Genomic DNA, 287,681 nt, shown 5'->3' with positions numbered 1-287,681 from the left:
TCCAGGTTAAGAATCCAAAAGGGGCCCAACATGGCGCCCCTGTAGGTGGGGCGGCGCCCACGTAGGTCGCAGCTTGCTGCTCTCCTCAGGTGTGTGTCGCCAAAGTGAGGTTGAGCACTGTGCGTATTAGAGCAGCTTACTGTTTTCACAGTAGCTCCAGAGCGTTTTCTCCTGACCCCTGCCAACCCTCTCGTAAGATCGGTAGCACCACTCAATGTAGGGCGACAGCCACTGAGGGAAATATGGGTACAATGCAGATAGATTATCATAGTCAAATCTTTATAAAATATTTGCCCCTCTTCTCCTTACCCACGAAGCTATTTGCTCGTGGCCACAGTGAAGGGACACAAGGGAGGGGATTGTCTTATAATGCCACGGGAAGGCGACATCCATGGAGGCTGTGCTCATTCAGTGGAGGAGCTGAGCTACACTTACCCAGGCATTTGTGGGGAACCCTAAGAGGCTGGCAACTGAACACCAGGCGTGTCACTAAGCCAATGGCGGCATTTTCAGCTGGTGGGATATCCACCCTACCAAAAGTGCCATCTTCCCCTCCACCTCGAAGGACGCCCAAGTCAACTCCAGGGTGGCCGGGACTGCCCTGGTGCTGTCCTGCAATGATCAGCTATGAATCTTCATCTCTCACTGATCTCACATAATAAGTTCAAACTCAACTCAGGAACCATCACCTTCTGTGTTGGTCTAGGTCCTCCAAGAAGCAGATGCCAAAATGGGATTAAACGTGAAAGGATTTTAACAGGGGAAGTGCCTGTGTGAGGAAAAAATCGGGAGTTGGACAAGGCTGTAGGACGTGATACAAATCTAAGACGAGTGAAGAAGAACAGGAGAGAAGGTTGGGTGGAAAGTTCTTGGATCGTCATGCCATCTAAGGAAGGTTCATCAAAGCTGAGGTGGGGAGATCCTCTAGCTGAAGTCAGCCTTCTAAGGAGTGTGTGCCCCCTGAATGGTCCAGCCTTAGTATCCTTGCCACACTCATCTGGTGGTGAGAACATCCCATGGTAAGTGTGGTCTGGGGGCAAACACAAGGCCATTGGTCACTTACACTCCCTGTAGTTGAAGGTCTATGAGTATGGTCTCATGGCCACCACACCTTCTATCCCACCAGCTCATTTCAATTCTCCAGCCTCCTTGGCTCTTAAGTTTGCTAACTTCACTTTCCCACTATCCATCATTCCTCTGTGTCCTCATTTCCCTTCTCAAGCAATTTAGATTTCAGGGCCCATCCTTGGAATCACTCTCTTATAAATACTCCTAAGCCTCCTAACCTGGTCTCACTCTGAGAAGCTCGTCTGGTCCAGTAGACACTAGTAGATGTCTATTCCCCACAGCCTTCTTCCTAGCAGAACCCCCATCTTATTCATGGAGTTCACCACACTATCCTAAGCCAGTGGTTCTCAAACTTTGCTGTGCCTCAGAGTCACCTGAAAGGCTTGTTAAAGCACAGATTGCTGGGGTGCCTGGATGGCTCAGCTGGTTAGGCATCCGACTCTTGATTTTGGCTCAGGTCCCGATCTCAGGGTCACGGGATCAAGCCCTGGATAGGGCCCTGCACTCAGCGCAGAGCCTGCTTGGGATTCCCTCTCTCCCTCTGTCTCTTTCCCCTACTCGTGTGCTCTAATAAAAAATAATTTTTTTAAAAAGGGAAGATTGCTGGGCTTCCATACCTATTCTGCTTTAACAGGCCTTCAAAGAGGCTCAAGAATTTACTTTATAAATAAGTTCTCAGGAGATGCTAATGCTGCTGGTCCAAAAATCCCACTTTGAGAACCACAGATTTAAATCCGTCCTAGTAATCCCATGGCCCCCCTCTCACTGTAATTGTCAGAATTTGAAGAAAACGCCCTGTGCTCTTTGGCTGGTGAAAGCTATTCCTTCTCTCCTGCTCTACATGAACAAGGAAGCAAGTGGACCCTAACTGCCAGCAGCTGTCATGTCACAACTGCAAGGCACGAGCCATAAGAAGGGACCGATATGTGAACAGCAGAGAAGAGAAAAAAGAACCTGGATCCCTGAAGAAATCAATGGGGCACGGAATCAACTATCCCTGGAGCTTGACCTACCTTTGAACCTTCCTTTTAGTTAAATAATTCATTTTCTTATTGTTTAAGCTGGCTTGAGAAAGGTTTTCTGTTACTGGCAAACAAAAACATCCTAGCTGGTACACCCAGGAAAAACCAAACCCTGAGCTCACCCAACTGAGTTTTGAGTGTATACCCACACCTACACAGCTGAATACTTAAAAATTTTTTTTGTCTCAAACCAAGTTGAATTGATTTATTTGAAAACAACTGTCGTGTGGCACCTAGGAACGCCCACCAATCTCCCTGGAACATTCCCTTCTTTACTTTCTGTAGCGGTTGTTTCATACTTTCTTCTGTCTTTTCAAATCACCCTCCCTCGCCCAACTCCTCAGTCAACGGTGTTTGCCCAGTAAGGGTGGAGGCAGTTAGAAAAGAGCTACTCTGTCTCTACCACCCAGTCTATCAACGGACCTGCGTTTGTTCCTGCATATTCCACCTGCCCTCCTGTTAGAGATGAGGAAGGTCCCTGCTTTCACCGGAGGCCAACCGCTCCACTCGTGCTTTGGATTTCAATGCCTTCCTGTTTCCAAGGACTCTGGTCCTGCAGTCATCCCCTTCTCTCCTACCGTGTTGATTTGTCCCTCAACCCGATCATTCCCACTGGCAAACAAACATGGTGGGATCACACGTCTTCCAAAAAATGTTCTTTCCTGACTACTCTGAGTCCCACTCCAGCTACTCCCTCTCTTGCCTGCTCCCTTTCCCACCTCTCATTAGGTCTCAAACCTGCTCCATTTGGGCTTTTTCAATGTCTGCCACTCTAATAAAATGGCACTCCCCAAGATCATTCTCCTGTCTCGCGGTGACCTGTATCAAAGGCAATAGTCTGTTCTCAATCTTCACCTACCTAGATCTTTTAGCAACGATTGACACAAGTAACTTCTCCTTCATTTTCAAACATGCCATGACTCTCCTCCACTGCACTGGCCTTTCGTCCTTAACTGGTGTCTCCTCAGCTGCCCAACTTCTAAGTATTGATGATCTTAAGAACATCTGTCTTCATCTCCCTTTCTCTATACCTACAATCCCTAAGGGTTCTCTTCTGGTCCCAGGGCTGTATATATAAATAAATTAATTTGATTTCTGTCAACCTCATAGCCCCCTGTCCCACAAGCACCAGACTCACACCCAACTGTCTACCTGATATCACCACTTGGATGTCTCCCGGACTCCTCAAACCTGGAGGTATACACATGAAGGAATTAAAAGACCCAAACAAGCCAACAATCATTGCAAATAATATGTAATAGTGACTCACATTGCCTGTAAAAATATATGGTTATCATGCTATTAGGCCAGCTCTACATACTGTGTGGTTGTTGAGCAGAACTTTACTTACCTTAGTGTGTTTTCTTATGTACGTACACGTTAGGCATAATGCTTACATATTTGCAGGAAGCAAAAGGTCCTCCTTTGGCTTTGGTCTGATGATACTCTGTATATCTCACTTCTCACTGGCAGCAGGGGCACCTGCTTTTCACACTGTTGAGTGAGTGTCGAGTGTCGAGCTGTTGAGTGTCGAGCTCAGCCCTGTGGCCTAACTGGCCGCCATTACCACATTGATAAAATATACACAACATGAAATTCACCATTGTAACCATTTTTAAGTGGACAGTTCAGCGGCATCAAGTTCATTCACAGCTTGTATTAGTCTGCTCAAGGAGCCATGACAAAATACCACAGACTGAGCGGCTTCAACAGCAGACATTGATTTCTCAGTTCTGGAAGCTGGAAGTCCAAGATCAAGATCTGGCAGGGATCCATTTCTGATGAGGGCCCTCTTCCTGGCTTACAGATGGCTGCTTTCTCCCTGTGTCCTCACATGGCCTTTTGTCCTACGTCTGCCCAGAGGGTGGGGGTGGGGGGGGTTGATGAGGGAGTTGGGGAGAGAGAGAGACGTTGAATGATACAGCATAGGATTTGGACCCAGGGCTCTTTTCTCGTCCTCCCCCAGGGGTAGATTTCTTCTTCTTCTTCCCTTTCCCCAGAAGCCATAGGCCCTTATCTAGGTCTTGGAGGTAGAGGTTTGTTGCCCTTTCCCCAGCAGCTTAAAACTTTTGCTCAGTACACAAAGAGTCCAGGCAGGGAAGTTTCATGCCGTAGGATCGTAGTGGCCAAACCCCTCCCACAGGCCCACACCAGTGAGGTTACCTCTCTCTAGTCTCCCACCCTGCCTCCAAAGTTCTTGTGAGCACCCAGTGGAAACCTCTGGAAAAGAGCTGCAAACGAGTGCCTACTTCCCTCGTGTTTGGGTTTCTCAGAGGTCCTATACTGTCATGCTAGGACACCCTCTACCCTTAGCGATCTGCTACAATTTTAGCTGATTTCTTCTTTTTTTTTTCAAAGATTTTAAGCAACCTCTATGTCCAGTGCAGAGCTCAAAGTCACAGCCCTGAGATCAAGAGTGGCCCGTTCCACCGACTGAGCCAGCCGGGTGCCCCCTTAGCGATTTCTTCCGACCTGCTTCTAGGGTGACTAGTGCCCCTTCCTCCCGTGCTCTGCCACGCGTGGGACAGCCCATGCATCCATCCTTCCTCGGGGGTCCTTTCCCTCCTTGGGGTTCCCGCGACTTAGTTGCCTTGCAACATTTGCTGTGTGAAGCACTCAAAGAACGTTCTCGTGTCGATTACTCGGCTTTCTCCTAGCATCAGGGCGAGAACGACGTCCTTACCAGCGCTCAGCATCCTCAGTGAGAGAAGAGCCGTCACACAGAGGTGTGTTGAGGTCCAAACGAAGGCATGTAAGTGTGGCCACTTGATAGCGTCTGTCATCTTCATAAAAATTACAGTTATTAGACTTACACGAGGGCAGCAGGCAAGATCTATAGGCATGCACCACGATCCGTAATAGCAAACAAGCAAGCAATGGGAACGATCCTCGTTTCTGTTGTCGGTAGAGTCGATGGACAGAGAGATACCCATAACGGAATGCTACGTGGCGATCAACACACTACTGTGTTCGACCACGCTAAAATAATCGAAGCAACACGTCGAGCTAGGGAAGCCAGACGCAAAAGAGCACGTACGCTGTGATTCCACTTGTAGAAAGTTCAAAAACATGCAAAAAACTAAAACGTATATGCTCAGGTATATCATCGAAGATAAAGCTACGAGGAAAAGCAAAAGAATGATTAGCATAAGCTTCAGAATAGCGGCTACCATTTTTTGAAGTAATGAGTTGGTAAAAGGCCAGTACAATTTAGGATTTCCATTTCCCCACGACAATTGTTCTCATTGCCTTAAAGGACTTTCAGGAAGGTCAGATGTAATAACCGCTGACGTATCGGTCTGATTAAACATTAATTTTCTAGTTCCAGAGGTGGAGCCCGAATTAGGTTCTTTTCCCCGTGGATGTGAGGACTTTACTCAGCAACACTGACTCGCAGAATATGTGAGCTTCATTGCCGCATATTCTTGTCATGTTGGCACCCGGGGCGTTAGATATGGAGCCTCTCCAGTAAAGGAGGGCATTAAGGACTCAAATTTCTCCTGAATTGAGCACCAGTTAGTACGAGCTGAATGCAGAAAAGGGTGTGTGTGATCTCATATAACAGCTTAAGTGTCCTCCAAGAAAGCTGGATCCCATCCTGTCTCATGAGAAGAAGACCAGCCCCTGGGTCAGGAGGTCTTAATGGGTAGAAAAGCAGTGGACCGTCCAGGGACCCAATAAAGAAAGTCATGTTTCAAAACAGCGTGTGTTTTGACAGGGTCTAATCCACCATTCCTCTAAGAGATACCAGGAACCCCTTATCAAGACAGGTGGAAAGTACTTTGAAAAGAATCTAGTAAATCACTTACCCAGCATCTACTGAGTACTTACTAAATGTCAGTCACTCACTGCTCTAGGCTCTTTATAAATATTAGCCCATTTAATCCTCCTAATAATGGTAGGAGGTGGGTAATGTTATTACCCCGTTTTACAGAGAAGAAAACTTGCCCAAGGGAGTACTGAGTAAACAGGGGCTGGAATATGGGCTCCGGGGTCCAGTTCCAAAGCCCAGGCTCTTAACCACCACCCGGGGCTGCCTCAGGGTCTCCAGCAGCCCTCACAGTGCCTTCTGACTGTTCTATGGCTCAGGAGTTCTAAGGTCACCTGTTTCACTGGGCAGAGGAAGGGTCTTGCTCAACTTTCTCAGACAGTAGATGTTGGCTTGTTTTCATAGAATTTAACTACTGGCCTGGAGTCAGCAGCTGAATTTGCATAGTCCAGTGACCAGCCACAAGCAAATGCCACTTGTGGCCCTCAGAGCTAGGAGGATTGTCCCTCCACCCTGGTACAGACTTTCTTACAACAGCCCCAGGGACAGAATCACAAGAAAGTACCAGAGACGGGATTAAAATCTGCATTAAAACGATCAGTCGAATCCAGCAGAGGACCAAAGGTCAGCAAGAAACGGTTCTCAGCCTTGAGTATTTGTGGACAACTCCTTCCAGGCCCCCACCTGTGAAATGAAAAGTGATGCCTCCATATCCCTTAGAGAGCTTTGGAAACAATAGAGTCTTCTCCTCCCAACCCCCCCAAATTCCGATTCAGTACAGAAAGCTAGGGACAAATCGGTCTTGAATGATTCAAGATTATCGGGTTTTAGCATATACCAGCCTCAGAGGAAAGACAGAGTTCCGCACTACTGTGAGATTTGCATTAATGACACAGTTAAAAAAAAAATCCTACCAAATGTCCACATTTTTATAGAAGTTGTTGTGACCGTTGGTTAGGGGCAAACAGAAGGTTAGATCCCCTTCTCTTATAAAAAGATATGGTTTTAAGTTGTGGATGGCCAGGAAAAGGAGTTCTTTTTTCTCTCGCGCGTCATGGCTCACGTGTCAGATAAACGCCAGGCCCCTGGTCCTAGGGAACTCCGCCGATGACGGATGTTCTGTCATCCCCACTTTACAGGTGAAAAGTGAGATTAGGGGGAATAAATGAATATTTTGCCAATGATCACAAAGCTCTGAAGGTCTGTCAGACACTAGATAAATACATTTCCAAAGACGCTTCCCATATTTTTCCACTTATTCATTCACGTGTCTTCAGGAGCAGACTACGTACATCCATCCACTCATTCAACAAATATTGACTGAACCATTTGTTTTTCCGACTACTGAGAACATAAATAAGTGTCAAGTATCCTCACGCACAAGGTTTCTTCCTGCTTGATTCGAAGCCCATTTTAAAATATCCCCCGTTTTTTCTTTTTAAAAATTTTTTACTTATTTTTGAAAGAGACACAGAGCATGAGTGGGGGAGGGGCAGAGGGAGAGAGAGAGAGGGAGACACAGAATCCGAAGCAGGCTCCAGGCTCTGAGCTGTCAGCGCAGAGCCCGAGATGGGGCTCGAACCCACGAACTGTGAGATCATGACGTGAGTCAAAGTCGGACACTTAACTGACTGAGCCACCCAGTTTTTTCAAAATTAGGGACCTTGGGGAGAATGGAAGGATGCAAACTCTTTGCAAATGAACTTGGGCAAATCCTGACTCGTAACTAATAAAAAAATAATTCTGCGCTTCTGAGCATCTGTCTTCATTCTACAATCAATACAATTTTTCCTTGACAATTTTTAAAGAATATTAATAGGAATATTAATATTAAAAGAAATCTTGAGAAAGGAACATTGTTACAAGCAAAATTCAGCTTTAAAGAAAGACAGAGAGGGGTGCCTGGGTGGCTCAGTCGGTTAAGCGTCTGACTTTGGCTCTGGTCATGATGTGGCAGTCTGTGAGTTCAAGCCCCGTGTCAGGCTCTGCACTGACAGCTCAGAGCCTGGAGCCTGCTTCGGGTTCTGTGTCTCCCCCTCTCTCTACCCCTCCCCTGCTCTCTCTCTCTCTCTCTCTAAGAAATAAACATTAAATTTTTTTTTCTTTTAAAAACAGAGAGGGATGCCTGGGTGGCTCAGTCAGTGAAGTGTCTAACTCTTGATCTCGACTCAGGTCATGATTGCGGGGTCGTGGGATTGGGCGTCGAGTGAGGCTCTGCACTGAGTGTAGAGCCTGCTTGGTATTCTCTCTCTATCTCATTCTGACCCTCCCTGCCCCATCCCACGCTTGCGCGCACATGCGCGCACCCTCTCTCAGATTTAAAAAAAAAACAAGATTGAAAAAGAAAAGAATTAGAATAGATATCCATGTTTCAAAACCCCTTTTCTCAAACAGTATTGATGAGAGTGGGCTCCAGTCGTAGTTAATGAGTCACAGAAATGTACATCACTCAGTCCCTCCCCTCCCCTTACATATCCAGAAAAAACTGGTGTAGCGTTGTCCATCTAAACCGCTATCATTTTAATTGGTTTAAACATTTATTATTAAAACAACTTTCAGAACAAGTTACATAATTCAAATTGTCTTCACCCGCCCTTTATTGCCCGATGCAAAAACTTTCCATAGCTGCGTGTACCTTTAGCATTTCGAATGGGAATGCGTAAGTTTCTATGACTGTCCTCAGTCTATGTACAGTTCGGTGATACTTCAAATTTCACGTATTTTTTCCAAGTCCCTTTCAAAGGTGTGGCTGAATATACAAGGGCTTTGTTTTGGATAGCTGCACAATATTACCAGACGCCATCATTTAAAAACAAAAATGAAAACAAAAAAACACTGACCCGTGGAGTTTAGCTCTCGAAGTTTCCTTGGAAGGCATTTGGGCCAAACGTCCTATTGTACACCTGGTAAAGCTTAAGTCCAGAACCGGCTCACTCCTTTGCCCATGGCTCCCTCCTTGCATGCTGCTTTCAGAGCTCTCCATGAGAACCTTGTCCCTCTGGCTTCCCCGGCCAGGAACTGAAGCCAGGAGAGGGAGGAGGGGAGCGGTAATGAGCAAGCCATCTGAGATCATCCATGCTGGGCCTCTGCAGCATGGTGGTATAGATTGGGGTAGGAGTTGGGGAAAAGAGGCCACACACACACACACACACGAACGCATGCCTGTATGCACCCACTCTTGCCACAGGATCCCAGTTTACTTAGACAAGAAAACAAGGGGTTAGACAAAGTGAGGCACGTATATACACAGGGGCAGGCTCTATGCAGAGGCAGCATACCCCTGGGCAGCTTTTTCTGAGTTCCCTTCAGGGCATGTAGCCATTGTTAGCTGAAAAGAAAAGTCGAGAACTTCATTCTCTCAGACTCTCAGATATATGTGACAGACCCATGACGTCATGGAATTATAGTTGGGAGCATGCTGGAATCATGGCTGGAGGGGCATAGAGCTGCATGGCTGCCAAGAAACAGTGTGCAGAATAAGAAGGCAGGTCATGGGTAGAGTCCCAGAATCTGGAGTCTAACTTTGAAAAGCCCTTTAAATGGTTCTGACGGGCATGCTGATTTGGGAAACACCGATGTGGCTCGCCTCCTTCCCGGGGTGGGACTCACTTCTTATGCACCCGGGAGCTTGACTTGAATGGCAGGGAGGTAGGGAATTAATTCTTATCTTCAGTTTTGTTCAAGTTTATGTAATAAACATGGCTGGGGTAACAGGAATTATATAATAAACGGTTTGTTAAACTTTCCATTGGCTCAGTGTGGCCTTCTAGACATACCTTGTTGGGAAGGACCCAAGCTCTGTCAACAACTAGCTTCCTCCTGAAACTCACATCTTACTCTTCAAACTAGCTGACACACTACCTTTCCTGCTTTCCTCTGGGTTTCTGAGGGGAGTGCCCTCAACCACCCCCATTTCCTTTCTGTATTTCCCGCTATTCTTTCAAGACTAAGTTCTGGTGCCATTGTTTCCGGAAAACCTCCCCTTACCCCTGTGGCCTGGGTTAGGGGCCACTCCGTGGCTCCACAACAGCCTATGCTCACCTCTAATGCTGGAGGAGGAATAGATTTGGGGAAGTAGAATCAAGACCTCAGTTTTGTACACGTTACATTGGAGCCTTGGAGCACTCCAGCATTTGGAGGTCTAGAAGAAGGGAAAGACCAGTAAAGGATGTTGGGGAAGAATGACCCAACGCTGTCCATAACTGTTTCCGTCTCAAGCTTGTACATCTCATTCACGCCACGTCCACAGCAGTCTTCCTGACTGGCATCAGAGGGACCCCGCTGCACACAGTGATTCAGGAACCCAGCTGACAGAGGCTTTGTCACCTGCCACGGTGACTTTCAAAGTCCCCCTGGGCATCCATCCATCCAGAGCCAGATGGAGAATGGCAAGGTGAAGAAGGACCTCCGTAACACTCTTAGCCTGGGACAGACACTTGTCACTTCTGTTCATATTCAATTGCAGGAACTAGTTTGTGCCCTGACCTCGGTGACAAAAGGGTCTGGAAAATGTAGTGCCTCGCTGAGCAACTGCCTCCCAGAAACATGCTTCTTTATGGGAAAGGAAGCATGAGTCATGGGTGGACATCCATCCGACTGTGAAACGGGCATCACAAGAGCTAACAGAAGCCAGCAGCTCAGGAAGCAGACAGTGAATACTCCTGTCACTTAGATGAGGGCTGAAGGCTTCCTGATGGTTGATGGAGCGCTCTGGGGGGAGTGATGGAGTCAGGCATGGGAAGGGAGTAAATGTGTATACCCCCTCACAAATCAAAGGGCAAAAAGCATGATTTTTATGTATTTCCCCCCTGGAAGATTGGTGGATTTTGTTAAATTTATCCAGGATTTTGGGTTGCAGTGATGTATCTGATTCTGGTCTCTCTATACCATTAAAACGAGCAACAAGCAATCAGAGCCTTCCCAAGCTAATGCCGAGAGGGCCAGACAATTTTCTGATCTCAACTATTTCCACAGTTCGGATCTTGCCACAGACCCAAGGATTTAATTCTCCTAGCTCCCAGCTCCCTCTTCATGAAAGCCATTATCTTCAGTCGCCTTCTCTGATCCCTTTGTAGGAAAATCCCCACTTGTCCGGTATGGTGGCCATTAGCAATTTGAAAATTTACCCCTGAGAGTGTTGCTTCTACAACAGAGAGGAGCCATTCGCAGCCCGTTTATGTACCCTTTGTTATTAAAAAAAAAAAAAAAATAGGTCATTGGCCCCTGTCTTTACTGCTGAAAGTGGATTGACCATTAGCAGGAAAATATTAGGGGCTAAGTGGAATCAGTTGTAGACCATTCTCAAAGACCATTAGCTTTGTATTGGGTGGGGGAGGGGCAGTTGGTGTTGACTATTTATTGTGCAGTTCAATTGCCTGCATCTTTCCCCTAGAGGTTGTAAAACCTTTGAAAGCAATGAGGGTAAGTTTTAGAAGACGCATGAAAATATACAAGCAAGATGGAGATAGGGTTAGCTAATAGGAGGAAGAGTTGATAGCAAGGGCTTTATTTTACTCCTGATCAGGCTGATTTAACTGCCTTCTGACTCCGTATGTTATTTCCCTTCCTGTGAGCTTTAGAGTTAATCATAAATAATGTGCATCCATTCATTTTGCCCTAAACGCAAATATCAGTCCTGGAACAAATATTTAAATAGCACCAATCAGAACCTTTTATGTTCTTTTATCAAACCCCAAAGTAAACACAGCTTCAGAAAATACTTTCTTTTCTGCAAATGTCATTCTGAAATCTAGCTCACAGGCTATACGGGGTTTTAACTTAGCCTCTGGCTTTCCCATGGAGGAAACAGAGGCTAGGGCAGTTGGGATGGGTTCAGTTGGGATGGAGGTACCATTGGAAATAAAACCCAGGTCCCTCAACTGCTGGCCTTGTGCTCCGCTCCCCTCCCTCCCTAAGTGCACCCATTCATTTCTTGGGGGGGGGGGGGGGTGGAAGTTTACAGTAAAAGCCGAATCCACAAGACTGGCTCCTGTCCCTCTCCTGGTTTGACAGGGAGAGGGGACATTAAAGGAAAACAGCCATCTCCTCTCATTGCCACAGAGGGGAAGATAGCAACCTGTCCATTCCTGGCTTGGAAGGAAGGGACAAAATCCATTGCTTCCTAAGAATTGGGCAGAGTGGGAGTCCCTTTTCGCTTGAATGCTATGAGGAAGGATGGAGTGGGGAAGAAGAGGGAGAGGAGGAAAAGGAAGAATCCCTTCTTACAGGAGAATGGATAGGGGCACTCATTCTCTACTAGAACCTGAATTTATCTGTCCCCCAAACCCCGATCTGTCCCCTTCTCTGCAGCACCGCTAGCCCTAGTCCAGACCACCATCACTTGGCATCTGGCCTGGGGCAACAGACTTTCAAATTGACTTCCCTCTTGGCTTGCCTCCCCCAATCCAGCAACCACACCGCAGCCCCGCTGAACTTTGCAAAATGGGGGTCTGATGACTCCCTGTGGGAAATCTCCACCGGAGCAGGAAGAAGCCCACACTTTACCACATGACTCCCGAGGTGGTTGGTGATCTTACTTGGGCGCTCCTTCAGCCTTATCTCTTGTCACCCCTCAATGGAACTTCCCAACAGGCACTCTCTGGCCCCTAGACCTCGGCCTTGGCTGGTCCTGCAGACTGGAGCATTCTCTCTCCCACCTACTCTCGGCATACTTGTTTCACGTTTGTCTCCCCCGATACCTCGTAAGCACACGGGGGCAAAGTCACATCTTTCTCTGCCATTGTTGTACTCCTAGGTTTAGCATAATGCCTTGGACTTCGAAGGTCCTCTGTAAACATACAAAAATTAAATGAGCAAGCAAGTGACGCTCTACCTGTCTTGCAAAGCTCACAACGGAAGTTTCTTCCACCAGGGAGCTTTCTCGTGATTCCCAAAGTATAGAAGGTGCCAACCCATGTGCCCCCACATACCTTATGCCACCATGGCACCTCTCACACTAAGGTGTCATTGCCCAGCTTCTCTGTCTCCCCCTCCCGCCCCCCACCGGGCCAGGTGCTAAGCTCTGGGGGCACAGAGAACATGTCAGTCTCGCCCACTGGGCTATGGCACCACCTACCTGAGGGCCTGGCAACGCATTCATACCCAACGTTTGTCAAATGGGTGGTTATACGCCTAACTCTTCTGATTCCCAAGTTGGAGCCAATGTGTCTGCTTTCAAGAAGAGTGGGAAACATAGTGTCCCCATCACTGTCCTCCCCTTACTGTTCATTTCAGGTTGGGCTCTGTGAGAAGCACTCCACACACGTCATCAGGTAGGTCCAGGTCCCGCCAGCTTGTGAACACAGCTGAGGATGCTTGTCTCCTTATTTCCCAAATCATCGTAATTTTTTTCTTAACGTTTATTCATTTTTGAGACAGAGAGACAGAGCATGAACGGGGGAGGGGCAGAGAGAGAGGGAGACACAGAATCGGAAGCAGGCTTCAGGCTCCGAGCCATCAGCCCAGAGCCCGACGCGGGGCTCGAACTCACGGACCACGAGATCGTGACCTGAGTCGAAGTCGGACGCTTAACCGACTGAGCCACCCAGGCACCCCCAAAGTATCGTGATTTTGATAATCACTTCCTCCAAGTACCAATGTCTGTCCAACTGTCTTCTTCTGTTTGCAGGAGCTCTTGCCCTTTCTGGTGTGTGAATCTTTACCTCTCTCTCTCTCTCATATGTTCTCTGCTTCTTTATGTAAAGCTAACATAAATTATTATTTGGCTTTGGGTAAATTATTCAACTCTCTTTTCCTTCCGTCACTATACATTGGAGGGAATACTACTACCTCAGAGGATTATTGTGAGAATTAAAGAACCTCATCCATATACAACACAGAGAACCACGTATTAAGTTCTGATGCTGGTGCTGCTGGTGCTGTTGCTGTGTGGACCAGCCTTCCTTGCCCCAGCTCAGTCTCACGGGAAGCTTCCTCCCCCGGAAGCAGTCAGCAAAGAGAGCCAGCATCTCTGCCTGCGTCCAAACTCCCAGGAGATCCAGCGCAGGGCAGGCGTTCAATTGGCTATGGTAGGGGTCTGGGGCAGGGGGTAGAGATAAAGTGCAGGACTATATTACCTGTTATGAGCTAAATTGTGTCCTCACTTACCCCCAATTCACAGGTTCAAGCCCCAGCCCCCAAGGTGATTGAATTTGGAGATAGGGCCTTTGCGGAGGTAACTAAGGTTAAATGAGGTTGTCTGGGTGGGGCTCTCACCCAACAGGACTGGGGTCCTCACACGAAGAGGAAAAGACACCATGGTCGAGCACCCATAAGAAAGACCGTGTGAGGACACGGGCAGAAGGAGGCCCTCTGAGAGCCGAAGAGAGGTGTCAGGAGAAAACAAACCTGAAGACACCTCGATAGCAGACTTCCGGCCTCAAACGGGGAGAAATCAACTTCTGGTATGTAAGCCCCCCCTGCGGGCAGTATTCCGACGGGCGGTTCTAGCAAAGTCCTACACGACCCCAGGACAGTTGTTGGCTCTCATCTGTTTTGTGGGTTTCGGAGTGTGATTCTCACGATCTTAGACCGACAGAAAGAAGTTTCCTTCTAAAAATAGCGCCTGGGAGGAGGTAAGTGAACTGCAAATGACAGCCGTCATTTTGCCGCTGCTGTTGTTTCTGTTGCTGGCGGTGGTCACGTCGTCACAGTTAGGCTCCTCGCGGAGATGAAGGGGTTGCTCAGACCGCTCTATAGCCTAGAAGGTCAGACACCCTCAAAAGAAAGCCAGAACTATGTGTCCTCCACACACAAGATTTGTGTTTGAGGTATAATTGGTATATGACATTGTATTAGTTTCAGATGCGCAACCTAATGATTTGATATTTGTGGCTACTGCAAAATGGTCACCATAATAAGTCTTGTAACACCCGTCATTATGCACGGTTGCAGAAATTTTCTTTTGTTTTGAGAACTTTTAAGATCTACTCTCTTTGCAACTTCAAATATATAATATTGTTAACTATACTCGCCATGCTATATGCTACACCCCCAGGATTTCTTTTATAACTGGAAGTTTATACCTTTGACCCTCTCCACCCATTCTCCTGCCCCCCACCACCTCTGGCAACCATCAATCTATTCTCTGTTTCTATGGGCTCTTTTTTTGTTATTGTTTTTCTCTCCATTTTTATATTCTATTTTTGAGAGATAGAGAACGGGCAGGGGAGGGGCAGAGAGAGAGGGAGACACAGAATCCGAAGCAGGCTCCAGGCTCCGAGCTGTCAGCACAGAGCCCAACTCAGGGCTCAAACTCACGAACTGCGAGATCATGACCTGAGCCAAAGTCGGGCGCTCAACCGACTGAGCCACCCAGGCACCCCCTCATTTTTATATTCTACACAGGGGTGAAATCATATGGTATTTGTCTTTCTCCGGCTTATTTCTGTATAATGCCCTCAAGGTTCATCCATGTTGTTACAAGTTGCAGGATTTCCATATTTTTTATGGCTAAATAATATTCTATTCTGTATCTGTATCTATATCTATATCTATATAATAGATATATCTGGATATATATCTCAGTGGACTCTTTGATTGTCTCCATCTTTTGGCTCTTACAAACAATGCTTCCATGGACATGGAGGTGCATGTGTTTTTTTGAATTAGCGTTTAATTTTATTCAGATAAATACCAGCAGTGGAATTGCTAAATCACATGGTAGTTCTTTTCAATTTCTGGAGGCGCCTCCATGCGGCTTTCCATAATTGCACCAATTTACATTCCCACCCACAGTGTCAAAGCTTCTCTTTTTCTTCGTATCCCCGTCAACACTTATTTTTCGTCTTTTGGAGAAGAGCCATTCATTCTAACAGGTGTGAGGAGTTATCTCCTTGTGGGTTTTTTTTAATTGAAGTGTAATTCACATAAAATGTTATGTTAGTTTCAGGTGTGCAACATGGCGATTCAACAACTGTATACATTACTTAGTGCTTGCCACAGTAAGTGTTCTCACCGTCTGTCACTATATAGCAATAGCACAATATTATTGACTGTATTCCCTATGCTGTACTTGTCATCTCCGTGACCTATTTATTTTATAACTGGAAGTCTGTACTTAATCCCTCACCTGTTTCACCTTTCCCCATCACCTCCCTTCCTCCCTCCCCCACCCGCAACCATCAATTTGTTCTCCGTATCTAAAAGTCTGTTCGATGTGGTTTTGATCTGTATTTTCCGGGTGATCGGTGATATCGAGCACCTTTTCAGGTTCCTGTTGGCCATCTGGATGTCTTCTTTGGGAAAATGTCTATTCAGATCCTCTGCCCAGTTTTTAACCGATTGTTTGTTGTTTTGCTAATGAGTTGTCTGAATTCTTCATGTCTTTTGGATAATAGCCCCTTATCAGATGTAGGATTTGCAAATGGTTTCTCCCATGCAGTAGGTTCTCTTTGCATTTTGTCCGTGACTTCCTTTGCTGCGCAGAGCTTCTCAGTTTGATGTGGTCCCACACAAGAATTTTTCGATCTTGAAATTCCATGGGAAATTGAAAATGATTTGTTTGAATTCAAAGTTAGGGCTGATGAGAATGAAGATAGTAAAAATGGGGAAAGCGTTTAGAAATGAAAGCCCGGTGGTAATGGTGAGCAAGGGTGAGAGGAAAAGACTTAAAGGTGAAAGTTTTGGAGCAAATAAGAAGGAATAAAATCACCTTAGGTAAATAATTGATAGAAGTTTATTCACTGATAGAAACATCCTGTATATTTCTCATATCAGTGTAACAAAATACTTTCTGTATAAATTTTTTTTTTTTTTTTAGGCAAACGAAAGGTCTACTCTCTTCCCTTTTTCATTGTAACAAAGCACTGCTGGCCTTGTGAGTCACTGAATTATGTGGACCTTCTGTTTGCCTCAGAATCTTGCCATCATTTCTATGTTGTTCTATGAGAAAAGTATGCTTGCATTCCAAATGCGTTTGGGATCATAGCATGTCTATAAATTGGGACAGCTGATTTCCAGTTTTAATAAGAGGCCGTGGTTCCTGCCAACACTCAGAGGCTGGTGTATCATGTCCCGTAATTAGGAAAAAATAAACTATCCGGTCACAGCTGAGTTGAAATTCATTCTCTGCCTCGTAAATGTGTTCTACATGCGGAAGGCTAACTTCACCCCTGTTAAACTCTGTTAAACTCTGATTAGTGAGCTTTCCTCTTTAGTTTTTGTGTATTCCAAAGTTCCTACAACAATCTCTATCTCATTCTTGCGATCAGAAAAGCAATATAACAAATACTTTTTAAAAAGAGGGACTCTGGAGTTTTCTTTCATGTGATTGAAACGTAAATAAATCCATCTGGCACTGAGAAGATTTCATTTATTCCTACCTCTCTGGAGCAATGCCACAAACTTCATTTGTAATGTACCAAGTTTATCTTTGGATGGAGAATTGCGGAACAATGGGGAGGGCAGGTGTCCTTTATTTGCGCATAATCTCATAAACTTCAACTTATTCTGTGCCCTGTTATCACCAACACCTGCATGACGGGCTGGGGCAAACAAAAGAGGCTTTCAGGGGCAGAAAACTATCCTTATAAAACTCCAAAGTCAAAGTTGCGTCTTTGTTGAGTGCACTCAGCTAGCTGTGGATTTCTTTTCTCAATCATAAATAATTCACACAGTTCATGAACTTAAAAATGTGAAACACTTTGCAGTGAAAACTTTTTGGGTCCTTCATCTGTACGCTTTTCATCTCGGAGCCCTCACAGGTCGCTAACTGCTTTTTTCAGTTTCAGGGACATTCTTCCAGAATTTCTTTAGGCATGTATGAGCATATAAGATCTCGTGTATATTTTAAGCTGTGGATAATCTAAGGAACACTAGTAGAAATGATCTTCTTCCAGGAGTTTTTCCTTTTGCGTGTAGGAAAAGTTATTATAGTGAACCTTATATGGTTTTAATTTTCTAGCAATAGTAGAGACAGCCGTGCCTACTAATTAGTGCTTAGCTAGGCATCAATAGATCTGCCTTTAGTTTAAAATATGACTCTGGGGCACCTGGGTGGCTCAGTCGGTTAAGCGTCTGACTCTTGGTTTCAGCTGAGGTTATGATCGCGTGGTTCACGAGACCAGGCTCCACATTGACTCTGAATCAGGCTCCACTCGACCCCTTCCCTTCTCTCTTTCTTTCTCTCTCTCTCAAAAATAAATAAACTTAAAGGGGCGCCTGGGTGACTCAGTTAGTTAAGCATCCGACTTCAGCTCAGGTCGTGATCTCAATGGTTCGTGAGTTCGAGCCCCGCTTCGGGCTCTGTGCTAACAGCTCAGAGCCTGGAGCCTGCTTCAGATTCTGTGTCTCCCACTCTCTCTGCCCCTCCATGCTCGTGCTCTGTCTTAAAACTAAATAAAACATTAAAAAGGGGGGGGTGCCTTGGTGGCTCAGTCGGTTAAGCGTCCGACTTTAGCTCAGGTCATGATCTCGTGGTTTGTGAGGTAAAGCCCTGAGTTGGGCTCTGGGCTGACAGCTCAGAGCCTGGAGCCTGTTTCGGATTCTGTGTCTCCCTCTCTCTGTCTCTCCCCTGCTTGCACTCTGTCTCCTTCTCTCTCAAAAATAAATAAACATTTCAAAAAGTTTTTAATAAATAAACTTAAAAAAGTAAAAAACAAATAAAATATGACTCTGAACTATAGTTCTTTGGGCTTCAGCTGAGAAAAAGAATGTGCATCTATTACTATGAAATGGGGGTAGATGTGCCCGTGCCCTGAGAAGTACAAGCTCCCAGACAAAGAGAAGGAATCGGTGATTACCTTTGCGTGGACTATGGTGTCTTCTAATCTTCTTTAATAATAAATGAACAGCCTTAAATTGTGGCTCAAGACTATTAAACTAAGTTTGCAAAGCAGGACACAGCTATCAGGTATAATCTGTATAATGAACTCATTAACCAACCTTCTTTTATTGCTTGCAAATGTCACTACCATTAGCCAAAGTTTATTGAACCTCCGTAATGTGCTTTCTACCATCCAAGTGAGATGACTGACTTGGGAGAGATCTCTGGACATCTAGGATGTCTGAAAAGGCCATTGGTAACCAGCCATAGAAGAGATAAATGGGAATTTGCTACAGAGGCAATGGTGGCGTGCCTTCTTTCTCTCAATATATCTGAGGATGCTCATTTAATTCAATAGAATTTCACAGCCTTGTTTTGCATAAATCAATATTAATTTATAGGTTATATTTTAAAAGCCTTGTCCAGTATCTTTGATCAATGTAGTCTATCGAAAGCATTTGCCTCATTTGCTTTATTATGTATTTGTCTAACTTTATCATATATAATATACATTCCATGATATATAAATATTATAAATGTATTTACATTTATAAATGTATAAGCATATGATAACTTTATAGATACATATTTCTAAACATTTAAAACTAAGTTGCAGAATCAGGCTCTAATCCTTAAAGATTAAGTATGATTATTTCCTAAGAACAAGGACATTCATTTAAGTAATCATAATATAATTACTAAAATCAAAACTATAATCTTGAAATAATTCCATTATCTTGTTTGTGGATCTTATTCAGATTTCACCAATGGTCTCAAAAATGTCCTCCTGTAGAGTAATTTTTATTTTTCTAGGATGGAATCTAATCCAGGGTCACTCAATGCGTGTGGCTTTCATGTCCCCTTAGTTTTCTTTTCTTTTGTTTTTTAACTAATTTTATTTTATTTTAAGTAATTTCTTTACCCAACATGGGGCTCAAACTTACAACCCTGAGATCAAGAGTTGCTCTCTCTACCCGCTGACCCAGTGAGGCCCCCCTCCCCTTTCTTTTCGTTAAAATGGAACCATTCCTCAGCTATTGTCTTTCATGATATTGTCATTGTTGAAAAATATACTTATTCTGTAGAACGTCCCCCAGTTGGTGTTTGTCTAGTGTTTCTTTACGATTAGGTTCAGGTTATAAAAACCGAGAAGAATATGATACAACTGATGCTATTATCCTCTTAGTCCTTTTAATTTCAGTCTTTCTGGTGCGTGTAGTGTCATTTTACATCGCAGTTGTTGTTGTTGTTGTTGTTTTCCTTGGAGACTCTATTTTCAAATAATCTCTACACCCGACATGTGGCTCGACCCCACAACCCTGAGATCAAAAGTCTTATGCTCTTCCAACTGAGACAGCCAGGCACCTCTACGTTGTAGTTTTATTTTATTTTATTTCATTTTATTTTATTTTATTTTATTTTATTTTATTTTATTTTATTTTATTTTATTTTATTTTATTTTATTTTATTATGTTTATTTATTTGTTTTGAGAGAGACAGACAGAGGCACGTGAACAAGTAGGGCAGGGGTAGAGGGAGAGAGACAGAATCCCAGCAGGCTTTGTACTGTCAGCACAGAGCCCGATGTGTGGCTCGATCCTACAAACTGTGAAATCATGACCCGAGACGAAATCAAGAGTCAGATGCTTAACCAACTGAGCCACCCAGGTGCCCCTACATTGTGGTTTTAGTTGGCATGTCCCTCATGACTAGTGAGGTTGTACATATTTTCATGCTTCTTAGCTATTTGGATATCCCTTCCTTTGCCCAATTCCCCCCTTATTGTCTCTTTCTTATTGAATTGTATGGGTGTTCGGCATATATTCCCAATATACGTTCTTCTTGGTCTGTGTGTCACAAATATTTTCTCCCACTTTGTGGCTTGCTTTTCACGCTCAAGGAAATTTATTAAACCTTTTATGTTTAAAACATTGTGTTCTGCTGTAAAAATCCTTCCCTATTGTTTATATTATCTTCTACAAACACTGTTGTTTAGCCTTGCACGATCTATGATCAACCTGTTATTAACTTTTGCATATGGTGTAAGGTAAGGTCAAGTTTCATTTTCTTTATATGAAGGTCCAATTGCCCAGCACTGTTTATTGAAAAGGCCATCCTCTATTGCTCTGAAGTGCTGTCCTTGGCCTAAATCCATTGTCCATGTTGCATGGTCTTTCCTGGAGTCTCGGTCTCTTCCATTAGTCTCTATCCATTGTTACCCCAACGCCATCCTACCTCATTGCTATAGTTTCGTAAGTCTTGATATTTAGTGAAGTATGGCCTCCATCTAATTTTTCAATAATACCTTGTCTATTCTTAGTCCTTTGCATTTTGATAAAATATTTAGAATTGGTTTGTTAAATTCTGTGATGAAAGAAAGAAAAACACTGGGAGTTTTGATCAGAATTGCATCACTGGAGAGAATTGACATTTTTACGATATTGATTTACCAATATATGAGTATGGTTTATCTCTCCGTATACTTAGTGGGGTGTGTGTGTGTGTTTCTCTCAATAATGTATTACAGTTCACTGTGTAAAAACATCATTTGTTCATTTGCACATCTTTTGTAATTGTATTCCTACATATTTGATTCTTAGGTTATTAGGATGTGGGAATGCAATTAACTTTTCTTTTTTTTAATTTTTTTAAAGTTTCTTTATTTATTTTGAGAGAGAGAGAGCGCGCACGCACACAGGAAGGGCAGAGAGAGACAGAGAGAGAGAAACCCAAGCAGGCTCTGCACTGTCAGCATGGAGCCCAGTACAGGGCTCAAACCCACAAACTGTGAGATTATGACCCTAACTGATGCCAAGAGTCAGATGCTCAACTGACTGAGCCACCCAGGTGCCCCTGCAGTTCAGTTTTAAAATAGACATTGTACATGGGGCACCTGTACAGTTGGTTAAATGTCTGGCTCTTGATTTCAGCTCAAGTCGTGATCTCACAGTTCCTGGGATCAAGCCCTGCATCGGGCTCAGGGCTCACAGCATGGAGCCTGCTTGGGATTCTCTGTCTCCTTTTCTCTCTGCCCCTCCCCTGCTTGCATTCTGTCTCTCCCTCAAAATAAATAAATAAGCATTGAAAAATAAAATAAAATAGACATTGTATGTAGCACACTTGCTGAACTCAATTAGTCTAAATATTTACTTGTATATTCCTTTGGCATTTGCAATTGATAGAATCTTCGAATAATGTCAGTGTTATTTCTTCTTTCCTAAAGTTTTTTTCCTATTTCCCTATTCTTTATGGCCTGCCTGGGGCCTCTAGCACAGTGTTGAACAGACTTGGTCACACTGGAAATGCTTGTGGCACCATGGAGCTATGCCTCTGAGATCCCCCTCCAGAAATGAGCCTGATGTTGGGAGTGTGGTTAGCTCACAGCCTCCGACTGCAGGCGGCTTCAGGATCTCCTCCAGCTTCTGAGCTGGGGCCAAGCAGTTCCAGAGTGGCTTCCAGCCAACAAGTGAGCATGGCAGTGGTGGAAGGGGTCACTTATTTGGGCAGCCCGGGGTTCCCCTATGGGAAATCTTTGAGACACAGCTCCCCATTGGGTTGGTGAAGATATCCCCAGAGCTGCACTGCGATCGATCGGAGGCTGCTCCCGTCTCTTGTTCGTCCCTCCCCTCTCCTACCACATGCGTCAGAGCCACACTGAAGCCTGCGGCTTTCTCTGCCCAATCCTGCTCCCTCTCGATCTTTCACACGCATCACCTCCAACAAGTACTTTGCACTTCGAGATCCATCTTGGCGTCTGCTTCTCAGAGATTAGTCAACACACTTTGCCTTATTCTCAAAACCAAAAGAAAAAAAGTTTTAACATTTAATGATTAATTATGGTGTTTAGTATAAGCTTTTTGTGAATGCTTATGATCAGATTAAGGAAGTTCACTTCCTGGATTGCTAGAAGCTTTCTTTTTAACCATAAATGGGTGAACTTAAGCAAAACCCTCTCTACGCCTGTTGAGGTGATTACGCAAATAGTTTTTCTCCTCTGTTCAGTGAATATAGAGAATTACAGTGGTTGATTTTTGACTGTGAAGCACATCTTGCTTTCCTGGGGGGAAAAGTAAGTTGATCATTATGTATATTGGCCTTTTGCGTATGGCTGCAATCTGTAAATATTTTGTATAGGATTTTTACATCTAATGTTCCTGAGTGAAATTAGCCTGGAATTATCCTTTCTCATAATGTCTTGTCCAATGTTAATATCAAATTTATACCAGGCTCATAAAATGAGGTGGGGAGTGTCCTCTCCCCCAGCATAAATAGTTTATTGTGAACATTCTAATGTCGCACTAGGGGACTCGAGCGTTCACTCAGGAGTACTCTGCATGGGGGGGCCAGGAGTGTACTGAAAATATAGCGTGTGAAAATATGGGTTGCTGAGGAGCAGACTTCATGCCATAGCCTTGGTCAGCTAAGCTACGTTGGGCAGGAACAAACTAGGCCAGGCCAAGAACGCTTAGTTCTCCTTTGGCCGGCCCACACCTGGTTTCTTGTCCTTCCTCATGCTTCCTCATTCATGATCTTGTTGGGGAGAGGGAGGTACGAGGAGGCAAGAAGCTCTTTAGCTGCCAGCCAGATGCTACCAGCTGAACATTGGGTTCCCAGTCTGGTCTTTGGCTGGGAAGGCGTCCAAGGACTTGGACCTTCATTGTAGTATCTTCAGACTGGTTGGCAAGACAGACATGGCCCTGCCCTGGGGCTGCCCTCCCTCTGCGGCGTCCAAGAGTTGCTGCGTGTAGCAGAAGGTGCAAGCAGCATGTGGCCTATGGCCTGCATGCCACAGAGGGGCCAGTAAAGAGCTTCCTTCATGATGCACTTGACCCCGTAGAAGTGCATATCATAGGAAATGGAGTACGTCCCATCATGAGTTGCCTTCACTCTCAAACAACCAACGAAGTCCTGTGGGTTAATTTTGTACCGGTCAAAGGTTTTGCAGGCCACTTTGATCTTCTTGGCAGTCTTATGGGAGGGGGAAATTAGTACCCAGTCCCTTGCATCAAGACAAGCATGGGGTTGGCACCTCTCAAGGGTTTCTCCCAGGCTTTCAGTGTTCTCCCCCCTGCACGTGGGACCTCAGCTGCTCTGATGGGGACTGCTATTTCTGTCCCTTCTGGAGGACCACGGACGCTGTCTTGTCTGTCAGGGTTTGGAACTACTCTTCTGTCTTTACTCTGCCGTCTTCCTCCAGCACCAAGAAGAGGGTTTGTCTGCCAGCATCAGGGTGTCCCTGACCTGGAAGGAGATCTTCAAGGTGTCACAAAGCCCTTCTGCCTGCTCTGGTTGGCACTGCCGACTCTGCAGGGCCCCAGACTGGGCTCCAGCAGCAGCTACAGGGTCACCACCCATGTGTCACTGCCACACATCTGCTGAGGGACTCGAAGTAGAAAAAGTTGAGGAACTTTGTGGCATATTCCAACCTCATCAGCCAGACTGGGTTGGGCCACCCCCACAGCCTCGTCACCTCCCCACCATAATGCCTTTGGGAAGTGTTTCCTCTTATTAAAGTCTGGAAGAGATTGTGTAAGCCCGGAGGAGGAGGAAAAGGAGAAAAAGAAGAACATATGAAGTAGGGTTCCATTTATTAGCATTTTTAAAACAGGCAAAAGTAACCTATCCTGCCCAGTAATGCATACGTTGCTGAGAAAGCTGTAAAGAGAAGCAAGATGTCCATCGCAAGTGTCAGAACGGTGGTCGTGTCTTTAAGGAAGTGAGGAATTATTATCTAGGATGGGCAGACAGAAACTTCTCCAGTGTTAGCTGTATTATTGACCTGGGTGGTGGTTATGCAGAACTTTGCTTTAAAATTCTTTGGACCAGGGATAATAAGTCTTCTTTAAGCCATAGTCTTTCAACGATGACCTACAGGCCAAATGCAGCCTGCTGCCTGTTTTTATAATAAAATTTACTGGAACACGACCACATTCATTATGTGCTTTAGTGCTGCAAACAGACCAGAGAAGTTCTGGCAAAGACTGTATGCCCTGCAAAGTGAAAAATATTTACTACCTGGCCCAGAGGAATTCATAAAACACGAGCATAGTTTCAACCAGAGGTGGTTTTAACCTTATATAGAAATTGTATGCACTCTTCTGTACAGATGGCCTATTTCACAGTTTTTTAAAGGAGCAGAAAAAGAGAAGAAAAGAAAGAATGGGATTGGTGCCTAATATGGTTAATATTTATTCATTAGTTTATATAATCTTTATTTTGAAGACCCCCTCGGAGAATATGACTCAAGGATTATTTAGTGTCATTAACTAAAACCCATTTATGCTAGTTCACGTAAAGGGAGATTTATTATATAGAAACAGGACCCCCAGGAACCCAACTGAGCTTCGAGATTGAGAATAGCAACTCCAGGCAGTTTCTCTCCCTCTCTCTCTCTCTCTCTCTCTCCTGGTCACCACCACCTCCCTGGCCTCTCATCTTTGCTACTGTCCCCAGGTGGTGATTTCACCCCACGATTTGTTGGCATTCTAGTTGGTCCTTTGCAGACCATTCTCTCAATCCCTATATCCAAATTCAGAAGAGACAAGCTTCCTGCCCAACTCCAAATTCTTGGAGCAAGTGGAATGTCTTCCAATTTAGCAAGTGGAATGTGAACTGGACCCTGGTCACATGGGTCCAGTTCACAGTGATGGGCAGGTAGGGGTAGCTTGTCTGGCCTGTGGAAACAGAAGCATTTCTAAGAAGGGATGGGTGGGGAGCAATCATTCACACATGTAACAAAATAAGACAGGAACAAGGATGGGCATTGCATGGCGGGGGGGGGGGGGGGGGGGCAATAAACAGTAGGGGGTGAGTGATAGATGCTGAAAGGTATTGCAGGATCCTTTTAAAGTGTGTACAAGGATTCGTTTGCACTTGGTATTGAGAGTCTTTATAAATACTTTTAAGCCCTTGAAATAGAAGGCCAAATTTGGGGGCAGGGTGGAAGAGAATAGTGGATTTGTTAGCAAAAAAAAACAAAAACAAAAAACAGTTGAAAAGGAAAGGCAAAAGCTAACCCTGGAAGAAAAGCCTTTGAATAAGACTGATTTGCAAAGGAGCACAGGGGAGTATACGCACTTAAATGGTTCTTACTTCAAAATAGTAGTCCTAGGAGCTGTGCGTTTGCGATCAACATAGTGGAAATCAGAACTGTGGAACTCTTAACTGCAGTACTCATGCTGGGCTCTTTACACATGCAAAGGAGAAGTCGGCTAACCCACCTTGTACTTAGAGATGCAAATGAAACTAACTGGAACCCTAGCCCTTCACAGTGGGGTGGCTGTGGTGCCAGTTTCCCAACCTCCTCTAGCCCACGATCTGCAGCAGGGTTTAATGGTTTCCTCGGATGGCTCTGCCACGACTCCCCAGGTGAGAACAGAAGTCACCTGATAGTCAATTGGAGGGTGGAATATATTTCATAGGCAATGGACTAGGTATCCATTAGATATCTATGGCATCGGACCTCACTTTGAGTAAACTTTAAAATATAAGATTGTGAGAAGTGAGGAAGAAGATTCATCTTCAGAAATACCAGAATGAAAGTTGTAGTGTCTCTAGTTAACAAGAGGTTTATAACCTATCGGAAATATATACGACCGCCCCCCACCTTCTCCCCACCCACCAACAATGGAGTCACAAACCCTTAGACACTTCACTACCTGGTTCTTCTTCCCTTTTGTCTTGCAGGCTTATTTTCACCAGCTTTGCGATGAGCATGTGCCAAAGAACAAAGGGAGGAGGGACTGAAAGTCTGCATCACCTCAGGGAATGTACATTTGTTCTAATCAGATTACTTAATGCTTTACGTGGGTACAAATGATGTCTGGTAAGGCTGTACCCTCTGTGGCACTCAGCCAATGGGGAACCAGGGGAGGGGCTTGCACGCTAGGAAATAAATTGTCAGCTGTAACTGCCCCGAGTATGCCTGTCAGACCCGTGCTCTTGCAAGAACATTGATTCAAGCCTCGCTTCACTGTGGCTCCGCATGCTTCCTTCCTTTGACTGGGTCAGTGGGCTTATTTCTTACAGGATACATGCCCAGGAAAGGAACGCCTCCTTAAAATGTTTGAACATTTCTAAATGGCTTGGACACGTATATTGCCGAATTGCTTTCCAAAGGTTTGTAGTGAGTCATACTGTCCCTGGCAGTGCAGAGGGTTGCTGTTCCTCAGTATTCTTGCTGGTACTGGGATTGAATGTCTATAAGCCGGCAAGTAAAAATAACGACCTTGTTTTAATTTGTGCTGAATTCCTTTTGATGAGAGATCTAGGTAGGTAGGTAGATAAATAAGGTTCTAAACTTTAGAAGGTGAAAATTTTCCACAACTGAGTGCAGTCAAAAGAATAGGCTGCAAAGTGTCCCCACCCGCCCCCCCCCCCAAAAAAAAAAAACCCAGAGGAGAGTTTCAACAGTGCTGTGAGCAAGAATAGTATTGCTGGAATAACAATGTTCATGGACTATTTATTCAGGCAAGTAACTTCTCATGTTTCTGTTTTAAGAAAGGAAGAAAGCGTATTTTTAATTGCATTAATAGGAGTCCTAAATGAGATAATATATGCAAAAAAGTGGCACCTAATAGATCAGAATGGTATTGTGTGCTTTTATTTTTTTTTTTTTTTAATTTTTTTTTTCAACGTTTTTTATTTATTTTTGGGACAGAGAGAGACAGAGCATGAACGGGGGAGGGTCAGAGAGAGAGGGAGACACAGAATCAGAAACAGGCTCCAGGCTCTGAGCCATCAGCCCAGAGCCTGACGCGGGGCTCGAACTCACTGACCGCGAGATCGTGACCTGGCTGAAGTCGGACGCTTAACCGACTGCGCCACCCAGGCGCCCCGTATTGTGTGCTTTTAAAAAGTCAGGTAATTTTGGGGCGCCTGGGTGGCTCAGTCAGTTAAGCGTCTGACTTCAGCTCAGGTCATGATCTCGCAGTTTGAGTTGGAGCCCCCTGTCGGGCTCTGTGCTGACAGCTCGGAGCCTGGAGCCTGCTTCAGGTTCTGTGTCACCGCCTCTCTCTGCCCCTCCCATGCGCATGCTCTGTCTCTCTCCGTCTCTCAATAATAAATAAACGTTAAAAAAAATGTTTTAAAAAGTCAGGTGATTTTTGGGGTGCCTGAGTGGCTCAGTCGGTTAAGCATCCGAATTTGATTCAGGTCATGATCTCATGGTTTGTGGGTTTGAGCCCTGCATCGGGCTCTGTGCTGATGGCTCAGAGCCTAGAGCCTGCTTTGGATTCTGTGTCTTCCTCTCTCTCTGCCCCTCCCCCACTGGCTCATGTGCGCGTGCGCACGATGTGCTCTCTCTCGCTCTCTCTCTCTTAAAAATAAGCATTAAAAAAATAAATTAAATAAAAAGTCAGGTAATATTAAAGACATACTTCAAGTATATCGCGTAGTAGCAAATATGGAAAGTGTAATAAAGGTCAAGTTCAGGAAGTGATAGTTATGAAAAATACCCATAACCCTCCAACCCCCCAAGACTGAGCAGGTTTACTGCCATCGTGGGGAAACACAGAATCTGTATGTGCTCTAACAGGATCTGCCATGAGATGTTTACAAAAGTAACCACGTTCATTCAAACAGGTTGATCCACTTACTGCCCACATATCATTTCTAGATACCGCTCGCAAAAATCTAGAAAGTCCTAGAACAGTCCATACTGTCCTACCAAAAATGCTCTTTAACACTATGTTTAGCAGAACAGAACAGGGTGCCGAATAGCAGGACAGATTTACAAGTAGATGCACTTACCAAAGCAAATTAGCATTAGGTGCAAAATAAGAGTTCTTAAAACGTATATATCCAGAGGTAATTCCAAACTAAAAAATTGTTTTATGCCCAAGGGTAGTTTTTTAAGAAATATTTTTTTTTTTTATTTTGAAATAGTGATAGATTCACAAGAGGTTGCAGAAAAAAAAAAAAAAAACCAACCCACAACACTGGAAAGTCCAGTGAACTTTGTCCAGCCTCTTCCAGTTGGTAACATCTAAAGTACCATATCAAAACCAGGAAACGGACACTGATACAATCCACTGGATCCACAGCACTTATTCAGATGTTACCAGTTTTATAAGGGCTCCTGTGTGTGTGTCTGTCGATGCAATTTTATCACAAGTCTAGCTCCATGTACAATTAAGATACAGACCTGTTCCACCACCACATGGCTGCCTCATGTTTCCCTTTTATATCCTCCCAACTCCCATCCCTGAACCCCTGGCAATCACTAGTATGTTCTTATCTATAATTTTGTTCTTTCAAGAATGCCCTATACATGAAATCATACAGTACATAACCTTTGAGATTGGCTTTTATCGTTCGGACTAATTCCCATGCTCTGAGTTGCAGGGTGTTATCAACAGTTCATTCCTCGTTATTGCTGGGTAGTGTTCCATGATATGGATGCCCCACAGTTTGTGCAAGCCACTGAAGGGCATCTGGGCTATTTCCAGTTTGGGGTTCTCATGAATAAAGCCGCTACACGCCCTCGGGTACTGGTTTTGCATGAACTTAAGTTTTTATCTCTTGGGATGAATGTCAAAGAGTGCAATTGCTGGCCCATGCAGCAAGTGCATGTTTCGTTGTTTTTTTTTTTTTTCAGAAACTGACCAAGTATTTTCCAGCATGGCTGATCCATTTTACATTCCTATTCGATGATTCTATATCCTTGCCAGCATTTCGTGTTATCACTATTTTTTATTTTAGCGATTCTGAGAAGTTTGACATGGTCTCTCATTGTGGTTTTAACTTGCATTTCCATCACAGCTAATAATGTCGAACAGCTTTGTCATGTGTGTATGCTTTCCAGCGAAATGCCTGCTCATTTTCTAATCGGATTGTTTGGATGTTTAAACAATTTGTCATTTTGTATATGCTTTCCAGCGAAATCTCTGTTTATTTTCTAACTGGGTTATTTGGGCTTTTAAACAATTTGTCGTTTGTATAAGCTTTCCAGTGAAACATCTGTTTATTTTTTAACTGGATTGTTTGGATTTTTTTTTTTGAGAACTTCTTAGATATCCTGGATACAAGTCCTTTGTCAGAGACATATGTGGTTTGCAAACATTTTCTCCCAATCCATACTTTGCTTTCTTACCTCTTTCACAAAGCAAAAATTCTTAATTTGGTAAGGTCCAAGTCATCCGTATTTCCTTTTATGGATTGGCTCTCAATGTCAACTCTGAAAACTCTTCACCTAGTCTTAGATTCAACAGACCTCCTATGGGTTTTTTCCCTAATACTTTTTAGATTCACACTGTACATTTAAGCTCAGACTCCTTAGCACCATATATATATATATATACATATACAAAGCCCACCACTGTCCAGCCGGCCACCTCTCCAGCCACACACCCCTCATCCCTGGTATTGAAACGCTGCCATTTGTGAAACAGAGGAAGAGGCAGATGTGCTGAGGGCTGCTGGCTCCTGGGGTGGATAACTGACTATGTGCTTAAGGCTCCAAAAGTAGCTTGAAATAAATAGTCACTGTTTCAAAGTTCTAAACATGAGGGTCTGCCCAGGGTTCACTGGTAGAATTTTTGCTTTGGAACTTGCTCCTCTTGCAATAGGAAGCAAGAACATCTTGCAGTTGGAGATCTTGCAAAACAAGAGAATGTTAGAGGATGGGGTATATACACCTCCTCCCTAATCAACCAAAATAAACCAAATTTCAACTCCGAAAGGAAAGTATGAGTGCCCTTGCCAGTGTGACTCAGGAACCCATCTATTTTTATTGCCATTTTTTTTAAGTTTATTTATTTATTTTGAGAGAGAGAGGGTGCATGTGTGCATGCACGTGAGGGGAAGAAGCAGAGGGGGAGAGAAAGAGAGAGAGCGAGAGAGAGAGAGCGAGAGAGAGAGCATCCCAAGCAGGCTCTGTGCTGCCAGTGCAGATTCCCACACGGAGCTTGATCCCATGAACCACGAGATCATGACCTGAGCCGAAATCAAGAGTCAGTCGCTTAACCAACTGAGCCATCAAGGTTCCCCAGGAACCCCATCTATTTTGAAAACACTGGAATTCTGAGAGAGCAGCAGAATTGATATTCTTGCCAACAGTTGCATCAAAAACTAGCATAAAAATTTAGTATGACTGGAGGACAGGCAAAGGGAAAATTGTTATTATTATTTTATTTGAGAGAGAGAAAGGGAGAGAGTGAGAGAGAGAGGAGGGGCAGAGAGAGAGGAGAGAAAGAGAGAACTCCCAAGCAGGATCCACACTCTTGAGGAGCCCGATGTGGGGTTCAATCCCAAACCCCAGGATCATGACCTGAGCTGAAATCAAGAGTCGGACACTCAACTGACTGAGCTACCCAGGTGCCCTGAAAATTATTATTTTTGACTGAAATATTCTTTTTTTTAAATTATTTTTTATTTTTTATTTATTTTTATGTTTTTAATATGAAATTTATTGTCAGATTGGTTTCCATACAACACCCAGTGCTCATCCCAACAGGTGCCCTCCTCGATACCCATCACCCACTTTTCCCTCCCTCCCACCCCCCCCCATCAACCCTCAGTTTATTCTCCATTTTTAAGAGTCTCTTATGGTTTGCCTCCTTCCCTTTTTCAACTGAAATACTCTTTTTTTTTTTTTTAACGTTTATTTATTTATTTATTTTGAGACAGAGACAGAGCATGAACGGGGGAGGGTCAGAGAGAGGCAGACACAGGATCTGAAGCAGGTCCCAGGCTCCCAGCCGTCAGCACAGAGCCCGACGCGGGGCTCGAACCCACAGACCGTGAGATAATGACCTGAGCCGAAGTTGGACGCCCAACCGACTGAGCCACCCAGGCGCCCCTCGACCGAAATATTCTTGAGAACAAACGTGATGCCAGGCTCCAGCAGATGGTCCTCTGACACGTTAGTGGCTGGAAGAAGAGCTCACCGGTTCCTCATCTACCTCAGCACACACCTCAGTGTCACCACAGGGCAACAGGCCGGAGCACAAGCACAAACATGGCTGCACCCGGCCTCTGTGGCGGGGGACCTTGCCCAGAGCAAGGGCCAACCTCCACCCACCCGGGTAGGGGGAGGGTCTTGTGGTCCCTGGTCCGCCTAGGAGTCAGCTGACGAAAACACACACGTGGAGGTTTCTAAAAGAATTTCATTGGGACAACTTGTGTAGCCTTTGTGAGAGTGAAGGGTTAAACAGGCCGAATTATAAAAGCGCTCGTTCATTCATGTGGTCACTCGCGGGTTCATTCATTTATTCAGCAGGTGCACCCCCTGTGCACCTCCTGGTACCTTTGCCGTTCTAGACATTGGGTTTCCGGTGATGAATAAGGCAGACGAGGCCCCAGTCCGCAAAAAGCTTTGTCTAGAGGAGGGCTGACCAGGAGAAACATAATGTGAGCCAGAAATGTGACACACGTGTTTTTATTTTATTTTATTTTATTTTATTTTATTTTATTTTATTTTTATGGTTAGTTTTACTTTTTTTAGAGAGAGAGAGAGTGCGTGCGCGTGTGGGGGGGAGCAGAGGGAGAGAAAGAACCTTCAGCAGCCTGGGTGCTCAGTGCAGAGCCCGACGCAGGGCTCAGTCCCACGACCCTGGGATCATAACCTGAGCTGAAATCAAGAGTCGGGCCCTCAACCAACTGAGCCACCCAGGTGCCCCTGTAATTTGAAATTTTCTAGTAGCCACATTAAAAATATTTATTTATTTACTTTTGAAAGAGAGAGAGCACACAGGCAGGGGAGGGGCAGAGAGAGGGGAACAGAGGATCTGAAGCGGGCTCCGTGCTGACAGCGGTAAGCCCAATGTGGGGCTCGAATTCATGAATGGCAAGATCGTGACCTGAGCCCGAGCTGGACGCTCAACCGACCGAGCCACGCAGGTGCCCCTCTAGGAGCCACATTTTAAAGTAAAAAGAGGGGCGCCTGAATGGCTCAGTCGCTTAAGTGTCCAAACTCTGGATTTTGGCTCAGGTCATGATCTCACAGTTTGTGGCTTCAAGGCCTGCATCAGGCTCTACGCTGACCGCGTGGATTCTCTCTTTCCCTCTCTCTGCCCCTCCCCCACTTGTTCTCTCTCTCTCTCTCAAAATAAATAAACTTAACAAAATAAAAATAGGAGAAATTGATTATAATATTATATTTTATTTGGTCCACTATATCCAAGAGTTTATCAATATAAAAACTATTGATAAGATATTTTACTTGCCTTTTCGTATATATCTTTTCTTCACTGTCTGGTGTCTATTTCACAGCCACATCCTATCTCGGTTTAGACTCGGTAGATTTCAAGTGCTCAGTAACTACATGTGGCTTGTGTGGCTGCTACTGTCTACAACAGTGCAGCTCGAGAAGAAACAGTTCCAGTTCCACAACTTACACTGTGTACGAAGAAGCTTACTTTTATTTTATTTACTTATCTATTTATTTAAAGTTGATTTATTTATTTTGGGAGAGACGGAGACAGCGCGAGTGGGGCAGGGGCAGAGCGAGAGGGAGGCACAGAATCCCAAGCAGGCTCTGCACTCTCAGCATGGAGCCCGATGTGGGGCTCAAACTCACAAAACCGTGAGATCATCATGCCCTGAGCCGGAACCAAGAGTCAGACACTTGACTGACTGAGCCACCGAGGCGCCCCCAGAAACTTATTTTTAAAAGACATGTTTATATGCATACCCACAGGAGAATGGGTATACATTTTTTTAAGTGTTTTTTTTTTTAATTTTTTTAACGTTTATTTATTTTTGAGACAGAGAGAGACAGAGCATGAATGGGGGAGGGTCAGAGAGAGAGGGAGACACAGAATCTGAAACAGGCTCCAGGCTCTGAGCCATCAGCACAGAGCCTGACGCGGGGCTCGAACTCATAGACCGCGAGATCATGACCTGAGCCGGAGTCGGACGCTTAACCGACTGAGCCACCCAGGCGCCCCTGGGTATACATTTTTAAATAGCAGTGAAACTTAATGAACTAGAGGTACATGTATCAATTGATAGACCTCTCCATGTTGAACAGACAGAGCAGTTGCAGTAGAATATATATTCTATTCTATTTATATTCAAAAAATACAAAATTAAATAACATATTGTTTAGAAATATATACAGATCTATTAAAAACATAATATAAAGAAGTGCCTGGGCATGATACATTCCAAATTAAGAGTAAACTAAAGAAATAGAAATGGCAACAATATTTTATTATGTCAGCTGAGTGGAGGCAGCGTGCTTATTTGCTATAGCTCCCTTCACGTCTTTACCAATGTCTTAAATGTTCCACAGCAAATTTCTTAGGAATGTGAAAAAACACCCTATGTTGATGCTACTGTTACGATTGTTATTTTGACAATTGCTTATAAAGCCAATTGAGCTAAGGACTATAGGAGGAAAGCTGCAAGAAATAAAAGAAGGGTGGAGATAGGAGGCTTATACATAAAAAAAAAGTCAAAGTGTGTGTCCTCAAAGTGTTTAAGATCCAGACTTGAACCTACAGCTCCTTCTACCCACCCGTTAAGAAAGGACTGACACTTTGTAGAATCCTTCCCTTCTGAGAGCTTAGAATAGAGCGGGGAGGAAGGCAGTAGCTGCCATTTCCCTACTTCCGGACAGCAGACCAAGGGGAGATGGGAGGATACAGGCTGTGCTCTAAGATGAAAGGCGGGTCTTTAAACCACCTTGTCAAAAATCACGTCTGATTACTCAACCTGCACTGTGGCCTGTCGTGCCACGTGGAATGCAACCTGCAATCAGATAAGGTCTTGGTCCTTCGCCTTCAACTCAGCCACAACGTGAAACTGAAGGGTCACGGGTGGAAAAGCTTGCTCTACCCACAAGGCTTACCTGCTTCGTAAGATGGTCAGACTGCAGACTTAGGGAATTCATTCGGAGATGAGAATTCGGTAACTGTAGCCGTTGAGCCTGTGAAACCAGTGGCCATGCGTCTACCCTTCGGTAGAGACCACGGGACAAGATGGCCGAAGGTTAACCCGAGAGCTGAGGTCACCGACTTGAGTTGGATATCAGTATGTGGATCTGAATCTTTACCGATCCGCAAGGGAAGAAATGAAAGCAAAGGTATTTGCCACTTGAGGAATTTTATTTCTCTGTATGAATTATAGTTAGCTATTACGTTCTCCCATATATTCAAAATTATTTTTGAGCCAACCTGTGAAGTGAGTAAACTGACTTTGGTTCCTCCGTCCTTCATTCCCTCCCACTCCTCATCCTATTATTTTCTTCTGATGGTGAAATTAGTTAGGAGACCAGGTCCACTGCTATAATAGAAAGGGCCCCCGTAATACTGGCTTCAGTAAGAAAGAGGCTTATTTCTCTGACGCATAAAAGTCCAAGCTAGTAAGGCAACCCCCGCCATACGAGCGATCACTTTCTTGCCTAGATTACTCTGGAATCTTTGACATGTGGTGGTTAATCTTCTCATGATCCAACCTCGCTGCTCCTGACCCTGCTGACTCATCTGTATTCGGTTCTGGAGAAAGAATCAAGGAGCAAGGTGTATTCCCTGAACGTCGTGTCTATCTGTGGTGGGTGGAATACTGGCCCTCAAGGATATTCATGGTCCGATCCCCACAACTGTGAAATAGCAGAAGGGACTCTGCAGACGTGATTAAGTTAAGGATCTTGGTGTGGGAGAACGATTCCTTAACTCGAATTTATCGATGGTAAGATAAGCTCACTGGACTATTTTTGTCAAAAGGAAGGACACGCTTTTCCCCATAGTGGCAGTGGTAAGAAACCAAATGATGAAAACAAGTTATTTCAAAGAAAGGAAGCCTGAAATAATAATACTAATTTTGCTCAGATACGTTGGTATATTGATTTTGATTTTGTAGGCATCATTGGTGACAAAATGCTGAAATTATAGGCCATGATCTCACGGTTCGTAAGTTCATGCTCTGAGTCGGGCTCTGTGCCTAGAGTACAGTGCCTGCTTGGGATTCTCTTCGTCCCTCTCTCTCTGCCCCTCCCCCACTTGCGTGCACGCACACACCCGTGTGCTCTCTCTCTGTCTCCCTTAAAAGAAATAAATAAACTTAAAAAAAAAAAAGATTCTCTACATTCTCCAAGTGTGCCTATTCACACCCTTTCAAGGAGCAATTGTAATTCTTTTCCTTATGCTACATTCTGATTTTATTTATGAAAATATTTTCTGTTTGACCCTAATAAGATATTTCAGCTTGTGCTTTAAATGTCTTTGGTTTTCCCACTTTTAATTTTTCTAGGAATTGATCTTTATTGCACTTTTTATTTTATTAAAAAATTTTTTCGATGTTTTTATTTATTTTTGAGACAGAAAGAAGGCACAACAATTTTCTATTAATCAGTATCGTTTACACAGCTCTGTGTTAGCATTTGCCCTGATTTTCAGAGCCTTAGGAATGCTAATAGTGAAAAACCACAACCCGGAAATGTTGAAAGAGACCTGCACAGAGCCACAAATAAGTAAATAAGCGAAAATAATTGAATCAGGGAAACATGCGTTCATTTAGAAATACTTACATACAAAGATTTAAACTCTTTAAAAAAAAAAATTGTCACAAAGGGGTAAGTTTCAGTTGTCCAGAGCACCGAACAATATAAAATCTGTCCTGCCCTACTGGTAAGTCCAATGAGACGAGAGGTCACAAGGTGTCTCTGCCATATGAATTTAGATCGTGAAAAAACCCAGATGCTGAGACTCTTCAAACAGAACTTCACAGTCTTCTGATCAGAAATGATGTCCCAGAGCTGAGGTGAGAAAATCACCACCATGCTGACCTGCCAAGTCTTGGCAGATAGCCTGGATGCAAAATAGAATTCCCAGGCGAGCAGTGGCAAATCCTGATATCTGGCCACAGTCCACAATGAAATCAGGAGTTTTACGCTCCCCAGGTGACTCCAGCGTGCCGTCTAGCCTGAGTGTTACAACAGCACTTCTCAAAAACCCACAGATCTCGTGAAATGCAAATTCCAGTGCAGTAGGTCTGGGGGGGAGCCTAGCTCCCAGCAAAGGTGATGGGGCTGGTCCCAGGACTGCACTTCGAGAGACAAGGCTCAAGGCGGTGGGTGGCATGCAATTAATGAACAATGAAGGACAGCAGGCAAGACTTTAAAGAATTTTTTTCAGCCACCTTGTTTTTGCAGTAAAATATACAGAACATGAAATTTATCATTTTTAAGAGTTTATTTATTTTGAGAGAAAGAGAGCACGCACATGTGTGCACATAAGGCAGGGGAGGGGCAGAGAAAGAGAGGGGGGGAGAGAGAGAGAGAGAGAGAGAGAGAGAGACAGGAGAGAGAATCCCAAGCAGGCTTTGCGCTGTCAGCGTAGAGCCCAACGTGGGGCTCAAACTCATGAACCGAGAGATCATGAGTTGAGCCGAAATCAAGAATCAGATGCTCAACCAACTGAGCCACCCAGATGCCCCTCATTTTTATCATTTTTAAGTGCACAGTTGAATGACATTAAGTACATTCACATTGTTGTGCAACCATCACACCATCCATCACTAGAACTTCATCTTCCTAAACTGAAAATCTGTACCCGTTAAACACCGACTTCCCATTTCCCCTCCTCCCCTTAGTCTCAGGCAACTACCATTCTATTTTCTGTTTCTGTGAATTGGACAACTCTGGGAACCTCTATAAGTGGAACTATAGAATATTTGCTCCTTTTTTTTTTATTTGGAGTAAACTCTACCCCCAACCTGGGGCTCGAACTCACAACCCTGAGGTCAAGAGTCTCACACTGCACTGAACCGGCCAGGCGCCCCCAGTAGTTGTACTTGTGTGACCAGTGTATTTCACTGATCATGTCCTCGAGGTACACCCATGTTGTAGCATGCGTCAGAATTTCCTTCCTTTTTAAGGCTGAATGATATTTTTTAGTAAATTTGTCTCTGTTGGAAACAGACAGCAGTTTCGATTGCAGAAGAACATACCCAGAGCATGCCTCAGAGCAAAAGGAATCTATTACACCGGGCAAAAGTCACTCCCTTAATCGGGCTGTCCCTTGTAATCTGAAGATGGCCCACTGCCAGGGGCCCTGACTTACCATCCTCTTCCCGTTTAACATTAATTGGGAAATTCCTGGCCTGAAAGAATTATTAAGGACATAACTATGTTAGCAAGAAGTCAGCCACTCGCCTTGTGATGACATAGTTTGTAGCTGCTGGGCCAGGTCCAGAGGGGTGAGGTCACTGATGAGCCTTGGCTCACGTGCTCTGAAGCACCCTCAAAATGACAGAGAACCTTTACCCGGTGATGCCTCCCTGACGGCCGTGCAAAGGCAGCCGACCTCCTCCGGGGCTGGCTGCGGTAACCAGTTCTTCTGGTGAAGGTAATACGCTTCCCTAGAAAAAGAAAGAAAGAAAAAAATCCCCCGAAGGAAATGAACAGTTCAGTTCTTTGCAGGACTAAAATGAGAACGGTTGACACCCAAAAATAAAACAATGTAAGAAAATTCCAAAGGAAATACTCTGTCTCCATTTAGAAATGTGAGAACAGACTTCCAGCAAGCCAGTGAGAACAAAACTGGCAGCGGTAGGGAGGTTCTTTTTACGAGTCTCAAGAATCAGGAAGCTTTCCCCCTGAAGGCCCGGAGATAATCTCGGCTGTGATCTCAGCAGCCTTTGGTTGATGCTTTCCTTGCAGGATACATTTTGCCCTGTTGCTCTCATTTGGTGTTTCACTGGCATTTGTGAACTGGGGCTTATCTAATGATTCTTGAACTGAAGGGATTTGTAGTCTTGATTCCAGAAACAGCCTGGTATTAGTGCAAAGATCTTAGAACTGAAAATTCCTCAGGCCCAGGAGAGGATCGTCCCTGCCACTTATCAGCTTTTAGAGGAGCCGTTGGATACAGGTTATTTATTTATACTGTCTTAGCTTCACTGATCTCATTGGTAAAACAAAGCTAACGATACCTTCCACATAATCCTAATCCTAATCCTAATCCTTAGGATTAGTGTAAGGATACATAACATGGAGTTGGTAAAAGTGTCTGTTTATAGGGGGCGCTCTGTAAATATTGGTACCTACATCCTTTCCTGTTGATAATCCAGCCACTGTTAGGTAACAGGGATTCAGGGTGAGCAAAACGAGACAATGACCCACCCTCAAAGAACTTAAAGGCGAGAGGGGAGGCAGGTCATAACCAATCGCAAATGTCCAGTTGAACAATGGGTTAAGCTCTGTGACAAAGGAAAGATACAGAACGCTAGCAGAATGAATTATGAGGGTGTGCATGTGACTTCTCTTGGAAGGGATGAGTGGCCTGGGAACTGAAGAATGAGCAGGCATTGGGCAGGAGAAGCCTGTTCCAGGGAGAGGCCTCCAGATGGAGGGTCCCTGGCAAATAAGAGGGTTTGAGGGAAGATAGGACAGCTGGAACCCACAGGAAGAAGCTGAAATAGCAGTGGGGGAGCCCGGGGCGGGGGGGAGGTGGTTCTGGGTCACACACAGGAGACTGGCCTGTATTCTGAGACCAGGGGAAGTCATTGAGGGCGAAGAGGCCACTGTTGAAGGCTAACCTTTCACTCTGGGGAAGTCCCCTGGTCCAGGAGGCACATGGTGGTAGACTGGGACGGTGGTGATGAAGATGGCAACAAGGAGAGGGATTGGAAACCTTCTGGGGACATAAAAGCCTAGGCGTCACATGGCATTTTCTCTGTGTGTGTCTGTAGAACAAACCGATGAGTCAGTGGCATTTTTTGCATACGACTGATGACTGGCCCCGATGCCGGTCTGAAGCACCTGAAACCCGATGCGTGTGTATGATTTGGCTGTAAAAGGAGTGAGGTGCCACAGCACAGGTGAACCTTGAAAAGTCTGCTGAGGGCAAAGTGCACAAGCCGGTCACAAGAGACCACATACTGCGTGTTTCCATTGACATGGAACGTTTCAGACATCAAGCACGGCAAAAGCTGGGGCACTTGGCCGGCTCAGCCACAGACCTTGCGACTCCTGACCCAAGGGTCATGAGTTTGAGCCCCACGTTGGGTGTAGAGATTACTTAAGTGAATACATAAGTAGAAACCTTAAAAAAATGAAAAGGCTTTGGGGACCCACCTGGCTGGAGCTCTTTGTCTTTATCGCCAGCCACAACAGCTCCTCTAAAAAAAAAAAAAAGAAAAAGAAAGAAAAAGAAAAGAAAAAGACAGGATAGCAAAAACTATAGAGACGAAGTTGTCAGTGGCTGCCCGGGGCTGAGAGAGATGGGGGGTGGGGGGGGACCGAGGGGTTACAGCTAAAGGTTCAGGGTTTCTTGCTGAGGTGTTGAAATGTTCTACAATTACGGAGGTGGTTGAACACTCTGAGTGCACCAGAACCCATGAAACCATACGCTTTTAAGTGGTTTGTAAATTATATCTCAATAAAGCTGTTACATATACATACACAGACACATATATATGTGAATATATATTATATTACGTTTTATATTTATTTTATTTATATCATATTTATATATGAATATATATGTTACATACACACACATATATTTATGTGGATATTTATACATGTGAATATATATTCACACAAATATATTTATATTTACATATAATCTATATTCATGTAAATATACATTTATATATTCACACATATGTAAACTATATACACACACACATATATATAGTTATACACACACACACACACACACACACACACACACATACGTGGGAGTGAGAGGGGGCAGAAGAAGGTCCAAGTCATAAACACTGCTGCCCATTGCCAGAATAGTCCAATGGGCATGATCTCCAAGGTGCTAAGGGTGGTGCTTCCTGACCCAGTGTTCTCAGGGGAGGAAAGCATCCCTGGTCCTTAGCTCCACTCTTGCCCTGGCTTCTGGCTCCTTCCAGAGCAAATGAAACGGTATTGTTTGCAGACCTCAAGGAAAGAAAGAGAGAGGGCATTTTATTTTTCTAGCCACCTCCCTGCTACCTACTCTGCTCTATAGATCTGGAGTGAAGGACTGTCACATGACAGCAGGTGTCACTGAACAGTGATTAAGGGGAGGACAGAAACTCCTACTCATCCTCTACGTCTCTATTTAGGTGTCACCTTCTCCAAGAAGCCTTCTGCGACTTCCAAGAATGAATCAGGGCCACTCCTGCCTCCCTCCCACCCTTCCCTTGAGGGCATTTACCTTCAGGCTCATGAGTGCTTGCTTCTTTACCTATGTTCCCATTGAGCAGTCACCTGACGGCTTATCCGCTAGATAAGCAGGCAAGGGGCTTATCCGCTAGATGTACCCCCAGCTCGGCTATAGGGGCTTGTGCGTAGGATGTGCTCAGTGAGTCCTCAGGGCATAAATGCAACAGACGCAGCCCTGAGCCCATTGACAAACAAGATGAAAACCCAGCTTTCTAAGATGGTTCAACGAAGTCTTAGTGCAGGAAGATTTTGCAGCCACGGCAGCTGAAACAGATTTGTCTGCGGGAAGGTGCTGGGGAGCCAGAATCCTCGGGAGCAAGAGAATACGAATCAGAGAGAATATGAATCAGCGCGTGCAGATGATCTCATGCTTCCCCAGGGCAGCGATCCCTTTCGCATTGCTCAAGCTTTGGGAATCTCTCTTCCTTCCCAAACAATCCCAGGTTGTACGTAACACAGGTGACACTTGACTGGACCGACCAACTTCTCATCTTCCACCCTGGGGGGGAGGACCAATAACCCACTGGTACTGATACAAAGGTGTTTCCACTTTTTTTTTTCTTTTACTTTCAATACATAGTCTGCAGTTCTGGGATTCAAGGTTTAAATTCATGTCTCCTTGAGTGAGTCCCCATGAGACATTACCCAGGAAAATGGATATATACTAACCTATTTTTGTTTCTTTAAAGCTACAAATGTTCAAGATGCCCACCATCTTTTTTTTTTTAATTTTTTTAAGTTTATTTATTTATTTTGAGAGAGTGCAAGCGGGGGAGGGACAGAGAGAAAGGGAGAGAGAGAGAGAATACTGTATCAGCACAGAGCCCGATGCAGGGCTTGAACCCATGAACCCTGAGATCATGACCTGAGCTGAAATCAAGAGTCAGCAGCTTAACCGACTGAGCCACCATGTCGCCCCAAAATGCCCACCATCTTCAACAAAGTATCAGTTGGCTTTAGAGTAGCTAAAAAGCAGTTACATTTAATTGGAACGAGTTGCACCTACCTCTGCTTTAAAAGGTCAGTCAAGCTGTGCTGGGGCCATTGAAAGTTAATTTGGCTTGGCTCTGCCCTGCCCTCTCCTTGGGGCCTCAGTTTCCCACTGCATAAAATGGCTGGTTGGTTGAAAGTTTTAAGGTTGTTTCTATTTCCCATAGAACACGTTCTATCTTAGCTTTTGCTGACTTCTTTCTTAAACACTTGGAAATTTTTGACTTCCCATTTAGTCTTGCCTCACCACAGAGAGGAATTGTATTCAGCTATGAGTGACAGAGAACTGAAAAACAATGGCTTAAACACACAAAGTTTTGTTTTCTCGCATAAAAAATACTCCAGAGGAAGGCAGTTTGGGCTGGTGGAGTGGTACCGAGATGTCATCAGAGACCCAGGCTCCTTGTATCTTTCTGGACCACTCTCCTCAGCAAATGGCTTTCACCTTCAAATTCCTCTTGGATACAAGACGGCAACTGGCTCAGTGATGATCATGATCATGACCAGCCTGCAGATAAGAAAACTAAGAAAAATGAAGGGTTTACTTTTAGAGCCTTCCCGGAAATCCCATCCAACATCCTGCCTGCCCCTCATTGGCAGGAGCTTAGTCGCACGGCCACATCTAGCTGGAAGGAGCCTGGGATATGTGGTCCTTTTGCCAAACACATTGCTGCACCAAATAATGTCAGGGTTTGTGACTAAGGAGAAGGTGGAGAGTGGATGCTGGGCTCAGCAAGTGAAGTCTCTCCCACATTACCATTCAACCCAACAATTCTGTTAGCGTGAATGACATTCTAAGAGAGAGAAATCGATCCTTGTATTCATGTCGACAGGACTCTTGTGTCTTCAACCTGGGTTGGTCTCTTGCTTCCAGAACAATGGGCAGTGGCCCCTGTGACTTGACAGGTTCTGAAGGAATGCCTGCTCCAAGAGCTCACGAAGAATCACGAAGAATCCAAGGCTCAGACTTGGATGTGGCTGCACCTAAAATTTCACCACTAAAGAGTTATGTCATTGAGACAAAACATTAATTTCTATTTAAAATGAAGAAACCCTTGCAAGAGTTAGTACACATGGCTATAAGCTGTCCTTTATCTCTTTCAACTGACATCTAGCAGGAGAAGCTATAGTGAATCGTAGGGAGAAGAGCCGTCCCATCAGGATTACTGACGACCTTGCTTGCAGAAAGTGGGCCTGGGCAGGGCCTGGGCAGGGCCTGGGCAGAGCCTGGGCAGAGTCCAGGATGTTAGAGGCTTGGGATGAGGTTTCCCAGCTCCTCAAGGAAGGACAAGCCTGGAAATGAAAGCCCGTGGGAGACAATATATGGGGATTTGGGATCAAAAAACTTTTAGTTTGGGGGCGCCTGGGTGGCCCAGTCAGTTGAGTGGCCAACTCTTGATTTCGGCTCAGGTCATGATCTCACACTGCGTGGGTTCAAGCCCCAGGTTGGGCTCTGTGCTGCTGACAAAGCAGAGCCTGCTTGGGATAGTCTCTCTCCTTCTATCTGTCCCTCCCCTGCTTGTGTGCACACTCTTTCTGTCAAAATAAATAAATAAACTTTAAAAAGGTATGAAAAAAACCCTTAGTTTTGAAAGGGACCTTGATGATCATCTGGTCACACATACCCATTTAACCTTTTCTCACACCAGTCTGAGAAAGGTCAGGTGACCTGAATGAGGCATACAAACGGCCTGTGGCAGGCACAGACCCCTGACCCTCTCTCCTGATGTGTAGTCCAGAATTGTACCACCTTACAAGTTTTTTTTATTTTATTTTTTAAAAATATTTTTATGTTTATTTCAATTTTGAGAGAAAGAGAGACAGAGCGCGAGTGGGGGAGAGGCAGAGAGTGAGGGAGACACGGAATCCGAAGCAGGCTCCAGGCTCTGAGCTGTCAGTGCAGAGCCCGACATGGGGCTCGAACCCACGAACCATGAGATCATAACCTGAGCCAAAGTTAGTGCTCAACTGACTGAGCCACCCAGGCACCCCCAAGTTGTTTTTTATTTTGTTCTCCAGAGGTTTGGGGTTCCATGGGAGGGGGGTGCTAAAGAGGAGAGGGAAAGGGACGAGGCTCTAGGGCTTGCCCAAGAGTGGGATCAGGTTTTTGTGGGGCTGAAGTTTACACAGTGGGCGGAGGGGTGGGCTCTATTAAAAATAAAAACATAGGGGCGCCTGGGTGGCTCAGTCGGCTAAGCATCCGGCTTCGGCTCAGGTCACGATCTCACGGTCTGTGAGTTCGAGCCCCGTGTCGGCTCTGGGCTGATGGCTCAGAGCCTGGAGCCTGCTTTGGATTCTGTGTCTCCCTCTCTCTGACCCTCCCCCGTTCATGCTCTGTCTCTCTCTGTCTCAAAAATAAATAAATGTTAAAAAAAAAAATTAAAATAAAATAAAATAAAACAATAAAAACATAAACTACAAAATTAGGCACAAGGCCTTTGAGGGTCCCTGAAGTGTAAGTGCCCTTGGCTTCATGGTAGATCTGCCACATTGATTCCAAAGGGTCAGCTCCTCCCACGGCATTCCTGCTTTAAGCTATTACGGTTTAAGAAAAAGAAAACTTTGCAAAGACAAGTTTGAAAATCACTGCTCTGTACTTGCTGTCACTGGGCATTGCTTAAGACCAGCCGGCGTCGCAGGCCTAATCACCTGCCAACATTTAATTTTTGAGAAATTCAGTGATTTTAAGTGAGTCATAAGACACACACTTACATAGGACTTAAGTGCTGCGACGCAAAGGAGCACTGTAACGTTTGACTCACGAGATGGAATCTGAGTAATGTTTTTACCACGTGCCCTACCACTCAAATGTCATAGATTATTTCGATTTTAATACACAGAGGTTGAAAAATTACTTTGAAGTGAAGCATCCCTTAAAAAGCCGTATATACGTATCGTAGCGTGTGTTCTAAATACTGGCATTGATTTTCATTAGTGCCTGGGGGAAGGGAAGTCAGCCAGAGTTCTCAGAACATGAGAATGCGAGGAGCATCTTGGGAAGGTCGTCATCCCAAGGAAAGAGGTTGGAACAGGCTTCGTGTACTACCAAGTCCCTAATGTTGTAGAGGATGAAGTTGTCCTGAGGGCAGTAAGGGTTTTATTATTTAACTCTATCCCTTGTCCTAATGGATTGTTCTGGGGTTCTAAAAACGCTGTTAGCGGGGCGCCCGGGTGGCTCGGTCAGTTAAGTGCCCGACTTCGGCCCAGGTCATGATCTCAGGGCTCATGGGTTCAAGCCCGGCGTCAGGCTCTGTGCTGACGGCTCAGAGCCTGGAGCCCACTTTAGATTCTATGTCTCTGTCTCTCTCTGCCCCTCCCCCACTCTCATTCTCAAAAACAAACATTAAAAACAATTCAAAATGCTATTAGAAAATAATAATAATTTGGGGCGCCTGGGTGGCGCAGTCGGTTAAGCGTCCGACTTCAGCCAGGTCACGATCTCGCGGTCCGTGAGTTTGAGCCCCGTGTCGGGCTCTGGGCTGATGGCTCGGAGCCTGGAGCCTGTTTCCGATTCTGTGTCTCCCTCTCTCTCTGCCCCTCCCCCGTTCATGCTCTGTCTCTCTCTGTCCCAAAAATAAATAAATAAATAAATAAATAAATAAATAAATAAAAAAGAAAATAATAATAATTTAAAAATAATAAAAATGCCGTTAGATATCAGAGTCCACAAGTCAGTGCTCCAACAGGGATGACGTTTCTCCTTCGCTTTCTAGAGACGCAGGGACAGGTTTCTTTGCTGTGAAACTCCAGGGTGTTGGGGGTGACAGTGTCTCTGACAGAAGACCATGGTTCTTGGCAGATACCGTATTATTTCCAGCCAGTGGTGACAGCAAGAAAGAAACGGGGTGGGGGGGGGGGCGTGTTCTTGGTACTTTGCTTGATCTATGAGGTCTCATGAGCTGACCTCTGGTTCTAGGAGGAATCTGTGGAATTCTGCACTCGCAGGTGAGGGTCACACTGGGGAAACACAGGCTTGATGATTTTTCTGTCACCTCAGGTGCCATTTCCACAGCACTAGTCAAATCCTGTTCCGCCAGGAAACATGAAATGCCACCACAAAACCAAAGCTCTAGTCCTGTGCTAATCAGGAGACAGAGCTCTGCGGAGTGATTTCGGTGAGCAGTTCCTGGTACCCCCAGTAAGTTTGGGTGTTAAAGCTGCAGGGTGTATTGGGGGCATCAGAGTATAAGTAAATGTGAAGAGTACGACAAACTCTGGCCGCTGTTGGTACAGTGAGAAAAAGAATGTGTTTTGTGTCACCCCCGTGTGTAGTGTCTTTGAATAAAGGTGTGTAACGTATTTCAACCCAATCTTGGTACCCAACTTAAAAAATAAAAATAAAAAAGAGGGGAAATATGTGTTAGTTGACCTCACGGTGGTAAACAATTCCAACACGTATGTGTATCGAATCATCACGTTGTACACCTGAAATTTATGCAATGTTATATGTCAATTGTATCTTCAAAAGGCTTGGGTGGGGGGGAAGTAAAGCAGAGCTCTGAGACAGGACAGGCTCCAACAGATATGAGATAACACTAGAAAGGCTTTCTAATTCCCACAGTGTGGTGCTGGTACACGGAGGCCAACAGGGCAACAGAAGAGAGACAGATGCAACTGTCTGATTAGTATTTGCTAAAAGTGTCATTTCAAATCATTGAGGCAAATGTTGGCTTTTAAATTTTTTTTTTTAACGTTTTATTTATTTTTGAGACAGAGAGAGACAGAGCATGAACGGGGGAGGGGCAGAGAGAGAGGGAGACACAGAATCGGAAGCAGGCTCCAGGCTCTGAGCCGTCAGCCCAGAGCCCGACGCGGGGCTCGAACTCACGGACCGCGAGATCGTGACCTGAGCTGAAGTCGGACGTTTAACCAACTGAGCCACCCAGGCGCCCCAAATGTTGGCTTTTAAATAAATGATGCTGGGCTGTCTGGTTAGCCATTTGAAAAAATAAGATTGGAGTAATACTTTATGTCATACACGAGACATAAATTCCAAATGCATCAGGGATCTAAATGTGAAAGAAAGAAAGAAAGAAAGAAAGAAAGAAAGAAAGAAAGAAAGAGGAAAGAAGGAAGGAAGAAAGAAAAAGAAAGGAAGAAAAGAAAAGAAAAAGAAAGAAAGGAAGGAAGGAAGGAAGGAAGAAGTTGATTAGGAAATATGATTTGATGAATAAAAAAATGAACTCTTTTTAAAGTTTATTTATCTTGAGAGAGAGAGTACAAACACACAAGCATGCATGTGAGTGGGGGAGGGGCAGAGAGAATCCCAAGCAGGCTATGAACTGTCAGCACAGAGCCCAACGATGTGCTTTACCTCATGAACTATGAAGTCATGACCCAGATCAAGAGTCAGATGCTTAACTGGCTGAGCCACCCAGACACCCCCCAAAATATGAACATCATAATCATCGATTATTATTCTGAAATGCCCACCTTTTACCCATTCGTTTGGGATAAAAATACTGAAAACCATGAAGGCCTACATGTTTGGTATAAGGAAAGCTCATTACAGTGTTTCAAGTTCCTGACACCTCTCTGTGAATTCATTTATAACGTTACCCACTCTGGTTGTAAAAGGTGAGCATTGGTTCTAGGTCAGTTTTGCATATGAATAACAGGCAATGGGGACAGGCTGGGGTGAGGTACTGGAGGCTGAGAGACTGAGTTTGGGGTTCCATACTAACACACCTTCCAGTGAAAGTTTGGAACCACAGAAAAAACTTTCCCAAATGTAGAAAGCTGATCACCTGCAAAGAAGTGGGACTCGGAATAACATCAAACATCCAAAGTGCAACCGTGGAATCTATACTCTAATGAAACCTCATCTTCAACATCCTAAGAAAAAATGCTTTCCAACCTCGAATTCTATACCCAGTTAAACTATGAAAGTAGAATAAAGACATTTCCAGCTGTGGAAATGTATGGTCCCTGTGGGTTGCCTGTGCATCAGCTACCCCCGCAAGCCTCCATCCCTACTGACAGGGACCAGTTCCCACAACAGGTGCTGAGAATGCCATATATTCATTCTCCCAGCCTTCAGCAGAGTTAGGATCGGCCATGTGACCACTTGCGGGCAAATGAAGAGAGCCAGCTGCTGTAGACACCACTACGATGAAAGCAGAACAGAAGAGGGGCACCTGAGTGGCTCAGTCGGTTAAGCATCTGACTTCGGCTCAGGTCATGATCTCGTGGTTTGTGAGTTCCAGCCCGCATTGGGGTCTGTGCTGATGGCTCAGAGCCTGGAGCCTGATTCGGATTCTGTGTCCCCCTCTCTCTCCGCCCCTCCCCAGCTCATGTTCTGTCTCTCTTAAAAATAAATAAACTTTAAAAAAAAAAAAAAAAGAAGAAAGCAGAGCAGAAGAATGAGAAGTACCTGGGCTCTGATGGAATCACTGAGCCACTAATCAAACCTCTACTTCCAGAGACTTAGAGGTTTGACGATGCTGATAATGATAAAACAACGCATTTGTATTCCAGAACATTGAGGCCATCCTGACATGGTAAGCCTCAAAACATTCCTCTCTCGTGTTTCCTTTTTTCAGATACGTTCCAGCAGAAATGGCGAGTTCAACAAAGAAGAAAATGTGAAGGAGCAGGAAGTGTCTGGAGGACAATCTATTCACACTGGAACAGGGGACAGAAGGCTCCAGCAGGGGGTGTCCCAAGGAGGAAGAATGTAAACTGGTAAGTCATGTGTTGGTCTATTCTGAGAGGAGCTTTGTGGTTATGTGAGCAATTTGGGGACTGTATTAATGGTAGGAAAAAGGTGCAGGGTAGAAAAGCGGGGTGGGGGGGGGAAGGGAGGCAATAATTAACCCAGGTCAAAACCAAAAACGTTATGAGAAAGGAAATGAAATCATAGAATTGGATCTAACCATGTGGCTTAGCTGCAAACAATTTTTCCATAGTCAATAATGTATCCACTGAATGTGATTCAATTATAAATGGCGATCTAATTATTTATGGTGGGAGAGAGGGTGAGCGGATGTGTGGACGTGTAGTTGTGCTGAGAATAGGGTGCATGACAGTTAATTCTTCCTCCCCTATAGCAGGAAGTCCGTAGATGATGTCTAAGACAGAAATGGCAGTATAAGCATGTTATTGGTATGATGAAAGTAAATGCAAGAACCAACAAAAAGTTTACAATGATTATCTTTGGAGAACAGCATTTGAGCATTAGAAATGGTGGGATAGGGGCATTATTGCCTTTCATTTGTAGTACTGCTTCTGTTTTTAAACTATAGATATTTATTGGGCGCCTGGGTGGCTCAGTCCGTTAGGCATCCGACTTTGGCTCAGGTCATGATCTCACAGTTTGTGGGATCGAGCCCCACGTCGGACTCTGTGCTGACAGCTCAGAGCCTGGAGACTGCTTTGGATTCTGTCTCCCTCTCTCTCTGCCCCTCCTCCACTTGCACTCTGTCTCTCTCTCAGGAATGAATAAACATTAAAAAAAAAATTTTAAACTGTAGGTATTTATTATTATACAGGACCATAGTAAAAAAAAATCAACTGTACAAAGACATTTGTGAAAACTTAGTCTCCTCCATTGAGATGAGCACTGTTAACCATTTCTTATGCATCCTTCAAGGTTACCTCTCTATGTCCATGTATCTATCACACATATATAGAATACACATGAGTACTTTTACTCTGTTGCACAAATGGAGACAACCTATAAACCTCACACTATATATTTTATTTATACACACATACTCTTCTGTACCTTGCGTCTTCCTGTAACAATATATTTTGGAGATGTTCCAAACAGCAACACCAGTAGTTCTCCCTAATTAAAAAAAAATTTTTTTAAATGTTTATTTATTTTTGAGAGAGGGAGAGAGAGAGAGAGAGAGAGAGAGAGAGAGAGAGAGAGAAAGCACGCATGAGCACACACGGGGAAGGGGCAGAGAGAGAGAGGCAGACAGAGGATCTGAAGCAGGCTCTGCACTGACAGCAGAGAGTCTGATGCAGGGCTCAGACTCACAAACTGAGATCATGACCTGAGCTGAAGTCAAATGCTTAGCCGACGGAGCCACCCAGGTGCCCCTAGATCTCCCTGATTTGTTAAAAAGAAGTCTGATTACTATCCCGTTGTATGGATATAATCTCTCTTAACGGACATTGAGGCCACCTCTGGTCTTCTGCAGTGAAAAACATGCTGCAATGAATATTTATGTATGCTTACCTTTGTGTAAATGCTCAACTATATCTCTGGGATAAACTCCTAGACGTGAGTTCTTAGGGCGCAAGGCACGTATGTTTTGTTATGTGTTTCTGAATTTCCTCCCAAACAAGTTGCACCTTGTGCACAACCACCGACAGCTTTCGAATGCCTGTTTCCCCATAAACACTGTCAGCGCAGTGCAATTCCAGACTTTTTTTTTTTTTGTCTTTGCCAGTGTGATCAGTGAAAAATTGTTCCTTACCGTTTTCTTTTTGCATTTAATTAACTTTTCTTTCATTGGAAGGGGCAATCATTCATGCTGGCTGGAAATTTAGGGTAGTGCAAAACGCAGTACTGATACACAGCATAGGCTGCTATAACTTTATGGAAGAATTGGAACACCCTTCTTTTTATTGCTCCAGTGGTGGCCACAAAGGCTTAATCATGTCCTAGTTCTAGTAAAAGACAAACTTTTCTTGTACTGGAGGCACACCATTTCTGGATGTAAGTAAAGGAGAGCAAATCACAACCCGCTAAGTAGTAAGAACCAGAGAGAAGTAAGTTGTTTAGAAGACTTTAAAATAGTGGTGGGTTGTAGTTGGTCAGATTTTTCTGGAAGCCAATCTCCAGATAATAAATATCCAACAGGAGCAATGATTAAATAAATCAGCAGCAGAAGAAAATACAACTATTGGGAATGATGACTATGCAGACCATCCCACAAGAACTAATAGGCACATAGGGTGCCAGGGCAATGTTCTATGCCAAGGGAGACCACAAAGAGTAGGGCCCATTCTTGGGTATCAAAGGGCTCACAGTGCTGCTGGGAATGATTACAGGTAAATGGTTAACATACAAGGGCTAAAGGCTTCCTTATGCTATGGAAACTATTGTCTGGGGATGTGTGGGGCAAGGTTTACTCAGAGGAAGTTACTCTGGGGATGGAGACAAGATAGATGAATGAGGAAGACTTTTTTTTTTTTTTTTTTTTAAGGTAGTCTCCATACCCAGCGCAGGGCTTGAACTCACAACCCTGAGATCAAGACCTGAGTTGAGATCAAGAGTTGGACGCTCAACCAACGGAGTCAACCAGGCTCCCTGAGGAGGACATTTCAAGCAGAGGCAACATGAAGTGCTAACTAGAATTCAGTGAACTGTAAGCAACTCGCAGTAGAGGGAGTTTAGGTCACAAGGGATGAGGGTTGAATTTGGGAATGTGAACTGCTTTCGCGATACCACGGTAAATGACGAACACAGCATAAGACAATACATACAAACTTCTTACGATCACATAAAACCATGGCTACCTATACTAACAATGGCCCCAAGGCAATTTGGGAAATGGTTGGTTCATCATATGAATTCAGTTTAACTGGTGTTATCAACTCAGTTCAATGGGATGTTCATTAATCCCATTTTCATATAGAGAGATCGTAGGTAATTGAACTCTTTGTAGAAAAAAATAACTGTGGACTAATGCTTTATATTTATATACTCATGAATATGAAAGAAAGAGAAATGAACTTTAATAACGTGCTGAGGAATAATACGTCCCCTAACACCTCTTGCACGCTGAGCATGGGTAGTAACAAAATAACTGAGAGACACTTAGTTACCTTGATGGTCAAGATTTCTTTTGCAATCATATTTTTTTATTTAAAGTGTTGGTCAGAAGAAAGAAGGCAATAAGTAGTAAAGGAGGTGGAAAGCCTATAAATCAGAAGGAATTTGGAAAATTATTTGTGCAGAGACTACAGATTATATCATCTCTATCTGTTGTTTTAAATACCCTTTAAAAGGAAGTGGGGCAGACTATTTGAAGCTTCTAATTTCGCGTGTTGCAAAGAGAGATTCACCTAATAGATACCTTCTTATCATGTTTAAAATTCTGGAGCTCATCTGGAAGATGGCTGGGAAGAATTTATCTTCCAAATGCCTTAAACTGGACTGTCCAGCATGGGTTACAATAGCATCTAGTGCAGCATGAATACCTTTCCACTGGCATTAAATGCTTTAGCTTAAATGACCACCGAGCTTAGTAAAGAACTGAATACAGGCAGCATCACCTCCCTTTAACATAGTTTTTATTCTTTAGCTCATATCTTGTAGAGCAAAAAATTCTAGGACATGAATTTTCAGTAAAATTGAGCTAGATCTTTTGGTAACCTCCCCAGCCTTCCTACCCACATCATGGAAATGCATAGGAGTGTTGCCAAGAAAGGAAAAAAGAAAAAAGAAAAAAAAAAAAAAAAGAAACAAAAAGAAATAAAGGAGGTTGCGAACTACAAAATCTGAAAAGCAACGTCATCTTTATTTAGAAATGACTGTTTCGGTTCATTACTTTCCCAAGTGTGGTATTATTTCCCCCTTGCAAGGTAAAGGCGTGGGTTGCTGAATGGGAGTGGCTTCTAAATAAAACCAGAATGCAGGGCGCCTTGGTGGCTCAGTCGGTCCAGCATCTGACTTCAACTCAGGTCATGATCCTGTGGTTTGTGGGTTTGAGCCCCACGTCAGGCTCTGTGCTGACAGCTCAGAGCCTGGAGCCTGCTTCAGATTCTGTGTCTCTCTCTCTCTGCCTGTCCCCTGCTCGCACTCTATCTCTCTCTTAAAAATAAATAAACATTAAAACAGTAAAAAATAAACCAGGATACTATTCAATCCCATTGGGGTTCACTAAGAAACAATCACAGAGGCTGGTGAAGTCAGGGCTGCCGCTAAGACAAAGAGGTGACTCATGTAAGACACATTTCAAAATCAATCCTTGTTGCATGCATGAAACACTTCCAGGGATTGACCTGACAAGGCACCCTGAAATTTGGCATGGATCTTTCAGAGAGGACAAAAGTCAGGACTTTGAGTTGAGCTACTTCCTTTATCAGCAACAGCAGCAGACATGCTCTGAGAGTCGCCTTTTCAATGACCCGGAAGGCATTATGGGAGGGAAACTCAGTAGGACGAGGTTTGAACATGCCTTTGTCTGGTGGGTTCCAGGTGAAATGAGTTTCCAAAGAATTTCTCTCACCTGGGATGAAACTCTTTCGCCTTCTTACAAGTCTTCTTCAAATCCAAATCTCTTCATGAAGCCTACCCTGGTCATTTGTTTAAATCTGCAATTTGTTTAAAATTGCAATTCATTCTCCCACTCCTAATCTCTTCGCCCTGCTCTATTTGTATTATTTTTTAAGGTACAAATCTTTTTTTTCCTATTTTTTTTTAAATCTTTATTTTTGAGAGAGAGAGAGAGACAGACAGAGTGTGGGGGGCGGGTACAGAAAGAGGGAGACACAGAATCAGAAGCAGGCTCCAGGCTCTGAGCTGTCAGCACAGAGCCCGACACGGGGCTTGAACTCACGAACCGTGAGATCATGAAGGTACAAATCTTAAGAATGAACGAATCTTTGAAACATTCCCCGTGATGTCCCTTTATCCACACCTCTCTCCACTCTCCACTCCACTGAGAAACAAACTAGCTTCAAATCTTCAGTGTCTACACAGGAATATTAAACGCAGCCATAGCAGTGTTATTTATCTGATCTGAGAGCAGGGGTGGATTGGATGTGTCTTAGGGTAGTCTCTCTTCTGCGCCATGTTTTCTTAGACTGAGCACCTTCTTGTAGACCTTCAAGAAGGAAAGGATCCTTCCTTTAACCTAGAGTCGTGTCCGGATTCTTGGGTTTATTGGCATTTCTCCCAGTAGGGCAGAGCCCTCCTCCTGACTCCGTTGCCCCTACTGATGCCAGCCGCTGGTCTGGAGAACTTGGCTCACCTTCGTGCCTCTGTCTGCCACTCAGTTGCAGATTCTGGCCACTCTGTGCCCTGTCACTTCTCCTGCTGCCGTCCCTGAGAGTTCCTCCTTCTTTCCTTCCACGGGCAACTCCTTCGGGCCCGCCTTTTGTTGCTTTACTAGCTTCCTAAGTGGTGCCCCCATTTGAGTCGTCTTCCAAGCTAGTCCCATTGCTTTCCCTAAGACACAACCTGGATGTCATAGCTGTGACCACCAACTTTCAATGCTTTGCAGGTGCTGGCAAAAGGAAGCCGAAACTCCTTAACCTGCCTTCAAAGGCTTCTAGGCCCTGATTCCGTCTCCTGCCTTATGTATTACCACCACACTGTCAGCCAACTGGTCTTCCCCATTGAAACTAACTGGGCCCTATGTTTTCTAGCATCTTCTTCTTTTTTTTATTTTTTATTTTTATTTATTTTTTAATTTTTTTTAAAATGTTTATTTACTTTTGAGAGACAGGGAAGAGCACGAGCAGGGGAGGGGCAGAGAGAGAGAGACACAGAATCCACAGCAGGCTCCAGGCTCTGAGCTGTCGGCACAGGGCCCTACGTGGGGCTCGAACTCACCAACCGTGAGATCATGACCTGAGCCGAAGCCGGACGCTCAACTGACTGAGCCACCCAGGCGCCCCTTCTTCTTTTTTTTTAATGTGTATTTATTTTTGCGAAAGAGAGAGAGAGGGAGACAGACGATCCAAAGCAGGCTCTGCACTGACAGCAGAGAGCTGGATGTGGGGCTCCAGTTCACAAACCGTGAGATCATGACCTGAGCTAAAGTCAGATGTTTAATTGAGCCATCCAGGCACGCCTGTGTTTCCTGGCTTCTGTACCTTTGCTCTGGTGTTGGGCTCAGAAACTGGAAGGAACCGTTTGAGATAATCTGGTCCGGTCTCACTTATAGATGAGAAAACTGAGGCCCAGAGAGAGAGTGAATGACTGGCCAGCCGACCCAGGCAAAAGTCAAGTGTGTAGGGGCACTGGGCTGGCTCACCTGGTAGAGGGAGAGACCCTTGGTCTGGGGGTTCTGAGTCGGAGCTTCACATTAGGTGTAGAGATTTTTTTTTTTTTTTTAAATCAAGTGTGACTAATGAAAAAGAAATACAGGGTAGTTTGTGGTTTAACAATATCAGTTGACTCATGCACCTGGAGATCAAATTGAGTGGACTACTCTTTGAATGTCTTCTCCGTGTAAGTCTGATCCCTAAAAGTGTGGACCTCCGAGGCCCATCTTAAGCATAGGCTCCTCAGAGAAGACACCCAACTGGGAGCCTCCTTAAGCCCCTAGTTGAGTGGCTGAACGCTCAGGCTCATGACCTGAACCTCTCTGATCTGCAGGTAACTAGATATTCACTTAGGAGTTCTATCTCCCCCACTACATGTTAAGCAAACCTTTTCATTCATCTTTGACTTTCCTCCATTCTCCTAGTGGGTGAGCAGTAAAATTCCGCGGAGTGGAGTTTCCGACGTGGAGTGTGATATATATACTGTCAAGGAGGCATGAATGCAAGCCCAGACCCCAGCTAGCAACCACGCACGCGAGCCAAATTTTCCAGCTACTCCGTGCCATTCACCTGCTGCACCTTGGCTGCTTTTGACCCCAAACCCCTAAAGGCAGAGGAGCTAGGTCTCCGCACAAAGCCTGCTTGCTGCGACTACAGGTAAGTTTCTCCAAGTCTTTTGGCGCCGGCCCCTTCCCCACCCTCTGCGCAGCGAACCGCGACGCGCGTTCGGTGACCAGTCCTGGAACGTGACTTGGCGGCGTCGAGAGGGTACAGCTGCCCTTACCGAGGGGGGGGGGGGGGCAGGTCCCAGGCGAGCCGCGGCCCGGCCAGCTTTCCGGGCTGGGGAGGTCACCGACCCCGGGCGGCGGCCAGGCCAGCCGAGGGCGGCGGGAAAGTGACGCGAAGCTGGTGGGGCGGGGTGGCGAGCGCGGCCCCCCGGGAGGCGGGAGCGCCAAAGGAGCCGACAGCGATCGCAGCTGCCAAGTGGCAGGTCGGGCGAGGCAGGGGACGAGCTCGGGGCACCGCCTGGGTGCCCACCTGCCGCCAGGGCGCACGGAGGGCGCGGGGCTGGACCTGGGCCGCGTGTGCCCGCCCTGGGGCTCGCCGTCCAGCCCCTCTCCGCCCCCGGGAGGGACAAAGGGAGGGCAGACGGCCGGGCCCGCCCCCAGCCCCAGCCGCGGCTGCCAGTGAGAGACTGGAGGCACCACCCCGGAGCGGAGAAACCAGTTTGGCCGGTCCCGGGGAGCGGAGGGAAAAGGGCGGCCGCCGAGGACTGGCGCTCGGACGCGGGGCGGGGGAAGGCGGGGAGCCATTGGCGAGAGGCGAGAGCCGGAGGAGCCGCCGCCAACTGGACACGCTTCCCGGGGCCCCGGGCCAGCCCCGTGCGCCATGAAGCGCTAGCGCGGCGGCCAGGGCTGGGGCCGGGCGGTGGCGGCGACTACGGCCAGGTGCGCAGCGAGCGCGCGGAGGGGCGCGCACCCGACGGATGTCCCAGCAGGGGCCAGCGAGCGCCAGGTAAGGAGGGGCGCGGCGCCGGGCCCCCAACTTTCCCCACCCAACCGGCCCCGCAGTGTCCCACAGGTCCCCTGGCCGCCCCGGAGCGGGCGGACTCCCAGGATCGGGGATGCGGTGGCAGCAGCTGTCCGCGCCCTCGGGCTCCGGAGCCCGCACCGGTGGGACTTAGGCGGGGGTCCCGGGAGCCTTCTCGGCCTCGGGGATGGGGAGGCAGCGCTGTGGAGACGTCCGTGCGGGTTTCACCTGCTGGGAGGCGAGGGAACTCGCAGGTGGCGTTTGGATCGTTTGGGTTTGCCACGCACATGTCCGGGGTTAAGCTTTGAGGGGCGAGCCTGGCAGGACTTGCGGGTCCTTGGGGAGTGCCGCTGGCTTCCCTGCGGTGTCTGCCGCCCCTCTGGAAGTCTCCCTGGCCGGGTTGTGCTGGGGCCCCCTTTGGGAGCCGATCCCAACGAGTCTGAAAAAGACCTTAGGACCTCGGGTACCCTGGCGCACCTGCGGGGAGGGATGGAGGGCGAGACCGCCTCCGCCGCGGCGCCTGCAGGACCAGGCGCCCTCCTGACATCTACCGCGAGCTTTAACTCAGGTTGGGAGGTGATGCGGAAGAGGGACGTTTTCCCCGGTGACCGTAGGGTCGTATCCGCCAGCTCCCGCGGCGCGGCCCCAGGCCATCTCCTTCCCTCCCCGGTGTGATACCCAGCGCTGCGGCTTCGCTGGTGTGCGTGCAGAGGGGCAACGTGTTGGGGCGGGGAGGGTGGCAGAGAGTGGCAAGTGTTGTAAACCACCCCCCCCCCCCCCACGTCCTCACACCTCCCCAAGCGAAAGAAAAGCCTTCCGTTGTCAGCCCGACTTCTCCGAGGGGGGTGTGCGCGCCTGGTCCTGGAACACGGCTCCGAACTCGCATTGGCGATGGCTGTGGGGGATGCGGAACGGGGGAGGGGAGTTGACACCAAAAGTAAGGGGCGGGTGGGCCCCATTTCCGCCCGGTGAGTCCCGCTCAACCCCACCTGACTCCTTCGGCCTGCCCGCGGCGCCCCCGGCGGGCTCCAAGTCCTTCTTGGGTAGCTCCGGACGCTGCCGAGTTCCCCTCCCGGAAACTGCCCGCCCTGTCGGCCTGAGAAAAGATTCTCTCCCATCTTCCTGGTTGCATTGTCTGCAGATTTCTGTCTCTGCTCCTTGAGAATTAAATGAGACAACACAGGCCGAGTGCTTGAAGATCACCGCGCGCACAGTAGGTTATGGAGGAAGGCTGACTGCTTTTAGGAACAAAAACTATAAAACATGTGTGATAAAATCTCCAGCGATAGTACATGCAAGCGCATATGAAAAAGAGGAAACACAGACTGTGCAGTAAAAGTTCTAATTCTCATTGTCTCACGGGTACTTTTGTGTTTGATCTAAAATGCCATTCATTAATCCTGGGCCTATCGGTGAAGGCCTCATCTGAGCCTATTATAAATGGTTATGCAAAAGATATTCAATGTTTGTTAGCCGATTACTTTCTTGGGGGTGGGGGAGTCTGCCTGCAATTACTCTCTGAATGAAAATTCAGACTTAATGACTTTCATTACGTCCTTGTGCTCATTTTAGGTAAGAACGCTTAACCATTTTCTTCATTCCTTATGTCCTGGTGGCTGCGCTTTGGTAATCCTTGGTGATTCTCTGTGTCTGTTACCCAGGGCCAAACGAGACTCGTGTGGCTTAATACTGGTGAACACAAACGCCATCTGAGCCAGGACAGCTCTGGCTACCTTCAAACTTCCCTTCTGGTTTTTATTTTAAGGAAAATGCATGCCGATCTGCACTTGATCTTGACCGTGACAGAGCTAGGAGATTTTTTTTTTTAATTTTGTTTTTATTTAGTTAAAACATTTTTTAATAGGTATTTATTTTTGAGAGAGAGAGAGAGAGACACACACACACAGAACCCGAAGCAGGCTTCAGGCTTTGAGCCGCCCAGGCATTCCCCCTATTTATTTAGTTTTTTAAAGTTTATTTATTTATTTTGAGAGATGGGGGGGGGGGGGGGGAGAGACAGAGACAATCCCAAGTAGGCCCCATGCTGTCAGCACAGAGCCTGATGCAGGGCTTAAACCCACAAACCATGAAATCGTGACCTGAGACGAAATCAAGAGTCAGTCACTTAACCAACTGGGCCACCCAGGAGCCCCTAATTTTCAGTTTTTAAATTGAGGCTTTAAAATAATAATTTGGTAAAGCAAATGGCTTAACAAAAAGAAGTCTGTGCGATAAGGCAGGCTTAGTACTGGTCCCATGTTTCATTTGGATTTCAGTCTCTGAGACGTTAGCATTCATGGCATTGACCAGATCTGGCTATTGGTTTCTTTCCCCCCTGTCTGCCTGCCTTCCTTTCTTCTTTCCTTTCTTTTTCTTCCTTCTAAAGCAAGGAGTAGTGGATTTAGATTCCCACAAGTTTCTGTTATTTTACTTATTTTAAATTGTATTTGATTTTTAGAATTTATTTTTGTTATATTTACTTTTTTTTTTTAAAATTTGTTTTGAGAGAGCAAATGCACATAGGAGCTGGAGGAGGGGCAGGGAGAGAGGGAGAGGGAGAGGGAGAGGGAGAGGGAGAGGGAGAGAGAGAGAGAGAGAGAGAGAGAGAGAGAATATCCCAAGTAGGTTCCTCACTATCACTGCAGAGCCCAGACCCGGACATAGGGCTCAAGAACCGTGAGATCGTGACCTGAGCTGAGATCTAGAGTTGGATGCTTAACTGACTGCACCACCCAGATACCCAATATGTACTTACTTTTTCAATTGTCTAACTTTAGATGAATTCCTGAATTTTCTGAACCTCAATTTATTTAAAAAAAAAAAAAAAAGATGTTATCAACTTCCTTTGGTTGTTGAGAGAATTAAATGGCAGAACAGGTGACTGTCCCTCATACACAGTAGGTGTTCTTATGTTGTTTTATTTTCTTCATTAAACTGATATTTTAAAAATAGTATAATGCCCAGATGTTTAGTGTGTTTTTAATATTGCCTTGCTAGTTTGAATTCCTTTTTAGTTTTTCATAAACGACATTCATGAAATCCAGGTGATCCTTATAACTCTAGAGAGATTTGAATCTCCTACTTACCTTTGCTCTTTAGTTTCATCATTGTAAAGGAAGTCTGTGCTCTTATGAATGCAGAGGAACTTGCTTTCTAGTTACCAGAACAAGTTTTGTGGGGTCCCTTCGTGTCACATATGTCTAAAGAAAACTGCTTTTAAAGTCTCTTAAGCACTGAATTTTAGATCTGTTTCTATATTTGCTCCTCGATTTGTCTCCTGGCAAGTTTCTTTGTGTGTGTGTGTGTGTGTGTGTGTGTGTGTGTGTGTGTGTGTGTGTGTGTGGTGGAGGGCGGGGGAGAGGAGACCCCCCCCCCCCCCCCCCGGGTTGTGAGTTTTCAGGTTTTTGTTAGCATCATCAATTAGATTAATTGTATTCATAACATCTGTAAGTGCTTTGTTACTTATTGAGATCAGTAAAAATTAATTTGCTGCCATAGAGTTTTAATAACACAAAAAGAAGGTGGTTTATCCTTTATTTTGTTAACCGAGTTACTCCTGAATCCCCATCCCTATGCCTGGTTAAAGAGAACTCCCAGTCTAAGATCTTTTAAGGTCCTGGGTTATTGAACACCTGGCAGGATGGAGGAAGAGTCTAGAAAGCATGGGTATATAAAACAGTCTTGTTTCTGGTACTTATTCATAGAAAACAGAGGAATTATCATCTGATCAGCTAGGAATACATTAGTACTTTTCCTAATACTTTGAAATGTATCGTACTTTTAAATAAATTGTTTCCAGGGACACCTGGGTGGTTCAGTCAGTTAAGTATCCAACTTCAGCTCAGGTCATGGTCTTGCGGTTCATGGTTTCAAGCCCCACGTCAGGCTCTGTGCTGACAGCCCAGAGCCTGGAGGCTGCTTTGGATTCTGTGTCTCCTTCTCTCTCTCTCTTTCTCTCTCCCCGTTCCTTGCTCACGCTCCATCTGTCTCTCTCTCTCTCTCTCTCTGAAAAATACACATTAAAAAAAATTTTTTTTTAAATAAATTGTTTCCAAAACATGCCCCATGGGAAGTATGTTTGATAACTGGTTCCTGGGGAGTACGGAGCCCAGAGGCAGCAGTAAAATAGAGGTTGGTGACACATGCTTTGGAGTCCTTTGACCTAGCTTGGAATCCAGGCCTTACTGCTTTCTTAGCTGTGTAACCTAGGGCAAGTTACTTAATCCTTTTAGCTTACAGGTTTTTTTTTATCTGGAATATGGAATAATAGTAACAGTACCTCACAGGGTTGTGTGATGAGTTCCAAATGAGAGAACTGAGCGAACTTTAGCTTGGCCCAGCCCTCCGTGAAAAGTAGTCGTTAATATTCCTGTTGTCATTGATACAGCTCAGTAAATATTTATTGTTCATCCAGCAATTGCCTTTCTGTTAGACGGTGTAGGGAGCAGGACTTACTCTGCGTGTTTGTATTTATTTAGCAAACATAGGTCCCCGTTTGCACTGGGCACTGGTGAGAAAGCGTTCGCTAAGATAGGGGAGAGATTCTAAACCTCCCCATGCAGGGCTTGAGTTCCGGACCACAGGTGTCCAGGGACAGACAGCGTGGTGTTTGAGGGTGCTCTGTGACCCAGGGACGTGCCTGCGCAGTCACAGCCACGAGTTGCTGGGTGTTCCTTCTGCACAGCGGAGGCCCTTGGGACGTCAGAGCACTTCTGTGTCGACTTTACCCCCCACTTCCTATCTCTTTCCTCTCCCTTAGCCTCTAGATTTCCCCTAATATAAATAAATAAAAAATCAATTACTTTTCCCTGTTCAGCACTCAACACTCACAAGCCGAAGCCTGAATCTTCCTTAAAGGATCGGTGCTCTCCACAAATGGTTCTCATTTGGGGTGTCTAGTAAGCGTCGCTAAGAACAGAGACCCTTGGGACAGTCCCGTGCATTCCTTCATGGTAAAAATGCCTATCTTCTCCCGGCGCTGTCCTGGGGATTACCTCCTGGCTTCACTGAAGCCCGTTAGGTTGCAGAGGGCCCGAGTTGGGGGTTTTAGTTTTTCTTTCCTTCCTTGGTAAGAAAGCAGACCCGGTGTTTTCTTTCTCTCTGCTCTGGACACTGCCCCTCCTTGCAAGGAGGGACGGTTGCCTAAGACCCTGGAGGATGGCCCGGCTCACTTCCTGCTTGAAAGCTCTGTGTCCATGATTGGTCTCCAAGCTAGTGAATTTGCAGAGTGGGGCCTGGAAGCTGGCTCTCCGTCTGGGAAAGGGCACTGACTCCTTGGGCGGCTGAGGTCACCCTTGTCCTGGGACAGCCTTTCAGTGTCAATGGCCACCTCCCCTTAGTGTGACTGAGAATCCTGTCGCTTCTGCATTGAGTACGTGTGTAGCCTGACCTTTGGCTAGTAGCTTTGGTCTTTATTTACAGGGCCTTCGTCGATGGCTTTGTCTCTTTGCTGAGTGGCTTTTGTTCCACCAGACTTGAGGTTTGTTTGATTTAGAACAGGCAGTGTTTGAAATCAGTTTGCTCACCTTTTCTCAAGTTGAGCCGGAATATCTTCCTTGGAGCTCCTCAGGCACCAAATATTGTTCCTACATAGCCTCCAACTGTCCGTTCTTGCTGTTAAGGAATCTCCCATGCATTGGATGCATTTTTTTATTTTATAAAGTGTGATGTGACTTGTACACAGGTTCTTACTCTGTCTTCTTGGGATGCAAGAGAGTATGGAGACTACTCTCTGAGATGTGCGTATATGATCTCTGGATCCAAAAGAAACATTGAATGTTCTCTATAAGAAAATAGATAACCGGGGTGCCTGGGTGGCTCAGTCGGTGTGTCTGATCTCGGCTCAGGTCATGATCTCACGGCTCGTGAGTTTGAGCCCCGCATCGGGCTCTCTGCTGACAGCTCAGAGCCTGGAGCCAGCTTCGGGTTCTGTGTCTCCCTCTCTCTCTGTGTCTCTCCTGCTCACGCTCTGTCTCTCTCCTTCAAAACTAAATAAACATTAAAAAAAAAAAGAGAGAAGAAAAGAAAATAGACAACCATTTGTCTTGGATGGTTTAAATATTCACGTTCGTGAGAAGATGGGTCGGATTTTGTACGTTTCATGCCGGAAAATATTGGCCTTACTGCCATATTGGGAATAAATTTGTGGGCTTCTAAGCCAAGCACTAGCAAATGCTATATCAGAAATTCTGGAGGCTTATGACACAAGCAAAGTGACTGTGTGGGGTTCATCAGACAGAAGAGATTGTAAGGATTATGTGAAAATCTGTATTCTGTTATGTGCACCAGAACTACACGATCTCACCTTCGTGCAGAAGTTTACTTCGTGGGCGTTTTGCTTTAACTGTGGCAAAATATTCATAAAATTTACCAGTTTTAAAAGTGAATTCAGTGGCATTAAGCACATTTGTGCTGTCAGGCTACTATCACCACTGTCCATCTCCAGAATTTTTCCATCATCCCATTTTGAAATATTATACCTGTTAAACAGTATATATCCCCATTTCTTCCTCCCCCCAGCCCCCAATAATCTCTCTACCTATTTGTCTCCGTGAATTTGGCCAAGTTCTTCATGTAAGTGCAATCATGCAATATTTGTCCTTTTGTTACTGGCTTATTTCACACAGCATAATATCCTCATGGTTCATCCGTGTGGTAGCAGATGTCAGAATTTCCTTCTACTTCCTTTTCATTACATCTTTTCATTGCATCTTATCCTATTGTGAATAATGTCACTGTGAATATGGGCAAGTGGCTGTCTGTTCATAGGAGTTTTTGAGATCTTGTTTGGTTTTGTGAGATTTATCTTTCATAGAAAGTGGCTTAAGGGGTGCCTGGGCGGCTCAGTCGGTTAAGTGTCTGACTTCCGCTCGGGTCACGATCTCATAGTTTCTAAGTTTGAGCCTCTCATCAGGCTCTGTTGTGATGGCTCAGAGCCTGGAGCCTGCTTTGGATTTTGTATCTCCCTCTGTCTTTGCCCCATCCCCACTCACCCTCTGTCTCTCTCAAAAAGAAATATACATTAAAAAAAGAAAAAAGAAAAAAAGAAAGTGGCTTAAGATGGGCAGGCATGATTTCTTCCAAATCACCTTTCTCTTCAACAGCCTGTCGATGAGAGCACGTGGGACTGCTGGAGGCTGGATGCGTGGAGGGCATGTGAAGGGCATGACACATTTCTACTTTTCACCTGCAGCTGCCCTTACCAAGCTGGTCCATGATGTGGCTGACACTCTGCCCTGTGCCCAGGAGACCCGGCTTCACAATCTGGAGACTTCTGCAGAGCACAGATGTCTTCCGGGGAGGACGTTGTGTAGTAGACAGGAAAAATCCTTAACTTTCCTTCAGAATTGACTTGGATTAAAATAAATGTATTTTTTGGTGGAAGGAGGGTTAGAATGTGATATTTACATGCTTGAAAAATTGAATACCTGAGAGATTGATTTCTACCTTGGGATAGAATCCATGGTTTTCAATAGAAGCTTCAAGGCCAAAGGTCAATTATAGACTGTAGAATGGAGGAATGATCTCATGTTGCTTATACATGTAGCGGGATAAAAACCAGAAGGCTTTCTCAAATGATTAGATGTCCGTCTATTAGGTTAAAGATATCTTTTTTTTTTTTAAGTTTATTTATTAGAGAGAGTGAGAGAGGGAGAGGCAGAAAGAGGGACAGAGAGAGAATCCCAAGCAAGGCTCCACACCGTCAGCGAGGAGCCCGATGCAGGACTCGAGTTCACGAGTCCTGAGATCATGACCTGCGCCAAAATCTAGAGTCCGATGTTCACCTGACTGAGCCACCCAGGTGCCCCTAGGTTAAAGATATCTTCATCTATATTTTCTAAAGAACAGCGGACTCTCATGAGTTTATGTTCATACTGGGCCCTAAAAATTAGCCAAAATAAGCATTTGCATATTTTATTTTATTTTTTATTATTTAAAAAAAAAATTTTTTTTAACGTTTATTTATTTTTGAGACAGAGAGAGACACAGTATGAACAGGGGAGGGGCAGAGAGAGGGAGACACAGAATCGGAAGCAAGCTCCAGGCTCTGAGCCATCAGCCCAGAGCCCGACGCGGGGCTCGAACTCACGGACCACAAGATCGTGACCTGAGCCGAAGTCGGACGCTTAACTGACTGAGCCACCCAGGCGCCCCGCATTTGCATATTTTAAAAACAGAGGTTTTTTTACAAGCAGAGTTAAAAAATCTTCAGACTAAGCCCAAATGCCACATCCTTGGGTGTATTCCATCTTCCTATCTTATCACAGCCACTAAAAGGAGATTGGGGCTGCCATGGCTCATCCCTAAGAGGTTTGAGACTTCGTCTAGTTCCACTTCATGGAAGATGGCTTAGAATTCTTTTTTATCAGTCTTTAGCGTGGAGAAACATGGCGACAGTTGTCAAAGGTCATTCAGAGAACCTCCGACTGTATGGGGGGTGAATAAATGGCATCCTGGCTCTTTGAGATCACTTGGACCGACACTCTTTTTAAAGCTGCACCTTGGTTAGCTCTTGGTCTCCCTTCCCGAGTTCCAGGGTCAAACAAATATGCTCTGGGTGTCTCCTAGGGAACTTCCTATCGCCCCAGTCATTCCACAGACTGGACCCTCCTCCTTAGCCCTACGGTCTGAAACAGAGGTCTCCTTTATCCATGCTGCCGGCCACCCAACGGGTGTTAAGCACATCCTGTGTGCTGGGCACTTGACATCTGTCAGTGAACCAAGTAGATGAAGAGCCCTGCTCTCACGGAGCTCACGTTCTAGAGGAGGGGGGAGACCGTAGATGATAAAGGTAGCAAAGGGGTAAATGATACGGTATGTCTGGAATAAGTAAAAGGGGGGATAAAAAGAGAAAGCCGAACAGGGGAGAGGGGGAGAGGGTCAAGGGAACAGGTTGTATTTGTAGCGTGGAGAAGGTGACATTTGAGAGAGGATGTCTCCCTCAATGTTCTCTCTCTCAGCAGAGAGAAGGGGAACCATGAAGACCTGGGAGCGGAGTGGCCTAGGCAGAGGGGACTGAAGGCTCGGTGCAGAGGCCCTCATGGGCAGGTGCTTGGCTCCCGATTCTTCTGATGAAGTCAATGAACAGGTGGTTGGCTCTTTCTCAACCCTGTGAGCATGGAGGGGGCTGGGAGAAGATGAGCGGGTAGGGGAGCCCCACCATGAAGGGCTTCCTAGGTGTATAAGGACCTTGGGTTTGACTTTGTGTGCAGGATGCGGGGGGCAGTCAGTGCAGGATGTTCCCCATTGGAGTAGCGTCATCTGTGGTCTGGTTGCATTTTAAAAGGGTCATTCTGGTCATGGTGGTCCTAGGCAGGAAGACCAGGTAGGAGGCTGACCCAGGTGAGCCATGATGGAGGCTTGGACCTGGGTGAGCTGAGAAAGTTGTGAAGAGCCTCTTCAGAAATGTGCATATTTGTGTCAAGTTTTGGTCCAGAGAACTTTACCTTTGTTTATCTTCAGGGCCTGTCTTCTTGCTTTTGGAACGGGGGTGGGGGAGAGGGCCGGTGTTAGAAAAAGAAAATGATTTGCATAAAGCGGAGGCCTTTACTGTACTGGAAGGAAGATGGTCTGTAATCCACAGGGTTTGTGGGGCAAGGAGGCCTTCGGTGCCGGAGAAAGCCGGCTGCCCCTCCAGGGCTGCTGCCCCGGATGCCGCCTCCTTGCCGGGCATTGCCTACTTGGGAAGGCAAGGTTTTCCCAGCCCTCAGGTGCAGGCAGGCCACCTACATCTCCATCCACATATGCTCTCTTTTTTGAAACTGCTTTATGGAGCTATAATTCACGTGCCATACCGTTTATCCTTTCAAAGTGTCCAATCCAGTGGTTGTTAGGAGTTTACAGAATTGTGCAACCATCACCCTACTCCATTTTAGAACCTTTTCATCGCCCAAGAAAAGAGACCCTGTACCTGTTAGCGGTCCCTCCTATTCTTTCCTCCCCTCAGCTCCTGCTGACCTCCAACCTGCTTCCCGGCTCTATGTATTTGCCTATCTGGACGTTTTGCATAAGTGGAATCATACAACATCTGTTCTTTTGTGACTGACTCCTTTTACTTAGCAGAATGTTTTACCTAGGATTCTCATCCCTGCGGTAGTGTTGATCAGTACTTAGTTCCTTTTCCTTGCTGAACACACAAGTTACTTTTGCACATGATGCATTCTTGAAAAAAAAAACAAAACACAGGAAATGTGCGTTAATCACAAACAACATTAACTTTCATGTTACAAAGGGAATTGTTTGTGCCCGGAGAGCCGTGTGTGTGTGTGTGTGTGTGTGTGTGTGTGTGTGTGTGTGTGTGTGTGCGCGCGCGCGTGCATATGCATGCTTGCATGAATTTGTTCCCTTTCACAGTTGAATACAAAGTGCATGAAATCTGTGAGCGCATCTGAAGACCAGTGGCTTTCTGGTGTCTTAATGATTTTCTTTCATTCAGTGATTCAACAATTACCTATCAAATCCCCACTACCCTCCAGGGCCTGAGCCAGGTAATGGTGGTTAATAGAAGGATGAACAAAACAATTTCCTCCTCTTCATGGAGCTTACAAGGGTCATTTGGGGTGGGGAGGCAGGAGTAGATAATTAAGATATTGAACAAAGGAGATATGAAACCAACTGATATTAGAATTACAATCTATGATAAACACTCGAAGATAAGACCCTATTAAGAGAGTAACGAGAATCTGCTTGAAAATGGCACTAAGGAACCCAGGCCGCTGTCGATGTAAACTGATCTGGTGTATCCATACATTGGAATGTGATTCAGTCTTAAAAAGTAAGGACATTCTAATACATGCTATAATGTGGGTGAAACTCGAAGACATTATGCTCGGTGAAATGAGCCAGACACAAAAGGGCAAAACAAATATTGTATGATCCCACTCTATGAGGTTCTTAGAATAGTTAAGTTCATAGAGACAGAAAGTGGAACAGTGCTTACCAGGGCCTGGGGGGAGAGGGAAAGGGAATTCTTGTTTAATGAGCATTTCAGTTTGGGATGATAAATCCTGGAGATGAGTGGTGGTGGTGATGGTGGGACAACCGTGTGAATTGCTGAACAGTGTGAATTGCTGAGCCATACTCTTAAAAATGGTTGAAAGAGTACATTTTTGTTTTTGTATATTTTACCACAATAAAAAAAGTTAGCCCAGGAGGGTCTTTTGGAAGAGATTATACTTGACAGCTGAAGGATGAGAAGGCACCAGTCAAGGCTTCCCCTGGTCCAGTCGATGGGAACGGCACGTGCAAAGACCATGTGGTGAGAACTTGGTCTGTGTTCTAGGAGCTGCGAGAAGGCCAGAATAGCTGGGGGAAGTCATGTAGGACCAGGAAGCATGGGACGAGGTAACTCAGACTATGATGCGCAGAATGGGTTTGGGGGGGCAGGAAACCAGTTAGGGGGCTCCTGCAGTGTTTGTGAGAGAGGTGATGGGGGCTCGGAGGGGGGGCCCGGATGATGGGAATGGAGACGAGGTGTGGAGAGTAACAGTTGTGTTTGAGAGGTGGAATCTTGGTCTTGGTGTGGATCAGATTTGCGGACCTCATAGAAGGGAAGTGTCAGGTGATTCTTGGATTTCAAACGTAAGCGACTAAAGACATTGGGGTCAGCGGCAGAGGGGCAGGTTGGAAGGGGAAACATTCAGCTTTGGCCCAGGTCCAGTTGCTGGGACACCCAGGAGTGGCTAGAGGTCAAGGTTCCAGAGGTTCAGAAGTCTCGGCGAGAGACACAGAATTTGGGAACTTGGCCGTGTGGAGGTGGGTTTCCAGAGATCCACAAGGACATGGGAAAACTCATGAAACCAGTTTCTATCCTTAGGGTCAGCCTTTTAATTTTGATAGATTTTTGTGAAATTATACATTCAACTTTTTTTTTTTTTTTGAGCAATAAACCATTTACATATGAGTGCAAAAAGCCCTTATGCAAATACGCAGGCTCTGCTTTATGGATGGCGAGGACAGGGAAGGTTGATGCAGTATTGTCTAACAGGCGGGACAGCCACACACATCGAAATGCTTATCAGACGCAGGAAGTGGCCAGTGTGTTTTGAACGGGAACTTGACAAAGTCCGGGGATTTCTCATGGACACCAGGGCATTGAAATTGTGTGGTATGTGTATTGACTGGCCCCTTTGTGTAAGGGAAAGAATTGTAACCTGCCTGAGATCTCAGAAACCAGAAATCGAACTCTGTTTTCTCAACTCCCAAGGTGAGAGTTCCTTCCAGAACCTCCTAGCTGAGAGTTGGAAAAGCAGTACAGACGACTCAGAAATTGGTTAGCAAATAAAAATACAGGGCACACAGTTAAATTTGAATCTCAGATAAAGAGTGGGACATGCCGTGTTTGGGACATACTTATACCAAAAAAATTACATTGTTTTATCTAAAATTTGAATGTAACTTCATGTCCTGTGTTTCATTTGGAAAAATTACCCAGAATTGAACTTTTGGAACATAAAGATATTTGCGATTTGAGGACTACTGGGATATTCCACTTGATGACTTCTGGATTTTTCTATACATGTTTTTAAAATTTGGGGAGCGAGTGGGAGGGGGATTGATTTTCCTAGTCAAAATGGCTGTGTTGTGTTATTTGCCTGGTGTTTGATGAATATTCATTACTTGTAATAAACAGCGGCCTGGTGTTGGGGAACAGGTCGTGGGCTCAGGAGATGTCAGGTCTGGCCAAGTCACCGACCAGTTCTTTGACCTTAACTAGCAATAACATACTTGATGTTTTTAGGCCACTTCATGGCTTTAAAGTCTTCTCATTTGGCAGTTATTAGGACAGATGGTATCCCCACGGGCCAGATGAGCAACACAAGAGAAGTCAAGGTCTAGGTGGGTGGCCCCTGGCTAGAGCCGGGCTCCAGCCTTCTTCCTAACTTTCAGTTCAGTGGCATCAGTTAATTTTCAAAGCTCCCATTTCTTTGTGCTCCTGCCACACCCCTATGTTTTATTGGATATCCTCCCCATGTATTTCCAGGACTCTTGCACAGTCTCCTACGCCCTAAGATTCCAGTTTTTAAAGTTGACATGGTGGAAATAACTTCAAGTTGTAGGTTAATGGGCAGACTCCCTGTATGTTGCTGTCTGATGTCGTCAGTAGTATTGGACAAGCATAAGGGGCAAGTCTGGTTTCTTATGTGAGGCATTGTCATAATAACAGTGACGCTTATGGGGATTTTTGAAATCCTGATGCTTAACATGTACGAGGTGGATAGTACATATTCTCTATTTTACGGAGTTCTTCCTGCGTTTCTCTCGGCATATACGTTTGCCGTGTGCAGCCAGTGCTAACCTCGGTTTTTGGCACACAGTAGGAACTCAACAAGTATGTGTTGAGTGAGTGATTATAACAGAACCTATCCTTGATGACAGCTTCGGAGGTCGTTGATTTCACTTTTAATTTTTTTAACTTTATTCATTTATTTTGAGAGAGCGAGCAGGGGAGGGGCAGAGAGAGAGGGAATGAGAGAGAACGCCAAGCAGGCTCTGTGCCGGCAACGTGGAGCCTGACGCGGGACTCGAACCCATGAACTGTGAGATCATGACCTGAGCCAAAACCAAGAGTTGATGCTTAACCGACTGAACCAGCCAGGCACCCCTAAAACATTTTTTCAAAAAGTTAAAAATCAGTAAAGCCATGCAATCAGGGAGGCACTAACCCAGTTTTGAGAAAGCAGCTCCCAACATGGACCAAGCCAGGGTAACTAACGGAAATCTGCGGGGTGTCCTGCCCTACCAAGCATCAGTTGTTCTGGTCTTTATGCTTATTTTTTGTCAGATGAAGTTGTGTCTTACATATAGGTTCCTTTGCACGTGTCATAAGGAAATCAGTAAGCATAGTATGACTTTAATTGCGCCTGGCAGAGGACTAATGGAGCATACGTTTTGGTGACCATTGCAAGAACTAAAGTGCATTTGATTAAAGTAAAATTTTGTTTGCTACATTGTCAGGAATGGTATAATGATTTTCTGTCCAGAGTACCCTTAGAATTTATTAATATCACACAGTTCATTGTCTTGAGATTTTATATTTGAATACTTCAAACCTTTTAAATCTTCTTATTCCAACATCCTGCTGGCCAGTCCTTGTAAACTTCAGAATTTGTCTAAGCTCGAAGTTGTTAGGAATCATTTTTCCGTCCCAAAGTGTTCAGAGTCAACGTTACCTCCCATACTTGGCTGTATTTTTACTCTCTGACTAGACAAAGATAATATTATCTCTCCTTTGTATTCAAGCAAATCTTGATTTTTTAAAAAAAAACTTCCTGTAACGTTTTTTGGGGTTCCCGGTTTTCATGAACCTTTAGATGACCACATTTATGATTGAAACGAAGACTCTTAGATTAGAAGACACCCAGCGAAACTCCCAGCTCTAGATCACCCTTTATGTTAAACTTACTGGATCTTTCCCTCCCCTACCTCTGCCCCCATTGGTCTCCACTTAATAGGTCATCCTGAGATTTTTATTTTATTTCTTTGCCTGTTTCCTGGACTGGCAGTTACCATCATTGCACCGACTCTGAGCATCCTATGTTTGCTCCTATCCTTGGTAGTGATATTCAAATGGCAGAGTTATTAGTATTTCATCATAAAGCACTGTGGTAGACTCTTTTTTTTTTAAAGACTTTTATTTTTAAGTAATCTCTACACCTAGTGTGGGGTTTGAACTCACAGCCCTGAGATCAAGAGTCGCAGGCTCCACTGACTGAGCCAGCCAGGCACCGCTGTGATAGACTCTGATAAAGCCCAGGCTATTGCTTAAGGAGGAAAGCATTTAATACAAAAAGAAAAAGAATGACAATGACATATTTGATCATTAAAATGCTTTTCACAGGAAAAAGGACAGGAAAAGAACTTTTCTTTTAGAGGCAGTTGCCTCCACTAACTTTACCTGATATGAAATGTCGTTGAATTCTAATGCAACAGAACACAGTGCTCTGTCTCGGGGTCTCTTCCTGCCCTGCGTTCTTTGCCTGTGACTCCCCTCTCCCCCACTACCTGCTGACCAGGTGCTATTTCCTCCTTGAAGACTTCCTGATTCTTCACCCTCCCAGGTCAAAGCGAGGGGCCCCTCCTCTGTTCTGGTCACTCTCTGTACATTCCTGACCCAGATCTCACCATCTCAGAGATGGTAACTAGCTTTTACCAACTCGGCTTGATTTAGCGGTAGTTACCTAGACACTGGTTTTCTTTTTTTTTTTTTTAACCTTTATTTATTTTTGAGACAGAGAGAGACAGAGCATGAACGGGGGAGGGTCAGAGAGAGGGAGACACAGAATCCGAAACAGGCTCCAGGCTCCGAGCCATCAGCCCAGAGCCTGACGCGGGGCTCGAACTCACAGACCGCGAGATCACGACCTGAGCTGAAGTCAGACGCTAACCGACTGAGCCACCCAGGAGCCCCTAGACACTGGTTTTCAAAGAACAGTCCCCAGACCCGCAGCAGCAGCAGACTTACTGAATCAGACACTTGGGAAGTAGGACCCAACTGGTTCTGAACGAAACTCTCAGATGATTCTGATGCCTGCTCCAGGTTGAGGTCCGCTGGCCTAGAAACTTTTGGTGAGTAGGATTCTGAGGTCACGTCCAGCCATGGCAGGGAAGGGTGTATCAGGATTCCTTGGTGATATCACCTTGCGCAGGCGAGAAGCAGGACAGATGTGGACCCGGGGCTGTGCCGCCTCTGAACTATATTGTAGTCGCTGGTCTACTTCTCTCTGCACTAGGCTGTCACCTCGGTGAGAAGAGGGCCTGTTTGGGGCTTACTGGGGCAGCCCAGCCCCCCCAGCACACTGCTTACATCATAGTAGCTGTTCTACAATGACGTGGTAAGCAGTGCAGTCAGATGCCTTTTTCCACACGTACAGTCACTGGAACTAGCTGCCATTATTAGAAAATGTCCTCTGAGAAAAGGGGTTCGAGGCTGGTTATTGTGTAGTGACCCCGGGATAAAAAGAACCAACCGTGGTCTGATCAAGTGAACTTTATGGTTTTCATTCCTTTGGTCAGATGCCAGAGGATAGTAACCGCGTTCTTGGACCTTATTGCTTCTTAAAATAGTCACACACGCAAATTGATATTTTAAGATTTTTTTTTTTTTTAGCATCAGCTTCTGGTCCATATGGCCATCCTTTGCAAATGCCACAAAACACCAGGGATTACTTTTAGTTAGCTCCTACTTGGGAAAAGCAGACTCTTGTGACATCTTGGTCTGGGTAAGAGGTCTTTTTCCTACTGATACTCAGAAACTTCTCGACCATTCGATAACTCTGAGCTATAAAATATTTGCGGGCAAGGGAAAAACAGCTAGCACCAATCTCCACTCACTGTTTCGGTTTGGGTCTATGTTTGTTATCAAAAGACTGAATAAAGACAAAGAGTCTTCAAGATCGTTAAGACTGTAGTGGGGTTAGTACCACTACACGTGTTTCTTGTTAGATAGAGCAAGGTCAAGTTTAACACGGGGCCTGGTTTTATTCAATCAATTCTAGTTAGTTGCTTGTCCACAAAGCCAGAACATGAGGAAGTTGAAGGGATTTGTGGGGCTCTTACCCTAGGCTGGTTGTGAACTTTCAGGACCGAAGTCAGCAGCTTTATTAAAGGCTTTGTAAAAGCATCCCTAACCTCATCAACCAGAGGCGATTTGGGGCCGTAGGGGACATTTTAGGGTGTCACAACTCAAGGGGTGCTGCTAGTGTTTACAACACCCCACGAATGCCTTCAGCACGCAGGGCCCCTCCCACAACGAAGTGTCCCCGCCCACAGTGTGCAGTGCGGGGGTTCAGAAGTCCTTCCTGACACCATGGACGGGAGTCTTCTTAAAATGCCAGTTCCCCAGGCGCGCTTCTCCTTCCGTTAGGTAATTTCCATTTCGGTACCCTTGACAGTCGGTTTCCTGGTGGGTTTCCGCAGCAGCCACCTTTTTCTCCTTGCCAGCCTGTAGTCTCCACTCGTGTATCTCCAGGGCAGTGCGGTCACAGTGCATCCAGTGCTGACCCCCCAATCGGAGACCCCTGGACTCGAACCACGACCCCTTTTCTCCCCCAGATTGCACCACCCGGACCTCCATTTCCAATCCGTCTCTCAGATCTGCTATATCTACCTCCACGAGATCTCGAGTTCACCTGGTCAGCTCCGTTGCCATCCCCTTATTCAAGCCGCCACCATCACCACCCTCCTGAATGCCCCTCCCCCCAGGACCCCCTCACTGATGTCTCCATTCCCAGCCCAGAGCAGCCACTCAGGTACTGGTGCACATCGGTGCCCAGCTGCAGACTTTTTTGTATCTCACCACTGCACCGATAACACTTCCCTCCTTCCCGTGGCTCCCCAGGCCCAGCCCGCTTCCCCCACCCTCCCCTCCCATTTCATTCTTGTCCTACTTCAGCCTCTGGAGCATGACGAGCCCCTTCCCTCTCCCGGGACCTGCTCATTTGTTGTTTTCTCACCTGAAACCCTCTTCCCCTCCTTATCTTTTTTGCTTTTGGGCTCATGTATCATTTCCTCAGAGCATTCTCTGACCACCCCCATTAAGGTAGGTCTCTCCCAGGGCATGCCCCTTGCCCTCTTTCTTGTTCCTTTATTTACTTGTGGGATTTTTGGTGTGCTGCCCCCGGAGTCTGGAAGCTTCCTGAGAAGGGACCACATGTGTCCCGCCCTCCACAGCTCAGTGGCTGACAGAATGGCTGAAGCTTGTTCTTGGATTACTATTTGTGGGACGTTAGTGGGAGTGGTTGCTGCCTGGGTGGCCTGGTGAGTGAAGGAAGGGAAATTAGCTTGCAGGGGTGAGGGAAGGAGGGAAGTAGGAAATGTCAGGCCGCGGGAGCACCGAGAAGGGAGTTATTAACTCAGGTCATGGGTATTCAGGAAGCTTCCCAAGAAGCCGGAGGACAACCTTGAAGAACGATTGGGGGTTCCCCAGGTTTAGGAAATGATAAAAAAAAATTCAGCTGGGGTGGGGGAAACCCTTGGAATTAAATGGAGCCTAAAGAAATTTTGGCCTCTGATATGCTCACACGTGGATGCGATGGACCATCCAGAAAGTGGCTTCTTCCACCTTGTAGACCATTGCCTTCTCAAGCATCAATGTGCATATGGATCTCCTGGGGAATCTTGTTAAAATGTAGACTCGGGATTTGGTGGAAGGTGAAGTCCTGCAATTCTCACGATCTCACCTAGATGATGCGCGAGCTGCGGGTCTGTAGGACCCGGAGGATGGGGCACACCGGCCCTATTGAAAGACCAACAGTTCTGTCATCATGTGCCCTTTGGTAAATGGTAGAACACATGGCTTCCATGTTTTCGCCAAGATTTAACTTTCTTCCCGACTTTCTCGTGAAACGCAGGAGGCATCTGATGGCTTCGTTTTAGGCAGCATCTCCCAGGTGTGTTTGATAACCTTAAAGTCCTTATTTTACACAGGCCTTTCTATGTTATCAAAGGAAATAGAACATAGAGTTGTTGGTGAGCCCCTTGCATCTACCGTCTTACATGTCTGTTGTCAAAGGACCACAGCAGGCATGTTAGGACTTCGTTAAATATAAACCCATTTACATATCCCTCCAGGTGCATCGTCCTGTAATCTGCACATTGTCTCTTTTATTGTTTCTCTGAAGCACGTTTGTAGCTCGGACAGTCTGTTCTGTGACACCTGTCATACTTCTGGCACCCCCCCCCCCCCCCCCCCGCCGCCTCCCCTATAAGCCAGCGTATCTTTAGAAAAGACAAACTAGTATTAATCCAGGCCAGTCATCATTCAGGGGGCAAAGCTGTTTTCCTAAAAGAACCGCATCACAGTCCAGACTCAAACAAATGATTTCACATTGTCTGGAGTCTTTCTTAAGATGTATAAACCAGAAATGACTGAGAATTGTCTGTGTGGGGGAGTGTTCACTCTTTTTGGCCTTGCAATAAATGAGGTTCTCAAACTTGGCTGCACGTTGGGGTCACCTGGGGAGCATCAACCGCACTGATGCCCGAGTCCCCTGTGGGGGGGAATGCTGGGGAGGGGGAGTCTCCCAAGCAGGGGAGTTCCGGGGTTTGGGGGGGGGTGGATTCTAATGCATTGTCGAGGCTGAGAATTGCCTGGAGCGTAGATGCCATAGGAGTCTATGGGATGTCTTTTAGTGTGTCAAAAATTCACCCAGGTTTATGGAAATGTCTGAGGATCAGCATAGGGGGGAAGTGATTGAAATAAAGGAGCAGCGTAACTCAGACACCAGACTGGGTTCTGTAACGCATTAGCGGTGGGTGGTCTTGATCGAGTCCGTGACCTCGTAGCTCACATCTGCGTAGTGATTTGCTGATGACAAAGCACCTTCACGTGCAATATCTTAGTTTCACCAGAATTCTAAAGCGAGGGCCGAGCACCCGTTTCCCCTCTGCCCTTTCTTCAAGGAGCACGATTCTTTATCGGTTAAGATTCAGCTTCAGTGTTCTTCTGGCCTGGAGCCCCTCCCAGGCACTTCCCAGGCTGTGTTAGGGACTAGTCTCCACGTGTGGTCCTCTCCTGGTACTTAGGGTATTGAACTGTCGTAATCTATTACGGTTTCTGTCCCCTTGAGGGCATATCCTATGCCTAGTAGACATTCAGCAACTGATGATTTAATTCATCCACCCATCATTACTTGCCAGGTGGGGGGGCCCTGGGCCCCGGGAGATGAATTACAGTTCAGTGCTCACCACCACCCCCCAACCTTTCTGAGACCCAGATTCCTCTTGTAAAAATGAAGAGTTTGGAAATTTTCTCTAATATCCCTTATAGCTCCAAAATGGGTGGTTCTATCTTACAATTTTACCTATTTGTTGCAAAACCTCAACAAAGCTCTCCGGTCTCAAGAATAACGAGGAAAGGTAAGATCAAGGCGACTCACCAGTTGGCAGGAATTGGAAATTCATGTTTCACTTCAACCTGGACCGGTGACCCGGTCCTGACTGTCGTGCACCCGAATCACCTCGGGAGGTTGAGAAAGTAGAAAGTCCTATGCTGCGCCCCTTTTGGTGACGTTCCCCAAGTGATTTTGAAGTAGACCAAGCAGTGTTTAAGGGCCACTGTTTGCTGTCCTGGAGATTGCTCCCATCTGAGCCGCGGTGGTTTTATGAATGAAATTTGAGCCCGTTTTTGTGAATTCTAAACCCAGAGTGGCCCCGTTGGTGCAGCCAGCGTCGGCCAGCTGCATTCACTGCACACGTATTGCCGAGACCAGGAAGGGGACTTCGGTCCAGAAGGGGATGGAGTCGGGGACGCGGCTTACTGAGACCCGGCTCTTGACCACTTAGGAATCACTTCCTAATCGGGGTGAGGAGGGGGCGGGCAAACAGAGAAGGAAATGTGGAACCATATCTTCCTCCTCGAGGGTAACACTCTTCGCGGAAAAAATAAGTTGTTCACATAGTGTGTGCCGTCTTATTTGCATCAGGCAACCCCTTTGGCTGAAGCCAATTAAGAGATTTTGAGGGTTGTAAAATGGAAGGGCCAGCCAAGGATATCTGAGCCCTTTTTCATTTAAAAGGCATGTGTGGCCTTTTGAGATCTAGTCTCATAAGATCTCATTCCACTGCATTCTTTTGGCCAAAGCAGGTCACAAGGCCAGTCCAACTTCAAGGGGCCAGGCGGCAGATTTTCATATAGGAATGAGTGAAGAAGGGGGCTATTATTTTAATCAGTTTACCACAGTGATTATTATCATCATGATTAGTAAGTGGTTATCAAACGAACTTAAAATTGTATTAATTGTATTCGTCTGTTTCCCAGTGAAGATTAAAATGAATAATTTTGTAACGTGAGCATAATAATGTTGGTATTTATTTAAATTTCTCAGTTTTTTTTGGAGTTATGGGCATATAATTCTGGCTTCCTTTTGCTTGGTTCATGCTGCTTTCTATTTCTGCATTTAACTCCACTCAAAAGTGTTAATAGAGTTTTCCTCTTTTATTTGAAACTACCCACAGAAAAATAATGGTTAAATATACAATCAAGAAAGCAATCATCAACCCCACTCTTGGTCGCCACCTCCAAAAATGCACCCATATAATAAAAAGACTTGACTAAATGAGTAAAAAAAAAAAAAAGAAAGAAAGAAAAGAAAATCCACATTGTCAATGTAATTGTACTTTCCCTGCCCTGACAAACACCTTCCGAGAAGTTTTCTTTTTCTAGGTCTTTCCCCCCACCCCCAACCCAGCTCTGATTGGAAGCCAGCCTACCGTCGCTCAGCAGTATGATAAGATCTGACTCCTAATTGTTAAATTCCCGAAGCTGTTAATGTATGTCAACATGCAACAGGATGTTCCTTACAGCTGCACATCTTGACTTGGGAGCCAGGCCAAAGGGAGCCATTTATGGAGTAAATTCTGTAAAACCTTCGGTTAGGTTTACAGTCATTGTGAACTCAGGCATTTTCATTGTAAAAGGTCTTTTTCAAGAAATTGACAACTTAAATATTTTTCAATCCTTTCAAGGGTTTACCGAAGTGAGTAAAAGATTAAAATGCCTTGTTTAAATTACAACTTCAGATTAAAAAAAAATTCTCTGTATTTATTGGCTTCTCCAAGATAGTTGCACATATACAGACAAACTTGTGAATATGAGATTCATGATATTCAAATAGGAGGATCTGCAACGTGGACTTAAAGGTCAGTTGATTTATCTGACTTTTGAACTCGGGTATTTATATCTGCAGCGATTTGCAGTGGGCTCAGCAAAAAGAGAATGTTTATATGATTACCTGGGTGTTTTGTTTCTCTTTTATCGCATAACACAGGTTAACAGGTGACCATCATTCCCCCCAAATAAGATATAAACACTACATTCAGTGTTGCTAAAATAAAAAAGCAAATGTATCAGACCAGGGCTGATACCACTTTGATTTTATTTACTTATTTTGTTTACATTTATTTATTTTTGAGAAACAGTGAGACAAAGTGTGAGCGGGGGGAGGGACAGAGAGCGAGGGAGACACAGAATCTGAAGCAGGCTCCAGGCTCTGAGCTGTCAGCACAGAGCCCGACGTGGGGCTCGAACCCATAAACTGTGAGATCATGACCTGAGCCGAAGTCGGACGCTCAACCGACTGAGCCACCCACGTGCCCCAATTTTTTTTTTTAACATTTATTTATTTTTGAGAGACGGAGACAGAGTGCGAGTGGGGGGAGGGGCAGAGAGAGAGGGAGACACAGAAGCAGAAGCATGATTTTTAAAGCTAATTTTGACTTTTGTTTTTGCCTCCTCTGGAGCCTTCCAGCCCTGTGAATGCTCATGGTGCTTCACATCTACCGCTGCTCTTTGGAGGGAAGTCGTGGCTCCTGGCTTTCATTTTACTGCTAGACCTCCTCTCATGCTTGCTCCATGCGAGCTGTCTCAAGGGACTTTTTTTTTTTTTTTTTTAAACCAAATTTGGGGCCCTGCTAAAATGCTTCAGGATTCTCCTCCGTGCGGTCTGTGGCTTCTGCTGTGGGTGGGTGGCCTCGCTCCTTGGGTGGGAGCTGGACCTGGTGATGCACTTGAAATGAACAGAATACGGGAAACGTCCTGGGAGGTCACTTCCAAAGCTAGCGTGCAAAGCAAGACCCTCCTCTGACCTGCTCTTAGAGAAGCCAGCCGCCCTGTGGAGACACGTGTGTGGCCCGGAACCAAGGGCAGCCTCCAGCCGGCAGCCCACGAGGAGCAGAATCCTGCCAGCAGGCAGAGCTGGGAAGCGGAGGTTAATCAGTGCTGAGCCCACTTGTCCCTCCAGGTGGCCAAAGCCCTGGCGGGCGCCGTGGTAGTTGCCTTAGGTCAGGCCCAAGATCCTGAGCTACTGAAGCTGAGATAATACTTGTGTTTTATTTATTTATTTATTTATTTATTTATTTATTTATTTATTCATTCATTCATTCATTCATTCATTCATTCTGTGTATTTGGTTTTGAGAGAGAGAGAGTGCGGGAAGGGCAGAGAGAGAGGGGGACAGAGGATCCAAAGCGGGCTCCGTGCCAACAGTAGAGAGCCCGATGTGGAGCTCGAACTCCCAAACCGTGAGATCATGATCTGAGCCGAAGTCAGACGCTCAACGGACTGAGTCACCCAGGCGCCCCAAAACTTGTGTTTTAAACTGTTAAATTTGGGAGCCGTTTGTTATGCAGCAATAAATAACAAACGCAAGGACAGAGGTTTAAGGTGCAATTAAAACGTGCCCTGCCTTTGGGGCGTTCACCATCTATGTAGTTAGTAAGCTCTGTATTCGCAAAGCATCATGGGTAAACCAAGATGTGACACCATCATTGTCATTTTCTGATGGAGGACTCCAACAAAAATAATTTCCAAGCTTCAGTTTTGTTGCACGTATTTTCCAGTTTAATGTCGTGAATAAGTAATACATGCGAATGATGCAATCTTCAAAAGGTACAAAAGGGTACAAAGTGTAAAGACAATCTTCCCCCTTTCGTGTCAGTGCCCATTTCCCTTCCCACGGTCAACAGCTATTACCAGCTTATCGGTTAACTTTCTAGAGATAGTCTTTGCATTTACAAATGTGTACATTACCAATGTGTACAGACCTATCCCGCCCCCACAAAAAAAACTCAGATGGCCGTGGAATTTGACTTTCAACTTGGACTTGAAATCAGGAGTACAGTTGATACACAACAGATTGAAGACTTAATGTAATTTCTGCCACTGGATTCTGCTCTGAACTTAACAGATAAGAAATTAACTTAAGGAAACCGTTGAAAACCTTTGCGAGAAAGAAAGATAACGAGTTGTGTAATGATTGGGCTGAGAGAAACCATCTGGTTTGCCCACTTGGCCTTGGGCAGGATAGTTTTTTTGTGTGTGTGTATTTAAAAAAATTTTTTTTTAATGTTTATTAATTTTTGAGAGAGAGAGAGCGTGAGTGGGGGAGGAGCAGAGAGAGAGGGAGACACAGAATCCGAAGCAGGCTCCAGGCTCTGAGCTGTCAGCACAGAGCCTGATGCAGGGCTCAAACCCACGAACCGTGAGATCGTGACCGGAGGCAAAGTCGGATGCTTAACTGACTGAGCCACCCAGGCGCCCCAGGCAGGATAGTATTTAAAACATCCAGATGAGCTTCTCTGGAGAGCCTTCCATAATGAAATATCTTCTTGATCCTCAGGGGAAAGGGGGAGATGAAAATAACTCTCCGTATCAGGAAATGTCCCCACAGTTGTTCCAGTCTTTTCTCCCTAAGAACCCTTCATACTGTGAAAAATTAGGGGTGTGTGTGTGTGTGTGTGTGTGTGTGTGAGGTGGGGGGTTGGTTTGCTTCTGGGACCAAATCACCTTTGGGGAAGTAAGATGCCTCCCGATTAGCTGTGGAGTGAGTCCCGAGAGCAGATGTGAAGAGAAGGGCTTGCTCTCTGTTCTTCTTTTTACTGCCTCAGTGGTAGAGACTCTGAGTAACTGTTGTTAATGGTGTGGGTGGTGTCCCGGGCTGTGGAACAAGTGAACTCCTTCCTCCACTGGCCTTGCGACCTTTGCAACACATCTTAACCTGTTCTTGTCTCCGTTTCCTTTCTGCAAGGTGAAGGTAACGAAGCCTCAGCTTTAAAGGACGGAAGCCTAATTAACATGGTCTGGGAAGACCAATAAATGCCTTGGAAGAAAGGTGCCTTATGAATTTGGGGTGGTTATTATCACTACAGGCATTACATTTAAAATTATAGGCGGCATGCCAAACGAGTCACGACAGAGGTGAAAGAATAACTGGACAGAATTCAGCTGAACACAGATGTTAGTTTTGTTTCCTTAGTGTATAGTATCGGGTTTGAATGGAATTGGATCATAAAGGACGCTCACCAGATAGGTCGATGCATTACATTTATTGTTCGGAGAATGGTCGGGGAGAGCACCTTACAAATAACAAGGATGGTGGTTATTCAGCAACTCACGGTTCCTTTGACTAGAGTCCAATGTATGGTCTGTTCCTTGTTCTGGCATCGTTAGTAGAAATTTCTTCTTCTTTTTTTTTTTTTTATATTTCCTTATTTATTTTTGAGAGAGAGCAAGAGAGAGAGAGAGTGGGACAGAAGCAGAGACAGAGACAAAGGATCCTAAGCAGTTTCTGCACTGAGAGTGAAGAGCCCGACACGCGGCTCGAACTCACAAACCGTGAGATCATGACCCTGAGCCGAAGTCAGACGCTCAACCAACGGAGCCACCCAGGCGCCCCAGTAGATCCTTCTTTTTTATTCTCAAGCAACACATGAATGGATAGATTTCAAGTGAACGCTTGCTTATTTCACTGCTCTCTGACAAGACCTCTTTCTATATGTAGAAGTCTGTGAACCAGTTAATATTCCTTTATTTTAGGCCACTCCTCTGTGACCCCGATGATATGGAGTGAGAATTCCTTCTTCCTTCCTGCCTCCTTTCTCCATCTCCTTCCTTCCTTCTTTCCTTCCTTCCTTCCTTCTTTCCTTCCTTCCTTCCTTCCTTCCTTCCTTCCTTCCTTCCTTCCACCAAACATTTGAGTACCTGCTATGTGCCAGGCACTGTTCTAGATGTTCTGAATTCATCAGACAAAAAGAGATCATGTCCCTGCCCTCAAGGAGCTTCCGTTCTCATGTGGAGAGACAGAGAATAAGCACGCTAACAGGTGTTTGCGGGCTGGTGATAAATACAACGGGGGGAAAAATAATTTGGGACAAGGGGGTAGAGAGTGACCATGAAGGTTTACTGTTCTGCATGGGTGACTAGGGAGGCCCCAAGGTGAGCGTTTGTCCACAAACATCTATGAGATATCTACTGTGCTCTCGGTGCCCAGTTACCACGGCATTTAAACTGTGCAGCCTCACCTGCCCGGTGCCCCTGGTTCTCCTTTACATCGCTTTCCATATCACTTCCCACGTTCTAACAGACTTGAACATGTACTTCTGTTCTGTCCGTCTCTCCCACCGGAACGTCCACTCCCTGAGGGAAGGGAGTTTTGTTTCTTTTGTTCAGATGTGTGCCCAGCATCTAGTGAAAGCAGCTGCCTCTCTGGCTGAAAGGTTTTCTGCGAGCCTTGTGCCTGCGCTGCCTTCGCTTTGCCTCTGTCTTGATCATCTGCAACCCAGGGGACCGTAGGAACTTCCTACAATCTTGTTCGGCCACAGATTGACATCATCTCTCCTAGGAGTCCCTGGTCAGGGTTATCATTTCTAAACTGCATATCTGATTAGGCCAGTTCCTGTAGAAGAGGCCCCAGGCTCTTTACACAGACAGTTTCCCTCCTTCCATGCTCTGCTCATGCTTTAAACCCCAGAGCCATCCTCACTCGTCCTGGGACGTCCCTGCCCCTTCCCACATCTCCATGTCCTCGCTGTCCCCGATACCTCTCTGTCACAGTGTAGCTCCTTCTGTGGACCCCTATTCCAGTCTGTCTCCCCCGAGACTGAACCTTCAGAAGGACGGGAGCCGTGACTTCCCCACCAGCAGCTGACTGAGTACGTGTTGGAAGGCTTGGAGACGTTTGTCCAAAGCACGAGAAGCTTCTCATGGCCTCTGCTTGCTTAGCCTACAAATTCCAAATGCCTGTCACCTGCAAGGCCTTCCCAGCCTTGCCTCAGTCTACCTCTCCAGCCTCCTCTTCCAACCATCTTTTTCCAACCCCCACCTACACTGTAGGTGTAATCCTGCCTCCCATGGTTTCATCTCCTGAAATGCCTCTCTTCTCTCACTTCCCTGATCACCACCCAACTTGACCTTCAGGGCCTGACTCAAATAACTTCCCTCCTCTCTCCATCCTTTCTTGGAGTCCCTGCTCTCTTCTGTGGCTTCTTCTTTTAGCACCTGTCACACCGAATTATGGTGAGATATGTATTTGTCTCTGTTGCTGCATAGACTGCAAGCATATGAAGATAAAGCTCCTATTTTACATGTCACTATATACTTTAGATACCTCTATATATTTCGTATTTATATATATATCTTTATGTGTCTGCAGATATCATTAAAAAATTTTTTAATGTTTATTTTTGAGAGAGAGAGCATAAGCAGGGGGAGACACACAAAGAGAGAGAGGGAGACACAGAATCCGAAGCAGGCTCCAGGCTCTGAGCCGTCAGCACAGAGCCTGACGTGGGGCTTGAACCCATGAACTGTGAGATCATGACCTGAGCTGAAGTCGGACGCTTAACCGACTGAGTCACTCAGGCGCCCCTGCAGGTATCTTTAATATACTTCGTATATATTTCTAATTTGTTGATCACATGATTTGGGGGTTAATAGAAGAAATGGTGGAATTTTACAATTTTGGAGGCCTGCTCCCTATGTCTGTAACTCACCGATGTTAACAGAATTACAGGTTTGACCGCCGTGCAGGAAGGTTTCCTGTGGTGGGAATTCGTGGCTTTACAGTGTGGCTTGTTTGTCTCAAAGCCAAAGGGAGAGCCTGCCTGTTTCTTCTCAGGGATTTTTCATGAGTTTCTGGGCCTCAGGCTGTGCTTCTTCCTGAATGTGGTTTTCCTGCTTCATTCAAGAAAAATGTGGAGGGCGCCCCTTGACGTTACTGAAAAACTAAATTCTCTTGTTTGACACTACTCGGATCTTTGGAAACTGGATGGGTCCTGATCAGATCATTGGTCTCCAGCATCGGGGACTGTAGGAAAATTTAGACCTGAGACAGCACCGCAGAGCTGCTGTGCGTGTGGCCTGAGTGACCGACTCCTGAGGCTGGTCACTTATCACAAAGGAAACACTGTGACAGACTTAAAGTGCAGGTGCCTAAAAATGTCTACTCAGCCTGATTTTTAGAAGCTTAGGGAAACCTGGTAACCTCAGATCACTTAGGAATTAGGAAGAAGGTGAATTGAAGGGTCAGAAGCAAAGCAGAAGAGGGAATTGTCTTGCAATATGAGACGCCCAAAGCCCACTCCTGGGAAGGGGGCTCTATGAGGCTCACTAAAGCCATCTGTATGTGCAAAGGACTACTAACCTATCCGCTAAAGTAGGGGGCTTGTCCCCAAGAGAAATGGCTCTTTTGTGAGTTTATGAAGTGGTTGTGGGGGAAAAAAATGACCAACTTAATTTTTCCATCAGCTGTACTGGAACTGAATCCAAATTTCCTCCTGATAAAAATTAAAGTCCATATCTCTACTAGAGAGGGGACATTAGATAACCCTTGTCTGACTGTCCCTTTTCTGTTCTTCCAGCTCTCTTTACCAGTAGGGCATGCTGAGGGGCACCTGGGTGGCTCAGTCGGTTGAGCGTCCGACTTCAGCTCAGGTCATGATCTCGGGGTTTGTGATTTCGAGCCCCATAGCGAGCTCTGTGCTGTTAGCTCAGAACCTGGAGCCTGCTTCGGATTCTGTATCTCCCTCTCTCCCTGACCCTCCCTTGCTTGTGATCTGTCTCTCAATTTCTCTCTCTCAAAAACAAACATTAACACACACACACACACACACACAGCAGGGCATGCTGAGATGTTTTCACTTTTAGGTGTATCTTCATGCACTTGAAATCTGCCTCAGTAGGCAGGCGCCAGTATACCTGACCTTGTTATGTGCTTTGCCCCACGGACAAGCCACTCTGCTGGCTGGCTCGAGGTTCCCGTCCCACCTGTCCTTCTCCTCCAGGCCTTTGCCCCCCGCCCCCTTGAAGCTTTTGTCTCACAGTGGGTTCCAGGGAGTTCCGCGGTGAGTCCCAGTGGGCCGGCACTAGTGGAAGGAGCTTTGTGTCTCATGCAGGCCACAGAGTGAGCCGGATGAAGAGTGGGGAGAGGGCTTCTGCCAGTCCACTCTGAACAGAAAGAAACATTATTGCAGTGGTGACTAAATCCCATGGTACCATTTTGTGTAGAACACCGGCCTCTCAAGGCAAAGGAGCATTTTGTGGACGACTCTGGAAAGAGATCCCTTCTGATCGTCACATAGCAAACTCAAATCTTTGAATCTCTGGGTGAGATTCAAGAAAAAGGAGTTCCGGGCATGACGGGTTGTGAGCAGGATGCTGGGACTAGAGTGATTAGATTTGAATCTGGGCTCTACAACATGCTGGTTGTGGGATCCCGGGAGAGTTTCTAGGCCTCAGTGTCTTCATCTGTAAAATGGGAACGACAGAATCTAATCTCACCGGGCCCTCGTGAGCGTCAGATGCATTTGCTTGTGTTAAGTGCTTGGGAGAGTCCCTGGCACACAGTATCAGCTCGAAAACTGCTGGCTAGTGTTATCAACACATTAAATCAGAATAACAAGTAAACAGTCCTTGGAGACTCTGTGTCATTTGCTGTGTGTCTGGAATGCTCCTGGCATGGCCCTTACGATGAACCAGCTCTCCAAGCCCCGTCTCCATTTTTCTGGGGTCCTCTTTGGTGTTTCCTGCCACTTGAGGTAATCCACAGGCTAACTACCTCCTGCTTTACTTTGGCACCCAGGGGGCCTAACGCAGAGTTTCTTGCCAGTCATTGCTGATTTTAACCAAACCAGGAACTGGTGAATAAATGGCCTTCCACTTGTGGTGGTTTGGAGTGGAAAGGCCATGGACGTCCCTGAAAGGGCTCTAGAGAAACTGGTTTTAACCTGAGGAAGGGTTCTAATCAGAGCATGGAGGAGGGAGCCAATTAGAGCTTCATTTCCAGCCCTGCAGGGCAGATCTGGGCAGAAAACAGGGCTGGGGCAGTGATGGCTGGACTCGCGTGGTTTTGAGCAGTGCAGACACTCGGCTCTTGTTTCTTTCTGAGATGCCTCTCCCCTTAACATGCCTGGGCGGGGCGAATGTTGAACAAAGAGGCGACATGTGGTCTGCCTCTGCACTCTTCCCAAAGCCCCCTGTCCCTTGGCATCAGGACCTTGCTCAGATAACCTGGGAGGACCTGTCTCCTCGCTGGGAGCTTGCCAACCAGATCCTTCCAGGGGGAGGCGGAGGGTGGGAACTTGGGTGTTGCCTCCCTATTCAGGCTCGTCAGTTACTTTCTGCACAGCTGGGAAAAGAAAAACATATCTGGATTTTTATTTGTAGCCATCCTCACCCACTTCTGGCTTCTTGGCTTTTTAATTAGCTAAATAACGATGGCTGGTATGGTCAGCACAAGGGTTAAGCTTCCCGCCTGGGCGTGTGTTTCATTTTACAGCATAACTCATTTCCTCCCTGCATCAGTTTCCAGTTGTCCTCGCTGGGCGTTTGTTACCAGCTTGGCATGAGATGTCTCTTGCCCTTTATTTTTAGAACTTAGAGTAAGGATTAGCAATGTAATATTATGAATCCTGTGTATTGAATTGGGTAGAATACACAATAGAGAAAAAGCCTTCAAAGCTTAGCTGTTTTTGGCAGGTAAGCAGTAAAATGGCCTTGTAGAATTTTAATCTAGGGTGTTTTATCCTCCCTCAGTTCCTCTGGCTGGTTACTTTGAGGATTTAGAAGTGGCTTTGGAGAGTGATTCTAGGATTCTTCTCAGTGGCTTGGAAAAAATATTCTTCCTCTGTCCTTATACAAGCATATGATGTCTGTCTAGGGTATTTATAGCGCGGACATACATTGTGAGAAACTGCCAATTGTCTAGGTTTTTACTCTGTAATTAAAAAAAAAAATCAATTTAGAGCTCCCTGTGTGTTTTGATTCACGAAGGCTCAGTTACATGCTGGTTTAATGCTATAAAACCGAGATGCCTGGCAAGTCTTTTTTTTTTTTTTTTTTTAATATTTATTTTGAGGGGAGGGAGAGACAGAGAGAGAGGGAGAGAGAGAGATGATTTAAAGCAGGCTCTGCACCAACAGCACAGAGCCCGATGCGGGGCTCAAACTCATGAACCATGAGATCATGACCTGAGCCGAAGTCGGACACTTAACCGACTGAGCCACCCAGGCGCCCCGCCTGGCGGGTCTTAAAGCCAGTCTTAGTTTCTGTCTCAGGATTTAGAGCTGGATCAGGTGGGATAAACCTAGAATCAGAGGGACATGTGCCACTGTCTTCTCCCTAACCCCCAGGCAATGTCTGTGCTGGACTTGAGGCCTCCCAGAGAGGTAATGATCTGCCCTTAGTTCTTGGAGTTAGAGCCTTTAATGCTGGAAGCCCTTCCTGAGGCTCAATGTTGCCTTGAGGAAAAACTCTAAGGTCCTTAATGCTGTTGATACTCTGCTTACCTCTCACACCCTCCCGTTCACTTTCCCTTTCACCCTCCCACTTCCCAGCCCAGGGAAAGTCTTGGGTTCCAAGAATAGGCTATATGCCTTCTTCCCTCTAGACCTTTGCAAATACTGTGCCTTCTGCCGAGAACGCCCTTTCCCTTCCAGTCACCTGCCTCTCTCCTGCGTGTCCCCTGGGTCAGTTTAGATGTTCATTCCTACAGCACCTCCTCTAGGAAAGGCTTTCTTGGTCCCTCCTAGGACCGATAGGTGCCCCTGCTGGTAGGCATCCTGGGTGGATCTCCATCATAGCCCCTACCACATGGGATTGAAATTGCTTATTTACCTATGGGTCTCTACCCTTATACTAGAGCTTCTCAATGTGTGGTCCCTGGACCGCAGTATTAGCATCACCGAGGAGCTTGCTAGAAGTGCAGATTCTCAGCCCTTGGCTCTGACCTCCTGCATCAGAAATTCTGAGAGTTGGGCCTACTAATTTGCAATTAACAAGCCCTCCGGGGAAGTCTGATGCCAGGCAGGACTTGAGAACCTGCTGAGCTGAACCGTAGGCCCTGTGAAGGTGGGGATCTATTACTTTCTATGTGCCACTGTGTCCCTAGCCTGTAGCACGCTGCCTGGCCCAGAGTAGTAGATCCTTAAGAAATACCTCCAGAAATAATCAGTTATTCTTTGGACAACTTGTCCGGTCCAGAAATTTTTAGCCAAAATCAATTTAAATCTCTTTGTTCTCCAGAGGAGGTAAAGAACAACTGAGTACTTTTTGTTGTTGTTGGGGTAAAATTGAAACAAAATACCAAAACTTACCATTTTAACCATTTTTAACTGTACATTTCAGTGGCATTAAGTAAATCTTTTTTTTTTAATGTTTATTTTTGAGAGAGAGAGATAGAGAGCGCAGAGTGGGGGAGGGGCAGAGAGAGAGGGAGGCACAGAATCCGAAGCAAGCTCCAGGCTCTGAGCTGTCAGCACAGAGCCCGACGCGGGGCTCGAACTCACAAGCTGTGAGATCATGACCTGAGCCGAAGTCGGACGCCTAACTGACCGAGCCACCCAGGCGCCCCGAAGTCAATCTTTATTGTCGTACAGCCATCACCACCGTCCATCTCAAGAACTTCATCTTCCCAAACTGAAACTCTTCCCGTTAAACAGGAGTCCCCATCTCCGTGTACACCCAGTCCCTGATAACACTGGTCTACTTCCTGTCTCTATGAATTTGACTGTCTCTAGATACCTCATATAAGTGGGATCATAGTGTGTTTGTCCTTTGGGGACTGGCTCATTTTACTCGGCATCATAGCTTCAAGGTTGTAGCATGCGTCAGAATTTCCTTTTTAAGGCAGAATTCTATTCCATTCTATGGCTATACCACACTTTGTTCACCCATTCATCAGTTGATGGCCATCTGAGTTGTTTCTACCTCTTGGCTATGATGACTAAGGTTGCTGTGAACACACGTGTACAAATACCTACTCAAGTTCCTGCTTCCATTCATCTGGGGATATACCCAGAGGTGGAATTGCTACAGGATATGGTAATTCCGTGTTTAATTTTTTTTATTATTTATTTTTATTTTTTATTATTTTTCTATGCTTGATTTTTTTTTTTATTTGAGAGAGAGACAATGCAAGTGGGGGAGAGGGACAGAGGGAGAAACAATCTCAAGGAGGCTCCACACTCAGTGCAGAACCCAATGTGGGGCTCGATCCCACGACCCTGGCATCGTGACCTGAGCTGAAATCAATAGTCGGACGCTCAACTGACTGAGCCACTCAGGCGCCCTGGTATGTTTGAGGTTTTAAAGGAAACACCAACCATAATATTTTCCAAGGTGGCATCACTTTATATCCCACCAGCAATGAACAAGGATTCCAACTTCTCCACATCTTTACCAACACTTGTTATTTTCTGGTTTTTGACAGCCAAGAACTTAAAAGAGAAAAGCTTACTTGAGGATAATGTCAGAGAAAGTGCTCTGAACTTCCTTAAATGTATTTCTTTGATCACTTAAAACCTATACGCTGAGGACTTATTGTATAATAAGTTGTTGAATTAAAAGAAAATCGTTAGAGGGGCACCTGAGTGGCTCAGTCAGTTAAGCGTCTGACTCTTGACTTCAGCTCAGGTCATGATCTTGTGGTTCAGGAGATCAAGCCCCATGGCGGGCTCTGTGCTGACAGCATGGAGCCTGCTTGGGATTCTCTCTCTCCCTCTCTCTCTGCCCATCCCCTGCTCATACTCGCTCTCAAAAATAAAAGAAACATTTAAAAAAATGTTAAAAAAAAAAAAAAACGAAAATTGAAAATTCCAGTTGACCCATGGAAAGGTGTGTTGGAATTTGAAAAACAAAAAAGCATATGAAACTTTACATAGTGAAATGTTACTGGTTCCTGATGCAGTCTGTGGAAACAACTCCAACTTTAGGGACTAGTTTTTTGACAGCCATTCTATACTTGGAATTTATCCTAAGGAAATCACTGAATAACTGCAAGAGTGTATGTTCAAGAAGTTTCATTTCCCCTAAGATTCTCATTTTAGCCCCCGAATTTCATAGAATTGCAGATGTCAGTTATCTTTGGATCAAGGGAAGTAATTTCTTTTTTTTTTTTTTTCCAAGGGAAGTAATTTCTATCAACATCTGGTTGTCATCTCTTAGAGTTCTTAAAAAAAAAAAAAGTTTAAGGCTCTAAAGTCATTGTGATGTATCATATCTGGGAAGCACACTACATATCCGGAAATACCTATGGGTTTGGTAGTTTAAGTGATAGAGATACATCTCATTGGCAAGACATCATAAGTGCTCAAAGGGAAAAGTGGAAGAGCAAGAAAGTAGACTTCTGTGTTTATGTTGTATGTATGGACCTTATACCAATGTTCCATGTACATATCTTTGATTTGCCCTAACTTCAGGATCAGCACTAAAGCTAGTCCTACTTGAGGAGGTATTTAAACTGGGAAACCTATATGTCATTGTACATTTGCCAAGCCCCATACAATGGACAACACAGAGACCGAACCCTAATGTAAACTGCGGACTTTAGTTAATAGTTAATTATAATGTGTCAATATTGGCTCCTCGCTTGGAACAAATGTATCATACTAATACAAAATATTCATCACAGCTTCAAGACCAAGGGCTAAGGGGCTGGATTGGGAATTTTCTGTACTTCTTGCTGAATTTTTCTGTAAACCTAAAACTATTTTTGAAAAAGTCTAATTGGAAAAAAACATTTTTTTTTAAGCTGATGAATTTAAGAAACTTCGTGCCAGAAGGGATCTCAGACATCTTCTAGAAAAGCCTTAGGACCTGTTCCCTGGTCTAGTTTCAGGTATGGATTAGCAGTCTATTGTTTTGAAAAGCATTCCGTGGGATTCTTGCGTGCGGTCAGGTTTTAGAACCAGTGATCTGGTCAGGAACCTTCGCTGACAGATGAGAATCTGAGTCCAGGTGGGGATGTGGCTTGCCTAAGGCCATACAGCGAATGCCTGCTGTGCTGGACCAAAGTGTAGGTCTCTCTCCACTACTCTGTGCTATCTCGAGGACCTCCAGAAAGGCCACTGCATTTTATCCTAACAGTTACTTGCAGCGTAGATGGCACAATTTCTCTGGTCTCTTTAAAAAGAAAAAAGGAGGGGGCGGGAAATGATTCCGCTGGCCCCTTGGCTGGACAAATCCAAGTTTCTCTTGTTCTAAGAAAATCTTTTTGGTGAAGATATTTTGGATGACTTCTTTCACTTTTAGTAATAAAAATTCTCAGTGATTACTGATTCTAGAACATGTTATTCCAGTTAGACATTCTGATCTTTTTAAATGCTTTTTTCTCTGGGCCAGAAGCCATTTCTTTTTTTTTTTAACTGTAGAGGTGCAATTTAATTAGAATCCATTAAATACAGATTTGAGGCGTGTGAATTATATCTATTTATGTTAGCCGTATTTCTCTGAAACAACTTTCGGGCTTTACGGTTTTGTTTCTGCAACGTCCTGGTGAACGTCCAGGGTGATCATATTTTCTTGTCAGAGTTTCACGAAGGGGAAAAGCTGTCACAGGAGGTCTGGGAATAAACTCCAGGCCGTGCATTACTCATGTGCTGTATCTTGTGGGAGCCACTGGCTTCTCTTTCCCTCAAGGGAGACCGGTTTTCAGTTTGGCAAAGGCGGGAGGGAAAAGCGAAGGTAGGGATGGGCTGGCTCTGGGAGGGGGTCCTCGGGCATTTCTGGAACTGGCTCTGCTCTGCACGCCCTGTTCCCAGCCTGTGGGGTCTTGGGGACAGGACTTTCCCCTTGGGTGGACCTAGGACAGAGGCTCGTGAGATGTTCCATCCACCCAGGCCTTCTCCCACAACGACTGTTTTTAAAATGTGAATCCCCTGAGACTATTAATTATGTTACTACACTGAATTCATCTGTGGCTTTCTGCCATTTATATTTCTGTGTGCTCATTAAAATCACTGATCACTTTTAGTCATTCTCTTTTCCCCCTTGTACCCGGGAGTGATGGGCAAACCTAGAGAAGTCCCGTACCATGGCACGACCCCCTTCCTGTTGGTGCGCGGAGAGCTTGGCGTGCTGGCTCTCTCCGGCGCCTTTGAGTTTGGGCGCTGGTGACAAAGTGGAGGGATCTCCTAGTGGCTCTCCTTCGTGGTGGGAAGGACGGGAGGGTGTCAGCAACACCAGTCGGAGAGAATTAGCGTTGAGGTGCAGTTGACTTGCCAAGGCTCGGGACTGGCGGTGGGTTTCCCAACAGTGGTAATGGATTTGTTTCGAGTCATCCTAACTTAAAAAAAAATTTTTTTCCCTGGTTCCTTTTGACATGAGGTGTCAGAGACCTGTCAGGGATGAAAGGTTCACAAAGCACCTTTCTTTTTTGTTCCCTTGCCATATTTAGCTTGCTACCATTGGGGCCGCCATTTTAGATGGAAATGTGGCCTGGGGAAAGTCCCTGGAAGTCGTAAGTATCTTGCCTGGATGTTAATAATAAAGTCACTGTGGTAATACAATAGCCCTGGTAAAGTTGATTTCCTGGAGGCGAGCTGGACCCTAGACCGACCACCCACTCTGGAGTGCTGGATGAGGAATTCTGTCTTCACAGAATGAGGAGAGGGAGCAAAGCATGGTGGGATCTGTGGAGTTTTCTAAAAAGTCTCCCAAGGAAATGATGTATACACACACATAAATGGCTTTCTACTTGTAAACAGGGCCTGAAGAGTGACTTCTAGTGATTTCCGGGAGATATTAAGTGAAAGAAGCAAATGCAAAGGGGCATATATGTTGCACTTCTGTATATGAAAGATAAAAAGTAGGCAATACATATATCTGCTTATCTTTTTGAAAAGAAACGCAGGGAGAAGAAGCAAAAATTAGTGAAGTTAATTACCAACAAGGAGTGGGTGGCAAAAAGAAGGGGACGTGTGAGAGAGAGCCACTTGGCTAAGTATACCTTTTTGCAATGTTTTTGTTTTGACTTTTGGGAGCACGTTCATGTTCTACATATTCAAAAACGAAATTTAAACCAATGAGGAAGGAAGGAAAAACCCTAAGGTGGAAAGCAAAATGAAATGAATGAACCCAGTTGCTTTTCAAGACTTTTTCTTAATGTTTATTTAGTTTTGTGAGAGAGAGAACAGACAGAACGTGAGCTGGGAGAGCCACAGAGAGAGGGAGACATAGTATCTGAATCAGGCTCCAGGCTCTGAGCTGTCAGCACAGAGCCCAACGCGGGGCTCAAACTCGTGAATCACAAGATCATGACCTGGGCCGACGTCAGATGCTCAACTGACGGAGCCACCCAGGTGGCCCCCAATTGCTTTTCAAATGAATACCACAACCACAAAGAAGAGGGGGGGGAGAAAGAGAATGAATCCAAGGAGCTATGAACACAGTATTTTACTGTCAATACTCAGTCTTCGACAATGTGTGGGACAAAGGCAAAAAACATCCTCAACTGGTTTTATCTAGTGATTTTGACAAAGCGATTCTGAGGCAGTTTTAGATGTATGTTAACATTGATCAAATGAATAAGTGTATGGTTTGGGGAGCCAAGCTTCTCACTGAGGAAGAAGGAACATAGAATAGTTGTAGTTGTGGGGATCAGTTAGAATTGGAGGTTTTGTCATGAGCTCAATTTCTGAAATGTGTATGCAGAAGCATTCCCGTATAACATGTATGTGTTTGTATGTGCGAGTGTATCTGTATGTACGTGCGTATATTCTGTCCACCAAAGGGCCAAAAAGCAAAGACACCCCAGCAGCAATGAGTGCATCTAGTGCCCAGACCTTGGTCTCTAATGCCCTTCCCCACCCAAAGGAGTGGGCTGCGGTAGGACAGGTGCAGTGAACCCGGAACATCTTGTTCCTTTCCAAAGTAGGGTTCCTTCCCAAACCCTACTCCAAAGTATGGAAATACTCAAAGAATGATGAGGGCCCACTACAGGACATATGTGCCAGCTTGATGGGACTCCCACCGGTCCCAGCTGGGGCAATTTGAACACTAAAGTAACTGTGGGCAGTAAGGAGTTATAAACCGTTAGGGAAAGTAGAATTTAGGCTTCCATATTGATAACTGGTTGGTAAATAGACAAATAACTGGGAAGAAGGGAGACCCTGCTTCCAGTGGAATGCTCAGGCCGGCTGATGCATACTGGAGCTGGGAGTCCTGTTCTGGGCGCCATGATAGCCAAGACTGGATGGGGCAAGATTCCCCAGGGGATGCCACAACCAGGAGGAAATTTTGATTAGGAGCAGGACATTGCCATTGTCTTCGAGTGTCTCTCCACAGATTACAAGTTAACAAAAATACAGTGGAGAAATCAGACAACACCTTGACCAAGTGGTGAGAGTTAAATCAGCAATGAGGGGCGGAGGACAGACACTATGTGCCTCTGGCTGTGGGGTCCCGAGGAGGACACAGCATCACCTATGGCATGTTGCAGCAAGGGTGCATAGCTTGGATTCAGTGGTGAGCAAACATCAAAGCCCAAATGAGGAATGCTCTGTTGAAAAGGAAAGGAGAGGAGAGGAGAGGAGAGGAGAGGAAAAGGTGGGGTGGAGACTGTATTCTTTAAAATCCTCAGTGTATCAATGACCAAAAAAAAAAAAAAAAAGAAAAGAAAAAAAACCATTCCAGATTAAAGGACTTGGCCATTTGAAGTAATCACTGATTCTAGTTTGGATCTCATCCTGGAGGAAAAACACTAAAGACATTATTGAGTCAATGATAAAATAAGAATATTAGATAATGTATTAATGTTGAATTGTGTAAAGGTGATAGCTACATTATGATTAAGGGGATGGAAGAGACTACCCTGGAAGTAGTTAGGGGTACAGGGATGTGGTGTCACTTACCCTCAAAAGGTTCTGGCGTGGGCGCGCGCACACACATACACACACACGCCACACACACGTGAAGAGTGAGCTAAGTGTAAAGCAATTGGTGTAAGATGTTAATGGATGAATGTGGGTCAGCAACAACAAAGATTGCTAATCTGGAAATGGTCTGTGGTTCGGCAGATGATTTTTCTTTTCTTTCGCTTTTCTAGGAAGTTTTTGGCAAATTTGTGGCTCTCTTATGGATCCTAATTCAGAGCGGCCTGGGTGGATTAACTTCAGAGAACGCTTTCTCCTTTGCAGACAGAGAATTTGAAAACTACCCAGACATGCCTTTGACGTGCTAATTCCTTTGCTAAAAGGGAAGGAGGGAGCAGCAGAGCCAGCATGGTCCTTAAAAACACGAGTTCTGGAGTGACATGGACCATGGTTGCAATTCCAGCTTGCCACTTAACTAATTGTATGACATTGAGGAAATCCCTAACCTCCAAACCTCAGTTTTCTTATCTGTAAAATGGGAATAGTAATGGTATGTGATTCTCACAAATCCAATTCCTGCAGGGGCAGGGGAGGGTCCGGCTGGGCTGGCCGGGTGGGGACAAGTGGGGCACAGGACACATCACTCAAAAGAAGAGCTGCTACCCCACCCCCACTGATGGTTGTCTTGTCCAAATGTTTTCAACCCAAGAAAATTGGGAAATCTGGATTTTATCCAAAATCAACAGATTTTTAAAAATGAGACTAATTAAAATGTAAATAAACCAGAAACCCTCACAGAGCCAGATAACACAGGCCGCAATTTACGTTCAACTGGCAGGGGGTAGTTTCTGCTCTAACTCCAGTGGGGTCGGGAGGCGGTCTGGGCGCTTGGGAATCTAATGTCTGTGCCCAGAAAGGCTGCCCCCATGTTCCGCTCTACAGGGTTCATAAGAGAATATGGGAGGATTTTCTGTAGTTAAGGCCTGGAAAGATTAGGATATTGACTACTTCTGTCTATTCTGGAAACAGTTAAAAGTTACAAACTCCCTCTGGGAGCTTGCCTGTGTCAACAGTTGAGGCTGAGCAGCTGACCAGGGAGGGAGCCCAGCCTGGGATCCACAGATAGTGAAGAAACCAATCACTAAACACGCAAATAATCAAGGATTAACTGGATTAAGCCGTCGATGTGAAATTGCCAAAACCGTAAGAAATTTCCTCGAGCATTTTTTTGTCTTGGTAGGCAAAAAAAAAAAAAAAAAATGAGAAGATTCGGTGTCTTATAATCTTTCCCTTTCCAAATGTTGACGTGGTTCTATGATCCGTGAGTTGTACTGCTCAACCGGGAGGCTATCCTAGGAGCAGTTTCATAAAGCAGTTCTGATGCGAGTGTAATATGTGAACGAAAGAATACGTTCGGCTCGGGGCTCTCCAATGTACAACTACACATTGTTGATAAACAACGAAGACTATTTTTGGCTGGCAGGTATCGCGTGTCTCTTGTTGGCAAGTTCTGCACCGTATATTGTGGCAAAGGTGTCAGATGGAAAGACGGCTCCTGTTTCTGAAAGCAACACTTTCTCTTTCTTAAAAGAAAAGAAATACCCACTTTTATCCATCAGGCAAAAATATGGACTGGAAGATGTTACGTTCATCTTCTACTTTCAATTGCAGAGTTTGAGTTTTGTGACCTGTTTCCTCCTGACTCAGGAGATCTGAAAAAGGAGTAATGGATACACCCCCAGGCTGCTTTGTTGTGGGGCAGCTGGGAAAGTAAAATATCTAGTGTCTCTCTCACCACTAGGGTGACACAGCAGGTTACGAGCTAGGTATTCCCCTGGCTATTAATGATTCACAGGAAGGTAAATTTGAGCCCAGGCATGGGCCGTAGTAGCTTCTCAGCTGTTCCCGAAGTGTCAGTTTGGTCCCACAATTCTTAGTGTTTCAACCTCTCACGTGGGATTCACAACGACTGGTGTTTATTGTGCCTTCCCTTTGAGCCTGGCTCTATTTGTCCCGGGAGCTTTCTATACATCAGCTCATTTCATGCTCAGGGCAACCCGAAGAGGCAGACACTATTATTTTACCCGTTTTGTAGACAAGCAGGCTGAGGAGCAGCAATGTTACTTAACGAACTTTCCGCACAGCTGGCAGGAAGCCGTGGCTCCAGAACCCATACTCATTTCCACTGTGCCGGAATGAACTGTAGGCAGACTGGGGATGCTGTAACCGGGCACAGTGAAATGACCTTGGCAACTGGACAATTCGGATCTGGCTGTAGTTTCATCCCTTATGGCACCGAGCTGTGTGACCTTGAGCACTCCATGTAAACTTTCTCGGCCTCAGTTTGCTCATCCATGAAATGGGGGTAATAATATTTTATCACATGCCGGAGGAGAAAATAATATGATGAAAGATGGGGACAGTGTTTGAGCTAAAAATTATTCTTTTTAAAAAAATTTTTTTAAAGTTTATTTTTTTTAACATTTATTTATTTTTGAGAGAGGCAGAGACAGAGTGTGAGCGGGGGAGGGGCAGAGAGAGAGGGAGACACTGAATCTGAAACAGGCTCCAGGCTCTGAGCTGTCAGCACAGAGCCCGATGCGGGGCTCGAACTCATGAACCGCGAGATCGTGACCTGAGCTGAAGTCGGATGTTCAACCAACAGGGCCATCCAGGTGCCCCAAAAGTTTATTTATTTTTGAGAGACAGAGTGTGAGTGAGGGAAGGGCAGAGAGAGAGAGAGGGAGACACAGAATTTGAAGCAGGCTCCAGGCTCCAAGCTAGCATCACAGAGTCCTGATGTGGGGCTCGAACCCACGAACTGTGAGATCATGACCTGAGCCGAAGTCTCACACTTAACTGACTGAACCACCCAGGAGCCCCCAGATTATTCCTCTTTTTAATGTTTATTTTTGAGACCGTGCACTTGTGCATGAGAGCGGAGGGGGCACACGACAGGGGGGAGGGGCAGAGAGAGAGGGGGACAGAGGATCCAAATCAGGCTCTGCGCTGACAGCAGACAGACCAGTGAGGGGCTCAAACTCACGAGCCGAACTGTGAGATCATGACCTGAGCTCAAGTCAGATGCTTCACCAACTGAGCCACCCGGGTGCCCCAAGCTAAAAATTGTTCTTAAAGGCAGTTATAACGCACAAAACGAGGTAAATGCTAAATGTGCACAGTGATCGAAAGAGCAAATATGCCTCCTCTGGTTCGGATGGCACAGCCCTAACTTACAAAGCATTTCTGTTTTCTATGCCCTTTCCATTTTAGGAACTATTCAGTGAAATTCACTCTTTACTTTGTGAAATAGTTCCATTTCGTTTAAAAATACTCTTTTTTTTACCCATGAAGAGACTTATTATTTAATATCTTGGTTATGTCATATCTGAGTTCTCAAGATGGGCCGGTGGTTGCTCAAAGCCTGTGGTGCCTCAGAGCCTGTGTTATGAATTAGGACGCATGTGCTTCAAATGATAGGGACCTAAGTAAAGACCTTAGTTTCTTCTAAATCTAGTTTATCGTTTCAATTTTTTTTAACTGGGGAAGATTTCAAACATATAAAATAGAAGCGATCGTATAAGGAAGACCCCCCCCCCCCACTTGTTCACGGCCATGGCCAGTGAATGGTCTTCCATTTATACTCTACTTCCTTCCCCATAGTATTTCAAGGCAAACTCAACCAGTGCATCTTTCCATTAACATTAAACCTGGCTTTGAAATTTAAGTTTGTCTTACTTGTTCATTCCACGATAAAGAGTGTTTGCTATGCAAACTTGGAGGAAAACAAAAATCTGCGTTTGAGTGGTTAGATTACCAACTCTCACTCTTCTCTAGATGATACCAGAATGATAGTTTTGCTTGTTTTCCTCGGGGTCCACTTTTTAAGGGGTCTTGGAGTTATTTATAATCTAGAAAATATATGATGCCTTACACAGTCCTAGTTCCCTGAAACCTTACCCCAGTGGCTAGAGAAAGGGTGATGGAAGGGAAAGGAGGTAGGATTTGGATTCAGATGATAACCCCTCGTTCTGGCCCTCTGGCCCTCTGAAGCCTAACTTCAGTTCTCAGGCTTTGTAGGCTTATTATAGTTTTTAATAAACTTTTATTGAGAAAAATATTATTCGTGCTATCCTGTTTATGCTGTCTTGTTGCATTTTCTGACGAATGGATCACTGAAATTGTTCACTCTGTAGATGCTTGAGTCCCAGGTACCATACGCCCTGCTGAGGGTTTTACATGAGGTTAAGGTTGAGGACTGTGTAAAGTAGGCCTTATCTTCATTTTGTAAATGGAGGAGGCTTATTGAGGATATTTTCCCCAAGGTCCCCCCGGGTCATAAGTGGTAAGGGATTCCGCCTCACTTGGGACACAAGAGACATAGGGTTTGGTCCTGAGCCTTTGGAATTTTCTATTAGAAACAAGACCAACCACGATACAAGGTAGAGTATAAAGAATGGGTTGGGCAGTCAGTAAGTTCACGTGCAGATGAAAAAGCCATTACATCAGGATATGAGGATGTGGGAACAAAGTGCCTGTTGGCCTTGGCGAGCAATATGTGAATGTGTCCCTGCGAGTGGGTGGGAGACAGAGCAGAGAGGTGCCTGCCATGGGGCGTGGGCAACAGGTAGACCAGGCTAATTTCTAAAGCTGTGTGACACTAATAACTTCCACAGAGGCACGTGACTCAGACGATCTGTCAATAGCTTGTGAAGACACCTGGAATAATCCCAGAGATTTCTCATCTGACCTACCACAGCCATTTCTTGAGAGCTGTTAACTCAGATTTCAGAATGCGTTGAACACTAACTGCGTTTTGTATTTGGTCTAGACAGCAAAATGTCAGTCTCATTCAAAGGAGTCCTCTCTTATAGATAGCCTAAGAGTTTAAACAGGGACCAGCCTCTGTAATATGTAAATCTCATGTGATACAGGCAAACATATACAAATTAGCTGCATCAGGGATGGGGCAGCATTCCTTTCTGGGCACGGGGTTTTCGACTTTGGAAAGCGAAGATGCAAATTGGTTACAGCCAGAGCTCCAAGGTGAAAAGGAGGAAAAGGGAGGGTGGAGCCTCTGAGTTTGGGTTGGGGTGGGACAGACCTGTTAGGCAGGTCTGGCTGAAGAGTGCTCAGAGGTGGCCTCTTTTGTGGCCAAGAAATTAACATTGGGCCTTGAGTGTAGTTTGGCTTTTCATTGACTATATGATGACAAAGCATGTGTCACAACTATGAAATACTGAGGGACGGCCTTAGGTAAACCCAGAGCACAACTGATTTCAGAGTGCTTTTAAAACATGCTTCGAAAAGATTTTTAACTAGTTCCAAATGCTCGAAGTTCAAATCTATGCGGTATTCAAAGGCTTTAAGTAGTTTTTTTTTTCCCCCTTGGGTTATGTATCTGACTTTGGCTCAGGTCATGATCTCGCGGTTTGTGAGTTCGAGCCCCGTGTCGCGCTCTGTGCTGACAGCTCAGAGCCTGGAGCCTGCTTCAGATTCTATGTCTCTCGATCTCTCGGCCCCTGCCCTGCTCATGCTCTGTGTCTCTCTGTCTCTCAATAATAAATAAACGTTAAAAAAAAAAAAAAAGCCCTTGGGAGAGATGGGGGTTGAACTCTGGATCTATGGAGAAGGGGGGGCTGTAAAAGAGCAAAAATATTCAAATGTATCTTGGTTGGCTGCTTTACATTTTGTTTCACTTAAGAGTTTAAATGAAAGCTCTTCCTGTATCACGTGGCATTGCAAGTGGAGGTTGGGAGTGGGGTAGGTGTTGCTAAGTCAAACCCAAGCCCTCACCACCGAGCTACTGTTCCCAAAAGGGAAGCAAATGTTGACAAAGGAGAGAAAATATCACCATAGAATGTTCTGGAATGAACTGGCATTTTTGGGGGGTCATGATTTTTTAAGAGATGGAGTAGGAAGCTTATTTAATTGGCATTCTGTAAAAACCTCAAAACATTTTGATGTTTTAATCAGTATTAGATACCTCTGTGGGTTTACGTTTTCTCTTAAAATGCAGATCAGAATAGATGTTTGTGCAAGGCCTGCATTAATCATACCTACCTGAGCGGGCTGTCCTTATTTGCATTAAATACCAGTTTCTTCTGGGTATTCCCTGCAAATAATTCTTAAAACCTAGTTAAGTGGTGAAACATAGCATGTTTATCTTTGGGTAATTGGAAGAGAGAAAAGAAAATATGGTCACTTATGTTTTAATTATACAAGTTGTTAACAAAAGCTACCCACAGTTTTCCCCTGTAGGTACACAGTCATGGTAGGGAGGTGAATTCTGAATTTATAGACAGAGTAAGCAATATCTGACTTTTAACATCCCTTGTAGGGGGGTGGGGGATGCTGTGTACCAGAAGTATTCAGAATTAGCTTCCATAGAATCCAGTGTTTATTATAGGATAAGTCTTTTTCTTTTTTTTTGGGGGGGGGGGAGGGATAAGTCCTTTTTTAAAGTGCTTATTTGGGGGGCATTTGTGTGGCCGAGTCAGTTAAATGTCCGACTCTTGATTTCAGTTCAGGTCACGATCTCATGGTTTGAGAGTTTGAGCCCCGCCTCAGGCTCTGAGCTGATGGTGCGGAGCCTGCTTGGGATTTTCTCTCCCCACTTTTTCTCTGCCCCTCCTGCAGCGTTCTCTCTCAAAAGAAACTTAAAAAAAAAAAAAAAAATTAAAGTGCTTATATGACACTTAACGTTACCAAAATGTTGCAGTAAAACAAAAACAAAAACAAAACTGAGCGGTAATGATAGCAAAAAAGATTTTTGAGAGGAGTATTTTATCACTGACCTTCTCCATTCATGGTGATAATAAAGTAATACAAATTATGACTTTTTAGTTGGTTTTGCCACCATTTTTTGAATCCTCTACAGGGGATGTGCTTTCTTAGTACCGGCAAGCTGGACCAATGAACTCCTCCTCCCCCTGGTCGGTCCCTGCAGGGACAGCCTGTCCCTGAGTGGCTGCGGGAATTGGGATCCATCACGTTAAGGATTCTGCACCCAATCCCCATTGTGTGTGGTTTTTCCACACCACTGAGCTATTCTCTGACACCAGCTGGGTGTCCTACAATTCTGCACAATTCTGACCCTGTCTACCTGGAGATAACATCAGGGCTCAGTTCCACAACACTGCCTTCTCCCTGACTTCGGACGCCCACTGCCAGTCTAGATTGTCACCTGCTGCTTATGACGGACAGGCTCTAGTTGGCCGGTTCCAACGACCCCCTTTTTGGGTAGACTTAATTCGCTAGAGCAGCTCGCAGAACTCAGAAGCATTTTACTTACTAGATCACTGGTTTGTTACAAAAGGAGATGACTCACAAACAGCCAGATGGCAGAGGAGCACAGGGCAACGCATGAGGAAAGGTGCAGAGCTTGTGTGTCTTCTCCAGGAGGATCATTCTCCCCGAATCTTCGCGTGTTCACCAACCCCGAAACCCCAAACCCCCTCCTTTGGGGTTTTTATGGAGACTTCATTACATGGGCATGACTGATGAAATCAGTGGCCATTGGTGACTGAATTCCTCTCCCGCCCCTGTCGGTCCCCTCTCTTTAGGTTACCTAGGTACTTTCCAAAAACCACCTCATTAACATAACAAAAGAAGTTTATCGCTCCCATCACTTGGGAAATTCCAAGGGTTTTAGGAGCTCTGTGCCAGGGATGGGAAGAAAACCAAATACATATTTTTCATTCGAAATCACAATATCACGCACCTCTCTCATTCTTAGTTCCTTGGGAAAATGGGCTAAGGCAGGAGTCATCGTATCCTTTTATTTATTTTATTTTTGAAAGCCCTAATTCCTGAAATAAAAATTCTCTAGTATTCTGTTGTCAGATTTGAAAGAGATGGAAGGGGCGCCTGGGTGGCTCATTTGGTTGAGCGTCAGACTCTTGATTTGGGCTCAGGTCATGATCTCAAGGTCGTGGGATCCAGCCCCACGTTGGGCTCCACACTGAGTGTTGAGCCTGCTTAAGATTTAAGATTCATTCTCTCTCTCTCTCTCTCTCTCTCTCCCTCTCCCTCTCTCTCCCTCTCTCTCCCTCTCTCTCCCTCTCTCTCCCTCTCTCTCCCTCTCTCTCTCCCTCTCTCTCTCCCTCTCTCTCTCCCTCTCTCTCTCCCTCTCTCTCTCCCTCTCTCTCTCCCTCTCTCTCCTCCCCTCCCCTCCCCCGCCATCCCCCGCACATATGCGCTCACGCTCTCTCTTAAATTAAAAAATAAATAAAAAGAGACATCAGACGAACTGCTGTTCTAGAATCTGTGCAGAGGAGCCGTGTGCAGGGGCACCTGGAAAACCACCTGAGCAGTCCGCGTGGGGAGTGTGCAGAGTAGAGGCCAGGGGGACACCGGGTAGCTGGAGGGACTGCTTCCCTCCATGTAGGCAGAAGGCATTTCATACAAAGTCAGAGACCTGGATTCTAGGTAACAGCAGAGAAAATCTCTTCCAAGGGTGGACACACACTTGCTAGAAGGGTTCTCCGGTTTATGCCCCTCCCTCTTTCTCATTTTCCACACACGCCAGCCCCGGAGTTTCGCAGTCAAGAGGATGATGCTGGGATGGCTGGACACCCACCCATTCTAGCTCCAACGTAAATTTAACTGTATGTCTTGTAGTTATTTGTCTCTTCAGGTTAAAGTGGATTAACTAGCTCTTCTCCACTTTGTGCCACGGAGATATTAATAGGTACAATTAAGTACCGAGCGTTGTGACTAAGAGCATAGACTGTTGACCGGGAGTTTTATCCCAGTTAACCACCTATACGTGCTTGGGCAAAGAACTTAATCTCTGAATCCATTTCCTCATCTGTAAAATGGGGAGAGTAATTTGACTCTTGACAAATGATACTAAGTTAACGTATATCAAGCCATCAGCCCTGTGCTTGGTACATAGAATATGTGTCTGCTCTCTTGGAAACACTCACCAGCATCATCCCGCGAAAACCCTGAGCGCTTCGGAAGCTGTTTAAGCGTTATTACAAATTCTGAGAACCATCGGGTATGTGGACACCGAGGCACCCCTGTTCCTTTACCTGGTCCAAAATCCGAAAGCCAGAACAGATAGTTAGAACTGTGTCTGTCAGAAGCTCTGGGGATGGTCCAAGCCAAATGTAAGTGTTTCCAGAGGACATATAAAATATTAACCACATGTTTGCAACATGGTCTTGGTCCAAACCTTCGGGTGTGAATTCAGCTGTCTGGGAAGGGTTTGTAATCTAAGTTGAATCCCCTGGGCTGACTTTAGACCCAGCAGAGGAGACAGTGACCAAATATAAGATGTGGCCCTCATCCCTTGGACTTCTGGCACCCAGAATCTGTGAAGGTGTTAACTTTCAAATGGAACGCGAAGTTCTGTTGACCAGACTCAGATATTCATGAAACCAGGGCAGTGCCTAGAAAAATATCTGGTAAGCGTCCCAATCCTACTTGATGTGTCAGCCATACGTGATACCCGTTTAAACCTTGGTGCGTAGTTATAGGTGAATATCTGGCAAACGTGAAGCCTACTTACGTATAGAAAGGGTGCAAGGAGCGAGTTCTAAGACTGCTTGTATTTGCAGTGGTGGAGGCCACAGAGCTTTACAATGCAGATGAGGAGCTAACTTTTCAAATCACTCTGTTACTGGACCTGTGTCCAGGGCTCTTGAGGGCTGTTGTCCTTGGCGCATGAAGGTCACTGGGTTGGGGGTCTCCATCCGTATAGAGTTTAGGTCAGTGAGGACTCTCTCTCTCTCTCTTTTTAATGTTTATTTATTTATTTTGAGAGAGAGAGCAAGCCTGTGAGCATGGGGGAGGGGGAGAGAGAGGGAGGGAGAGACAGAATCTGTACTAATAGCCCAACGTGGGGCCAGATCTCACTAATCGTGAGACCATGACCTGAGCCAAAACCAAGAATGAGATGCTTAACCAACTGAGTCACCCAGGCACCCAGCAAGGGCTCTTCGAGGGAAAAAACAGACACAGACTAGATTTCATGGCATCTTAGGATGGTTAGGAGAGAACTGGAATCTTAGCGTTTACTAAGGCTCTGGGAAGGTGCAATGATACAAAGGAGTAAACGCGGTAGGTTTCACCTTTCCTGCCCCAACACGGAAGCCCTCGCTTCTCTGAGCTCAGACACCGCCTCTGGATGACATCAGCCTGCTCTAGTGCGGCTGTTTTTGGTTTTTCAGTCATTTGCAAAGAGAGAGGCTGATAGTAAAGAAAGCGTGGGTGGGCATAGTCCTCATACCCTGAGGCAATTTTTCTGCCTCTGTGACAGATCTTAAGAAATGTGGGGGCAGATAGATCTGGTTGAAACCTCATCGTATGACCCTGGAGAAGTCACCTAACCTGTACTAAAGCCTTCAAAGCGAGGATGATAGTTTCTTTGGGGGTATGTTGTAAGGATTTCATGAAATGAGCCCAGGACGCAACTGACAGCTTGGTAGTCTTTGGCTACAAGGGGTAGGTAGGGGTTATCAATTGGTGATTATTTTGGAAAGAGAAACACACACTGTAAGTCTCTTCTTTCAGAGCAAAAAATTATTTTCTAAAATGTGCCTGTGTATTATTTACAAAGCTGCAGCATTAGTACACAACTCTGATTTCTGACTTCCCCTTTTAATGTTGTATTGAAAACACTCCCTACGTTTCTCTGGCTGCCATTTTTAGTGGCTACCCTAAAGTCATCATTTATAGAACCATTATCCTCTTGGACTTTCAGGTGGTTTCTGTTCCTGCTTTTTATAGCTAACCATGACAATCAAACCTTTTGTGTGAATAGTTATTTTACTTGTTTGTTTATATTGGCAGACCTTCTATAGATGAGATCATTGGGTCAAATGTTATTAATATCTTTCGTGTTCTTGGTGCGTAAAATGTTGTTATATTGTTTTCATACATAAGGAATGTACCACTTTCAATGCTAGCAGCAGTGTGTGTGTGTGTGTGTGTGTGTGTGTGTGTGTGTGTGTGTGTGTGTGTGAGAGAGAGAGAGAGAGAGAGAGAGAGAGATATGAGAGAAGGAATTCATTCATTCAGCTAAACCCAGGCAGCATGAGATGTAGTCATCGAATATGAACTTAATAGGCATAAATGGTGTCTTGGTTTTCATCCGTGTGCCTTCTTTGATTGCTAGAAAGAGTAACTTTATTATTCCAGTTACTTACACGTCTGTGTGTTTCTTATTTGTGTCTATTAGTCCAATTACTTACACATCTGCATCTTCTCTTTCCCCTTCTATTCAAACAAGCAGTCCTATTGACTCTGAATGGGGAATATAAGCTGTCCCTTTGTAGACGTCAAATGTTAAGGTTTATTATAGTTAGTTCTGGAAAACTATGCTGACTCTTATGTCTTTCTGTAGTGTAGTCTTTATGTTAAATGCGTCCCTTTCTCAACAGGTTGGTGACTCTTCAAACATGAAAGTAAATAACTCGACAGATTTATTTTTCATTTTTCCTTGGAGGTTTGCTCTCGGGCAGTTATGAGTTTTAAAGCCCCAATGGTTTTACAGTACTTTAGCATGAATATAATTCAAAAACCTAATCATAGAGGCAATCGCAACAAAGTCAAAACGAGGCCATTGTCACTGACAAGTGACTATGGAGCTTGACTGCAAAAACAACAGTGCTTTTTTCCTGGTAACTTTCGGTATTTATCATAAAAATACATTGTGGATTGAGGCTGAGTCTCTAAAGTAAACATTTGGGGGAATTCTGGCATTATTATCCTATGGGAACCGGTTCTAGTCTTTTGTTTACTTTTGTTTTTTTTTTTTCCCCCATAGTTTTCCAGACAAAAGCATGGCAGCCCCACCCGGCCTTAATTTGAAACCCATTTTTCCAGTTTGCCACCACCCTAATTCAGGCCTTTATTCCTCCTTGCTTCAGTGACATTCACACAAGGAGTGTTGTTTCTGAATGTGGCTGCGGAGGTAATACGACTCGAACTGCTTGGTTTTACAGATGACGAAACCATGACGGACGATGCTCGGTGTTCAGGGTGACCTCTGGCCAGTGTCCCTGCCTGGCTCTCACCTTCCGGGCCACCCACACTCCCTCCTCTATCAGATTAATCTTCCCGAAGCACCGTGTGGGTCATGTTCCTTTCCTTGCAGACGCCTCTGCTGGCTCCTCTGGCTGTCTGGAACAGAGCCTGGCCAAGCCCTCATGGACCAGGGAAGGGGACTCCAGACAGCCCTTCCCCAGCTCTTCTCTTTGTACCCCTAAACCTCTCAGGTGGGCAGGTGCCTCACACTGGATGCTGCCCAGCCTTCCCCCCGGCTCTTTCTTCCTCCTCCCTGAAAACCTCTCCCCCGTCCACCCTGAGTGCTGGCTCGCCTATACGACTCCCATATTCCCAGCTCAAAACACCTAGGAGAGAGAGTTCTTGATTTAAGTACACGCCTACGTGATAGAAACTGGGGAGCGTTTAACATTTTCCCACCCATTGGTGTAGGAGAGATCACAAAGTTTGCTTTCTTTCTCTTGTCAGTGTCTCCATTTCTGTCGCTTAGGTTTTTCTCGTGACTGATGAGGCGCCCAGTTGGTGTGTGGCCGGAGAAAGCAGCGGCTGCTTGAAATAGGGGATCAGGCTCAGGAGTTTCCTGGACAGAACTTGAATTCCAGTCTGCAGCCACCTGTGTTGACCGAACCGCACGGTCTGTATGGCACAGACTTGGCTGTGCAGGCAGAGGGCTTGACTCTCATCTGATGTCACCGAGCCGAACACCCCCGGGCTTCACCACTCTCTTTGGTAAAAGGGCAACAAATGCGCCTGGCCGCACATCTCAGAATAAGTCCGTGATGACCGTGGGAGGCGCGGGGTGTGAAACTTACTTGGGGAGCTGTAAGAGGGCGCCTCATCTTAACAGGAAGTAGTCGTCCTTGCTGGAGGACACCAGCCAGCTCATGACAGAGTTGGGACAATATCACCAAGAAATCCTGTTAAGTTGCACCAGGAAAAAGAAAAAAAACTGCCTTTCTCTGAGAAGTCAGAGTTCTTAGGTTTCCCCTGCACCTTTTGCGACGGTAGCCAGCAGAGCCGTGCATATGCGATGGTGGTCAGCTCCTTTGTGGCAAAGCACTCCGCGGTGGACTTTCAGAGGAACCGAGAGCTTGACGCTGCGGACCTAGAGAAGCTTTGTCTTCTTCTTTCTTTTCTTTTTTAAGTAAAAAAAAAAAAAAAAAAAAAGTTTGTTTATTTTTGAGCGAGATTGAGACAGAGCACGAGTAGGGGAGGGTCAGAGAGAGGGCTTGAACTCACAAACCGAGAGATCATGACCTGAGCTGAAGTCTGGTGCTTAACCGACTGAGCCACCCAGGTGCCCTCAGAAGCCTCTTCTATCCCGAGTAAAGGTCTTGGCTGATTGCCCCCCACAGTAGTGACATCAATGGTCCCTTAGTTTTATGATAGTTATTCCAGGCTTCCAGGCTTTCTAGGTTTTGGTTTAGGAAGAAATAAAAAAAAAGTTATATATATGTGTGTGCGTATATATGTGTGTGTGTGTGTGTACACACACACACACACACACACACATATATATATATATATATATATATATATATATATATATATAAAACCCCGTTTGTCCTAGGGACAGTAGAGTCCTGTTGCTTCGGTAACTGTATAAAGTTTAAGTTTAATCTAGATCTTAGATAAACTTTATTATTATTGCTTCAAGAGATCGCCTAATTATATGTCATCAAGCTTCTCGGATTTTACTCTCAAGAGTATCGGGCAGATTCCAAGTAGGGTGGGCAGGTGTCTGGTGCCAACTAGGATAATAGAGAAGGTTTCTGCCGCCCTCCTAGATTGGGCTCTTCTTCAGGATAACTGGGAAATAATCATGGCCGTATTCATTACTTACCCGGAATCATTATTATTTGTGATCAAGGATATGCGTGTTAGTTCTCTCTTGTTCCAAAGTACTCCAAAACTTGGCAGCTTAAAGCAACGCCCTTTTGTTAGCTCCCAGTTTTTGTGGATGAGGAATCCAGCACCACTTAGTGGGGTCCTTTGTTCCAGGGTCTCTCTCACAAGGGCGCAATTAAGGCGTCAGTCCAGGCTGGGGTCTCATCTGAAGGCTAGAGTGAGGCAGGATCCACCTCCAAGTTCATGTGATTGTTGGCAAAATTCATTTCCATCCCCCACCCTGAAAAAAAACTTTTTTTGCAGTTTTATTGAGGTATAATTGCCGTATAACCTAGTTTTAGTTTAAGGTATACCACATAACGCTTTGATATAGGTATATACAACTATAAACTTAGTTAATATTCATCACCCTCATATGCTTAGAATTTGTTCTTGTGATAACTTTTAAGATCTACTCTATTCATAACTTCTGAATATACAATACATATGGCCAGCTGCGGTCCCCTTGTTGTACGTATTCATTTCAGTGGGGTTGTTGGTCTGAAGAGTCCAGCTCCTTGCTGGCTATTGGCTGGAGGGTCAGTCAGTTTCTTGCCATGTGAGCCCCTCCATAGGACAGCTGCTTCATTAAAGCCAGGAAGGGGAGAGAGCTGGCTGGCAAGAAGAAGTCATAGTCTCTTGTAACCTAATCATGACTAAAACATCCCATTACCTGTGTTATATTAGGTTGGTTGAAAGCAAGGCGCTACGTCCAGCCCACGCTCATGAGGAGGGGGTTACGTGAGAGCGTGAACGCCAGGCGGTGGCATCATGGGAGGCATCACAGTATCTGCCTGCCAGAGTTGTAATTTATTATATTTAGTTTAGAACATATAATAAAAACACACAGAGTATAGAAGACATAAAAATCTAACGCACAAATTTATTATATCATGATCTACATTATGTTAAATACTTTGCATTATTATTAATAATATTAATTAAATTAATACATTAATTTAATTTTATATTTAATATAGTATATTAAATCAATATGAATTAAATATAATTAAGACACATCTTAGAAATACCCTTTCTTCTTGAGGCTTTAAGAGCCATAAAAAAAAGATGATGTAGAATGAAAAAAAATGAATTTTGTGACTCTTACTGTCTAATTGGACAGGAATCCAGTCCTATGACAAAGCTGTCATTGACCAGGCACACTTGGCCTTCCCCGGCCTCTGAGCCCCTTGCGTATGCACACAGATCATACCCTAGCCATGACAAAACTCAACTTTTTGTTCCTACTTCTCCTCCCTTTAAATCGAGAAACCTTGTGATAGCAGCAAAAGGTTGTGTTTTCGTTCCTGCTGACTTAAAGCTTTTATTGCAAAGCAGGAAGGTCATTCTTTTTGCCTGGGTTCTCTTTTTCTCACTCCTTTGGCGCCTCCTCTCCCACAAAGGAATAAGGATTTCATTCATTCATTCATTCATTCACTTGGCGGGGAGCTCGTAGCCAAGTATATAAAGGTGACAAGTGATGGGGTGTTAGGATCCAGGTTTGGAAACTCTGTCCTTCACCCCTTTTGTCCTTGGGGGTTTATGACCAAGAGGGCTGAACACAACAGAAGGCAGGATGGAAAATGAAGTGCCACTTTATTAAGAGCTGGAAAAGACCCAAATCGAGCTCTGGTATAAATGATGCCTCTTGGTCCCTCTCCTCCCCCACCATCTCCTCTACCCTGTGCTCTTTTTTAGGCAGGCTTGCAGAAAAGTCTGGAGTCTGCTAACTGGACAGGGACAGAACAGGGAGAGAGGAGGATGGTTGCCAGGAGGCACAGCCCATCCTTGCGTGTTGCTGTCATGGAGATGGCAAGGTGGGAAGCAACCCACACACTACCTGACTTTAAAATCAGGTAATGGGATCACATGACCCCCCCCCCCCCTTAGGGCTGCAGGCTCTGATCGGTACTTGTATCAAGGCCCCTTTCTTGGGAAGGAGCAAGTGGAGGGGACGAACGAGGAGTTGTCTCCTGTGGCAGGTGGATGTTAAGTCTTTGTTTTGCACCTCTATCTCTCAAGGAGTCTGAAAAGAACCTGATGGAAACTAGCCTGTATATTGTACCTACTCTCTGTGGGCTATCTCTAGGGGCTTTTACAACCTTCAGTTATCAAAAGGAATTCTCACAGTATTTGGAAGGTAGATATCCCCTACCCTTCTTTCTCTGTCTCTGTCTCTGTCTCTCTCTCTCCTTTTTTTTTTTTTACACATGAGAGAAAGGAGCTTCGAAAATGTGAAGGAATCCACCCAAGTTATAAATTAGTGAGTGGTACAGTTGGGAATGGAATCCAGACCCATATTCCTTTCAATAAACCATGCTGCTTTTCAGATTAAGCAGGAGCTGAGTAAGAATAATTTCTAAAGATCATGTGACCAGAACAATCCTTGAATGCTATATCCCTTTGATGAATTAAAAAAAAAAATTCTGATAAATCTTTTGCCTACTTGCCCTAACATCTAGTCCCACTAACTTTGGATGCCTTGGTTGATTGTTGTCCCACTAACTTTGGACGCCTTGATTCCAGAGAAGTACCACCCTGCACCGGGTACGGCTGTGTTAGTAGACACACGATCACCACCTGCTCATGCGACGAGGGAGATGATGGTCTGTTGGCTGGGCCAGCGTGTGTCCTCTCCAGTTACACAGCTCGCAATAATTTTGAGACACTACTATTCCCAATCAATAGGAAAACTGTATTAGGGGCATTTTCCCACCACTGCCTCTGGTCGTTTATTTCCTATTCCCAAACCAGGCCCGATTTACCCAGGTCGGTGATGATTTCCTCTGGTTGTGAGCCTTTGATATTAAGCACTTGTTTCGCTGCTGTCTCTTAGTATCTTTTGTTTTAGTCCACAGGTCAACGGACGTTTTCTGTAAAGAGCCAGATAGTAAATATTTTACAGTCTGAGGCCATATGGTGTCCATCACAACCATTCAACTCCGCTATGGTATAAAAGCAGCCATTGACGATACAAGGAGGAATAAGCAAGGACGTGTTTGAATAAAACTTGATTTGCAAAAACAGGTGGTTGGCCGAACCTGGCCTGTAGGCTGTAATTTGCGAACTCCCCTCCGGACTCTAAACCCCCTAAGGGACAGAGGCAGAAGGGCCTCCTGTGTGTTAGACACTTGTCATATGGCAGGTGATAAAAAAGAAAGATCAGGGCTCAACTTCAATACCTTCAGTACCTTCCCACAGGCTGATTTAGTTTTGTGTAGGTAGTAAAATCTTAGGCAATAAGTTCTCAGTGACCTTGATAGAGTGAGACTCCTAAAAATCTCCACTGTGTACAACTTCCGAACGTAGAAGTTTTTATTCGCTCTTATTGCCATCAACTTTCCACCTTCATCCAGTGACTAATTGAACTCTTTTACGGTGTGGTGGGTAGGAGCTATGGAGAGATGGTAAAGATATCTTTGTTTTTGGTAGAAGATTACTCTCTAAATCCTTGAGGGCTTTATCAAAAGTGAATTTGTTCTTTCCCCCAAATCTTTGAGTGGCAACTAGAGGGTAGGCACTGAGTATTCCCAGATGGGACTCTGTTCTTGTAGAGTTTGTAGTCTCGTGGAAGAGGCAGATGACAAGTAAAAGCAAATGTGTATTTAAAAATCGTGGTAAGTGCTAGGAAGGAAAGAGAAAAGTAAGTGTTTTGGAGATTGGCGGTGGTAGGAAGAAGAGGGCAGGTACCTCTTTAACACCATCAGTGAAAGTGGATATTGAATTTGAGAGCTAAAGACTGAGAAATAATAGCCATGAAGAGAACTGAGAGAAGAGCATTTCAGGCAGTAGGAAGGGCATGTGCAAAGGCCCTGAGGCAGGAAAGATTTCACTTGCTTAAGCTGAAAGCAGGGCCATGGGGCTGAGGATTAGTGAGGAAGAAAGAAGTTGTAGGAGGGCGCAGAGCTCCCAGAGTTGGGGGAAAGCTTGGATTTAAAGAGTAGTGGGAACCCATAGTATATTGATCTGCTTGGGCTCCCGTAGCAAAATACTACTGAGTAGGTGGCTTAAACCATAGACATTTATTTTCTCATATTTCTGAAAGCTGGAAGTCCAAGATTGAGGTGCCAGTAGGGTTAGTTTCTGGGGGGGCCATCTTCTTAGCTTGTAGGTGGCCGTCATCTTTCTGTGGCCCTTCCTCTGTGCGTGCACAGAAAGAGAGAGAGAGCTCTGTGACGTCTCTCTCTCGTCTTGTAAGGACACCAGACCTGTCGGGTTAGGGTCCCACCCTTATAAAATTATTTACCTCTTTAAAGGCCTGATCTCCCCACACAGTCACATTGGGGGTTAGGGCTTCAGCCTATGATTTTTTGAAGGGGACACAGCTTTGTCCCTAACACATAGGAAGGGTCTAAGCAGGAGAGCGGCAAGAAGTTGATTGGAAGCTGTTCGGAAGTTGATTGTAGGCGTGTAATTAGAGTGTATTTGCAGCATTGCAGCAGAGAGGTGATGGCAGCGCGGATTAGGGTGGTGGCCTTGGAGACAGAGAGGCAGGAATGGACGGGAGGTGTATGTTCAGGCAGAAATGATTAGCCTTGCTGTGTCTCGTGGCTGTCATGTATAGTTTACTTACCTGGATCCCTGAATGACCTGGTAGTCTCCAAAGGGTCTGTTCCCAGTGCCTGGGTGGTAGTCAGCACCTGGCAGGTGCTTCATGAAGGCTGAGCAAGTGCACACAGGGCTGCAGTGTGCTGCAGGGGTGGTAAGGGACACAACAAAGTTTCCAAATCCATGTTCTAGATAGTGCCTGCCTTCTTCACATCATGGCTTAGAGCAGGAAAGTGGCTTACGTCACTCAGGGCTTCAAAGAAAGGATTTCTTCCCAGTTTTTCTTTGGTCGTGCTCTGATGAGAGAGCTAAATGGTTCCCATGTGTGTCTGCATTTTGCACACACACACACACACACACACACACACTGCAGAGAACTTCCACTCAGCTCAGAGCTCTGCTTTCCAAGCAGCCCACACAGTCTGGCCTGGGGTGGGTGTTCCAGTGCTGAGCTGGCCGCTTATGCAATGCCTTTGCTCACCCTGGATCCCATCCTCCTGGCTGTTGAATCCACTCCTTTGTTCTGTCTCCTCCCTCAACCTCGAAAGACTGGATCCAGTCTTAATGTGGGAAATAAGCACGGAGACACTTGGCCGTAATAATGATGAGGGAACCGATCACGTACAAAATGTTTCTAGAATGCGCTTAACACCCCTGACCTGGACACCTAAAAATGGTTAAAGTGGTTAAGTTTATGTTATGTACTACGATAAAAGAAAAATTGTTTCTATAATGGTGCTTTCAGACTCATTAATGTCGCACATGTCCCTATAACGGAGACATGAGATCCTAACTTACGCCACTTAGCAGCTGACCCTCAGTGTCCTTATCTGTAAGATGGGACAATATTATCTATCTCACGGGGTGGTCCTGCTTGAACCACTTCCATTATTTTTGTTCTGAAAGATTGTTGGCAAAAGTTTTGCCCTTAAGAGCTTGGGAATTTTAAAGAGAGTGTATTAAATTTAAATAGCAGCTAAAGCATGGGTGGCAGTATATTACAAAACCACAAATGAGACATGTATGAAACCCCGAGATAGAGTTATTTCCTAGCGCACAGGAAATTGGGAGAGCAGGAAAATGTTTCATTCTGCAATCAAAAGGTTTTTAAACGGAATCCGCCTGTGCTTAAGTGTAGTTCTATAATAAATAGTCTAATATGTTACCTCCTGGTGAGAGGCAGATACAGTCTAGAAGTGATTTCAGGAGATGGAAATGCATGAAGGGATAAATCCCCACACCATTTCATTTGTTATTATAAAGGACATTTTTTTCTAGTTCTGGAAAGAATTGAAAATCACGAAATCACGTTTGTGTACTTTCTGTCGTGTTAGCACTGTATTGGGTATTTACTGTATGCTGGGTACTGAATCGAGCACTTGACATGTGTCATTTCACGTAAAGGATGCGTGGCAATTGTTGACATTTTGGACAGTGAATAAATGTCTGAGTAACTGGGACTGTTCTATACATACGGATTGTTAACCCACCTTTCAACTCAACATGTTTGGACTTTTCCAGAGTCATTAAAAACGCTTCGGATCGGGGCGCCTGGGTGGCTCAGTCGGTTGAGCGTCCGACTTTGGCTCAGGTCACGATCTCGCGGTCTGTGAGTTCGAGCCCCGCGTCGGGCTCTGGGCTGATGGCTCAGAGCCTGGAGCCTGCTTCCGATTCTGTGTCTCCCTCTCTCTCTCTGACCCTCCCCCGTTCATGCTCTGTCTCTCTCTGTCTCAAAAATAAATAAAAAGTTAAAAAAATAAAAATAAAAAAAAACCGCTTCGGATAATGATCTAAATTGTCTCATAGTGTGACAATATCACAATTTATTTACACAGTTACCAAGCATTGGACACCCAAGTTGCTTCTGGGTTTTATGGTTGTAAATAATATTGTACAAAATATATCTATATTATAAATATATAATATATGATAATACGTATTAATAATAGATAATATAAATATTTAAACATTTCATACATGTTCAGTTATGGCTATAAAACTTCACAGGTCCAAGATGCTAGATTTGATACAAAGCATGCAATCAGCTAAGTCGTTCCACTCACGGCAACTAACCCTTGATGAAAACGTATAAGACGCCGTAACAGAAGAGTAGAATATAGAAGATCCCTCCTTGGAAAGCAATTGTTTTGCTGCAAAATTTTTTTTAAGTAAGCTATACACCCATCATGGGGCTTGAACTCATGACCCCGAGATCAAAAGTTGCATGGTCTACTGATTCAGCCAGCCAGGCGCCCCTTTGTGGCACGTTTTTAATAATTATTGTGCAAGCTATTCAGAGAGTTGTGGTTTTCTCCTCTGTAGAGTAGGAATAACAATAGTACCCTCACCAGGGTCGTGTGGGAAGTTTCAAGGAGCCAATGTCGGTGAAGCAGTTCATGCAGGGCCTGGAGTCCAGTTAACGCTATATAAATGTGAGCCGCTGTTATTAACAACGTCAGGTACATGGCAATATGATGCTTATATAAATAACGCCAGGCTGCATGGCTATCTTCATGTGACCCATGGTAGTTGTGTAAATATTTTCCTAATCTGACTACAGTTGTGCTTATCACTTGTGCATTCACTTTAAACAGCAGCATACACACAAGCACAAATTCCAGATACAGGGTGTCGGTGGGGGTAGTTAGGAAGAGAGGTGAGGGAGTGCTCCCAGGAAGTAAAGGTGAGGATCTAAGCCTTAAATGTATCACAGAGTATGGGGCGCCTGGGTGTCTCAGTCGGTTAGGCATCTGACTTCGGCTCAGGTCACGATCTCGCGGTTTGAGAGTTCGACCCCCCGCACCCCCACGTCGGGCTCTGTGCTGACAGCCTGGAGCCTGCTTCGGATTCTGTGTCTCCCCCTCTCTCTGCCCCTCCCCTGCTCATGCTCTGTGCCTCTCATTAATAAATAAACGTTAAAAAAAATTTTTTTAATGTATCACAGAGTAAAAGCTCAGAATATTAGCATTAGGGGAAACCAGATGTCTTAGGGCACTGTGTCTCAAACTTTGCCAGCAACCCGCAGTAAGAAATGCAATTGCATTAAGACCTACAATGCAAATAAATGTGTGTGTGTTTCATCAGACGGTTTCATCCAACAGTACTGACTCTTACGACGCCTGCTGTGCCCCGATGCTTTATTAGCTGTTTCATTTTATTTTAATGTTGGTTATGACTTAAATTTATTTTGCTCGGTAGAGACCCACAATTTGAAATACTACCTTAAAGCTTGTATACGCTTAAAAAAAAAAAAGTTTGCAGCTACATTTTTGTTCTTAATTCTTGCTCAAGCATGCAATCACTAATGAATGGTTTTCTTCTTTTTTTTATTTTTTAAAAAGTATAATTTATTGTCAAGTTAGCTAACATACAGCATATTCAATGTGCTCTTGGCTTCGGGAGTAGATTCCCACAATTCATCGCTTACATACAACATCCAGTGCTCATTCCAACATTAATTTTTTAAATGTTCATTATATTTGAGAGAGAGAGAGAGAGACAGAGAGACAGAGAATGAGCAGGGGAGGGGCAGAGAGAGAGGGAGACACAGAATCTAAAGCAGGCTCCAGTCTCTGAGCTCAGAGCCCATCGCGGGGCTTGAACCCACAAACTGTGAGATCATGACCTGAGCTGAAGTCAGATGCTTAAGCAACTGAGCCACCCAGGTACCCCGTGAATGGTTTTGTTCTTATTTGCTTGGTAATTTGAACTTTGGGGTCATTGTTCAGACACACTTGCACGTTCATTTAAATTATGTTCCGTTAAAAGGGCATTGCTACTGGGCGCAGGCAGAAACTGGGCGCGAGTCATAACTCACTCTGGTTTCTCTTTCTTTTAAACCAGGTAGTTCCAGTTTGCCAGCAGGATGAGTTCTGAAAGAGACTCAGAAACGACATTCGAGGAGGATTCTCAGCCGAATGATGAAGTGGTTCCCTATAGTGACGATGAAACAGAAGATGAGCTCGAAGACCAGGGAGCTGCGGTTGAACCAGAACAGAATCGAGTCAACAGAGAAGCAGAGGAAAACCGGGAGACATTCCGAAAAGGTAACCTCACTGGGACCGGAGACTGGGTCCCATCCTTGTCTGTCCTCACTGGGCAGCGACCACAGGTGCACAGGATGGCCAGCCTGTGTTAGGTTGGCCAGGAGGTATCTTCCTCCTCTTCGGATACAGCTGGGAGAACGGGGGCAATGGGCTTGGACGACAATGGGTTTGGACGCTTCGTCCCCAGCACGCAGGGCTGGTCGACCCACCTGACACGTTCTGTCCAGAAAATGGAAGGTGTTGGTTGGTGTCTACTTTTAGGAGGGACTTGTATGCGGAGGAGTTTGCTTGTTACTGCACCAGGAAGCTTGGAGTTGGCACACCTTTGGTTCAGCCGTTTGTGAATATGATGCGGTGTGGGCTGCTTGCTATGAGGGGCAACGGCAAACAGCCCTACCTGCCCAGAATCAGGGCAACTTCGAGGCCCGGTCTGGACCAGGGGTCAGGGCCAGACAGTAACTGTTTTAGGCTCTGTGTGCCACACGGGCTCTGTCACAACGACTCAGCTGTACCAATAGTGCTTAAAAATCGCCGTAGACAGTCAGTCCTTGAGGCCACAGCGGAGTGTACCTTACTTTTATGAGGATGCTTTTCCTGCTGTGGCTTTTCTATTTCGTTTTCTGCTGGTTCTCCCACCCTGGCAAGAAAATGTGGTCTCTTCCTGTGGCGGTTGTGCTCCACGAGGAAGCTGAACCTTTTCTCTCCGGGCCCCAGATTTGCTCCAGGTTTCAGGTCCAAAATATTTCTTCCATGGTCTCTCAAATTCCAGCTGAATAACTTTAGATTCTCATTTCTAGGAATCTCCACGAAATTACTGTTTCTGACTCTCTGGATGCTGTCTTCACAGCCTCAGTCAGAATAACCTCTGGTTCTATCTGGCTTCCCCAAAGTCTCCGTCACTGCCCTTACTTTGTGTCACTCCTTGCTCCCCTCGTTTTTGCTGCCGGGTTCTGCTCCCTAATCAGCTTGGGGTTTTTTGTTTTGTTTTGTTTTGTTTTGTTTTTCAAACTGTTTCACCGGTAGAAAGAGCAACATGCATGAAATGAGACTTTGGGGATGATTCCTCCTGCTCTGGTCAGAGGCTGCCTCTCTCCAGCTCTCCCATGTAGGGAGGATCTCCATGGGGGAGAACATAAGTCCAAATGGGTCCCGTCCTAACCTGGGCCCCAAAACCGGGCAGGCCATTGATCTATGTATACTGTTTGCCGTCCTTAGTTTTCTGCATCAAACATTTAGAACGATCAGAACTTACTGTAGATTTCCGGCTATCATTTTAAGCTGTCGAATGTTAAGCTTAAGCGCTTTTCTGCCTTGAAGCAGAAGGTATGAAAATCACGGTAGCTGAGCTAAATTAAAATGGAATCACTGCCAATCTGAACAGGAAATGTGGCCTCTGTATAACAGGTCCAGACTGGATGTTCGAATGGGGACAAAGCTGAAGGAGCCTGACAAATTAGCGGGGAGTTCTAGCTGACTGCCTCACGTCATGAATACGGTGTTTCTTCCTCATTCTTTCCCCCGCTGAACTTCTAAGTTGCCTGTCACAGTCTTGGAATCGCTATCAGATGTGGATATCTGATGAGCTGGCAGAGAACCGGCTCCGTGGGGTTCAAGGTGAACTTTGCTGTTGGTGCTTGGTGCCACGCTATCAGCTGTGTGGTCCGGGACGTAACCAAGGACCGGGGTTGGGTGCCTGCAGAAATGTCAGAGAAGCACGTACTCGGTGGGAACTCTCACCTCTGGTTTTTTTCCAACTCTACCTTCACATCCAGGTTCTCAGGGCCCTTTCCTGATCGCTCAGTCTGTAGGTCATCCCTCTTGTAGATTTCTACTGTTGGAATGCAGGTCGCCAGGGAGGCCAGACTTGATCTTGGCTCTTCATGGTCTCTTCCAGTGGTGGCTTATATTTCTCGGGGAATCTGGTGGGTCTCATTTCTTTTTCTTTTCTTTTCTTTTCTTTTTGAAGATTTTATTTTTACGTAATCTCTACATCCAATGTGGGGCTCGAACTCACAGCCCCACGATCAAGAGTTGCACGCTCTATGGACAGAGCCAGCCAGGTGCCCGTGCTCGTTCTCATTTCGTAAAACTCCTGTCAAACAACCTTGCTTGTGACTTTTAGAAACACACCTCTACCTGCCCTTCCCCAAAGCACAGAAGACATTCAGTAAGTGCCAGACCTCTCTCCTGTATTCCTTCTCCTGCCCTGCACGCCCCCCAACAGGTCTGCTTCCTCCCCTCCTCCCTCCTTCCGTCCTTTCCTTTTCCCTCTGCACCCCTCCTTCTCCCTTCTTAATTGTGTTTCATATTTTCGGTCATTTTCCCAGTTAAGGTCAGTGTCGCTCCTCTTTAAATGACCCTCTGTCTGTCTTGACATTTTCCATGAAGGATAGTTTTCTTCAAGGAATTAGTTCTTTAGAAACCAGAGCGTGAGTCACTCTGTGACATCCTGTCAGGCTGAGGAACACCAGAGGCCAGTGCGCTCTGTAGCAGAACAGGGCCTGGAAGTGCATGAATCACGTTCATCTCTTCAACAGCATCCTCTTAGGGCAGAAAGTTGGTTTTTTAAAGATGCCCTAGCCCAGCTGAGTTAAGCAAGCGTTCTGAGAGCTCCATTATGAATGCTTTTCAGTTGAAGGACGTTTGTTGTGAGCTGTGAGGCTCCAGAACAAGGGTAAGTAAACACGCTGTTAGAAAGCGCCACAGAGGAAGAGATAAACCCACCGATTTTACCGGAGTAATTTTACCCTGAGTTTACTTTGAGCAAGGATTGGGAAGAATAAGTGGGAATGTTTCCCATGCTACGGGATGAACCCTCGTTTCCTGATGAGCACATTGGAGCAGTATTTCCCAGTGTGCATCCTGGGAAACCCTTCTTTTGCAGATCTCCAAGGGCACAAAGATTCTCTAGCCCCTGAGAAGCTCCGAATTCTTTAACCTCTTCTTGGAGTTTAAGGTTGTCCATTAGCTGAAAAGGATCCAAGAAATTCAGGCACGAAAGAAACCAGTTCACGGGCACCTCGGTGGCTCACTCAGTTCAGCGTCCAACTCTTGGCTCGGGTCGCGGTTCATGGGACCGAGCCCCGCATCAGGCTCTGTGCGGACAGCATGGAGCCTGGCTTGGGATTCTCTCTCCCTCCCTCTGCCCCTCCCCCGGCTCGTGCACTTGGACATACTCTGTCTCGCTCTCTCTCTCAAAGTAAATAAAGATTAAAAAATAATAATAAGCCAGTTTAATTTTATTCAGCCACAGGTTCCTAAAATCCCTTGACTCTAGAATGCTGTGGAGTTTTTTAATTTGCCTTTTTTTTTTTTTTTTTAAACCGTCCCACCCATCCTGGTGTCCGCTAGGTCAACTCAATTCTGTGCCAGCCAGGAACCAGCTTAGAGATGAAGCCCTTGGGAATAAATAAATGCTCGGGATAGCACTGGATCAGTGCAGACTGGCCCTTTCTTCTGAGCCTGGGGATGAATGAGAAGGCTGTCTCCTGCCTCCCAGGGAGCACTGCTTTCTAACCTCTCCCGTCTTCCTGCTCTGCTGGCTCACAAATCACGGATGTGCTCACAGCTTCCCTGTCCTACCACAAATTCTTGCCTGAATCCCGCCTTCTGCCACAGTTGGTGTCCTGTCTCCTGTTCTCTTGGCCAAGCTTCTGGAAACCCATTTCTCTCGTACTGCATCCTCTTGGGCCCCTGGATTCCTCCCGTCCATGGGCTGCCCTCTGCCCTCCGCGTAATGCTGTCTTAAAAGTCACCAAGAACCCCAGTGCCAAGGCCAGTGAGCTTTCTGTAGGCCATCAACCTGTTTTCCCCGAAGTGCTTGACCTTTGTAACAGTCTCTCCTTGGAGAGTGCTGACCTTGGCAGGAGACAACACCCTTTGCCCAGCACCCCTCCTGTTTTCTTGTTCCTTTTGGAGAATGTTCACAACCCTCCTTCGTACTCCATTCTCTATCTACAAGGCTTCCTTGAGCAAGCTAACTCCTTTTAACCTGCTCACCTACCACATCTCTGCATCACTCTGAGAGGCAAGGTGCATGGTGAGGAAGAGGGAGGACGCTGGACTGCTTTCTAGCTGTGTGACCTTGAGGAAAGGACTTCTCTCTGTGCCTCAGTGTCTCCATCCATGAAATGGGCATAATGTAGTTGTGAAGATTAAATCAGAAAATAAAATGGGGCACGTGGGTGGCTCAGTTGGTTGAGCGTCCGACTTCAGCTCAGGTCATGATCTCCCGGTTCGTGAGTTCGAGCCCCGCGTCGGGCTCTGTGCTGACAGCTCAGAACCTGGAGTCTGCTTCAGATTCTGTGTCTCCCTCCCTCTGCCCCTCCCCTGCTTGTGCGCGCGCGTGCTCTCTCTCAAAGAATAAATAAAGATTAAAAAACAGTTTAAAAAATCAGAAAACAAATGTAAAGGATTTAGCACAGCTTCAGGCACACAGTAAATGCTCAATAAATAGTAGCTCTTGTTCTCCACTACCCCCTCTGGCCAGTTCCTCCCTTAATGTCTTCCATATCAAAGTGAAAGTGTCTACCCTGCCCTATCATCTCCTCTCATCTGTCCATCATCGAACCTTCTTCTCGACCCCTCTACTTTCTTTTGGGGCACTCAGATTCTCCTGGACCCCCAAGGTTAAAGCTGTGGACTCCTTCTTTTAAACAGCTCCTTCTGTCCCCACACCCAAGGATGATGAATGGTCGGAGAGGTGGCTGGGATAAAGAACAGTTCATTTTCCCACCAGTGAATTTGCCTGCATATTGAGGAAATTTGGGGTGATTTAGGGTCAGTCACCCCTGCCTCTGCCATCTTCTAAGCCTTTCCCATGAACACAGCCTTCTCCAGTCTTTTTGTTCGCGGACCTGTGGACTCTCATGCCACTCCCACGTCTGCTCTCCTGGGCCCCAGTGGTTTCTCAGGTGAAGCTGTGGGTCTGGGCTGAAGTAGGGCAGTCTACCTGCAGGAGGTCAAGGCGCAAGTCTCTCAAAACAGAGAAGGCAGAAAACTGTGGGAAAGTTAACCCCTGCACACGTACAGCTGCAGGGACAAAGCTAAACCTTGCAGAAAGAGCCTCACTCATGCAATGACTTACTCTCCTAATGGATGGACCTGTGGTTCTGCTCCAAGGGCTGGGACACAGGAGCCTGCCCTGCTTCCTTGTGAAAAAGGTTGCCTGGCCTGCCAAGTGAGAGATGAGGAGGAGCTCATCAGGGGAAGGGAGAGGGGAGGCAGGACGGTCCTGAGTAGGGGACCACATACAGAGGCTCCACAGCAGGAGGAAGGCGGTACGCCTACCACACGCAGAGGAACTAAAAGCCTGGGGAACAAGGCGGTTATGACAAGAGGAGGTCACTGTGGGCTTCCCCACCAGCTTTTCAGCACCTCTCCCAGTGAGACTTAAAAACTGAGTGACTGGGGCACCTGGGTGGCTCAGTCACTTAAGCGTCTGACTTGGGCCTAGGTCATGATCTCGCTGGTCCCGAGTTCAAGCCCCGCGTCAGGCTCTGTGCTGACAACTCAGAGCCTGGGGCCTGTTTCAGATTCTGTGTCTCCCTCTCTTTCTCTCTGCTCCTCCCCCACTCACACTCTGTCTCTCTCTCTCTCTCTCTCTCTCTCTCTCTCAAAAATAAATAAACATTAAAAAAAATTTAAAAATTGAGTGACTATGATAGAGAACAAATGGAGGATTGATCAGGGGAAGAGGGTGGGGGGATGGGCTAAATGGGTGATGGGCATTCAGGAGGGCAGTTGCTGGGACGAGCACTGGGTGTTGCATGTAAGTGATGAATCACTAAATTCTACACCTGAAACCAGTATTACACTACATGTTAATGAACTAGAATTTAAATTAAAACTTGGAAGAAAAGGTACAGTTTGTAGACACCCTGCCCACCAAAAAAAAATCAAAAGCTGAGTGACTCGTTGTCTATTGCCCATCTTCCAGCTAAGCTGTAAGTGCTACAGGGCCCGGGGGCTAATCTGTCCTGTGCCCCGTTGGGGTCAGGGCACTGGGCTCCGTGCCTGGTGCATTGGAGAGGCTCAGTGGGCATTTGTGATTGAACATGTCAGAGAGCTTCACAGGTATGACTAGGGAACCAGGTGAGCACTTCAGCGGCCTTCCCTGGTCAGGGAAGGCTTCCTGGAGGTGACAATGCCTGAGCTGAGTCCGCAGGAAGTATGAGAGGTAAATCAACCCCAGGGGTGTCAGGAGCGTGGTGTTCCAGGCTGAGTCACCTTGAAGGGAGGCTCCAAGGAGCTGAGCATTCAGGGAACAGAGAGTCAGTTTTGGAACCTAGATGATGGGTCATGCTGGAGTTTGGACATGCTGAAAATAACATGGCTAGATGTACAGTAGCCGCCTCCCACCGCAGCTTCTCCATAGTCATGCTTGCTCCTCCCAGTCTGGCCTTCATGGGGGACAAAGACTTCACTGCACGTGGGATCTGATGCCAGCTCCTTCCATGTGGCTGACGACTCCTCCCCCTTCGGCTCTCGGTGTTGTCTCACTTCCTTAGAGAAGCCTTCTCTGAGCCCCAGCCTGGAGCAGACCCCCTGTAGTATGAGCCCCTTGTGCTTTCCTTCATACCCATGAGGGCGCTTATGATTATGTCCTTGAATGACCGTGTGACTCTCTCCCACTAGACTGTTGACTTCATGACAATTGGGGCCATGTTTATTCCATGCAAAGCACATAATAGTCACCCAATAAATATAGTGGGTACATGGATTTATTTTAGAAATCCCATGTTGGCAAGAGCAGGGAGAAGGGAGTAGACAATAGTCCAAGAAAAACTGGTGAGGACCCAAACCAAGATGGCCGGGATAGAGAGAAGGAGACAGATCATGATGAATGTTAGGGATTTGTGGGCACGTGGGTGGCTCAGTCACTTAAGTGCCCAACTCTTGATCTTGGCTCGGGTCGTGATCTCCCAGGTGGTGAGATTGAGCCCCATGTCTGGCTCTGTGCTGTCAGCACTACTTGGGATTCTCTCTCTCCCTCTCTCTCTGCATTGCCCCCATTCACACACACGTGCTCACTCCCAATCAATCACTCAATCAATAAAATTAAGAAAATGTTAAGGATTTGACATTCACAAGTCCCATTAGATCTGAGGGTCAAGAGAAAAGGAGGCCTGAGGAATAACTTCTGGCTTAGGTGCCCTAGGGGATATTCCAAGCTATCTACTGCTGCAGGAAAAACCACTCCAAACTTACTGGCATAAAATCCTCCTCATGATGTTCATAGATTCTGTGAGTCCGGAATTCAGACAGGACATGGTGAGTGGTTTGTTTCTGCTCTAGGATGTCTGGGCCCTCAGCTGTGAAGGCTTGAACAACTGACGTGATTTGAATCATTTGGGGCCCGGAATCGTTTGGAATCGTCTTCACTCATGTCTGACACCTGAGCTGGGTAACTCAAAGGCTCAGCCGGGTCTGTAGATGGGAGCGTCTCTGCATGGTTTGGGCATCTCTATGGCACTGGGCTGCCATGGAGGGTCCCATGAGGGGGGCCACCTGAAGAACGAGCATCCGGAAAGGTCAAGATCAAAGCAGAAGCTGGTTGCAGAATTCAGGCAGCCTCACTTGTGCTGAGCACCTCTTGGTGACGAGAGAGTCACTGAGGCTAGGTCTGATTCAAGGGAAGGGAAATTAGATGCCGTTTGTTGATGAGGTGTAAGAAGGTTACGTTGCAGGTTGGAAGATATTGTTGCAATGGCCTTCGGAAGTGCTTTCTGTGAAGGTGGATAACAGAGCCGTTTGTAGGGATGAGTAATGCAGGGGGAGGGCCCATCGTAGGTCAAAGAGAGAGCTGTTGTTTTGAGCCTCGCTAGTTTGGGATATCGGTGAGACATCCGCTTGTGTTGCTGGGTACCTGGCAGTGAAAAATATTTGATGAAGTGGTAAGAAATGACTTAGAATGGAGCAGCCTTGTTGCTGGGAAGTGATAGCATTTCAAATCCTTAACCGCGCGGTGATAGACAGCACTGAGCTTCGGTTCCCAGACTGCCATCCCAGTGAGAGTAGTTAATTGACTCCTGGAGTTTGCTGTGCCCATGTAAGTGGCACGGAGGGGACCGAGCGACTGCAGGTAATGGCTGTAGAGTCTCTCCAGTGAGGACATGCCCCTCACCCCTTCCACAAGCACACGTGCACACTCCCACCCAGCACAGCCAGCCGCCAGCACCCCCCGGGCTCCTGGGGTGTTCACTTGCCTGGTTTGCATACCTTCTCGTGCTTGAGGTTAGCAAAGACACGGGACTACTGCGTATTAGAAGTAATTCTGATTCTACCGCTTTGGAATTAGGGCCGATTCAAACAGAGGCTCCAATGTCATTTGTCTTTGATTTTCGGTTAAAGCCGAAAATAGCATTGTGAACAACATCATGCAGGGAATGCTAAGCCGCTCCCAGAGCATCTTCTAGGCACCTCTGAGGCGTGTGCCTGGGAGAAGCTGGTTCATTCACATCCAGCTGTTCGTTACAGGCAGTCCCAAAGACCTTTCTTCCCGGCTGGGTCGGGTGGCTCTCTGTGCTTGAAAATATACAACTGCCTCTCTTTCTCTTTTTCTTTGAAGTCAGCTCTAGGCCCAATGTGGGGCTTGAACTCACAGCCCCAAGATCAAGTATTGTATGTCTACCAACTGAGCCAACCAGGCACCGCAGAATTGCATTTCTTTAAAACTCTCTTCCAACTCAGAATGCTGCCTCAACATTCCGCTCAGGGGCGAAATGATCGGCGGTTAAGATGGCAAGTTCAATTGTTGAGGTTTAAAGGTATCACTGCGTGCACATCAAGACATACAGAGGAAAAGAAGTTGTCCTTGGTATGATTTCAGATCGGATGTGGCGTCGACAAAACAAAGACACCGTCTCCCTGATAGAAGGGCTATCTTCCAAGAAGAATCTGGAAGTAAGGCTGTGGCTCTCTAGAGCACCTATGAATTAATTTTCACCTGGGATCAAAAAACAGATTAGCCCACTGAAATATGTAAATCATAGAAGATCCATGAAACATGCTGGGGGGGAGAGCTCTGTTCTCCACTCAAGTGGATGCATTGTGAATTTTCGACCATGGGGAAATTCCACGCTGGCTACTTCTTTTTTTGTCCCTAAGAAGCTGTGGCCTGCCTTCTACCGCCTTAGCTTTATGGTTACCATAGCAACTGTCAGCTTATAAAACGAAGGGTGTGTGGGATGTTCCTGGCCGAGTGACGTGTGATGGGGAAAGGAGTGATGAGACTGTCCTATCTCATTTTATAGAACTTGCTTGGGAGTAACGTCATTCACAACCGAACCTTGACCAGGAAGCTCTTACTCATGGAGACCAACTTGGCTGTTGTTTTTCTTAGTGCCCGTTTGAAACCCGAGTCTCTAAAGCAGATTTTTAATGATAGGAGTGTCACCTTAGGAAGACACTCACTCTAAGGCGGTGGTGGTCGAGGGGTGGGTCTCAATCCCTCGGATGCAACAGAATCTTGGGTGGAGCGTTTAAACTCCACAGGTGCCTGGAATTTCATTTTAAAACGAATCCCACCGGGTTCAACATCACATCGGTACAATAGTCTGACGCATCCCCTAGAGCACCTGCTCCTGAGAGCGAGGTCTATTAGCTAGCCTCGCCTGGGTGCTAATTAAATGCAGAACATTGGGTTCCTCTCAGACCAGCCAATCAGAGTCTATTAACAAGATGACTAGTATGCGCATCAAGTTGGGAAAGCACCACGAGAATAAAGATTCTCTGAGGGAGAGAGAGATGTTAATTTCAAAAGTTAATTTCAAAAGGCAGTCGAAAATTTGAAGTCCTGCCTTGCTCAAACCCTGTGGTATGTTGCTTCTGTGACAAGGGAGGGCTGTCGGGAGGACTGGTGTCCCTCAGGTGGGAGTGAAGAAGGAGAAAGACTGAGAAAAAACCCTGCTCCTGAGCAATGGATGGCAACCTCGCTTGCAAATTAGGATCGCTTGGGACCTTCTCTGGGCTCAGCCCGGACTAAAGCAAAAATCCCTGGGGCTGGAGCCCTGGGCATCAGGATGTGATAAAAGCCCCTCTCAGGGATTCCCAGTTGAAAGAAACTCATCCCGCCGAGTGCATAGGAGTCCATCTGGGATCTTGTTAAATTGCCATTCTGGTGCGTGGGTCTGGGGTGTGTGGCCTGAGGTTCTGCATTTCTAACCGGGTCCAACTTGTCCACACTTTATGTAGCAAGTGCCAAGAACAAGGAGCAAAGTTGTGTGTGTGTGTGTGTGTGTGTGTGTGTGCGCGCGCGTGTGCGCGCTCATAAACAAGCCACAGCATCTGGCCTTTTGCTTTCATTCTCTCGGTGTTTGAGCTCATTGCTTTTCTTTTTTGGGGAGATGGGGTGGCGTAAGGGAGCAACAGAGCTGAATGCTATGAATACACACAAACCAGCAGATAAACATCATTTCTTGACTCGTCGCTCTTGCCTGCCCATGGCTAATGCCTTTCTCGCCTTCACAAGAGCTGTTCAAACCATCAGTGCTCTCCCGAGGGCACCCGCTTTGAGCCACCTCCTCTCCATGTGAGAAACTCAAGGCTGTGCAAACTCACGCATCCTTCTGCGCCCCTCCCCTGGGGTGGCCTCCTGTGTCCCCGCTTTTCCTGTGTCATTACCCTCTCTGTCCTGGCTCCTTCAGTCTCCCTCCTAAAACCACCTCCATACTCACTTCCGATGTGATCCATTCACGCTCAGGGTTTCAACCCGAATCTGCATATCCAGTACCTTCCAATCTGTATCTCTGCCCTCAACCTCAGCTTGGAGTCCAGATCTGTTTTTGTGGCTCCTGGATGGTTTCCTTCCCCATCCCCCCCCCCACCCCCACCCCATGCATCCTGGAGGTTCTTCAGTTCACCAGCCTCCCAACTAGACTTCCACCTCTGTGTTCTCTAGCTCGCTCTTGGCATCTCTGTCCATCCAGTCACCCAGGCTGGGATCCTGAGGTCACCTTTTTCTCATTTCAAGTTCTCGTTCTTTCTTGCCCACATTCAGACAGTTGTCCTATAAGTTCTTGAATCTGTCTGCTATTTCCAGTCCCTTAGTTCTGGCTTGGGCTCACATCAATGACTGCAATGGTCTTCTGCCCTGACACTTGTTCCCTTCAAATACATCCCGCTCACTGCTGCTAGTGTGACGAGGGCAAACCGACAACTGACTGTGGCATTGCCGTCCTGAAGCCCTGTGGCTTGGCTGGGCATCAGAAGCCATGACCACATAGACTTCCATCCTTTCCTGTATTCTTCCCTCTTGATTTATCCCCACTCACCATTCCACTGCCTTTTAGAAAAATATTTTTTTAAATAGTAAATAGAATGGTATAATGACCATAAGAAATCAAGCAACATACACACTGGCTTTATATGTAAACCTATAGAGGGAAGGAATTGAATTGCAAACGTACTGTTTTGAAAGGTAGTACATGCATTTGGAGATAATTATTGAAGGCAGTGGTGAAAATGAAGTCTCCTTCCGTGCCTCCTCTGTCCCTCAGCCATGCAGTTTTATTTCCCAGAAAGAAGCTGATGTTGTCAGTGTCTCAAATGTCCTCTTGGAAATATACATACACTTGTAAGTGCAAAGAAGACTTACAGACACGTGCCCTTGCATACCCATAGATCCATAAACACACGCGTGCCAGAATGTGTACGTGCGTGCATCCCTACTGTGCGTCAATTCTGTGTGTCACATGGCTGAAAGCACAGTATGGTACACACCCCCTGCTTTTGTTGCTTAGCGTAATTTGGAGATCTTTCCTCTGAGTCCGTAGAAAGCCGCCTTATTCTTTTCTTTTTTCTTTTCTTTTCTTTTCTTTTTCTTTTCTTTTTCTTTTCTCTTTCTTTCTTTCTTTCTTTCTTTCTTTCTTTCTTTATTTCTTTTTTGCAGACTGCTTAGACTTTTGTCATGTCGATGTTTAACCGGCTGCTCGTGGTGACATTTGGGCTGTTTCTAATCTTTCTGATAAATAGGGCTGCACTGAAGAACACCGAGCCGCATCATTTCTCCCATGTGTGAATATATACGTGGGGGATCGATTCCTAGAAGTGGGATCGCTCCTTCAGTCCGTGCATGTGTGTGTTAAAATCTGGTAGATATGGGCAAATCGCTGTCCACAGAGACCACCTAAGAGCGCCTGACCCTCCACTCTCTTTTCAACCCAGTGTGTCCTCACATTCCTTACTCTTGCCAACATTTTGCCATTATGAGATAAAAAATTGGTACTTCCCTGAAGAATTACGCTTCTTTTCTACTGAACTTGAGTAGCTTTTCACGTATTGAAGAGCCATTTGAATTTCTCTTTGTAGGAGAGGTCTATTCATGTCCTTTACCCAATTTTCTCTTCTGTTGTTTGTTGCTTTTTCTTTTTGATGTTAAGCTTTTGATCTTTTTCCTCTGCTGGCTGACTGCAGTCCGTACCCACCCATGTAGCTATTTGGTTACTGGTGTCTAAGCAAGAATTCAGAACCAGCAGTAAGGATGAGGGACCAGGTGAAGTTTACTTCCTTTTCCAAATGGCAGCAATCAAAGGTTTTGGTGACCGTAGGAACACTCTGAATATCATGTAGTAACATTTAGACGTATCGAATACACATTTACCAAATTCGGGGATGGTTTTGAGCCACAGCTGGTTGATGTTAAATGCATCTCTGGACACATGCATTGATGGCTTTACACAACGTTGTTAGTTGATATCTTCCTAGCTTTTTCCCAAGGGGACACACGTGCATTTTTTGCCTGTAAATTTATTATTTCTTCTCTTTTCTTCATCAATATTTTCATTCTAGAAAATGGGACAAGATATCTTCTTTTTTAAAGTAATTTTAAAAATTTTTTAAATATTTTATTTTATTTTGAGAGAGAGCGAGAGAGTGCTAGCACGAGCAGGGGAGAAGCAGAGAGATGGAGGGAGAGAGAATTCCAAACAGGCTCTGCACCATAGTGCAGAGCCTGACATGGGACTCGAACTCATGAACCGTGAGGTCATGACCTGAGCCAAAACCAAGAGTTGGATGTTAACTGACTGGGACACCCAGGCACCCCATGGTACAAGATATATTCTTTTTCTGTAAATTAGCCTTGTGGTCCAAATGTTTTGTAAAGTTCTCTGTTCCAAGTGAGTAATTAGTTAATGTTTGATCAAAAAGACAAATATTTCCGAATGTTATTTTGCTACCCTTCCTAAAGGTATGCGCTTTAGCAGAGCATTTCTCAAACCATATTAGTAGGTGTTCAGTAATTTTAACAAAATGTGCCTGTGGTCACATTGATTTTGAAAAGACTGAATTAAATAAAATTTTTAAAATGCCTTCTTAGAGCCTTTAATATATTACTGGGTCCATTGAATATCCAAAGGGCAAAAAAAAATAAAGGATGCAGTATTTTATGCTGTCTTTTGCAAATGTATTTGACCACAGACACAGCTTTTGCTTTTTTTTATGGCCTCTGCTTGAAATATTCCTCAAGCAATTAGCATAAAACTCAGGGGAGGATTAAGAGAAGGCATCAATTTATTTGCCCTCCGATTTGTCTGAATTATGCCAGACAAGAAACCTTGTTGGAAATGGGGTTATTGACTATTTGACTACAGTCAGATTTCTAAAATTAACTGGAAAACTCCTGCGGTTAAGCTCAGTATGTTGCAGATGAAGATAACGTGGTTACTTTCTCTGGTCTCCCTAAGATGTTATCAAAAGCATAACATTAAGAAACCGAGGTCATTTCCAGTAAACCCTTCACGGGTCCTGCTTGAGGCCAAATGCTACTTTGCGTCAGAGGCATCCACATCAAAATGTCTGGGGATGAGGTGTAGTGCTGGGACAGACAGAGGAGCCACTAGCTGGGGGGTTTAATGATGAGGGGAAAAGAGCCGTGAGGGGGACCAAAGAATCCAGCTCATTACAAGGGCGGCTTATTCTTTCCTGTTGAGTTTTTCTGAGATCGATTTTTATCCCTTCCCTTTGGCCTTTTCTTGATTCTTGGGGAATCCTGTCAACGTTTTTTTTCTCAGCCTTCCTGAATTTTGGAACAGCGGCTCAGTGAAGTTCTGGAACACTGGTGCCTGGAGGTGTGTCTTAAGTCATCAGCAAGCCAAAGTAAACCACTAAAAGCACATGCATTTTCAAATTTCCGTGACATAGAATAGATTCAGGATTATCCCATAAAATATCCATTTTACCTACTTTTATTTAGGTGTCCTATTTGAGTGGAAAAGAAATGCTCTGCATACGTTATATTCTGATTGCATAGTAGATAATGCACATTGCAGTAGAGCTTATGAGTTGTCTTCCGGTTCCAGTTTAATCGTCCCATGTCATAAAATTGCGCTTTAGCTACAGAGGTGCTGGGAGCTTCTGCGTTTGCAATGACACGATCATTATGATTGCCCGATGAAGGGCAGCCAAAGTGATGCAAGAGGAATTTTCGGTAATGGTATTGTGGTGTTTAAAGAAGTAACAAGGTTAATTATTTGCATTCTTCAGCAGTCCACGCTTGTCCCTTTTGCAAAATTATCTGTACTTCCTATGAGGGAGAAGTCTAGAAAGTGAATCATTTGAAAAAATGTAACACATTATTTTTAAAAGTCTATCTTTATTGTGATAATTATATAAGATGGATACTTTTAGAATTCTTTACTTGAAAATTTTTTTAATATCTTCCCGTCTCCAAAACTAGTTGAGTCGCGTTAGTTGTTAATTTCCCTCCCTTACCAGTTTGCAGGGGAGGAGGGGTTCATCAAAACTGGGCTCACCCACACATGTGTATCCCACGGTCGGGGGGCGGGGTTCGTCTAGCGTGCACGTTCAAACACAAGTCACTGGAGAACCTAATGCCAAAGAGGTGCTTCCTCGACTTTTCTTCGCGATTGATAGCATCCGGTCTTGAGCCTTCATAGCAGTGGATGCTTATGCCTCTGCCTTCCCGTTAGGAAACCAAGCACAACCTGATATTTGACTTCCACCTTTCCTGGTGGAAAAGTCAACCCTATGCTCATAAGCAACCATCTGACGTCAGCTCGTGGGCAGAGTTCTCAGGGTGGTTTGGAGCATAGGTCACAAGAGAAGGCCCAGTCAGGACAGCAAAGTGGACAGAGTAGCCGGACTACTTGGCCCCATGCCTGACACACGCTAAGCACTGAACATGTGTTAGCCACCGACCTATGCATGATGGGACCGAAGAAGTCAGGAGTAGATGGGCAAAGACAAGCCAGGTGGGTGGAAATATTTTTCCTCTGCGGAGGTAGCCTGACTGCCAGGTTCATCATCTCTATGTTAGAAAGGCCCCTTGAGCTGAAATTTCCATGAGGTGCTGGGCTCCATCAACAGGTGATCCACTGAGATAAAAAGGACTTGAGCCAGAGATAAACTAGACCTCACCTTGTGAGCTGTGCCTTTCCTATTCATTCGGAAGGTCTGCAAGCATATCCTCCGGGGGGACTTTCAGCGTGTCATGGGAGGCCGTGGCCTGTCCCCAGAGAGCTGCCCAGTGTGGTGGTTGCAGGCCCAGAGACTACCTGCGAACCTGCTGCCCAAGCAGCTAAACATGCAGTAGTGGGACCCTTATTTCAGCTCTGCACAGAGAAGGCTCCATAAGTGGACAGGTTGGAAGCCAAGGAGTCTCCCAGCCCAGTGCTAACGCTTGGAAGGAAAGAAGGGAGGACCAAACCCAGTAGGAGGAGCTCCTTTCACCACGGGGTAGGTGACAATGCTATAAGATAGGGGTGACAGGTCAACTCAGAAACCTACCTCCAATGAGTCTTCAGCCAGCTATGGAGCCACTAGAAAGGACAAAAAGAAAGAAGTCTGGATCAGCCCAGGAAGCAGCAGCTGCAACCCCACCACAAAGGACCCCAGGATATTTCACAAACCAGGGAGGAGCCCATCTCCTGCTGATTCTGGAAGAGAGCCACGGGGTTGGCTCTCCATTGAGCGACGTCAAAGCCAGCTCTAGCACAAAACAGTGGTCCCACCGTGAGACAGAGAGGTGGGTGTTGGTTCCGAGGCTGTGGAGAGGGGAACATGGAGACCGCCATGGAGACAGCAGAGGGTAGCCAGGGGCTGGGTTTGGGGATCAAGGGGGCCCGTAAACTTGGAGTCTCATTAAAAAGGAGACAGAGGGGCAAGCTACTGTGGGGGCCCAGGCTCGGAGAAGAGTTGCTGGGGACCATGCCAGCTTTCCTTTCTGCAGGTTAGATAAACAGAGAGACCATCTCAGGATGGAACAGATCTTCTGTTGGAATCTCTATGTCCCACAGGCAGCGGCAATTTCACAGTGGGCTGATGGTGCGATGTCACCATGGTGTAGCTTGAGTCCCCTGTCTCCGGTCAGAAGACCCCAACCTCACGTTCATGCTCCTTAGAGCCAGTGTGAGGATGCTGCCTTGCTTCACGCATTCCCGACTGGTTCCCCAATGCTGTAGCTGAAGTCCTACCATCACCACCTGCCTCTCCTCTCCTTCCTTCTCTCCCCACCGCCACCCCCTCCCCCACCAAGGGGTCCTCAACATAGACTGGACTCCTGTCCTCTCAAGGGACAGTCAAGAGAAGGAGGAGGGGTGCAGGAAGTTTATGGGCAAGTAAAAGAGGAAAGTCATCACCCAGACTTCCCACTCCTAAGTAGATACCTGGGGGAAAAAAAACATCTTATGAGTTCCAGAGAATGTTTATTATTATAGCAAAATGATTCATAACAATAGCAAGACGCTAGAAACACCCAAACTATTCGCCAACAGAAGAATTGATCAATTTTGGCATATGCATGATGCTAGAAAACAGCAGCAATGAATAGTATATTTTATACTACACCACATTAGTGTAGATGAAAGTTACATAGTATTGCGAGTGGAAAAGCAATTCACAGAAGAATACAAGTGATACAGCTCAAAACCAGCCTGAGCAACTTATTTTGGGGGATACATACCTGATAAACCTATACGGAAAAATAAGAGGGCAAAGATAAGCACATCTGATAAGCACAGATGTTAGAAATGTCGTCGGCTGTAGGCGGGGAAGTAGGAAGGACGTGATCTCAGAGTTGGGAATTGCCCTGTTGAACCAGTAGACAACATCTGCCAGTAAGTGTGGAGAAAACTACCCCCAAGAAGAATCAGGTCAGAAAGAGTGTGGGGAGGGGTGGGGGGGGGTGGATTGGGAGAAGTGTTTTATGAGACACCTGTTGGGTGAGGAATGTTCCCCCCGGCAGTAGAGATGCTATGGACTTTCTCAGATGCCTTGGAATTTAGACATGCCGATTGAATGGACCGAGTCTGCTCAGTACTGTGTCTGTGACGCGAAGCACGTGAGGTAAAGCAGCACATGCCGATCTGCGCGCAAGACTCAAAAGTGTTGGATTAGTTGGGTGATGTCCTTTTTCGTTGATTTTATTCATTCCCTTGATACTCGGTTACCGATTTTATAAACCAAGTGAGTGAGTCTGGAAAAAATAATTTGACTTAATTTAGCTGTGACCTTCCGGGGGCTCTGGGATTTTGTTCGGGCCATGTTTAAATGAGGATTACTCTTGTAGAACTCCAATGTTCCATGAACATTCTATGAGTCACAGCATGTCCGTTCGTTGGCTTAGGGCTGCCGTCACAGTGGCACAAGCTGGGTAGCTTCAACCGCAGAACCTTACTGTCTCACAGATTCGGAGACTATAAATCTGAGGTCAAGGTGTGGGTACAGTTGGTTCCTACTGAGGCTGTGAGGGAAGGGTCTGTTCCAGGCCTTTGTCCTTGGCTTGTAGGTGGCCATGTTTTCCCACCAGCTCCCAACTGTGCATATCTGTGTGCAAATTCGCTTTTTTTTTTTTTTAAGAAGGCCATCGCCTTATTGGGTTGGGGTCAACTCTAATGACCTCACTTTAACGCGATCACATCTGCAATCACCCTATTTCCAAACAGTCATACTCTGAGGCCTGGAGGGGGAGTTTGGACTTTACCAGATGAACCTGGGAAGCTCACGGTTCAGCCCACAACAATACGCTAATTTTATGCTTGATGGACTACTTTTCTCTTTCTTTTTAAAAGATTGTACATGGCAAGTCAAGGCAAATGATCGAAGCTTCCATGAACAGCCTCAATTTATGAACACAAAGTTCTTTTGTATTAAGGAGAGCAAATATGCGGTAAGTGGATATTAACTTTCTAAATTAAAAAAAGTGTTTGTTAATGTTATTATTTATTTTGGGGAGTGGGGGGTGGGAGGGAGAGCGAGATCGAGAGCAAGCAGGGGAGGGGCAGAGAGAGGGAGATACAGAATCTGAAGCAGGCTCCAAGCTCCGAGCTGTCAGCACAGAGTGACGTGAGGCTTGAACCCAGGAACCATGAGATCATGACCCGAGCCGAAGCCTGACGCTTAACCGACTGAGCCACCCAGGCGCCCCATGGATTTTAACTTTCTAGCTCATCTTCGCTAAGAGCCAGTTTTTTCCAGTAGCCATTATGCTTAGCAACTTCATGGGACACCTGCCTTCCAGATAATCCCTGGCCTGATAATCCCTGATTATCATTGTCCGTCATATAGAATATCATTTTTATTCATCACTTTGAATTTAATAAAGGTGAGTTGGGGTGGCTTGACACGACCCAAAACAAAATTATGCAGATTGAAAAGTTCCCTGTGTGCGTGCAGAGCTCTCTTAATGTTTTATAGAAGAATATACAACAGTGTCACAGAAACGTTATGTTTGAAAGTAATAAGAATTTGAAAGGAATCTTAAGAAACTATTTCCCCCTTTTCTGCCTGTGATAGATTTAGAGACCAAAGATCTTTTCACCCCAGAAGTCCTTATTACCTTTAAAATACGATCGGGGCACCTGGGTGGCTCAGTCGGCCGAGTGTTTGACTTCGGTTCAGGTCATGATCTCACGGCTCGTGAGTCTGAGCCCCGCATTGGGCTTGGTGCTGACCGTGCAGTGCCTGCTTTGTATCCTCTTGTCGCCTTCTCTCTGCCCCTCCCCTGCTTGCTCTCTCTCTCACTCTCGAAAATAAACATTAAAGCAATTATTAAAAAATAATCTAATATGATCAAGGGTCCCCCGTCAGGTGTGTGCTTACACGTCGTAACGTGTCTTTTAGTCGCTAGGACAGCTGTAGCAGAGCCACAGACGGGCTGGTTTAAGACAACAGAAATGTATTTTCTTACAGTTTAGGGACCATGAGTCCAAAATCAAGGTGTCAGTCCGGTTGGTTCCTTCCGGAGGGTCTGAGGCAGCGTCTCTTCCAGGCTTCTGTCCCGGCTTCTGGAGGTTGCCGACAATCCTTGGCCTTCCTTGGCTTGTAGACGCATCCCTCCACTCCCCGGCTCTGTCTCCACACAGCCTTGTCCCTGTGTGTCCCTATGTCTGTGTCCACTTGTCCTCTCCTTCTTCTTCTAAGGGCGGCAGACATTGGATGAGGGCCCACCTTCATCCAGCATGACTTCACTGTAACTTGATTACAGCTGCAAAGACCCCATTCCCAAATAAGATGACAGTCACAGCTATTGGAGTTAGGACGGGAGCATATCTTTTATTTTTTTTTTTTTTTTTTTTTTTTTATTTTTTTTTATTTTTTTTTTTTTTTTTAAATGTTTTTCAACGTTTATTTTTATTTTTGGGACAGAGAGAGACAGAGCATGAACGGGGGAGGGACAGAGAGAGAGGGAGACACAGAATCGGAAACAGGCTCCAGGCTCTGAGCCATCAGCCCAGAGCCTGACGCGGGGCTCGAACTCACGGACCGTGAGATCGTGACCTGGCTGAAGTCGGACGCTTAACCGACTGCGCCACCCAGGCGCCCCGGGAGCATATCTTTTAAAAGGGGCACACGATTCAACACACAACAGCGTCTTTTACTTTACACGGTAGACTTCATCCCCCTTCAGTAAAAGAGTGTTCCTTTTCCAGCGTCGTCGTTCGGGCTGACGTCTCCCTTTGCCTTGTTTTCTCTTTTTTTACTGTTGTTGTTGTTGTTTTTAATGTTTGCTTATTTTTGAGAGAGAGAGAGACAGAGCATGAGCGGGGTAGGGGCAGAGAGAGAGAGGAAGACACAGAATCCAAAGCAGGCTCCAGGCTCTGAGCCGTCAGCATAGAACCTGACGGGGGGCTCGAGCTCACGAACCATGAGATCATGACCTGAGCTGAAGTCGGACGCTTCACCGACGGAGCCACCCTGGCGCCCCTGCCCTATTTTCTAAGAGGCTCTGAGGAGTCAGGAATCTGCCAACCATGTCCATTTGCTCAGTCAGATTTGCCACAGAGACCTTTGAAGTGAAATGTCTGCTTCTTGTTGCTGTCTCTGACCTAAGCCTCCAAGGAGTCATTCTGAGGCCTGATTAGAATTAAAAGCGTAAAGGAAATCTCGGTGTCTTCCTGGCCCATGTCCCTGTGTCCCTGTAGGCCATCAGGCTTTAGTGATTTTCACAGGGGTGTATACATCAGGATAAAAGCTCGGCCCCATGTAGAATGACCCTTTCATTTTTTTTTTTTTTTTTCCCAACAGAATAATGCAATTAAAACGTACAAGTATAATGCCTTTACCTTCCTACCAATGAATTTGTTTGAGCAGTTTAAGAGAGCAGCCAATTTCTATTTCCTGGTACTTCTTATCTTACAGGTAATGCCCTTTGATATCTTAAATCTGTTTTGAGTTATGATGACTCAGTAACATTTAAGTTGTGGACACATGTAATCTTAAAAGTTGTTGTATTAACATCAGGCTTTTTGCACACAAGGAAACAGTGCCTCATGCAGAACCAGCTCGACAATGTTAAGTAAACAGGGAAAGGAAGCAAATGGAAAGAGTTTAATTCTATATTTAAAAAAAAAAAAAAAATCAGTCGCGTACTAATGTGAATGTTAAAACTGGTTTCCCTGAAGTGAATACAGTTAAAACCTTCACATTGTACAATTATGTGTACCCTAAAATTCTATTTATTGTGTGCCTGCCCTTTGTTTTTCATGTAGGTGCTTAATTTCGTCAAGAATATTATTTATTTGTACCAATGTTTGGGTCATAATTCTCGATAGATTATTTTTGTGAATTGGTTTTTGTGTTGACAAAAGGCCTATTCCTTTCCTGAGGCTGTTTTTTTTTTCCTTGATTGTGGCAAAGGACCCACTTATCTAGAGAGTGTTAATTTTACCTATCTAGAAATCGTTATAATCAAGGGAACTCTACACCCTCTAGTTACCAGACTATCAACCTTTAGCACTTGACAACAAGCCTTGGATTTGGAAAACCGTCTCATCTGCTGGGATTTACCGAAGAGGGTTTCATGCAAATGGGAACATGTGTGTGTCCGGGTGGGGAAGGGGGAAGCAGGGAGCGGCGAGGAAGCAGGAGGGAGAACCGGATCCCCAACAGATTTAGTAGGATATGAGATCTACTGGCTTGACAGTATAGAATATTCCTGTTACCAAGAGGGACCTTTGAAACCGGCCCACGTGGAGACAAACACTAAAATTTGAAGGTACTGCTATGTCATAAGTGGGCCAGTCTTCCCTTCTTTCCTTCTAGCAAGGAAAAGGGGGCGTTACATTGATAATACTGTGGCAAATGATCGTTCTCTCTTTCGACCAACCCCCAATCGTCTTCTCTTAAGATCTAGCAATTTAAGTTAAAGTGATAGTAATAGCTTTAGACAGCCCTTCGCTGGTTACTTCACTTAATTCTTGTACTCTGTGATGTAAATGCTATCATTAACCTCCGTTTTCAGAGAAACTGAGGCCCGTGAGGCACCGGAGCTTGTTCAAAGTCCCAAAGCCCTAAGCGAGAGACTGGGGCGGGACTTGGATCCAGGAACTTCACCGCAAAGCCTGTCATTTTATTGTTTTTATTTATTATTATTTTTTTATTTATTATTATTTTTTTTTAATTTTTTTTTTAACGTTTTTTCATTTTTGAGACAGAGAGAAAGCATGAATGGGGGAAGGTCAGAGAGAGAGGGAGACACAGAATCTGAAACAGGCTCCAGGCTCCGAGCTGTCAGCACAGAGCCCGACGCGGGGCTCGAACCCATGAACCATGAGATCATGACCCGAGCCGAAGTCGGACGCCCACCCGACTGAGCCACCCAGGCGCCCCCAGCCTGTCGTTTTAATGACTACGTCATGTGACCTGATGATCCGTAGGATGGTTACAAGAGATCTTTACTAAACTCGCTTCCCAATCTTTTGTTCCAACTTCAAGGCCGTCTTAATGGAGGCAAGGCTTCCTCCGAGGCCCAGCGCAATCACTGGCTTTCAGAGGCAGCTGCGACCTGTTGCCGTCCTTGCCTCCATCGTGAGACCCTCAGAGACCACTGGCTAAGCAACCAGCAGGGGACAGCCTGCTACATGGATTCCCTATAAAAGCTGAAGGACTACTTGTCCCAGCTCCCCACACGGCCCTCCCTGCCGTTAGTTATGATTTTCACAAAGAGTTTGGAGCAGTTCTCTTTTAGCCCCCCTGGTGTCCAGTTAAGGTGGCAATGAGACAATTTCAGGAGCCACTGTTCTCTGGGGCCTGTTCCAGGAGGCCATAAGCTAGAGAGGGCGGCAAGAAGGTGGTCAGCTGGAGGCTTCGGTGACTTTCCTACCTGCCCTACAGGACGTAGGCTTGGAGGTTCGAATCAGCAGTTACCTGTAGATGCCGTGCCTTCGTGGGCACACACGTCTAATTGTATTTCTTTCAGGCGATTCCTCAAATCACGACCCTGGCATGGTACACCACCCTGGTGCCCTTGCTCCTGGTGCTGGGCATCACGGCCATCAAAGACCTGGTGGACGACGTGGTAAGGATTTCTGGGGCAACTTTCTCCTCCCTGCTGTGAGCTTATTTTAGTTTGGCGTTAATATCTCACGTTTGGAGAATATTCAAATAACCTTTCCCCTCCTCTCTTCTAAAGGCTCGCCATAAAATGGATAATGAAATCAACAATAGGACGTGTGAAGTCATTAAGGACGGCAGGTACTGTGTCTTCCTTAACTTAGTTACAAGAACAGAACGGATAAGTATGTCTAGAAACATACTCAGAGATAACCATTCCAAACTTGGAAGGCTTTTGGCATAGCAGCCTTTTCGTTGTAAGAGTCTCTCTTAACTTACTAAGACTTGGTACCCTCCTTGCGACCCAGGGGCTGCAGCCAAACTGGGTTGTGGGCACTCGTCCTTTGAGCCCCGTGGCATCAGCACTCGTGTGTTTTCATGGCTCCTTCAGCCTGGAGCTCCCATCTCTGCTGTTCCCAACTTAGGTGTTCGGGACTTTGCTCGAATGTCTTGACCCCCCCCCCTTTCCTGGTTCTCCCTTCACGGTGCAATCAAGACCTTGTCGCTCTCATCTTTCTTATCAGAATTATTTGTTGGGGGGCGGGGTGCCTGGGTGGCGTAGTCGGTGAAGTGTCTGACTTCAGCTCAGGTCACGATCTCACAGTCTGTGAGTTCGAGCCCCGCGTCGGGCTCTGTGCTGACAGCTCGGAGCCTGGAGCCTGCTTTGGATTCTGTGTCTCCCCCTCTCTCTCTGTTCCTCCCCTGCTTGTGCTCTATCTCTGTGTTTCTCAAAAATAAATAAATGTTAAAAAAAAATTAAAAAAAAAAAAAAGAGAATTATCCGTGTAGGTGTCTTCTCTTCTGTCCTGAACTATAAGTTCCTCAAGGGGACTGTCTTGATGGTAACTGGTTGTTTTTTGTCCATCAGAGTCTCCAACACACAGAAAGGGCTCAATGAATGTTAAATAAATATTGTCCACTGTGACCGACGTGCCAACTCAGAGACCAGTAATGAGTTGTTTTTTGAGCAAGCGCCTAGAGGCAGAACCACAAAGTCAAGTGCTAAAAATAGCGACTAAGAAAATGTCGAGTCGCTATGATGTCCACCTGAAACTGTAGGATATTGTATGTCAATTATACTTCCCTAAAAAGAAAAAAAAATAGTGATGAAGGCCCAGTTCAAAGACTTTTTATGTGTCAACACTGAGAAAAATAAGGTGATTTGCAGGCACTGTTCCACTGGGTCTAATTTGGAGATAGACTGCGGCAGCCTATAAATCTGTTGGGATGGCTTTTTTCCCCTCCCAAATAAATGGATTCTGCTCTGAAGGGTACCTTTCGAATCACTTAGAATTGCTCTGATGAAGAGAGCAGTAGGTTCTTAGCCAGCCCGCACAACTGTGGCCATGGCTCACAACCTGGCTGACTCCACTGGTAGAGAGTAGCTCTGAGTGGCCTTGAATTTGGGGGTCAGAGTGCATATCTGATAGGGCCGCGGCTCCAGCTCCCCCTAGAGGAGGGTCAAGCCTGTGTGGGGACTTGGGCATTGTGGGGCAGGGCAGCGGGACCTCCCGAGGGGAAACCAGATGTCACAGTGGAAAGGCTCAACACAGTTGCCACTCACATCCCCAAAGAGCTGTGGCAGGAAGGTTCTTAACTTGCTCGTTTACAATTTGACACCCATTTGCCAATTCTAATTTATTACAGTTTTAGAGACGCTGAAATGTAAACTAACTACGACTTAATTTATTGAAAGATAAGCCAAATTCTCTTTTTTAAATCCTGAGATGGAGAAGTGTGTGTTCGATTCTAATAAAATTGGTCATGCTGGGGTATAAGCGTATATTTAAAGTGTATTTTAAATGAAAAGACACTGTCTCAAAAATAAATAAAAACATTTAAAAATTTTTTTTAAAAAAGTCGGGAGGGGGGCACCTGAGTGGCTCAGTCGGTTAAGCGTCCGACTTCAGCTCAGGTCATGATCTCACAGTCTGTGAGTTCGAGCCCCGTGTCGGGCTCAGTGCTGACAGCTCAGAGCCTGGAGGCTGCTTCAGATTCTGTGTCTCCCTCTCTCTCTGCCCCTCCCCTGCTCATGCTCTGTCTCTCTCTGTCTCAAAAATAAATAAAAACATTAAAAAAATTTTTTTTTAATAAATGAAAAAACAAAACTAGTTTCAATCTCCAGGTCTCTCTTATCCATGAATTAATGGGAGGACAAACATAGTAATTGGAGTTCTGCCTCCGAAAATACTAAGTTTATTAGTTGTGATAGATTCATAATCTCTGTTATGGGTATCTTTTCTATGTGTGAAAAGTTTTCACACAGACCACTGTATTTTAAAACTTTTTAACATGTTGATTTGTTAGACATTTAAATGGCTCTTTCCTGTGAAACTTAAGACAGAAAAATAGTCATCTGTTTAATTTTATTTTGCATTTGATCAGTGTCCTTATTAGGCTTATGAGAAAGGCAATGCGTGCTCATTGAAAAGGTAACTTAATAGGGTGGAGGCATGCTCTAAAGTTCCCTGAGGATTCCAGGTGGCCCGTGCAGGAGCCAGAATGTGTTCCTGTCCTGGGACCACCTGGGTCCCGCGTCCTGAGCAGGTGGTTGACAACCCAGAGGCAAGAGAACAGGAGGCTGGAAGCACAGGATGTGAGCAAAAATATAGGAGCCCAGTAGCTCCTTGCCACACGTTTGAGTAGCCCCATCGAGCCTTCCTGCCATGACGCCACATGGAAAGGACACATCAAAGTCATTACCATCATCACCGCTCCCTTCAGAGGATACTGTGATTCACGTGACCACTTCATGGGGTTTCATCATGAAATTGGCCAAAGTTTCAGGAAACCTTTTTTCTGTGCTCTTCACGTTTCCCCAGAAATCATTGGCTCCTAGAGAGAATAATTCCAAATCCTTTGCCAGTAACTTTTGAAAGGCCGGTAAACTCTCGTTCCTTTTGACATTTAGGTTCAAGATTGCCAAGTGGAAAGAGATTCAAGTTGGCGACGTCATTCGGTTGAAAAAGAATGATTTTATTCCCGTAAGTGAAGAAGCCCCGCGTCCCTCATCTATTATCCTCCCGTCTTCCGCGGGCGCTCAGTTTGGCCCTGGGGATGTCTGTATCGTTGATGTGTCTTGTTTTGCACAGGCCGACACGCTGCTCCTGTCCAGCTCCGAGCCCAACAGCCTCTGCTACGTCGAAACAGCTGAACTGGATGGGTAAGCGGGTCTTGGCTGGGCCCGTTTTCAGGCCGACCGTTAAAGGCGCATTTGTTCCATCGAAAATTGCATCAGAAGAGAAGCCCCGAGATCTAGCCTTGCCTCTACCCCTTGCTGGCTGTCCCGCGGTGTCCCTAGCAGACCAACCTCTCTTTTTTCAATTCCGTCTGTAAAGTGGGGTTCTCAAGCCTGCCCTTCCCCCCACTTGTAGGGAGGGTTGAAAGGGATGGACACCTGAGCCCTTTGAGTACAGCTGAGCAGCGTCCAGACACGTATGAAGGACGATCACAGTAATGAATTTCCGAGAAAACAGATTTTTTAAAGTGCTTGTCAATGGACAACTCTGAGTTTTCCCTTTGTTGGTTTTGGTTAGTATAGGAGCCCTTACGGGAATCGCGTTCTGTTTTTGACCAGTTTTGAATACATTCATTCATTGAGTGCCTGCTAAGTTGCATTAGCTTCATGTGTTAGCTCACTTAATCTTCTCAGCGACACGATGAGATTATTACCTTGACGTTGCCCTTGAGGAAAGTGAGACACAAGGAGGTGAAGTAGCCAGCCCGAGGTCACTTAGTAAGTGGCAGGGCTGGGACGGTGCTCGCCTGTGCTGGCTGCCCAGGTTAGTGTCTGCATCGCCCCCTCTGATACGAACACCCTTCCTCATACCCTCGATGCGCGTAACTTGTTTGTGGAGCGCTGAGATCATCTCGGTGCAACCAGGTCTGTCTTTGGTCTATAAATTAGTCAGGTGATCAGTCATACCTATAAAACAGCTATTATCCCCATGAGTGAGAGACTCGGAAGCTTTCCGAAGGTAGCAAATCCTACGTGCCGTGTCGGAACAAACAGAATGGGGAGGTCGAGGGCCACAGTCAACTTCTGAATATATGGAAACCCCCGAGTCCATCTTCGTGGAGGCTGCAGAAGGATGTCTGTCATGTGCAGACAGCATCGCCGCCCCGATGCCCAGCCTGACTCTCTGTGTCCCTGAGCACACACCTTCCCTGCTCTGTGGGTGGGACATGCCAAGTATTGGAGGGTAAGGTTCCCACCTCCTTTCCTAATTTTCTAGATAGAAGTATCTTTCAAAAATAGGGGATCCAGTTGTTCACTCTGGAAAATAATAGGTTGATAGAGTCCAGGCACTTTCCGTAACAAATACGTCTTGTAGAATCATCTTAATGTGAAGAAGCTAAATTTTTTTTAAGTGTATTTATTTTGAGAGAGAGAGAGCAAGAGAGAGGGTGCACCAGCACATGAATGGTGGAGGGGCGAGAGAGAGAGGGGGAGAGAGAATCCCAATGCGCTGAGCCTGATGTGGGGCTCAATCTCACAACCTTGAGATCATGACCTGAGCTGAAATCAAGAGTCAGAGGCTTAACCCACTGAGCCACTCAGGCACCCCTAGAAGCTAAGTTTTTAAATAGCGGTGTGGTAGTTAAGTCTAGACTGACGGTAAGAGGTTAGTAAGAAGGAGGACAGGAAGCTTGTAAATGCCTCCGTCCCATTCATAGTGCTCCACAAAAACAAACAGCAAAGGGGACCAGCATCTTCCAAGTCAGGAGTTTTTCTGTAGTTCAGGAAATAACCTCACTAAACTCCAAGTTCCAAGGCAAACTGGGCATTCGAAAATAGGAAAAGCTAATGATCTGGCTTTTGCTTCCAGGTATACCTAACGTTACTTTGCACAATTTTTCTTATGTGCCTTTTTGAGATCCTGAATTTGTTCCTTCAATTCCTTTTCTCCCTCTCCCTTTAGAGAAACCAATCTGAAGTTCAAAATGGCGCTGGAAATCACACACCAGTGTCTCCAGAGAGAAAATTCACTGGCAGCATTTGACGGTTTGTGCAGACGTGCCTTACTTTGTCTTCAAGTTTAGTTGCTCAACTCAGTCCCAATTAATTAAAACCAGAAAATCTTTCATGTGTGAAAACTTATGTGAATCATATTTTTCTGAAGGTTTCGTTGAATGTGAAGAACCCAATAACCGGCTGGATAAGTTTACAGGAACACTGTTTTGGAGAAACACAAGTTTTCCTTTGGATGCTGATAAAATTTTATTACGTGGCTGTGTAATTAGGAACACCGACTTCTGCCATGGATTGGTCATTTTTGCAGGTAATTTCAGAGTTTCTTGGGAAATTGATGTGATACGTGCCTTTAAGATTTTTTTTAACGTTTATTTTATTTTTGGGAGTGAGAAACAGAGCACGAGCAGGGAGGGGCAGAGAGAGAGGGAGACACAGAATGCGAAGCAGGCTGCAGGCTCTGAGCTGTCAGCACAGAGCCCGATGTGGGGCTTGAACTCACAAACCGTGAGTTCATGACCTGAGCTGAAGTCGGACGCTTAACCAGGCGCCCCTGATATGTGCTTTTAAGATTCAAAGGAGGGGATTGCTCTTCTGTTCATTCTCCATCGAAATGAAAGGAAGCATTGATTTTCCCAACTATTGATTGTATTGAATTTTCCATTTTTAGGTGCTGACACGAAAATAATGAAAAATAGTGGGAAAACCAGATTCAAAAGAACTAAAATTGATTACTTGATGAACTACATGGTTTATACGGTATTTATTTTCCGTTTCAGTAGATGAGAGGCTAGACTACTATCTTTTACTCTAATTTTGTTGTATGTTTTTCTTATGCAGAGAAATCTTAACCTCTGCAGGCCAGGTAGAAAAATGCGTGAGGCATTCCAAGAGAGAGAACTCTCTTACTTTTCCTCAGAAACGCCATATTCTAATCGGAGAATCCTTTTGGGAACCGAGGTTCCACTTGTAGGGTCCCCTGAATGGTTGAGTATTTTGTCAACTGGAGTGACCAGTTGGAAAACCAGGGAGCCTGAGATAAGTTAGTGGGGCCGGGCTCCTGTCAACATAAGGTTGATTTTACTGCTATTAGTTTCCCACAGGGGTAGTTCTCTTAAAAGCAAACTTTCCTCCCCAGCATGTAGTGTACAAGTCTAAATATAAGGCAAGGCTAAATATAAAGTGTGTTGAGGGCCCCCAAGACCACCCCCAGGTTTGGTGATTCACTGGAAGGACTCACAGAATAAAACATCTAGTTGCCCTCATAGCTATGACTTATTGTGACTTATTTACAAAGCAAGATCAGCAAAGGCAAAAGGCTCATGAGGCAAAGTCTGGAGGAAGCCAGTGCAAGCTTCCAAGAGTCTTCTCCCAGTAGGGTCACATGGCAAGACACCCTCCATTTCCCTAACAACAACTTGTGACAGCCCATGTGAAATGTTGTCTCTACCAGGGAAGCTCATTGGAGACTCAGTGCCTGGGGTTTTATTGGGATCTGGTCACACAGGCCCCATCTGCCAGGGATGTACCAAAATTCCAGATTCCCTGAAGGAATGTAGGGGATCAGCATAAACCATATTGTTTTACACGAACAGGCACCATGAGCCGTTCTTATCAGGGAATAAGAAATAAGGAGAGGAAGGGGGAGGAAGAGAGGAAACCCTTCCAAAATCTAAGTTCCTAGATGCCGGCCAAAGGCCAACCTTGCAAGCAGGACAGCGTCTCAGGCCCAGCCCCAAGATGTTGGGCAGTGCTCCAATTTCCCAGTGAGAATTAATTTTTTTCCCAAGTATTTAGCTTAATTTGAATGCGTAAGTTTTTAGAGACGTCAAATACTTACCATACTTTAATTACATACACACATTTAAAGTCGTATAAAAGTAATACATTAAAGAAACAGCTCTTTTTTTCTCTCATCTCCCATTTCGTGAAAACTTTTCATGTGCATCTTCCGTGTCATTGTCCCGGTTATGGCCAGAGTACTCACGACGAGTTCCTCTCTCATCCTGAGCCCTGTGGTTTTGAGATATAGCACTTTTGGAATCTGTGGCCAGAAATTTCAATCTGTCCTTGGAAATCGTCTTCCTACCACAATTATCCGAATACCACTGGGATGGTCGACTTTTGCATTCATCCCAGAAGTATATACTCGTCATTTCCGTAACAGAATACTCACTGTACCGCTTCAGAAATGGTCTAAACCTTAAGTGGTAATGAAGTCTTCAGGGATAATTACCTGAATCGGGGTGAAATTCCCTTATGTTCTCTTTTAAAAAGTTATTTCCATCAGCTATTTTCTATAAATGTCCCAGTTCAGCGTTATCTGAAATTATGTCATCCTAAGGTATCTTCCCCCAACAGTATGGTATTACTCAAAGTAAAAGTAATTGATAGGATGCCCTGTAATGTGAGAATGTTTAAGCATTTGAATACAAGACACCAACCTTCTCTTTCGAACAATAGTTTTGGGAAGAAAACTGCACCTATATGTATTATGTAGGCTAAATCAACCGACCGTAGAACTCAAATAGGCTTTCAAAGCCTTCGTAGGCGCTGTTTTTCCCTTAAGTGTGTTGTGTTTACAGACTACTAAGTTATCATAAATGTGCTGGAGTACTGAGTGAGGTTAATTAGCATCTATGAGATTCTGGGGGTTGGGGGTTGGCGATCCATCTTCCAAATACACTTCAGTGTGTTATGTCTTCCAGATCTTTGTTGTTCTCATTCTGCTTTCTGCTGGTCTGGCCATCGGCCATGCTTACTGGGAAGCTCAAGTTGGCAATTATTCTTGGTACCTCTATGATGGAGAAGACTTTACACCCTCCTACCGTGGATTCCTGAATTTCTGGGGCTACATCATTGTTCTAAACACCATGGTGCCCATCTCTCTCTATGTCAGGTAAGGCTGTCCTCTCTTCGGCCTTTTGCTTTAAGGAAGAATGCAGTACATTTTCCCAACTTTGCCCCTTCATCTCTATCAATAAATGTTTCAAAGGCCATACGGAACAAGTAAGAAAATAGCTTCATTTCAGAATTGGGGGTAATATAGGGCGAGGAAATTAACTTTGGAGTTTCTGTTCTGTGCCAGGCACAGCACTTTGTATCTTGACCAGTTTATAGATAAAGACAACCGGGGTTCAGAAGTCACTCACTTGGTAAGATTGCTTCTCAGTGGACTCAAAGCCCAGGCTTCAGAAAGGGCCTTGGGAGAAAGCTGGAGATTTAGACTGACATGGGAAAACTTAGTTGTTTTTCTTTTTAGGAGCCTTCCTAATCTCCTCTCTGTGTCTTCCTTATTACCACCTGGTACATCCATTGCCTGTAAAAAGCTTGCTGGGAATGCCTCTCTCCCTGCCCTCATTCAGCCTCTCAAAATGTTCTGTTTCTTATCTTAATCTGAACCATAATAAAGGAGTCAGGGTCATATCTGTGACAAACAGTGATCACCTTGCTGAGTGAGATTTCTTCTTCTTCTTCTTCTTCTTTTTTTTTTTTTTTTACTTTTTTCTTTCTTTACTGTCAAAGTTCGCTGTCAGTCATCGATTGGATTTTAGACCATTGGAAGAGGAGTTGTGCCTTGGAATATCCCCAGCAGCCAGAGTCTACCTTGACCTCCAATTAAGTAACAGCCCAGAGACATACAGGATCACATACACTTCTGTAATTAGGAGCACTTAGCTTATTTTAATTTTATTACATGTGCATTTGTTTTATTTTTAATCTTATTACATGTCGTTAACATTGCTCGTTCACTAGTAAGTAGAGCCCTGGGGAGCCATGTGTTTGCAGTCGCTTTAAAAAAGGAGAAACAACCACAGAAACCTGAGATAAGATTTACCTTTGTGGAGGGAGCTATTAAACATATTATTTTGTCTAAAACCATGAATGCATGTTATAAAATAAACGGTGTATGTCGTTTTTGGTTTTAGAAAGTCATGTCATGTAACTAACATGGTTTCCTTCTTTCTCTTAGAAATAAAGGTCCTTCTACAGCACAAGGTGGATCAGGTCGTTCTGCTTTGTTTTCCACCCTTTGTTTCCATTTCATTCAGGATAAACTCATTATGGAGGCCACACTGTGACCCACGAGGCCCAGCATGGTCTTGTGCTGTTCATCCCGTCGTTCCTACAACCTCTTATACATCCACCTCCTCCTTGGTCTCCCCCAACTTTAGCCTCCCTGATAGTCCTCACGGGTGCCAGTACCTGCCACAGAGCCTTTGCACCTGCTCTGGTCTCTGTCTGGAACGTTCTTCCCTCTTATCTACATAGTTGCTCTTTCATTTGCTTCAGGTCTCTGCTCAAACACCACTCCGTCTTAAATATCACGCTATCCCTTATTCTGTTCTCACCCTGCTTTGATTTTCTGGGGGGGATTTTCACCACATGATAGAGGTACAGGTTTGTGGATTTGTCCCCATTGGAAGGCAGAGGTTTTGTTGGGTTTGTTTCCCTGGGGAGCCCCCCCCCCCCCCCCGTACCTAGAATGCTGTCTGTACATAGTAGGCACTCAGGAAATATTAGCAGGGGAAGGGAGGGAGTTCTTTTTCCACCTCTTTAACTTATTAGAAAGACATCTTTTGCCCAGTTAACAGTTGCTGGATATGTAAACAGCTTCCTTCTAACTGAGATATATTCAATCCTTTAGAGTTTTCAAATTGTGATGATTCCTTTAGACTGTCTTATTTGGAACAGTCTATAACCTCATAAGATTTTAGGGGGAGAAAACACTATGTTTTTTCAAGGTGTGGAATCACAACGTAGGGGTCATTTGCCAAAAGCACACCGATTCTGTAACCTAGTGGAACCTCATCGACAACCGGGGGCAGAGGTAGACATGGGAATGACGGGGACAGGGGTGAGCACGGCCATTCCAGGTGTCCCGAGTGTGATGGGAATGAGAGAAAAGAGAGTAGAGATTGCCACATCGTCACCGTGCCCCTGGTCCCACAGGGCTGTGTTCTGAGCGTGGGGTGCTGTGGCCAGATGTTGTCAGGAATGAGTGGGAAGGCGCACCAAACGAGGCGCGTTGACCCTGAAGCTCGAGAAGGAGGTGCCTGGTCGGGAGAACCCAGAGGCTTGGCCCACGGGCCACCACGTGGCTTGTCTCTTGGCAGATGAGCGGCTCGCCGTAGTGCGCACAAGTCGAGACAAAGCTCGCCGCCTGCCTCTCGTGTCGGAGAGCACCGTCCACGCTAATGTGTTGTCTTGCCTTCCTAGCGTGGAGGTGATCCGTCTGGGACAGAGTTACTTCATAAACTGGGACCTGCAGATGTACTATCCTGAGAAGGACACGCCCGCCAAGGCGAGAACCACCACGCTGAATGAGCAGCTTGGGCAGATCCATTACATCTTCTCTGATAAGACAGGGACGCTCACGCAAAACATCATGACTTTTAAGAAGTGCTGCATCAATGGGCAAATATATGGTGAGTGGAAGCCATCGCTCCATCCCTGAGCACGCGTGACCAGCACCTGCCGTCCCAGAATTGCTGGTGCCGTCCGGGCGCACGGCCCCGGTTGGCCACTTGCGGCCGAGTCCTGAAGTGGCTTCGCTGGCGGCACTGGGAACGCACGCGTGGGAGAGGTCAGAGGTCAGAAACAGGCACACACTCCTCAAGAAATCAGACACAAAATTACCATGTGATCTGGCTTCGGAGGGGATCCCGAAAACACCAAAAGCAGGGACCGGAAGAGATCTTCGCACAACTACGGTCATACGAGCATTATTCACAGTAGCTAAAGTGTGGAAGCAACCCAAGTGTGAGTCAGTGGATGAGCGGATAAACGAAACGTGGTCCCACATACAACGGAACCTGGCGTAGCCTTAAAAAGGAAACCATTCTGGGGCGCCTGCTTGGCTCGGTCAGTTGAGCGTCCGACTTCGGCTCAGGTCAGGATGTCACGGCTCACGGGTTTGAGTGCCATCAGCACAGAGCCCGCTTCGGATGCTCTGTCCCTCTCACCCTCTGACCCCCCCCCCCCCCCCCCACTCATGCTCTGTCTCTCACTCTCTAAAAAATAAACCTTTTTAAAAAATTATTAATACAGTGTTTTACATTCTTTCACCACAGTACTTAAAATTTTTTTTTAATGTTTATTTTTGAGAGAGCGTGAGCAGGGTAGGAGCAGAGAGAGAAGGAGACACAAAATCCAAAGCAGGCTCCAGGCTCTGAGCCGTCAGCACAGAGCCCGACACGGGGCTCGAACTCACGGACCACGAGATCACGATCGAAGCCAAAGTCGGACGCTTAACTGACTGAGTCACCGAGGCGCCCCTGAAAAATAGACATTTGAAAACAAATTTTTTTTAAAAAAAGGAAAACATTCTGACACATGCTGTAGTGTGGATAAACCTTGAGGACCCGGTGCTCAGTGAAATGAGCCAGTCACACAAGGGCGCAGTTAGTGTGATTCCACTTATATGAGGCCTTAGAACAGTCAAATTTATAGAGACAGGAAGTAGAATGGGTGGTTGCCAGGGGCCGGGGGCAAGAGAGGATGCGAAGTTATTGTTTAATGAGTACAGAGTTGCAACTTTACCAGATGAAACAGCTATGGAGTGATTGTATCTAGTGTCACTGAACTACGGACTTCAAAATGGCTAAGGTCTGGGGCGCCTGGGTGGCTCAGTCGATTGAGCGACCGACTTCGGCTCAGGTCATGATCTCGCGGTTCGTGAGTTCGAGCCCCGCGTCGGGCTCTGTGCTGACGGCTCGGAGCCTGGAGCCCGCTTCGGATTCTGTGTCTCCCTCTCTCTCTGCCCCTTCCCCGCTCATGCTCTGTCTCTCTCTGTCTCAGAAATAAATAAACACTAAAACAAAAATGGCTAAGGTCAGGGTGCCTGGGTGGCTTAGTTGGTTAAGCATCCAACTCTTGATCTCAGCTCAGGTCATGATCTCAAAGTTCGTGAGATCAAGCCCTGCGTCGGGCTCTGTGCTGGCAGCATGGAGCCTGCTTGGGCTTCTCTCTTTCCCTCTCTCTTTCTGCCCCTCCCCTGCTCACAGACTCACTCTCTCTCTCTCTCTCTCTCTCTCTCTCTCAAAATAAATAAACTTAAAAAAGATGGTTAGGGTGATAATTTTATGTTATATGTATGTCACCCGATTATTTTGAAAAAGGTGATTTCCATTCTAATATTCTGAAACATGCTGTATATTAACAAAAATATTCAGGCTAATACTGTATTCAATTCGAATGCTCTAACTTTTAAATAAAGACTTAATACAATTTTTTAATAACTACAGGAACACTGTGCTTTCTCCTTGTAGAAAACTATACTATGAATATGTTTTCACAGAAGGGGCATCTCAGATGTGGGAGCCCATGAAGAAGGTGGGACACTGGGGAATTAAGGAAGTGGTTCTCACGTACATGGTGACAGTCCCTTTCTAGCTGGGGGATAGATAAAGCACTTCAGAGGACAGGGGTCTGGCCCCAGAGGAGGATGCAGTATGGAACAAGAGAAGCACCAGTGTTTGAACCTCTAGACCAGGGGTCTGCAAACTCCTTCTGTAGAGAGCCCAATAGGAAATATTCTAGCCATTGCAAGCCAAAGGTGGTTCATATCAGACTTTCTTCTTTGTTATGTTCTGTTTGGTTTTTACAACTCTTGAAAAATGTGAAAATCATTCTAAACTTGAAAGCTGTCCCCAATAGGCCGGGGCCCTTAGAACCAAAGCAAGGGGAGGAGGAGGGACCTCTGCACACAGGGGAAGACTCCATTTATCTTGTCCTGTTTGTTTCTCAGGAGACCATCGGGACGCTTCTCAAAACAATCACAGCAAGACAGAGGTGAGTCCTTTAACTGAAGGGAGGGTTTGGGGGTGTATTAGTTGCCTATGGCTGCTGTAATGAACTACCACAAAAAGGGTGGCTTAGAACAACAGAAATTCTACAGCTATTCTAGAAACAGAACAGAAATTCTACAACAGCTCTGGAGACTAGAAGTCTGAAATGAAGGTATCAGCAGGGCCATGCTCACTCTGAGGTTCTAGGGAAGAATCTTCCGTGGCCTCTTCCTAGCTTCTGGTGCTTGCCTGCAACCCTTGGCGTTCCTTGGCTTACAGACCCAACACTTAGATGTCTGCTTCCATTGTCACATGGTGCTCTCCCTGGGTATCCGTGTGTCTGTGTCCAGATTTCCCTCCTCTTATAAAGACACCAGACATTGGATTAGTGCCCCCCATCCTCCAGTGTGACCTCATCTTAACTTGATGATATCTCCAAAGACCTTATTTCCAAATAAGGTCATAGTCACAGCCACCGGGAGTTGGGATTTCAACATATCTTTGGGGGGTGGAGGGAACACAATTCAACCCACAACAGGATGTCTCTTTGTTTTAAGACAAGGGTGAGCCTCTTGACACATTAAAAAGTACGTTATAATCCTAAGAAAATTTTTCCATAAAGACTTGGCTTCCAAGAGAAGCTTCTATCATTTGCTAAGCCCACACTGTTATTTCTAAAATCACATTTGCTCGTCCTCCCCCACCTCTTTCAGCAAGTGGATTTCAGCTGGAACACGTTTGCTGACGGGAAGCTTGCGTTTTACGACCACTATCTTATCGAGCAAATCCAGTCGGGGAAAGAGTCGGAAGTTCGGCAGTTTTTCTTCTTGCTTGCAGTCTGCCACACGGTCATGGTGGACAGAATTGATGGTGAGTGTTTCCCTGGCATCTCAGACACGGGGGCCCAGGTTTTTAGTTTCCAGGTAACTCGTGCCCGGCGCCCAAATGCATGTTGAGTAGTATGCACGACACGTCTGGGTGAGCACCCACCCTGATGGTCTACGAGGCAGCAAAGCGTGAGACAAGCCCCCAGTCTATGAAAATGCACATCTTCTTCGCAGGGATAGCTCCCAATGCGTTTATCACTTTGCAAGTGAAATCTTATCATTAAAAGAAACGACTGACTCTTGCATTATGCGAGAAGAATCACAATCTTCCCGCCCTGTTATTACTTGACATTTATTGAGCGTGAAGAGTCAAGTCTTATCTGGATCGTGGCTGGACTTCGAACTTGAACAATCTTTATTGCAAAATAATTTCAGAGAGAATTTATTTTCTAGATTCAGATATGTTTGGGGTTTGAAATAATACTCGCCAGAGCCTCGGCTTCCTTAAGGTGCCTTTTTCATCGGAAGGAGCATAATTAACGTGTATTTGCATGGGAACCAGCAAAGCTGACGTGTAGATTCTTTTTTTAAAAAAATGTTTATTTATATATTTTGAGAGACACAGAGAGTGAGCAAGGGAGAGGCAGAGAGAGAGGGAGAGGGAGAATCCCAAGCAGGCTCCGTGCTAGCAGCATGGAGCCTGATGTGGGGCTTGATCTCACGAATCGTGAGATCATGACCTGAGCCGAAATCGAGAGTTGGATGCTTAACCGACTGAGCCACCCAGGTGCCCCTCCTTTGCAGAGTTCTTAAACGCAGCTCGTGCCAGCTTTGTTATAGCGAATTTGTCCAATGTCAGTGAAAGCCATTTTTTCACATATGGACATTACACTAAGTTACACACCTGTGCGTTATAGAAAGAGGAAATGGAACCCTTTTGGCATTTCTGCAGGGAAGCGCAGGCTGCCTGCCCCTCCTGCACTTGAGTGAGTGCAGCACAGGAAGGTGTCTTTCTGTTTTCTGACCCTGAGCTTTTGTGTGTGGCAAGTACAAAATCTCCAGAGGGGGGATACGCAGAAAAACTGAATGTGTAAAACCTCTATGTGCTATCTTTCGGCAAATTTCAAAGAAATCCATTTCAAGCATGGGCATAATGGTCCAATAAAGCAAGATGACAGCAGAATTCAAATTGGGGCAGATACATGGAAGGTTATTAGCAGCCAAAGTGGAGGAAGACAGACATGGCAGGTCATGAATAACTCATGTAGAGGTCAAAGTCTGTTTTCTAGACAACCACGTTTTACTGATACAGTAAGAATCAAGTATGATCTTTCTGAGCAACTTGGTTATTTTAGGTCTTGACTCATTAGTGAAATTATTCATCCTTTTGTGTATGTGTGGGGGGGGGGGGTGGCATTTTGAGAGCTAACCAGCCAACCTGGGCAAATATAATTCTATGGTCTCTATTTTCTCTTCTTTTCACTGGGATATTATGGGAAGAGCCCTGTTCGGCTGGAGATGGGCCAGCCCAGCTTTGGTTCCTACCGGAGCACCCAGTGTAGACCAGGATCTTCGGTCCAAGCATCAACTTCCTCAGTGTTGCGAGCAGAAGGTTGGAATTCACGGTTCCTTTCAACCTCACATTGTGCTGGTGTCTGTCCCACTGTCTGCTGAGGCAGAGAATTGTACCTCCTGAGGAAACTTCTCTCTCTCACACAGCATGTGATGGGCCATTGCTCTAGCCACTATGAATGGAGAACAGCTTGATCTCTAGTGGCAGGAGGTTAAAAGAGAAATTGGTTTTGATTGGTCTTTACCTTGGGAACCCCTCCTCCAGGTATGATAGATAAGGACATTCAGACCCAGAAGGCACAAGGACCTGTGTGACTCAGACAGCAGGTCAGAATCCCTTCTGGTGGGATCCCTTTGCAATCCCTGGGGTGGGGCGCCTTGCTCCTGTGTTTTCTCTCTCTTTGTAAGAATAACGGAGACTGGTCAGTCTTTTATTACGCATAACATCGACAGGAGAAGGGAGGAAATCCTTTCATATCTGTTGCCATACACATCTGCCTAGTTGAGCAGACAGTGTGTGTGGCCCGAGTGTTGAGTCCCCGTGGAGGCCCATGGGGGCAAAGTATGGAGAGGAGACATCGGGTTTCTGTTGAATTTCCACAACTGTAATGAATTTCCACAACTCAGTAGCTGAAGACACCCATTCTTTAGCTCATAGTTCCCTAGGTCAGAAGCCTGGGCACGCATGACAGGGTTCTCTGTGCAAGATCTCCCCAAAATCAAGGTCGGTCACGTTCTCATCTGGAGCTCGGGGTCCTCCTCCAAGCTCACGTGGGAGCGCAGGATTCGGTTCTCCGCAGCTGAAGGACGGAGGCCTCCCTTCTTCCTGGCCACGTGGCCCCCTCCATCTTCAAAGCCAGCAAGAGAGAATCCCTCTTCCGTGGAACCCCTTATATGCTTTGAAGCTCTCTCCCTAGGAAAAGCCCTGTGTCTTTAAGGACTCACCTAATTAGGTTGGGAACACTCAGATAATCACCCTATCTTGAGGTCAACTGATTTGGGCCTTCATTACATCTGCAAGATCCCTTCCCAACAGTACCTAGACTAGCATTTTGAATAACTGGAAGGAGGTGCTGTTATACTGGGGGTGAGATTCCTACCTCCTGCAGAGGCTGTGTGAGAGCAGGGTGTGGAAGGCTTGGGGACCTCTTCTTCACCTGCAGGTCATTAAGGCAGGATGTGCTGTGATTAGAGGTGGCGTTTGAGGAGGCGGGAGCCTGGAGACACGGGAGACTGGGTTGGAAGCTGAGGGTCTGGATTATGGTGGGGTCTTTGGGAAGGATGAGGAAGCCATAGATGGAGGGGTGGGGAGGGCATTCAGCCCGTGACTTGAAGCGGGTGAGATTGTTGAGGGGAAGGAGTGGTCTGAGAGGTAACTTGTTTCAGGGCAGGTGACCAGGGGGTGGGCTCGTATCTGCCAGAGGAAGCTACGGTGTCAGAATCACCAGAGACGGGATTTGCGGTTTGAGCATCTTTTTTCATTGGCGCCCTTTTCCTGCTCCGCAAATTAGTTTATGAAAGAAAACAATGCCTCTCTGGTTGCCTCTGAGTGTAAAGTAAATAAAAGAGTTCTCGCCAGAAATGACTGCAGAGGATTATTTTTTAGTCCTGGTTTCTTCCTGCAAACATCAAGTTGGAGTTTGGACCAGCTCTCTCAATTTCTTCCTGTCTCCATTAGCCTGCAATTCTGTGACTCTATTACTCGAACCAAGTGGAAGGGTTTTTTGTGTGGTTTTTTTGGTCATGATAACAATATCAGTGTTTGCTCCAGATATGATTGTCTCAGTCATGGGAACTTTACCACCTTTTATCATTTCGTTGCTCTTTTTCTGTTGGAAGTAAGCTTGCCGTCAGCATGACGCGGGGAGATCACTGTGCCAGCTACACTTGCTGAAGTGGTTGTGTCCCCACTGCTGCTTGTTCAGCTCCCGTTAAGTATTTTGCCCTCCCGGGGCTCCTGGGCAGCTCAGTCGGTTGAGCGTCCTACTCTTGATTTCGGCTCAGGTCGTGGTCTCGAGCTCATGGGATCCGAGCCCTGAGTTGGAGCCTTCTTGGGACTCTCTCTCTCAGCCTTTCCTCCACTTGCACTCTCCCTCCCTCCCTCCCTCCCTCCCTCCCTCTCTCTCTCTCTCTCTCTCTCTCTCTCTCAAAATAAAGATTAAAAAAATAGTTTGCCCTCTGGCAGCCGTGTGTGCTTGAGGAAATGGATGGATGTGGCGTGTACATTCGTAACTTCTGATGTATGACTTTCTGGGTGAGCAGAAAACAACCTAAAGTGTCCTCTTTAATTACTAATTGGGAATTGATTGATACTGACTTGGAGTGAGCCATCTGAGCAGGCGTGCGGGGGTACAGCCCTCCCTATAGCTGATTCCCCCAGGAGCATCCTCTCCTGTGTAGCCTGATGTTTTCAAAAGCTGCCCATCCATCCATGGTCTGCATCCTGCTCAAACCATGGTGGAAAAGGAAATGCCTTTTTTCTGTAAACATTCACCTGACCATGGAAGTGCTTTTCCTTCTGCTTTGAAGCAGAGTAACGAAAGTAGAAAAACGGAAGATCTTTTTCAACTTTTTACTGGAGTACAACAGGTGCACGGAGCCCAGCTTGTAGCTCAGGAGGTTTTCACAAACTGAATCCTCCCGTGTCACGAGCACCCAGATTTTAAAAAACCGACCGTTATGAATCCCCCAGAAGTCCCCTGGTGTTCCCTTCCAGTCATTGCCCCTCGAGGGGCACTAGTCCTGACCTGGAATAGCACAGGGACGCTTCGTCGGTTTCGTGGTCTGTATAGATGGAGTCACGCAGTGTGGACTTGCGTGTCTGGCTTCTTTCACTCAACATTGTGACATTTATTCCAGTTGTTGAAGCGTCCTTGTGAAGAGAAGGCAGCTTCCCATTAATTGACTTTAAATTTTTTTTTTTTAACGTTTATTTATTTTTGAGACAGAGAGAGACAGAGCATGAACGGGGAGGGTCAGAGAGAGGGAGACACAGAATCTGAAACAGGCTCCAGGCTCTGAGCTGTCAGCACAGAGCCCGACGCGGGGCTCGAACTCACGGACCGTGAGATCATGACCTGAGCCGAAGTCGGCCGCTTAACCGACTGAGCCACCCAGGCGCCCCACCCATTGATTGACTTTAAACATCAAGAGGTTGAACAGACTGATGAATTGAGGTGTTATTTTAATATGACTATGCTGAAGAAAGTACACTCTTCCAGAGCAAAGATAAAGTATACGACCCTTTTGGAAAACAAATGACTGATATATGCCAATAGACTTGAAAAAATCAGTATTCTCTCTCTTTATGTTTTACTTATTTAAGTAATCTCTATGCCCAATGTGGGGCTCGAACTCTCGACCTCAAGATCAAGAGTCACATGCTTTTCCGACTGAGCCAGTCAGGTGCCCCCAAAATTACCAGTTTTCTTTAGCTCAGTATTATCACTCTAGGAAGCTATCCTTAGAAAACAGTCAGTCAGGGGCGCCTGGGTGGCTCAGTCGGTTAAGGGGTCGACTTCGGCTCAGGTCATGATCTCCCAGTCCGTGGGTTCGAGCCTGGCGTCGGGCCCAGTGCTGACAGCTCAGAGCCTGGAGCTTGTTTCTGATTCTGTGTCTCCCTCTCTCTGACCCTCCCCCGTTCATGCTCTGTCTCTCTCTGTCTCAAAAATAAATAAACACTAAAAAAAAAAAATTAAAAAAAAGAAAACAGTCAGTCAAACCTTTATACATACACCTGCAAAATGGTCGCTACAATGTTATTTTTGAGAGCAGAAAATTGGGAAATAGCCTAAGTGCGTATAATTGGAAAAATGGGGACGTGTTTACATTCATTAAAATAATGTTTAGAAAGAATTTTTAAAGTTATGTCAACATGCTCAGAATATTGGGTCAAAATAACAAGAATGTAAACGTATGATAGAAACTATTACCAAATTCGGCATTTTCGAAAAGACCGGAAAGAATGATAAGAGCATGCCAGTGGCTCTGTGTTTCCTCTGGATGGTGGCAGTCTGGGAATTTGTTTTCCTATTCCTGGACACTTGTCTTCTTTTCCTCTGGTTTATATTACTGTTTGTAATTAGAAATAAAACCATAAAGTTTGAAAAGTGTTGGGGCGCCCGGCTGGTTCATTCGGTTAAGCGTCCAACTTCTCCCCAGGTCGTGATCTCGCTGTTCATGGGTTCCAGCCCCGCATCAGGCTCTGTGCTGACAGCTCGGAGCCTGGAGCCTGCTTCACATTCTGTGTCTCCCTCTCTCTCTCTCTCTCTCTCTCTGCCCCTTCCCTGCTCGCACTCTGTCTCTCTCTCTCTCTCTCTCAAAAATAAATAAACGTTAAAACAAAGAGAAAAAGAAAAGTGTTAATGTTGGCATACTCTTTAAGAATCAATGATTTGTTTTCTTGGGGATGTGTTGGGCTTTGTGAGACATCCTTGCCCCCCATGTGAGCCTCAACAGTGAGCCCTCCGTCTGGTTTTTACAGATTTTCTGGTTTTCTCTCCTGCCTCCTTTGTTAGGTCAGCTCAACTACCAGGCGGCCTCTCCTGACGAAGGCGCTCTGGTGAGCGCTGCCAGGAACTTTGGATTTGCCTTCCTCGCCAGGACCCAGAACACCATCACCATCAGTGAATTGGGGACCGAGAGGACCTACAGTGTTCTTGCCATTTTGGACTTCAACAGTGACCGGAAGCGAATGTCTATAATTGGTAGGTTTCCCTCAAGAGTGTGTCTGCGAATCGCTCATTGAGAGGTTGCCTTTTATGCATTTGATTTCATGGCACCAGAATAAAACAGGCGATGGAGGGACCACTCAGCTCCTGGGAGATTTCCAGGGACTTCTTGAAACACGTTTTTTCCCTTTATTCTGCATGGGGTCCATCGCTCACGGGGACAGTGGCAGTTTATCTTGAGTCTTGCAAATGTTGACATTCTTCAGCAATGTGAGCTGCGGCTGCAGGCCGCAGAAGCTTCGGTGGTAACAGTGGGTGGTGGGTCCAGAACACGTGCTTTTGTTTTGTGAGGCCGTCCGAGCCTGTCTGCCCTACACTTGGCGGCAGGGAAGGGAGAAGCAGCAGGACAGGGGTTCAGAGGAAAGCAAGGCTGTGCTTATGGAGCAGAAGTGAATCTCCAGGGCAGGCTGCCATTCACTGTGGCTTCCCAATATTGAAAAATTTAAGTTCACAATTAGAAACAATTTCAAATTTACAGAAAAAATGCAAAAATGGTTTAGAGAACTCTTGTATTCTCTAACTCGACTGTTGGCATTGGCCACGTGTTGTCATTTTCGTCATATACAGATTCTTGTTTCCTGAGGAGAGTAAATTGCAGAGCTAAGGCTCCTTTCCCCTAAATACCTAAGTAGGTATTTCCTATGAACAAGAACATTCACTTATATGTAAATACGATGATCAGAATCAGAAAATTCAGTGTGAGACAATATTATTATCTAACCTGCAGGATGTTTTCAGATTTTACCAGAAATTTTCTTTTCCCTGCCTCCCTCCCTCCCTCCCTTTCTTTCTTCCTTCCTTCTTGGTTCAAGACCCAAGATTGCATACTGCTGTAGGTGATTGTTAACTTTGGTCTCCATATGGAGAAACTGTTTTATATATATATATATATATATAGAGAGAGAGAGAGAGAGAGAGAGAGAGAGAGAAAGAAATGGATCTGTCCGATATTCCCTCATGACTGAATTCAAGTTACGCATCGTTGGCAGGAAGTGTGCGTGGATTGGTGCTGTGTCCTCCCAGCATATCACATCTGGAAGCACAGGGTTATTCGTGATGTTAGGTTTGATTGCTCGGAAAGTGTTCATGAGATTTCTCCACTATGAGATTGAGTTTTTCACCAAGAAAAATATACAAGTTCAACTGTCTACTGAACTCTGATTAGGCACGTTTTACTGAGTGCTTTCTGTGTGCCTAGCACTGATCTAGGCTGATTATCATGTCTGGCATTTACCTTGAACTCAAAATCAAGTTAGCTCTGAGGCACATACTATCATCAAATTATCTCACAGATCCAAAAATCCAAGAAAATGGTCACAAGGAGTCATGTTCTGATCTGAGTATTAAAGGCAATAAGCGTCCCAGGTTTATAGGTAAGAAAGATTCCTACAGCATGGACAAAGAAGGCATTATAGAAGATATTAGCACAGGGCATGGCACATAGTAGGGAATCAGTCAATATTTGCTGAGAGAATAAGTAAGGATAGGAAAAGCTGAGCTGACTACAGCATTCTTTTCATATTTATTTCACTATATTTCATTGTATGTAGATAGTGGCTTACTGACTTTGCTGAGAGGGAAGTTTTTCTAGGTGCATTTATGATTTTAAACTAATGGTGAATTATTAGCAGAGTCACCCTTCAAATCAACTTTATAAATGTAGTTTTCTATTAACAAATCAAAGCTAACTTTATGATTTGCTTTTCCTTCTCTTACTACTAGTAAGAACCCCAGAAGGCAACATCAGGCTTTATTGCAAAGGCGCTGACACAGTGATTTATGAACGGTTACATCAGATGAATCCAACAAAACAAGAGACACAGGATGCCCTGGATGTAAGTCCCACCGTCACCCTTTCTGCCGCAGATTGCAAACTTCCTTTCTGATACTGTCTTGTGAGCTGAAATGAAAGCTCTGTGTGAACTGTTGACCCTTCTGTTGTCTTGGTGCAGTTGTGTGGAAAGAGCACCAATGTAGGAAAATGGCAGCCGTGTTCTGGTTCTGCCCCTATTGCTGACTTCCTAGGACATGACCATGGTGTTCTTTCCCGGCATCCCGGTTGGCAGCATCTGTAGGACGGGCCCGGGGGAATGACTGGTCTGTCTTCCAGTGACCTTGAGCAAGCCACATAACTATAGTGAGCTATAGCCTTAGTATCTGTGTGGCCTCCAAGAATCCCACCAACCTCTTAAGGGACAATGAAGGAAAGAAAGCATTCATGTAGGATGGGGTGTGACAAAGCAACGTGTCGGATAACTGAGTTCGACCTTTGTTAGTAAATCAGTTTGGTCTTCGTTACTTCAAATTTGTTATCTAAGGGGAATGTGAACTTAGTCCAATGATACTGCAGTTATTCAGAATGCTTCTGGAAATTTCTCTCTTGGAAATGCTTACCAATCCTCACATGGTTTTGGTTCTATTAATGATGGCAATGAAGTATGGAGGATAGCCGTCAGACCTGGTATCCCAGTTCTGCCTCTTCGCCTGTTTTGTATCCTTGCGGGAAACAGTTGACGCCTCACTGAAGCATTAATGACCCGTGTGAAAGAGGAAGAGGGTGATTCCTACCAAAGAGAGTCCTTGCAAGGGAAAGATCTTGCCCAATTCCCAGGATTTAGTAAGTGCTTAGTAAAGGGTGATTTCTTCCCTGGGTCTGGTCGAGTTTGGGGCCAGTCAAAGGTCCTTGAGGAAGAAGCCTGTATATGTTGTTTACTTACGGGGGTCTCGTTTTAAGATTGATAGGTTGTTGGGGCGCCTGGGTGGCTTGGTCGGTTGAGCGTCCGACTTCAGCTCAGGTCACGATCTCACGGTCCTGAGTTCGAGCCCCGCGTCAGGCTCTGTGCTGACAGCTCAGAGCCTGGAGCCTGTTTTGGATTCTGTATCTCCCTCTCTCTCTGCCCCTCCTCTGTTCATGCTCTGTCTCTCTCTGTCTCAAAAATAAATAAACGTTAAAAAAATTAAAAAAAAAAAAAAGATTGATAGGTTGTTGAAGCAGTTACGATAGATCATTTCTCATGAGGATATGAACACTGGCAATTTAATCAAACAGATGCAGAACCTTCCAAAGAATCTTTGAAAGCAAACACTTAGTTGGGTGATGTGTTGGAACAAGATGTGACTGAAGTACTAAAAACATTTTTACTGGCTCATATTTAAGCTGTTTCAAATAGCTTAGGGGCGCCTGGGTGGCTCAGCAGGTTAAGCGTCTGACTCTTGATTTTGGCTCACGTCATGATCTCCCAGTTCATGAGATCCAGCCCTGAGTCGGGCTCTGCGCTGATGGCATGGAGACTACTTGGGATTCTCTCTCTCCTTCTCTCTGCCTCTCACCCATTCGCACTCTCTCTCTCTCTCTCTCAGAATAAATAAACATTAAAAAAAAAAAAATAGCTTAAATCTGTTCACCATGATTAAAATTTCCAGCCACTCTTTTTCATTAAAATGTTTTACCACAGCTTTAACGGTGGCTCAGGTATTTCCGAACTGGTTTGAGGATATAATGCTTGGTTGAGAGTCCACAGTTGATTGGGCTTGTAACAGTTTGTGGGAACAAATTATAAAGTTGTCAGGCCTGTGTTTACAACATCATCACACCCCAAGGCAGCTCCCTTGTCTGTTATTTTCTGTGTGGTTACGAGAAAGAGTTTTCTTCTCTCTAGTGACTTGATTTAGAGGAAATGTATACCTTTCTCTTTAACTAACTTGGGAACTACAAATGGACCCTGAGAATACTTAAAGTGAAAAACAAAGTATTTGTTTAATCTCCTCTACAGAATGTATTTATTCAGAGTCCATTATCTTTCATGACCTCTTTTTAAACGCTCGTACTGTTTTAGTTCAAAGAAAGATTTCAAACTGGATCTTGAGTTACATAAAATTAACTCGTCTTTGTTGGACGGCTGATCTTTTAAATAGATCTTTGCAAGTGAGACTCTTAGGACTCTGTGCCTTTGCTACAAGGAAATTGAAGAAAAAGAATTTGAAGAATGGAATAAAAAGTTTATGGCTGCCAGTATAGCCTCAACCAACCGGGATGAAGCTCTGGATAAAGTGTATGAGGAGATTGAAAAGGACTTAATTGTGAGTTTTAACCTTCATGACTTGCTATTCTAAACAGAACTGGACGTTTTACTAAGTTCTGTCATATTTTTAATCTCATGCTTGAAAGATAATTCTAACTTCAGCATTTCAAATTGGTACAAAGGAACTAGGTCACTTGAATTTCTTCTGTCCAGTGAGCGAGACAGAAGTTGCCACTATGAGAAAACAAAGGAAAGAAAACGTTGAGCTTCTAATCTGATTCTGGTATTTTTTATCTCGCTTAGTATAATTCATTATGATTTTTACACGATGACAAATCATATGTTTTATTACACTTGGAGAATTACTGAACTGATTTGTATCTTGTAAAACCTCGAAACAAGAAAATGATACCATTTGTAAATGAAATTTCTCAAAGTTTAATACCTATCGCCTGTAGAATTTAGATTAGAAGGAAATAGCTAGTATTGACCTTCAGGGAGAGGAAGTGGCTTGTGTCCACGTAAAATAGCCTGTATGTAACGAAAGTATATTTTTAACATCCTTGATTTTGTACTTACATCTTTACCTTGGTAAACTACTTTAAGCGAAAAGGGCTTGAATGTTTTATTTTTCGGCATGAACCGCAGCCACCCCTGGTGTTATTACTGGCCACCAGCCCCAGCAGAGCGCCAATCGGGGTATATAATTAGCCATTCTGCTTATTGTAGGCTGGCAAACTGCGATTACAGAACATTTTGAGCTTATTTTGCTAATTCCTTTTTTTTGAAATGTACATTCCAGCTACTGGGAGCCACAGCTATTGAAGACAAGTTACAGGATGGAGTCCCAGAAACCATTTCAAAACTTGCAAAAGCTGACATCAAGATCTGGGTGCTCACTGGAGACAAAAAGGGTAATTCAGTTTGCGGGGAGGCGTATCTGTTAATTCATTAAGTGTTCGTAGTTCCTGTGTCCCTTGCCGAAGATGATTTTCTCAGACTTTCCATCCTGCACAAATACGGTCCATTCCTTTGAGACAGAGATGCTTTCTTTAAGAAACCCTTCTCCATTATTCCAGCTTACGCTGACAGCATCCTTCCAGAAACTCCCTCGGTAGCAGAGTTTTATTTCTTATACTTGAGCTCCTGGTCAGGCCATTTTAACTGTGTGGTCAGTCTGATCTTTCCAGCCAGATGTGAACTCCTCTCGTGAAAGGACCGTCCCTTTGGTCCCTTTGTCATTTGTTGGGCACAGAGCAGAACATAATACAAACTGCTGAGTAATAACTTTTGCTTTTTTCACCCATTTTATTGCCTGAAAACTATAATTAAAATTTTACACCCAAGGGATGATTTGAATTTTTAAATTTAGAGCTCAACAAGGCATTATTTGGCATTGATACCCTTCTACAAGCCTCTCATGGAAACCAGATAATTTCTCTTACTCTGACATCGTTTGTGAGTTACATACTCTGATAAGCTAAGGGAAGTCCTGACCTTAAACAAATAACAGTGGGTGTTGATGGGAAAAGGGGAAAAGTCTCCAGTAGGGGCCCCATGTGAGGGTTTATGGAAATAATTATCTTTTTTTTCCATAACAGAATGATTAAGCCACATGAACTGAATGTGCTTAGTAATTCAATGAACTTTGATTTGTTAATCAGTTTGTATATTTATATATTTGATAATAGAGTACATTTTATAATTGAAAACTTCTCAAACCAGACTTTGAGTTCTACTTATTTTATCACAGAAAAAAGGCTTTTCCCCCCTTTTGTGTATATACATTGCTACTGAAAAAAAAAAAAAAACTCACCATATTTGATTGAATCTGGCTGTTACTTGAAAAAAAAATGCTTATTACTAGATAGTCAACTATTCATCAATAGGCACAACACTTAGTTTTGTTTTTTTTTTTTTAAGTTTATTTTAAGAGAGAGCACATGTTAGTGGGAGAAGGACAGAGAGAGAGAGAGAGAGAGAGAGAGAGAGAGAGAGAGAATGAGAATCCCAAGCAGGCTCTGCGCTGTCAGCACAGAGCCTGATGTGGGGCTCGAACCCAAGAACCAAGAGATCATGACCTAAGCTGCACCCCAACACCTAGTTTGTTTGTTTGTTTTTTCTTTCTGTTGTAGAAACTGCTGAAAATATAGGATTTGCTTGTGAACTCCTGACGGAAGACATGACTATCTGCTATGGGGAAGATATCAAGTAAGTAAAGACAAAACTAGATGTGGTAGCAAATATGGAGAAATGGGAGCTAGAATGTCAATTCAGACAGTTTCCCTCACATTTAAATAAGGTAGTTCCAGGTTATCATGGCTGGATCTCCTTTTGAGCAAGTTTTAGTGTTAGGGGAACTTGAGGCCCTTATTCACCCTTTCAGGGGCCATTTCTCTCCATTTCTTACAAGTCCTCAGTGCTTGCCTGCTGATAAAAAAAAAAAAAAAAAAAAAAAAAAAAAAAGTGAGCCTGAGACATCACCAGCCAACTGATGCTGGAGTGCTGCCTTTTCAAGGAATTGTAATTTTGTAAGAAACAAACAGAAGGAAAGAAACCGCACAATTTTGCTTGGAAGGAAACGGGTGGATGGGACACACCTCTAGTCTCGTCTGGATGGGGCAGGGTATTTCGAAGCGTAGCCTGTCCTGAAACACTTGAGAGCCCAGAGTCATAGGAGACCTGGAAACGTGTAAGGAGAAGCCCCGCCTGGTGGTAAAGCCAGAAACGTGCGGCAGAAGTTACCTGGTGGTGCTATCTTGACAGTTTTATTTATTCCTCAAGTCCTTGCCTTACGACCCCTCCCCCGGGCTGTCATGAGGCCAAAAGCTGTGAACTTGCCCCATTTGGTAAGAGGCTGGAGGGAGTCGATGGAGGTCGTTAGTCTTCTTTCCAATGATGGTGACAGAGCTTTAGAGAGTTGTTCCAGTATATTGGGCACTCGGGCTAAATTAGACACACAAAATCAGCGGCTCTAAAATCTACATCCATCAGTTCTGTTTGAATGCATAAACCATGCCTCTTGGTGCTTTTAGCTTTTAAAAAATAGCAACAAATAAATAGTAACATGTTTACTTAAGTAGTTTCTTGGTTTCAAATACTTTGGTTAATTGCCAGGTTTTATTTCTTGTAGATGGGGGCCCTAATAGATTTCTGGTCTCTCTTTCTAAAGTGTTGAAAATTGGGCCCTGAGCTAAATTAGAAGATAAAATTTATGCAAGTAGCAAATTTTACGATCATGCTCTTAGCTAAGTTAACCTTTCTAGAGGGCTGAACCATCTATCTCTCTAGGTGGTTCCTAAAAGGATGATTCCTATAGAATGGTTTGAATGGGTAACTTCATGCTTTTTTTCTTTCAGTGATTTGTTTTCATCACTCCTTATTTTCAACTTGAAAATGAGAAGTTAATGTGGAAAAAAGAATAAAAAATACCTAATCCTCTAGTGTAGTGGTTCTCAACTGGGGGTGGTTTTGCCTTGCAGGGAAATGTGGCAGTCTGACAGTTGACACTGAGCTTAGCCTGAAAGACTCAACAGGAGGCTCCTTTTCCGTACTTAGCCCCTCTATTCAATTCCACATTACAACTTTTTCCACTTGACGGTATAAATTTCCTTGCTCTGTGAAAACAACGACGCTAATCTGTTCTATTATGTGATTATCTTGTCGGGAGTTAATGATCTTGCTATTTCTACTTTGCACTCAGTGCCCCTGCTTTAATTATGCCGAGATATTAACATTCTGGTGCAGCCATTTCTCAATGTTTCCAGACATCATGAATCTTTGGTTGTTTTAATATGGAAGGAAGGAGAGGTACTACTGGCTTCTAATAGGTAGAGACCAGGGATGCTGCTGAATATCCTACAGGGCGATAGTCGGCCACATACAACAAAGTATTCCCTGGCCCAAGACATCAATAGTGCTAAGGTTGAGAAACTTGGCTCTTGAAGGTGGAGAATGGTGGCTGTGTGTAACAAGGAAAGCTGGGGCTGAGAGTAAGGAGACCTGAGTCTTCACTCCCTTTGCCTATCAACTTACTCCAGGTGAATCGCATCCTCTCTCATGGGCTTGCACTTCCTTATGTGTAACATGAAGAGTTTGGATAAGATGTTCATGGAGCCTTCCACTCTAAAATTCCGTGACTAATTTTTCTATCACATGAATGTGTTACATGTGGTCTTCTCAATTACTTTTTGATACAAAGCACTGAGATTTCTCAAAAGCAAACATAACTTTATGTGGAAGTAAGCTTCTTTTTGCCAAATAGCAGCCACTGTTTATAATACACTGTATTATAAATTATAATACACTATATACCCGGGTATAATAATTCAGATCAAGATTGCCTTCCTTCTGTTGGTCCTGAGCATATTTTCAATTGTATCTTCCTTTAGCTGTCTTTGGCAAATAACGGAACACCAAGAACAGGGTGCCCCGTGGGGGAGGAATTAGGACTTAAATAAGATTATGTCACCTGATTTAAAAATGGGCTAAGGATTTGAATAGACTTTTCTCCAAAGAGGATATACCAATGGCCAACAAGCATATCAAATGACGCTCACTCATACGCTCAAGCATATGAAATGATGCTCAGACATTAAGGAACTGCAAGTTAAAACCAGAATAAGTTATCACCTCACACCCTTTCAGGATGGCTTCTATCAAACAAACAAAACCAGAAAATAACAAGTATGGGCAAGCATGTGAAAACTGGAGTCCTTGTGCACCGTTGGTGGGAAAGAAAATGGTGTAGCTGCTATGGAAACCAGTACGGTGGCTCCTCAAAATAGTTAAAAAGAGAATTACCATATGATCCAGCAATCCCACTTGTGGGTATATATCCCAAAGCATTGAAAGCCAGAACTCAAAAGAGATATTTGCACACCCACGTCCATAGCAGCACTATTCACAATAGCCAAGAAGCAGAAGCAACCCAAACGTCCAATGATGGATGCATGGACAAACAAAATGTAGTATATCCGTATGCTGGAATATTATTAAAGAGGAAGGAAATTCTGACATGTGCTATAATAGCAAATGAATCTCGAGGACAGGGAGATAAGCCAATCGCAAAAAAAAAAAAAAAAAAAAAACCAAAAACAAGTACTGTGTGATTCCACTTGTAGGAGTTCTCTTATAGTGTTCAAATCTGTAGAAACAGAAAATAAAGCAGTAGTTACCAGGGACTAGGGGAAGGGGGTCACTTAACTGGTATAGAGTTTCAGTTTGGAAAGATGAAAAAGTTCTGGAGATTGGTTACAAAGCAGTGTGAATATACTTAATACTACTGAACTGTAGAAATAGGTGAGATGATAAATTTTATGTGGGTTTTTTTTTAAGGGGAAAGATTTATACGATTTGAAGAGAAACCAGAGTATGTGGGTTTTTTTTTTAAAAACACAAATAAAAATAGAGATTATATGTCAAAGGTACTTCACAGTCAAGGGCCCATTTATAGTCTTGTGCTCTTAAACACTTAAATTTCTTTTCCCCCCAGTGCTCTTCTTCACACAAGGATGGAAAACCAGAGGAACAGAGGTGGAGTCTATGCAAAGTTTGTACCCCCCGTGCACGAACCTTTTTTTCCACCTGGTGAAAGTCGTGCTTTAATAATCACTGGTTCTTGGTTGGTGCGTATCTTTACTGTATCTGTGTGTGCCTTTGCCTTAAACTACAGCAGTTCATTGTGGACTGATTTGAGATGGTTTCTCATACAAACTGACAGCCTAAAAATCTCTTGGCCTATGAATGAGCGGCAATTTCCCAAGTGTGAGACTTCCTATATGATACATGAAAGGAAATCCATCAGACTGGTAATGGTGGATAGCCCTGGTTTATCAATCAATGAATAATTGTAATTTTTTTTTTCCTTGTACATTTGTGTTTTGTAAATTTCCACGGTAAGTAGGTTTTATAATCAGAACAGTTATCATCCATGAGATAACCCAAGAACCATCCTCCACACGATTAAAGTCTTGGAAATGGTACCCTCGAGATAAAAACTAAGACGGTTGTAATCCTCTCCCTCTCTAATCTCACAGAATGAAATTCTTCTGGAGAAAAAGACCAAGAGAAGTAAGATTCTGAAGCTGAAGTTCCCGAGGACGGAAGAAGAAAGACGGATGCGGACGCAGAGTAAAAGGCGTCTGGAAGCCAGGAAAGAGCAGAGGCAGAAGAACTTTGTAGACCTGGCCTGTGAGTGCAATGCAGTCATCTGCTGCCGGGTCACCCCCAAGCAGAAGGCAATGGTGGTGGACCTGGTGAAGAGGTACAAGAAAGCCATCACGCTGGCGATTGGAGATGGGGCCAATGATGTAAACATGATCAAAAGTGAGTCTCACCCAGGGCCGATGCCACCTGAACTGCTTTAGAGAAGGAATGGCAGGAATGTTTCTGAGGGTAGTAGTTCCAAATCCCATAGCTCAGGCTCTGAGAAAGCAGCTGATAAAGGCATGTAACCGCGATGATGACACCCGTGACCCTGCCCCGAGGAAGCTCAGTCTACCCCAGTAGGAGAGAGCAGGTAGGATAGTGCCGCTCAGAGGATGCCAAAGAGAAGACGAGCTCCACATGAGTGAATTTGGCCTCCTCTGTTTCCCTCTTTTACACACATGTGGATTTGTTTTGTTTTCCCTTGCTTACTGCTTCTCCTCCTCTATTTCCTTAAGGCTTATTAGAATCCTATTTAGTAACCTTGGTGAAAATTTCTGCTGAGAGCGCAGTAAATTGTTGAATTCTCTTTAGTATTTGAGAGTATTTTGCTTTCTTATCTCAGCATCTTTTTTTTCTGGGGCTTTCTTCTTGCCTTTGGGAAATTGGGTGACCTCGTATGAGCCCAAGGGAGCACACGTGGCATTGAAACACAACTCTAACATGGCCTTGCCATCCTCCTGACCTTCCTAGGAGACTGCCAAGGGTCGTTTCGCTGGTGGGAGGGCTTTACGTCTTCACAAATTGAAGAACTGAGCCCTGTCATGCAGAAATCCATTGTGCCAGTGTTAGAGCACGCAGAACCAAAGCTTCATCAACACGCCTGAGTCCTGGGTGGTTTTTCCTCCCTGTGTTACTGTCAGGGAGCATCTTCTAATGAAAACGCCCCAACTAGTGAGCTGTGAATGCTGGTTTTCATTCCACCGACATGCCGTGGCACCTTGGGCTTATGCTCCGGCCTCAATTTTCTCACCTGAAAACTATGATTTCTGAGGTCACTTCCAGTTTTGTGATATTATTAGTTCAGAGGAACTATGACATAACCACGTATGTTCTACTAGAGAGCTAAAATGCATTATGTACAACTAGACTTTTAATTCAAGCCTGTTTTGTAATTCATGTGTCTCTTTCTTTTCTTAGAGTCTCTTCCTCCTCCTCGATCTATACTAAGAATATTCCAACTTTATCTTCCTCGGCAGGAGTCAGCTATATGATGTATGTCTTCTTGCTTCTTTATCATGTATCTGTCTGTGGCCACTGCTGGTTTAATTTCTTCTCCAGGGTGTTTTGCATGTGCCAATCCTACCGTACGACTGGCATTTCTTGCCCCAAATTACATCAGTCTCTTTCCTCTATAGCCAGTTCTAGGTTATTTTCCATTGTGTACCCTTAGCATAAATAGCTGTGCCAAAAGGGCAAGTAACTCAAACATTAGTTTTACTCAGTTACAATGGAGACTTCTAGATGTTGGAGAGAGGGTTACCTCGCAAATTTACCATCTGACTATGTGACTTAGACTTGAAATTTTTTTTGTTCCAAGGAGTTTACCAATTGATAGCAAAAGGGATCACAAAGTCAACATAAATAACCTTATAGAGACTTGTTTTCTTAAGTTGTTCTAAGAATGTTATTAAGCTCTGTTATATGGTCGGTGCTTTTATATATAACAGGGAACATCCATCTGGGGTGCAAATCAAAGAAACTCAGGTGTCCCTGGAAGTCCATAGCTTTACCCAAGTATTGATAGTGCCTTTTGTATTTTAGAAAAACTGGCACTGCTTTCACCTGTATAAAATACAATATACAGAAATTATATTTGTCTATAAAGAAATACAGTAAAATTTAAGTGTCAGAAAAACTTGGCCATTTGTTAGCATGTTCCACATTTAGTAGAAGTGGAGGGAACTGCAACCCCCCCCCCCCCCCCATGTTTTTGCCTCTAGCAAGGACGCAAGGACTCTCATGGCCTCCCCTGTCTCCCTCTCTTGGGCCTGAAGATGTCTGCTGGCTGGTGGGTGTGGTGTTTTTTCTTGGTCTAAGACCCTAAGAATAAGCAAGAAGCACGAGAGGGGAGACAGAGCCACCAAGGCTTGAGGAAATGATGAGTCTGTTAAGGAACTATGAAGGAGCCTACCAGTGAGGTATCCGAAACCACATTTTTGAAACTTCAGGAAAATCTAGGTGTCTATATTTAGATTATAGGGAAAAAAACATGCAGCCCTATAAAGTACATCTCCTCGGTTGCCTTGAATCCCCTGTGAACCGTGGCTGTGTTCTTTCACACACTGTCCTTGGTGTGCTCAGCGAAAAGGCTGGACATCAGGGGCTCCTTCTCCTTGGCTCCGAGAGAACTTCAACATCTCCCTTTGTTGCTTGATCGGAAAAGTAGCCCATAGTTCGGCAGGAAAGCACAGTTTGGCAACCACGACTAGTCATAAGAATTATTTATGTGTTTAAAAAGAAGTCATAAATATTGAATGAGACATGCAATTCATTCTATTTTTTAGAATTGCAAAGTGTTACTGAAAACATAGGTTTGGCCAAGTCACTGTGTCACTTTGAACTTGCCAGACCCTGTACTCTGCCACTAAGGCAGGATTTTTGGAGCCGCTTTCAGTTGGAAACCCTGCTGAGTTGGCAGTCACTTCTCTGGGTCTGAGTAATAACAGGTTGTGTTCTCCAACACACATTCTCTAGCAGATCTCAGTATGTCTTTAGTTCCATGCCTCTTAGGACCTATATAAAATTCGTAATTTGCTAAGTTGAAACTGTGACTAAGTGACTATTGGAAGGATGGACAGAATTGTCACTTTCATTTTTATCCATTCTGGAAACCTTCTGCAGCAAAAAAAAAAAAAAAAAAAAAAAATTGTGTCTCTTAAGGTCATGGTGGGCCATGACTAAATGCTGGAAGTTTAATATCTTAGTTAACTAAGTATATTATAGTTATCAGATACTATATAAACTAGTATCTTAGTTAAAACACTTTTGATTGTAAATATTAAAGAACAGCTAACGCAAGCTTAAGACAAAAATTTATTTTAAAAGATCTAAAGATGTTTCATGCCTCCCAAAAAGCCAGACCTCAGGAAGATGCTGGAACCAGGAACCCAGCTTCTGTTCAATCCTCCTTCTAGACCACTTTACTTCTGCCTCTCAGAACCCCTTGGAAATAAATATATCTGTCCCACAACTCAAGAATTTAGAAGTTAAAATTACAAACACAAACCCAAATCTTAGTTCCAAAATGTGAAAGAGACACGGATTGGTCCAGCTTGGGTTCTGTGCCAAGGATAGTATAAGAAACAGACCCCACCGGGTACTTTAAGCAGGAAGTGATTAATGTAAGGGACCAAGTGCTCACAAAAGCGCTGGAAAGACTGAAGAAGCAGGTGCCAGGCTGAGCCTCGAATGTCTTAGTCACGCACCAGAGGAGCTTCTAACTTTGAGGCTTCTGTGAAGGGCTTTTCAGCTGAAAAACTTTTGTCCGTCAACCTCCAGGCAGCTGGAGAGAGGATATGAACTCTACTACAGAAATGCCACAAAGGGAAGGGCCGCTGAGCTCCAGGTGGCTCGCTATGATGGAACCCAATTCACAAATAGAACCTTGCTGCGAGGAAGTCAGAGCGGTGTTAGGTTTTTATTTGCTTTCCCACCTTTCCAATAAACAAGGGTGACATGAAGGTTGGGAGAGCCAATGTGTATATGCTACCGATGACCTACCAGCCCAGAGCTGACTCAGCTGTGGCCAGGGAGGCAGGGACACACAGTATGCATGGATTCCTTGGGTTCCCTCCGTGGGTGGGAAGGATGGCTTATGAGCTGGGCAGAAAACCCAAATGGAATTTACCGCCCACCTGAGATCCTTCCACAAATACTCCTCAGAGCCCTTGCCATGTGCTTTTTTTAGCCACTTGTATCTCTGACATAAAGTTGAGTTCAGAAGCTGGGGTGGGGCTGATGAGCAAGAGTTTTCATTGCTCCAAGAATGTCTGTTTCTTTGTTTTGCTGTGGAAACATTTTTATCATCTCCATGTTTTGCTTTAAAATTAGCTTATGATTCACATATCTTCTCCCTCCGCCCTACAGCTGCCCACATTGGTGTTGGAATAAGTGGACAAGAAGGCATGCAAGCTGTCATGTCAAGTGACTACTCCTTTGCCCAGTTCAGATACTTGCAGAGATTGCTGTTGGTACACGGCCGGTGGTCTTACATAAGGATGTGCAAGTTCCTTCGATATTTCTTTTACAAAAACTTCGCATTTACGTTGGTTCATTTCTGGTACTCCTTCTTCAATGGGTACTCTGCACAGGTAATATAAGAATTATTATTATCTGACGAATAGAACTCTTGCATAAATAAAACTCTACTTCTGAAAAAAACCTTTTCCCTCCATATTTGCAGTTTTAATGCTCTCCTAATAGTTGAGGCACAGATTGAGTTTACAGATGATGTTTCTTTAAAAAAATTTTTTTTTATGTTTTATTTATTTTTGAGAGAGAGAGAGAAAGAGAGACAGCGTGAGCAGGGGAAGGACAGAGAGAGAGGGAGACGCAGAATCCAAAGACAGGCTCCAGGCTCTGAGCTGTCAGCATAGAGCCCGATGCAGGGCTGACTCACGGACCGTGAGATCATGACCTGAGCCGAAGTCAGACACTTTATCGACTGAGCCACCCAGGCACCCCGATGATGTTTCTAAAATGTTTCTGGTGCTTTAAAAATACTTTAGTTTGCCTTTGAAAAGTTGGGATTTGTTCCTGGCTTTTGCTTATGTGTTTTGCCTTCACCTGAGATTTTTTATAAGTCACCTTGCCATTAAGAACAATAAGGGGCACCTGGGTGGCTCAGCTGGTTAAGTGTCTGACTCTTGCCTTAGGTTCAGGTCATGATCTCACAGTTTATGAGTTCAAGTTTGGTGTCAGGCTTTGTGCTGACACCACAGAGCCCACTTGGGATTCTCTCTCTCCCCCTCTCTCTGTCCCTCCCGTGCTCGCTTGCTCTCTCAAAATAAATAAACTTAAAGAATAATGATAAATTATTCAACTTTGATAGCAAATCAACAATGCTATTGTGATCAAGGCTAAAGGGATTATCTAAATTTTGGATGATCACAGATCTGTTCACAATCTTTTTTTTTTTTTTTAAGTTATGGCTGAAATGGGAGTGGGGGTCATATATGTTAAAACGGTGATACGGCAAAAAAGCATCACTAGTAAAATTGAACCTGTCAGCGCCGGTGGTTGTCCAAACTTCTGATGGTGTGCCTCAGACAAATGGTATCAGAGGAGCCTTGGGAACCGTGGGTCAGAAGCAACCTTGAACACACGAGGGCCTTCTTCCTGCTCCCATGCAGGACCACCACCACTGGTGGTGACCAGCAGGCCTGTTTCCTCTCTGCCACCCTGAGGATGTGTGTGCGCAAACCCTGTGCATCCTTTTCAGAAGCGTATTTTTTTTAAACGTTTATTTTTGAGAGAGAGCAAACCGGGAGGGGCAGAGAGAGAAGGGGGAACAGAGGATCCAAAGCAGGTTCTGCACTGACAGCACAGAGCCTGACGCGGGGCTCGAACTCACAGCCTGTGAGATCATGACCCGAGCCGAAGTCAGACGCCTAACCGACGGAGCCACCCAGGCGCCTGTTTTTAAAATTCAAATTCTGCTTCACAAAATGTTTAAATAGAAATGCTGGACTTGCAAAGTAAAAGTAAAGAACATTCGAATGATACCTTATGTGCTTCTTGGGCCGGTCTGTGGGTTTATGTATTCCGAATTTGTTAACAAAGGGATACAGAAAGGATCGGCACCAACGTATTTTCCAGCATTCTTCACATAGAATGGACGGACTCCTTTCCCAAAAAATGTTTTGGTGTATGTTCTCCCATTCATTTTAGAAGGAAGGTCTGTTCTGCGGAGTGTGGATTCTGCTCATTCCGTTGAACCCAACTCATACCTTCTGCAGAGGCAGAGGAGTGGGGTTTACTCTGGCAGAAGCCCCCACGCATGCTGGGGGCCTTCCAGTTGAGAAAGAATGCATGTGCATTGACTAGGCCAGCAGCAGGTCTTGGTTGGTGACGCAGACTCTAACCTCCCCACAGACGGCGTACGAGGACTGGTTCATCACGCTCTACAACGTGCTCTACTCCAGCCTGCCCGTGCTCCTCATGGGGCTGCTTGACCAGGTAGGACCCTCGTGCTCACAGGGACACGTCAGGGCAGACCGAGCACCTGTTCGAGAAGCAAAAAGCAAATATTATTTCACTGCATTCTTTTGGTTTCCCCTTCTTCCTGAGAAAACCCTATGGCTGTCCTGTTGCCAGGCAACAAGAGCAACTGTGCTTCCTGTTTTATAGTAAGAAACGAGGATTTCTGTGCCTGGGTTGAATTCATTGACAAAAAAGTGTATTATCTTCCTTTTGGACACGAACAGTTTCTTGTTAAGACACCCAACAGTATAGTATGTCTCTATAACTTACTGTAAACATCAACTATTTTAATACTTCTCTAAACTTAGGTGTTTAATTACCAAACCAGTTCACATTCTATCTGGTAGTGATTCTTGGTACTTAAAGTACTTTAATGAATAAAAAGAATAATTTGGAATTAACCCATCAACTTGTATGTGAAAATACTTTCCCAAAGAATTAATCAGAATCTGTTTTCCCAGGAGGTAAAAATAGCCTCCCTCCTTTTTTTTTGAAATTACTAGTTTGCTTTCTATGAACAGCAAAATAATAAATTTCTACCTATCCTTATCTTAATTAAATATCAAGTAATGGTGAACTAAAGTAAAGAGGTTGGCCTCTGCACACTGCCAACTCATCAGGACTTACCTTGTTGAGTTTTTGCTTTGCTAAAACTGAGTAAGTTGACACTCTTTGCGAGGATGGATCTCGGAGTTCTTCGATTCCTGGTGGATACGCGGCTAATGGTGTTTTCCCTTTAAGGATGTGAGTGACAAACTGAGCCTCCGCTTCCCTGGGCTGTACATAGTAGGACAAAGAGACTTACTTTTCAACTATAAGAGATTCTTCGTAAGCTTGGTGCACGGAATTTTAACATCGATGGTCCTCTTCTTCATACCTCTTGGAGCTTATCTGCAAACTGTGGGGCAGGATGGAGAGGCACCTTCGGACTACCAGTCTTTTGCTGTGACGATTGCTTCTGCTCTTATAATAACAGTCAACTTCCAGGTACATGGCTTTGGTCAAGTGTTCTCTGTATCTGTGAGTTACCAGGATTTCTGTACGTAGACCAGTGCGCATAGCCATCTGGCTGTCACTCTCCCTCCAGCTAAGCCTCTGCCATTTTACAAAACATGAACGCTATCGTCACCCCTTACACCAAGCACATTTCCTACTTCTCACCTGAGCCGAGGGTAGTTTCTGTTTGTTTAGTATTCAAGCCAGATCATGCTTAAGTTGCTGAATTCTGTTTTCAGAATCCTTAGATCCTTTATTTCTTGGTGACTCCCCAAAATGAGTGCTCTGTCTTTCTCTGGTTTCCCAACAGATTGGCTTGGATACTTCTTACTGGACCTTTGTGAATGCTTTTTCAATTTTTGGAAGCATTGCACTTTATTTTGGCATCATGTTTGACTTTCACAGTGCTGGGATACATGTTCTCTTTCCATCTGCATTTCAATTTACAGGTTGGTATTTTCTAAATTCCAAACATAAAGGTGTAAAGAAATGTTATTCGTTTAGATTCTGACATAACTTCTAAGTAAAACACAAGGTGTAAAATTATTGCTAGTGAAAATTAATGTCCTGACTGGCAAATGAATAACAGTGGTGGGCTGGAAGTGTGGTAATGTGACAGTAAGAAAGCAAAATTAAAAAGTTTTAAGATACAATTGTGCATCTGTTCAGTTTTTATCCCCACCCCCCCACCCCCAATCTAATATTGGTAGGTAATGGGAAATTGAGTATGCATGTAAACTATTAATATAATTTAATTTTTTCAAAGCACTATCTGGAAATATGTCACGTCCTATAAAACTTCTCATACATTTTGACCTAGTATTTCCAATTGGAGAAAACACCTTAAGATAAAACATACCAATTTTTGGAAAGGCTAATTTGTACAAAGATTATACCACCACCACGATTCCAATTATTTTTAAAAAGTAGAAATAATTCAAAGACCTAATAAAAATAGTATATTAGCTAATCAAGCTATGAATCATGTATGAGGAAATTCTAGAATTCAAAAGTGGAAAACTGTCACATCATTAGAAAAATGAATGCAGAGCAGTAAGTAAATTTTTGGAAATTAAATACTTTATAGCCGTATAAAATAGGACAAATGATAAATGCTAGAATGAATGTGAATTGCTATTTCATATTTTAAAATTTATAATATCATGAATCAGAATTTATAAATTTCTTAAATAGAGTAGCTTTGAGTTCACAATGGAAAAAATAAATCCCCATGAACTAGTTTCCCTGTAAAAGATGAGTTTGTATTTTTTTTTTTATGACCAGTTGTAAAAAGACCATTGCTATGGTAACCCTTTTCTTGGGATTAAGCTCATTTTTTTTTTTTTTTTTTGCGATTGTTTTTGGTTGCATTGTTTTGTGTTTTAAAAAACTTAGTGCCCTGTTAGAATATTCCCAAAGGGAATGTTTTTAAACACATTTTTAGCCGTATAACAACACATTTTTTCAAAAAAGGCATTTTTATAAACTTACAGTGTAAGTAACAGAAAACACTGTGACAAATTTGGCTCTAGGGGATGTTAATTATAGCTTTAAATTGGGTAGTAATATGATTACCTGGTTGTATGACAGAATTGTTCCTTCCTCTGCCATAAACGAGCAGCGAACTGCAGTGGAAAAAGTATGGCTCTAGTCCAATGGATATGGGTTTTAGTTTAGAAGTGGCCATTGGTAGTTTTGTTACCCTGGGCGAATCTTTTTACTTCTCCACAATTTTCTTATGAGGCAAAGAGGAAACTTATTTATCCCTCAGAGCTGACTAAATGGCATGACTCAAAACACCTAGGGTTAAGACCTGTCATACAAACGGCAGTGCTAATTGTTATTGTTATCTGGAGTTTCAAACTATAAACTTTGAAAAATAAATTCCTGGAAAAATTGAGAAGTATAATAGATTGCCTAATTTTGCGTTTTTACCTAATACGATGTCAACAAACATACTTTTTGTTTTTCGCTTAGTCATTTGCTGATGTACATTTGCCTTCCTGATTTTGTTTTGCTTAGTCCTATTTTATTAAAATTTTTTTTTTAACGTTTATTTATTTTTCAGACAGAGAGAGAGCATGAACAGGGGAGGGTCAGAGAGAGAGGGAGACACAGAATCTGAAACAGGCTCCAGGCTTTGAGCGGTCAGCACAGAGCCCGACACGGGGCTCGAACTCACGGACCGTGAGATCATGACCTCAGCCAAATTTGGACCCTTAACTGACTGAGCCACCCAGGCGCCCCTGCTTGGTCCTATTTTAAAATGTTCATTCCTTCAGCAGTGATGGAATGTTCTGGGGAGGCCAATCTGATTGTAAAATTTTACCATAGACAATGCATGTAAGGGTTACGGAATATTAACTATGTTCTTCAGATAAAGGACCTCTGTGATTCATCCTCCACGTTTTTGCAGGCACAGCATCAAATGCCTTGAGACAGCCATACATTTGGTTGACCATCATTCTGACCGTTGCAGTGTGCTTACTGCCCGTCGTTGCCATACGCTTCTTGTCAATGACCATCTGGCCATCAGAAAGTGATAAGGTATAGAAAAACCAGTATTCTCATTCTGAGTGCCCCTCAGAGAAATCAGAGCGTGTCCCCACAGCAGCTTTCCTGCAAAATTCTAAACTCATGGGAAGTTTGGTATGGAGGTTTATTTAATACTACTTCTCTTTAACTCCGTCTTGCAAAGAAGTCCTTTGGGACAGGGATTTTTCTTTTCATGCTTTTTATTTTAAACATTATCAAAGGGAGAATAGTATAATGAAGCCCCACATGTCTATCCCCTAATTTAACAATTACAATATTAACATTTTGCCCTGCAAATAGGTTGGGGTATGTACTTACGTATAGAAAATGCCACCTCTTCTGGTGGAATGTCTGAGCCACAAGTTGTTCAAACAATGTATCACTTCAATTCACATAATCAGCAGCAGGCTTCAGGCTCTGGTGACTGAGCACCTAAACGTCTGTCAAAAGCACTGGGGTTCTTTCCATCTCTCCCCTCTGCTATCCTCATTATGAGCTTCACCTTGAAGTTGGGGGGATGGCTACTGCAGTTCCAGGCACCTCCTTCTGACACACCCCTGTCCAGATGAAGACAGGAGACTGCTCCATAGCTCTCTCTTAGCGGCCCGAGAATTGTGCCTGGGAGGGCCCAGGCCACATCATGCAGATCTCCTTAGCCAGATGAGGTCACACGGCCATCGCCGGACTCGTGCGGAGCAAGGGAAGTCAATCAGCCCTGCTCCTGGGAGCAGTCTCCACAGCCCAAGAGGGTTGTGACTGTATGCAGGAAAGGTGTTCTTGACTCTACTCCTTCTTCATCAGGAAGGAGAGAGAAGATGCTAGGCAAGCAACCTTCAGTGCCCCCTAGATATTCTCCCATGTCTGTTGACCACAAGATGCAGTAGCAACAAGGGGAAGAGAACGACGGAATTTTCTCTCGAACCTGTCCCAGTCTAATTTGTCAGTGGCAAAGAGCAGTAGCGGAGGCGAGTGGGAATTTCGGCTCCCCGTTTTCTAGAAGGTCCGAGACCTTGAAAGTGTTACGTAACCGCTCGGCGTGCCATCCCCTGTAAAAGGAGCACGGCGATGCCGCCTTAAACAAGACAGCCTTCAGGAGGGACCCCACCCCCTGGGCTAAGTTAGTGCCCGTCCACCTCCGCCACCACAACCCTTCCATTTCATTGTCGGCCTCGCCCCCTCCCCTCGCAGATCCAGAAGCACCGCAAGCGGTTGAAAGCGGAAGAGCAGTGGAAGCGGCGGCAGCACGTGTTCCGCCGGGGCGTGTCCTCGCGGCGCTCCGCCTACGCCTTCTCGCACCAGCGCGGCTACGCCGACCTCATCTCCTCCGGGCGCAGCATCCGGAAGAAGCGCTCCCCGCTGGACGCGATCATAGCCGAGGGCACCGCGGAGTACCGGCGGACTGTGGAGAGCTGATGCGGCGGCGAAGCCGGCACACACACACACGCACACAGATGTCTATTTTTGTATGAAAAACTCTCAGGACTTTTTAAAAAACCAAAAACTGAATTTGTCACGAGGATGTTAAAGACAACAACTTTTGTAACAAACCACTTGGGCTGGACTATTGCAACGGCGAAGCCAAGAATACCTTTTCAAAAGTCCTCTTGTTCAACTGCTTGTGTTCATTAGGCTTCAGAGGGGATGTCGTAATCCAGTCTCGATCTGGGACAGCAGAATTAGAAACTGGCTTATATTTCAGTGCAAATGGTACCGCATTATAAAATTACAATGAGATCATTCCTGCCTGGGATCTTCAACATACATAACCAGAGGTTACTTTTTTTTTTTTTTGCCCCATTGGGTACCTTCTTAACAAAGACCGTTTATTTATAATGGCCACGACAGAAAAAATGCTGAATGTTCATCACCTGGAAGATAATGAGCTGCATGGTTTCATGTTCTCCTGTTGGTTCAGTCAAGGAAAATCACTTCACATTTCATAAGTACAAGGTTTCAGTCTGCTTCGGTTTACTACCAGGTTAAAAGTGTGCATCACCTACGTTTACTCTTACTACTACATATTTTAGCCACTTCCTTCCCTCCATTTTGAAAAGATGCATTTAAATATTTATGGACTTTTTTTTTTAAAGTTCTTAAAAACTAAGGGTAGCCGTGATAAATTGTGACTTTGTAACGCTTTCTTTTGAAAAGCAAACTTTGTGTCTGCCTACATGTGTTTTATAAGGGATTTGAACAGAGACCTCACTTTTTCACTTGTCTTCAGAGAAAAAAAGGCTGTTGGCAGCCACATTTCTAACAGAGTATCCTTTAAAATTGAAAATGATTTTAAGCAATTATGGAAACTATCCTCAAAGAGGCAAAAGTTATTTTTCTCGAGGCTTTTCACACGCTAGTTTTTCACATGCTAGTTCCCATATTCTAGTGAAGATACAGAAGTGTTTTCAATAATTCTGTTCTTTACCATTAGGCTGTGAATGTTCACAATACCTGTCCCTTTGAATTCCTATGAGGAAATCACAACATGTATAATCATTCATATTCCAGGAATGATAAAAGAATGTATGGCTCTTTATTCTATGGAAGTAAAGTTCTGGAAGTTTACAACTTTTGTACATAAACTGTAAATTGTTCTTCTTTCTTTCTTTGGTAAAGAAAAGTTTGCTTGTATTCTTCGTTTCCTCTCCTGTTTTGTGAATTGTGGGAAAGGTCGACAACGCAAATGTGTCAAAGACTTACACTGCTGGGTGCAATATTAACAATTGTAAAATGCAAATTGCTTTGGATAAATTATTTCTATATTCTGTAAATCAGATTTAATGTATATTTTTGTTTAAAAAATAAATGCTTTAGTAAAATCTTTGGAAAGGATATTTCAAGTAGGGTATGTGACAGAAGAATCTAGGTCTGCAAGGTTTCTAAAGAAACGCAGGGGTCCTTTGGTGAGAAATACAAGTTAGGGGCAGGGTATTGAGTATTAGGGGAGAAGCTACTGAGAGAAAGCCATTAGACCTGAAAGGTGGTGGGTATGGATTTATATTTGGCCAGACCAATTGTTTCAAGGGAGGGTGGATCTTAGCATACTTAGATGAGGCACGATTTTTTAAAATGACCTAGGTTCTGAAACCAGAATAAAAACATAGGTAACTTTCCACCTATGGGGCTGGGAAGTGAGCAAATGATCAAAGGGGAATCAGGATGCTGAAGGGCAGGAGAGCAGAGGAGGCAGACCTGAGGCTTGAGTCTGGGAGGGCTGAATGGGCTGAGCCAGCTGCAGTACAGGCAGGCAGCTCCCGGACAGTGACCCCACTAAGGAAATGGGACTGTGACACAGAGAAGGAGGTTCTCTGCAGAAAGACATCGGTGGGGGGCTTCTTTGGGAGGCACAATTGCCAGCAGATGACAGTTTCAGCCTAGGGGTGCTTTATATGGTGCGAGATCAGGACCTACCTCTTTCCTGTTCCACAACTGACAGTCTCCTGGAGGAGATCTTCATGTCCGGATCTTTGGAAATGGGGTAAAAGGAGATGGGACAGATTAGACCCTGCAACAGAAATTGTATGAGAAAAAGTTCTGGGCAGACCTGGGAGATAATCCCTCAAAAAAAGGAAAAAGAAAAAAAAAAAAAAAAGGCCACTTTTCTTCCTAGGATGTCCTACTGTATTTATATTGGTTGAGGAGTATACTGTTTTAATCAAAGAGTGCCACCTAAGGGTTCATACTGATGATCAGTACCAGAAACTCCAATAACGATATCCAGTGGGGATAAAATGGCTCTAAAGAGGCTCCAAGGTGATAGCAAAACATACCTTAATGGAGTCTGTATTTTAAGTTGTTGCCTTCATGTGATGTGGATGAAGCTTAGTAAAACCGTAAGACGGTTTCTCAAAGTCTTATCAGAATCTGCTTGAAAGTTATAGCTACAATAAAACTTCTGGTGCATTTATAATTACAAAAAGGCCTATGAAAACACTGTAAAAATTGACTGTCTTCACTTAAATAGGCATTTCTTCAAAGAGGATATATACACGGCCAACAAGGGTATAAAAACGTCCTCAACATTAGTCATTAGGGAAATGCGAATCAAAGCCACAGTGAAATACCATTTCACACCCACTAGGATAACTATAAAAAAAAGGAAGGGCACCTGGCTGGCTCAGTCAGTAGAGCGTGCGACTCTTGATCTCAGGGTTGTGAGTTCAAGCCCCAAGCTGGGCTTGGAACTTACTTTAAAAAAAAAAAAAAAAGTGTTGGCAAGGATGCAGAGAAACCGGATCCCTCGCCCGCTGCCAGTGGGAATGTGAAGTGTTGCACCCACTGTTGGCACAGTTTGGCAGTTCTACAACAGGAACAGGATTACCATAGAAACAGCAATTGTCCCAAGTAGGTATATATATACCCCAAAACCTTGAAAATAAGCACTCAGATACCTGTACGTGAATGTTCACAGCAGCACTTACAACAGCCAGAAAGGAGAAACAACCTAAACGTCCATCGACAGATGACTGGATACACAAGGGATTTACATATAATGGAATATCATTTAGTCAGAAAAAGGAATAAGGCTCCTTCAAGATGGAGACATAGAAAGATCCCGAACTCCTCTCCTCCCACAGACACGCCAGATGTACAGCTACAAATGAACAATTTCCTCTGAAAACAAAAGCTGAGGGACTCCTTACATCGGGCAAACAACTCGCACTGAAGTGTTTAGGAAAGGCAGAGATGCAATCTTGCCGAAAACCCCACCCCCAGCATTGGAAATCCAGAGCTTCTCAGGGAGGAGTGAAGGGTTTGAACCCTACGTCGGGAACCCCAACTTCTAAGACCTACCGCTGAGAGATAAGCCCCTGAAACTTACAGCTTTGAAAGCCCACAGGGTTTGCATCCCTGAGACCCAAAAGGCTATTGTGCAAACTGAGAAATGGCTGTTGAAGGGCTCAGGCCCCTGGACTCACTGGCACCAGGCCCAGTGCAGAAGCGGCCAGACTTTACGTGAAAGCAGCTTCTTTACCTATCTTAAAGCATCGGCCTGAGAGGCAGGCATCTAATTCAGCACACATCTAGGGGCCTGCCGGCATACTCTCCAAGGATGGAGGCCAGTAGACACTTTAAAAAAAATTCTTTTTAATCCAGGCTCCTTCTTTTTTTCCCCCAGCAGGCATCATCTTTATGCCCTCCCTCCGCTGCCCTCCAGAGCACCAGTATCTCCCAGAGGGGAGCTGTTACATGCACCTGGTATTGGTTTTATACCGGGTGTCTCCGTTTTTGCTACTGCCACCCAGTGTGAACGCCCCTTGGGTCACCTGGCTCTGGGGGCCAGCAGCGCCTGCATTCTGGGGACCCACAAGACTGTAACAATTGGAGAGACAGTTCATGGCCAGCTAACACCACGGCAATATCTGCCCAGTCTTCCTGTGATAAAGGACTGTTGTGGTTGTCCTGGAGCTTCAGCCTGAGGGGCAGGCTTCTGGCTTGGCACACGTCCGGAGGCCCATTGACGGACTCTCGGGGAAGGGAGCCTGGTGGACATCACGCTTGCCCTCTTTCTCTGCCTCACTCCGGCTTGTCAGTATCTCCCAGAAAGGAATTCAGACCCTCATCGGGTGCCCCGATTCTTGCAGGTGCTGCAAGGTGACATCTCTAGACCGCCTGGCCGTGGTGGCCGACCGGCTAATGAGTCACACAGGACTGTCACCAACAGAGAAAGAGTTTTTGACTGTCTACCATTTCCAGAGCAAAGCAAGAGGCAACGGTCCAAAGAGCCCAAACTTTCTGTGAAAGAGGCCTATTAGCTAATCTCCATGGCTACGTCTGAGGGATAGACTTGCAATCAAACACACATCTAAGGGCCGACTGCAAACCTTTCCGGAGACCTCAGACGGCTATCTTTCTGTTCTCTTTCTGCCGTGCTCCAGTATCTCCCAGAGGGGAGCTTATACAACGTCTGGTGCCCCGTTTTTACGTCTGCTGCCTTGTTTTCTGCAGCTACCACCTCACGGATGCCCCTTAGCTGCTCCGCTCTGGTGGCCAGCAGGGTCGGCATCCCTGTATCCCGTGCAACTGACTGCCACAAATGGGCAGACAGTCTCTGGACTGCTGCAAACCTCAGGGCACAATACAGACTGAAACACACCCCCCTTCTTCCTGTGAGAAGGGACTATTTGCGTGTCCTGGAGCTTTCGACCGAAGGGGCTGGCTTTTGGTTTGACATACGTCTAGAGACCTACTAAGATGCTGTACTTAGCCGGTAAGTCAGTAGATTCCGCCCTGTGCCCTCCATCTGCCTTGCCTCAGATAGCTGGTATGTCCCAGAAAGGAGCTCATATAGTTGCCTGGCACCCTAATGTTTGTGACTGACGCTCAGGGTGCCCAGCCTAGGTAGCTGGCAGGACCTAATGCTTGCAGTCCTATAGGACTATATATATTTGTATACTTTAAAAGCTGCTGCCTGACAGTCTGATTTACGTACAATCAGCCTGAATCTAGGTGCTGACTTAGGTCCTCCTCCAAGGGACAGCTCAAGAATACAATAAATGAACTGAAAAATAACCGGAGGGGTTCAACAGTAAACTGGATGAAGAAGAAGAAAGGACGTGAAAACTCAAATACAGGGCAGACAGAACTCAGCCAATCAGAGCAGCAAAAATAAGAAGAAGAAAAAAAAAAAACCAACAATGTAGAAAAGAGAACTTATAGGACTTATGAAATAACATCAAACAGACCAATATTTGTATTAAAAGGTTCCAGAAGAAGGAGAAAAGAGAAAGGGGCAGAAAGCTCATCTGAAGAAAGAACAGCTACCTGAAAATTTCTCTAAGCTGGGGACAGAAACAGAAATCCAGATCCAGGAAACCCTGAGAGTTCCAAATACAAAGCTGAAGAGACTCAAACGCATTATAATTACAATGTCAAAAGTTAAAGACAAGGAAAGAATTTTAAAAGCATCAAAAGAAAACCAATTTCTTATGTAAGAGGGATTTTCCTCCGTAAGATCAGATTTTTCAGGAGAATTTTGGTGACCAGAAGGGAGTGTTATTCAAAGTGCTGAAAGAAAAAAACTTCCAGCCAAGAATACCTACTGTACCTGACAATGTTTTCATTCAGAATTTAAGGAGATAAAAAGTCTTCCAGACAAGCAAAAAGAAGTTCATTAACACTATACTAGCTTTAGAAGAAATTTAATTTTCTTTTTGAGAGAGAGAGAACCAGAGAGGAAGGGGCAGAGAAAGAAGGGAACAGAAGATCTGAAGTGGGCTCCATGCTGAGAGCAGAGAGCCTGATGTAGGGCTCAAACTCACTAACCGTGAGATCATGACCTGAGCCAAAGTTGGACACTCAACCAAACGAGCTACGCAGTTGCCCTGCCTTAGAAGAAATTTTAAAGAGATTTCTTGAAGCTAAAATGAAGGGTGCTAATTAGTAACGAGAAAATACAAAAGTATAAATCTCACTGGTGAAGGTAAATACATAGTAAAATTCAGAGTCTAATGTTGTAAAGGTGGTGGGTTAATCACTTACAAAGCTTGTATGAAAGCTGAAACATGAAGTAGCAAAGATAGCTATAACTACGATAATTTATTAAGGGATACACAAAATACAAAGACTTAAATTGTGAACAAAAACGTAAAACAGGTGGGTGGGGGTTAAAAATGTAGAGCTTTAGAAGATGTTCAAACTTAAGTTCTTATCAACTTAAACCACACTGTTATAAGTTGTTACATGTAAGCTTCACAATAACCAGGAAGCGGAAACCTACAGTAGATACACAAAAGATAGAAAAAGAATCAAACATACCATTATAGAAAATCACCAAATCACAAGGGAGGAGAATAAGGGAAAAAGAAAAGAACTACAAAACGGCCAGAGGACAATTGACAAGGTGACAATTAAGTACATACATATCAAGAATTACTTTAAACATAAAAGAACTAAATTCTTTAATCAAAAGACACAGAAGGGTGCCTGGGTGGCTCAGTCGGTTAAGCATCCCACTTCGGCTCAGGTCATGATCTCGCAGTTTGTGAGTTCGAGCCCCACATCAGGCTCTGTGCTGACAGCTCAGGGCCGGGAGCCTGCTTCAGATTCTGTGTCTCCTCCTCTCTCTGCCCCTCCCCTGCTCATGTTCTGTCTTTCTCTGTCTCTCAATAACAAATAAACGTTTAAAAAAAAAAAGCCAAATGTACAAAAGACACAGAGTGGCTGAATAGATAAAAGACCCATCTATATGCTGCTTACAACAGATTCACTTCAGATGGAAGGACACACACAGACTAAAAGTGAAGAGATGGAAAAACATAGCCCATGCAAAAGGAAACCTTAAAAAGAAAGCTGGGGTGGCTATAGTTTCAACAAAGATTGTAATAAGAGACAAAGAAGGTCATTATATAATAAAAGGGTCACCCACCAAGAGGATATAGCATTTGTAAATATTTATGCACCCCAGAATGGTAAAATATAGAAAGCAAATATTAACAGACATAATGAGAGAAATAACCAGTAATACAATAATACTACAGTACTTTAACATTCCAATTTCATCAGTGGATAGATCGTCCAGATAGAAAATCGATAAGGAAACACTGGCTTTAAAAAATACATTAGGCCAGATGGATGTAACAAACATATACAGAACATTCCATCCAAAAACCAAGTCTCAAGCGCACAAAGAATATTCTCCAGGACAGATCACATATTGGGCCACGAAACAAGTCTTAATAAATTTAAGAAAATTTAAATCATATCAAGCGTTCTTTTTCTTACTATAATGGATGAAACAAGAAATCGGTTACAAGAAGAAAACTGGAAAATTCACAAATACATGCACATCATACAACATGCCACTGAACAACCCATGAGCAAAAAAATACCAAACAGAAATAAAAAAGTGTTTTGATGAAGATGAAAATACAACATACCAAAACTTATAGGATGCAGAAAAAGCAGTTCTAGGAGGGAAGTTCACAGCAATAAATGCTTACCCCAAGAAACAAGAAAAAATCCAAAAAGGCAAAACCTAACTTTACACACCAAAGAACAAGAAAAAGAGGAGCAGGGCCCAAACTTAGTAGAAGAAAAAAATAACAAAGATCAAAGCAAAGATAAGTGAAATAAAGACTAAAAAAGCAACAGAAAAAGAGAAATGAAAGTAAGCTAGTTTTTGAAACGATAAAATGTGTAAATCTTTAGCTAGACACACCAAGAAAAGATTGGTGCCACAGAAATACAAAGGATCATGACTGACCACTGGGAAAATTATACTCTAAACTGAACAACCCAGAAGAAATGGGAAAAATTCCTGTAAACCTACAATCTATAAGATTGGATCATGAAGAAACAGAAAATCTAAACAGACCAATTTTACTAAACTAGTAAGGAGACTGAAGCAATAATCAAAAACCTCCCAACAAACAAAAGTCCAGGACCAGAGAAGTTCACTGGTGAATTCAAATAATGCCAATCCTTTCTTTTAGAACTCTCCCAAAAAACAGAAGAGGAAAGAGTACTTCCCAATTCATTTTATGAGGCCAGCATTATCCTGATATATACCACAAGAAAATCACAGGCCAATATACTTGATGAACATAGATGCAAAAATCCTCCATAAAATATAGGTAAACAAAATTCAACGACACATTAAAAGGACCATATGCTTAGATCAAGTGGGATTTATTCTAGGGATGCAAAGATGGTTCAACATCCACAAATTAATGTAATATAACACACTAACAAAATAAATGATGAGAATCACAAAATCATCTCAAAAGATGAAAAAAAAAAAGCATTTGACAAAATTCAACATCCACTGATAAAAACTCTCAACAATGTGGGTATAGAGGGAATGTACCTCAACATAATAGAGACCATATATGACAAGCCTGCAAGTAACATGATATTTAAAGGTAAAAAGCTGGAAGTTTTCCCTCTATCATCAAGAACTAGACATGGATACCCACTCTCCCCACTTTTATTCAATAAAGTATTGAAATGCTAGCCAGAGAAATTAGGCAAGAAAAAGAAATAAAAGGCCCACAAACCAGAAATGAAGAAGCGAAACTGTAACTATTTGTCCATGACATGATATTATGTATAGCAAATTCTAAAGACACGACCAAATAATCTGTTAAAACTAAAAAACTCAGTGGAATTACAGGATACAAAATCAGTATAGAAAAATCTGTTGCATTTCAATATGGTAATAACAAAGTAGCAGAAAGAATAATTAAAACAACCGTACTTACAACTGCGTCACAAAGAATACCTGGGAATAAATTTAAGCAAGGAGGTGAGAGAACTGTACACTAAAAAATATAAAATATTGATAAAAGCAATTGAAGATGACATAAATAAATGGAAAGAAATTCTGTGCTCATGGAATAGAAGAATTAGTATTGTTTAAATGCCCACACTACCCAAAGCAATTTATAGATTTAATGAAAGCCTGGTCAAAATTTCAATGGTATTTTTCACAGAAATAGAACAAACAACCCTAAAATTTGTAGGTAACCACAAAAGACCATGATAATCCAAAGAAGTCTCCAGAAGTAAAAACAAAGCTAGTGGAATCATACTCCCTGATTTCAGACTATGTTACAAAACTACAGCAATCAGGGGTGCCTGGGTGGCTTGGTTGGTTAAGCATCCGACTTCAGCTCAGGTCATGATCTCACGGTCCATGAGTTCGAACCCCGCGTCGGGCTCTGTGCTGACAGCTCAGAGCCTGGAGCCTGTTTCAGATTCTGTGTCTCCCTCTCTCTCTGCCCCTCCCCTGTTCATTCTCTGTCTCTCTCTGTCTCAAAAATAAATAAATGTTAAAAAAAAAAAAAAAAAAAACTACAGCAATCAAAACAGGGTGATATTGGCATAAAAACAGACACATAGATCAATGCAACAGAATAAAGAAATAAACCCACACACATATAGTCAATTAATTTACAAAAAAAGAGCCAAGAATATACAATGGGGAAAGAACAGCCTCTTCAATAAATGGCGTTGGGAAAATTGGACATCCACACGCAAAAGAATGAAGCTGGGCCAGTATCTTACATAATCCACAAAAATACACTCCAGGGAAGATGGTGGAGGAGGATCCTAGGTTAACCTTGTCCACAGATACACCACCCACACTCGTGTAACTGACCCAGAAAATGACCCAAGGACTGGCAGAATGGCTCTTCAGAGGCAACTGTAGAAAGGAGGCTACATCCAAAATGGTAGGAAGGGCAGAGCCGGTTAAAAAGCAAACCAACCTACGAGACTAATCACAAATGGGAGGGACACACTGTGTGCACAAAGGGAAAGGAACAGATCCCACACCAGGCACTCTGGACACAGGGGACCTACACTGGGAAGACAAATCCCCATAACATGTAGCTTTGAGGACCAGAGGGGCTTAACTTCGAGTTTGTACAATTAGTGGGGCTTAACGCCAGAACTTTAAAAATCAGTGGGTTGTCTCTGGGAAAGCCGGAAAGCAAGGGCATAGGAAACGGTCCCTACCATATACAGTGTATATATACAGTGTGTGTGTGTGTGTATATATATATATATATATATAGATATATGTATATATATATATATACAGTGTATATATACAGCGTATATATACATACAGTGGAATAGTACTCAGTAATGAAAAAGAATGAAATCTTGCCACGTGCAACAACGTGGATGGAACCGGAGGGTATTACGCTACGTGAAATAAGTCCGAGAAATTCATAAAGGTTTTCACTCATATGTGGAATTTGAGAAACTTAACAGAAGACCACAGGGGAAGGGAAGGAAAAATAAGTTACAGAGAGGGAGGCAAATCAGAATAATCTTAAATACAGTGAACAAACTGAGGGTTGATGGGGGTGGGGTTTGAGGGGCAGGGGAAATGGGTGATGGGCACTGAGGAGGGCACTTGTTGGGATGAGCACTGGGTGTTGTATGTAAGTGACGAATCACAGTAATCTACTCCTGAAGCCAAGACTACATTGTGTATTAGCTAACTTGACAATAAATTATTAAAAAAAAAAAAACACACCACCAACAAAAGATAATATAAAACAAACAAAAAACAAAACAAAAAAATCCCCCCCAAAGAAGCAGCAGTTTGAAAAGTGCCTGGGGTACACGGGAAGGAGATTTATTTACTAACCTCAACACATGCACCGGAGTGGCAGACATCTTTGGGAACTTCTCCAAGAACCAAAGAGCTGGTGGGCACTATCTGCCCTCACCCCAGCCTAGACACACAGCCAGCTGTGGGAACCAACGTGAACCCTCACCACCTAGCTTGCTAACACCACATCCTGCCCCTGCATTCTCCTGTGGACTACCCGATCCGACTGCCCCGCTCGGCGGGAGTCCATGCAAAGCGACACCACAAGCTTCTCCTTGTGCAAGCGGCTCCCTACCAGCCACTCCAAGGTGACTCCTGCCCTGGGGACAGGGGAAAGTAACCGGCAAGAGGCTGGGTGCAGACATCTGATCTGACCGCTGGCCCTGCCTATGAACAAAAGCCTCACAAGGAGCAGTACAAAGAGAGAGCCCGGTAGTTCCGGGTCACCACAACCCCAGCAGACTGACTGGGGACAGATGTCAGGTCTGACTGCGGGCCCCGCCCATCAGTAAAAGCCTCTCAGGGGGCAACACAGGGAGAGCGCCCTGAAGTTCAGTGTGACCAGTTCTGGCAGATGGGCTGAGGGCAGGCATCTGGTCTGACCCAACTCAAGCCCAGGGCAGCCCCACACTGGCCCCTTAAGAGCGCTGGGGACCAAACTCTGCCCTCAACAGGCAAAGAGGGCCACTGCAGACACCTGGACTGAAGGCGAACACGGCTCAACCACAACAGCAGGGCACACACTTCTCGAGCCTCTGTCCCCATCTGTGGGAGGAGGAGCAGTGTGGGCTTCTCTGTGGCCTCGCCGCTAGAATTTATTGCCTACTTAGATATCATTGTTGCCTCTGTGAAGACCCCCTAAATAATACGTGGGCTCCCAGGAAAGCATTACTTTAACATTTATCAGGGACAAAATGATTCAACCAAATCTCAAAGCATGGGACCTCTCCCTGCCCTGAGCCCACATTGTACATCTGCTTTATTTTTTTAAAAAATCACCAAAAAGCATTCCAAACGTAAAGATAAAAAACCTTCCTGGTTCCCATAATATTAAAAAGTCATTCAGCCTTGGGGCACCAGGCTGGCTCAGTTGGTTAAGCGTCCGACTTCGGCTCAGGTCACGATCTCGCAGTTTGTGAGTTCGAGCCCCGCGTCAGGCTCTGTGCTGACAGCTCGGAGCCTGGAGCCTGTCTCCCTCTCTCTCTGCCCCTTCCCCAGCTCACACTCTCTCACTGTCTCAAAAAGAAATAAACATTAAAAAAAAATTTTTTTTTAAAGTCATTCAGCCTTGCACATACTAAAACCACGAGAGAAAGTCTAGAATTTTCTAGAATGCTCTTTGTCATAATAATTTGTAATCTTTATGTGAAAAAAACCATATAACCCTGCACCAAATGTTCCTTCCCCAGAGCACTCTCTTCTTTGTGAAGACTGTGTATCCTGGACAGCCGTACTAGCTTGGGCTCAACTCACTCTTTTCCTTTTTAAAAATTTTAAAAAGGTTTGTTCATTTTGCATTAACATTTCCCGGCACAGCTGGCAGGACATCAGAGCAACTCACCTGAGAACACCTGGGGGTCGCCTGGACCCCGGCTGCTCCGTGCCAGCACCGGCCCCTTGTGCCACTGCGGTTTCTCAGCACCTCACAGGTGTATCGGGGGACTTCTCCTGATACCCGGACCTCCTCAATTTGAGTTGATGATCCTGACTTCGATTCCAGCTGTTGATGGTTACTGGTAGTGTTCTCCAGGTGGGAATAACCTAAAGGAGTTGATGGATTATTTGTTTTAATTCGGCATTACACAAATTGATGTTTTAATAGAAGGCTTGTGTAAATTTTCTGGCTAATAATATGAGAGTCTAAATCATTCAGCTCCAAAGAGAACTGAGTGGGAACAGACTCTGTACCTCTCTCCTCAAAGAAGGGAGACCTGAGACGGACCTCGTCTGTTTCTGTAGCCTGCATAAGGGTGGGAGGATTTAGTTTCCACACATCTCAGCCTGCTGGGGCGAATTCTGTCTGATAGGCACACTTACAGTTGTGATCCTGTATCTAAAGGGAAAATCTGTTTTATCGTGACACTGCTGAGCCTATGTATGTTTTGAGCTCAGTAACAAGATGGCCACTAAATGGATCGTTAAATCATCACACCGTCTCGCAACCGGAGTTACTCTGTCAGAGATCAAATACACGAGATGAGATTCCCTACATTCAGGCTTTTAAGCTCCCCCATGATAAAGATGCTTCATTGCATCGTTATTGCTCCCCAAGCAGGGGAGCTCAGGCCCCGGGCTTCCGCCTGTGCACAGAGGGGCCGCACCCCAGATCCTATACCCTGAGCCTGGGGCACTGTGACCACTTCTAAAAATACTTCTTTTAAAATTAAAAAAAGAAAAATAAAGATGCTTCAGGGGAAGTGACCCAACTGAAGGACCAGAGAGACAAGTGTGGACAAAAATCCAATAAGACACCTGACCCCCTTCCCAAAAGTCGGAATGAGGAAGAGGAGGAGGGAGACAGGCAGACACTGGACGTCCTAAATCCACCGCCCCAAGCCCAGGCACCAGAACCAAAGTCCAACCCACGGCCTGCTCCTCCAGCTCCTCGAAAGGGCTGAAAAGCAACCAGGGGAAATGCCCGTTTCGCAGGAGGGAGAGATAGGAAACAGATGGAAAAGGGTTAGTCCAAACTTTGAATCTGCCTCTGGCCTTGCCGGGGGGTGCCCCTGCCACCTCTGCCTCTACCTCCCCCCTCCTCCTGTTCCTGTACCTCCACCTGGGCTACTCCTATATGATCCTCGGGCCGTCAACACCAGCAGCTCCTGCTCCCCCCACCCTCACTATCAAGGAGCAAAAAGCACCCCAAGCTGTCGGGCTACTTCCTTATGAGGTTCAAACTGAAGCACCTCCCAAATCAGCGTGAAGGGGCCCAAAGACTTCCCTGGACTCCAGTGGCCCACTTCAGATTTCCCCACTGGAGCTCCAGATAAAATTGACAGTGGGGAAGGAATTGACTTTTTTTTTTTTTTTTTAAAGGTTTTATTCTCAAGTAATCTCTACACCCAATATGGGGCTCGAACTTGCAACACTGACGTCAAGAGTCCCATGCTCCACCCACTGAGCCAGCCAGGTGCCCCAATCAACTTTTTGGTAGACACAGGTGCAACATATTCAATATTAAAGCTACTTCAAGGTTGTTGGTTTCATTAAAATAGACATGAGTTTTAGAGTTATCAAGATCAAATATAATACAGATATCAGCTTTTACTCTACCTGAATTTATGAGCTAAATTTGTGTTGTATCTGTTGCAATGTCTCAACAATGACTTAAAATGATTGATTTTGTCACATGCAGTTCACATGGGTAATTGTAAGAACAAGTGGGTTAAACATATAAAAAGGTTTATAGCTTTCAAAATCTTTAGTAGCCTTGAAGTTTTGCTAGGTAATTAAATGATAAATTGGTTCAAACTCATTGGATATCTAAGCCTTTTCCAAATAAGATAAAATGAAACATTAAATACTAAACACAGGTTTACCTACACTGTCTTATTATAAGAAAACTAAAAGATCAATTTGGGTTTGTTAATAAATACGTTTTATGCTTTATTAAAAGACTGTACTATGAAGAAATATGGTTTTAGAAATTATGAAATATATTCATAAATGTGCCAATCTACGGAACACGGCGGGTGGGGGGGTACCTGGGTGGCTTATTTGGTTGAGTGTCTGACTCTTGATTTCAGTTCAGGATCTCACTGTTCATGGGTTGGAGCTCACATTGGGCTCTGTTCTGACAGTGTGGAGCCTGCTTGCGATTCTCTCTCTCTCTCCCTCTCTCTCTCTGCCCCTCTCCCACTCATACATACACACTCTCTCTGCCCTGCCCCTGCTTGTGCACTCTCTCTCTCTCTCAAAATAAATAAATAAATGGTAAAAAAATCTTTAAAGAATACTAGTGTAACAGTTCACAATTGCTTACTACTCAGTTTCTACTAGAAATTAAGGTTTCTAAGCATGAAAAATACTGATAAATGTAATTGAGACTACTAGAAATAATAAGGAAAACATCTCTGTACTCAATCAAGGGATGTTAGAGATATGTTTTTGGTAAGATAAAGTATGGAGAATAAAAATACATTTTTGTTGAGGGAAAAGAAAGTCATTATGTCCTGAAATGAGACTGGTTAGAGACAAAAAAAAACTTAGGGCAAAATCTGAATGAAAAAGAAAAGTTGTAGGTTTGTAAAAGGTAATCTCTGGAAAAAAAAATTTATGAATGTTCAGAACAAAAACTGGGATGGAGGAGTCTTAAAAGTACACTAATATAAGATTGAAATTTGGTTTTTCCCTCTATGAAAAAAGCAAAGTTTTCCTGGATTGTTGGTCTGCTCTTGATAAATTATAAACAAAGTTTTTTGTTTTCCTTTATCTGCCCAGAAAAAAACAAGATTTCTATATTTGGTTTTATCAGGGCCTTGATTACTTAAGAAAACTAAATCCTCTCAACATTAAAAGAGCTAACTTTCAGGGTGCCTGTGTGGCTCAGTCAGTTAAGCACCCGACTTCGGCTCAGGTCATGATCTCACGGTTCATGGGTTCAAGTCATGTGTTGGGCTCTGCACTGACAGTATGCAGCCTGCTTGGTATTCTCTCTAGCTCTCTCTTTGCCCCTCCCCGATTCATGCTTTCTCTCTCTCTCAAAATAAAGTTTAAAAAAAAAAAAAAGGAGCTAACTTTTGCTAACAACTATATAACCCTATATATTTGCCTTTGTAATCTTCTGTTGCCACCTTGGTTGAATAATTAAATATTGTTTTATAATAATCTATGATCCTACTTAGGTATGTTCTTTAGAACCTTCTGAGGTTTATAGCAAACTTCCCCAAAATGCAAATTCTAAATTAAAGGCTTTTTAACTAATTAGGCTTGTCTATTTGGTGTGTTGTTACACGAGAAGTTTGCACAAACGGTGATAAATCTGAGGCTCTATTGTGTGAGTGAATGCTGTTTATTGTGTGAGTAAATGCTGTGAGTAAATGTTCCAGCAAGTATATAAGATTCCTAAAATTTTAATATGTTCTGGAACAACGTTATCACTTAAAATTCTAATTATTAAAGTGCTGTGCATCACAAAAATAACCAAATTTTCTTGTCACCTGTTTTATAAGGGACTCTCATTGGATTTTTAACCATGCCCATTTTTGAGTTCTGCCATTTACAGTTACATTCTGATGCTCTTGCAAATGTGTTCCAGCTTCAAGAAGATTCATAAAAAGAACTTTTTACAAATACAAATTTGTGGTATCTTCAAGATCATAAAGCTAAACTGGGTAAGAATTTCTGGAACTAAGGGAAAAGCTGCATTCACACAAAATAGGAATTAATAACATGGGACTAAGTGAACTGAAAAATATTATAGTTATTATGACTTATTGGAAACACTGCTCGTTATCTAATGTTTGCTCTTTCAGATTTAAGGAAAATTTTTCTCTTATGACATCTATTACTTACAGATATTTGATAAAATATTCCTTTGTAAACAAACTGAAACATTTATCTTTTCTCTCTACCTGAACCCTCCAGAATTCGTAAGCTCTCAGTGAGTATTCTTTCTTACGTGGCAATTATAATTATTTACATAAGTTCAATAAGAATCTGTTCTCCTTGTAACAGGGCACGATTGGAAACACTGGTTATACAACCAAGGCTTTGACTGGAATGTCATTATTTGAGAGAGACATTCACAGACTCAGATGCGACCAGACAGCTGTAAGGAATGAAGGTTGACTTTATGGAGCCAATAAAGCCCCTTGGAAATGTTAGCCTGACACCTTGCTTCCAGAGTTCCCAGCAGCTTTACCAGGTGAGTAAAGTGCAAGTGCAGGAACCTCAGATTTTGGAGACCTTGAGAAAAGCAACTCACCCAAATCTACACGTATTGAAGGCAAATGTGACAGCACGTATTTGGACTGGTTTCTGGCCTTGAAAGGCGATTAAAAGTTTAATTGGAAATTCCTTATAAAAAGTTCCAGCAAACAAGATATAGCAAACTTACATAGTCAATCAGTATTCTTACTATGCTTATGTAAATAATCAGGCCAAGTTTATTAGGACTGAACTTATTTTTCAAGTAGGTTAATCTTTATTTGGCTATCTTTGATGGAAATGAGAGTGGCTTTAGAGAGAAAAAATTATGTTTCAATAACACCCTTGTGGAAGTTAGATTCTAGTTCTCTCTTTTAATGTTTGTTGTTGGCCTAAGCTAGACAACTTGAGGTAAGATTCAGGGAAACTGTCACAATAGCTCGTGTATAGACAGCCTTAGCACCTGTTACTCTGTGGGGATGATGAAAGGACCCCAAGGGCATATGATTATTTGAACAGCTGGACAAAGGGATGGACTCCCTGACAACTATGTAATTCATCTGTCACCAAAAAGGTCCAGACAAACAGTAGGTCTACTGATTACCAAATTAATCACCTTGGTTGGTTCCTGGATAGGACTAGCTGGGGAAATAATTTACAACAAAGTCACAGCCACCGTGTCCATAGTGGTGGCTGAAACAGGACAGGGTTTTAAACTCATACAAAAATCATTAGACTCTGACTTCAAGCATCTTAGATCACAAATTAGCCTTGGATTATGTCCCAGCTGAACAAGGAGGAATAGGTGCTGTTGTAGATACATCTTGTTTCATTAATGTTTCTTGACAGGTGGAACAGAAGGCTGACATCATCCTCCAACAGGCAACATAATTTTAACAACCCCACTGCCCAAACCACCTGGGACTCCATTAAAGGGGACCTCCCAAATGTTGACTTGGTTCTTGCCTTTTCTTGGGCCTTTAGTGGCCATTTTATTGCTGTCACTTTGTGGGTCCTGTGTTTTTAACCTCCTGGTTGACTTTGTGTCTTCTAGGCTTCAACAATTCCAAGTCAAGCTAATGGTGGTGGAAGGGTTCCAACCTGCACCAGTAGAGGATGATCCCAGTCCTTATAAATCATTAGAACAGTCAGCAAGACACCTCCAGGGCAGGACAGGGACAAGAGACCCCACTCAGCAGGAAGCAGTTTCTGACGATGAGACCTTTGGCCCCTTTTCCATAAGAATAAGGAGGTCACAACACCTGGAGTGGGGATTGAGATGGAGGAGGGACTGGACTTGGGTCCCCTCAACCCTGACTGCTAAATCTGGGGTTCTTTGGTTGCCTCCATAAGGAAGGAAAAAAAAAAGAAAAGCTAAAACTCTGTGCCTCTTGAGTAGTACATCTTGCAGGAATGCGGAGGGGAGATGCTTACTGAAAGGAAGATGCTTACTACAAAGACTGGCAAAGAATGAGTCAAACCAGTCTGTGCCATGATGGACCTCACTGCTGACCTTTCACCAAGTTTCTCCCTCATCATAATACTAAAAATCACACCCAGGGTGGAGATTTAACATCCTAAATACACATACGACTCATAAAAATACATGATCTTTAAGTGCACACGTGTCAAGAAATTCCCCACCTTGGGGCACCTGGGTGGCTCAGTCGGTTAAGCGCCCAAGTCTTGATCCTGGCTCGGGTCATGATCTTGCAGTTCGTAAGTTTGAGCCCTGCACTGGGCTCTGTGCTGTTGGTGCACAGCCTGCTTGGGATTCTATCTCTCCTCTCTGCCCCTTCCCCCACTTGTGCATGCTCTCTCTTCTCTCCCAAAATAAGTAAACATAAAAAATTTTTTTAAAAAGAAGGAAAAAAAGAAATCCCCATCTCTACATGCTTATATGTCACCCTTTTCCCATCGAAGTTTCTTTAAAACTCTTTCTGACCTCTCCTCAAGCCAGCCTGAAGGCTCTTCCCTTTGTGGTGTCTCCCTTGTGCTAGAGCATAAGCCCCAATAAAGGCTTGCCTGGAACTCCTGTTCAGCCTCTTGTCAAATTCTGTTGTTTAGAGAGCCCAAGAGCCAGGATGGTAACAGCACTATAAGACCATTTCTTCATAAGGCTATTACTTTCAAGACCAGGAGGTGTAGATGACTTTCTTAACACACAGAAACAGACACAGAGAGTTTGATAAAATGAAGCAACAAAGGATTATCTCCCAAACGAAAGGACAAAAATCTCAGCAAAAGTGCTAAATGAAACAGAGATAAGCAATATGCCTGATTATCTGATTACTTTGAGAATTCAAAGTAATGGTCATAAAGATACTTACTAAACTTGAGAACAGATTACAGGATTTCACTGAGACCTTCAACAAAGAAGTAGAAAATACTTTTCAGGGGCGCCTGGGTGGTGCAGTCGGTTAAGCGTCCGACTTCAGCCAGGTCACGATCTCGCGGTCTGTGAGTTCGAGCCCCGCGTCAGGCTCTGGGCTGATGGCTCGGAGCCTGGAGCCTGTTTCTGATTCTGTGTCTCCCTCTCTCTCTGCCCCTCCCCCGTTCATGTTCTGTCTCTCTCTGTCCCAAAAATAAATTTAAAAAGTTGAAAAAAAAAAATTAAAAAAAAAAAAAAAAAAAAGAAAATACTTTTCAAAGAATAATCAGACATGAAGAACTCAGTAACTGAAATTAAAAATATACTATAGGGAATAAATAGTAGACTACAGAAAGCAGGAGAATAAATCAGTGAGCTGGAAGACAAAGTAATGGAATCCAACCAAACGGAACAGTTAAAAAATAATAATAAATGAAAATAGGTTAAGGGAACTCAGTGACAGCATCAAGTGTAATAACATTCATATTACAGGGATCCCAGATGGAGAAGAGAGAGGAAAAGGGGCAGAAAATTTATTTGAAGAAATAACAGCTGAAGATTTTCCTAAAGTGGAAAAAGAAACAGAAATCCAGATCCAGAAGGCACAAAGAGCCTACAACAAAATCAACCTGAGGAAGTCTGCAACAAGATGCATAATAATTAAAATGGCAAAAAGTGAGAATTTTAAGAACAGCAAGAGAAAGGAAAACAGTTACATGCAAAGGAAACTCCATAAGGCTATCAGCTGATTTTTCAGCAGAAACTTTGCACACCAGAAGGGAGTGCTCATTTGTGCTGAAAGGAAAAAACCTCAAACCAAGAATATTCTATCCAGCAAGACTATCATTCAGAATAAAGAGATAAAGAGTTTCTCAAACAAAACCTAAAGGAATTCATCACCACTAAACAAGTCTTACAAGAAACGTTAGAGGGAATTCTCTGAGTGGAAAGGAAAGGCCTCAATCAGGAGCAAGAAAACTAGTAAAGGAAAAGATTTCACAGCTACAAACAAACATAATAAAAGTAGTACATTAATCATTTATGAAACCAGTATGGAGGTTAAAGCACAAAAACAGTAAAATTAATTATATCTATAAAAATCAGTTGAGGGATCCACAAAATAAAAGGATGTAAAGTATAGTGACACCATATGCATAAAATGGTGGGAAGAGGGGAGTCCAAATTTAGCACTTTTAGAATGGGTTTGAACTTAAATGACCATCAACCTAATATAGACTGCTTTATGCATAGTATTTTACATATAAACCTAAATTTGAACAGATAAATTACTAGCAATAAAACTGAATCAATAATCCCCAAATTCTCAACCAGTAAAGTCCAGGACCAGATGATTTCACAGGTAAGTTCTACCAAACACTTAGAGTTAATACCCATTCTTCTCAAACTATTCCAAAACAAAACAAAACAAAACAAAACAAAAACCAGAAGAGGAAGGAAAGCTTCCAAATTCAGTCTATGAGACCAGCATTGTCCTGATACCAAAAGACATAAAGACATTATTTAAAAAATCAAACTACAAACAAATATATCTGATCAACACAGATGCAAAATTCCTCAACAAGATATTAGCAAACCAAATGCAACCATACATTAAAAAAATCACCACAATCAAGTGAGATTGACTCCTGGGATACAAGGATGGTTCAGCATTTGCAAATCAATAAATATGATAGATCACTTGAATCAGAGAAAGGATAAAAACCATATGATCATTTCAATAAATGCAGAAAAAGCATTTGACAAAGAACAACATCTATTCATGATAAAAAAAAAAAAAACCCTCAACAAAGTAGGCTTACAAGGAACATACCTCAACATGATAAAGGCCATATGTGAAAAATCCACAGCTAATGTCATAATAAATGGTGAAAACCTGAGAGTTCTTCCCTTAAGATCGGGAATAAGACAAAGATGTCCACTCTCACCACTTTTATTCAACGTATTATTGGAAGTCGTAGCCACAGCGATCAGACAAGAAAAAGGAATAAAAGCCATTTAAATTGGTAAGGAGAAAGTAAAACTGTCATTCTTTGCAAATGACATGATACTACATATAGAAAGCCCTAAAGACTCCACCAAAAAACTACTAAAACTGATAAATGAATTCAATAAGGTTGCAGGATACACACACACACACACACACACACACACACACGAATATTACTCAGCCATAAAAAAGAATTGCCATTTGCAATAACATGGATGGAACTAGAGGGTATAATGCTAAGTGAAATAAGTCCGAGAAAGACAAATACCATATGATTTCACTCATGTGGAATTGAAGAAACAAAGTGAAGAACAAAGAGACAAACCAAAAAAATGTAAATATAGAGAACAGGGGAGGTAGGTGAGTTAGATGGGTAAAATAGGTGAAGATTAAGAGTTCACTTACAGTGATGAGCACTGAGTACAGAATTGCTGAATCACTGTATTATACACCTGAAATTAATATAACTGTATGTTAATTATACTTAAATTAAGAAACTAATTTTAAAAACTTCAAAATGGAATAAAGACCTAACTGTAAGACCTGAAACTATAAAGCTCCTAAAAGAAAACATAGGCAGTAAACTCTGGGACACTGTCCTTAGCAACATTTTTCTGGGTATGTCTCCTCAGGCAAGGGAAACGAAAGCCAAAATAAACCATCAGTACTATATCAAACTAAAAAGCTTTTGCACAGTAAAGAAAATCATCAGCAAAACAAAAAGGCAACCTACTGAATAAAAGATATTTGCAAATTATGTATCTGATAAGAGGTTAATATCAAAAATATATAAAGAATTCATACAACTCAATAACAACAAAAACAAGAATCCAATTTAAAAATAGGCAGAATTGGGGCACCTGGGTGGCTCAGTCGGTCGAGTGTCTGACTCTTGATTTCGGCTCAGGTCATGATCCCAGGGTTGGGAGATCGAGCCCTGCACTGGGCTCTGCACTGACAGGACAGAGCCTTGGGATTCTCTCTCTGTCTCTGTCCCCCTTCCCCCACACCTCATTTATGCATGTGTGCACACACACACACACACACACACACACACTCACACACTCTCTCTCTCTCAAAATAAATAAGCATTTTTAAAAAACTAAGTAAAAATAAAAAAGAATGGAGTGCTACTACATATGCCGCATGGGGGGAAAACCTCCAACACATTACGCTAAATGAAAGATGCCAGGTTCAAGTTTACATATTTATCATTCTATTTATATGAAATACCCAGAATAGTTAAATATATGGAGACAGCTGATATGTGGTTGTTAGGGGTTATGCGTAAAAGGGAATTGTAGTATAAGCCCTGACAGTTTTGTTGTTGTTGTTGTCTGTAATGCAAGTGCCTGACTTGAGCCTTGATTGCCCAGGCATCCACTTCAAAAGGGGATCTCGAAAAAACACATGGCCGGCAACAACTAAATAAAAAGCTAGGCTGTCTACTCCTGCTTAGGCTCCTTTGTTTTAGAGATCGTGGTTGATTTTGATAACTGACCATTTGGGCCACTTGCCTTTTCTCTTTCCACACTTTGACTTCATGCTCTTCTGTTTTAAGTTTGCCAATAGAGTGAGCCTATGAAACCACAGACTCCACTCCCCACCCCCAATAAAAGCAGAACCCCTTGCAGTGTAGCCCCAGGCATGCTGTGTCATTTCTAGGTCCTGTAGGTAATAAACTTATTTTTTCAGGTTCCTGATGGGCATCTTGCAATGATAATAAGAACAAGGGTGGGTCCAACCATGACATTGGTTATTGACAGGCTGACACCAGCACACAACAGAAATAGGGATTGAATTTAATGGGTGTATTAGTCAGGGTTCCCCAGGGGAGAAACAGTATCCAAAGGAAGGATGTATGTATGTATGTATGTATGTATGTATGTATGTATGTATATGTATATGGAGGGGAGAAGAGCTAGGGTGGGGAAGAAACTGACTGGCTGATTTTAAGGAACTGCCAAGTTTGAAATGTGCAAGGCAGCAGGCCGACAGGCTGAAATTCCAACAGGGGTGGATGTTGCATTTTTGAGTCTAAATGATGAAAACTGAGGCAGAAATTTTATGGTGCAGTGTGGAGGCCAAATTCCTTCTTCTTTGGGGAACTTCGGCCTTTTCTCTTAAGGCCTTCTACTCATTGGATGAGACCCATCCACATTATGGAGGGTAACCTGCTTTACTCGAAGTCTTTTGATTCAAATGTTAATAATATCTTCATAGCAGCACCTGGATTTGTATTTGACCAAACAACTGGCACTATAGCCTACCCAAGTTGACACATAAAATTAACCATCACAATGCGTATTCGTTTTTTTTTTTTTGGGGGGGGGGGTAAAGGGGGAGATAAAAATGTTTGGAATTAGATAGACATGATGGTTCCACAACGTTATGAATGTGTTAATGCCACTGAGTTGTACACTTTAAAATGGTTAAATTTATGTTACATGAATTACTGGAAAACCTGATTTTCTCTTTATACAAACAACAACAACAAAGCAAAACCACCTTAGCCTTCAAGATGATATAATTTCTTTGGGATCAGTACAAAGATCTTCCTTTACTCTTGCATACAAAGAAGAAATAATATCTCCAATAAATATGAGTAGATAACTCACTGCCCATTCCTAACCTCCTTCTTCCTTGCCTACCTCCACTACAGAGACTGGAAGTGTAAATACCCGCTTTCCCAAACTCCCTTGTAGCTAAGAATAGCTATGCAACCTACTTCTAGTCAATGAGACAAAAGGAGAGTGTGACAGAAGATTCATTTTACTTGTCTCTCACCTCACTTCTTCCTACTTTGAATATGATTAAGATGCCCAGAGCTCTGGCAGCCATGTTGTGATCACGAGGCAACAAGCCAACATGTTAAGAGGGCAGAGAAAAATATCAGGTTACTGATATGGCTGAACTACTGACTTCCTACCTCCAGACTACTTCTGTGTGAGAAAAATAAAGCCTTATTTGTGTAAACTGTGTTAGGTTTCCTGTTATTTGTGGCTGGAAGCAATTCCAAATGATACAATCCATGAAAGAACAGCAAACCCAAGGAAAAGAGAGGGAAAATAATTTGAAAACAATTAGACAAAAAAAAAAAAAAAAAAAAGAAAGAAAGAAAGAAAGAAAGAAAGAGAAAACCTCCAAAACCAAATAGAGATAAAATTTTCAAGGAAGGAAACAAATCTATCATTTTTGAAGGGGGTATGGTGGTATTCTTGGAAAATCCAAGAGATTCAACTAAAAAAAACAACTATGATAATTCAACAAGATAGTACAAACAAAATACAAAGGTAACTTCCATTTTTACAAACAACTAATAGAAGACGTAATAGGGAAAAGATCATTTTTGTGATTGCTATTAAAAAGACAAAATACTTGGGAATAAACTTTAGAAGTAAGACCTAAAATGAACAATGTCAAAACACCAGTGTATTCAGAAGAACTGAGCAAGTGAAAGGCATGTCATGTTCTTGTCTAAGACATAACACCATAAAGAGTTGATTCTCTCTAACTTATACATGGCATATCATCCCCATGAAAATGACAAGTTTTCTTTAATAGGCTGATTTTAAGTGTGTATGGAAAAATTAGTGAGAGCCAGAAAACTGAAAGAGACAACGAGGACAGACTACTGCTATCAGATAACAAATCATAATTTAAAAAGTAATTTAAAGTGTTATTCTGATGCATAATTACACAATCCATGGGACAGAACAGAAAACCCAGAAATGGACTCAAACACACAGAAACTAACCATACATCAAGATGGCATCAGAGATCAGTAGGGTAAAGACAGGCTTACCTCTCACCTCACATTCCATTTCATTTTTCATTTCCTTTTATTTCTTTTCATTTTATTTCATTTCATTTTCTTTTAGAGAGGTCCAGAGAACATATGAGCAGGGGAAAGGGGCAGGAGATGAGACAGAGATTGAGAGGATGAGAGAGAGAGAATCCCAAGCAGGCTGCATGCTCAGCACAGAGCCCGCCGTGCGGCTCGGTCCCACGACCCTGGGATGATGACCAGAGTCGGATCAAAACCAAGAGTCAGATGTTCAACCAACCGAGGCACCTCACAGGTTTTTAAATTAAGGGTGTTGGAACAACAAGAAAACAAACTGGATACCACACATTTTAGTAGACTAAAGTCCATATACAAGATATAACTGTAAAAATAAAAAAACAACTCATAAGGGTACTACAAGAAAAACATGAGGGGGCACCTAGGTGGCTCAGTCGGTTAAGCAGCCAACTTTAGCTCAGGTCATGATCTTGTGGTTCGTGAGTTCGAGCTTGCGTCGTGCTCTGTGCTGACAGCCCAGAGCCTGGAGCCTGCTTCAGATTCTGTGTCCCCCTCTCTCTGCCCCTCCCCTGCTCGTGCTCTTTCTCTCCCAAAAATAAACAGTAAAAAAAAAAATTTTTTTTAAAGAAAAACATGAGAAAATTCAACTAGAGACTAAGAGTAGAGAAAGACTTTCTAATTAAAATTAAAAATCCAAGCCTCTAAGGAGAGGCTAATGAGTTCAAATGCATAAGGAGGAAAGCCTTCTTTATAGAAGAAAAAAAAATGGTATAAGCAAAGTCAACGGCAAAGTGGGAAAAATATTTACAACTCATATCACACAAAGGGCTAATCTCTCTAATACACAAAGACTTCCTTGGAACTGAAAGATTCTGACAGTCCAACAGAAAAAAAAAAATGGGCAAAGTACATGGATTAAAAAAAAAAATCACAAAAAGAAGAAATACAAATAGCTCTTAAAAAAGACCTGTCAGGGGCACCTGGCTGGCTCAGTTGGTAGAGAATGTGACTCTTGACCTCATGGTCATGAGCTCAAGCCCTATATTGGGCACAGAGCTTACTTAAAAAATAAAAAAATGAACTTACCTGTACTAAAGAAATGCAAACCAAAATGAGTTTGATAGACCATCCACACCTATCAACCTGACAAAAAAGGAAAGGTCTGGTAACACTGTTGAGACCATGGGAAAACAGGCTTTCTAACTTATTATTAGCAGGAATATAAATTGATGAAACTCTAGGGAGGGCAACTCAACAAAATCCATTAAAATTTCAAAGGCACATACACTTTGATTTAGCAATCACAATTCTCAAATTTATCTTGCAGTTCTATTTGCCCACAGAGGGGGGGAAAAAAAAACCATGTATAATTATTGTACTGCAGCACTATTTATAAGAGCAAAACATTGGAGATGAGCAAGAAATCCATCATAAGGGACCAAAAGAATTTAACAAATACATCCAGACAACAGAACACAATAAAACTAAAATGGAGACTGAGGGAGAAGATCACCATGATTCACTAGGAAGTGAGAAGAGCCAAATGCAGAAAAGGCTGCACAGTAGCCTTTTCTGTAAAAAACAAAACAAAACAAAAAAAAACCCAAAAAACAATGGAGGGAAAGAGGATGAACTGATCTGTAGAATTAATGCAATCCCAATCAAAATCCCACAAGATTTTTTGATGAAAATTGCCAAGCTGATTCAATTTCAATTCAGTTGACAAGCTAAAATTCAAATGGAAATGCAAAGAACCTAAAATAACCAAAATAAGAAAGAAAAATAAAGTTGGAAGGCTAATGCTACTTGATCACAAGAATTACTATAAAGCTATTATAATCAGAACAGCCTAAAGGCTGGTATCAGCCTAAAGGCAGCAAACAGATCAATGGAACAAAATTAAAAGTCCAGAAATAAACCCACACACATATATGGACGATCAATTTTTTACAAAGGTACAAAGACAATGGAGAAAGAACAGACTTGTCAAAAGGTGATGCTGGAACATTTGGATATTCATATGCAAAAAAAACCCTAAACAAATAAAACCTCCCACAAAACTTAGATCCATACAGGCAAAAGATCTGAACAGGCACTTCAACAAAGAAGATACACAGGAGTGATGTCACCAAGATGCCAACATAGTCTGTTCCTGACTCTACTCCTCCTCACCAGGAGTTCGACAACTAATCATAAACAAGACACCACTGAGAGAATCCTAGAACATAGGCTGAAGCACCCCTTGCATCATAGAAACCAAAAAAGACCTCAATAGAAGGGTAAAAGGAACAGTTATACATTGACCTCATTGCCTCTCCCCAAGGCTGACACAGCAATGTGCTGAAAGGTCTCCCGGAGCCTATAGTTCCTCCAGTGGAAAGAGAGAGCCCAGGGTGGACATCCAGCTTCCCCAGCATTGTGGGTTGTCTCTTGGGAGCCTCTAGTTGGACTAACCCCCAGGGATTGTGGAGGAATCTAGAGGGCTCAACTACTGGAGACCTGATTGCAATAGAAAATGGGGAACGACACCAACAACCAGCATTCAAATCTTGCTAAACCAAATTCCTACCTGCAGCACCCACGGAGCAGTTCCAACCAGCAGTTTTGCCTGTGCAGAGCCAAGCCAATAGCACAGTCTGATGAGGGAACTCAGCAGGATACAGGTTTGCCTGATGGTAGGGTCCTCAAACAAAGAGCTTTGTAAGCCCTGTGAACGGGCCTGCCCCACACAGGCAGAGGTGAGTCACAGCCTGGCACATGGCTTACTGTAACTCCCAGTCCTTCCAGATCAGAAAGCCTGATCTGGTTCACCTATGAGGCTGCTTGAAACTAGCCTGGGCAGAAGTCATAGACCTGCCCATTGCTGAATACAGCCTTCAGCCCACTCAATCAGAGAACCTAACCATTGCACACAGGAACTCGCACAGTCCATCCAACAGCCCTGCTTACAGCGGCTCTTGAACAGAGAGCACAGCCTGTGGCTTCCCCCTTCTGCAGAGCAAAACCAGTGGCCCCTTCTGGCCAGGGAATTCAGTGCACAGTCTTGCCTGATTCAGGTTCACAAACAATGAGCTGCACAGCTCCTGGGGCCCATCCTGCTGCCCCACCAGGGAAGAATATTCAGAGTGCCATCTATTGCTGAGTATAGTACTCAGTCCTGACCGTCTAGTAAGCCTGACCAGAGAACCCAGGCAAATGCAGAGCCTATTCTATAGCCTCACTTGGGCAGGGAACCAAGCCAGCAGTCCTAAGAGTTCTCAGGCAGCAGTATCTGCACCCCCCTAGCCTCAAACCTGGGCAGTGGCCTCCACAGCAGGTCACCTCTGCCCAAGGATGTTATCAGCAGACATGTCCAATAACCCACACTGAGCTGACTGGTCTCTGCCAAAGTGAGTCTAAAAGTCTAAAAGTCTAAAAGAGGAAACTGCTCACTCAAATGCACAGATACCAATATAAGGAATCAAGGATGATAAAATATCAGGTAAACATGACACCACCAAAGGAAACTAATAAAGCTCTGATGATTGATCCTAAAGAAATGGAAATCTATAAGCTGTCAAATAATTCAGGATAGTCCTCTTAAAGTTCAGTGAGCTAAAAGAACATACAGAAAGAACATACATAGAACTAAACATAATTAGGAAAACAATGCATGAAGTTCAATAAAGAGAAACACACACACACACACACACACACACACACACACACACACCCCACAACAACATAAATCCTAGAGCTGAAAAATGCAATGACTGACAAATTCAACAGAGAGCTTCAAAAGTAGACTCAACCTAATGAAATGCAAAACAATCACTGATTTAGAAAATATGACATCTAGGGGCGCCTGGGTGGCTCAGTTGGTTGAGCGTTCGACTTCAGCTCAGGTTATGATCTCACAGTTCATGGGTTTGAGTCCCATGTCAGGCTCTGTGCTGACAGCGTGAAGCCTGGAGCCTGCTTTGGATTCTGTGTCTCCCTCTCTCTCTTCCCCTCCCCTGCTCATGCTCTGTCTCTCTCTCCCTCTCTCTCTCTGTCTCTCTCAAAAATAAATAAACATTAAAAAAAAAAGAAAATATGACATCTGAAATCAGAGGAGCGAAAGGAAAAAAGAATGAAAAAAAGTGAAGAAAGCCTACGGTACTTATAGAATATAATCAAAAGAAACAATATCTGCATTACTGAAATGCCAGAAGAGAAAAAGAAAGGGACAGAAAACATATTTAAAGCAATAATAGCTAAAAACTTTCCAAACTTCAGAAGAGAAATGGACATCCAGATCCATGAGGTCCAAAGAATCCCAAATAAACTGAACATGAATAGGGCTACCCCAAAACACATTATAACTATCAAAAGTCAAAGACACAAAAAGAATTCTGAAGGCACCAGGAAAACATGGAAGTTTCATATAAGAAAACCTCCATAAGACTATTGGTGGATTTATCAACAGAAACTTTTCAGGCTAGGAAAGAATGGTTTGATATACTAAAAAATGTTGAAAGAAAAAAAAAATCTGTAAACCAAGAATTTTATACCCAGCAAAGCTTTCCTTCAGAAATGAAGGAAAGATAATGACTCTCCTTAACAAAAGCTGAGGAAGTTCATCCACCACTGTACCTGTGTTACAAGAACTATTAAAGGGAGTTCTTTGAGTAGAAGTAAAAGGGCACTAATAAAAATTAGTTACATAAAACTTATGGTATTGGTAAATATATATAGTCAAAGTTAGATTCTATAATATGGTAATGTGGTATGTAATTCACTTACAACTCTAGATTAAAAGTTAAAAAACAGGGGTGCCTGGGTGGCTCAGTCAGTTGAGCATCCGACTTCAGCTCAGGTCATGATCTCGCGGTTCGTGAGTTCAAGCCCTGCATTGGGCTCTGTGCTGACAGCTCAAAGCCTGGATCCTGCTTCAGATTCTGTGTCCCCCTCTCTCTCCGCCCCACCCCTGCTTGTGCCCTGTCTCTCTCCGTCTTTCAAAAATTAATAAACATAAAAAAATGTTAGTTAAAAAACAAACATAGTTAATATCCTTAACTACAATAATCTGTTACTGACTACACAATATCAAAAAATGTGTGAACCTTAGCATCCTAACTTTAATAGTGAGGGGGAGGAGAAGTAAAAGTTTAAAGTTTAGGAATGCTGTTGAAGTCCTTTTCAACTTAAAAAAAGGGTGTTATAGGGGTGCTTGGGTGGCTTGGTCGGTTAAGCGTCCGACTTCGGCTCAGGTCATGATCTCACGGTCCGTGAGTTCGAGCCCCGCGTCGGGCTCTGTGCTGACAGCTCGGAGCCTGGAGCCTGTTTCAGATTCTGTGTCTCCCTCTCTCTGTGCCCCTCCCCATTCATGCTCTGTCTCTCTCGGTCTCAAAAATACATAAATGTTAAAAGAAATTTTTTTTTTACAAAGGGTGTTATAGTTTTAAGATAATTTATTTAAGCCTCAAGGTAACCTCAAGGAAAGAACCTGTAGTAATTACACAAAAGAACACGATAAAGAAGTCAAAGCTTACTGATACCAAAAGACATCAAACACAAAAAGACAGAGGATAAGAAACAAAGAACAATGGATCTATAAAACAGTCAGAAAACAATGAACAAAATGGCAATAGTCTTTACTTGTCAATAATTACCTTAATGTAAATGGATTAAATTTTCCAAATAAAAGACATAGATGGCTGAATCGATTTAAAAAACAAAAACAGAAAACAAGACCCAATAATATGTTGCCTACAAGAGACTCACCTTAACCTTAAAGATATGCACAGACTGGAAGTGCAGGGATAAAAAACAGTATTTCAAGAAAATAGTAACCAAAACAAAACACCCCAAAAAAGGAGTAGCTATGTTTGTATCGGGCAAAATAAACTCCAAACTAAAAACAGTAAAAGGAGGGGCACCTGGGTGACTCAGTCGGTTGAGCGTCTGACTCAAAATATTAAGGGGCGCCTGGGTGGCTCAGTCAGTTGGGCGTCTGACTTCGGCTCAGGTCATGATCTCACGGTCCGTGAGTTCGAGCCCCGCGTCGGGCTCTGTGCTGACAGCTCAGAGCCTGGAGCCTGTTTCAGATTCTGTGTCTCCCACTCTCTGACCCTCCCCCGTTCATGCTCTGTCTCTCTCTGTCTCAAAAAATAAATAAATAAACGTTAAAAAAAAAATATTAAAAGTAGAACTACCATATGATCCAGCAATCCCATTTCTGAGTACACATCTGAAGAAGACAAAATGCACTATGTTGAAGAGATATCCACGCTGGCATGTTCACAACAGCATTATTCACAATAGCCAAGACGGAGAGAGAATCTAAGTGTCCGTTGATGGATGGATAAACAAGTTGTGGTGTATTGTGTGTGTTTACATACCTGTATAAATACATATACACAATGGAATATTATTCATCCATAAAAAATGTGGAAAATGTAAACATTGTCTTTGCCCTCAGAAGAGTCTGAGTAACATCTTTAGGACACGTCAAATAAGTAAAAGCTCTAACAGAATTTAAAAGAATGTTTCAGATTAAAAGACAGGTATATAGAGCATATAAAATAATTTGAAGCTAAATAAATATGGCTTGTATATTTAAAACCTATATTTATCAAAGACCAGTGTAGATTTGCCTCTATGCTGTCCAATCATCAGCTAAGATGATCTCAGTAAACAAGATGTTTAGGAAGAAATAACTCTCATGGTTATTCAATCATTAGAAATTTGGCCCCAAAACTTGAACAAAATTAGAATACAGCTGTTTACAATAAATATGAGAGGAAGAGGATCTAACACGGAGAGATATCCAAACCTCTGACCATGCTTTCTGGTTAAAAACCCACGGTGTGCCTGCCAAATACAGGATATCAGTCACTCACTCCAGGTAACTTGTTTATCATCTCCAGCTGGGAGTGGTCAATGCTCCTTTGGCCTCTGACGCTATTAAACAACAGCAGCCATTCTGGAAGTGCTGTCATAGCCCTGGAATGCCTCCTTGTTTCTTTTTCACCATAGGATGAAAGATACTGGATCTGACTTGTGAAGCCAACCTGGGAGGGTTCTTAAGCAATTCTCATCAGCAATCAATTCTCCCAGGTGCTGAGAATCGACCGGTAAAACCAGAGGCCTGATACCAAAGGCCCTTGGGCTTAATAAACAATAGAAATTGACCAGAAGCCAATCCCAATCGGGAGTTCCAAGCAAGGTTTTACTGGGGCTGATGCTCCAGCACAAGGGAGACAGCACAGAGGAAAGAGCTCTCCGGCTAGCTCCCTGAAGACAGGTCCAGGAGAGCTTTTAAAGAGACTTCGGTGGGAAAAGGGTGACATCTGCACACAGAGAGGTGGGGAATTTTCAGCTCTGGTTTCCTTAAAGGTCCTGCTTCTTTGTGCATTACATGTCTAATCAGCATGTTGAAGCTCTACCCTTGGGCAGGATTTTTATTATAATAAGGGAGAAAGTCAGCACTGGGGTCCATCGTGGCACTGACTGGTTTGGCTCAGTCTTTGCAGTAAGCATCTGCCCTCGGCCATTCCTGCAAGATGTACTACTCAAGAGGCACAGAGTTTTAGTTTTTTGGTTTTTGTTTTTTTTCCTCCTCCTGGAGGCAGCCAAGGAGCCCTGGATTTAGCAGTCAGGGTTGAGGGGACTTCCTCCATCTTAATCCCCACTCCAAGTATTGTGACTGTCCTTATTCCTATGGAGAAGGGACCAAAGGTCTCATCTTCAGAAACTGCTTCCTGCTGAGTGGGGGCGCTTGTCCCTCTCCTGCCCTGGAAGTGTCTAGCTGACTGTTCTAATGATTTATAAGGACTGGGATCCCCCTCTACTGGTGCAGGTTGGAACCCTTCCACCACCCTTAGCTTGACTTCGAATTGTTGAAGCCTAGAAGACACAGTCTACCAGGAGATTAAAAACACAGGACCCAAAGGGGCGCCTGGGTGGCGCAGTCGGTTAAGCGTCCGACTTCAGCCAGGTCACGATCTCGCGGTCCGTGAGTTCGAGCCCCGTGTCAGGCTCTGGGCTGATGGCTCGGAGCCTGGAGCCTGTTTCCGATTCTGTGTCTCCCTCTCTCTCTGCCCCTCCCCCGTTCATGCTCTGTCTCTCTCTGTCCCAAAAATAAATAAAAAAACATTGAAAAAAAAATTTTTTAAAAAAACACAGGACCCACAAAGTGATAGCAATAACATGGCCACTAAAGGCCCAAGAAAAGGCAAGAACCAAGTCAACATTTGGGAGGTCCCCTTTAATGGAGTCCCAGGTGGTTTGGGCAGTGGGGTTGTTAAATTATGTAGCCATGTTGCCTGCTGGAGGATGACGTCAGCCTTCTGTTCCACCTGTCAAGAAACATTAATGAAGCAACAAGATGTATCTACAACAGCACCTATTCCTCCTTGTTCAGCTGGGACATAATCCAAGGTTAATTGGAGATCTGAGACCATAGAAACCAGAGAATCCAAGGACTTTTTTTTTTCTTTAGAATCTAGTGATTTTTGTATGAGTTTAAAACCCTGTCCTGTTTCAGCCACTACCAGGGACACAGCATATGACAGAGCTGTTTTAAATTATCTCCCCAGCTACTTCTATCAAGGAACCGGGCAAGGAACTATTCTGGCAATCAGCAGACGTACTGCTCATCTGGTTCTTCATGGTGATAGCTGAGTGCTCCAGGGGTCATGGGAGAATACTTAAATATCCTCGGGGCGAGGGAGGGGTGCAATATACCCCGCAGTCCAATCACCGCTAGTATGGTTGGTATCGAGGTATTGAACTGCTATCCCCTTCCCATCTACCACTCCCAGGAACATGATTCCTTTAGCTAACCATCAGAGTCCTGGGTAGGGGTGGTTCTAAGGGACCCAAGGATGGGTGGTTAGGGGGAAGCCACAAAGAGTACCTGTCACCGTCTCTGTGGTTTTCAGTGTTGGCAGTCCAGGACTCCTGTGACCCCGTGTAACAACCTGAGTAACACCACTACCGGGGCCGTATCTTCTGGATCTCATGCTGTGTCCGAACCGCAGATGGTTGACTGTACATAAAGTGGAACAGGGCTCAGGGGTAGGGCTAACTACCTTTTGGTGGACAGGTGCATTTAACGGTACTGGGCATGTAGGTTTCTCTAGCAGCCTGGCTGCAGGTGGGGGTCCTGCAAAGAGCACAAGAGGTGTCATATGGGGGAAACCTGGGATCTACACTGATACACCAGGTCGCGGCTGGTGGACTCAACATTTTGCTGTCAGGTTAACGGGTGTTGGGTGGACGTGGAAGACTGGGTTTGAATGATTTTACTGGCTCTGTAAATGGGTGTTTTTGGACCTGGAACCATTCCGTGGGGGTATCCCCACCAGACTCTGCCTGTTATTACAGACCTCAAAGGCCTCCTCCACCAAGATTGACAGGGGAGTCCAAGAACCAGCCCCCGACTTCTGTAGTTTTCTCCTAACACCTGGAGCAGACAGGGTAATAAAACCCATGGCAAGCAATGCCCTTCCTTCTGTGCACTCCAGGTGCACAGGTCTGTGTCAGCATGCTTTCTGAATGTCTGTTACCCAGCTCAGAGAGACTGCCAGGTTTTCATCCTTCCCTCGAATGATCTCTCACTAACCTTATCATAATTTACCAGTGTTATTATATACCTTTTCATCCCTCCGGACAAACAAGTGATAGAACGCCTCCTTCTCGTTTGGCCAATATTGTCCAGAGTCTCAGCAGGGGACCTGTTCTGGGACCACTTCACCACGTACCCTGCAGACTTAGTGGTGAGGATAAGCAGTTACTAGACTGTCTGCACTCTCTAGCCTTTCTCATAACATGATCTCTTTCACCAGGGATGCAACAGTGTGCTAGAATGACACCGACGTCCTGCCGGGTCAGTGAGAACATCAGCCCCAGTCTGACAAACTCATCCCTAAACTTATCAGCATTTTCTGAAAATCTATCAAACCTTTCTTTGCATGCCCCTAGAACTCTCACAGAGAAAAGGACATGTACTCTAGTAATTGCCCCATTCCCAACAATCACCTCCCGAAGGGGATAAAGCCCCTGGGCCTGGTGGTGAGGGTAAGGAAGGAACTAGCCTGGAGCCTTACCAGGGATAGTGCTGGGGGCTCCAGTTTTGGGGATTCTGGTTCTTTAGGAGCCTGACTAGGGAAGATGGGGCTTAGGGGCTGTTGGAGCAGGAGGCTGAGAGAAGCCAGCTGGGACCTGTAAAGGAGGTTCTGAATGGAGACGGTTTGGCAGTGGCTGGAAGGTAAGATCATGAGCAAATCTGGCTCTCAATCCTCTGGAGGTGGGGTAAAAATGGAGGCCAACACATACATCCTGCAAGTCCTGCCAGCCTGGGTCTTGGCACAGTTTCATACAGGTCTGTACATAAATGATCTCTCCCCACTTTTGAGAACATTTACAAAACAGATCCAATTGTAAAACAGAATTTATTTTTTTTACAGTTTATTTATTTTTGAGAGAGAGAGAGAGAGAGCGTGAGCAGGGGAGGGGCAGAGAGAGAATCCCCAAAAGCCTCTGCGCTGGCAGCAGAGATCTATGACTTGGGGCTCGATCCCACCAACTGTGAGATCCTGACCTGAGCTGAAATCAAGAGTTGGACGCCTAACCGACTGAGCCACCCAGGCACCTGGTAGCCATTTCTTTTGATCACCCAAAGTATACTGGGGCCAGGCTGAGTTACAAAGAAAACTAATTTCTTTTTCTTCAAGGCATCTAATTAGAACTGGTTGCAGTCATTAAGAACGCAACCCAAGGGAAAGTCTTTGGGAATCTGCCGAGCATTTCCCATATTTACAAATAAATTTGGTGTCCTGCTTTCCTTAGTCCATCAGAGAGAGCCAGGTTCAACCAAAGTCTGCAAAGTGCGTGTACAGTGCGAGGCAGGCCTCTCCCGCCTCTGCTGGCTAGTTACTGGCCAGAAAGAACACGCTCTCACAGGCTGAGAGGAGCTAAGCCGAAGCTGTCTGGTAGCCACCCTACAGAGAAGGAGGGGAAAGAGCAGCGAAAAGAAGAGGAAGGTTAAAGGAGGAGGGAAGGGAACTGGGAAGGAAGGGAAAAGGGAACTGCATTGTCTGAATGAAAGTAGGCAGAACCCCCGACGCTGGAGACAGACTTACTCAGCGCAGTGACACTGACGCAGCCAGGAAGGGATTGCGTCCAGCTGCTCTAATGGGTCCCAGACCCTCTCCCAGAGTGGGAGAAAGATCCCCTGGGATTCCTTCATGGTCCCCAAAGAAGTATGATACTGAATCAGGCTCTTGTGCTCTCTATGCAACAGAAGTTGACAAGAGGCCAAATGGGAGTCCCTGCTCTGTCCCAAGTGGGACTCATCTTGTGGTTTCATCACAAAATGGTTCTGCTGAGCCAACTGTATAATAAATAAGCCAGTCTACGGAAATTCTGTAAGAGGTTTCCAGTTACCATCAGCCTTGAGACTCCTACCTACCTTCAGTTTCCTTATTTAAATTTCTGTGAACAACACAAAAATTTAATGCTTACTCGAGAGTTCGATAAAGTAGTATTTCTAAAGGGAGAGTTTTGGTTCAAGTTTCTGGAAAACTTGCACCAAGATGTCATCACGGCAAACATCTTCAGTAAATGTGAACCCAGAAGAGCCCCCCCCCCTTTTTTTTTTTTTTGAAGTTTATTCATTTATTTTGACAAAGCACACAGTGCACACGAGTGAGGGAGCAGGGGAGGGGATAGAGAGAATCCCAAGCAGGCTCTGCACCAACTCAGGAGACCAACTCTGAGACCAACTCAGGAGGGGATTGAGACCTGAGCTGAAATCTAGAGTCGAACACTCGACCAACTGAGACACCCAGGAGCCCCGTCCCCCAGAAGAGCTTTTTGAAAATTGACTGGATTTGTCTAAGACTTGGCTATTTCTCAGGATTTTGTGGCTTGGGGTGAAAATACTTTCATGACCTGTTCCCATAGTAAAAAATAAAAAGCCTGACAAGCTAAGAAATCATCAGCTGGGCCAGAGACCCCTGGAGACTCACTAGGGCCTCTCCTGCCAAACGGACAAAGTGATTGCTCTGCAAACTAACCTAGAGGTTAGTTCTTCCGCACAGCTTTGAGAGAACACCATTCTGCTTTGAAAGCTTCCCAACTCCTCCATTTCACTCTGTCTTCACCTTTCTTAAGGGCTCTTCCAAATCCCACATCATACTCAAGACAACTCAGTGAAAAAAACTAGCCTAAACTGATGTTAATTATGCTTTTAGGAAGAAATGGTAGGCTAGAGCACAGCCTGGGGAGTCTATAGGGGCACTGGGGTGGATCCTGAGAGCAAAGGGAAATCATGGAAGGTTGACAAGTGGAGAAAAAATGTTTTTTTATTTTAAGTGTTCTCCAGGGCTTGAATGGAGAGCTGTGAGGCTTCAGGAGACAGGCAGAGGGGTTGGCAGGAGAGAGGATACTACTTGGATTGTACTAGAAGGAAAGCATAGGTGTTGGAGAGGAAAGTTTGAGGGCTGTTAAGGGAGGACTATCAGGCAGCTACTACTTAATAGCTTGAAGCAAAAAACAGGTCATTTGCTGAGAGCTGGGGCAGTGAGAAGGGTCTGTAGATTCGGAGACACGCTGGGATACTGAATTCCTGAGACGTTCAGCAAGGGAAGAGCTGAGTGGGGGAGGGTGCAAATGGGGCAGGTCCTTCAGCAGTTTGGTTGAAGGCTTGAAGATGTGACTCGTGCAGAATCGTGAAACAAGAAATTAATGATGTTTTTTTAATACCATTTCTAGTCTATCTTAGGAGGCTTACTGTATGCCAAGCACATACGAGGCATATTTGTATACTTGATCTCCAATAAACTCACAACAGCCTTTCCAGAAGATTCTCATTTTACAATGGAAAAATCTGCGCCTCACACTGGTAACGGAACCTGGCCGGCGTCAGGGAGGCAGAAGATAGAGTCCTGAATCTTATGTATGTAGCTGGCTTCAGCGCCCCAGCTGCAGAGTTATCATTATTCACCATCCTTACAGGGTAAGCATCCAGCAGGGTTTTAAAATGATTTCGCTCTTTAAAAAAAAAAAAAAAAAAAGCTCTTTTTTAAAAAAAAAAAAAACTTGTTTTAGAAGGAGATTATAGATTAGGTGCTTATGAACGAGTTCACAAACATCAAGGAGCCTGGAAAGCGCAGAAATTAACGAACAAACCTAAGTGCTTAAACTTTACAACGAGAAGGTAAGTTACAATCCTGAAGCTAACAGTTTCATCGTCACGGTAACTCCTACGTTTTGTTTGCAGTTTCAGGCAGGTTTAAAGTAGGACGGGGATTTTTGGACTGCTTGCCATCTCGCTAATTAATTGGACACTGGGCCTCCCCTCCCTCCACCCGTCCCCGTTCCCGGCCTGGGGATGGGTAAAGGAGCCTTAGAGGTGCTTACAGTGTAGTTCGCATCTTCTCTCTCCGGAGACTGTCTCGAGGAGCACATCGCTAGGTGCAGGAGCGAACTCTATAGACGTCTGCGGGATTGCTCCGAGACAGCGCGGGAAAGGCAGGGCTTCCGCGACGAGCGCGAGCCCGGGAGCTTCCACGCACACCTGGAGGTGCTGCGCGGAGCCGAAAAGCAGGACCAGGTGAGGTAAAAGCGGAAGTGGCCGGAGACAACATGGCGGCGCTGGCATCGCGCGCCCTGAGTTCAAGCAGGCGGTCCGCTACGGTGGCCCGTGAGAGCCATTAGAGAATTAGGTCAACGACTGTCATCCCGCGCCTGGTGGAGGGAAGTGTAAATCAGCCCTGTCTGGGATGACACTGAGCCCTGAGTGGCCCCAAAGGCGGGCCCTCGAGGACCACGAGAAGGGGGCGCCCCCAGCTGGCCTGAGTCGTATTAGGAGACAGAGGAACAGTGCATTTCATTTATTTCATTTCATTTCATTCATTCAGTTTTGTTCTTGGAAGTGACCCTTTCAGCGATACTGTAGGGAAAGTTCCTGCGATACTGTAGGGAAAGTTTCGGAGGAAGGTCGGACTAAGAGACTGGTCGGCCAAACATTTAGTGCACGAAGGGCAGTCCAGATGACAATTTCTTAGAGCCACCTGTCAGGAGTTAGATGCAGCCAGCCTGCAGCGAGGGAGCTGGGGGAATACCCCAACCTCACTCTCCTCCCTCTGCTCTCCTGCCTGTGCTCCTGGCTAGCTGTATCTCAACAGAAGCCAGAGAGCCTGTTGATGTGTTCCCCATTAGTCAGCCTCTGGGACCCAGAGCAAAGCGAAGAGGAGAAATTCATCTGGCTGGGCTGTGACGGGCAGCCCCTAGGACGGTTCCCACTGAGCTTCACCTCCTGGTATTCACCCCCTCGTGTAATCCTCTCCCGTGCTGTACTACGTTGGTTTGTGTGACCTGTAGAAGTAGAAATGATGAAACGGGATGAAATGTTACCCCACTAATCAGATTACAAAAGGCACTTTAGCTTGGGATTTGGTCACTGTGGGAGGCAGCTTTCCAAGATGGCCCCCTTGATCCTCACCTCCTAATAGTCATGCCTGGTGTAAAACCCTGTGTTTGAGTGTAGGCTGGACCAAGTGACTGGATTCTAACAAGCAGAATATGGTGAACGTTAAGGATGTCACTTCTGGGAGTAGGCTGCAAAAGACTGTGCCTTTCATCTTGTTTGCTTGCTGTGATGTTTGCCCATTGGAGGGCCCATATGGCAAAGAAATGAGGCCAACAGACCGCGAGGAACTGAACCCCGCCAACACTTACCTGAGTGTGGAAGAAAATTCACCCCAGGTGAGACTTAAGCATCTTAAAGTATGATGACCGCAGCCCCAGCTGACACCTTGATTGCAGCCTTTTGAGAGACCTAAGCCAGAGTCCCCAGCCAAGACTTGCCCAGATTCCTGGTCCACAGACATGAGAAGCCAAATGTTGCCAGTTTGAGGGTAATTTATCATATACAACGACAGGTAATTAACACAGCTTCTCTCTCTCTGATCACTCGCTTTGGGGGAAGTCAGCTGTCCTGTCATTAAAAGCACTATGGGGAACCCAGCTGGACAAGAAGGCAAGTAGGCCTTCTGCCCACAGCCATACGAGTGAGCTCCGTAGCAGATCCTCCCCTAGCCAAACTTCAGAAGACTGCAGCCCCTGCCCACAGCTTGATGCAGGAGACCCAGAGCCCCAACCCCCAGCGAAGCCACTCCTGGAATTCCTGGCTCTCAGAAACCGTGTGTTTGTTGTTTTAAGCGCCCAAGGTTTGAGGTAATTTGCTTTGCAGCAACAGATCACTAATACTTGTGTGGACAAACAGAAAAAGTGAGCAAGGAGGGAAAGGGAAAGTCCGTGAAATTAGCTGAAGTACTCTTGAAGAGAAGTATTTGGTTCCTATTCCCCATAGAGTCTGAACCTATGCACGTTGTTATTTTTAGTTTCTTTCATAACAAAAATAAGTTTTCCTTTGACTCAAGGACAAACTCTGGTATTCCACTCAACAGAGAATGATGACCAATGATGACCTTAGCTACCTTTTTTTTTTTTTTTTTTTTTAGTATCTATTATGCACTGGGCAGTGTACTTGTATCATACTTCCCAAATAGGGAAATTGAAACATAGACAGGTTAGGGAATTTACCCCAAGGCAGTTAGTAAAAGGCAGAACCAGAATTTCAGCCAGGTTTGAAGCCTTAGTTCTTTCCGCATTATTATGGCCTAAGAGTGATCCTTACAACTTTATATAAAAATATTCATAATCCAAATCATAAATACGTAAGTGCTGTACGTTCATCCATTTACGTTAGAAAGTTAAAGCATCTTCCTATGTCACAACAGGCAACCCATGTGAGGGCCTCTTCTGTCCCTCACCCTCATCCCCACCTCGTGGCTAGCTCTCAATATATTTGATGATATTAATTCCACAAGCATTCCAACATTTGGGGATACAGAGCGAAACTTCTGGTCTGATTTCCAAAAGGGCCCCAGCGCACCTACAGCTGGGGGCAGAATTCAGCAGGGAAAACAGGCAGGTGGAGACCGTAGGGAAAGGATTGTAGCCCCTCCCCCGACTCCCGGGTCTAAGCCTGCTGGGAGTTCCCAAGGGAACAGTGCCGGAGAGCCCCTCAGCGCGCGGGGGCGGGGCGTCGGACCCGGAAGTTGTCTCTGCCCGACCCAAAGATGGCGGCTGCAGTGACGCCCGCCCTCATGTCGTATCTTCCTGTAACCAATGCGCCTTGACGCTCGGGTGATTCGCCGGGGCGGCCTATGCGCGTCGTTCTGATGCAACGTCCGAGTCGAGGAATCCTCCGGTGCACGTTGGGGTGACAAGGCAGCAGTGCGTTGCAGGCGATGTCCTTGGAGGTGACCGGGCCGACCGCAGGGATGGTACTAGGTGAGCGGGGATCGGGGACCCCGGAGTGTGTAAGTGGAGCGATGCCCCTGCGTGGGGCAGGAAGCTAGTTGCAGTGGATTGCCTGGTCCCGAGTGGGCGGTCCACCGCTATTTATTCGTGAAAGATGGGAGCGAGGGAGGGGCCTGGACCCCAGCTGGGTCCCGACTCGCGGAGCGGGGCCCGGTTCCCCGGGAACCCCCAACGTCCGGGGACTGCGATGGCGGCAGCCCCGGACCCTGCCCCACGGCGAACCGTCTCGTGATTCAGCTGAGACTTGGGCACTGCGAGGCACTGTGAGACATCAGAGTAATCCCCAAATATGTAAGCTCTTCCAAGAGATCATCCCGAAAGGACTTGAGAATGCTAATTCGCTTTCACACATCCTCATTTATATTGAGATTTCCGGGGGACCATATGGTGCAGTAGAAAAAGGAAAACAGACCTGGATTGATGTCACTGTTCACACTCAACTAGTTATAAGGCCTTCTGCAGTTAGTTTAAGCTCAGAGCTTCGGTATCCTTTAAAGATCAGACGGAGGTGGTATTTATTTGACATCTGTGCACTGTCACTGGGATATCTGTTTTGTATGTGTTATTTCGTCCTCCGTGCAGCCGATCAAGATGGGTATCATGTTTTCCCTCATTTCATAGACAAATAAGCTCAGAAAGGTTAAGTGAATTCCTGAGGATCACCTGGCTTTTAAAGCACAACATCCAAGATTCCAGTCTGGTCTGGCCAACTCCAAAGCCTTTTTTTTTGTTTGTTTTAATTGTTTTGGACTCCAATAGATACAGAAGCAGTCTCACAAATTAGAATCATCAAAGTTCATTTTGAAAAGCCAGATTTGTAACTAGTGTGTTTTTATGTAATGTCACTGAAGTAAGGGAGTAGGAAAGTAATTATGATACTTCTTTTGGACTGTGGTAATTTTTGCTAATCAGTTGCTTGTTCTGTTCACAAAGGTAAAGAATGGATGAAGTAGTTACAGTATGAGGTGACTGATAATTATTGGCCAAGTGAGTAACTTAACTCTCCTTTTGTAAAACAGAGCTCTATGTCTCGGATCGAGAGGGAAATGATGCTACAGGTGATGGAACCAAGGAGAAACCTTTTAAAACAGGTCTAAAGGTAGCGTCTCATTAGGAAAATGGCTTTGTGTTTATTAATGACTTATGTCTATTGCTCTGTGAGTTGTCAATGATTTTATTTCAGGAAGTAGATTGTTTTTTAATTTTTTTTATGTTTATTCATTTTTGAAAGACAGAGACAGAGCACAAGCAGGGGTGGGGTGGAGAGAGAAGGGGACACAGAATCCAAAGCAGGCTCCAGGCTCCGAGCTGTCAGCACAGAGCCCGACGCGCGGCTCGAACTCACTAACCTCGAGATCGTGACCTGAGCCGAAGCCGGATGCTCAACCGACTGAGCCACCCAGGCACCCCAAGAAGTAGATTTGAAGAGAATTTTCAGGAAAGAGAAAATGAGGAATGTATACAGCTGTGTAGCTTTAAGAGTATTGGATAAAGAAGGTGTTAAACTTAATTTGAACATTTTGAAGAGGTGTCTTCTTTTCCTTTCTTATCACCCTGAGAGAGAACATGCGAAACTCACTAGAGGATTTTTATTTTTATTTTTTAGTTTTTTTTAATGTTTATTTATTTTTGAGACAGAGACACAGCATGAGCAGGGAAGGGGCAGAGAGAGAGGGAGACACAGAATGTGAAGCAGGCTCCAGGCTCTGAGCTGTCAGCACAGAGCCCGACGCAGGGCTCGAACTCACGAACTGTGAGATCATGACCTGAGCCGAAGTTGGACGCTTAACCGACTGAGCCACCCAGGCGCCCCAAGGATTTTTAGATCATGAGAAATAATAGTACGTTAGTAAATTAGCATTCTGTCTTCACTCTACAGACTCCTGAATCACTGAGTGTCTGTTCTGAGACACGGGTCCATTCTTAGTGTACTAATATAAATTAGATTCTTTGAGTCTCAAGACTCAGGATCACATCTAGATTCTAGTGGTAAATTCACTAAGAGGCCTCTTGGGAGATTAGAAGAAATCTGGGCATGAATTTCATGTGAGGGAGGCTGAGTCATAACTTTTAGAGGGAAATCTTTCATTTCCAGTTGTTTTGGGGTGATTCCTATGGCTCCCCAAAACTGACAAGTGTTTAGGTGAATGTTTGCAGAATGTCACTATTAGCAAAAGTGTGCCATTCTGATTTGGGGAATTAAAGTTTGGGTCTTTCAATTTCAGTGATAAAAAAAGAGCCATCAGTAGAGAGTGTCAGGTAGCAAATTCCTAATGATTTACAAACATCTCTACAAAGTCTGATTATTAAAAAGAATTCCTCCTCTTGGATGTTTTTAAAAGATCCAGGTTCCCTCCTCTGCGATGATCATTGAGTTGGGGTTAGCGTTAAGACAAGATGAAAATTATTTTCCAGGTTTGGAAACTAGACCTTTAGTTTTTGTAAGCTGCAGATCCTATACCTGGAGAGACTAATTTGTTACATTTCGTGGTTGACTGAATCAAGTAATATAAACTATGAAATATAAATGACACAGCAACACCTGATATGTCTTCATATTTATGAAAAGAGGTGTTCTACATGGAGGAATTTTTCAAATTAAATGAGGCTTACTTAGCCTTAATGTTCTCAACCATTGTTTTTGTTTCTGAAAGAGTTTCAGAAACAACTTCCCTGATTTCTTAATGAAGATTAACCATTTAGGCGTAATCTGTGACTGTCTTTTATCGTTAGCTCTTTCTCCTCTGTCGTTCTCAGTATACTTCCCGCTGGTCCCCACAGCCCCTTAAAATCTGTTTCTTCCAGGCTGCTTATACTGGGAAACTGTATACAGTTGATCCTTGAACAATACACCCCCGCAGAATCAAATCTGTATATAGCTTTTGACTTCCCTAAAACTTAACTACTAATAGCTTCCCGTTAAGCAGAAGTTTTACCAATCACATAAGCAGTCAACACATATTTTGAATGGTATATGTATTATATATTGTATTTTTTTAAAAAAGTAAACTAGAAGAAAGAACATGGTAAAATCATAAGGAAGGGGGCGCCTGGATGGCTCAGTCATTTGAGTGTCCGACTTTGGCTCAGGTCAGGATCTCACAGTTATAAGTTCAAGACCCACGTCAGGCTCTCTGCTGTCAGCATGGAACCCGCTTCAGATCTTCTGTCCCCCCCCCCCCCCCTCTCTGCCCCTCCATTGCTTGCACTCTTTCTCTCAAAAATAAAAATAAACCTTAAAAAAAAATAAAATAAGGAAGAGAAAATGTACTTACAGTACTATACCGTATCTGTGGGAAAAAATCTGCGTAAGTGGACCCACTCAGTTAAAAAAAATTTTTTTTAATGTTTATTCATTTTTGAGAGGCAGACTGTGAGCAGGGGAGGGGCAGAGAGAGAGGAAGACACAGAATCCAAAGCAGGCTCCAGACTCTCAGCTATCAGCACAGAGCCCGACGCGGGGCTTGAACTCACAAACTGTGAGATCATGACCTGAGCCAAAGTCAGACGTTCAACCAGCTGAGCCACCCAGGAGCCCCTGGACCCACTCAGTTTAAACCCGTGTTCAGGGGTCAACTGTAACGTGCAACCGAACTTGCTAGAATTTTTGTGAAAGGACCTGAGCACTTCTACTTTAAGCAAAGTGTCTTTAGTACATCTGACCATTCTATGAACATTGACTTTTGGCTCTTGGGGCCTGTATGCTTTTCTTCCTGGTTCTTGATTATGTTCTAGATAGCTGAAGTTGCCTCATAATTAGGATGTTATTTTGATTTCAAATATTGTACAACGTTAAAGCAATTTTCTTTTTCTCCCTTTCCACCCGAGGCTTTGATGACGGTAGGAAAAGAGCCCTTCCCCACCATTTACATAGATTCACAAAAAGAAAATGAGGTAGGTGAGCTAAAAAACTCAACAGAATTACATTTTATGAATAAATTTGCATCAGAACATGGAGGTCTTGAAAAAATATGTTTTTCTCTCTAGAGGTGGGATGTTATTTCTAAATCACAGATGAAGAACATTAAAAAAATGTGGCATAGGGAACAAATGAAGAGTGAATCCCGGGAAAAGAAAGAGGTGAGTCATGACTTTGCGACTGTGAACGGTTTTTGGGTTAGAATACTAGAAACCGTGTTAACAGATTGCTTTGTTGTTAAAATTAGGCAGAAGACAATTTGCGAAGAGAAAAGAACCTGGAAGAAGCAAAGAAAATTACCATCAAAAACGATCCAAGTCTCCCAGAGCCAAAATGTGTGAGTGTGACACATGTTGTCCCAAATATTGTGGACTTCCCACGCCAGACTGTCAGCTCTGTGTCTGAGGGGCGTCCCCCATGGTCTGTTCCTTTGCACCATTTACCCTTCCTTGCCTTTTAGAAGGCGTAGAGGGAAATTACATTTTCGAGTTATGAGGCTGGTTCTTCTGGGGTTCGTTTTATTATAAAGTTTAGTAATTAGGTGTTGAGTGGTTCCTGCCCTGCCTAAAAGCTGCCTAAGTGTCCTCCCTCCCTACCTGTCCATTTCCTCACCATAAAATAAGGGGTCAAAATCCATGATTCTCATTATTACTTTTTTTAATAGTGATGTTTCTTTTTTAATATTTATTTATTTTTGAAGGAGAGAGAGAGAGAGACAGAGCATGAGCGGGGGAGGGGCAGAGAGAGAGAGGAAGACACAGAATCCAAAGCAGGCTCCAGGCTCCGAGCTGTCAGCACAGAGCCTGATGTGGGGCTCAAACTCACAAGCTGTGAGATCATGACCCGAGTTGAAGTTGGACACTTAACCGACTAAGCCACCCAGGCACCCCTGTTTTCATGACTTTTAAACAGATAAAACATTTTGTGATTTTGTGAATTGTATGCCTCTGTATTTTCTCTAGAACAGATGCTGGGCTGTGAGTGGACATACTTAAATGTCAAGTCGTTCTTGCTTCTGATGAATTTTCCTATTTTTCCTGTGTCCTTAACGATGAGCTGTCTTGGCTGCATTCACGCTCCCCTTCCTGTGCTCCTCTCTCCTTACCCCTCCAAAGCAAAAGCTGGCCTTGCTTAGCTTCCACCTTTCGATGTCAGGAGGGACTATGAGGGCAGGAGAGGGCTCTGTGTGGACTGGTTGTTGTTGCTATTATGAGTTCATTTCATCATTGCTTATATATCAGTATCTGAGATTCCCGATGTTTCTCAGGGTCAGTTTTACACTAAGAGAAGACTTGGATTTTTTTTTTTTTTAACCACTCCAATATGGTGAAACTTTTTGGTTCTGACCTGCTGTAGAATGACTGTAGTTTTGTACCATTTGTGAATCTTTAACACTTTTACTGTCATCCATCTAATAGTAGTGGAGAAGTTGATATGTGGTAAATTACACAGTTGGTCAAATGTTATTGATTTCAATTTGACAGGTGAAGATTCATGCGCTGGAAGGATACAGAGGCCAAAGAGTAAAGGTATTTGGCTGGGTCCACAGGCTGCGTAGGCAAGGTAAATGGTATAGCTTTGCTTTTCTCGCTTCAATTTTAAACATCCCTGGTCTTAGGTGAAGGAGAACATTAAAGACCTTTTCTTGGGGGGAGGGGTGACATTTTTGGTATCGGAAGCTAGGTTTTAAAAGATGTGAACCATGGCCTTACTTTGTTCTTCTGTAATATGACTATTACAGGTTTAAAAATTACTTAAATGCTGGGGCACCTGGGTGGCTCAGTCGGTTAAGCGTCTGACTCTTGATTTCGGCTCAGGTCATGATCTCATGGTTTGTGACTTCGAGCCCCTCATCAGGCTCTGCGCTGACAGTGCAGAGCCTGCTTGAGATCCTCTCTCTCTTTCTCTCTCTGCTCCCTGCCCCCTCAAAAATAAATAAATAAATAAGCATTTAAGATACAAGTTATTTAAAGATTATTTAAATGCTATTTAACGGTAAACAACCACACAGATCAGAAGTATCCAGTAAATATTTGTCTACTTGAATTTAATTATTTAATGAAAAGCAGGGGATGTATTACAGGAAGTACAAAGCCAGATCTGAAATTTATTTATGGCACTAGTAGTGTTGACTCTTATAATTAGTGTATCTGCATTCTGCTTCTCCCTCGGCTCTGACATTTTGCTTTCTCTTATTTTTATTTTTTTTAAATGTTTGTTTATTTTAAGAGAGAGTCGGGCACAAGTGGGGGAGTGGCAGAGAGAAAGGGAAAGAGAGAATCGTAAGCAAGCTCCTCACCATCAGTGCAGAGCCCAGCATGGGGCTCAATCCCACGGAACTGCGAGATCATGTCTGAGCTGAAATCGGGAGTCAGACACTTAACCGACTGAGCCACCCAGGCGCCCCTCGTATTATTATTTTTATTACATGTATTTTATTGTAAGTAGTTATCACATCCTTTGGAAATAAGATGGGGCATAAATAAAAAGAGTGATTCTGTGCAGCAATGTTTATGCCCCTCCCACTGAGCACACAGCACCATGTTATTACAGGGGATGCAGGGGTGAATAAGACCTAATCCCTCATCTCACGTGGCTTACTGTCTTGCTTTCCCATGGTCACGTGGATCATGAGGCTCACATAGGCTTTGGGAGCAGAGTGCAGAAAGTAAAGAACTTTACAAATACTGAGTAGTGATGTTACCAGTGGCCGCTTCAGAGGAAGGGGGCCACAAGGGAGGTTTGACCTTTTAACACTTAACCATGGAGTTTCCTTTTGTAATAACAAATTATGAGAAAGTACTTTTACGTGTCTTGAGAACATTCTGGCTAAATTTTTCTTTCTCACGTTTAGGAAAGAATTTAATGTTCCTAGTGTTGCGGGATGGTACGGGTTATCTTCAATGTGTCTTGTCGGATGACTTGGTAAGTGTTTTTTCTTCCTTATAGCTGAAAATCTGATTATTTTCAGTAAGTTCCTTTACTGTTAGTTTTGGGAATTTTAGGAGCGGTTTATGTATTTTAAACTGTTACGGAAAATTTCCAACACATAAAAATAGGAAACAGTACAGTTGACCCTCAAACAACATGGGTTTGAACTGCACAAGTCCGCTTTGCACATGGGTTTTTTTTACAGTATCGTAAGTGTATTTTCTCCTTTATGACCTTGTTCACGACGTCTCCCTTTCTCTAGTTTCCTTTAAGAATACAGTATATAATGCGCATAACATGTAAAATATGTTAATTGATTTTATGTTATTGGTAAGGCTTCTGGTCAACCTTAGGCTGTTAGTTAAGTTTTGGGGGAATCAAGTGATAAGTGTATTTTTGACGGTGCAGGGGGTCAGCACCCCTAACTCCCAAATTGTTCCAGGGCAGCTGTATGAGGAAACCTCAGGGGCTCATCACCTAGCTTCGGTAACATCTTCGTCAGTTTCAGCTGCTATAATAAAGTACCATAGATTGGGTGGCTTACAAACAAACTTATTTCTCACAGTTCTAGAGGCCGATTGTGTTCTGGTGAGGGCCCTCTTCCTGGTTGCAGACTGCCAACTTCCTGTTGCATTTTCACATGGCAGAGAGCAGAGGAGGGGGGCAAACCCTGGTAACTCTTAAAAGGGCGCTAACCCCGTGACCCACCCTCATGACCTCATCTCATCCTCATCACCTCTGCGGAGCCTCACTTCCTCACCCCGTGCATTGGGGTGCAGGATTTCAACATACAAATTTTAGGGGGACAAAAACATTAAGTCATTAAGTAATAACTAATGTGTGGCCAGTTCTGGTTTTCTACACCCCCCCCCCACTTTTACTCCCCAGACATTGTACCATTTCATATAAATATACTTGAATTTGCATCTCCAAGAAAAAAAAATTTTTAAGTGTATTTATTTTTGAGAAATAGAGACAGAGCATGAGCAGGGAGGGACAGAGAGAGAAGGAGACACAGAATCCGAAGCAGGATCCAGGCTCCACACTGTCAGCACAGAGCCTGACACGGGGCTCGAACTCACGAACTGTGAGATCGTGACCTGAGCCGAAGTCCGAGGCTTAACCAACTGAGCCACTCAGGTGCCCCCCCAAAAAATATTTCTAAGATAACCATGCTAATGTTATCACAACTTCCTAAAATGAAGACCACTCCTAATTGGTTGGTTTGAATGAGAACCCAAACCAGATCTATGTATTCCTTTGAATCGATGTGGGTCTGAAATCTGAGTCTGTAACCATTCTTCCTTTTTCTTTTCTACCTCCATCCTCACTCCCTCCACCCGCCCCCCACAACCAGCCCTTGCTGTTTATTTGTTTGAAAAAACCTAGTTGGTTGTCTTGTGGAACTTGTCCATTCTAGATTTGGTTGGTTGCATCCTGAGATGTCATTTAACATGTTCCTCTATCCTCTGTATTTCTTATAAGCTTATCAGATTCAGGTTTTTGGGTTTTTTTGTTTGGTTTGGTTTAGTTTGGTTTTGTTTGTTTGCTTGTTTGTTTTTGACACAGCTACTTCCTGGGCGAGGCTCTGCTCTTTCAATCGCATCACATCACAAAACACATAAAGACACATGTTGTCTTTTTTTTTATGATTTGATGATAGTGAGTTGAAGTGTTGATAGCCTGACCCCTCCCTTATAAAGGTACTTGTCACTTTTGTCCTAATGATTTTAGTAGTATCGACGATCATAGTCTAGGTGGACTGTTTATTATTTCAACAGTCTGAATTTTAAAGAAAAAAAAATGGACAGTTCAGATATTTTTAAGAGATGTGGGCTACTGTCTTTTCTGCATATGTATGTGTATAAAGTGTCTATTTACTTCTATATGTTTATCTGTAAATAGATGAATCCTTCCCCCACAAAAATAGCTATTAATAGTAGATATTAGTACTAAATACTAATGGCTGTATTATTTTACCGGTTTTAGACCAGGTAACTTCTATGTCAGTAATCCCCTTAGCTTTCTGTGCATTGGAACATATATTTTGACGTAAATATGAGTCGGTAAATTTGAGCTTTAATCTTTTTACAGTGTCAGTGTTACAATGGAGTAGTCTTGGCCACCGAGAGTAGCGTTGCAGTCTATGGAATGCTGAATCTGACCCCAAAGGGCAAGCAGGTGAGTAGATTGAATTCCTCACTGGATGAATAGGTGGTGGTTTGTTCTCCAATGCTTTCTATTTGTACTTTCTGTATTTGGGAAATAAACCCGCTACTGTGATGTCCTTGCTAAATTTAACATCCCTTTACCTTTTCTAGCGAAATATGTACACTGTACATCTCACATGATACAACAAACTCAGGGATTTACAGTTTTACAGATTTCTTAAATAACCCTCAGGGGCCATAGTAAAGCCACTTTGCTACGGATGTGTGAATAATTTTTCAGCAAGGTGGAAGTAAGAGCCATCTCCCCAAAAAATTTTATGAGAGGACAGTAACCTGAATCTGAAATTTTATGAACAGAATTTGAAAGTCTCTTTTAGAAAAAGTTAACTGTAATTCTGCTAGAGAGTTGTTTGTTCTCCAGCCAACAGGCCCATAACCCACACCAGTTACAGCTACTTGTTGGTAATTATCGTTCAGGTAATTACTGTGGTTCTGCTTGTTGGCTGGGAAAGAAAACGAACGAATGTGGCATATTAACCACCAGAGGGAGCCCCTAGAGTCTTCCTGATAGACTAGAAATACCGATAAAAGAGGGTCTCCCAGACTTCATGTAAAAGAACCTATATTAAGAATAAATATCTGATTCAAGTTCACTGACGTAATGTCATTTGCAAAATGGAGTGGTCGTTACGATGTGTTACTTGCTCTCCAGGGTTTGGCACCAAGATAATTACATATATTCCATGATGCCTGGCTTCTAAAATGAATTGCTATTAATGGAATTATTAGGGAGAATTTGAATTTCTGTCATATATCTGTTCCAAAGAGAAACAGCTTTTGGCAAAATCTTTGCATTTAAGGAGTTTTTTTAATATAAGTAAAGTGTTATTTTAAATTATCGGGCAAAGGTCAGAAGATACACCGGCTGGTAATGGTGGTTAATACTTACTCCAAGTTGCAAGATTATCATTTATTTTCTAGTTAGTGCTTTTCTATTTTGTTTTTAAATTGCATATTTACTCTGAGAGGAATATTAAAAATACCAATATAAAATTGAATTATTGGGTCTTTGTGATTGGAAAAGTAGGCTAATACTGATGAGGTCTTAGAAATACCAGGTTACCAAAAATTTTGACATAAATTAAAATCCTCAATAATGTTAGTTTTTTGTCTTCTCCTCTCTCTCCTTTCTCCCCACCCCTCTTTCTGAAATGTAGGCTCCCGGTGGCCATGAGCTGAGCTGTGACTTCTGGGAACTGATCGGGTTGGCCCCTGCCGGAGGAGCTGATAACCTGATCAACGAGGAGTCGGATGTTGACGTCCAGCTCAACAACCGACACATGATGATCCGGGGAGAGAACATGTCCAAGATCCTGAAAGCACGTTCCGTGGTCACTAGGTGCTTTCGAGATCACTTCTTTGATAGGGGATACTATGAAGTAAGTGTGTGTTCATCTTTTATAAAACAAACGATACCTTCTGCCATTTTTACACTTGAATGGTGGCACTCACTAGCCTTTGTTTACGCCTTTCCATTGGAACAGGTTACTCCTCCAACGTTAGTGCAAACACAGGTGGAAGGTGGTGCTACGCTCTTCAAGCTGGACTATTTTGGGGAAGAGGCATTTTTGACTCAGTCCTCTCAGTTGTACCTCGAGACCTGCATTCCGGCCCTGGGAGATGTGTTTTGTATTGCACAGTCATACCGGGCAGAACAGTCCAGAACACGAAGGCACCTGGCTGAGTACAGAATTGTCTTTTTATTGTTATTTAAAAAGAATAGTTTTAAGAACGTATGTTTAGAGAAGCAATCTTTATGTAGGAAAATGATGACTATGTAAAAAAAAAAAAAAATTGACCTATTCAAAGGGTATGTGGAAGGCAGTTCAACAAATTAATGGAAGTCATGTATGGTTTTGCCTCCTAGGCCAGAGCTAGCTTTGGGCTCCTCTTTGACTTGGCCTTGATCCTTTGTAAGGGATAAACAAATCACTATTCACAGGGGAAAGAAAGGGGCCCTAAAACTAAGTTGCTGAGTTGGGAGTTGGTCAGTGGTGCTGGAATTGCACATTTCTGGGCAGTTTTGCAATGTTAATGTCCTTGCTTGGGAGAAACTTGGCAGAAAAGAAGAGCGGCCCCCAGCTAGTGTCTTGTTCTTCAGATACACACACGTGGAAGCAGAGTGCCCTTTCCTGACCTTTGAGGAGCTCCTGAATCGATTGGAGGACTTGGTTTGTGATGTGGTGGACAGAGTCTTGAAATCACCTGCAGCAAGCATAGTGCGTGACCTCAACCCGGTAGGAGTACTGTTTTATGGACATGCAAAATCAGAATTTTTTTTTGGAAAGTAATGAAGTCTTCACCATCAGTTTTTCTAGATTTAATGATGTGAGCTCTGAAATAACTCACTTTTATGTGTATATACACACACACACACATATATACATATATATACATATATATGTATATGTATACATATACATACATATGTGTGTGTGTATGTATACATATATATACATATATATATTTTTTTAAGCATATGATTGGGACATAGCTTTATTATTAGTTTCAGGTGTACAGCATAATGATTTGATATACAATTTGTTCTTACGATGCAACCTTCTAAGATCTATTCTCTTAGCAACTTTCAAATTTATAAATCGAGTATTGTTAGATATAGTCCCCTTGTTGCACGTTATATCCTCAGGACTGACTTATTTTATAACTGGAAGTTTGTACCTTTTGACCACGTTCCCGCATTTCTGTACTTACATTTTTAAGAGAAACTTTGATTCCATTTGTAGGAATGTCCTCGTTGTTTGCTAGTCGGAAATAACATTTTGCAATAACGACGAACAGTTTTTCTTAAAATGGAGCTCTCAGTGTTACCGCTTCTTCACATACGCTGTATTTTTTCTTTCCGTTATAGAACTTCAAGCCCCCCAAACGGCCTTTTAAGCGAATGAACTATTCAGATGCTATCGTGTGGCTGAAAGAACACGACATAAAGAAAGAAGATGGGACTTTCTATGAATTTGGAGAGGTATGTATTGCTTTCTAATTGTTGTTTCAAAGGTGTCATTGTGAGCCAGTGGACCGCTACTCTGGTTATTTAACCAGTAATGCAGGAGGCATCTGCTTCTGGTCAAATAAATGGTAACAACAGACCCACCTCCTCCCTGGGGTTGTTAGGATTCAGAATCCGCAAGTGTAGAGTAAGCCTTACAACGGTACATCTCTGTAGTGTTCAGTAAATAGCTGTCACATCTTTTGCCTCTTTCCTCTTCTTCCATGGTCAATCCGTGGTCTTGATTTACTCTAGTGGTAATTCTCAAGACTAGTGGGAGGCTTCAGAAAGGTCAGAAAGGTGTAAACTTTAAAATTACATGCAGGGGGCGCCTGGGTGGCGGTTCGTGAGTTCGAGCTCCACATTGGGCTCTGCACTGATAGTGTGGAGCCTGCTAGGGATATTCTCTCTCTCTCTCTCTCTCTCTCTCTCTCTCTCTCTCTCTCCTCCCTCCCTCCCCCCCCCTCTCTCCCCCTCTCTCCCCCTCTCTCCCCCTCTCTCCCCCTCTCTCCCCGTCTCTCCCCGTCTCTCCCCCTCTCTCCCCGTCTCCCCCTCCCTCCCTACCTCTCTATCTGCCCCTCCCTCACTCATGCTCACTCTCCCTCAAAATAAATAAATTAATTTAAAAAAATGAATTACATACAAAATATTGGTATGTTTATGTTCGTTTTATTTGTCTGGAGAAAGTAACCTGGCTCTTTCAAAGAGGATTCCTCTCCCAAAAGAGTATATTAAAACTTTTTCAGGTGGAGAAGAGTCAAAGAAAATAGCTGTTGTTTGAAATGCAAACCAAGAGAGCAGGCCTTGATGGGGAAGGTGGTCTAGTGTTTCAGATAAACTGGGAATGTATATTAGCGGTATAGATTGTTAACACTATTAAGCCCTCTTCCCTGTGCATTTAATCATTTCTTACATGGTATTTGAAAATCTGTTTTTATAGATAAAATTTGAGTATTGCTATTTAAAAAAAATATATATATATATATGTATGAGTAGCATATATATATATATATATATATGAGTAGCATATATATATATATATGAGTAGCGTATGTATGTATATATATATATATATATATATATATATATATATATATATATGAGTAGCATATATATATATGAGCTGCTAACTAAAGTTTTGTTTCATTTTTGGAAGGAATTTACAGAGAGGACAAACAGTATATTAGACCTCTATAAATTACTTCTAGTGTTTCAGTTGGTGGTGTATAATAACAAAATTTTGGGGCCGCCTGGGTGGCTCAGTAGGTTAGGCGTCCAACTTTGGCTGAGGTCATGGTCTCGTGATCCCTGAGTTTGAACCCCATGTCAGGCTCTGTGCTGACAGCTCGGAGCCTGGAGCCTGCTTCGGATTCTGTGTCTCCCTCTCTCTCTGCGCTTCTGCCGCTCATGTTCTGTCTCTCTCTCTCTGTCTCTCTCTCCCTCAAAAAATAAAGAAACACTTTAAAAAAATGTTTGTATTGAAGATTTGAGAATTGTTATTACCTAAAACTTAGCAAAGTAGTGTCACAAAGTTGAGTGGAAAGAGCACAATGTTTGGAGTAAGAAGCCCTCCAGGTGGGCTTAGCTCCCACCTGTGTCCTTACTGCTGAGTAATGGGAGGCCAGTGACCCCACCCCCTGGTTCTTTATCTCCACTGTGGAGGTAAGAGCAGCTTTGCCAAGTTGTGAGGACTCCGTGAATTGAATGCTTAGTCGGGTCCGAGGCTCAAAAGGCCCTCGAAGCTTGTCAGCATTTATTGTACGCTGATGTCATCCCGTACACATGAGGAGACCAGAGTACATACGTGGTCCTCCCAACTTTTTGGAATGTGCAGTAAGACCATTTCCTCCCGGGGGCGCCTGGTGGCTCAGTCGGTTAAGCATCCAACTTCGGCTCAGGTCATGATCTCACGGCTCGTGAGTTCGAGCCCTGCGTCGGGCTCTGTGCTGACAGCTCAGATCCTGGAGCCTGCTTGGGATTCTGTGTCTCCCTCTCTCTCTGCCCCTCTCCTGCTCGCACTCTGTCTCTCTCTCTGTCTCTCTCTAACATGGATAAACGTTAAATTTTGGTTTTTTTTAATACCATTTCCTCCCAGTTAAATCTCACTCTAGTAGGTAAAGCAGATGAAAGCTGAGGGACCAGTATTATCCAACTCATCTCCCATTTCCTCTCTTTACTTTGGAGGGCACAGGCCTCCCGGGACTGGGGCTTGGTGACCCCTGTGCCAGGTGATTGCTAAGCTCCATTTTGGCTCTTAGGTTAAACATATCAATGAGTCTTGTCCTGTTCTCTCGGTCAGTTTGTACTGAGACAAGACTTTTCAGGTTTAACTTGAATTTATGTGTGGTTTACCCAGATGATGTTTTGGATGAGAAGCAGACTAGCCCTGTTCTTCATCATCTAACATTTCTCGGCTAACTATTCTACGTGCGGTTACGCTTATGAACTTGACACTGGTTATTTGTCTTATGACTCTTGTCTTCCTACCATTGAAGCCACATAGATTTATTGTAACAGGAAAAGAAGTACAGATGACAGGACAGTTTAAAGATTAGTGTTATTAATAACACTGTGCATAGACCAGTGATATTCTGGAGCATTCACTGATGATCTTATGCCATATGGGACTAAGTGGACCATGTTTGCTTCAGAGCTAGACGAAACTGGCCCCTGAGAAAAGTAACTGAACAGTATCTAGTCACAGTGATAACGACTTGAGTGGTTTGGTTTTCGTCTCTCAAGCAGCATGGCTCTTGAGATGTACTGTAGAAGGAAGCGGATCTTTTTGCAGTTGGTTTAATAACTGCGTGTGAGTTTTTAGAATACCTTGATTGTTTTTGAAAGAAACTGTTGCTTCCACCCATGGGTATGGGTTGTGGATGGGTGTGTATTCTCTACTGTATTGCATTCATGAGATAAGGGCTGCTTCTGGGTGAGAGCTGCCTCTGTCTTGTTGGCTTTCGAGTAGTAAATGTTAATGAAGCCTTATTTCACCGCAGGATATCCCAGAAGCTCCTGAGAGACTGATGACGGACACCATTAATGAGCCCATCTTGCTATGTCGATTTCCCGTAGAGATCAAGTCCTTCTACATGCAGCGATGTCCTGAGGATTCCCGCCTTACAGAATCTGTCAGTTTGTGATTCAGATCATAATTTTGCTCCTTAAGGGGGTGGGGACTGCCACTGGAATAAGATACAGCTCATGGCAAATGCTGCATTATACATCTAGAATGGCAATATTTAAAGAAGTGGGTTTTGTCTTCTGATTGGGTTTAACATTTCTTGTTAAATTACAGGATTTTAATGTTACATCCATAGTGCTCTGTTAGCTGTAAGAGCTTCATTGTGGTTTTCCTTGAAACTAGAGCCGTGTCATGACTGACAGTTTAGTAGTAACTGCATTTTATTTACTTGTTTTTAAAGGTGGATGTGTTGATGCCAAATGTTGGTGAGATTGTGGGAGGCTCAATGCGTATCTGGGATAGTGAAGAAATGCTGGCGGGTTATAAAAGGGAAGGGATTGACCCCACTCCCTACTACTGGTACACAGATCAGGTAAGAACAGTTTTGTTTTGGTTTTTACACTCTTAAATGTTTTCGTTATAATAGTTCTGTATAAACTGAAACCTAAAAGGCGAGAAGTCAGTGTGGTACTTTGGTGTTTGAACGAGCTATTATATTCAGCTTGATGTTCTAATAGCGTGGCATGGGATTATTACTAGTTTTACCTTTGTCCAATAATATGTGCACTTCATTTGAAAAGCTACTAGCTGCTGGCCTTGTCACTGCTACTAAAATTTTAAAAAATTGTTGTTAGATTCTACCAGCGTCTAGGCTAGCTTGCATTTCCCTCTGATAAACAGAGACGTTGACTTAGTTTAAAAGTTTGAAATCTCTTCTTTTCAGGGTGACACTTAACCCCTGGTTTATTTTTCATACCAAATCATTTCTACACACGTGGCCTATGAAAGCAAATAGAATAAGAGTTCAATTCTTGGGGCGCTTGGATGGCTCAGTTGGTTGAGCGTCTGACTTCGGCTCAGGTCATGATCTCACCATTTGTGAGTTCGAGCCCTGCATTGGGCTGTGTGCTGACAGTGTGGAGCCTGCTTCGGATCCCTCGCCCCTCTCTCTCTGCTTCTCTCTCTCTCTCTCTCTTTCTCTCATAAATAACATTTAAAAAAATTAAAAATAGAGTTGAATTCTTAACCACGATAAGTGAACTCATTTCACAGTAGAAAAATTTTAATATCTTAGACAAAATTTTAAACATCTGTTCTTTTTTTTTAAACAGAGAAAATATGGCACATGTCCTCATGGCGGATATGGCTTGGGCTTGGAACGATTCTTGACCTGGATTCTGAATAGGTATCACATCCGAGACGTATGCTTATACCCACGATTTGTCCAGCGTTGCAAACCATAACTGATTCCTCCAGAAACATTAAGGAAAGAATACAGTTTATGAAAGGAACAGACTGCCTCTTTCAAAAAAAAAGCCAAAATCTTCCCTTTTTTATTCCATTCATGTTTATCTATTTCTTTTTTCTCTACCACCAAAAGCAATTCAAATCATTTGAATATCAAGTAACATCCTATTGTCTTTGGGTTTTTTTGGGTTTTTTTGGTATTGTCATTTAAAAAAACAATATCCATCAGAAAGTTTGGGGGAAACATGTGGCATGTAACACTACAGTTATAACTCCATTTCAGCATTTTTATCTAATTATAGGTTATAATTTTTGCATCATATATGCCGCATATATACTTAAACAGTTTTTAATTATGGACTAAGACATTCCAGTAACTTAATCGTTTCGTCCTGTTAAGTGTAACTGGAATTCTTTAATTTATGTCATTTTATTATATTCGTGAGTTAGAACATCTTGGGGGAAAATTGACAGTGTGGTGTAAAAATCTGCTAGTGTTAGAACAATGTGATTCGGTAATAGATACTGGAATCAAACAAACACACTTTTGCATTGGTTATTAATCTTTTCTAATTGTGTAGAGCTGCTTATAATTCTAAAGCATATGAATTGGTGTGGAAGAATTTGTAAAAATGGAATTGCCCTAAACAATTTGAAGTTACGGCAAAAAAATTTTTTTTTTTTGGTTCCTAGCGTTAGGTTAAGTAAAGAGGCAGTGAGCTTCCCTCTTTCCTGGTAATTTCTAAGTAATTAAGAATGAATAAATTCCAAAAGAATTTGCAGCTGGAATCTTAATGACAATTGTACGTGGCTGTCTGAGTCTTCCCACACTGTGTCTTTAGATCTAATCTGTGTTACCTTATTAACTCCTAGCAGGCTTATTGAATGCCTTCATTTCAGATTTGGTTAATTTCTCTCCCAAAATGCATGTCATGTATTCTCAATAGGCTGTATTCCCAGCAATCAATAAATGGACACACATAAAAACTATTTGCTGGCTTAATTTTTCTAAAGCTGAACATCTCAGTCTTACATTAGCTCATGCCTTTTTCATTTTTGTCAATCTTTTTATTTTTCATAATGTGTATATGGGAAGTTAGATATTACCAAATTTAGTAGGTATTATTAAAATTCCATAATAGTGAAGAGGAACAAGTTTTAAAAATTAGATGTGGGTTCTAGTTAAGTTTTGTAATCTTTGTTATTTTTGGACACATTAGATTATATCCTATTTTGCAATTAAGTGAAATGACAGATGGAAATGGGGCATTTATAGTATATTTGGCCTGTGGGGCACCTGGCCTGCTCAGTCGGTTGTGTCTGACTCTTGATTTGGGCTCAGCTCATGATCTCACGGTTCATGAGTTTGAGCCCCACATTGGGCCCTGCACTGACAGTGTGGAGCCTGCTTGGGATTTTCTCTCTCTCTCTGTCTACCCCTTCCCCACTCATACAAATGCATTCTCTCTCTCTCTCTCTCTCTCCCCCTCCTCCCCCCCCGCCCACCACCCCCTCCAAAATAAATGAATAAACTTAAGATATATCGTATATTTGGCCTGTATCTTTAAGTAGAAAGTACTTGGAAGAAAGTGAATGAGCTCTGACTGGATTCAACGAGGCAGTTCATTTGCTCAGAATTTGAGGACGAGGTTGGACCCAGTTAGTCTAAATTTTAATTGTGTAAATAAATGGGGAATTTTGAATACTGAGAGAGAGCTGTGGGATTAGGTGGGGATAAATGCGTCAAGGTCATGGTGACATCGGGCCAAGAATCTGAGCGTGGCGAGCAGCAAACCTCATGCACGTGGACGTTCTTCCCTTGACCGTGTAGTTGTTACTGCCACCTGGTGTCACAGCCCCATGTGTGTCCAGCCACAGACACCCAGTTCCGAGTTCCTGTTCCTGCGGGACTGTCCTCTCACGGCTCTTTCCTGACGTGGCTCTTTAAGTTGATTCTTCCCCCTCAACCCCCTTTACCTTTGCTACTTGTGCAACAGGCCTGCTTGAGGTTTTGGAGACGGACGGGAGGCTACTCGGCAATTCAGACGACTTTGGTATTAACTCTCCCTCTTGTGTCTGGCAGCCGCTTGCAGCCACCCAGCTTTTACCTTTTTGCTCAGCGTCTCCCTCCCCGCTCTGCACCTGCTTGCCTCTAGCATTTACTAAAACTTTCTTCTTTAGTGTACAGGGCAGTACGACCCTGTCAGAAGCAACCTTCCTTCCCACGCACTGGAATCACTTGGGGACCTTAAAAATGCCAATGTCTGGGTCTTAACCCAGACTAATTGAATCCAAAGTTCAGGGATGGGTCCTGGATGTCTTTCAGAAGCTACCCAGGTGGGGCTTTTGGACAGCCAGGTTGACCATCACTGAGTAGCTCCCTGCTACTTTTTTTTTTTTCTTTTTTTAAGCGTATTTATTTTGAGAGAGAGAGAATCCCAAGCAGGCTCTGCACTGCTAGTGTAGAGCCTGACGCGGGTCGCGAACTCACGAACCGTGAGATCGTGACCTGAGGCAAGATTAAGAGTCAGATGCTCAACCAACTGAGCCCCACCCCCACAGGCACCCCAGCTCCCTACTGCTTCTAAACGCAACCTTAAGCCTCTCTTACTATCACTGTAGGTGATAGTAATTTAATTATTCCTATCATTTAATTAACTCCCATTAGTCACTGTAGTTGAAAGGGGGAAATTTGGGTAAGGCCGAGGCTGTTCAATACCGGCCAATGGCTACAAAAGCACTACATGTGTTTCCATTTAGCGTTCAAGGCATATTGACAAGTTCTCGAAGTTAGGACAGCTGCCACCAGTGCTGCAAGTAGGGCTTTGTGTCAGGCCACGCACTGTCCTGTGCTTCTGTCCTCACGGTAACTTTCGGGTAATTTGTATTAACCCTAAGACAATGGCTGAGGGGCGCCTGGGTGGCTCAGTCGGTTAAGCGGCCGACTTCGGCTCAGGTCATGATCTCGCGGTCCGTGAGTTCGAGCCCCGCGTCAGGCTCTGTGCTGGCAGCTCAGAGCCTGGAGCCTGCTTCAGATTCTGTGTCTCCCTCTCTCTGACCCTCCCCCGTTCATGCTCTCTCTCTGTCTCAAAAAAAAAAATAAATAAACGTTAAAAACAAATTAAAAAAAAAAAAAAAAGACAATGGCTGAGAAAGGTTAAGGCACGTGCCCAAAGCTGCATGGTTAGTAAGTGGCAGAATAAAGTTTTAAACTCCCAAATTTGAAGTGTTTTAAAACTTAGAATCAGCACATTTCATTCAACCCTTCTAGAAAAAACAAAAGGTATGTATGTCATCATGTCCAAATACTATAGTCGTATTGGTAATCACTGGTCAATTAAATGGTTTGGTTTCTTATTCTGGAAAGTTTCTTTCTACCTCATGAAACGTTACTAATGTGATTAGTGAAGAACATCAGGTAGTCATAGTTCCATCTTCCCACAGAAGCTTCTGGAGCCTCTGTCTGCTTTAGTCTCAATTATCCACCCTCTGTTCACGGAACACAGTTATCCAGAGTTGTCTTTCACAGTTCCCTTTGCCTTTCCGTATTGGACATCCTATTTCTGTATCGGACATCTTATTTCCAGTGTTTTATGTTCCCCTCCTGGGTTACTTCCTCATTTTGGTGGCACACATTCTCCAGTAGTTTATTGAGGAAGGGTGTGGGGAGAGTAAATTCGTTGAGACCTTGCATATCTGGACACGCTCTTGATCCATCTTTGCACTTGAACCATAGTCTCCATATTAAAATGTGGGCCAACAAGCACGTTTCCTTCAGAATTTTGAAGTCCTGACTTCCCGTGTTGCTACTGAGAATTCCCAAGCATTCTCACACCTGGTCCTTTGCATATGACCTGTCTCTTCTGGAAAACTTGCCCCCAGTGTTCCAAAATTTCATGATATTTCTTGGGACTTTGCATTCATTCCCACTGGATGGTTGACCAGCCCCTTTTACATCCAGAAAATCGTGCCCTGGAGCTGTGAAGAAGTTTCTTAAGTTGCTTCATTGAAAGTCTCCCTTCTGTTTTGTTTTTGTTTTGCTTTCTTTCTAAAACTATTATTCAGATATAAGGCTTTTTAAATGTTCTTTTTTTTAAAAGTTTTTATTTTGAGAGAGAGAGCAAGTGAGCAAACGAGTGTGAGTGGGAGAGGGGCAGAGAGTAAGAAAGAGCGAGATGGGGCACCTGGGTGGCTCAGTCAGTTAAGTGTTTGACTTCGGCTCAGGTCATGATCTCACGGTTTGTGGGTTCGAGCCCCGCGTCAGGCTCTATGCTGACAGCTCAGAGCCTGGAGCCTGCTTCTGATTCTGTGTCTCCCTCTCTCTCTGCCCCTCCCCTGCTCATGCTCTGCATCTCTCACTCTCAAAAATGAATAAATGTTAAAAAAAAAGAAAAGAAAAAAAAGAGTGAGAATCCCAAGTAGGCTCCGAGCTGTCAGCGTGGAGCCTGATGTGGGGCTCAAACCCATGCACTGCAAGATCATGACGTGAGCTGAATTCGAGAGTTCGACGCTCAACCCACTGTGCCACCCAGGCGCCCCTAAATGTTCTTTTATCTTTTTTTGGTGGGGGAGGGGGTTTGGTATTTTCTGGAAGTTCCTCAACCTTTTCCCAGTCCTATTGAGTTTTTCATCTCTTAGCAGAGTAAAGGATAAAAAAAAATTTTTTTTAATTCTTATTCTGACCTCAGAAAGTTCCGTCTCTAAGGTCTCTATTCCACATTTTCTAACTGCATCTTCCCTGTTTCCTCCATATTGTTTTCTTCTACTTGGCTGGGTGTCTTTTTCCAGTTAGAGGCTTTCCTCAGTTGTCGGGTAGTGCTTCATGGTTACCTGCCGAGAATTCCAAACAGGGCTGGAAAGGCTTCCAGCGTGTGGGTAGATGTGCACCTGCTCTGCAGTGCACCTGCTATCTTCAGCCCAGAGCCTTGGGCGGCCTCCCAGCAACCTCACCTCCAGCCGGCTGTTGCAGTTGGGGGATCTGGGAAGTCTGACTTCTTTATCCAACTTTCAATCCGTCTCCTAGCATCCCTCTCTCCACCCCCACCCCCAGAGCCACCTGGTAGCGCCAATCCTGAGCCGCCTAGGGATTCTGTCGTGTGACTCTCGATGGTTCTTAGGATGGCCAGCTTAGGGTTCTTGGGTTGCTAAGTCATTAGCCATTTATCCATCTGCCTTCCGGGTCCCAAAATTCTGTTGCGGTGGTTCCCTTTTCTCCCCACTCCTTCTAGGTTTGTGCTTGAAACCATCAGCACTGTCTCCTGTCTCCTACCTGTTCTCCCCACCCCACGTGTCTCGCGCTCTGTAGGCTGCACACCACTTGCTCAACTGTTTTCCTCAGAGCACAGCCCCCAGCAGGCTCCGCTTCTCAGGGACCGTCACGACTATCCCCAGTCCGTGAGCCCCTCAGCTTATAACTTTTAGTCCTTCCCCCTCCCTGTGCAGTGGTGACGTGAATCCCTTGCTCTTGGGTACTGTGTGCTTTTCTGCCTCCGTGGCGTCCCCTCACGTTGAAGACATTCCAGTTCCTCTCTTCTTGTAAGTTCTGAGACCACTTGGATGAAAAAGCATTCCTTCCTCCTCTCAGCCTGAAGTCATCACTGACTTTTATCCGGGAAACCTCTGGTCACCTCTAGCTCCCCCGCGGTAAACAGATCGATTTACTAAATAAACATAATAATTCCCTCCACCCCCCAAATCTCAGCTGAGTGTGAAAGGCATATCTCTAGGCATTAGAAGCAGAGGGCAGGGAGGTCTGAGGGTCTCAAGGCCAGGGCTTTTAGGTTCGGGTTGAGGGTTAGGGGGAGAACTGAGCCCAGATAAAGACACAGGGAAGGTGCTTTTTAAATATATTTGTATTAAATATATTTGTATTAAATATATATTATTAATATATTATTATATATTATATAATATTGTATATTAATATTAATATTTACTATTTTATTGAATATATATTATATATTTTTATTAAAATATAACTTACAGAAAAGGTCACATATCATAAATGTGCAACTCCATGAGTTTCCACAAAGTGAATGCATTGTGTACCCAGCTCCAAGAATGCCCAGACAGAAAGGTGGAAAAACAGCAGGACCCCTTCTTGCATGAAGCAGGGCCTCAGAGTGGTTCTTGTGTGAGAAGAGATCTAGAAAATTGGTCTTGGGACCCAGAGAAGGACAAGGAAGGCTGCCATCGCTCAGGGCTCTGCATAGGGAATGAAAGCTTCCTGGAAAGAGTCAACGCTCCTGGTTTTTACACAACTGCCAGGAGCAGGAAAACCAAGCTGAGAAATGAACACCCACCCCGTCTAAGACTGGCGGGATCCCTGGATCCTGGCAGAGTCAAACCAGAAAGTCTTCTAGGGATCCTTCCACCACCCAGGGAGCAGAGAACTCTCTGGGAAAAAACACTCTGACCCATATGAACTTAAAAAACCCCACAACCCAGAGAAGAAAATGAACGAATTTGGTCACGCGGCAAGTGTCTTAATACTGGCTAAGGAGCTCCTATCTATTTCCCACACTGCAAAGTGAACCTTCTGAAACACTGTGGGTCACTGTGCTAAAGGGAGATGACTCGGGGGACCACAGTGTTTCGTCACCTACAAAGTCCTGCATCAATCGGCCCAAGTTTCTTGCCGCTTACCCCACATGCTCTGCTCAAGACACATGGGTCCCCTTGCTGTTCCTCAAAAGCCTTGCTATGGGTTCCCTCCCCCGCTCGCACTCTCTCTCAAAAAAAATAAACATAAAAAAAAATTTTTTTTTAAATGGGGGTCCCTGGGTGGCTCAGTCAGTTGAGCGTCTGACTCCAGCTCGGGTCATGATCTCACAGCTTGTGGGTTTGAGCCCCACGTTGGGCTCTGTGCTGACAGCTCAGGACCTGGAGCCTGCTTCAGATTCATTCTGTGTCTCCCTCTCTCTCTCTGCCCCTCCTCCACTCGCACTCTGTCTCTCTCTCTTTCTCTCTCTCAAAAAATAAACATTAAAAAAAAAATAAAAAATAAAAAAAAGCCTTGCTATGGGTTATGTCCCCTACAAAGATATGTAGAAACCCTCACCTCTGCTACTTACAAATGTGACCTTATTTGGAAATAGGATCTTTGCAGATGTAATTAATTTAAGATGAGGTCAATAGGCTAGGTCCCTAGGGTAGGCCAGTATTCAACAAAACCCCGATATGACTGGTGTCCTTACGGTTACGAAAGGACAGACACAGAGAAAGTCCAGTGGCGATGGAGGCAGAGATGGAGTGATGCAGCTACGGACCAAGTACGGCTGAGGATTGCTGGCCACCCCGGCAGCTGGGAAAAACAGGGAAGGATTCTCTTCCACAGATTTAAGAGGGAGCACGGTCCTGTTGGCACCTTGCTTGTGGACTTCTAAGCCTTCAGGGCTGTGCATTTCTGCTGTCTTCAGCCACCTGGTTTGTGGTATTTTTGTCCCAGCAGCCCCAGGAAACTAACTTAAGCTTCAATGTGTTCCCGCCTCGCTGGTCCCTCTGCTTGCAAAGCCCTTCGGCAGAGAGCCCCCTCGCTCTCCATGGGTCCCCGCTCAAATGCCACCTTTGCAGAGAGGCTGTGTCCAGCTGCACCACCGAAACTAGCGCTTCCTGCCTCTCTCCACTCCTTTGCCTCTTTCACTTTTCTTCATGGTCCCTAGTCACACCCGACATTATATTGTGCATCTTTCACTTATTGTCTTCCTTGCCGTCAAGAATGTAAGTTCCAGGGCGGGGGCTTGGGGGACTCAGTCGGTTAAGCGTCTGACTCTTGATTTCGGCCCAGGTCATGATCTCACGGTTCGTGGGTTTGAGTCCTGCATTAGGTCCTGCGCTGACCGTGCGGAGCCTGCTTGGGCTTCTGTCTCTCCCTTTCTCTGGCCCTCCCCCGCTCTCTCAAAAATAAATAAATAAACCTAAAAAGAAAAAAAAAAGAGCCTAAGATCCATGAAAGTAGAAAACAGTGTGGTTCATTGCTGCAAACCCAGTGCCTACTACGTACCTGACATAGGTAGGCTCTCCATGCTATTTGCTTCATAAATGAATGAGTTCCTTGAGAGTACATTTTGCTCTTTACTTTTTTATCCTTCCCGTTGCCTGATACATGCTTTGCTTATCGTGGACTCTCAGTAAATATGTATAGATGGACTAATAAATCCCTCATCACTCGTGGCTTAAGGCTCTGTGTGGTTAAGAGAGGAAGTCAAAATGCACACCACATTGGCCTGGATTTGGTGGCCTCTTTGCTGTAAAACAATTGTGGGGACAATCGATCAGATTTCTCTGAGTGATCATTACAGCTCACCATTTGGCTGCCTCACGCAGCCACGGTTTCTCTTGTGCTGCACACCACCCCTTCTTGCCCTGTTGTTTTTCTGATTAAGGAGACAGAATTGAGTAATCTAAATTTGGTGTGTGTAGCTCAGAGGTGCCAATCATGACAAATAATGAATTAGGTGATCCCCCTGCCCTTCCCTGAAGCATTGAGCTGAAACCAACAAGTTCATTTTATTTAGGACCAAAGGCTGAACTCAGAGGGCTGTCTGTGACAGGAGAGTGCTTTTTTTCACTAATTAAGTCACCCAGTTTCAGACAACCTTTCTCCTGTGCGGTGGGGGTGCGGCTTATTGAGTTGACCCTGAGACTGTGCCTTTGGCCTTCTGTTTGCTAAGACAAGTGGTATATACCTTTGTTACAAATACGTAAGCCAGAAAAAAATGCATTTATATGTACATATGCACACACATGCACACACACACACACACAAATCTCTTATTGTTTTATAAATTTGCTTAGCTGTTTAAGGGGTTTTCTGGTTTCCTTAATAAACCCACATTTAGAATTTCTGGGTGAAGTGCTGTGTTTTCTAATCAGTTTTGGAAACGACCAGTATAAAATGCATTTTATCTGCTTTCATTTCATAAAAACATAAAAATGTACTTGTTGGGAAGCTATTATATTTGATATTTGTGAGAAATAAGTCAGAGATTAGAAATAACAGTTTTTATGATACTCCCTGTTCAGGAAAAATAATGAAGTTCTATTTCCACCTATAACCTATGAGTCTTAATATGTGCATTGGGGGGTTTTGTACATGAGGGATTTTGAATTTTTTTTTCAAGTGAGTAAAAATGAAAATATAAGATATGAATAAAATGTATGCAACTACTAATTCATTTTTAAAAATGTTATTATGTTGATATATTTCATAAAGCATGTGTTGCTGGTTCCTGGGCAGATACCCGTCCTAGCTGTTGATTATGTGAGATTTGGCACCTTTGTGCATTGTCACTAATCATCAGCATTTCTCTAGGAGGGGCCAGAAGCCCTTGTTATCTCCACCTAGCAGAAGGGGCATAGCCCTGGGGAGGCAGGGGTGACTTATCCAGAGCCTTCCAGACTAGCTAAGAGCCTATCCAGCTCAAACATCTAAAACCCTTAGTTAGCCTTTCCCAGTTCTCAGGACTTGTCTACACTTCGTCCAGCACAGCATTTCAAAATGTAGAGGCTTTCTGTGCAGCTTACTTAAAAGAAATGTTTAAGCTTTAGGTAGAGAAGTACATTATGAAGGTCACCTCCAAAGGGCAAATTAAATGCATGTAATTTTCATTATGAGCGTAGAGAGTTAGCAGAATATGTAGGAGAGCAGTTTAGCACTTGGGGCAAGTTTTACTGTCCATTTCTCAGGGGACATCTGCTTGGATCTGAAGATCATGTAGGTAATATGAAAGGCACTTAATTTGATGTTTTATATTTGGCTTATAACCATAAGGAGGACCAACTTTAATAATAAACTAACCAGGAACAAATTTTAGCTACAGAAAAGTGGTTTTCAACTCAGACTCCATCGTCCCAAAATATTCCACATAGCTTGCCCCCCTACTTCCTTCAGGCCTTTGTCCAGATGTCAGTGAGAATTTCTCTGACCTATCTATTTCAGATTGCAGTAGAGTCTCCCCTTCTCCATCTCCCTTATATTACTTCCTTCTTTCTAACGCTCATCATCACCCCCAACAATACATATCCTGATTATTTTGTCTCTCCCTCAACCCCCATGTAAGCCACTTGTCTTCTCTGTTCACTGCTGTTTTTCCAATGCACACAGTAGGTGGTCAATACTTGTTCAACGAATGAATAATGCCTGAGACCTTTCTGTTCCAAGGTTGGTCTTGTACTTCAAGGCACACAGAACAATGGGTACCGTTGGCAGGTGCAGGTGTGGGAATGCAGGAATGGCTAGAATTAAGAGCAGTGCCTGTTGCGTGTGAGGGATTGGGACCAGACAGCTACCTTGCGACGGTGCGCAGATATACGGGCAAACTTCACCATGCGATCCCTCCCAGAAACCCATTTGCTGGACTGGCGTTCACTTTTCCTAACGTTCTCGCGTTAGCAGTATAATGTTTGCTTTCTGGTCCCGCCTGTCAAACTGTGCTGTATAGAGATGCCACAGGGAAATTAAAGATGTCATTCACGAGTGTCTCATATAAAACAATTCCTTTTCCTACTCTGAAAACCAAGCTTACAACAAAACAGGGTCGGCTCAGTTGTACTATAACGAGGCAAGCAAACTGGAGAAGTGAGGCAAAAGCATTCTCATATCTAAGTCATAGTATTGAAAAAGTCTGGAAAGCCCTTTGCCGAGTTGTGGCGGCGGTTTCCGCCTTGGCCAGACTGGCAGATGCAACCAGGGCGTTCGTTCAGGGTGACCGGGGGCGGGAGAGGGGCTGCTGGGCTGGAACCGCCGGCTGGTGGGGCGGGGCCGCTAGCACAGCCTCGGGCCCCTTTTACCCCTTCCACCCCCCCTCCCCCCGGCCGAAGGCCCCACGCCCGGGCCAGCTGTCTCGAGGGGCGTGTCTTCCTCTGGCCCCGCCCCCGAGCCCCGGCTAGGCCCGGCCAGGCAGCGAATGAACGGGTGCGCCGCGAGGGCGCAGGGGGCCGCAACTTAAGATAAGGCGGCCTGTGGTGGCAGTGCCAGCAGCTCGGAGGTCTCCGGGCCGGTACCGGATCGCGCCGCCGTGGGAGGAACCCGAGTCCCGGGCCGAAGCTGCCCCGGGAAAGCTCTCAGGCGGCATCAACATGGCTGCGGCCCTGCGAGCTGCGGGCGCCCTGCTCCGCGATCGGCGTAAGTGAGGCTGTCGCGGCCGCCACCGCTGCCGGGGTCCCTGCGACGGCGTGGGCAGCGCAGCTCGCGCCGGGGCCCTCCGGCTTGAGGGGGTTCCGGGAGCGGCGCAGGAAGCTCCGCGCTATGGGGCGAGGGGCGACCTGGAGAAGGGACCGGAAAGGGGCCCTCCCCTGGGAAGGGCTGAAGGGGGGGCGGTACACGGGTCGTCTGGGGTCCCTGGGACGCGGCCAGGAGAGGTCCCGGAGCACCATGAGTCAGCGGGGTTACCGTGAGCAGTGCCGGGGTTTATCCGCACCTTAGTTCTTATCTGTAAAAGCATAACCATGAGCGTCACGGGTTGTGAGCATTATGGGAGGGAGGGTGTGTTACGGACCTACCACTGAGGACGGTAACTAAGGCATCATCATCGTCATCACCACGGACATGGGTCATGGGGTTCCCTCCCTGGTGATGGAGGTCGCAGTGTGCCCACTGCTCCTCTGTCTTAGCCCCTGGCGTCACCCGGTGCTCACTTGTCCTTAGGCAGGTAGCACCCACTGCGAGGGAGTCTGGGCTAGTATTTCCTAGAGATTTTTGAAGAACGAACAAGATCTAGTGACAACCCAACATGTTTCTCATGCAAATTTTGAATGTAGGGTGCTTCTAGGATGAGCTGAGGAGTTTGCGCGAGAAACACCTGGTTGGCACACTAACTCTGCAGCATTTTTAACTGTGACCCCTTGAGTAAGACACTCACCTGGCTTGAGTTTTGGTAAAGATGAAAGGAGAAAGGTAATATACTTCACGGGCTTGGCATGAAGATTAGCTGGATGCCGGTAAAACTTGTAGCACAGTGCCTGTCATGCAGTAGATACATTGAGACCCTTAAATGTTCAGTTATTATGTGAAAGGCTGGGGCACACTAAGATGCTTAGTTAAGGCATTTGAATGATGACCGGACACAGACCTGCTTTATTTCTCTAAGAAAGTTCCCAAATTCTTCAGTCTGGCACGGGAATGGAGAGAATCCACTTTGAATTTCCATATCTTATTACAGGTGCCTTTGTGAGGAAGATAGTAAAGACCCAGTTTGTGGTGAGGGCCAAGGCACAAAGGGTATGTGGAGCAAAAGGCATCTTTTTTTTTTTTTTTTAAGAAGAGGAAGGACAGTACCAGTAATGTTCCTGAAAGATGTATTGAATTAGCCTTTTCTTTCATCAGCCATTTCTGTGGCAGAGTCTTACAGGTTTTAGATTTGAGGTCATAGAACAATCTAAGAAGCTTTAAATGATTTGTTCCAGATTATGAGTAACTAAGCGGAAGGATTCAGAAACCCTAGCAAATGTGGATTTGAAGTCCAATTGAATTATGAACTCTGATTTTTAAGATGTAGTTATAATACTTTAATCATCTTGTTGATATGAAGGAATTAACATCTGAGTTAGAAAAAATTGAGTAGTATTTCTGAAAATGAATTCGGAAAGTAAAAGTACAAAAACAAAGTTTTACACTAAGTTTTTAGCATGTTATGGAATCAATAAACTCTGACGTGGGCCACATACTGTATATACTGTATGTATTTTTGAATTAGAAAGTTGGTAGACTAATGAATTATTGTTTTTTCTTTTTGCCTTTTCTTTCCAAATTTTCAACACTGAGCATATATGTCTGTCTTTTTCTTTCTTTCTTTTTTCTTTCTTTCTTTCTTTCTTTCTTTCTTTCTTTCTTTCTTTCTTTCTTTTTTAACATTTATTTATTTTTGAGAGACAGAGTATGAGCAGAGGAGGGGCAGAGAGAGAGGGAGACACAAAATCCGAAACAGGCTCCAGGATCTGAAAGTCAGCACAGAGACCAACGCCGGGCTCGAACCCATAAACCAGGAGATCATGACCTGAGCCAAAGTCAGATGTTCAACCAACTGAGCCACCCAAGTGTCCCATGTCTTTCATAATTAGAAAAAGAATCTAGAATAATGAAGAAGAATATCAGTGTTTTAATTAAGGACATTAGAACATTTTGGTGCCATACCAGAAAATAATTCTTTTTTTAAAGCCTCCCCTCCCCAAATGTTTATTAATAATCACAATATTGGATGTTATTTAAGTTAATTTTAACTTTCTAAACTTTATTTACTTATTTTTGAGAGAGCAGGGGAGAGACAGAGACAGAGAGGGAGAGAGAGAATCCCAAGCAGGCTCAGTGCCGAGCCCGACGTGGGGCTCAGACTCGTGAACTGTGAGATCATGACCTGAGCCAAAATCAGGAGTCGGATGCTTAACTGACTGAGCCACCCAGGTGCCCCAGTTATTTGTTAGTTTTTAAAATGTTACCTATTTTTATAAGTACCTTTTGAAATAAATCTCATCTCCTATGTGATAGGAAGTGGCTCTGGGGTGCCTGGGTGGCTCAGTCGGTTAAGCATCCGACTTTGGCTCAGGTCATGATCTCACAGTTTGTGAGTTCAAGCCTCACATCAGGCTCTGCAATGCACAGCCTGCTTAGGATTCTCTGTCTCCCTCTCTCTCTGACCCTGTCCCCCCACCCTCCTTTCTCTCTCTCTCTTTCTCTCTCTCAAAATAAATAAATAAACTTAAAAAAAATGGCTTCATTATATATTAAAGTACTTGCATGCCTTGCTTTATAACCTCCCCTGCCCTACCTCTAAGCATCCAAAATATTAAATAATTTGGTTTTGGAGAACCAGTTAATACCCATGAACCTCTTAAATTATATATATACTTTTGAATGCTTCACCTTTTGGGTTTGTCCAGGAGTTACAAAGTTTTGCTTTCTTTATATTCTCTTCTGCATTTTCCTAGTTTTATAGCTTTTATGGTTTGTAGGCCTTTAAAAGGTAGACCAGCAGTTAATGTCATAGGTAGGGGTAGAAGGGGTCCCTGGGTGGCTCAGTCGGTTAAGCGTCTGACTTCGGCTCAGGTCATGATCTCACAGTCCATGAGTTCGAGCCCCTCATCAGGCTCTGTGCTGACAGCTCAGAGCCTGGAGCCTGCTTTAGATTCTGTGTGTGTCTCTCTCTGCCCCTCCCCCACTCACGCTCCGTCTTTATCAAAAATGAGTAAACGTTTACAAAATTAGAAAAAAATAAATAGGGTTAGAATACCTGGTCTCAGTTCATAAGTGGGCAAGTCCCTGCTGTTGAGTATTCTTACTTCTTAACCACATGCAGTGTGCCAGGCACTGTTCTTGGTTCTGGACATAGATGTAAAGATTTTTTTTCCTGATGTTCACAGCAGCCCTGCAGGGTTGACCTGATCACCATTATACAGATGGGAAAAGGGAGTAGTTCTTTGAGTTGCCCAACTACTCCCACACACAGCCTGTTTGGTCCTATCTGGGATTTCTGCTAGATGTCTCTGGCTCTGGAACATATGCTCTATGCTATACAATGCTGTCTGTGCCCTTGGATTTCTCGTAAGCTGTGAACTGAGTGTCTTCAGGAGTCTCAGCTCGTCCTTTGAACAATTACTTAAAACTCCTTTAGCTACATGTCTGTTGGTCGTTTGGTCAGGGACTACTCTTAGTTTCTTTGGAACCTTCAGATCATTAGGGGAGAGGAGTGTTACAGAGAAGTCCTTGAGAGGGGGGTGTACTAACCCTATGTCCTGAGCACAAAGGATCCATTATTAGCAGCATTGCCTTCTGAGAATTTGTTCGGCCACAGAGAAGAGGATTTTGTTAAGTATAGGGCATGACAACTTGAAAAACTACCCTCCCAAATTGTGCTAGGAAATACTAATGTACTAGTTGATGACTCTGGTCTCACCCGGATTCCCTTCTGCCACTCCCTTTTTAAGATTCACAGGAGGAAGGCTTATCACCAGCAGTCAAATCATGTAATGCCTAAATTCTATTCTAGTACCCCATGGAATCCAATATCTCATCCATACCAGGAATCGCAGACATTGTGGCCTGATTGAGAACCCGGTTACATCTCATGCAGTTCAGAATTGAACTTGTCTAAAATAAGGAGCTGCGAGTTGGCTTGAGACTTCATTTGAGCAGAATTGAACTTCTATATGTCAATCTTTGCACTTCCACTTTGAGTTAATAAGGACTATTCAGCACAAGCTCACGTAATTGGCTCTGTTGGGAATGTGCACAATATGGGGAGTTGGAAATCTGGAGATACCATTCTCCTATATTTTATAGGCAGGGTAGGTGAAAAAACATCAGAGCAGGTATAGTCCCTATGCCCTAGACACTTCCAAATGAAACCAATGCCAGCACTAATCGTACGTGGCAGGTGCTGTGCAGAGTGCATCGCTGGTCTTACCTGCTGTAATCGTCACAAAGATCCTGACAGCAGGGTGTTGTCATTTTACCGGGGAAACTAAGGCTCGAAAATAAGCACAGCTGTCAGCTGGCCCCAGTCACGTTGCTGGTAAGTGTCAGAGCTGCATGAGGTCAGAACTGCTGGTCCACAGCCCGAGTTCCTCACCGGGACTCTGACTTAGAAGGAGGAGGAGGAGGGCAGAAGGAGACTGATCTCAAGCTGGCTTCAAATCGGCTGGTTTGAGAATGGGTCATGTGTACGGTGTGGGGCACAGCAGTAACCACCGTCCCCCCATTGCTACCTTGAGTGTCTATTGTATAGCTTCAGTTTAATTTCACTGTATGCCATTTAAGGATGAATATTCTTCATGGTACAACTAAGTATGGCCCATGGACTTCTCAGTCCAGGTGGGTTCTCCAGGCCCACAGCTGACTCTGGCGGGGCACAGGACAAGAGTGCACATGGAGACCCATGTATCATATGTGGGATCGCCCGCTAACAAGCTGTGAAGTATGTTCTGTTCTCCAATACTGGCAAATAGACCTTCGCAATGATCTGGAAGGGTGAACTGTTGAAGTCTTCAGAGTTCCCACAGAAGTGTCGTGGCCTTGGGAGCGTCGCCTCTGCTCTGTAGGCTTCCCTGCTTCTCTTTCCACTGCCAGCTGTGCCCTGAATTGTGAAGAGTCTTGTGCATTCACCCATGTGGACACTCCAGTCTAGGTTCAGGTTCTATTCTTGCTCCTGCAAATAGCTTCCCTTAGGTCAAGAATTGCTCGCACTGATGGCACAATCAGCTTTCGGGAGAATAGAGCTAGGAAAGAGGCCTGTACAGTCCCTGGAGTGGGTGTGGGCTTTTGGGGACAGGGAATTCTGGGTATGGGGAGCCTGGTCAGGAATGTAGGTCATGGGCTCTGGGGTCCATGGGTCTTTGGCTGTGCAGACTGCATACCCTGTGGGGGAGGCTGCAGCACGAGGAGGGCCAGAAGGGGCCCTCTAAAGTAGAACCCCCCACCCTTGTCAGTGTCCAAGGGCAGTGCTGGGGTTCTCAGCCCTGGTGCTTTATTGGAGGAGGCTTATAGGCAGATGCGAGGTCTGTGCAACTGGTTGAAAGCTGGCTCAAGTAACACCCCGTAAACCGGTGGCTCTGAACACGTCCCGCGTCTTCTCCCTTTCGTGTGAGCAGCGCACTAACTTCCGTATGCATGCGGTGATTCTCCTGAGGGATCACGTCAGAATCTGCCAGGGCAGAGTGAGAAGGTGTGTTTCTCAAAAGGCTCCGTGCAGGTCCTGAGAAGCCATCCCAGGAGGCGCCACCCCACCCCCGGCAGAGAGGGCTTGAGTGCCGAGAAACGCCGGGGAAATCACCCGTGCTATAGCGTCTCTTTAAATTTTAAGTCCAGGACTTCTGCTCGGAGGACCCCCTCCAAAGACATTGCTTCCCAGCCGGATTTCATGCCGCTACTTTACTTTTGTCACAGTGGTGCCTGGAAGCTCAAGGGCCCGCCAACCATGGAGGGGCCAGTCGGTTGGAGCCACGGTGGCAGCTGCCACAGAAACAGCCCAGCGTACCAGAAGCCCAGAACCTCAAGTTCAACCGGGGAAGAGGTATGAATCTAATTTTAGGTACTAATAAGAACCTCTTTTTGTTGATGCAGACGCCAGTGAGTGGATACAGGCTGCCTTAAGAGGAAAGCTGCGGGGGAATGCTAGTGTGGAAGGAGTGCAGTGTTGTTTTCTTGGCTTTCTTTCAGTAGCTGGAAGGCTACAAGTTGCACCCACACACGCACACACACCGCTAAGGTTTTAACATTTTGGGGGAATTTTTATAGATTTAAAAAATTGTTGTTAAATTTTTTTTCCCCGGCTTTTTTGAGATATGATTGACAAATAAAAATCCCACAGGGCTTTTGTTAAAGGACACGTAACTCAGGACCAGCAGTCTGCAGATCATGTAGGAATTTAGTTCTGGAATATGTCATGTAACACAAATTTCATGGACACTAGAAATGTGTTTATGAAACTAACATAATTATACCTATGAAATATATGTTCTGTTTAGGATAAGGAGTGACTAATCCGTCAAGAATTTATCTAGTAAACCCTGACATTGTTTTCCACTGTTAACAGGGTGAGCGGAATTCGAAATGACATAATACGATTTGTGATTTATTAAAGGGATAAAGTACCTGTTTCGGACGTCACCCCTGCTGTTTGCGGGTGGATGTCAGCAGGCCTGGCGTTGTTCCGGGCCTCCTCTTCCATCACGGAAGCCACAGCTCTTCTTAGGTCTTCCTCTCATATAGGGGCAGCACAGGACTCGAACGGGCAGTTGTTTAGCTGGGTGCCTAGAAATAGCCCACCTTAACGCTAGCCGAGCGAAAGAAGGAGACGGGTTGCAAACTAGTAACTCCTTGACAGTTGGTTCCTCTAGCGATAGAGCTATGAAAATAGTCCTATTTTGTGGTTGTTATTTTTCATTGTGTGAACTTGGGTACGTTGACTGAAGTAAACTGAGGTTTACTGACTGAGTAAACTGAGGTTTGAAGGGGGATAGAGCATTAGAGGTGGGGCCTCGGATCATCTCTTTTCCACTCTCTGGCCTCCTAAGTGATCGAATCTGGTGAGGAAAACAGGAAGCAGGGACGCTGTCTCTGTCCTGGCAGCCTGGACACCGTTCCTGTGTGTCCCCACAGCCCCGCTTTTCTCACCTTAGCCATGGTCCAAAGTGTTTTAAGTCCTTAGGGTTTAGGGTGAGTATTTGATGTAACCTGAAGAGCTGATTCAGTGTGGAACCCGGGGAGAAAAATTATTTCATTGCTATATTATCCTAGTAGCAAAAGCCAATAATATAACCTTAATATCATTAAATTAAATAAAAATCTAAAAATGTCTAAATTCCATTAAGTAATTTTGTATCATCTTTATACAAAAGAAATGGGTTCATTTTAGGACATGTAGATGGGCAAAAAAAAGATTTAAAAAAATCACCGATAATCCCACCACCCAGTGTTTTGTGTTTATGTCTGTACCGATTGATATTTATTCAGTAAATATTTACCAAAATGTGACAGTCGTGCACATAGTATTTTTTAAATTTCTTCTTTTTAAATTTAATAATATATCTACCATATAAATGTAAATATTCACCATTATGTTAATAGCATACAAGTATTTTATGAAATCACAGTTTATTTACCCATTCCCATGTTATGGGGCACTTGCATTCTTCCTAGTTTTAAAATAGTAGAGATGATGAAGTGATCAGTGTTTCTGTATATCATTCTGGTGCCAGACCTGAAGGCCTCGTGCTGCGCAGTGCTCAGACTATACCAGATGAGACCTCCACTAGACCGGGGTCAGCCGACTCGCCTGTAAAGGGATAGATAGTGGGCCATTTGGTCTCTTTTGCTGCTATTCAACTCTGCTGTTATAATGTGAAAGCAGCCTTAGCGACTATGTAAAATAATGAGTGGAGCTGTGTTCCAATAAAACTTTATTTACAAAAATAGGCAGGGTGTGTATGTACAGATCTGGCCCGTGGGCTGTAGTTTCCCAAGCCCTGTTCTAGAGGCAGCATAGATACTCAGGCCAATTACATCTTGGAGGTTTCATGAAGAGGTAGAATTTGTGTCTTTATCTTGGTGCTGACTATATACAGTATAATTGAATGATTCTGTTTCTTTATTAATTGATGATCTTAAGTTTCTGTTATGTACAATTAGTAGCTCAAAGGAAAAACCTATTTTGAGAGTCCCAGAATATAAAAATGGCAGAATGTTGAAACCTTTTCAAGTGAGAAGTTTTAAATATGTTCCCCTATTTACACTTTTACGTTCAAACAAAGGGAACTTGACATTCAGAGCTTGGTCTCAGATGGGCTCTGTCTGGAGGAGAGGAGAACAGAGACCATGGCTAAGGCTTTGCACTTCGCATTCTCGAATAGAGGGTGTCAGACTAGGGCAGCTAATGCGGCATTCGTCATGCATAACACAGTTTTGAATTAAGTGCACGTGTATTTAGGTATTTCCAAATCATGTGCATCACTTTCATGTGTAAGATCAACACGGTTTATAAAACATGGGTTTGCAGGGCAGAGTCATATCCAATTTAAAGCCACTCTTGTTCTGAGCTCAGGTGTTATAGATGAAAAGCAGTTCTAAATCTCGTTTGCACATTGATACCCTCTATGGCTTAGGTAAGTCTCTTAGCCTGGGGTTTCTTAACCAGTAATCTGTTAACTGGCAGCAATCCATGGAAAAATGCGCTTAATTTATTGTGAGTCACAGATTTTGAGGGTGAGAGACAGGATCTCAGAGCACGGGTGGTCTAAGTGGAAAGATTAAGGGAGCATTTTACAATTTCACAATATAATGAATCTGGAATTTTTAGGATTTAAGAAAAAAACCTAAACACCAGCTTGTTAATTCATTGATAGGACTTTTGGTGAGAGGAGGTGGGAAAGTTGTGGGACAATGACATCCTCCAGAGTAGTTGCTTAGTAAAAAGGAGATGAAACCCCCTTCCTCTAACCCAGTGGTTCCCAGTAGGGGAGGGGGATGCTCCCCACCTCCAACATATTTGGCAATGGCCGTGTCTGGAGACGTTTTTGGTTGTCACAACTGGGACGGGGTGTGTGCCGTGCTTTCCGGCAAGTAGAGGCTGGGATGCTACTAGAACCCTGCAACATACACCATAGCCCTCCACAGCAAAGACTCATCCAGCCGAAAATGTCAGTGGTGCTGAGGAAGAGAAATGCTGTCTAAGACAGTGATGTGAAAGGCGAACTTAGTTTGTCCTTACAGTGGGGTCTAAATTAGGAGATCTCTGACTTCACTGGAATGCAGCATTCCGCTAACCCCAGCAATTTTGCCTCAGCTTGTTTTGCAAACTTAGGTTGAGAATTCAGATTTCTACCTCATTCACCTGTAGTATGTTTGGCAAGAAAACAGTTTCTTCCTGTCTGAATTTGACACACTCTGCTGCGTAACATTATCCCAAGTGTTGTTAGCACTTGTTTAAAAATTGCAATTAAAATGTCATCCTGATCTCATTGGCTTTAGCACACATTAAGGACAGTCTTCCAAACAGGATTCATGTCTGCAGGATTGGCTTAGTCACTGTGGTAGCTGGAGGTGGCCTTGATATAGGAGGCTTAGACAGCGGGACCCCTCAGCCTTTGTACCAGTGGAGTTTAAAAAAACTTCAGGCTGGTTGTTTCTCACTGCTTTATCAAGAGTGAATGGAGAGTACATCCATCCGTGCTGTGGAGTATTATTCAGCCATAAAAAGGAAAGAAGTGCTGATTCACGCTGTCACGTGGATGAACTTTGAACATTTTATGCCAAGTGAAAGAAACCAGGCCCAAAGGGCCACATGTCATGTGATTCCATTTCTATGAATAGGCAAATGCATAGACTGAGAAAGCGGAGGATTAGTTGCCAAGAATGAGACAGAGGGAGGATGGGGAATGGTTCTAGTATGTGGGAATATTTTTGGGGGGTGATGAAAATGTTCAGGAATTAGAGAGTTGTTATGGTTGCATAACTTTGTGTGTATATTAGAGAGCACTGAATTGTATTTTAAAATGGAAAACTTTATGGTATATAAATTATATCTACATTTTTACAAATGCCAAAAAAAAAGAAAAAACCAAAAAACCATGAATGGAAGAAACACTCCTTGTCCTGTAGTGTCCCCACCTGCAGACTCTTTCACTGCACGGCCCCCAGTTCTCCAGGGCCTCATCTCAGGCTCTGACCCCATGGTTCCATGTCTCTAGCCTTGGGCTTCCGGCGGCTACCGGAAGCATGCGGGCGGCACCTGGTCCCACTCTGGCCCCTTCTTGCCCCCTGAAGGTGTTTAGGAATGGAGAACTCATCCCGGCCTGACTCACTTTAGTCTGTGCAGGGTCCAGAGCTCCTCTGGGTTTTAGAGGTTCAGAGCTGGCATGGTCCTTTTGTTGATTTAACTTCCCCCAAACTACTTGATTTTCTTTTTGCTTCTTCTTGTTCCTTCAGTGCTTGATTCTTTAGCCTGGGACCTATTTGAGTAAGAGCAATTTCTTGCCAGAATCCCTTAAGCAGTCGCTCTAGGTAGAGGATCGAGAGGTGAGTGCAAAGTGAGAGGTGTACTTTATCGTACAGGAGACACTACGGGGGAACAGCAGGCTCTGGAGAAGGAAGCAGAGTAGCAAGAAATCATTTGTCAATAATAATAGTTTAAAGGGAAAGGAGCAGATAAAAGAATGAGAGATGGGCTGGTTATTATACTGTGGAGGTTTATTTTATTTTATTTATTTATTTTTTTTCAAAATTTTTTAACGTTTATTTATTTTTGAGACAGGGAGAGACAGAACATGAACGGGGGAGGGTCAGAGAGAGGGAGACACAGAATCCAAAACAGGCTCCAGGCTCCGAGCTGTCAGCACAGAGCCCGACGCGGGGCTCGAACTCACGGACCGCGAGATTGTGACCTGAGCCGAAGTCGGCCGCTCGACCGACTGAGCCACCCAGGCGCCCCTGTACTGTGGAGGTTTAAAAGGGAAACCCATGGTTTCTCTGTGTATGATAGAACTTACTATATGTTCCACATCATGCTAAATAACTATGCTGTCTATTCTCAAAACAACCTTTTGAGGTCGTTGCTGGACTCCCTGTATACGAGGAGACTGAAGTTTGGAGAGACCAAGTAATTTGTATATCTGGAAGGCATTCACACAAACGTTTGCTTCAGCCTCAGGACAATTTGAGCTTTATACCCTGACTCTCAGTCCTTAAAGAATGGGAGGGATTTTTGTTCAGAACTGACAACTTAATGGGGAAACATTTCAAGCCCAGAGAAGACCAGTGCCATGGATGGAGCTGGGAGACCAAGGTCAGAGTCAGAACTGGGACCGTGCAGAACCGGAGGCGTTGTGCATTCCCAGATACGCAGCCCGGTGATAGCAGTGACAAGATCTGTAGGTTTGTACCTCTGAACAGATTGGATGTTGAGTTTGCTAGCTGAACCAACAGTGTACCTTACAGAAAAATAAAAAGCTACAAGTCAACTGCATTTTATTTTATGTAGGAAGCCGAAGACTGGAATATTAATGCTGAACATGGGGGGCCCTGAAACCCTGGGAGATGTTCACGACTTCCTTTTGAGGCTCTTCCTAGACCGAGACTTGATGACGCTTCCTATTCAAAAGTAAGACGCGTGGAAACACCTGCACTTATTCCTAACTTGTGTAGTGCATCTTGCCTTACGTGTACGTCAGTTCTATAGTTACAGAAAATAAATGGTTTTTGTGCCTATCTGGTGGTGACTAGAGCAGCATCATTATTTTCCATTGTATAAGAAGGATATGATGTTGAGAGAAATGCAGGGGAGAGAGAAAGCAAGTTGGAGGGCCTCTCCTTGAGCCCTTTCCTCCCTAGAGCTCTGGAAATGGCAGTTGTCTTGACACACCTGATGTCCCTTTAAATTTTTTTTAAATTTTATTTTAGGGAGAGCGTGCAAGCGGGAGTGAGGGGCAGAGGGAGAGGGAGGGAGAGAGAATCTTAAATAGGCTCCATCCCACGACCCTGGAATCATGACCTGAGTCAAAATCAAGAGTTGGCCACTCAACCGACTGAGCCAGCCAGGCACCCCTGATGTCCCTTTAAAGATTGTTACCGATATATTTGTACTTGACCCTCAACAGCTGATTAATACTCAGGGAAGCAATGATTATTATTCATTAATAATATTGTGGCTGTCCTCTTCCTTTCAAGCCTCCCTCCTTCTTTCTTTTCTTTCTCTTTTAAAGTAGGTTTTTGTAATGAAAAATTTATACATGCACGTGATAAAAAAATGCAAACAGCATAAACATGTTCACAGTAAAAAGCAAGTGTCTCTTTTCTTGAACTCCAGCCTCCCGGTTACCCACCATGGAGGTTACAGATGTAACCAGAAATACAGAAATCTGCAATTGTACAGATGTATTTCTGGTGACAATCCAGAAACAGTCCATGCATATCCAAGCATGTGCTTGTCTAAATATCTATAAATATAGATGTATATGTATATATGCACATATATATCTCCCCTGTCCTTTTTAACACAGATGGGAAAGTACTTATGTATATTATTTAACACTTTGCTATTTTTTTTTTAAATTAACAATGTATCTTGGAGATTATTCTATAACAGATTATATAGGCCCGGTTTATTATTTTTTTTCATGACTGTATAGAATGCCTTGCCTGGTCATAACTTAATTTATTTAACCAGTGGCTCACTGGTGGACATCTATGTTGTTTACAGTGTTGCAATGAACATTCCTGTGCTGTGCATTCAACTTTGCTCACATATTCAAATGTATCTGTGATTAATATACATTTTTTTTCTTTTTTTTTTTTAATACATTTTCTTAAAGTAAGAGTATTTTTTGCTTCCCAATGTCTTACATATCCTAGTTCCTGCTAGGTGTAGGATCAGGAAGTATTAAGATAGTGGCTGGCCCGCATCTAGGGCCTGCGCCTGAGTAGTGTCCTGAATCTTCAGGGTGAGTTGTGAGAGGAACTCGTGGGGCAGAGGTGGCTAATCCCCAGAGAGTGTTTTGTTTTCTTGTCTCTAATCGAGGCCAAAAGAGCTGGCTGTCGTCAATGACCTCAAGCCTCTATTTTTAAAGGCTTGATCTTCTTAGGCTCTTCTTACAATTTTGCTTATCTTTTCTATTGAGTAGTTTCTGAGGTTGCTAAGGTGGAACAAAAGCCACTTACCTACCTGTTAAATGATTTAGTAAGCTGGCACCAATCATCGCCAAACGCCGGACCCCCAAAATTCAGGAGCAATACCGCAGGATCGGAGGCGGGTCCCCCATCAAGATATGGACTTCCAAGCAGGGAGAAGGCATGGTGAAGCTGCTAGATGACTTATCCCCCAACACAGGTACAGTGTTTCTTCACTAACATCTCAGTTTTGTTCTTTCAAAGTAGGTACAAAGTTCCAAATGCTATTGGACGGAACATGGAGTTCTGTCGGTTTGCGGGGGTTCCTACATGGCATGTGATCACTTAGCTCAGTTCTCGAGGCACTATCCTGGCCTTGGCTGTGGAGCCTGTTCCTTCCTTATGTTAGATATGGAAGAGCCCAAGGTTTGGAACATTGGTTTCAAAAGGAAGCTTGGTGTGTGTGTGAAGTTGGGCTAGGTTATAAGGAAGAGGCCACATCCCATGTATACAAGATGCGTATGTCATTGCTCTGGAAAGAAGTCTTGGGGCTGCTGTCACTGCTTTTTCTTTCTGTGTGGAGAGATGATTCGATCAACAGAGCAGAATTAGCTGCCGTCGTGCAGCCGCGAGACCGTAAGCATCTTCAGCGACTGTTCTTGGCTCTCGGCAACACCAGCTAGCGCGAGGTCCTGAAAAGAGGATTGTGCGTGTCTGGAGACTGTCCTCCGAGAACTGCTAAGGCAGAATAATAATGTGCAGAATGCAGCAGTCACTATAGGAATGAATTGTAAGTGCCGTGTTTAATTGCATTCCAGACGCCATTGATTGTGGGACCCACCATTGTTTTTATATATACTAAGACAAAAACTCTGCCGGGTAGTTTTGAGACCACGTCTGTTGCGGGTGTGCACCAGTATGAGAAATGTTCAATCAAAAAATGTGCATGTTAGGACACATGAGATACATTCATTACAGATACATCTTGGGGCTTCCAGATCAGGACAGGCGTGTGACACAGTGGCCACCCTCAAGGACAGTGGCCCCACCAGGCAGGCCCAAAAGCATTTCCCTCTTCTCTGAGAAAACACCTCTAAGTGTCACCTCAAGCTGCTCTCAGAAGCCACCACGTCCCATCGCACACAGGGACAAGGGCTGTAGCCCTCAGCTCATCTCACTTGGAAAATTGCTCAATCATGCTTCTGCGTATTGAGTTTGCTTCCTGCCTTGGCCGTGGCTCAAGGGCATTTCTTACTGCCGTTCAGCCACACGTCCCACAACGTCCCACAACGTATCTTGAAAATGTTAGACGAGGGACACTCACCCACCTGATAGAGAAGAAACCGTCTCTCTGGTCATTAACAGTTTATCACGATAAAAGGTTTAGTGTGAATCAGATCTGCAATTGCTCTGCTGTCTCCAGTGGACAGAGGAGGTGGCAACATGCCATTGTTTCTGTTGGCCTGGTCGTGCAGGCTCCATCACCATCGAGGACCCTAGCAGAGCTGTTAGAGTTGAAAAAGGAATGTGGATGGACGGCATCCTTCCCACCTCCTCGCCCCTCCGTGCTGGGGCTGCCGGGTTGTCCGGACCAGACAGGCCAGCCGTGGCCCCAGCCTCCTGGGTTGGCCTGGAAAGAGTCCTATGGAATGACCCGGATTTAACCCACTGCCCCACTTACTATCAGACGTCTGATTATTCCCATCTGCGGCCATCTAGTACAAAGGAAGTTGCAATCATCTAGATTCTAGGATTATTCCCTGCTTTGGCAGGGACCAAAGAATAGTAATAATCCATTTCACATTTTCATAGTCAGAATTGTGAGAGTGATTTTTAATTTTTTTTTAATGTTTTTATTTATTTTTGAGACAGAGACAGAGCATGAGCAGGGGAGGGGCAGAGAGAGAGGGAGACACAGAATCCGAAGCAGGCTCCAGGCTTCGAGCTGTCAGCACAGAGCCTGACGCGGGGCTCGAGCTCATGAACCGTGAGATCATGACCTGAGCCGAAGTCGGACGCTTAACTGACCGAGCCACCCAGGCGGCCCTGTGAGAGTGATTTTTAAAACATGAGTGATTGGTCATATGACCCTCTATTCTATAGAGACTTACGTGAAGAAGGGAGTTGATTCTTCACTATAACTTTGAGGATAAGTTTAGGGTGTCTGAGGCACCGGCAGCTCAGCGGCTTGCCTGTCCAGTCACTTTACTAATGTCCCAAGCAATCATGCTTCCTCCTTCCTCACGCCATTCACTTGCCCTTTTGCTCACTCACGTACCTGTTCGTTCACATATTCATTCCCACTTCCGTCCGTCCTTCCACCCAGCCCCACCACCGGGTATTTATAAGCACTGGCTACACGGGGGATAAAGTAGTGAGTGAGTCACACCCTTACCTTCATGGAGCTGAGCTTCCTGGTAGTTTTCACTGAGGCAGAGAGTAAATTCTCTAGGGGGCTGCTTTTAGTTCCTCTAGAACTTGGAAGTTTGTCCAGGGCCTGGTCCTGAGAGGGCTCTGGTACCGGTGACCCTGCGACCTATCGCCGTCCTCTGTGGTTCACGTTTGGAGCCCTGTGAGCAGGCAAGTTAAATTATTGCTGTCGCCTGCATGGTAGGTGGCCCCCTGACAGCTTTGGCACACCTGCTGTGGGGTTAAGGCTGTGGCGCTTAACGAGGCCCAAGAATGTCCACTCATTGATTCGTCAGTGGCACCTTGAGTGCTTCTCGGTCCTGCTTCTCGATACTGCTTCGATATTTCGGCACTTCGATACTGCTTTTCGTATTCAAAACCGCGGTTTCTACTTAGGAGCTCCCAGGCCAGTGGGAGGGACCGCCGCTGCAGGCTCGTCTGTTAAGTGACAGAGAGAAGACCTCGTAAGACTTACCGGAGAGATGCTACGTACAACGAGTATGAGGGCCGGTGGTTGCACAGAATGCAGATGTAGGAAAAATGAGGTGGCTTCAAGGCTTGGAAACTGCCTTGGGGGAGCTTTGTGCCAAAGACCCAGATTCTCAGGGGTGGCTCTGTGGCTCCTTCAGGGGCTCACCCACATTATCTAGGAAGAGATTCTGTGTACTTCACAGATGGACCTGAAGCCCAGTCACAAAGACCCAGGTGCCTCACCCCATTGGTATGGCTTTTCCTTTCCGCTTTCTGGCTTCTCTGCCTCTCCTCTGTTCCTGTCCTTCTTCTTCCTCCTCCCTTCTCCTACTTTCCTACAAAATTGTAAAGTATACTTTTTTTTTTTTTTTTTTAATATTTTTAATGTTTATTTACTTTTGAAACAGACGGAGACAGAATGTGAGTGGGTTGGGGGCAGAGAGAGAAAGACACACAGAATCTGAAACAGGCTCCAGGCTCTGACCTGTCAGCACAGAGCCCGACGTGGGGCTCGAGCTCACGACCTGTGAGATCATGACCTGAGCCGAAGTCGGATGCTCAACCGACTGAGCCACCCAGGCGCCCCTAAAGTATACTTTTAAACTGTGTCTATTTGTTTATTGGGAAAGATTCTCTTTCGGCAAAACAATGTGATGATAATGGACGGAAATGTTTCAAGCTCTCATTTTTAAAAAAAGTTTATTTTATCTGTTTTGAGAGAGAAAGAGAGGGAGAGAGAGAGAACATGCATACGGAGGGGGTAAGAGCAGAGACAGAGAATCCCAAGCAGGCTGCACGCCGTCCTCACAAAGAACGATGAGGGGCTCAAACTCCATGAACCTCAAGATCATGACCTGAGCCAAAATCAGGAGTTGGACGCTTAACTGACTGAGCCACCCTGACACCCCTCAAGCTCTCATTTTTTAGGGAAGTAGTTGTGGCTTGGTGGCTGGTATAGAAATTGCAGCTTGCACTGGCTTTGCATAGAATTGACTACTAACTCACAGGGTCAGTTTTATGAGGGAATATAACTTGGAACTGGTTTCATGTGGCTACACCACATTATAGGAATTTAGGGAATACAGAAGGAAATAAATGAGAAGTATAATCATTTCACAAAAGTAAATCTAAAATACATTCAAAAGATGATCGTTTAGTTACGTAGAATCTGACCGCTTTTCACGAAGCCGTACGTGCTATCCTGTAGAACTCTGTTCTTTTTTTTTTTTTTTTTTTTTTTTTTTGTAGAACTCTGTTCTTTACAGGATGCTTGATGGGGAGGAGGGTGGCTCCTTTCAGACGGGGCTGGCTTCCCTAGTCCTGGTTGTAGGACTTTAGGCAGATGACTTACCCCACGAAGCAGCATCTTGAAAATGGGGGTGGTAACAGAGCCCCACTTCTGGGATCATTGTGAATATTCAATACGATAATCCCGAAAGGCATCAGCCTGGGGCAGCGTATGTGACAAAAATTCCTTAACTGTGAGCGTTTAGTATTATTCGTCCAGGGCATAGGGCTCGTGATGTGATACAAATTAAAAAGCATTATGCTATATATTTCACACCTTTCTCTCAAAGAGTCACGCACAAATCAGACATTTGAACTGTTATGGAGCTAAACTGATGGGCTGGAAATGAATGAAGTTTCACTGTTCAAAAATCCAATTCTGAGTTCTTTTTTTTTTTTTCTTTTCCTGGGTCTCACCAAAGACTGTTTGCTGGGCAGTGGCTCCAAGGGTGGACTAGGCTGGGCCAGTGAGTCGTGTGTTTTGGTCTCACCAGAGCAGATGCGCCCCCTGCCAGCTGTGTTGGTCAACATCCGTAGGCTATTTCTGTCCCTGTGCTCCTGCCGGTGACCTCCAGCTGCGGTGTGAAACCCATCCCAACTGGCGAGGGATCTTTGGGAGACATTTGTTCTTTCCTCGGGACAGGCCCGGTCAGAGAGGGAGCACAATGCCACTTGCCTACAGTCCGCTTGTGCAGGCCATCTTCAGTGAACAGTTTAGCCAGTCTTATCTGTTCCTTCCAGAGTATTTTACTCACCCTCACTTCAGAGTGAGGCCACCACCCTGCCTTTATCTGCAAGGGTGTCCCCTCCACCTCTCTTGTCTGCAACGAACTCCCAGGCCCCAGGCATTGAGGCTGCAGCTTTTGGAAGGTGAAAAGAGAATGCCAGAAGCTGGTTGGCCTGTAGCCTTGGAGGATCTTATGGTAGAAATCTAATAATAGTATTAGCTGAAAGTAGATTAGAAAGGAAATTCCACTTCAGCCTCAGCTTAGATGCCCCAGAGCTCCTTAGAGATGGGCTCGATATGGGGTGCCTAGGTGGCTCAGTCGGTTGAACGTCCGACTTCAGCTCGGGTTGTGATCTCATGGTTTGTGAGTTCAAGCCCCACATCAGGCTCTGTGCTGACAGCTCAGAGCCTGGAGCCTGTTTCAGATTCTGTGTCTCCCTCTCTCTCTGTTCCTCCCCTGCTCACATTCTATCTCTCAAAAGTAAATAAATATTAAAAACCAAACCAAAACAAAAGAAATGGGCTTGATAGTGTGAACGTTGGCAGTTTTAGGATGAACCACATGTCCTTGAATGCTCTCATTTGGAGTTTGCTTACGGAGTCGTGCCCTCTGGTGTGTTTCAACTGCAGTTCACCATTTTAGGCAACAGAATGTAAACTTGGTGGCCTAGAAAGGACAGACAGCTGAATATGATTCTGCTTATACCCCTTCCTTCCTCTTTTTGCGGTGCCCAGCCAGAGAATGTTGGACCAGCCATCCTTCCATGTGTGCACGTACTTCTCCCTCCCACCGTCTGCTCCCGTCCTTGGGAACTTGCGCCATCGGCTGCCGGTTCCCCGTGTCCAGTCACTGTGGAATGTTTTATACAGATAGGTGAACAACGGGCGGTTCTCTTTTCCTTCACTTCAACCGGAATGTTTCTCTTTTCCTTCTTGGGGCAGTTTAGTGTCCTGTGCTTAGTGGCAGCCGCTGCTAATGCTTGGACAGTAGCATCATCTTGGTTCTGTTATTATTTAATGTTTATGTAGTGTATTCTCAGTATCCTCTCTGAGTGTGAGTTGGGCGTTATCCTATGAAATGACAGGTAATGTGAGGAAACTTTCAGTTTTATGATTTTATAAATGCCTAAGAAATTGTGTGGCGGTGGGTACTTTAAAAAAAATTTTTTTTTAATGTTTATTCTTGAGAGAGAGAGAGAGAGAGCGTGAACAGGGGAGGGACAGAGAGGGAGAAAGAATCTGAAGCAGGCTCTGGGCTCTGAGCTGTCAGCTCTATGTGGGGCTCGAACCTACGAACCGTGAGATCATGACCTGAGCTGAGGTCGGACACTTAACCGACTGAGCCACCCAGGAACCCCTTGTGGTGGATACTTTTAAGATACAGGACAAAAAGATGGAGAAGGACAAAGGAGGGACAGGAGAAGGTGTTTGTAAGGAACACATGGGAAGGAGTGCAAAGCTGTGCACTGAGTTGGGCTGTTTAAGTGCTCGGAACATTTATTTCAAATCTGAATCAGTGCCCCCAGTTGTGTGTGTGTGTTTCAAAATATTTATTTTGAGAGAGAGAAAGCGAGCATGTGAGCAGGGGTGGGGCAGAGACAGAGAGAGAAAATCCCAAGCAGTCTCCATGCTGTCAGAGCAGAGCTCCATGCAGGGCTCGAACTCACAAGCCTGAGATCATGACCTGAGCTGAAACCAAGTGTCGGATAGTTAACTGACTGAGCCACCCAGGTTTTTTAACCCAGTTAAAAAAAAAATGTTTATGTATTTATTTTGAAAGAGAAAGAGAGCAATAGTGAGTGCAGGTGCAGAAGGGAGAGAGAGAGAAAGAGAGAGAGAGAGAGCGAGAGAGAGAATCCCAAGCAGTCTCTGCTGTCAGCCCAGAGCCCAACATGGGGCTCCATCTCATGAACCAAGCACAAGATCATGACTTGAGCCAAAATCCAGAGTCAGATGCTTAACCGACTGAGCCACCCAGGCGCCCCCTCAGTGCCTCCAGTTTAAGCTTTGTTGTTGGGTTTCCTTAATCTATTAAATGAGGAGAATCATTTCAGTCATTTGTTATCCACGCATTTCTGTTGGGTATCCCAGAGCTTAACTGGGCGACCTGGAATCTGAGGGAACAGGAAGAGGGAACCGCGGGTGGTGGAAACAGGCTGGGGGGCATGGAAGGGGGTAGGCTCTGGAGTTGGGGAGACCCACATTAAATTTCAGCTCAACCACCTGTGAGGTGTGACTTTGGATAGGTTCATGAACCCCTGAGAGTTTCAGTTTCCTTATCTGAAAAATGGGGTGTAAGTGAAAGAAAAAATACAAGCAAAGCCTCCATCAGTGTCTGGTATGTAAGAGGAGGCTGAACCTCAGGAATAAGTGTCAGTTCTTCCTTCCTTTGAGTCTCTCTTATCTCAGCCAAGAGCAGAGAATAAGGAACAGAAGCTTGAATTTTAAAAACTGCCGTGCTAATTAAGTAAAGGGGTGTGTGTGTGGCGGGATGGGGGGTGGGGGAGTTGATCCCAGAAAATAGTGATTAAAAGTCCACGCACTAGCTGAAGACTGGATAAGATCCAAGGAATATTCTAAACTTACCCACATTATCAGCCTCAGAGGAAATTAGGTTAACTGTTCTTTGTTCCGGGCTTTGCATTATGTTTGGCGACTCCAAGGAATCTATATAAAGATTAATACTTTCTCCTCTCCACACATGCTTTCTAATAGCTCCTCACAAATACTATATTGGATTCCGGTATGTCCATCCTTTAACAGAAGAAGCAATTGAAGAGATGGAGAGGGACGGGATCGAAAGGGCTATTGCCTTCACGCAGTATCCACAATACAGCTGCTCGACCACAGGTGAGCCTTCCCCTTGGCGGCGGGACGGTGGGTAGGGATGGCCCCGGCAGTGGTAGCGGGGGGACCTGGGTGCGGAAGGAAAGGATAAATCATTTTCAATTTGAATGGCAAATCCAGCCCGTCTGCTTTAAACACGAGAGTTCAGGTCAGTCCATTTGAAATCTCATGGTTCATCTGTCCCCTGAGTTATGGGCCAGTCGGCCGGGAATTACAAACGGTGGGTGGAAGGCGGTCTGCTGCTGGTCCTCCAGTGCAGTTGTGTAATGGATCAGCGATGAACCTTAAGCCGCTTTCTATGTTTTCGTAATAAACCTTACTTTGATGGCAACCCTAGTATTCTTATTAACGTAACAAAGGTGATGGCTGCTTCCATTTTGAAAGTGGAGGTGCCCAGGTAGCACTAGAGATATTGGTGTGTGTTTGTGTTAAGCTTCATTTGTGGGCTGACTTACTGGTTAAACCAAAGCCCAGCCCGAGGTGCCCTTTGTAAACTTCTCTCCGCGTTCTAAACTTTGGAAAATATTACCGTGTGTTGCTTACTATGTATTTAGCTGGAGCTGGAGAAAATAATCATGTGTTCTGTTCTCTGTATCATTGGTAATAGGTAAAGCTTCTTACTGTTGCCCACAAATACATTTGTTTGCCTTCTGTTTCAAGGATGGGGATCAGCATATTTTTACTCCCAGATTGCTTTTGGATGTTGGTCCATCTTATTTCTATAACTGTAAAGAAAAACAAAAGGCTGTTGGAGGAAATATTCAAAAGCTGTTGTGTGCCTTAAATGTTTGTTCAGAGCCCCTATGAAAATGCCTGAGTTTTCAGACACCCTCAAGAGTTTGAGTTGTGACTTCTTTTGGAAATATACCTCTACAACTTAAAATGTCTGGTAACATGTTATTGGATAATGAATCAGATTTTATAAATTTCTAAGCATACTTTTGCGTTGCTTTAAAAAATATACCTCAAACGTAGATGTCTGCTCTAAAAATCAGACAAGTTAAGAAGATGATTATTTGTATGACAGAGGATTGACTACGGGTTTCATTTCACAGCTGACTCTACCAGTATGTTTCAGGTGTTGGTGAGTTTTACTGGTACACCTCTTGCGAGAGGGCAGGTACATTTCACTTCTGAGACGCGAAAGCTCTTAGAAAGCACATCCATTCTTTGAGACCATGAGAGTGTTGTTTACCCGTTGTGTCATTTAGACACACATATTGTTGGGGCACAGCCAGTATAGGCTATGTATCAATCACATACAATTGTTTTGGTTCTGTTTTCTGCTTAATTACTACTTCTGCTAGTTTAGCAAATGTTTCTGAGTGGCCCTGAAGAACTAATGTGGCTTCCAGAAGTCCTTTTGTGGCTTCAGAAGTCTTGAAAATGATATTCACCTGTAAAATGTGGCCTGCAGTATGAGTGTGATGGTGACTTCTCCAGGATTTCTGGAGAGATTGTTTTTGAGCCGGCAGCAGACTCAATTTGGATTTATCTGACTCGCTGTATTCCAGAATGGAACTCATTTATCTTTCTGAAAATTAAGTTTTAGGCTAAGTGTACATTTGATTTAAATATGGCTGTATCCTGGCCAGTATTTTATTTTATTTTATTTTATTCTTATTTTTTATGTTTTTATTTATTTTGAGAGAGAGGAAGAGTGTGAGCAGGGGAGGGGCGGAGGAAGAAGGAGAGAGAGAATCTTAAGCAGACTCCATGCTCAGCATGGAGCCTGACGTGGGACTTGATCCCACGACCCCTGGGATCATGACCTGAGACGAAATCAAGAGGCCGACACTTAACCCGATTGAGCCACCCAGGCACCCTACCGGCTGGTATTTTAACATGGAGACATATCAGATTCACAGTCCTCGTAGTTAACAGAAACCAGAGGATGGGTATTGGGAGGCAAAGAAACACTTTGGAACATTTGCCCTATGTTAAGATTGAGGAAGAGGCTCTGTGTTAGGGTGAGTTGCATAGGATTAGCCTTAGCCCCAGCGCCAGCTCCACTAGGCCAAGAAAATGTTGAATTGTGTGGGTACCACCTGCCTTCCTTCAGTCTTTGAGTTTTTGTGATTTTGACCTCGTGGTTAAAAAGACAAGTTTTGGGGTGCCTGGGGTGGCTCATGCGGTTAAATGTCCGACTTCGGCTCAGGTCATGATCTCACGGTCTGTGAGTTTGAGCCCCACGTCGGGCTCTGTGCTGACAGCTCAGAGTCTGGAGCCTGCTTCGGATTCTGTGTCTTCTCTCTCTCTCTATGCCCCTCCCCCACTCGCACTGTCTCTCTCTCTCTCTCTCTCTGTCTCAAAAATAAGTAAACACTGGGGCGCCTGGGTGGCGCAGTCGGTTAAGCGTCCGACTTCAGCCAGGTCACGATCTCGCGGTCGTGAGTTCGAGCCCCGCGTCAGGCTCTGGGCTGATGGCTCGGAGCCTGGAGCCTGTTTCCGATTCTGTGTCTCCCTCTCTCTCTGCCCCTCCCCAGTTCATGCTCTGTCTCTCTCTGTCCCAAAAATAAAATAAAAAACGTTGAAAAAAAAAATTAAAAAAAAAAAAAAAAAAATAAGTAAACACTAAAAAAAAAAATTTAAAAAAGACAAGTTTTGTTAGAGTACTTGTAAGGAGTTGGTCTCCATTTAACTTACTCTGGGAAATGATGAAAATCTTGTAGAAGCAGGTAGAAATAAAGAATGCTCACGTAAACCTTAACAGTCTGCTCTCAATAAGATAGTATTCTTATCAACAAGTCATTTAGGGGCACCTGGGTGGCTCAGTCCACTAAGTGTCCAACTCTTGATCTCAGCCCAGGTCTGAATCTCATGGTCGTGAGTTCAAGCTTTGTATTGGGCTCCACACTGGGTGTGAATCTACTTAAAAAAAAAAAAAAAAAAAAAAAGAACCCAAGTCACTTTAAAAGATGGCTGTAAAGCTTTTATTGTAACGTAGAAAATATGAATCACATCATATTAAGTAAAAATATCCTAAGTACTCGGGATACAAAATTGCATACATACTAAAATGACAACTTCGTGAAACAAAATAGCTATAAAGGAAAGTAACTAGAAAGAACTGTGCTGGAGTAAAATGATGAGTGTATTAGCATGCTGGGTCATGGCCAGTTTCTTTTTTCCTTTCTTCCCTACCTCCTACATTTCCTGCTGGGGTTGATTACCTTCATAATGTGTGTGTGTGTGTTGGGGTGGGGTGGGGGAATTAACATGCTTTTGGTTGTTACAACTGGTCTCTGCAAATAGCGACTGCTCATATTTCATAAATACTCTGCTGTCGTGTTTCTCACTAGAAATGGCCTCACTGGTCTTTGAAAAGCCATTGAAATTGATTGCTTTTTAGTGATCTCCATTTGCAGGGTAGTTAAATCTATATGCATTTTAGAGCATTGAAATAACTGCGATTAGACTGATTCAGTATAGAAGCAGTTACCTATCTTGACCTTACTGCCTTCCCTAGTCTGTTCTTTATTTTCACTATAATCAACGCACATCTACTACGTGGTCCCCTGTTTGTTTCAGGCAGCAGCTTGAATGCCATTTACAGATACTATAGTGAAATGGGAAGGAGGCCTGCGATGAAGTGGAGCACAATTGACAGGTGGCCCACACACCCCCTCCTCATTCAGGTAAGCCAGCCCCTGCCAGCAGCTTCCGTCAGCCCAGCTTCCAGCGTGGGTCAGGTTCTGGTCCCTGCCTCGTTTGTGGCGTCCCTCTGAGCCTCACCGTTCTTTTGTTTAAATGGTGTGCTGAGATTAAAACACAGTATTAGAGTCTTCATTTATTATGACAAGAGAAAATAATTATAAAGGTTTAAAGGTTAGAGTCTTTCCTTTCTTCACATTAACAGTGTTAGTTCCAAACTGTAGCAGAATTGTGTCCTGAGTTTTGTGTTTCCCAATAACCAGGACATTAAAGGTTATACGAAGTGTTTCCATTAATTTACATAACTGGGTGACCAAGAGATCCTGTATTTTCTAAAGCCTTTAAAATGACAAAATGTTTGAAAATTTTTTAAAGGTACTAAATCTACACATTCTGACATGAAAGTAGATTTAACATTTCAATTGAGAAAGTCATGTATTAGAAGAAATTTCACATTTTGCCTACACAATTATATTTCCATCAACAGGTGCTTGATTTTTGGAGAATCAGTTAAAACTATAATTCAGAAGCCAATAGCTTTGAATTGGTGTTATTATATCCTTTTTTGCCATTTGTACAAGAGTACTATTGGTAATTACCCTAAAACGTACAAATATAGTTTTTTTTCTGTCCAAGGACGCTTCTGCCTGTGAGTTAGTTTAGGTAGGAGACATATTAAGTGATTCGGGTTTCATCCAGTCTGTTTCACTCTGTGGACATTCTGTGGAAAGATCCCAGGTTAACATCTTTTTTAAAAGCCTGGAGTCGCTTAAAATCTCTACCACTAGATGGTGCTAGACATTGTTTAAAAGCAGGCCTGCTCTTCCCCTGGAGCAGGCCAGGTTCCTTGGGCACCAAGGTGATGTCAGGGGTTAACACTTAGATTGAAAAACAGTTTTAAGTGCAAATGAAAAGAAGGTGCCTTCCCTTAGAGAGAGGTGTGGTTGTGGTCTCAGTGCCCTTTGCTGTACTGCTGGGTCCAGATAGCCCCGTATGCTCTATTTTGCTCCCGGAGGCCTGTGGGTGGGAATGAGGGGTTTCAGGTCAGCACCGACATGTGGTAGCAGAGAACGGAGGGATCTGCACAGCATCTGCCTGCCCTGATCGAGTGAGTAATTAGATTTGCATTAAAATTCAGCCCTTTGAAAAGGGGGGAAGCAGAAAGATGGAAAGGTCTCTTAACTGAGGAAGTCTCCCTTCACAAAATGAAAGGGAATTTTAGAGGTATTTATCTGCCCTCCTAGATGGTGTGATTGAAGGCTCTGAGAGCCGCCTGCCTCTTTCATTCTGCAGAGAGATCGCACATCGAAAATACCGCAGATGGATTTGGGATGATTTAAGTAGCACTTCGGCTGGCCCATGGCTCCTCAGTTTTGACGGTGTTAGCGTCTGTTGTAAGCCGTAACAAATTGTGTTTCTACTTGTAGTTCTGTGAGCTGAGAGAAGGAAAAATACTAAGATTTTTGGGAAGTGGAAGTTTATAGATAGGCTTGATTCTTAACATTATGTAAATGACACAAGGAGATTTGCTATCCAGCAGAAACTTTAAAAAAAGTCAAAGCCTCAACTAATTTGAAACTAAAAATAAAATTAAAAACTAACACTAAAAATACTCTTACTCTACGTTTCTACCTGTTATAGGTAGTAATTACTTGAAGCAGTCTTTTTACTACTGTTATCTCTAATATTGCTGTTTATCTAGCTGCTGGGGTAATTGGAGTAAACACATATTCTAGTCTCCTATGTAAACTTGACAGTGGGCCTCCTTACCTGGGCCACTGTCCCTCTAAACATGATCCTTTCTGAACGTCCTTAGTGTCCAAACAGTGCAAAAACCACTGGTTTTGTGTATGTCTAATCTTACTACATTTACTCTGTAGATAAATTATAAATTTTGAAAAGGAAACTCTCTAGGCACCTTCTTGTACCTTAGCGCATTTATTTACCAAACTTTGAGCATTTGGGAAGGTTAATAGTATCTCAGTATTGATTAGGGAATTTATTTGCCCTTCTTATGGTATTAGCCATTGATATGTCAAAATACCAACACAGGCAAATGTACGCGGTCCTGGTAAATCATCCTTTATAATTTTTTAAAAACCATTGTATTTGGAAATCAGTTTAAACATGCAGAAAAGTTACAAGACTAAGTATAGTACAGAACTCTACTCTTTGCCTAGATTCACGGATTATTAACACTTATTCCACTCGCCAGCATTTGCATCCTCTGTGTGTGTGCATGTGTGTGCATATATACGTGTTTTTTCCCCGAACCTTTTGAGAGTAACTTACATCTATAAAATCACCCTTTCCATCGAAATAGCAGGAATAGTCTCTTCTGTAACTGTGACACAATATTCAGCCTCAGTAAGTTTAACATTGATACTTAAATTTATCTAATCTGCACTCATATTCCAGTTTTGTCAATTGACCCATTAATGTCCTTTGTAGCATTTGCTTTATGAGTTAAATGACAAGGAATGATTAAAGCGCGAGATGAAAGAAAGCCTCTTCAGATCGGGTATTTCAGCACCTGTTGATGTAAATCGGAAAGAGCCAACTAGACGGAGGGAATTAACTGGTCTGGTAGACAGAGATTTGGAGGCGGAGGCGGGCCTGCCTTGTAGCCCAGGTCCCGCAGATGTGACTGAATGGGCCCCCACGTCGGCCGCCTCTTCCCCCCTCTGTGAATTTAATGAGAGTTGTACAACCTCTCGTCTGTTGTTATGAAGGTCGTTATGAAGATTGACTTAGCGAGGATGCTGGGCTCAGAAGGAAAAGGTCGTAAAAATAGAATAGTATTTTCTTATTCCTCTACTATTTCTGTCTAATGTGTTTTAATGTGATAGGCCTGAAAGCCAAACTAAGGAAGATTTAGAAAGACCCCGTAAGCTGTTTTCCTGCTAACCGAGCAAATGAGAGATCTTAAAACAACTTCTTCCCATCTGTGTTTCCTTTCCATCTGGAAGTGTGCCCTGTTCCTCCCGAGGGGAAGCAGATCCAGAGCGTTCATTTTCAGTGAGCCATTAGCGAGCTTTAGAAGTTTCCCATCAAATTCCCTAGGCCCCTGAAACCGTTACGAGCCATTTTGATGATGAACCACGGCAAGAGGAGGCTGTACTGTTGGCAATTTTTTAAAAAGAGAGTTCCAGTTTTTGAGGGTTGCCATGAAATTTCTTGTTGTACCTCTCATTTCAAAAATATTTTCTTTTCCTTCCATTTCTTTCTTCCCAACTCCTTCTGACCCTCGTTTCTTGCTGCTCCCGCAGTGCTTTGCAGACCACATCGTGAAAGAACTGGACCACTTTCCACCTGAGAAGAGGAGTGAGGTGGTCATTCTCTTTTCTGCTCACTCACTGCCCATGTCTGTAAGTAAGAACGTTTTGTTGGATGACCTAGAGGTAGAGGATTTCTGAATGCGTAAACGGGACCCACCTTCCAGAACATCCTGAGCCCAGTGCAAGGACGAGTTCTAAAATCTCAGACTTCACCTAGGTGCTACCTGTAACTAGACTCATTCCTGGAAACCGAGTAATAATTCATTCAAATTATAATGTTGTGAATAAATATTGTCTTATGAAACCTCTTTAAACGATAACTTGGCGGTGGGTTGTAGAGGAGTTTTCCTATACGTGAACAGGCGGAGCAGGTAGAGGAAGGCTGCTGTTACCTGCCCCGTTGGAGGAGCGCACCCGATTTTCAGTCAGTATCTTGCACTGAAGAGCCTCCGTTCACACTCCGTCCTGTTCTTTTGTCAAGACTTGACAGGGGCTGTTTGAACTCCAGGAAATGATTACAGTTTCTAATTTGCTGAGACCAGAGCCCACGTTTTAGCGAGTGAGTATGGCGTGTATCGAGTGGTCATCTGGTTATTCCCCAGTTTATCACGCTGCGCCGGGTGTTCTCGAAAATACCGCCCGTGTGCCTGAGCTGTCGCCCGTTTGCCAACGAGAACGATGGAGCCAGTGCGCTGCAGGGTATAGAGATGTGCGTGGAATAAGCGGCCAGTTTCATCAGCTCAGAACTATCACTGTGCCCTAAGCACATTGCTTTCAAAGCCAGAGAGGCGAAGAATTACGTCTTCGTAGGTGTTAAGGGTTTAACTCCAGAGTTAATGGAGTTAACCCCAGTGCCTGGGGCCACCCCTCTAATCTGTCTTTACTGCCACCTGGTGGTCACGGGGGTCGAGCCCTGACAGCTCTCCCCCTCCTGCGTTCAACGGAGCAGGTGCCGGTGCAGCTGGAGGAGGCTCGGAAGTATGTTCCTCCCTTCTGGAAGCCTGCCTGTTTTACTCTAACAAGTTCATACTCTCTCTTCTGGTATCACGCAAAGCCTCTTCGCGTGCCCCTCTGGCCGCATCCTTTTCACAACTGTCCTAGGTGTGATGGGGCCGTGTCTGACGTGCCAGACGGAAGCTCTTGGGCTGGAGGGGGTGAGGTGGGGCGGGGGGGGGGGGGGGGGGGGGGGGGGAAGGAAGCACGTTTTTGCACGTGAACGATTCCAGGTGCTGCCTTCCCTTCCTTCAGTCACTCCCCCATCCTTCCCTCCGGGCCCGGGCACCCTGTTGCCAGGCTTCTCTGCTGCGCGGGCTCCCGTGTGGGACCGGGCTGTGCCATGAAGTCGCGAGGATGAGGGAGGGTGGGGAAGACGGGGACTGTCAAGGAAGCAGACTGTTCTAGCAGGCTTCTCTTTTTCCCTGTACTTGCTGCTGCTCACCCTTCCTTCTTGATGACTTTTCAAAGACTTACTATTTGGAAGTAATTTTGGACTTACAGAAAAGTTGAAAAATAGTACAGAGGGTTCGTGGGTATATGTATAGACATATATATATACATATACACACACGTATATACATATATGCATACATATACACACACATACACCCTTCCCTTTGCGTCTCCTCATGCCAGCATCTGCACAACCGCAGTTCGGTGACCCAGACTGGGACCCTAACGGCGGTGCACTGCTGTGAGCCAGGGGCCAGGCTTTCTCAGGCTTCAGCATCGTGTCACGTTGTTATGTCTCCTCGGGAGCCCCCAGTCCCTGACAGTCTTCACGCTTTTCTTGTCTTTTGTGACCTTGATATTTTTGAAGAGTGACTTCGTGGAATGTCAGTTATTTTGCATCTGGATATGTCTGGCATTTTCTTTTTTTTTTTTTTCTTTTAATTTTTTTTTTTTTATAATTTACATCCAAATTAGTTAGCATATAGTGCAACAATGATTTCAGGAGTAGATTCCTTAGTGCCCCTTCCCCATTTAGCCCATCCCCCCCCAAACCCCTCCAGTAGCCCTCTGTTTATTCTCCATATTTAAGTCTCTTATGTTTCTGTCCCCCTTCCTGTTTTTATATTATTTTTGCTTCCATTCTCTTGTGTTCATCTGTTTTGTATCTTAAAGTCCTCATATGAGATTTTTGTCTTTCTCTGACACATTTCACTTAGCATAATACCCTCTAGTTCCAAGCACTTAGTTGCAAATGGCAAGATTTCATTCTTTTTGATTGCCGAGTAATACTCCATTGTATATATATACCACATCTTCTTTATCCACTCATCCATCGATGGACATTTGGGCTCTTTCCATACTTTGGCTATTGTCGATAGTACTGCTATAAACATGGGGGTGCATGTGTCCCTTCGAAACAGCACACCTGTATCCCGTGGATAAATGCCTAGTAGTGCGATTGCTGGGTCGTAGGGTAGTTCTATTTTTGGTTTTTTGGGGAACCTCCATACTGTTTTCCGGAGTGGCTGCACTAGCTTGCATTCCCATGTCTGGCATTTTCTCACGATTAGGTTGAGGTTATGTAGTATGGGGAAGAACACTCCATGCTGATTGGTCCTTCTCAGTGCATTGTATTTGGGCACATGATAATAACACGTCTTACTACTGGTGATGTGATCCTTGGCCTTTTGTCTGAGGTGGTACCTGCTGGGTTTGTACATAGTAAAGTTACTCTTTTTCTCTCTGTAATTTAAAATATCTTAGGTGAGATAATTTGAGACTAGGCAAATGCTTTCTTTTTCCTAGACCTTTGCTCACTAATTTTAGCATCCTTCAATAGATCTTGCCTATAGTGATTATTTCTATGTTGTTCTAATGGCGACTTTATATTTCCCTCATTCATTCTGCATTTAGGTTTCTAATGCTAATGGCTTTTTAACTAACTTTTGGTAATATCATAAAATAGTTTATCCAGATTTCACTTCAACAGTATTTATTGAGCACTGTTCTATCGACTGTATTCTAAGTACTGTTTTATCCACTGTCTATCCATTGTCGTAGGATATGGGAATGAACAAAATAGACAAAAATCTTTGTCCCCAGAGAGTGGGGGTGGGGGACAGATAATAACCATATTACAGAAAAAAAATAGTATGTTATGTCAGAAGGTAATAAGTATTGTGGGAATAAATAATATTTAGTTAGATAGTATATAATAAATATTATTAAATAAAGCAGTATAAGGGATTGTGGAGTCAGTACACAGCTAAATGTTAAAGCAGTAAAAATAAAATTCCTATTGAACATTTTCAAAAGTATTAACAAGCTGTTGTGTCAGGACCAGTTATCAGACGCTTGCTGTGCACAAAACATTTGCCTTGCAGTCCGTTGCTGTGGGGAAAGTGGGAAAAAAGGAATTTGAAGGTATAGGTCATATTCTCGAGGAGCCTGGTGTGTGAACCCATGAGCTGCTTCTCTCTTCTGTCTTACTCCACCAGCATTTGCCCCTTCTGTGAAGCTGGTGCCGTGGATTCCACAGGTCCAGATGCCGTCCACACAATATTCTCGATTCCCGCTTTCCGTATTTCAGATGGGGAAACCGAAAGACCCATCCTCCCTCGTTAGACATCAATCTCCTACGAATAACAGAGAACATAGAATTTGACATATTCCTAGCTACTTAGAGAGGCGTGAATGCGGTGTTCTCCTTTGGCCCATGAGGAAATAGACCCGAGGAAGTTTGGCAATTGAGGGCAGAAGACAGTGGGGAAGGTCCCCGGCTTACACGGTCACACCGCACAGTCCAAGGCTCTTGGACCCCTTCGCAGTGTTGGCGACTGAACACCCATGTGTCTCTGCTGCAGGTGGTCAACAGAGGGGATCCCTATCCCCAGGAGGTGGGCGCCACTGTGCAGAGAGTCATGGATAAGCTGGGTTACTCCAACCCGTACCGACTGGTTTGGCAGTCCAAGGTAGGTGGCTTCCATACGTTTACAGTCAGCTTTTCTGAGGACATCTATTTTAGGACTTAGTTATGAAATGATTAGATTTGGCTCTTTCACATATGCAGAATGTTCTATCACCTGGTGGTTCACCATGAGCAGAAGGAACTCTGCAGGCAGGTCAAATGGAGGGGAAGTCAAGCAACTAGTTGAATTTCATTGATTTAATGTGTTATTTGCTTTTAGTTGTAATGGCAGAAATTGTTACTTATTTATATTATGCCGACTTCTAGAAGGATTCGAGCTTAACAGAGAAATAGCAAAACCCACTAATGCGAATGTCAAGCGTGGCCCTCACTCTCAGCAGCATGCGGGTGTGCGTCCGGGGCGGTGGGCTGTGGCGTGTCACAGACACGGGGCAGAAAGGGGTCCCTGTGTGTGTTCATTCTCCTTTCTCACAGGTTGGTCCGATGCCCTGGCTGGGCCCTCAAACAGACGAGACCATCAGAGGGCTTTGTGAGAGGGGGAGAAAGAACATTCTTTTGGTCCCGATAGCGTTTACCAGCGATCACATTGAAACGCTGTACGAACTGGACATCGAGTACTCTCAAGTTCTGGCTAACGAGGTAAATGTGATTATTGGTTCCATTTGTAAGTTGTGATTTGTTTTGGAAGGAAACTTTCTCTGCGATGATATAATTGCATCATTCAAAAATACCGTCCGGTGGTTATCGGAGAGCAGGTGGGTGGGCGGTGAGCCAAGTAAGGGAAGGGGACTGAAGAGTACAGGCTCATCTTGACGAGCACTGAGGCACACATAGAATTGTTGAGTCACTGTACTGTAAACCCAAAACGAATATAACGCTGTATGTTAACCATACTGGAATTAGAAAAAGATTTTGAAGGGATAAAATAATATGTTCTTTGATAGATATGTTTGCCTGTACCGTGGCCTCATTGTTCCAAATAACATTTAAATTGAGTTCGTCTGAACACATTGAGTTAATTCCACGTCAGCAGAGAGGAAGCGCTTTTGTGCCTTTGTGAACCCAGGTGCCGAGCCGTGACCGGCAGCAACATCGTTTTATCTAGTTGGAGACACTGTATGTCACCTGGAAGCACTAAAGCTACATTTTCTTAAGACAGAATAATTGGACTTCTCACCAGTTTGGAGGAAAAGAATTGTACTGTGTTAGCATTCCTCTGGGCCTAATAGTGCCCTCTACTTGGGGTTTTACACGGTTTCTTGTTGGATTTTGTCATTTAGGAGAAGACCATTGAATGAACACTGAAGCAGAGTGTGTTGTCATTTCCTTGACTTCTTTGATACACTCAATTAGCCGTTTGCTACCGTGTTGTGATCAATCTGATTATTGAAATAAAGCCTACCGTCCTTAGTGTCTTATAATGTAAGATGGATGTGAGTTCTCATTCACAGTGGAGACGAACTTCCTGTTGCCCCATCTCATGACTGCGGGGGGCCGGCCCGAAACCGGAATCCAGTATATAGCATTGTTTCTATGGGGACTGTGGAAGCTCTGGGACCCCAGAAGCCCTCACCCCGCCGCCCCATCTTCTGCCAGAATTCCCGGCCCTGGTCATCCCCATGCGTGCTCGATGGAGGCCTGGCCTCAGAGGCTACCTCACTCTCTCTGGGACTGAGAATGGGTGGCACGCACGGGACAGGGTGCGAGCGGCTTGGAGAGAGCTTTAGCCGGCACGTAACCCCACGGGGTTCTGTTTATGCACGCTGGTCATCAAATGTTGAGGAAGTTGGAGGGAGTCAGTAGTTCTGATACAGAAATGATGGGAAAGCGGTTGCAGCATTGTCTGTGGACGTCATGTAATGGTGCCTTCTGTATCCCACCGTGACCTTGGCTGGTCATGAGCTTCCTAAAGAGACTTACGTGCAAATATAGTTCGTACCAGTGTGTTCGGAAAATAAGTTTTTGTATTGCATGATAATTCACAGTTGTTAACATTACTAAACCGAGATTATTCCTTAGTAATCAAATGGATTATTAGTGATGAATAGATTATCCATAGAATAAAGAAGACCATCTAGCTACAGTTTACTTCATTGTTTTGATGGGAGAATATGCTGTGTTTAAAACAACTTTCTTTAGGGGCACCTGGGTGGCTCAGTCGGTTAAGCGTCCGACTTCGGCTCAGGTCATGATCTCATGGTCCATGAGTTCGAGCCCCGCGTCAGGCTCTGTGCTGACAGCTCAGAGCCTGGAGCCTGCTTCGGGTTCTGTGTCTCCCTCTCTCCCTGCCCCTCCCCCGTTCATGCTCTGTCTCTCTCTCTCTCTCTCTGTCAAAAATAAATAAACATTAAAAAAAAATTTTAAACAACTTTCTTTAAAAAGTAGTTTGAATTTTTCCCCCAAGATGAAATTACTGCTTATCGATAATAAAAATAATAAAGAACCCAGACAATTTAGAGGAGCATCACATTGAGAGTAGAGCTCACTCAGAATCTTACCCCTGAGAGATAGTAAGTTAATATTTTAATAAAATTAAGTCCCCTTTTTTCTCTAAATGTATGTGTACTTTAAGAAAAATGGTATTCTCCTACATGTTTAACAAAAATGGTATTTTATTCATACTGTTTTGTAATCTTTTTCTTAAAAATATGTTACAGACCCAAGTCAATAAATGTAGTTAGATCTGTATAATTATTTTTAACAAATCCTTGATCAGTATGCATCAGTATGTTTCCAACTTTGTATTTTCCTAAACTGCTCTGTAATAAACATCATTTCCTTTTTACTTTTCCAATTATTTTCTTAGATAAAATTCCTAGAAATGGAATTTAAATGGTGGTAGATATTTTACTGGGTTGCCCTACAGAGTTGTATCCTGTAACTGTCGCATGAACAGTGTTAAAGACCACTGCCAGTATTGGTTTTCCTGCAGTTACTGACTTCTACATGAAGTTTAAAAAATAATTTTTTTTTCAACGTTTTATTTATTTTTGAGACAGAGAGAGCATGAACGGGGCAGGGGCAGAGAGAGAGGGAGACACAGAATCGGAAGCAGGCTCCAGGCTCCCAGCCATCAGCCCAGAGCCCGATGTGGGGCTCGAACTCACGGACCGCAAGATCGTGACCTGAGCTGAAGTCGGACGCTTAACCGACTGAGCAACCCAGGCGCCCCTCTACATGAAGTTTTAGAATACAGTCTCTTTTTAAGTTGAGAACCATGTGTTTGCTGATCTCACCATTTTCCCTTGTCAGTTGAAGTTCACTTAAACGATAAAGCAACAGAAAAGCCATCTGCATTTTAGAAAGAAGATTTTGACTACCTGAGTGAACAATAATTAGATGTTTCTTAATTATTTGGGGGATAATCAACTGGGTATTTTGGGGGAGGGAAGCAAGGATGATAGTGAAACAGTCCTCAGGTTTTATTTTGGATTTTTCTGTGTAAGAATATATTTAAAAACCCAACTCTGCATTGGATCCCATCTAGGTTCACCAGACATTAAATTAATTTACCTCTTTTGGCAATTGGAATGAAAACAGGCATAAAGATTTATTTAATTAAAGCAACATTCTGCTTAGGTAGAGTCTGTAAAAGTACGCATTAGAAAGGTAGATTAAAAAAAAAGAATGGTAAGCAGATTTGAATGACTTGAGAATTCTGTCAAATATAGCCTCGAAAACGGTTTGGAAACTAAGCACTTCTGGGAAGGTAATAGGGTGGGGGAAGGAATAGAAACTGAGAGCAATTTTATGATAACAGAGGTGAAAATCAACATCTGTGTCTGGTCCCGTGGCTGTTTTCATTTCTGAGCAGTCTGGGACCACTTTGGAAGTAAGACTTTAAGTTGTGTATGTATCTATGTCTGTTTACTTACTATGTCTGTAGCGGTTTCTTTAAAAAAAAAAAAAAGGAAAATAAAATGTGTATGTGGTTTTCCCTCTTTTTCTCATTTGATTCAGTGTGGAGTTGAAAACATCAGAAGAGCAGAGTCTCTTAATGGAAATCCATTGTTCTCCAAGGTATCTATACTGTTGCAACCATTTTCGTAGAACATATCGGAGAGTAATCCTCTGAGAAGCTCTTACAGAATATTGGTTTTCTCACATATTAGAACATTTTGAGTTCCAATTAATTACAAAAATAAAATCGAATTCCTTATGCTCTTGCTCCTTTTTCGTTTAGATAACCCCGATTTTCTTATTTTCTACCCACCTATAACTATGTCTGATTTAAGATCTGCCTTTCAGAGACCAGATTTAGCAGGTGGGGTAAGAGGATTTTCTTCTCTAAAATCTCTGTCTTAACTTTTGTCTAAGCCGAGGATCCTTAGGAAACGAAGATATTATAGAATCCAGTTCAAAGTAGCCATAACTCAGACGAAAAGAAACCCCCAGCCATAGTGATTATCTGGGCAGATGGGAGGGGGAGGGAGACGCGTGGGGAGAGAGCAGACTTGATGCTTCTGAGGAATCTTTGCTTCTTGTCGCCCGTCTTCCAGGCCCTGGCCGATTTGGTGCTGTCACACATCCAGTCAAACGAGCTGTGCTCCAAGCAGTTGACTCTGAGTTGTCCGCTCTGTGTAAATCCTGTCTGCAGGGAGACTAAATCCTTCTTCACCAGCCAGCAGCTGTGACCCCAGCCAGAGGACCCCGTGGGATTAGGCAAATGCCCAACCCCCAGATACCTCCATTGTGGAGGAGATGTATTCAGAGATCAGGGAAGAAAGTTACATTGGTATCTGTACCGCCTTTGGGCACAAATTGTGTGATTTCTTGAGGAACAGAGTCTGAAATCCTTATTGGGGTTTTCTATTTTTATATACTAATACAGGAAGCATTTATATCCCCCCTCCCTGGGTAAAGTTACCGGTTTGGAATGTCCACTGGGCTATTTAAAAACTAAGTTTTAAAAATTTATCTTAATAGATGCACACATATTTTAAATACCGATTTGGGGTTTATTGGTCAAAAAACCTGCACGGGTGATTAATGGAGAGTCCCCTCTGTGGGCTGTCAGCGTGAATGAGATCTGTTTACAGTCTTGTGCATATAGTTGTCTTGTTTTTTAAGTGAACAGACTTGACTGAAGGAAATATAATTTGAAAAGGAACTGTTACCTAATCTTTCTCTAAGCCCATGGGTTACAGAAGGCCAGTAATGAGGCAGGATGGTCACCTATAATGGCTGCTTTTTCAGCAATTAATGGTGATGTCCCCATTAACTGGTCATTGTGGTACTTACGTGTGAACCTCACTTTTCTCACCATAAAACCAAATCGAGTACAGATTCCAAAAGTGCGTTAAGATTCCCCAGGCACACAAGGCTAATAAACCTGTAGAAATCCAGCATGGGTCATTCTTGCCTGGTGAGGATCTGCAGTGTCACAGGAAAGGGGGCTCTCACTGCTTCCCGTCCCCAAGGACTGTGATGCCGGGAAATACTAACAATGGGCTTCATCTCTAAAGCTGTCCCAGAACCTGGTGAAACTTTACATGGAGCATCTTCTTTATTTTGCTTGAATGCCTTCTTTCTGCCCGTTTGTTTGAAGAATTACTTTATAAAGTTGGCTGTTTTGTAATCTTGAATTCTTTCTTAATTTATAATTTTTACCATGAAAATGATGTGACCCTGCTCTTGGAAATTTGAAAAATAGAGGGAAAAAAATCACTCTAATGCAACAGCAATTAATCATATTCTTCTATCTCATGCCAGTCTTTTCCTGTGGATATTTTTAATGCCATTGTAACCTTGAATTTGTGAGTGAAAAGTTGTTCTAAAAATGTAGAAATAATGTAAGATCAGAATCTGATCTCCTTTACTTGGATTTAAATGGATTAAAAAATCTCTGATGGATCCGTAATGAATTTGTAATGATTACCTTCTCTTTCGTCCAAGCTCGAAAACTTTGTTCTTCAAAAGAGCATGTCTTTGATGTTTTTAAAGCCAGTTCATAAAGTGGAAGTATTAGAAGAATCATAGATCTCCTATATTCAGGATTTACTGTGCTAATAAATATTATCACATCATTAAGGTGTTAACTATTTGATTCATGCTCTCTGTTAAATCAAAACTAATGCAAGTTCATTAATAATCAAACTTATTAAATAGGAGGAATTTAGTTTGTAATACAAGGAAAGAAACATGCCATCCATTTTAGTTCATAATTTTCCCACTCTGATAACAGCTATGAAATTTGAGTAATGTGCTGCTTTTTTTTTTTTTCCAAATTGGTTTTCCTATTGGCAGATTGTGTTTCCAGAGAAAGGTACAAGGCGGAGATAGTTGGCTGTTTCTGTGAGCTCTTGGGGGATTAGTTTCAAGGTAGACTGAGTCCCACAGTGAAGGCA

The 287,681-nt window shown here is 44.4% G+C and overlaps 4 protein-coding genes and 1 pseudogene across 10 annotated transcripts; 3 read left to right on the top strand and 2 right to left on the bottom strand.

Annotated features, from left to right (window-relative positions):
- Nucleotides 1-23,276: 23,276 nt before the first annotated feature.
- On the bottom strand, nt 23,277-37,386 carry LOC122203154 (annotated as a pseudogene).
- An 18,390-nt stretch (nt 37,387-55,776) lies between these two features.
- On the top strand, nt 55,777-182,031 carry ATP8B1 (ATPase phospholipid transporting 8B1). Its single transcript, XM_042911788.1, has 28 exons — nt 55,777-56,180; nt 116,850-117,052; nt 135,082-135,179; nt 137,537-137,650; nt 139,710-139,808; nt 139,923-139,984; nt 142,755-142,827; nt 142,936-143,006; nt 144,766-144,848; nt 144,967-145,125; nt 145,486-145,574; nt 147,524-147,714; nt 150,036-150,244; nt 152,566-152,609; nt 153,319-153,475; nt 159,522-159,710; nt 161,457-161,569; nt 163,650-163,814; nt 164,559-164,670; nt 165,892-165,967; nt 169,251-169,383; nt 169,795-170,083; nt 174,053-174,276; nt 176,060-176,143; nt 176,909-177,154; nt 177,474-177,612; nt 179,580-179,710; nt 180,887-182,031. Exons 2-28 carry the CDS (start codon nt 116,872-116,874, stop codon nt 181,109-181,111), a joined length of 3,756 nt encoding a protein of 1,251 aa, XP_042767722.1. The 5' UTR covers nt 55,777-56,180; nt 116,850-116,871; the 3' UTR covers nt 181,112-182,031.
- On the bottom strand, nt 171,579-219,468 carry LOC122204281. 3 transcript variants are annotated; one of them, XR_006195585.1, is made up of 6 exons: nt 219,204-219,468; nt 193,324-193,523; nt 183,107-183,200; nt 181,287-181,360; nt 175,691-176,189; nt 171,579-174,268 (listed from the first exon to the last, which is right to left on the bottom strand). XR_006195585.1 is itself a non-coding variant. In XM_042911789.1 (5 exons), exons 1-5 carry the CDS (start codon nt 219,442-219,444, stop codon nt 180,718-180,720), a joined length of 636 nt encoding a protein of 211 aa, XP_042767723.1. In that variant the 5' UTR covers nt 219,445-219,468; the 3' UTR covers nt 180,017-180,717. The 3 variants fall into 3 exon arrangements, 2 of the variants coding, with proteins under 2 accessions (XP_042767725.1, XP_042767723.1); XM_042911789.1 differs by lacking the exons at nt 171,579-174,268; nt 175,691-176,189 and adding an exon at nt 180,017-180,744; XM_042911791.1 differs by lacking the exons at nt 171,579-174,268; nt 175,691-176,189; nt 181,287-181,360 and adding an exon at nt 177,537-177,623.
- A 2,460-nt stretch (nt 219,469-221,928) lies between these two features.
- NARS1 (asparaginyl-tRNA synthetase 1) lies at nt 221,929-239,619 on the top strand. The gene is made up of 15 exons (XM_042910958.1): nt 221,929-222,143; nt 223,193-223,272; nt 226,002-226,067; nt 226,161-226,253; nt 226,340-226,429; nt 227,577-227,655; nt 228,947-229,017; nt 231,118-231,204; nt 232,412-232,633; nt 232,739-232,938; nt 233,356-233,491; nt 234,124-234,237; nt 237,261-237,392; nt 237,687-237,818; nt 238,558-239,619. The coding sequence occupies exons 1-15, from the start codon at nt 222,101-222,103 to the stop codon at nt 238,687-238,689; spliced, it is 1,677 nt and encodes a 558-aa protein (XP_042766892.1). The 5' UTR covers nt 221,929-222,100; the 3' UTR covers nt 238,690-239,619.
- A 9,961-nt stretch (nt 239,620-249,580) lies between these two features.
- Nucleotides 249,581-287,194, top strand: FECH (ferrochelatase). Of its 5 annotated transcripts, none has more exons than XM_042910579.1 (12): nt 249,736-249,818; nt 255,570-255,696; nt 260,923-261,053; nt 261,160-261,279; nt 262,856-263,004; nt 270,394-270,528; nt 274,057-274,163; nt 277,449-277,547; nt 281,270-281,377; nt 281,809-281,973; nt 285,295-285,354; nt 285,834-287,194. In XM_042910579.1, the coding sequence occupies exons 2-12, from the start codon at nt 255,601-255,603 to the stop codon at nt 285,966-285,968; spliced, it is 1,305 nt and encodes a 434-aa protein (XP_042766513.1). In that variant the 5' UTR covers nt 249,736-249,818; nt 255,570-255,600; the 3' UTR covers nt 285,969-287,194. The 5 variants fall into 5 exon arrangements, with proteins under 5 accessions (XP_042766514.1, XP_042766513.1, XP_042766512.1 ...); XM_042910578.1 differs by lacking the exon at nt 249,736-249,818 and adding an exon at nt 254,060-254,199; XM_042910583.1 differs by lacking the exon at nt 249,736-249,818 and adding an exon at nt 260,109-260,198 and having other exon boundaries at nt 255,610-255,696.
- The last annotated feature ends 487 nt before the right edge of the window (nt 287,195-287,681 follow it).

The sequence above is a fragment of the Panthera leo genome, chromosome D3 (genome assembly GCF_018350215.1).
Source record: "Panthera leo isolate Ple1 chromosome D3, P.leo_Ple1_pat1.1, whole genome shotgun sequence".
Lineage (NCBI taxonomy): Eukaryota > Metazoa > Chordata > Mammalia > Carnivora > Felidae > Panthera > Panthera leo.
The sequence above is the reverse complement of the archived record's forward strand: the minus strand, read 5'-3'. Positions and strand labels throughout refer to the sequence as shown.

What these genes read in the sequence shown, in the direction of transcription:
- ATP8B1 (XM_042911788.1), top strand. Translation starts at nt 116,872, where the DNA reads ATGAGTTCTGAAAGAGACTCAGAAACGACATTCGAGGAGGATTCTCAG. An exon ending in ACAATCACAGCAAGACAGAG is followed by an intron (nt 152,610 to 153,318) that starts GTGAGTCCTTTA and finishes CACCTCTTTCAG; the next exon opens with CAAGTGGATTTCAGCTGGAA. An exon ending in TAATCACTGGTTCTTGGTTG is followed by an intron (nt 169,384 to 169,794) that starts GTGCGTATCTTT and finishes CTAATCTCACAG; the next exon opens with AATGAAATTCTTCTGGAGAA.
- LOC122204281 (XM_042911789.1), bottom strand. Translation starts at nt 219,444, where the DNA reads ATGCCAGCGCCGCCATGTTGTCTCCGGCCACTTCCGCTTTTACCTCAC. An exon ending in CGACCCCCAGGTGTTCTCAG is followed by an intron (nt 183,201 to 193,323) that starts GTGAGTTGCTCT and finishes TTTCTGTTGCAG; the next exon opens with GGTCTAATCTGTCCCATCTC. An exon ending in ACAAGAGGACTTTTGAAAAG is followed by an intron (nt 180,745 to 181,286) that starts GTATTCTTGGCT and finishes CTCCTTTTACAG; the next exon opens with GGGATGGCACGCCGAGCGGT.
- NARS1 (XM_042910958.1), top strand. Translation starts at nt 222,101, where the DNA reads ATGTCCTTGGAGGTGACCGGGCCGACCGCAGGGATGGTACTAG. An exon ending in CCACAGGCTGCGTAGGCAAG is followed by an intron (nt 227,656 to 228,946) that starts GTAAATGGTATA and finishes TCTCACGTTTAG; the next exon opens with GAAAGAATTTAATGTTCCTA. An exon ending in CTTTCTATGAATTTGGAGAG is followed by an intron (nt 234,238 to 237,260) that starts GTATGTATTGCT and finishes ATTTCACCGCAG; the next exon opens with GATATCCCAGAAGCTCCTGA.
- FECH (XM_042910579.1), top strand. Translation starts at nt 255,601, where the DNA reads ATGGAGGGGCCAGTCGGTTGGAGCCACGGTGGCAGCTGCCACAGAAAC. An exon ending in CACACCCCCTCCTCATTCAG is followed by an intron (nt 274,164 to 277,448) that starts GTAAGCCAGCCC and finishes CTGCTCCCGCAG; the next exon opens with TGCTTTGCAGACCACATCGT. An exon ending in CTCAAGTTCTGGCTAACGAG is followed by an intron (nt 281,974 to 285,294) that starts GTAAATGTGATT and finishes CATTTGATTCAG; the next exon opens with TGTGGAGTTGAAAACATCAG.